The sequence below is a fragment of the Salmo trutta genome, unplaced genomic scaffold (assembly GCF_901001165.1).
Source record: "Salmo trutta unplaced genomic scaffold, fSalTru1.1, whole genome shotgun sequence".
NCBI lineage: Eukaryota > Metazoa > Chordata > Actinopteri > Salmoniformes > Salmonidae > Salmo > Salmo trutta.
In genome coordinates this window covers 721,875-989,138 of record NW_021823423.1, presented here as the reverse complement: position 1 = coordinate 989,138, position 267,264 = coordinate 721,875, and the positions used below count along the sequence as shown (strand labels likewise).

At 44.8% G+C, this 267,264-nt stretch overlaps 8 protein-coding genes and 2 long non-coding RNA genes across 18 annotated transcripts; 5 read left to right on the top strand and 5 right to left on the bottom strand.

Moving 5' to 3' along the window:
• Positions 1-26,069: 26,069 nt before the first annotated feature.
• LOC115190905 (DEP domain-containing mTOR-interacting protein) lies at positions 26,070-86,953 on the bottom strand. 7 transcript variants are annotated; one of them, XR_003877469.1, is made up of 12 exons: positions 86,352-86,790; positions 85,840-85,935; positions 78,073-78,251; positions 75,423-75,546; positions 68,077-68,258; positions 58,250-58,432; positions 48,382-48,519; positions 38,967-39,037; positions 35,523-35,627; positions 30,105-30,237; positions 29,377-29,439; positions 26,070-29,340 (listed from the first exon to the last, which is right to left on the bottom strand). XR_003877469.1 is itself a non-coding variant. In XM_029748939.1 (11 exons), exons 2-11 carry the CDS (start codon positions 86,363-86,365, stop codon positions 30,109-30,111), a joined length of 1,221 nt encoding a protein of 406 aa, XP_029604799.1. In that variant the 5' UTR covers positions 86,366-86,434; positions 86,801-86,953; the 3' UTR covers positions 26,070-30,108. The 7 variants fall into 7 exon arrangements, 6 of the variants coding, with proteins under 6 accessions (XP_029604799.1, XP_029604797.1, XP_029604803.1 ...); XM_029748939.1 differs by adding an exon at positions 86,801-86,953 and having other exon boundaries at positions 26,070-30,237; positions 86,352-86,434; XM_029748937.1 differs by having other exon boundaries at positions 26,070-30,237; positions 86,352-86,434; positions 86,677-86,793.
• Positions 32,910-34,422, bottom strand: LOC115190908 (uncharacterized). Its single transcript, XR_003877470.1, has 2 exons — positions 33,539-34,422; positions 32,910-33,500 (listed from the first exon to the last, which is right to left on the bottom strand). It is a non-coding gene; the product is annotated as an uncharacterized LOC115190908 (long non-coding RNA).
• A 1,704-nt stretch (positions 86,954-88,657) lies between the features above and the next one.
• On the top strand, positions 88,658-98,332 carry LOC115190907 (sister chromatid cohesion protein DCC1). Its single transcript, XM_029748944.1, has 9 exons — positions 88,658-88,937; positions 89,674-89,845; positions 94,028-94,162; positions 95,832-95,922; positions 96,109-96,247; positions 96,944-96,996; positions 97,144-97,298; positions 97,777-97,925; positions 98,119-98,332. Exons 1-9 carry the CDS (start codon positions 88,765-88,767, stop codon positions 98,228-98,230), a joined length of 1,179 nt encoding a protein of 392 aa, XP_029604804.1. The 5' UTR covers positions 88,658-88,764; the 3' UTR covers positions 98,231-98,332.
• Positions 98,333-99,710: 1,378 nt separating this feature from the next.
• LOC115190921 (transcription initiation factor TFIID subunit 2) lies at positions 99,711-150,049 on the top strand. The gene is made up of 27 exons (XM_029748954.1): positions 99,711-100,481; positions 100,620-100,674; positions 118,418-118,578; positions 118,924-119,042; positions 119,344-119,485; positions 119,882-120,113; positions 121,030-121,214; positions 121,625-121,738; positions 124,204-124,303; positions 125,863-125,948; positions 127,105-127,240; positions 128,502-128,656; positions 129,700-129,814; positions 130,009-130,118; positions 131,744-131,809; positions 134,375-134,476; positions 134,860-135,010; positions 136,630-136,770; positions 136,966-137,076; positions 137,277-137,470; positions 138,688-138,827; positions 141,577-141,646; positions 142,537-142,646; positions 146,578-146,810; positions 147,014-147,196; positions 147,759-147,861; positions 148,031-150,049. Exons 1-27 carry the CDS (start codon positions 100,417-100,419, stop codon positions 148,303-148,305), a joined length of 3,654 nt encoding a protein of 1,217 aa, XP_029604814.1. The 5' UTR covers positions 99,711-100,416; the 3' UTR covers positions 148,306-150,049.
• A 3,310-nt stretch (positions 150,050-153,359) lies between these two features.
• LOC115190901 (ectonucleotide pyrophosphatase/phosphodiesterase family member 2-like) lies at positions 153,360-198,858 on the top strand. The gene is made up of 25 exons (XM_029748929.1): positions 153,360-153,764; positions 153,984-154,089; positions 157,202-157,357; positions 157,712-157,837; positions 161,087-161,147; positions 161,284-161,381; positions 161,714-161,793; positions 161,930-162,049; positions 164,107-164,162; positions 168,194-168,259; positions 168,496-168,568; positions 171,059-171,167; positions 175,662-175,790; positions 176,662-176,693; positions 177,196-177,323; positions 178,570-178,657; positions 178,745-178,832; positions 178,993-179,162; positions 183,564-183,609; positions 183,834-183,973; positions 185,755-185,890; positions 186,116-186,193; positions 190,818-190,950; positions 197,853-198,006; positions 198,475-198,858. Exons 1-25 carry the CDS (start codon positions 153,735-153,737, stop codon positions 198,643-198,645), a joined length of 2,574 nt encoding a protein of 857 aa, XP_029604789.1. The 5' UTR covers positions 153,360-153,734; the 3' UTR covers positions 198,646-198,858.
• On the top strand, positions 166,330-168,042 carry LOC115190902 (uncharacterized). Of its 3 annotated transcripts, XM_029748931.1 has the most exons (3): positions 166,330-166,566; positions 166,672-166,833; positions 166,911-168,042. In XM_029748931.1, exons 1-3 carry the CDS (start codon positions 166,523-166,525, stop codon positions 167,788-167,790), a joined length of 1,086 nt encoding a protein of 361 aa, XP_029604791.1. In that variant the 5' UTR covers positions 166,330-166,522; the 3' UTR covers positions 167,791-168,042. The 3 variants fall into 3 exon arrangements, with proteins under 3 accessions (XP_029604791.1, XP_029604792.1, XP_029604790.1); XM_029748932.1 differs by having other exon boundaries at positions 166,330-166,833; positions 167,124-168,042; XM_029748930.1 differs by having other exon boundaries at positions 166,330-166,833.
• Positions 198,859-204,716: 5,858 nt separating the features above from the next.
• On the bottom strand, positions 204,717-209,373 carry LOC115190912 (CCN family member 3). Its single transcript, XM_029748949.1, has 5 exons — positions 209,087-209,373; positions 208,736-208,964; positions 208,110-208,364; positions 207,142-207,362; positions 204,717-205,400 (listed from the first exon to the last, which is right to left on the bottom strand). The coding sequence occupies exons 1-5, from the start codon at positions 209,135-209,137 to the stop codon at positions 205,107-205,109; spliced, it is 1,050 nt and encodes a 349-aa protein (XP_029604809.1). The 5' UTR covers positions 209,138-209,373; the 3' UTR covers positions 204,717-205,106.
• Positions 209,374-236,425: 27,052 nt separating this feature from the next.
• On the bottom strand, positions 236,426-244,567 carry LOC115190896 (protein MAL2). The gene is made up of 4 exons (XM_029748922.1): positions 244,176-244,567; positions 242,714-242,884; positions 238,720-238,908; positions 236,426-237,085 (listed from the first exon to the last, which is right to left on the bottom strand). The coding sequence occupies exons 1-4, from the start codon at positions 244,290-244,292 to the stop codon at positions 237,014-237,016; spliced, it is 549 nt and encodes a 182-aa protein (XP_029604782.1). The 5' UTR covers positions 244,293-244,567; the 3' UTR covers positions 236,426-237,013.
• Positions 244,568-244,655: 88 nt separating this feature from the next.
• LOC115190897 (uncharacterized) lies at positions 244,656-245,349 on the top strand. Its single transcript, XR_003877468.1, has 2 exons — positions 244,656-244,741; positions 245,260-245,349. It is a non-coding gene; the product is annotated as an uncharacterized LOC115190897 (long non-coding RNA).
• Positions 245,350-245,796: 447 nt separating this feature from the next.
• LOC115190910 (collectin-10) lies at positions 245,797-259,053 on the bottom strand. Its single transcript, XM_029748947.1, has 7 exons — positions 258,855-259,053; positions 256,089-256,160; positions 251,653-251,724; positions 247,739-247,792; positions 247,160-247,255; positions 246,606-246,926; positions 245,797-246,148 (listed from the first exon to the last, which is right to left on the bottom strand). Exons 1-7 carry the CDS (start codon positions 258,967-258,969, stop codon positions 246,060-246,062), a joined length of 819 nt encoding a protein of 272 aa, XP_029604807.1. The 5' UTR covers positions 258,970-259,053; the 3' UTR covers positions 245,797-246,059.
• Positions 259,054-267,264: the final 8,211 nt, after the last annotated feature.

Sequence of the window (267,264 nt, the reverse complement as noted above, 5' to 3'; positions counted from 1 at the left end):
CTCCACATGAACCCGCCTCCCTGAACAGAATCGAATATAGAATGAATAAATGCATTAGTTCTGAGTCCCAAATAGCACCATATTCCCTACACATAGTGCACTAGGTTTGACCAGAGCCCTAAAAGTAGTACACTGTGTAGGGAACAAGGTGCCATTTGGATCGCAACCTTAGAGTTGATACGGAGTTCATTGAGCCTCGACCATATGGATCTCTCTCTGCCGTCTGTCTCCGTCATAAACAATTTAAAGGTCATTGGGATTCAACAGTCTGTCTCGATACCGGAGGCTATTCTGATTTCTTATTCAAACTGCTGTTCTGAAGCATCGGAGAGAAACTATACAACTGAATGTGAAGTGTAAGATTGTTTTTGTGGGAAATGTGTGACAAACAATCATTTCAATATTTCACATGCACGCACACACACACACACAAACACTCACATGCACGCACACACACACACACACAAACACTCACATGCACGCACGCACACACACACACACACTCTTACATACACAAGCACTCGCACACACACACACACACACACACTCGCATGCACACGCACACACACACAAACACTCACATGCACGCACGCACACACACACACACTCTTACATACACAAGCACTCGCACACACACACACACACACTCGCATGCACGCACGCACACACACACACACACACTCTTACATACACAAGCACTCGCACACACACACACACACACACACACACACTCGCATGCACACACACACACACACACACACACATGCACACACTCACACACTCCCTTCTTGTCCTCATTCCCAGATGCCTTTCCATTTTACAGTCAGATTATTATGTCACATCGTTGTCACATCGTTGTCATGCTGCTTCCCACTGGGTTACATACAGTATGAGTCCTGGTCAATAGTAATGCACTATATAGGGACGTAACCAAGGTCCATCTCCTGTCCTCTTCTTGTCTTCCCCAGGGAAGGACGTAGGACCAGTAACAGTATGTCCCGGGGCCTGTACGGGGAAACACACTATGTAGTTTTTTACAATCTCTGGTATGCACATTTTACCTTTATTTAAAGGGGGGGGTCTCTTTTACAAGGGTTAGAATGTACAGGACATATTTTCCGTTGTCTTTTCCACCTAGAGTATTGACCTGACTGTTGTTCATATGCTGTATTGATTATGTAAACAGCTGAGCAGATCCCTGAGTCAGTACATTTCTACAGTATGGATGACAGTCACTTCAGTTCAATCAAAGTGACACCTGTTTCCATTGTCAGAGTGTCTACAGTATGTCTGGAAGTGCGTACCAAATCGCACCCTATTCTGTAGGGTACTGTAGTTCACTGCTTTTGACCAGAGCCCTATGGGTCCTGGTTAAACATAACGCAGCATAAAGAGAATAGAATACCATTAGGGACTCAGCCCTGGGACTCTGGAACGGCCAGCTCTCTACATAAAGGGACTCAGCCCTGGGACTCTGGAACGGCCAGCTCTCTACATAAAGGGACTCAGCCCTGGAGCTCTGGAACGGCCAGCTCTCTACATAAAGGGACTCAGCCCTGGGGCTCTGGAACGGCCAGCTCTCTACATAAAGGGACTCAGCCCTGGGGCTCTGGAACGGCCAGCTCTCTACATAAAGGGACTCGGCCCTGGGGCTCTGGAACGGCCAGCTCTCTACATAAAGGGACTCGGCCTTGGGGCTCTGGAACGGCCAGCTCTCTACATAAAGGGACTCGGCCCTGGGACTCTGGAACGGCCAGCTCTCTACATAAAGGGACTCAGCCCTGGGGCTCTGGAACGGCCAGCTCTCTACATAAAGGGACTCAGCCCTGGGGCTCTGGAACGGCCAGCTCTCTGCATAAAGGGACTCAGCCCTGGGGCTCTGGAACGGCCAGCTCTCTACATAAAGGGACTCAGCCCTGGGGCTCTGGAACGGCCAGCTCTCTACATAAAGGGACTCAGCCCTGGGGCTCTGGAACGGCCAGCTCTCTACATAAAGGGACTCAGCCCTGGGGCTCTGGAACGGCCAGCTCTCTACATAAAGGGACTCAGCCTTGGGGCTCTGGAACGGCCAGCTCTCTACATAAAGGGACTCAGCCCTGGGGCTCTGGAACGGCCAGCTCTCTACATAAAGGGACTCAGCCCTGGAGCTCTGGAACGGCCAGCTCTCTACATAAAGGGACTCAGCCCTGGGGCTCTGGAACGGCCAGCTCTCTACATAAAGGGACTCAGCCCTGGGACTCTGGAACGGCCAGCTGTCTACATAAAGGGACTCAGCCCTGGGACTCTGGAACGGCCAGCTCTCTCACATTCTCAACGTCTTACTTCTAAATAACAAGCCTGGTGAAGACGGGTAATAACGATTAACTGTGGCCTTATCATTAGGTCTGGACACTATAGTCACTTAGCTCCACGACACAACCCTGATATTTGTCCTCCATCTTGTAATTAGCTGGCCTGACCTGGGTTCAAGGGTCGGGGTCTCTGTGTAGCCCTCGGTGTGAGTTTGCTGCATGCATGCTGTAACAAAGCAAACAACCATTAAAGTGGGGTTTAGTTTCATGAATACATCTCTTAGATGAAGTGGAGGGTATGAAGGAACAGAGCTGTCTGTCAGTGTGTTCAGGTTAGTGTAACTAGTTAGTCTGTCAGTGTGTTCAGGTTAGTGTAACTAGTTAGTCTGTCAGTGTGTTCAGGTTAGTGTAACTAGTTAGTCTGTCAGTGTGTTCAGGTTAGTGTAACTAGTTAGTCTGTCAGTGTGTTCAGGTTAGTGTAACTAGTGAGTCTGTCAGTGTGTTCAGGTTAGTGTAACTAGTTAGTCTGCCAGTGTGTTCAGGTTAGTGTAACTAGTTAGTCTGTCAGTGTGTTCAGGTTAGTGTAACTAGTTAGTCTGTCAGTGTGTTCAGGTCAGTGTAACTAGTGAGTCGGGTCAGTGTGTTCAGGTCAGTGTAACTAGTTAGTCTGTCAGTGTGTTCAGGTTAGTGTAACTAGTTAGTCTGTCAGTGTGTTCAGGTTAGTGTAACTAGTTAGTCTGTCAGTGTGTTCAGGTTAGTGTAACTAGTTAGTCTGTCAGTGTGTTCAGGTTAGTGTAACTAGTTAGTCTGTCAGTGTGTTCAGGTTAGTGTAACTAGTTAGTCTGTCAGTGTGTTCAGGTTAGTGTAACTAGTTAGTCTGTCAGTGTGTTCAGGTTAGTGTAACTAGTTAGTCTGTCAGTGTGTTCAGGTTCAGTGTAAACTAGTTAGTCTGTCAGTGTGTTCAGGTAGTGTAACTAGTTAGTCTGTCAGTGTGTTCAGGTTAGTGTAACTAGTGAGTCTGTCAGTGTGTTCAGGTTAGTGTAACTAGTGAGTCGTCAGTGTGTTCAGGTAGTGTAACTAGTTGAGTCTGTCAGTGTGTTAGGTTAGTGTAACTAGTGAGTCTGCTCAGTGTGTTCAGGTTAGTGTAACTAGTTAGTCTGTCAGTGTGTTCAGGTAGTGTAACTAGTTAGTCTGTCAGTGTGTTCAGGTTAGTGTAACTAGTTAGTCTGTCAGTTGTGTTCAGGTTAGTGTAACTAGTTAGTCTGTCAGTGTGTTCAGGTCAGTGTGTTCAGGTTAGTGTAACTAGTTAGTCTGTCAGTGTGTTCAGGTTAGTGTAACTAGTTAGTCTGTCAGTGTGTTCAGGTTAGTGTAACTAGTTAGTCTGTCAGTGTGTTCAGGTTAGTGTAACTAGTTAGTCTGTCAGTGTGTTCAGGTCAGTGTAACTAGTTAGTCTGTCAGTGTGTTCAGGTTAGTGTAACTAGTGAGTCTGTTAGTGTGTTCAGGTTAGTGTAACTAGTTAGTCTGTCAGTGTGTTCAGGTCAGTGTAACTAGTGAGTCGGGTCAGTGTGTTCAGGTTAGTGTAACTAGTGAGTCTGTCAGTGTGTTCAGGTTAGTGTAACTAGTTAGTCTGTCAGTGTGTTCAGGTTAGTGTAACTAGTTAGTCTGTCAGTGTGTTCAGGTTAGTGTAACTAGTTAGTCTGTCAGTGTGTTCAGGTTAGTGTAACTAGTGAGTCTGTTAGTGTGTTCAGGTTAGTGTAACTAGTTAGTCTGTCAGTGTGTTCAGGTCAGTGTAACTAGTGAGTCGGGTCAGTGTGTTCAGGTTAGTGTAACTAGTGAGTCTGTCAGTGTGTTCAGGTTAGTGTAACTAGTTAGTATGTCAGTGTGTTCAGGTCAGTGTAACTAGTCAGTCTGTCAGTGTGCTCAGGTTAGTGTAACTAGTTAGTCTGTCAGTGTGTTCAGGTTAGTGTAACTAGTTAGTCTGTCAGTGTGTTCAGGTTAGTGTAACTAGTTAGTCTGTCAGTGTGTTCAGGTCAGTGTAACTAGTGAGTCGGGTCAGTGTGTTCAGGTTAGTGTAACTAGTGAGTCTGTCAGTGTGTTCAGGTCAGTGTAACTAGTTAGTCTGTCAGTGTGTTCAGGTCAGTGTAACTAGTTAGTCTGTCAGTGTGTTCAGGTTAGTGTAACTAGTTAGTCTGTCAGTGTGTTCAGGTTAGTGTAACTAGTTAGTCTGTAAGTGTGTTCAGGTTAGTGTAACTAATTAGTCTGTAAGTGTGTTCAGGTTAGTGTAACTAGTGAGTCGGGTCAGTGTGTTCAGGTTAGTGTAACTAGTGAGTCGGGTCAGTGTGTTCAGGTTAGCGTAACTAATTAGTCTGTCAGTGTGTTCAGGTTAGTGTAACTAGTGAGTCGGGTCAGTGTGTTCAGGTTAGTGTAATTAGTTAGTCTGTCAGTGTGTTCAGGTTAGTGTAAATAGTTAGTCTGTCAGTGTGTTCAGGTTAGTGTAACTAGTTAGTCTGTCAGTGTGTTCAGGTTAGTGTAACTAGTGAGTCGGCTCAGTGTGTTCAGGTCAGTGTGTTCAGGTTAGTGTAACTAGTGAGTCGGGTCAGTGTGTTCAGGTTAGTGTAACTAGTTAGTCTGTCAGTGTGTTCAGGTCAGTGTAACTAGTGAGTCGGGTCAGTGTGTTCAGGTTAGTGTAACTAGTTAGTCTGTCAGTGTGTTCAGGTTAGTGTAACTAGTTAGTCTGTCAGTGTGTTCAGGTTAGTGTAACTAGTTAGTCTGTCAGTGTGTTCAGGTTAGTGTAACTAGTGAGGTATATATACAGGGGGAGGCAGCCAGAACCCACAAAGGAAGCTCTCTGAAGTTTACACTTTACTGACTTCTATTGAAGAGGAGGAGGATGTGTTTCAACAGGAAGACTTGGTGCTGGGGAATGCAGCTGTGTAGACACAGCTCCTGTCCACAAACAACAACAACAAAATGATATACATACTTTTGGTCATGTAATATATATATATATATACATATATTGTAATTTTTGTTTTGTTTTGGGGCAAAAAATATCGTATAATCACCAGGAATTCATTACATTTGATTAATTAGTTTCATTTTGGAAATCTGTTCCCAAGTATTCCCACAAATAAAAAATAAGACGTGATGGTGTCTCTATGTCATCAAGGTAGGAAATAATTGTTCTTCTCAAATATAATCTCTTTTTGGTCTTAGTTGTTGTCAATTTACAGTGTATAAATTATTATAATTATAGGGAGGGGGGGTGCTGTGGGATTGTTTAAAATACTCTTTGAAGAGGGGGGTTCAGATGTTTTCAGAAGATGGGCAGAGAGTCTGCTGTCCTAGCTTCAGGAAGAAGCTGGTTCCACCATTGGGGTGCCAGGACAGAGAAGAGCTTGGACTGGGTTGAGAGGAAGCTGCCCTTCCGTATGGCTGGGAGGGCCAAGAGACCCGAGGTGGTTGGAGTGGAGGGACTTCATATAGATATAGAAAGGATAGGAGAGTTATTTGCAATATTGAAGAGACCAAACTGCTGGGTGTGTCACCCTAAATAGCAACTAGCAAGCCACGGTTGTCTAGTGGTTATATGATAGGAGTTGTCTAGTGGCTATATGACAGGAGGAGTTGTCTAGTGGTTATATGATAGGAGGAGTTGTCTAGTGGCTATATGACAGGAGGAGTTGTCTAGTGGTTATATGATAGGAGTTGTCTAGTGGCTATATGACAGGAGGAGTTGTCTAGTGGTTATATGATAGGAGGAGTTGTCTAGTGGCTATATGATAGCCTTCCCTGTAGCTCAGTTGGTAGAGCATGGTGTTTGCAACACCAGGGTTGTGGGTTTGATTCCCACGGGGGGCCAGTACAGAAAAAAAAAAAAAAAAATGTATGAACTTGTATGAAATGTATGCATTCACTACTGTAAGTCGCTCTGGATAAGAGCGTCTGCTAAATGACGTAAATGTAAATGTAAATATGATAGGAGGAGTTGTTTAGTGGCTATATGATAGGAGTTGCCTAGTGGCTATATGATAGGAGTTGTCTAGTGGCTATATGATAGGAGGAGTTGTCTAGTGGTTATATGATAGGAGGAGTTGTCTAGTGGTTATATGATAGGAGGAGTTGTCTAGTGGTTATATGATAGGAGGAGTTGTCTAGTGGCTGTATGATAGGAGTTGCCTAGTGGCTATATGATAGGAGTTGTCTAGTGGTTATATGATAGGAGGAGTTGTCTAGTGGTTATATGATAGGAGGAGTTGTCTAGTGGCTATATGATAGGAGTTGCCTAGTGGCTATATGATAGGAGTTGTCTAGTGGTTATATGATAGGAGGAGTTGTCTAGTGGCTATATGATAGGAGTTGTCTAGTGGTTATATGATAGGAGTTGTCTAGTGGCTATATGATAGGAGGAGTTGTCTAGTGGCTATATGATAGGAGTTGTCTAGTGGCTATATGATAGGAGTTGTCTAGTGGTTATATGATAGGAGTTGTCTAGTGGTTATATGATAGGAGTTGCCTAGTGGCTATATGATAGGAGGAGTTGTCTAGTGGTTATATGATAGGAGGAGTTGTCTAGTGGTTATATGATAGGAGGAGTTGTCTAGTGGATATATGATAGGAGTTGTCTAGTGGTTATATGATAGGAGGAGTTGTCTAGTGGTTATATGATAGGAGTTGTCTAGTGGCTATATGATAGGAGGAGTTGTCTAGTGGTTATATGATAGGAGGAGTTGTCTAGTGGCTATATGATAGGAGTTGCCTAGTGGCTATATGATAGGAGTTGTCTAGTGGCTATATGATAGGAGGAGTTGTCTAGTGGTTATATGATAGGAGGAGTTGTCTAGTGGCTATATGATAGGAGTTGCCTAGTGGCTATATGATAGGAGTTGTCTAGTGGCTATATGATAGGAGGAGTTGTCTAGTGGTTATATGATAGGAGGAGTTGTCTAGTGGTTATATGATAGGAGGAGTTGTCTAGTGGCTATATGATAGGAGTTGCCTAGTGGCTATATGATAGGAGTTGTCTAGTGGCTATATGATAGGAGGAGTTGTCTAGTGGTTATATGATAGGAGGAGTTGTCTAGTGGCTATATGATAGGAGTTGCCTAGTGGCTATATGATAGGAGTTGTCTAGTGGCTATATGATAGGAGGAGTTGTCTAGTGGTTATATGATAGGAGGAGTTGTCTAGTGGTTATATGATAGGAGGAGTTGTCTAGTGGCTATATGATAGGAGTTGCCTAGTGGCTATATGATAGGAGTTGTCTAGTGGTTATATGATAGGAGGAGTTGTCTAGTGGCTATATGATAGGAGTTGTCTAGTGGTTATATAATAGGAGTTGCCTAGTGGCTATATGATAGGAGTTGTCTAGTGGTTATATGATAGGAGTTGTCTAGTGGCTATATGATAGGAGGAGTTGTCTAGTGGCTATATGATAGGAGTTGTCTAGTGGCTATATGATAGGAGTTGTCTAGTGGCTATATGATAGGAGTTGTCTAGTGGTTATATGATAGGAGTTGTCTAGTGGTTATATGATAGGAGTTGCCTAGTGGCTATATGATAGGAGGAGTTGTCTAGTGGTTATATGATAGGAGGAGTTGTCTAGTGGTTATATGATAGGAGGAGTTGTCTAGTGGATATATGATAGGAGTTGTCTAGTGGCTATATGATAGGAGTTGTTTAGTGGCTATATGATAGGAGTTGTTTAGTGGCTATATGATAGGAGTTGTTTAGTGGCTATATGATAGGAGTTATTTAGTGGCTATATGATAGGAGTTGTCTAGTGGTTATATGATAGGAGTTGTCTAGTGGTTATATGATTGGAGGAGTTGTCTAGTGGCTATATGATAGGAGGAGTTGTCTAGTGGCTATATGATAGGAGTTGTCTAGTGGCTATATGATAGGAGTTGTCTAGTGGCTATATGATAGGAGTTGTCTAGTGGTTATATGATAGGAGGAGTTATCTAGTGGCTATATGATAGCAGGAGTTGTCTAGTGGTTATATGATAGGAGTTGTCTAGTGGTTATATGATAGGAGGAGTTGTCTAGTGGTTATATGATAGGAGGAGTTGTCTAGTGGCTATATGATAGGAGGAGTTGTCTAGTGGCTATATGATTGGAGTTAGGAGTTGTCTAGGAATTGTTCATAAGTAGTCCAGGGTCCAAGGATGTTTCTGGATAGGGTCATGTTCGGGATGGTGGTAGCCAGGTCTGACTATGGTCATGGTTATGACAGGAAATGATTGGGTCATTTCCCCCACAGGCCTAACACACTCACCTCTTACCAATGGTTGCGTGCCACATCATTGACTATTTCCTCGACTGACAGATTGCTGTAACATATCATTGGGTTAGCTGTATGTGATAAATACCTTTCCAGACGTTGTAAAAAAAAATTTATTTTTTTATTTTTATTTATTTTACCTTTATTTAACCAGGTAGGCAAGTTGAGAACAAGTTCTCATTTACAATTGCGACCTGGCCAAGATAAAGCAAAGCAGTTCGACACATACAACAACACAGAGTTACACATGGAGTAAAACAAACATACAGTCAATAATACAGTAGAAAAATAAATATGTGAGCAAATGAGGTGAGATAAGGGAGGTAAAGGCAAAAAAGGCCATGGTGGCAAAGTAAATACAATATAGCAAGTAAAACACTGGAATGGTAGATTTGTAGTGGAAGAAAGTGCAAAGTAGAAATAGAAATAATGGGGTGCAAAGGAGCTAAATAAATAAATAAATACATAAATACAGTAGGGGAAGAGGTAGTTGTTTGGGCTAAATTATAGATGGGCTATGTACAGGTGCAGTGATCTGTGAGCTGCTCTGACAGCTGGTGCTTAAAGCTAGTGAGGGAGATATGTGTTTCCAGTTTCAGAGATTTTTGTAGTTCATTCCAGTCATTGGCAGCAGAGAACTGGAAGGAGAGACGGCCAAAGGAGGAATTGGCTTTGGGGGTGACCAGAGAGATATACCTGCTGGAGCGCGAGCTACAGGTGGGTGCTGCTATGGTGACCATTGAGCGGAGATAAGGGGGGACTTTACCTAGCAGGGTCTTGTAGATGACCTGGACCCAGTGGGTTTGGCGACGAGTATGAAGCGAGGGCCAGCCAACGAGAGCGTACAGGTCGCAGTGGTGGGTAGTATATGGGGCTTTGGTGACAAAACGGATGGCACTGTGATGGACTCCATCCAGTTTATTGAGTAGGGTATTGGAGGCTATTTTGTAAATGACATCGCCGAAGTCGAGGATCGGTAGGATGGTCAGTTTTACGAGGGTATGTTTGGCAGCATGAGTGAAGGATGCTTTGTTGCGAAATAGGAAGCCAATTCTAGATTTAACTTTGGATTGGACATGTTTGATGTGAGTCTGGAAGGAGAGCTTACAGTCTAACCAGACACCTAGGTATTTGAAGTTGTCCACATATTCTAAGTAAGGACCGTCCGGAGTAGGGATGCTGGACGGACGGGCGGGCAGGTGCGGGCAGCGATCGGTTGAAGAGCATGCATTTAGTTTTACTAGTATTTAAGAGCAGTTGGAGGCCACGGAAGGAGAGTTGTATGGCATTGAAGCTCGTCTGGAGGGTTAACACAGTGTCCAAAGAAGGGCCAGAAGTATACAGAATGGTGTCGTCTGCGTAGAGGTGGATCAGAGACTCACCAGCAGCAAGAGCATTGATGTATACAGAGAAAAGAGTCGGCCCAAGAATTGAACCCTGTGGCACCCCCATAGAGACTACCAGAGGCCCGGACAACAGGCCCTCAGATTTGACACACTGAACTCTATCAGAGAAGTAGTTGGTGAACCAGACGAGGCAGTCATTTGAGAAACCAAGGCTATTGAGTCTGCCGATGAGGATGTGATGATTGACAGAGTCGAAAGCCTTGGCCAGGTCGATGAATATGGCAGCACAGTATTGTTTCTTATCGATGGTGGTTACGATATTGTTTAGGACCTTGAGCGTGGCTGAGGTGCACCCATGACCAGCTCTGAAACCAGACTGCATAGCGGAGAAGGTGCGGTGGGATTCGAAATGGTCGGTAATCTGTTTGTTGACGTGGCTTTCGAAGACCTTAGAAAGGCAGTGTAGGATAGATATAGGTATAGATATAGGTCAAATATGGCGTGGAACGCGCCCAATACCTCCAAAAACTGCTTTAAATCACTCTTCAATCAATCATTTCATAATTCAGATCTCTCTTTGTGAAAGTATTTGAAAGTAGAATGGTTATTCAGGAGGTGATTGGGGTCATTTCCCCTACAGGCCTAAAAACACACACTCATTCTGACCCTAAAAGATTACAATAAATCACCACTTTGTATCATATTGGATTTGTCTTTGCGACAGACCATAAATATATTATTTTGCTTAATAACTATTTACAAACATATTTTATTTGTTTTCAAAGGGTTTAAAATGTTTTTCATCTACATATAAGGAATAATTGCTTCTTGGACTGAGCCGCTTGCATTTTGTTTTTCAAACAGTCTGTGAATTAGAATGTTATTACTGGTCGTTGTTGGCCAGAGTGGCCAGACTGTATTACACTTGTAAAACAGCCAAACCCCCCAAAAACATCAACAACAATGTTCGCCAAGACCTTCTGTTAATAGATCTGCATGGCAACGATAGAATTTAAGATTTTAAAAGAAGTCAGTCAAATGGCACATAATCTCCTGAATAATCAAAGGGGATTTGTTTTCTGAGGTATTTTGACTTTAAGAGCTTGTTTGAGATCCATGATGTATATTTATCAACTGTTACCTTCATATTTTAGGCTGTTAACATGATTATTTCTGTATGTGCTGTAGCCAACTGCTGCCATGACAACGAAGAAACACATGGGAGTCTATCAGTATCTATAGCCTCTTATTACCAGGCTGATTACTGCTGCACTATCTATCAGTATCTGTAGCCTCGTATTACCAGGCTGATTACTGCTGCACTATCTATCAGTATCTGTAGCCTCTTATTACCAGGCTGATTACTGCTGCACTATCTATCAGTATCTATAGCCTCTTATTACCAGGCTGATTACTGCTGCACTATCAGTATCTATAGCCTCTTATTACCAGGCTGATTACTGCTGCACTATCTATCAGTATCTATAGCCTCTTATTACCAGGCTGATTACTGCTGCACTATCAGTATCTATAGCCTCTTATTACCAGGCTGATTACTGCTGCACTATCTATCAGTATCTATAGCCTCTTATTACCAGGCTGATTACTGCTGCACTATCTATCAGTATCTATAGCCTCTTATTACCAGGCTGATTACTGCTGCACTATCTATCAGTATCTATAGCCTCTTATTACCAGGCTGATTACTGCTGCACTATCTATCAGTATCTATAGCCTCTTATTACCAGGCTGATTACTGCTGCACTATCTATCAGTATCTATAGCCTCTTATTACCAGGCTGATTACTGCTGCACTATCTATCAGTATCTATAGCCTCTTATTACCAGGCTGATTACTGCTGCACTATCTATCAGTATCTATAGCCTCTTATTACCAGGCTGATTACTGCTGCACTATCTATCAGTATCTATAGCCTCTTATTACCAGGCTGATTACTGCTGCACTATCTATCAGTATCTGTAGCCTCTTATTACCAGGCTGATTACTGCTGCACTATCAGTATCTATAGCCTCTTATTACCAGGCGGATTACTGCTGCACTATCTATCAGTATCTGTAGCCTCGTATTACCAGGCTGATTACTGCTGCACTATCAGTTTGTGTAGAGAGCCATGCATGTAACCTGGTGAGATCAGGCTGGCTGGCAAGGCTACAAGCAGACTGGACCACCAGACTGTTATTTTTTGCTATGGGTAGTGTTATTATTTTATCGTTGTCATGGTATTCTACCCACCACACATACCGTCTTGAACAAACCTGCTCTAATTTCCTGGTTTATACAGTAGATCAGCCATCTGGGGGAACAGCCCAGTCTGTGGGAGGGTTTACAATCTGATGCTTCTTCCATCTGATAAAGCTCATCCATAGAAATACCAGTATCTCTATGATCTCATCAGTCACCTGTCAGTCCCTCCTCCTCAGCCTGCTGATGTAACAGGGATCACCTGTCAGTCCCTCCTCCTCAGCCTGCTGATGTAACAGGGATCACCTGTCAGTCCCTCCTCCTCAGCCTGCTGATGTAACAGGGATCACCTGTCAGTCCCTCCTCCTCAGTCTGCTGATGTAACAGGGATCACCTGTCAGTCCCTCCTCCTCAGCCTGCTGATGTAACAGGGATCACCTGTCAGTCCCTCCTCCTCAGTCTGCTGATGTAACAGGGATCACCTGTCAGTCCCTCCTCCTGTCTGCTGATGTAACAGGGATCACCTGTCAGTCCCTCCTCCTCAGCCTGCTGATGTAACAGGGATCACCTGTCAGTCCCTCCTCCTCAGCCTGCTGATATAACAGGGATCACCTGTCAGTCCCTCCTCCTCAGTCTGCTGATGTAACAGGGATCACCTGTCAGTCCCTCCTCCTCAGCCTGCTGATGTAACAGGGATCACCTGTCAGTCCCTCCTCCTCAGCCTGCTGATGTAACAGGGATCACCTGTCAGTCCCTCCTCCTCAGTCTGCTGATGTAACAGGGATCACCTGTCAGTCCCTCCTCCTGTCTGCTGATGTAACAGGGATCACCTGTCAGTCCCTCCTCCTCAGCCTGCTGATGTAACAGGGATCACCTGTCAGTCCCTCCTCCTCAGCCTGCTGATGTAACAGGGATCACCTGTCAGTCCCTCCTCCTCAGTCTGCTGATGTAACAGGGATCACCTGTCAGTCCCTCCTCCTCAGTCTGCTGATGTAACAGGGATCACCTGTCAGTCCCTCCTTCTCAGTCTGCTGATGTAACAGGGATCACCTGTCAGTCCCTCCTCCTCAGCCTGCTGATGTAACAGGGATCACCTGTCAGTCCCTCCTCCTCAGTCTGCTGATGTAACAGGGATCACCTGTCAGTCCCTCCTCCTCAGCCTGCTGATGTAACAGGGATCACCTGTCAGTCCCTCCTCCTCAGCCTGCTGATGTAACAGGGATCACCTGTCAGTCCCTCCTCCTCAGTCTGCTGATGTAACAGGGATCACCTGTCAGTCCCTCCTCCTCAGTCTGCTGATGTAACAGGGATCACCTGTCAGTCCCTCCTCCTCAGCCTGCTGATGTAACAGGGATCACCTGTCAGTCCCTCCTCCTCAGCCTGCTGATGTAACAGGGATCACCTGTCAGTCCCTCCTCCTCAGCCTGCTGATGTAACAGGGATCACCTGTCAGTCCCTCCTCCTCAGCCTGCTGATGTAACAGGGATCACCTGTCAGTCCCTCCTCCTGTCTGCTGATGTAACAGGGATCAGCTGTCAGTCCCTCCTCCTCAACCTGCTGATGTAACAGGGATCACCTGTCAGTCCCTCCTCCTCAGCCTGCTGATGTAACAGGGATCACCTGTCAGTCCCTCCTCCTGTCTGCTGATGTAACAGGGATCAGCTGTCAGTCCCTCCTCCTCAGTCTGCTGATGTAACAGGGATCACCTGTCAGTCCCTCCTCCTCCATGGGGTTGTTGCTTCAGTCTGCTGATGTAACAGGGATGATATGATGGCCTTTAGCTTTGCTCCAGTTCCTCCTCGACTTCAAAACCGTCTGTATAGGTGTTTAACATATCAGCTGAGCTAACCACATCACATGAAATATGGGGCGGCAGGTAGCCTAGTGGTTAGAGCGTTGGATTAGTAACCGGAAGGTTGCAAGATCAAATCCCTGAGCTGAATAGGTAAAAATCTGTCGTTCTGCCCTGAACAAGGCAGTTAACCCACTGTTACTAGGCCGTCAATGAAAATAAGAATTTGTTCTTAACTGACTTGCATAGCTAAATAATATATATATACAGTGGCCATTTTAGCATGTAAATCTTGGTGGGGCAAACTCCCCCCAGTTTTTTTTGTTGATGAATGCCAGCAAAGCCACTACACAACACAACACTAAACAATACATGAATTGCACGCAAATGGCGACAAACTGTTAGGGCCTACATAAAGCTGTCCCAACAGCAGAGCTTTCTTTCCAGCACAATGGAGTGAATCCTTACCACTGCTACACCTGGCTATCAGCGGAGCCTTGTCCGGCAGCGAAATAATTCATTCAGCCTCGTTTACAGCCTTTTAAAAAACCTAACTGATATGGCTGACCATATCTCCCTGGCATATTACATCGTTTATGCAGCAGGATATAAGACATTTTTGGACTCCCCTTGTTGTGCGCAGCGGTCCTACATTGGCAAATTTTGTCATCAAAGAAAGAGAAAGATTTACAATTCCGAGTTGGGCTCACATTCTTGAAGTCTACCCTTACTAAAGGCGGGGGACGTAGCGTCCCCATGAGTGACAGAACACTGAGCCAATCACGATGCAATGCTCCTATTTTCTGCTGGCCTGCCCCACCACCACAGAAAGCACTGAGCAAGGCTGAAACACCTGCATTTTAGAGCTGCCTGTTTGTATGCGGCTTTATTAACTCAGTGATACATTTTTTTTTACATTGTTTGCAAACTGATATGTGACACATATTAATGCCAAAATAACATGCAAAACAGGCAAGCCCCCCCGCCCCAAATACTGTATACTTAAAAAAAATAAAAAAAATATGTTGTCAAACATGTCCAATCCAAAGTTAAATCTAGAATTGGCTTCCTATTTCGCAACAAAGCATCCTTCACTCATGCTGCCAAACATACCCTCGTAAAACTGACCATCCTACCGATCCTCGACTTCGGCGATGTCATTTACAAAATAGCCTCCAATACCCTACTCAATAAACTGGATGGAGTCCATCACAGTGCCATCCGTTTTGTCACCAAAGCCCCATATACTACCCACCACTGCGACCTGTACGCTCTCGTTGGCTGGCCCTCGCTTCATACTCGTCGCCAAACCCACTGGGTCCAGGTCATCTACAAGACCCTGCTAGGTAAAGTCCCCCCTTATCTCCGCTCAATGGTCACCATAGCAGCACCCACCTGTAGCTCGCGCTCCAGCAGGTATATCTCTCTGGTCACCCCCAAAGCCAATTCCTCCTTTGGCCGTCTCTCCTTCCAGTTCTCTGCTGCCAATGACTGGAATGAACTACAAAAATCTCTGAAACTGGAAACACATATCTCCCTCACTAGCTTTAAGCACCAGCTGTCAGAGCAGCTCACAGATCACTGCACCTGTACATAGCCCATCTATAATTTAGCCCAAACAACTACCTCTTCCCCTACTGTATTTATTTATTTTATTTATTTTGCTCCTTTGCACCCCATTATTTCTATTTCTACTTTGCACTTTCTTCCACTACAAATCTACCATTCCAGTGTTTTACTTGCTATATTGTATTTACTTTGCCACCATGGCCTTTTTTGCCTTTACCTCCCTTATCTCACCTCATTTGCTCACTTTGTATATAGACTTATTTTTCTACTGTATTATTGACTGTATGTTTGTTTTACTCCATGTGTAACTCTGTGTTGTTGTATGTTGTCGAACTGCTTTGCTTTATCTTGGCCAGGTCGCAATTGTAAATGAGAACTTGTTCTCAACTTGCCTACCTGGTTAAATAAAGATGAAATTTAAAATGTAAAATAAAAATGGGGCTCTGTTGCTAGGTGACAATGTTGTCAGGTCTATGGATCTAACAAGTAAAACGGTGAGAGACAGACGGTATCGTTGAATGAATTCCAAAGTGACCCTTAGCCCTTCCTGTAGATCTGAAGGGGGCTGGACATGTGAAAGCAATATGGCAGTGATACATCCAGTTTATCAGAAGACAAGAACCATGTTGTTTACACCTATCCACTCCTCTCATATCTACACAACTGCCTGGTGGAGAGTAAAGGGGCTCAGGGATGTCAAATCCATCTCTCTCAGGCTTACCTACGGATCTGTGACAGAGGTGGGACAGGGACAGGTCTGGAATTTTAGCCCAACGGTAGGTCCCAAATTATACCCTATTCCGTATAGTGGACTACTGTTGACCAGAGGAACAAGTCTAGAGGGCTAAATAAAGTCTTCTGTTAACCTGTCACCTGTCATCCTGAAGTAATGGAGTTGGTAGGGAGAGGAATCTACGGCTTTAAGGCCTGTAGCCAGGTCTGACTGATTGAGAATCAGTGTGTAGAGTAAGGAGGGTACCAATATTAACCAAATATAGTGTAACACTGCCCCCCATTGATGATACAGTACATTACACATTAAAACCCAGGGGGCATTGCAGGAACATTGAAGATGAGTACAGCAAATATAATTTGACAAAGATGACCGCTAGACCCTACGCACTTATGGAGATCTGAGAGGATTTGATAAGTGCAACCAATCTGGTAGTAGCTCAACCCTGCCCTCTGATAGGCTAGGTGGAAGTTTCACCATATTGCTTATATTAGGCAAATCCTTTCCGATCTCTAGTGCATAGGGCCCTCAAACTCAACTCTGGACCTCGAAGCCAGTTCCACTGCATTTCTTTATTGTTTCCCTCTAATCAGGGACTGATTTAGACCTGGGACCCCAGTCATTGTTCCCCTCTAATCAGGGACTGATTTAGACCTGGGACCCCAGTCATTGTTCCCCTGTAATCAGGGACTGATTTAGACCTGGGACCCCAGTCATTGTTTCCCTCTAATCAGGGACTGATTTAGACCTGGGACCCCAGTCATTGTTGCCCTCTAATCAGGGACTGATTTAGACCTGGGACCCCAGTCATTGTTTCCCTCTAATCAGGGACTGATTTAGACCTGGGACCCCAGTCATTGTTGCCCTCTAATCAGGGACTGATTTAGACCTGAGGCACCAGTATTTGTATTTATTATGGATCCCCATTAGCTGCTGCCAAGCCAGCAAAATTAAGGCAGTTTAGACAATTTTAAAAACATTACAATACATTCATAGACTGTGTGCCCTCAGGCCCCTACTCCACCACTACCACATATATACAGTACAAAATCCATGTGTACGTGTGTGTATAGTGCATATGTTATCATGTGTGTGTATGCATGTGTCTGTGCCTATGTTTGTGTTGCTTCACAGTCCCCGCTGTTCCATAAGGTGTTTTTTTAATCTGTTTTTAAAATCTAATTTTACTGCTTGCATGAGCTACTTGATGTGGAATAGAGTTCCATGTAGTCATGGCTCTATTTAGTACTGCGCGCCTTCCATTGTCTGTTCTGGACTTGGGGACTGTGAAGAGACCTCTTGTGGCATGTCTTGTGTGGCATGCATGGGTGTCCAAGCTGTCCACCAGTAGTTCAAACAGACAGCTCGGTGCATTCAACATGTCAATACCTCTCATAAATACAAGCAGTGATGAAGTCAATCTCTCCTCCACTGTGAGGCAGGAGAGATTGACATGCATATTATTAATATTAGCTCTCTGTGTACATCCAAGGGCCAGCCGTGCTGCCCTGTTCTGAACCAAATGCAATTTTCCTAAAATAAATGTTGTGGGACCTGACCACACGACTGAACAATAGTCCAGGTGCGACAAAACTAGAGCCTGTAGGGCCTGTCTTGTTGACAATGCTGTTAAGAAGGTAGAGCAGCGCCTTATCATGGACATACTTCTCCCCATCTTAGCTACTGTTGTATCAATATGTTTTGACCATGACAGTTTCCACTCCAGGGTTACTCCAAGCAGTTTAGTCACCTCAGCTTGCTCAATTTCCACATAATTTATTACAATATTTAGTTGAGGTTAAGGGTTTAGTGAATGATTTGTCCCAAATACAATGCTATTAGTTTTAGAAATATTTAGGACTAACTTATTCCTTGCCACTCATTCTGAAACTAATTGCAACTCTTTGTTAAGTGTTGCAGTCACTTCAGTCACTATAGTAGCTGACATGTATAGTGTTGAGTCATCTGCATACATAGACACTCTGGCTTTCCTCAAAGCCAGTGGCAATTCATTGGTAAAGATTGAAAAACGTAATGGGCCTAGAAAGCTGCCTTGGGGAATTCCTGATTCTACCTGGATTATGTTGGAGAAACACCCTTTGTGTTTTGTTAGACAGCTAACTCTTTATCCACAATATAGCAGGACTTGTAAAGCCATAACACATATGTTTTGCCAGCAGCAGACTATGATCGATAATGTCAAAGGCCGCACTGAAGTCTAACAAAACAGCCCCCACAATCTTTTTATCATCAATTTCTCTCTGCCAATCATCAGTCATTTGTGTAAGTGCTGTGCTTGTTGAATGTCCTTCTCTATAAGGTGCTGAAAGTTTGTTGTCAATTTGTTTACTTTAAAATAGCATTGTATCTGGTCAAACAATTTTTTCCAAAAGTTTACTAAGGGTTGGTAACAGGCTGATTGGTCAGCTATTTGAGCCAGTAAAGGGGGCTTTACTATTCTTAGGTAGCGGAATGACTTTTGCTTCCCTCCAAGCCTGAGGGCACACGCTCTCTAGTAGGCTTAAATTAAAGATGTGGTAAATAGGAGTGGCAATATTGTCTGTTATTCCCCTCAGTAATTTTCCATCCAAGTTGTCAGACCCCGGTGGCTTGTCATTGCTGATAGACAACAATAATTGTTTCACCTCTTCCACACTGACTTTATGGAATTTAAAATTACAATGCTTTCATCATTTTCTCAGACATACTTGAATGTACATCCGGTGGATCTGGATACTGCTTTCAAGCTAATTTCTGCAGCTTTAGTAAAGATGTGATCAATACATGTTGATGATTTCATTCCTGTGCTGTTTGTAACTTCCCTGGTAGGTTGACTGATAACCTGAACCAGGTTGCAGGCACTGGTTTCAGTTTGAAGTTTTTTCTTGAGTGGGCAGCTTGATGAAAGCCAGTCACTATTTAAATCACCCAGAAAATATACTTCTCTGTTGATATCACAAACACTATCAAGCATTTCACACATGTTATCCAGATACTGACTGTTATCACTTGGTGGTCTATAGCAGCTTCCCACCAGAATGGGCTTTAGGTGAGGCTGATGAACCTGTAGACATATTACTTTAACAGTATTTGACATGAGATCCTCTATAATCTTTACAGTGATTGATTGAATGTATTTGACAATTTGTAAAATCCATACATAAGGGTGCTCCAGCTGGTGATGCCTCCACATACAATTTAAGAAAATTATCAAGGATAACACAATAAAGCTTAACAGGTTATTTCCATTGCGGTCCTTTTGCGGGAAAGGGGGAATACAACAAGGTTAGGCGGCAATTGTAATGACAACAGACAATGACAGACACAATTGTTGTTTGTTTCACAACATCTGATAATGAATACAATTTCTGTTCCTAATAAACAACTATGGACAGGTACATCTTTCTTGTCTCACATACCCTTAATATATAAACAATCAATCCCTAATATATATATATTAGTTGAAGTTGGAAGTTTACATACACCTTAGCCAAATACATTTAAACTCAGTTTTTCACAATCCTTGACATTTAATCCTAGTAAAAAATGTCCTGTTTTATGTCCGTTAGGATCACCACTTTATTTTAAGAATGTGAAATGTCAGAATAATAGTAGAGAGAATGATTTATTTCAGTTTTTATTTCTTTCATCACATTCTCAGTAGGTCAGAAGTTTACATATACTCAATTAGTATTTGGTAGCATTGCCTTCAAATTGTTTAACTTGGGTCAAACGTTTCGGGTAGCCTTCCACAAGCTTCCCACAATAAGTTGGGTGAATTTTGGCCCATTCCTTCTGACAGAGCTGGTGTAACTGAGTCAAGTTTGTAGGCCTCCTTGCTCGCACACGCCTTTTCAGTTCTGCCCACATAAACTTTCTATAGGATTGAGGTCAGAGCTTTGTGATGGCCACTCCAATACCTTGACTTTGTTGTCCTTAAGCCATTTTGCTATAACTTTGGAAATATGCTTGGGGTCATTGTCCATTTGGAAGACACATTTGTGACCAAGCTTTAACTTCCTGACTGATGTCTTGAGATGTATATCCACATAATTTTCCTGCTTCATGATGCCATCTATTTTGTGAAGTGCACCAGTCCCTCCTGCAGCAATGCACCCCCACAACATGATGCTGCCACCCCCGTGCTTCAAGGTTGGGATGGTGTTCTTCGGCTTGCAAGCCTCCCCATTTTCCTCCAAATATAAGTCAAACAGTTCTATTTTTGTTTCATCAGACCAGAGGACATTTCTCCAAAAAGTATGATCTTTGTCCCTATCTGCAGTTGCAAACAGTAGTCTGTTTTTTTTATGGCGGATTTGGAGCAGTGGCTTCTTCCTTGATGAGCGGCCTTTCAGGTTATGTTGATATAGGACTTGTTTTACTGTGGATATAGATACTTTTGTACCTGTTTCCTCCAGCATCTTCACAAGGTCCTTTGCTGTTGTTCTGGGGTTGATTTGCACTTTTAGCACCAAAGTGCGTTCATCTCTAGAAGACAGAAGACGTCTTCTTCCTGAGCGGTATGACGACTGTGTGGTCCCATGGTGTTTATACTTGTGTACTATAGTTTGTACAGATGAACGTGGTACCTTCAGGCGTTTGGAAATTGTTCCCAAGGATGAACCAGACTTGTGGAGGTCTACAATTTTTTTCTGAGGTCTTGACTGATTTCTTTTGATTTTCCCATGATGTCAAGCAAAGTGGCACTGAATTTGAAGGTAGGCCTTGAAATACATCCACAGGTACACCTCCAATTGACTCAAATGATGTCAATTAGCTTATCAGAAGCTTCTAAAGCCATGACATCATTTTCTGGATTTTTCCAAGCTGTTTAAAGGCACAGTCAACTTAGTGTATGTAAACTTCTGACCCACTGGAATTGTGATACAGTGAATTATAAGTGAAATAATCTGCCCGTAAACAATTGTTGGAAAAATGACTTGTGTCCTGAACAAAGTAGATGTCCTAACCGACTTGCCGAAACTATAGTTTGTTAACAAGAAATTTGTGGAGTGGTTGAAAAACGGGTTTTAATGACTCCAACCTAAGTGTATGTAAACTTCCGACTTCAACTGTATGTATGTATGTATGTATGTATGTATGTATGTATGTATGTATGTATGTATATATATATATATATATATACACATATATACACACTGCTCAAAAACATAAAGGGAACAGTTAAACAACACAATGTAACTCCAAGTCAATCACACTTCTGTGAAATCAAACTGTCCACTTAGGAAGCAACACTGATTGACAATACATTTCACATGCTGTTGTGCAAATGGAATAGACAACAGGTGGAAATTATAGGCAATTAGCAAGACAACCCAAATAAAGGAGTGGTTCAGCAGGTGGTGACCACAAACCACTTCTCAGTTCTTATGCTTCCTGGCTGATGTTTTGGTCACTTTTGAATGCTGGCGGTGCTTTCACTCTAGTGGTAGCATGAGACGGAGTCTACAACCCACACAAGTGGCTCAGGTAGTGCAGCTCATCCAGGATGGCACATCAATGCGAGCTGTGGCAAGAAGGTTTGCTGTGTCTGTCAGCGTAGTGTCCAGAGCATGGAGGCGCTACCAGGAGATAGGCCAGTACATCAGGAGACATGGAGGAGGCCGTAGGAGGGCAACAACCCAGCAGCAGGACCGCTACCTCCGCCTTTGTGCAAGGAGGAGCAGGAGGAGCACTGCCAGAGCCCTGCAAAATGACCTCCAGCAGGCCACAAATGTGCATGTGTCTGCTCAAACGGTCAGAAACAGACTCCATGAGGGTGGTAAGAGGGCCCGACGTCCACAGGTGGGGGTTGTGCTTACAGCCCAACACCGTGCAGGACGTTTGGCATTTGCCAGAGAACACCAAGATTGGCAAATTCACCACTGGCGCCCTGTGCTCTTCACAGATGAAAGCAGGTTCACAATGAGCACGTGACAGAAGTGACAGAGTCTGGAGACGCCGTGGAGAACGTTCTGCTGCCTGCAACATCCTCCAGCATGACCGGTTTGGCGGTGGGTCAGTCATGGTGTGGGGTGGCATTTCTTTGGGGGGCCGCACAGCCCTCCATGTGCTCGCCAGAGGTAGCCTGACTGCCATTAGGTACCGAGATGAGATCCTCAGACCCCTTGTGAGACCATATGCTGGTGCGGTTGGCCCTGGGTTCCTCCTAATGCAAGACAATGCTAGACCTCATGTGGCTGGAGTGTGTCAGCAGTTCCTGCAAGAGGAAGGCATTGATGCTATGGACTGGCCCGCCCGTTCCCCAGACCTGAATCCAATTGAGCACATCTGGGACATCATGTCTCGCTCCATCCACCAACGCCACGTTGCACCACAGACTGTCCAGGAGTTGGCGGATGCTTTAGTCCAGGTCTGGGAGGAGATCCCTCAGGAGACCATCCGCCACCTCATCAGGAGCATGCCCAGGTGTTGTAGGGAGGTCATACAGGCACGTAGAGGCCACACACACTACTGAGCCTCATTTTGACTTGTTTCAAAGGACATTACATCAAAGTTGGATCAGCCTGTAGTGTGGTTTTCCACTTTAATTTTGAGTGTGACTCCAAATCCAGACCTCCATGGGTTGATAAATTGGATTTCCATTGATTATTTTTGTGTGATTTTGTTGTCAGCACATTCAACTATGTAAAGAAAAAAGTATTTAATAAGATTATTTCTTTCATTCAGATCTAGGATGTGTTGTTTAAGTGTTCCCTTTATTTTTTGGAGCAGTATATATATATATACATATATATATATATATATATATATCACAAGACAATCACAATATTATAAACAACAGGCACCAAAAAGGCAGACCATATGCTATCCCGGGCATTTCCCTCCCCGTCACCTACTTTAATCTCAACACTCACTTTTGAGACATGCTACTATTTAGCTATTTTTTCAGTGAGATCTTGAAACTACCTATAGAGGTTAGACGTTTCAAATACTTTGGAAAATTATTCCAAAGAATGGCAGCCGAGTATTAAAGTGTTTCTTTCTCCATACCACTTTTAAATCTAAAAGGAACAGCGTCAGTTTCACTCCTGGTTGAATAGTTGTGGTTATCCCTTACTAAGTTAAAGTAGTTATATAGCTATCTGGAGACCATACTGTGGACAATCTGATGTACAAGACACCATTTTATCCGAGCAACTCTCTCCTCCACTTTAAGTCGTCTAATGCTTTCAAAGTGGGAATAGTCAAGATGCATAATGCTGGAAGTTCAAAAATAATCCTGACTAATTTGTTCTGAGATGTCTGCAATCGATTTTTTTATATCTCGGGGGCACTATTGTACCAGGAAGAGCATGCATAGTCGAAGTGCCACTGACCAAGAGCCCCTGCCAATGTCCCCATTGTATTCTTATCCAGATATTTGGTGGTTCTAGCCAGGAACCTAATTTGATGGTTCACTTTGGCGATAACGTTTTGTGCCATCCCCTGTCAGATGGTTATCTAGCACACATCCAACATACTTAACAGTCTTTTGCTGCGACTACTATGTCACCGACTACCACCTTCAAATCTGGGGATTTCCTCAGTTTCACTTTGGACCCCGAACAAGATGGACTCTGTTTTTCCAAGGTGAAGTAACATCTTACTGTCATATAGCCATGTACTGACATTCAGAAGTTCAGCACTGAGGGCTTTCTCAACCACATTGTTGTCTTTGTGGGAAACCAACAGTGCATCTGCATATAGGAACATGTCACATGTAGAGGCAGATTTCAGATCATTTATATACAATACAAATAAAAGTGGACCCAGCACACTCCCTTGGGGAACCCCGCAGTTCCAGATTTTGGGTTTAGACAGGGTCCCATCCACATCCACCATCTGTTTTCTTCCTTGCAGGTAAGAGCCGACCCATTTTACCGCTGAGTTGTTAAAGCCCGTGACTCTTAGTTTGATTAACAGAATCTCATGATCCACTGTATCCAACGTCTTTTGGAGATCTAACATAAGCATTCCACAAAATGTCCCTCTGTCTACTTCCTTCCTTATGTGGTCAGTCAGATATAGTTTCCATGACCCTGAATCAGGATTGAGACAGGCCAATAGTTTCCATGACCCTGAATCAGGATTGAGACAGGCCAATAGTTTCCATGACCCTGAATCAGGGTTGAGACAGGCCAATAGTTTCCATGACCCTGAATCAGGATTGAAACAGGCCAATAGTTTCCATGACCCTGAGTCAGGATTGAGACAGGCCAATAGTTTCCATGACCCTGAATCAGGGTTGAGACAGGCCAATAGTTTCCATGACCCTGAATCAGGATTGAGACAGGCCAATAGTTTCCATGACCCTGAGTCAGGATTGAGACAGGCCAATAGTTTCCATGACCCTGAATCAGGGTTGAGACAGGCCAATAGTTTCCATGACCCTGAATCAGGATTGAGACAGGCCAATAGTTTCCATGACCCCGAATCAGGATTGAGACAGGCCAATAGTTTCCATGACCCCGAATCAGGATTGAGACAGGCCAATAGTTTCCATGACCCTGAATCAGGATTGAGACAGGCCAATAGTTTCCATGACCCTGAATCAGTATTGAGACAGGCCAATAGTTTCCATGACCCTGAATCAGGATTGAGACAGACCGATAGTTTCCATGATCCTGAATCAGGATTGAGACAGGCCAATAGTTTCCATGATCCAACTTATTCCCTTTTTTTATACAAAGGAATGACCCTTGCAAGTTTTAGTTCACTGGGAAAACACCCAAGTTCAATAGATTCTCAATGTGAGTTACACAGGGGGTGATCATTACCGCAGCATCCTTTAGAAATCTGGCAGGAATGTTGTCAAGGCCAATCCCTTTGGAATGGTCAAGTTCTTTCAGCCTGTCTAGCACACTCTAGCACCCTCTGCAACACCTCCACCATTGGCATTTCTATCTTTTCTATAAATGTTCTAACCTTGTATTGCTACCACTGTATCGTCAAATGAGTTTCAGAGGTAGTAAGAATATGAATGTCATCTGTTACTAGCAAATTATTGATTTCATGAACCTTGTTTCTTAAGCTACATATATTACCGTGGGTTATTTTGAGCACTTTTCTTCTGGGAAGCTTACTTGGTTTCATTGCTTTACTGGGAAGCTTAGCAGCAGTAGATGTGTTCATGTTATTTATGCTGGTGAAGGGTGAGCTGCTCACAGTGGACTTCCTCCTAGGGCACATCGGCTCAGTGCTAACAGTATAAATCTGGTTCATAGGAACATGATTACTGCATGCAATAGCTGTAGGATCAGTAGAGGCATTCAGGGCAGTTAAAGGGACATCAATTAGGTTACTTATATTGTGTCTACTGACGCCCCTGGTGTAATGTACAATTACTGAAGCATTATGACAACTCTGCGTCACAATGGTAGGGATTAACCAGTCATTGTTTCCCTTTAATAAGGGACTGATTTAGACCGGAGATGAGACGCCAATCATTGTTCCACTCTAATCAGACTGATTTGGACCTGAGACACCAGTCATTGTTTCCCTCTAATCAGAGACTGATTTGGACCTGAGACACCAGTCATTGTTTCCCTCTAATCAGAGACTGATTTGGACCTGAGACACCAGTCATTGTTTCCCTCTAATCAGAGACTGATTTAGATCTGGGACACCAGGTGGGTGCAATTAATGTTTAGGTAGAACAGAAAACCAGCAGGTTCCAGACCTCGTCGGGTCAGAGTTGAATACACCTGATATAAAGACCAAGTGGTCCATCTGAGAGTGGGCCTTAGTTTGTGAATATTTACTCATCATTAATTAATACATGATTAGTTAGGTCATTTGACCAAACTAACTTTAACAGGAAGTATGCTGCCATAAATAAGTAAAGATATATTTTGAACCAAACCAGAATGTTTATTTAAACACATGAACTTTACATTTGAACTTTACATATGAACTTTACGCCTTTAGCTGCATTACACAACACAGACGTGATACCATATGTGAGCTTATTTATTCTCATTGTCCTGACATTCATTTATCCACACAATGTATTTGATGAAATGTATTTACACAAACTGTTATTAAAGGCTTTACACTCTGGGCTCACGCAGTGACTGTATCATCTAGATCATTAAATCTACATAGATTATTAATGAACATAACGATCTGTAGATGAATGAATCCCTTTAAATGAGCTGCTGACTGACTGGTAAAAATAAACAGATTTTTATTTTTATCAAAAAGTCATTACCATGAGTAAAACCTGCTAGGAAGCAGAGAGAACGTGGCAGGTTGTAGCTCTATCCGTTCTGTCATCAGTCTATGTGCTGTTCAGATCTCAGTTGCGTCTCAAATGGCATTCTATTCCCTATATAGTGATATAACCCCCCCACTGGGCCCTGGTCAAAAGTAGTGCACTACCATTTGGAACGCAGACCTTGTGTATCAAGAGAACACTGATTGTCAAGAAAAAAAAAGATGATCAGTCCTTAAAATGAGCAGCAGAAGGTTAGTATATAGTAAAACAGATCAGGAAGAGGGATTGCATAGTGAACCCTTTATGGAAAACAGAAGATCTTCAAATATTACATGACTAGCAGCAAAATCAAACGTTAAGGCAAATGTTTCAAGATTATAACTTGGCACATTAAAAGTCCAATAATGACTGGATTTCCAGCTCTTTCTGGTCATTGTGTCTGTTTAAAGCACACAGGGGTTAATACATGATGAGCATTTTTATAAGTCTGATAAGACATTATAAAAGGCGCATGCTAATAACATGTTATCATACATTTTAACCTGGAGGCTTTCAGTAAAGTGTCACCCAAAACAGCTTTAGTATAAAATGACTCATCGTAATGTGCATTTCTCCAAGTTCTTGCTTAACAAACACAAGCCTTTCCTTGTATGACAGAACCAATAATTAATTACAGGACAACAGTGAAACTACGTGGAGGAGTAGAAATGGGTAAAAACATATACCAGAAAACCTCATGCAATGCAGCCATTCACCCAATCACTGATGTCTAATGTTCTTAGTGAGAGCAGCCATTCACCCAATCACTGATGTCTAATGTTCTTAGTGAGAGCAGCCATTCACCCAATCACTGATGTCTAATGTTCTTAGTGAGAGCAGCCATTCACCCAATCACTGATGTCTAATGTTCTTAGTGAGAGCAGCCATTCACCCAATCACTGATGTCTAATGTTCTTAGTGAGAGCAGCCATTCACCCAATCACTGATGTCTAATGTTCTTAGTGAGAGCAGCCATTCACCCAATCACTGATGTCTAATGTTCTTAGTGAGAGCAGCCATTCACCCAATCACTGATGTCTAATGTTCTTAGTGAGAGCTGCCATTCACCCAATCACTGATGTCTAATGTTCTTAGTGAGAGCTAACCAATGATATTGTATCAGTCCTGAAAAACAAACCCTGGATTGTAAGCAAGCATTTTATACACGTACATAGTTTCTTGAATTATGCATTTCGTTGCTTTACACATTTAAGCACATTATTAAAAAAGGGACAGAATCCTAGCTTGTCAAAGTGACTGTTGTTTTCCAAATAAAAAAAACAAACCTATGATTTGAGGCTTGACATTATGGTAAACAACAACACCGCATATTGAAGAAAGGTGAACATGAACATAGAGCTTGTACTGCTATTTTTTTTATTATTAAATCTTACAATGAATCTAGGCTACTTTATCTGACCAGGAAGTGATGTCATACGACAACAGTTGACCTGGTACACTGAGCTACAGATGATTCTGTTATCATACAGTTATTAAATACTGCCATAGATTGTTTTTCTCATGCCATCAATAGTTCTTCTACTTTAAATTCACAGCTAGCTACCGAAATAAAACCCTTTTTCCTTCTTAAATACAAGTAGATCGGGTCTGATGGCAAATAAAATGGGCTGCTAATTCTTAATACGTTTATGTTTCAGGATGGTACAGTATAGTGACGTCTTAACACATTAACAATTTTCTGACATTTTAACTAGAAAACAAACTGATGCAAACAGTTATTTTCATATTTAAAGTGCCTTAGTCAGCCTAAATCCATACATAGATCTACATTAAATATATATGTTAACATATCCATATATTATAGAATTTACAGTAGAGCAGAACATGCCACTTTTGAAAGACTAGGGACTATAGTGGATATACGACATTAACATTCGGCTAACGGTAACAGGTGGGTGTCGTCATAGGCCTCAATGCCGGTGCTAGAAAAACGGACTCATCACGGTCATTACACATTATAAATCTTAGAAAACTATGCAAACCACCCCATTTATATCACTATGAGCAGTTTCCCTGGACTAACAAGCTCTTTCAACAGAGACTCTCCATTCAGCTTGCTTTCTAGTCTAAGACTAGGCAAAAAGCATGTCTGGGAAAGGGGCCTGATGGGTAATGGTTTGTTGTGTCATGACAGAGTGAAGGTAGTTGTTAGTAGCACAAGCTTTTTGTCTACATAGTGAGTCATATCCTTTATGTGGTAATTATAACCATGATATTCAGCCCTACAGACAGTAGAACGGAACCATCCAGTCAAGTGTTACCTCATTAACTAGCTAGTAGCTACCTACTTTGTCTTCAAGGGACGGTTTCCCGAACAAAGAATAATCTTGGACTTAAAAAAAAAAAAAACACTTTCAAATGGAGATTATCCATTGATTTAGACTTTTTAGTCCAGGATTTGTTGTCCGGGAAACTCGCCCTAAGTGTACTGGGAAAAGACACATCATTGACAACAATTAGTCCTGCATAAACATGAACATTATGCAACCCTGTTTGCTTGGTTAAACGAAGGCCAACTTCACACAACTACCACAATGTATAGTGAGTGATCTATACACAACTACACAGTGTAACCAGGTTGGTATCTGTGTTACACACCCAAATAGCTGTGGATTAGTTGGACGTGGTTTGCATTATCATGTGGCGCAGCGGATTGAACAGTCACTTGCTAAGGCTTCACACTCCTGTCCTGGATGATATGCTGTCTGTCTCCTTCAGTCCTGGATGATATGCTGTCTGTCTCCTTCAGTCCTGGATGATATGCTGTCTGTCTCCTTCAGGCCTGGATGATATGCTGTCTGTCTCCTTCAGTCCTGGATGATATGCTGTCTGTCTCCTTCAGGCCTGTCCCGAATTATATGCTGTCTGTCTCCTTCAGGCCTGTCCCGGATGATATGCTGTCTGTCTCCTTCAGGTCTGTCTTCAACTTCACCACATCTCGTCCTGGGATGGAGAAAGACAGACAGATCTAGACAGGTCCAGAAGTGTCTCTCCCCACACAGCTTCATACATGGGTAGGTAGTACCATCAATACATAAAGAACCCCAGCCCAGCCCACAGGAGACAGTGAGAAACCAGAAGGGGACAGCAGGGGGCTGTTATGTTATCAGGGTCCATCTGACGTCTCAACATCAACTAGACAGATGAGACAGGAGGACAATAACAAGATGTGTGTATCTAACAGAGTAGCTAATGTCCCCTCTCTTCTCCAAGCAGTTCTATTGGAGGCCTACAGAGGGAAGCAGTGTCCAATAGGAAAGAGACAGTGGGTGGTGGCTGGCAGAGCTTGACTGAGTCTTTCCTAGAGTTAGAAGCCCAGAGAGAGTTTCCCATAGAGTTAGAAGCCCAGAGAGAGTTTCCCATAGAGTTAGAAGCCCAGAGAGAGTTTCCCATAGAGTTAGAAGCCCAGAGAGAGTTTCCCATAGAGTTAGAAGCCCAGAGAGAGTTTCCCATAGAGTTAGAAGCTCAGAGAGAGTTTCCCATAGAGTTAGAAGCCCAGAGAAAGTTTCCATATAGTTCCATAAAGGCACTTCTATCTCTATGGTGTCTTTAGGGTCTGCCTTGGGTCTACTCTGCTCAGCCACGCCCCCTGCCACGTGATAGCCTGCCTCTTCAGTAATCTGCTTCCTCCATGACTTCCATGACAACGGTCCTGGGCCCGGTCAGGATGAGGTTACTGACTGTCCTGTAGTCCAGAGACAGCACGTTTAGCCCGTTGACCGAGATCACAAACTGACACACCTAGAGGGAGAGGAACAGAGGAGTTAGCCATGTCTACACATGCATTTCTCTATGGGAGAAACACAGAGAAAGGGAGAGGAGAGTTAGCTCTCGATGGGAGAAACACAGAGAAAGGGAGAGGAGAGTTAGCTCTCGATGGGAGAAACACAGAGAAAGGGAGAGGAGAGTTAGCTCTCGATGGGAGAAACACGGAGAAAGGGAGAGGAGAGTTAGCTCTCGATGGGAGAAACACGGAGAAAGGGAGAGGAGAGTTAGCTCTCGATGGGAGAAACACAGAGAAAGGGAGAGGAGAGTTAGCTCTCGATGGGAGAAACACAGAGAAAGGGAGAGGAGAGTTAGCTCTCGATGGGAGAAACACAGAGAAAGGGAGAGGAGAGTTAGCTCTCGATGGGAGAAACACGGAGAAAGGGAGAGGAGAGTTAGCTCTCGATGGGAGAAACACAGAGAAAGGGAGAGGAGAGTTAGCTCTCGATGGGAGAAACACAGAGAAAGGGAGAGGAGAGTTAGCTCTCGATGGGAGAAACACAGAGAAAGGGAGAGGAGAGTTAGCTCTCGATGGGAGAAACACAGAGAAAGGGAGAGGAGAGTTAGCTCTCGATGGGAGAAACACAGAGAAAGGGAGAGGAGAGTTAGCTCTCGATGGAGAAACACAGAGAAAGGGAGAGGAGAGTTAGCTCTCGATGGGAGAAACACAGAGAAAGGGAGAGGAGAGTTAGCTCTCGATGGGAGAAACACAGAGAAAGGGAGAGGAGAGTTAGCTCTCTATGGGAGAAACACAGAGAAAGGGAGAGGAGAGTTAGCTCTCGATGGGAGAAACACAGAGAAAGGGAGAGGAGAGTTAGCTCTCTATGGGAGAAACACAGAGAAAGGGAGAGGAGAGTTAGCTCTCGATGGGAGAAACACAGAGAAAGGGAGAGGAGAGTTAGCTCTCGATGGGAGAAACACAGAGAAAGGGAGAGGAGAGTTAGCTCTCGATGGGAGAAACGCAGAGAAAGGGAGAGGAGAGTTAGCTCTCGATGGGAGAAACACACAGAAAGGGAGAGGAGAGTTAGCTCTGTTATGGACTAAACAGATACACACCTTTCTAATTTTGATTGCTGACTCACTATTGCAACAGTCAGTGTGTTGGCAAAAACAAACATGTTTTAGGACTGTTTGGCAACATGGTTCTATGGCTGCCACATGGCAGGTCATTGAGTCAACTTCAACCTTATTTCATGCAGTGAAGGAATTCTAGAGCATCCCCTCGCTGCAATTTACATCAAAACACAATCCCTTATTTTTCTTGGCAACGGGTCAACCATTACCCAGAGGGCCCCAGTCACTCAGGAGTTAATACTCCTAGAAAAGAGCACTTGAGGATTTCTAAGAAAAAGCTTTTGTTAACTGTTTCATGGCCAGGCTGTGGCTGAAATGAATGAGACACTGGATCTTAGGCTGCAGAGAATTTGTAGAGAAGGAGCCATGTTAAACTGCAGGGTATAAATCATTGTTCTGTGTTACCACTGCTGCAGGGTATAAGTCATTGTTCTGTGTTACCACTGCTACAGGGTATAAGTCATTGTTCTGTGTTACCACTGCTGCAGGGTATAAGTCATTGTTCTGTGTTACCACTGCTACAGGGTATAAGTCATTGTTCTGTGTTACCACTGCTGCAGGGTATAAATCATTGTTCTGTGTTACCACTGCTACAGGGTATAAGTCATTGTTCTGTGTTACCACTGCTGCAGGGTATAAGTCATTGTTCTGTGTTACCACTGCTGCAGGGTATAAGTCATTGTTCTGTGTTACCACTGCTGCAGGGTATAAGTCATTGTTCTGTTACCACTGCTGCAGGGTATAAATCATTGTTCTGTGTTACCACTGCTGCAGGGTATAAGTCATTGTTCTGTGTTACCACTGCTGCAGGGTATAAGTCATTGTTCTGTGTTACCACTGCTGCAGGGTATAAGTCATTGTTCTGTGTTACCACTGCTGCAGGGTATAAGTCATTGTTCTGTGTTACCACTGCTGCAGGGTATAAGTCATTGTTCTGTGTTACCACTGCTGCAGGGTATAAGTCATTGTTCTGTGTTACCACTGCTACAGGGTATAAGTCATTGTTCTGTGTTACCACTGCTACAGGGTATAAGTCATTGTTCTGTGTTACCACTGCTGCAGGGTATAAGTCATTGTTCTGTGTTACCACTGCTACAGGGTATAAGTCATTGTTCTGTGTTACCACTGCTACAGGGTATAAGTCATTGCTCTGTGTTACCACTGCTGCAGGGTATAAGTCATTGTTCTGTGTTACCACTGCCGCAGGGTATAAGTCATTGTTCTGTGTTACCACTGCTGCAGGGTATAAGTCATTGTTCTGTGTTACCACTGCTGCAGGGTATAAGTCATTGTTCTGTGTTACCACTGCTGCAGGGTATAAGTCATTGTTCTGTGTTACCACTGCTACAGGGTATAAGTCATTGTTCTGTGTTACCACTGCTGCAGGGTATAAGTCATTGTTCTGTGTTACCACTGCTGCAGGGTATAAGTCATTGTTCTGTGTTACCACTGCCGCAGGGTATAAGTCATTGTTCTGTGTTACCACTGCCGCAGGGTATAAGTCATTGTTCTGTGTTACCACTGCTGCAGGGTATAAGTCATTGTTCTGTGTTACCACTGCTGCAGGGTATAAGTCATTGTTCTGTGTTACCACTGCTGCAGGGTATAAGTCATTGTTCTGTGTTACCACTGCTGCAGGGTATAAGTCATTGTTCTGTGTTATATTTTTCTTTACCAATCACTCCAGATGATTGGAGACGGATAGAAGAACATTTGACAGGTGACTCAAGCAGATTAATTCAGCCGTACTCTAAATGTTACTATACTGGGACTAGGATTAAGATATCCTACATTTGAGATGTTTATCCAGGTGGTTTACAGCATGAAACTTCTGCTTTAAAATGCATGTTCATCTTGTACCTGCTGAATCTGTTTAGCTAAATGTCTCCGAGTCTCAGCAGACCTCTACTGTGGTGGCCCGAGTCTCAGCAGACCTCTACTGTGGTGGCCCAAGTCTCAGCAGACCTCTACTGTGGTGGCCCGAGTCTCAGCAGACCTCTACTGTGGTGGCCCGAGTCTCAGCAGACCTCTACTGTGGTGGCCCGAGTCTCAGCAGACCTCTACTGTGGTGGCCCGAGTCTCAGCAGACCTCTACTGTCACCTGTTGTGGTCCGAGTCTCAGCAGACCTCTACTGTCTCCTGTTGTGGTCCGAGTCTCAGCAGACCTCTACTGTCTCCTGTTGTGGTCCGAGTCTCAGCAGACTACTGTCTCCTGTTGTGGTCCGAGTCTCAGCAGACCTCTACTGTCTCCTGTTGTGGTCTGAGTCTCAGCAGACCTCTACTGTCTCCTGTTGTGTTGTCTGATTATATGCATTACATGGCTGTGGTTTCCATGACGGAGATGTTCTGCCTCATTCATATTATAAATGACCTCAACTCTGGCAACGTTAGACCAACATTATAAAACTGCCGCTCTAGCAACGTTAGACGTAACATTTGGAAGCAGTGAGTCAACTGTCATTATCTCCTTCCAAAGGTCCCCATAGAATGAGTGTTTATGGGCCACTTCAAGAGCTGTGACTCGCTTTTAGTGCCATACCGAGTGGATAGCCACTGTTTAAGAGGCAGCAGCATGTGATCAACGTGAGAGTCAGAGCCTGTTTTACCACAGAGGAAAGGCAGGCAGTAAACACAAGGCTTTAGTCAGAGCCTGTTTTACCACAGAGGAAAGGCAGACAGTAAACGCAAGGCTTCAGTCAGAGCCTGTTTTACCACAGAGGAAAGGCAGGCAGTAAACGCAAGTCTTCAGACTGACCAACATGGCTTATATAAGAAGCATCAACAACCATGCAGAGAGAACAGCATTTAGTGTTGCGTAACTGACTTGCTTGTGTCCAGAATATCACAGTATTCCCTATGTAGTGCACTACGTTTGAACAGGGCCCATAGGTCTATGGTCTAAAGTAGTGCACTACATAGGGCGCCATTTGGGACACAACCCTTGGCTGCACAGATCCGTTATTACTGCATCAGCTTGATTTCTATGGGATGGAGCCAGCTCTGCTCTCGACTTAGAGGAGATGAGGAGAAAGGGAGGGGAAGGGGGAGAGAGGAGAGGAGATGAGGAGAAAGGGTGGGGAAGGGGGAGAGAGGAGAGGAGATGAGATGAGGAGAAAGGGTGGGGAAGGGGGAGAGAGGAGATGAGATGAGGAGAAAGGGTGGGGAAGGGGGAGAGAGGAGATGAGATGAGGAGAAAGGGTGGGGAAGGGGGAGAGAGGAGAGGAGATGAGGAGAAAGGGTGGGGAAGGGGGGAGAGAGGAGAGGAGATGAGGAGAAAGGGTGGGGAAGGGGGAGAGAGGAGAGGAGATGAGGAGAAAGGGTGGGGAAGGGGGAGAGAGGAGAGGAGATGAGATGAGGAGAAGGGGTGGGGAAGGGGGAGAGAGGAGAGGAGATGAGATGAGGAGAAAGGGTGGGGAAGGGGGAGAGAGGAGATGAGATGAGGAGAAAGGGTGGGGAAGGGGAGAGAGGAGAGGAGATGAGATGAGGGAGAAAGGGTGGGGAAGGGGGAGAGAGGAGAGGAGATGAGGAGAAAGGGTGGGGAAGGGGGAGAGAGGAGAGGAGATGAGGAGAAAGGGTGGGGAAGGGGGAGAGAGGAGAGGAGATGAGGAGAAAGGGGGGGAAGGGGAGAGAGGAGAGGAGATGAGGAGAAAGGGTGGGGAAGGGGGAGAGAGGAGAGGAGATGAGGAGAAAGGGAGCGGAGGGAGAAACATAGCACATGTTTTTAAGGTGATAAAATGTGACAGAAGTGATACTATATCTTCCATATTGATAACAGCTTTTTTTTTTTTACTAAAGTTATTTTAGCTACGGCTCCTTTGTCTTAGTTCACTTCTCTCCTCCCCCTTCCTTCTGCTCTGCTCTCCTCCCCCTTTCTCCCTGTTCCCCTTCTCCCTGTTCCCCTCCCTCCCTCACTCACTCCTCCCCTGGTCTCTCTCCTCACCCTGCCCCTCTCTTCCACATCTCTCCTCTCCTGACCCCTCTCTCACTTCTTCTCCTGCCCCCTCTCCTCACCCTGCCCCCTCTCTCGTCCCTCACTAATTCCCTTGGCCGCTCTCCCTTCCTCCCCCACATCCCGCCTCCCCTCCCCATTGTTTAGGTCAGTGCTCTCTACTCCCAGCTGGCAGTGGAGTGTGTGTGTGTGTGTGTGTCATGGTGCGTGTGATGGTATGTGTATGAGTGTTACATACCTTCATTCCAGCTGCAGCTGCGGGACCACTGGGGTCGACAGCCTGGATGTGGCAGGGCTTACTGCCCCGCACCACGAAGCCCCAGCCCACTGCATCCCCCACGATCTGAGGAGGCAGTCAAGTTCAAGTCAAAATGTATTTAAAAAAGAGCATAAAAGCAAAGTAGAGAGCTAGAAACAACAGGGTTGGTGCTACAGGGGCCGGCGCCGTGCTACAGGGGCCGGCGCCGTGCTACAGGGGCCGGCGCCGTGCTACAGGGGCCGGCACCGTGCTACAGGGGCATGACATGAGATGCAACAACAGTGTTGTAGGATGATTTTGATGTTTCATCATTCTCTAAAATGTATCTGTCAGGAACTGTAATGTTTGTTATGCAGAAGTAACATGAAGTGTTGTTTTTAACTGTGTGTTGTGTGTGTGTGTGTGTTCTGCGCGTGTCTGTTCTGTGTTCATGTATATTACTATCCTCCTGGATACTGGAATTCCCCAAAAGTAGGGGACATTTCCTACACCCCCACGAGGACAGAGGCTATTTTAGGGTTAGGGGGTAGGCTTACAGTAAGGATTATGGAAATACATTTTTTTGTTCCCCACAAGGATAGTAAACCACTGTATGCTGTGTGTGTGTGTGTGTGTGTGTGTTTGCACGTGCTGTAACATAGCCCTTATCAGAGCTCTCTCATGAGGCTTCCAAGAATCTACACAGACAAGCATTCCATTTCAGAACACAAGATGGTCATCTAAGGCAGAGCCCAGAGCCAATCCAGTCAGTCTGTTAGGAGTGATTATGTCCCACCCAGTCTAATATGAACTGGTATCAGTAGTTTATTCAGCCTGGTTCCCTGGTGAATATCAGACCCAGTAAGGGGGAGAATCCTCTGTGGATCAGACCATGCAGACCAGAGACTTTTCCACAGTGTGTGGGATGTGGCCATGCCATCTTCCGGTGACAGTAGAATGTTTGTGTGCGTGTGGTTTTGGGTGGCAAAGGGAAGGTATAATTACTGGAAACTTTACCAGTAAACTACCATTATTTTGGTAACGTAAGGATTTATAATAAATATCACAGGAGAAAGTAAAAACCTACAGTGCCTTCAGAAAGTATTCACTCCTCTTGATTTATTACACATTTTGTTGTGTTACAGCCTGGATTAAAATGGATTAAATTGAGATTTGGTGTCACTGGCCGACACACAATACCCCATAACGTCAAAGTGGAATTATGTTTTTAAACATTTTTACAAATTAATAAAAAAATGAAAAGCTGAATGTCTTGCATCAATAAGTATTCAACACCTTTGTTATGGGAAGCTTAAATAAGTTCAGGAGTAAAAATGTGCTTAACAAGTTGCATGGACTCAGTGTGTGTGCAATAAGTGTTTAACATGTGTTTTGAATGACTACCTCATCTCTGTACCCCACACATACAGATAATTGTAAGGTCCCTCAGTTGAGCAGTGAATTTCAAAAACAGATTCAACCACAGGCCAGGGAAAAGCGGAGAAAAAAAATGTCCTGAATACAAAGCATTATGTTTGGGGCAAATCCAACATCACTGAGTACCACTCTTCATATTTTCAAGCATGGTGGTGACTGCATCATGTTATGGGTATGCTGGTTATCGGCAAGGACGAGGGAGTATTTTTTTTTGGGATAAAAATAAATGGTATAAAGCTAAGCACAGGCAAAATCTTAGAGGAAAACCTGGTTCAGTCTGCTTTCCAACAGACACTGGGAGATGAATTCACCTTTCTGCAGGACAATAACCTAAAACACAAGGCCAAATATACACTGGAGTTGGTTACCAAGACGACATTGAATGTTCCTGAGTGGCCTAGTTAGTTTTGACTTAAATTGGCATGAAAATCTATGGCAAGACTTGAAAATATCTGTCTAGCAATGATCAACAACCAACCTGACAGAGCTGAAATGGGAAAATATTGTACAATCCAGGTGTGGAAAGCTCTTAGAGACTTACCCAGAAAGACTCACAGCTGTAAATCGCTGTCAAAGGTGAACTCTTATGTAAATTAGATATTGCTGTATTTCATTTTCAATAAATTTGCAAAAATGTCTAAAAACATATTTTCGCTTTGTCATGATGGGGTATTGTGTGTAGATGGGCGAGAAAAACACTATTTAATCTATTTTGAATTCAGGCTGTAACACAACATTTGAATAAGGCAATTATTTCTGAAGGCATTGTATATATACAGGGTCAGTTCAGTACCATATTAACAATGTACAGGGATACTGGAGTGATGGAGGTAGATATGTATAGGGGTAAGGTGACTATATACAGGGTCAGTTCAGTACCATATTAACAATGTACAGGGATACTGGAGTGATGGAGGTAGATATGTATAGGGGTAAGGTGACTATATACAGGGTCAGTACCATATTAACAATGTACAGGGATACTGGAGTGATGGAGGTAGATATGTATAGGGGTAAGGTGACTATATACAGGGTCAGTTCAGTACCATATTAACAATGTACAGGGATACTGGAGTGATAGAGGTAGATATGTATAGGGGTAAGGTGACTATATACAGGGTCAGTTCAGTACCATATTAACAATGTACAGGGATACTGGAGTGATAGAGGTAGATATGTATAGGGGTAAGGTGACTATATACAGGGTCAGTTCAGTACCATATTAACAATGTACAGGGATACTGGAGTGATAGAGGTAGATATGTATAGGGGTAAGGTGACTATATACAGGGTCAGTACCATATTAACAATGTACAGGGATACTGGAGTGATGGAGGTAGATATGTATAGGGGTAAGGTGACTAGGCATCAGGATATATGATAAACAGAGTATTAGCAGTGTAAATGATGATTGTATGTGCCTGTGTGTGTGTGTGTAGAGTCAGTCTGCTGGCTTGGGGATAGAGGCCGGGTTATCAGTCTGCTGGCTTGGGGATAGAGGCCGGGTTATCAGTCTGCTGGCTTGGGGATAGAGGCCGGGTTATCAGTCTGCTGGCTTGGGGATAGAAGCCGGGTTATCAGTCTGCTGGCTTGGGGATAGAGGCCGGGTTATCAGTCTGCTGGCTTGGGGATAGAGGCCGGGTTATCAGTCTGCTGGCTTGGGGATAGAGGCCGGGTTATCAGTCTGCTGGCTTGGGGATAGAGGCCGGGTTATCAGTCTGCTGGCTTGGGGATAGAGGCCGGGTTATCAGTCTGCTGGCTTGGGGATAGAGGCCGGGTTATCAGTCTGCTGGCTTGGGGATAGAAGCTGGTTATCAGTCTGATGGCTTGGGGATAGAAGCTGTTCAGGAACCTGCTGGTGTCAGACTTGATGCACCGGTACCGCTTGCCGTGCGGAAGCAGAGAGAACAGTCTATGGCGTGTCATTACATTCATTACCCTCCCCACCTCCTGTGTGTGTGTCATTACCCTCCCCACCTCCTGTGTGTGTGTGTGTGTCTGACGTACTGTGAATGTCTTCTTTATGTAAGGGCCTCCTGGGGTCTGCAGCTCCTCAGGACTCACTTGTCTCTTCAACACTGCAAGGTAAACACACTGTAAGTACTGACACACACACACACACACACACACACACGAGTTGGGGAGGATAATGAATGTAATAAGACACACACACGCTGCAGAACAATCCTCCTGGAGCAGTAGCTATAGTCTCATCATGTTGTCCTGTGTGCAGGAGGACGACAACATGGCTACTGTTGAACATTCCTCCTGCAGCAGTAGCTATAGTCTCATCATGTTGTCCTGTGTGCAGGAGGACAACATGGCTACTTTTATTTAAAAGGAACAGAGGAAAGCATGCAGTCACATGACTGTGCCTCGAGGGACACCATTTCCCTGTTTCTTAGAGCTGGTTTTAAGACATTCAGTGTGTGTGTAGTATAGTACTGTTGATGATATGAATACAGGTAGCTACTGTACACTTAGTATAGTACTGTTAAGGATATGAATACAGGTAGCTACTGTATACTTAGTATAGTACTGTTGATGATATGAATACAGGTAGCTACTGTATAATTAGTATAGTACTGTTAATGATATGAATACAGGTAGCTACTGTATACTTAGTATAGTACTGTTGATGATATGAATACAGGTAGCTACTGTATACTTAGTATAGTACTGATGATATGAATACAGGTAGCTACTGTATACTTAGTATAGTACCGTTGAGGATATGAATACAGGTAGCTACTGTATACTTAGTATAGTACTGTTAAGGATATGAATACAGGTAGCTACTGTATACTTAGTATAGTACCGTTGAGGATATGAATACAGGTAGCTACTGTATACTTAGTATAGTACTGTTGATGATATGAATACAGGTAGCTACTGTATACTTAGTATAGTACCGTTGAGGATATGAATACAGGTAGCTACTGTATACTTAGTATAGTACTGTTAAGGATATGAATACAGGTAGCTACTGTATACTTAGTATAGTACCGTTGAGGATATGAATACAGGTAGCTACTGTATACTTAGTATAGTACTGTTGATGATATGAATGTACAGTGCATTTGGAAAGTATTCAGACCTTCCCCTTTTCCGGATTTTGTTACGTTACAGCCTTATTCTAAATTGTTTGTTTTCCTCATCAATATACACACACACACACACACACACACACACACACACACAATACCCCATGATGACAATGCAAAAATAGTTTTTAATTTTTTTTTTTACAAACGGATAAAAATATGTAAAAATCTCGTTTTCAGCATTCAGACATTTTAAATCAGTACTTTGTTGAAGCACCTTTGGCAGCGATTACAGCCTCGTGTCTTCTTGGGTATGACGCTACAAGCTTGGCACACCTGTATTTGGGGAGTTTCTCCCATTTTTCTCTGCAGATCCTCTCAAGCTCTGTCAGGTTGGATGGGGAGTGTCGCTGCACAGCTATTTTCAGGTCTCTCCGGAGATGTTCGATCGGGTTCAAGTCCGGGCTCTGGCTGGGCCACTCAAGGACATTCAGAGACTTGTCCCGAATCCACTCCTGCTTTGTTTTGGCTATGTGTTTAGGGTCGTTGTCCTGTTGGAAGGTGAACCTTCGCCCCAGTCTGAGCTCTTGAGCAGGTTTTCATCAAGGATCTCTCTGTACATCCGTTCATCTTTCCCTTGATCTTGACTGGTCTCCCAGTCCCTGCTGCTGAAAAACATCCCCCCAGCATAATGCTGCCACCACCATGCTTCACCGTAGGGATGGTTCCAGGTTTCCTCCGGACGTGATGCTTGGCATTCAGGCCAAAGAGTTCAATCTTGCTTTCATCAGACCAGATTAACTGCAAGCGGGCTGTCATGTGCCTTTTACAGACAGAGCTTCTGTCTAGCCACTCTACCATAAAAGGCCTGATTGGTGGAGAGCTGCAGAGATGGTTCTCCCATCTCCACAGAGGAACTCCATCTGGTTCTTGGTCACCTCCCTGACCAAGGCCCTTCTCCCCTGATTGCTCAGTTTGGCCGGGCGGCCAGCTCTAAGAAGGGTCTTGGTAGTTCCAAACTTCTTTCATTTAAGAATGATGGAGGCCACTGTGTTCTTGGGGACACAAGAACACAATGCTGCAGAAATGTTTTGGTACCCTTCCCCAGATCTGTTCCTTGAAACAATCCTGTCTCGGAGCTCTACGGACAATTCCTTCAACCTCATGACTTGGTTTTTGCTCTGACATGCACTGCCAACTGTAGGACCATTATTTAGACAGGTGTGTGCCTTTCCAAATCATGTCCAATCAATTGAATTTACCACAGGTGGACTCCAATCAAGTTGTAGAAACATCAAGGATGATCAATGGAAACAGGATGCACCTGAGCTCAACTGAGTCTCATAGCAAAGGTCTGCAAACTTATGTAAAAAAGTTCTGTTATTTTTAATACATTTGTAAAAAATTCATTAAGGGGTATTGTATGTAGACTGATGAGAGAAAAAAAACTATGTAATCCATTTTAGAATAAGGCTGTAACGTAACAAAATGTGGAAAAGGTTAAGGGGTCTGAATACTTCCTGAAGTCACTGTAGCTAGCTACTGTTCACTGAGTATAGATGAACTCTTTCAACCCTTATAACCGACGTCTGTCCTTCAAACTCAAACCACTTCTCTTGCCCACCCACAATTCTTTGTTTTGGTGGTAGCAGCACGGAGTCAGTATGAAAGGGTTACTCTCTTCCTAGAGATTGACTCACTAACATTGACCTCAGGTAACCCCTGGACACTGCAGTGGTGTAGATTCTCTTCCACCCCACAGCTGGAATACAGGAAGAGAAGAGCTGTGTTCAGGGAGGCCATAGCCATAGAAATACAATTACAAGAACGACCTCCCGACTCAAGTCAATGAGGCCATGATGAGTGATCTGGGACCACTAATGTAATCTACAGGCTTAAGCCTCTCACGACTCTCACCAATCAGACGTTACGCGATCCCTCTCGCCAAACAGACGCGATCCCTCTCGCCAAACAGACGCGATCCCTCTCGCCAAACAGACGCGATCCCTCTCAACACTCATTTACATGACATTGAGTCCTTTAGCAGACACTCTTATCCAGATCGACGTACAGTTAGTGCAGTCATCTTCAGATAGCTAGGTGAGACAACCACATATCACAGTACGTACATTTCCCCCCCAAAAAGTATGTTTGTTTTGTCAAGTGTTGTCAATCACACTTTAATCACATACATTTCCTCAACGTCTATTTAAATCACCAAGGCTCATCTATAGCTGTAGAGGAAAAATAGCAGTTCTTGTCAGACTTCTTGGGGCAGGAAGTTGAGAGCAGCTGCCTGCATGGCTCACCCTCACCTTCCAGTGTTTGGGACTTACTGAGAAAAACCACTTCCCATCTTTTCCAAGAATCTGATTCAAAGACTTCCTGTGTATTCCAGAACAATTGTATACAGCCTCTCTCTGGCCTTCCAGCTCCTCTCCTCCATACGGCTGCTGACTGTTTAAAACTCCTTTAAAAATGGACAACAGAGAGAGAGAGAGAGAGAGAGAGAGAGAGAGAGAGAGAGAACACCGGCCTCAACCTTTTTCTCTGCATTGTGAAAAGTTAGTAATTCACCAAGAAGGCTGAGGAGTTGAGAGGATCAGAGTTAAACTAAAGCAGATGTGATTTAGTTTATGTAATCACTTTAGTAAGGTTTTTGGTAGCTAGTCTAAATATACATGCCAACCTCCATGTGCCAGTGTGACTTGGTTGTAAAAGAGTAATCAGATATGATTAAAAACGTCCATGTTGTGAATGAACAGTGTATTGTTCTGGGTCAAAGCCTGTGTCCCGGTGTAAGGCAGTGACAAGGTATTTTTATTCCAGCTGTTCCAACCAGTTGGGGCCACGGCAGAGACCCCCCGCTCTGTTGGGGCCACGGCAGAGACCCCCCGCTCCGTTGGGGCCACGGCAGAGACCCCCCGCTCTGTTGGGGCCACGGCAGAGACCCCCCCGCTCTGTTGGGGCCACGGCAGAGACCCCCCCTCTCCGTTGTCATGGTGCTGACTGCTGGGATTTGTCATAGTGGGTGGGGGGTTGTGTGTGACAGTATAAACAGTCCATCTCCGTCCCGGTGCTGTGCGACGGTATTAACAGTCCATCTCCGTCCCGGTGATGTGCGACGGTATTAACAGTCCATCTCCGTCCCGGTGATGTGCGACGGTATTAACAGTCCATCTCCGTCCCGGTGATGTGCGACGGTATTAACAGTCCATCTCTGTCCCGGTGATGTGCGACGGTATTAACAGTCCATCTCTGTCCCGGTGATGTGCGACGGTATTAACAGTCCATCTCTGTCCCGGTGATGTGCGACGGTATTAACAGTCCATCTCCATCCCGGTGATGTGCGACGGTATTAACAGTCCATCTCCGTCCCGGTGCTGTGCGACGGTATTAACAGTCCATCTCTGTCCCGGTGATGTGTGACGGTATTAACAGTCCATCTCTGTCCCGGTGATGTGCGACGGTATTAATAGTCCCCCTCTGTCCCGGTGATGTGTGACAGTATTAACAGTCCATCTCTGTCCCGGTGATGTGCGACGGTATAAACAGTCCATCTCTGTCCCGGTGATGTGCGACGGTATAAACAGTCCATCTCTGTCCCGGTGATGTGCGACGGTATAAACAGTCCATCTCTGTCCCGGTGATGTGTGACGGTATTAACAGTCCCCCTCTGTCCTGGTGCTGTGCGACGGTATAAACAGTCCCCCTCTGTCTCAGTGGGGAGTGCAGCACCTCAGGCAGGCCTGCTGGTGTAAGTCCCCAGCTGCCCCACAGTGAGTGAGTGTCTGTATATGTGTGTGTGTGTGTGTGACTGCCAACTAAGGGCTACTCCCCCTGTTCCAGCTCTTGCTAGAACAACCCTTATTGGGTCATATGGTTCATACTGTAGACACACACTTTCCATTTCTCAGCTCATGTTGTAGGTGAGGGGAGGTCAGGAGAGAGTTCAACAGGAGGAAATAGCAGGACTCCCCCGTGGCTAACCTGAAATATCCATGCACGCTCGCACACTAGCTAATGAAACGTTTACGGTCACAGACAAAAACACACAACTTTTCCCTGATCTAACCCTGGCCTCAAACCCTGTCACCCACAACTTTCCCCTGATCTAACCCTGGCCTCAAACCCTGTCACCCACAACTTTCCCCTGACCTAACCCTGGCCTCAAACCCTGTCACCCACAACTTTCCCCTGATCTAACCCTGGCCTCAAACCCTGTCACCCACAACTTTCCCCTGATCTAACCCTGGCCTCAAACCCTGTCACCCACAACTTTCCCCTGACCTAACCCTGGCCTCAAACCCTGTCACCCACAACTTTCCCCTGACCTAACCCTGGCCTCAAACCCTGTCACCCACAACTTTCCCCTGATCTAACCCTGGCCTCAAACCCTGTCACCCACAACTTTCCCCTGATCTAACCCTGGCCTCAAACCCTGTCACCCACAACTTTCCCCTGATCTAACCCTGGCCTCAAACCCTGTCACCCACAACTTTCCCCTGATCTAACCCTGGCCTCAAACCCTGTCACCCACAACTTTCCCCTGATCTAACCCTGGCCTCAAACCCTGTCACCCACAACTTTCCCCTGATCTAACCCTGGCCTCAAACCCTGTCACCCACAACTTTCCCCTGATCTAACCCTGGCCTCAAACCCTGTCACCCACAACTTTCCCCTGATCTAACCCTGGCCTCAAACCCTGTCACCCACAACTTTCCCCTGATCTAACCCTGGCCTCAAACCCTGTCACCCACAACTTTCCCCTGACCTAACCCTGGCCTCAAACCCTGTCACCCACAACTTTCCCCTGACCTAACCCTGGCCTCAAACCCTGTCACCCACAACTTTCCCCTGATCTAACCCTGGCCTCAAACCCTGTCACCCACAACTTTCCCCTGATCTAACCCTGGCCTCAAACCCTGTCACCCACAACTTTCCCCTGATCTAACCCTGGCCTCAAACCCTGTCACCCACAACTTTCCCCTGATCTAACCCTGGCCTCAAACCCTGTCACCCACAACTTTCCCCTGATCTAACCCTGGCCTCAAACCCTGTCACCCACAACTTTCCCCTGACCTAACCCTGGCCTCAAACCCTGTCACCCACAACTTTCCCCTGATCTAACCCTGGCCTCAAACCCTGTCACCCACAACTTTCCCCTGATCTAACCCTGGCCTCAAACCCTGTCACCCACAACTTTCCCCTGATCTAACCCTGGCCTCAAACCCTGTCACCCACAACTTTCCCCTGATCTAACCCTGGCCTCAAACCCTGTCACACACAACTTTCCCCTGATCTAACCCTGGCCTCAAACCCTGTCACCCACAACTTTCCCCTGATCTAACCCTGGCCTCAAACCCTGTCACCCACAACTTTCCCCTGATCTAACCCTGGCCTCAAACCCTGTCACCCACAACTTTCCCCTGATCTAACCCTGGCCTCAAACCCTGTCACCCACAACTTTCCCCTGACCTAACCCTGGCCTCAAACCCTGTCACCCACAACTTTCCCCTGATCTAACCCTGGCCTCAAACCCTGTCACCCACAACTTTCCCCTGATCTAACCCTGGCCTCAAACCCTGTCACCCACAACTTTCCCCTGACCTAACCCTGGCCTCAAACCCTGTCACCCACAACTTTCCCCTGATCTAACCCTGGCCTCAAACCCTGTCACCCACAACTTTCCCCTGATCTAACCCTGGCCTCAAACCCTGTCACCCACAACTTTCCCCTGATCTAACCCTGGCCTCAAACCCTGTCACCCACAACTTTCCCCTGATCTAACCCTGGCCTCAAACCCTGTCACCCACAACTTTCCCCTGATCTAACCCTGGCCTCAAACCCTGTCACCCACAACTTTCCCCTGATCTAACCCTGGCCTCAAACCCTGTCACCCACAACTTTCCCCTGATCTAACCCTGGCCTCAAACCCTGTCACCCACAGACTCACAACTTTCAACACCCTTCTCTCTCATTCAGAGAAATAGGAGAACACAATGTCCCGAAGACAGCATTAACACACAGCTACACACAGCTACACACAGCTACACACAGCTACACACAGCTGTTGAGGACAGACGTTCCGCTAGCAGAACCAGCTTAGCCAACATCCAATCGAACTGCAGGGCGCGAAATACAAAACATCAAATAATTTCAAATTCTCAAACATACGACTATTTTACACCATTTTAAAGATACACTTCTCCTTAATGTACCCACATTGTCCAATTTCAAAAATGCTTTACAGCGAAAGCAAAACATTAGATTATGTTAGGAGAGTACATAGACAAAAATAACCACACCGACATTTTCCAAGCAAGGAAATGTGTCACAAAAACCCAAAACACAGCTAAATGAAGCACTAACCTTTGACGATCTTCATCAGATGACACTCCTAGGACATCATGTTACACAATACATGTATGTTTTGTTCGATAAAGTTCATATTTATATCCAAAAACAGCATTTTACATTGGCGTGTGATGTTCAGAAAATGTATTCCCACCAAAAACTTCCGGTGAATGAGCACATCAATTTACAGAAATACTCATCATAAACGTTGACAAAATACATAACAATAATTTAAAGAATTATAGATGCACTACTCCTTGATGCAACCACTGTGTCAGATTTTAAAATAGCTTTACGGAGAAAGCACATTTTTCAATATTCTGAGTACATAGCTCGCCATCAAAGCCAGCTATTCAGACACCCGCCAAGTTCTGGGGTCAACTGAACTCAGAATTAGTATTATAAATATTCTCTTACCTTTGCTGATCTTCGTCAGAATGCACTCCCAGGCCTGCTACTTCCACAAGAAATGTTATTTTTGTTCGAAATAATCCATATTTATGTCCAAATACCTCCGTTTTGTTCGTGCGTTCAGGTCACTATCCAAAGGCATAATGCGCGAGCGTAATTCGAGACACGAAAAGTCCAAATGTTGCATTACCGTTAGTAGAAACATGTCAGTCGTTGTTTACAATCAATCTTTAGGGTATTTTTAACGTAGAAATGCGATAATATTCCAACCGGAAAATAGCGTATTCATTCCAGGAGAAAAAGGAACGGCGCGCTCGCTGGATCGCACATCACCAAGCCCTTTGTCCTCAGGCAGTCCACTCATTGACTGAGCTACTATTTTCTGCCCAGTAACAGGAGAATGATGAAAAAAAACTTTCTGAAGGCTGTTGACAGCCAATGGAAGCCTTAGGAAGTGCAACGTGACCCCAGACACTGTAGTTTCGATAGGGATTCAAAAGAACTACAATTCTCAGATCTCCCACTTCCTGGTTGGATTTTTCTCAGGTTTTTGCCTGCCATATGAGGTCTGTTATACTCACAGACATCATTCAAATAGTTTTAGAAAATTCAGAGTGTTTTCTATCAAAATCTACTAATAATATGCATATTCTAGTTTCTGGGCCCGAGTAGTAACCAGTTTAATTTGGGTACGTTTTTCATCCGGCCGTGAAAATACTGCCCCCTACAGTCTCCTACCCAAGTCTAGAGCCTGGATATCTGAAACACAGTCTCCTACCCAAGTCTAGAGCCTGGATATCTGAAACACAGCCTCCTATACAAGTCTAGAGCCTGGATATCTGAAACACAGCCTTCTATACAAGTCTAGAGCCTAGATATCTGAAACACAGCCTTCTATACAAGTCTAGAGCCTGGATATCTGAAACACAGCCTTCTATACAAGACTAGAGCCTGGATATCTGAAACACAGCCTTCTATACAAGACTAGAGCCTGGATATCTGAAACACAGCCTTCTATACAAGACTAGAGCCTGGATATCTTTAGGCTAAAAGACAGCAGAACGGAAAAGGGTTTAGAAGTCTGACCCACAGGATAGAAAACTAAAGGGTTAAACAGATTGTACACTTCAGATAATACAGCCATGAGATCATCTTACACTGCACCGTGGCTGAACCACATGTGGTGTGATTCTTCCAAGACTCAAGATGTCATGTAGCTGTAGGCACTAGTCACTGGTACAGACAGCAGTCCAGAAGAGCCTGGTTCTATCTGCATGATACTGTTACCTAAAGTGAGGATCCAAAACCCTCTAAGTGTTTTTCCATGTGTTCTGGATAGTCAGTAGTTCAGACCATCAGTCTTGGGGAGGAGAGAGTACCAGCACATTGAAGACACACTGCTGTGCACAGGGCTCCTATTCACACTCTTACCTGACTGTGGTGTGTGTGTGTGTGTGTGTGTGTTAAGGTCACTCAGGGAGAACGGAGAGCCTCTTACCTGACTGTGGTGTGTGTAAGGTCACTCAGGGAGAACGGAGAGCCTCTTACCTGACTGTGGTGTGTGTGTGTGTGTGTGTAAGGTCACTCAGGGAGAACAGAGAGCCTCTTACCTGACTTTGGGTTACAGAGCACCGGGGGGCTGCTACCGAGGGTGGGACTGCTGCTATAGTAACCACTGCTGCCACAGCTGCTGCTCATGCTGCTACGACGGATACCCACTATCAACTTGATCTCTTTAGTGGGACTCACTGAGAGACAGACAGACAGACAGACAGACAGACAGACAGACAGACAGACAGACAGACAGACAGACAGGACAGACAGAGGAGGGAGACAGAGAGGAGGGAGACAGAGAGGAGGGAGACAGAGAGAGGAGGGAGACAGAGGAGACAGAGAGGAGACGTCCTTTATTCATTGGCACATTTTTCCCCCTTGATGTCGTCAAAACAAATGTTGAAGGTCTGAGAGACTTTTTTTAAATTCAAAGTTTGTTTCATTTCAGAGCGAACACTAATTATATGTCCCAAATGGAACCCTTTCTCTATACAGTGCACTACTTGGGACCAGAGCCTTATGGGTCCTAGTCAATAGTAGTGCACTAGAGGGAAAAGGACTGTGTAAAAGCAGTGTTACTGTCATCAGAGGTTTGTGTTGTTAGTTGTGAAAGGATGTGTAGGTGTATCTAATCAGTCTATAATGAAAGCACTCTTTCCAGGTAAACTCTTTACTGCCTCCATAAAGCAGGACACCTCTAGACTGTGGCAGGCGCTTGGGCAAAGTCGAAAGAATCATGTCATTGTGGAATGTGCATCAGTGCTCTGCAATATCCTGCAGAACGTAGAGAACCCTGCAGAACGTAGATAACCCTGAATCCTGCTGAACATAAAGAATGAAAGACTGATAAAACATAGTTGCATCTATGTGTAGTGCTTATGAACATGTTATGAAGCCTCTATAAAGCCACAGTTGTTTAACTAGAGAGCCTGTTGTCCATGTATTAGTGTGACACAGTGACGTGCAGCTTTAAAATCCGACCGTGTTAATAGCATCATATGGACGGCAGGTAGACTAGTGGTTAGAGTGTAGGGACGGCAGGTAGCCTAGTGGTTAGAGTGTAGGGGCTGCAGGTAGCCTAGTGGTTAGAGTGTAGGGGCAGGTAGACTAGTGGTTAGAGTGTAGGGACGGCAGGTAGCCTAGTGGTTAGAGTGTAGGGACAGGCAGGTAGACTAGTGGTTAGAGTGTAGGGACGGCAGGTAGACTAGTGGTTAGAGTGTAGGGACGACAGGTAGCCTAGTGGTTAGAGTGTAGGGACAGGCAGGTAGACTAGTGGTTAGAGTGTAGGGATGGCAGGTAGCCTAGTGGTTAGAGTGTAGGGGCAGGCAGGTAGACTAGTGGTTAGAGTGTAGGGGCGGCAGGTAGACTAGTGGTTAGAGCGTAGGGGCAGGCAGGTAACCTAGTGGTTAGAGTGTAGGGGCGTCAGGTAGACTAGTGGTTAGAGTGTAGGGGCGGCAGGTAGACTAGTGGTTAGAGTGTAGGGGCGGCAGGTAGCCTAGTGGTTAGAGTGTAGGGGCTGCAGGTAGACTAGTGGTTAGAGTGTAGGGGCGGCAGGTAGCCTAGTGGTTAGAGTGTAGGGGCGTCAGGTAGACTAGTGGTTAGAGTGTAGGGACGGCAGGTAGACTAGTGGTTAGACTGTAGGGACGGCAGGTAGTCTAGTGGTTAGAGTGTAGGGGCAGGCAGGTAGACTAGTGGTTAGACTGTAGGGACGGCAGGTAGTCTAGTGGTTAGAGTGTAGGGGCAGGCAGGTAGACTAGTGGTTAGAGTGTAGGGACGGCAGGTAGCCTAGTGGTTAGAGTGTAGGGGCGGCAGGTAGCCTAGTGGTTAGAGTGTAGGGACGGCAGGTAGACTAGTGGTTAGAGTGTAGGGACGGGCAGGTAGCCTAGTGGTTAGAGCGTAGGGACGGCAGGTAGCCTAGTGGTTAGAGCGTAGGGGCAGGCAGGTAGACTAGTGGTTAGAGTGTAGGGGCAGGCAGGTAGACTAGTGGTTAGAGTGTAGGGACGGGCAGGTAGCCTAGTGGTTAGAGTGTAGGGACGGCAGGTAGACTAGTGGTTAGAGTGTAGGGCAGGCAGGTAGACTAGTGGTTAGAGTGTAGGGGCGGCAGGTAGACTAGTGGTTAGAGTGTAGGGACGGCAGGTAGACTAGTGGTTAGAGTGTAGGGACGGCAGGTAGACTAGTGGTTAGAGCGTAGGGGCAGGCAGGTACTGCACTTTCCTCTGTAACCTTGGAGATCATTTATTAGGAGTCAGAAAACCGTTTGATATAATTGTGTTGTCTGCCAGCTCCTGCTGAATGTTAAAGGAATGTAGCGGACGAGGTGGTTCATTTAGCTGACATTAGCTTCTCATTATGTGGCTTAAAACCTACTGACAGCCTTCATCCACATACTGTACACTCTACAGCACTCCCTCAGGTCCACAAACCTACTGACAGCCTTCATCCACATACTGTACACTCTACAGCCCTCCCTCAGGTCCACAAACCTACTGACAGCCTTCATCCACATACTGTACACTCTACAGCCCTCCCTCAGGTCCACAGACCTACTGACAGCCTTCATCCACATACTGTACACTCTACAGCCCTCCCTCAGGTCCACAAACCTACTGACAGCCTTCATCCACATACTGTACACTCTACAGCCCTCCCTCAGGTCCACAAACCTACTGACAGCCTTCATCCACATACTGTACACTCTGCAGCACTCCCTCAGATCCACACACCTACTGACAGCCTTCATCCACATACTGTACACTCTACAGCCCTCCCTCAGGTCCACAAACCTACTGACAGCCTTCATCCACATACTGTACACTCTACAGCACTCCCTCAGGTCCACAAACCTACTGACAGCCTTCATCCACATACTGTACACTCTACAGCACTCCCTCAGGTCCACAAACCTACTGACAGCCTTCATCCACATACTGTACACTCTACAGCCCTCCCTCAGGTCCACAAACCTACTGACAGCCTTCATCCACATACTGTACACTCTACAGCCCTCCCTCAGATCCACAATGATTGGATAGGTGTCTGTAAGCAATATGGCCAAACATCCACCAAGGCTTTTAGAAGGCAAGGAGAACCAATCATCATATTGGTTAAACCTTCACGGTCTTCTCAGATATACAGAGGAGCCTAGGGAGTAGGGACTAAGGGTTATAGTGGGATTCAGCCCCAGTCTGACAGTAGATAGTGAGTAGGGAGTAGGGGCTAAGGGTTATAGTGGGATTCAGCCCCAGTCTGACAGTAGATAGAGAGTAGGGAGTAGGGACTAAGGGTTATAGTGGGATTCAGCCCCAGTTTGACAGTAGATAGTGAGTAGGGAGTAGGGGCTAAGGGTTATAGTGGGATTCAGCCCCAGTCTGACAGTAGATAGAGAGTAGGGAGTAGGGACTAAGGGTTATAGTGGGATTCAGCCCCAGTCTGACTGTAGATAGTGAGTAGGGAGTAGGGGCTAAGGGTTATAGTGGGATTCAGCCCCAGTCTGACTGTAGATAGGGAGTAGGGACTAAGGGTTATAGTGGGATTCAGCCCCAGTCTGACAGTAGATAGGGAGTAGGGAGTAGGGGCTAAGGGTTATAGTGGGATTCAGCCCCAGTCTGACAGTAGATAGTGAGTAGGGAGTAGGGGCTAAGGGTTATAGTGGGATTCAGCCCCAGTCTGACAGTAGATAGTGAGTAGGGAGTAGGGGCTAAGGGTTATAGTGGGATTCAGCCCCAGTGTGACTGTAGATAGTGAGTAGGGAGTAGGGGCTAAGGGTTATAGTGGGATTCAGCCCCAGTCTGACAGTAGATAGTGAGTAGGGAGTAGGGACTAAGGGTTATAGTGGGATTCAGCCCCAGTCTGACAGTAGATAGTGAGTAGGGAGTAGGGGCAAAGGGTTATAGTGGGATTCAGCCCCAGTGTGACTGTAGATAGTGAGTAGGGAGTAGGGGCTAAGGGTTATAGTGTGATTCAGCCCCAGTGTGACAGTAGATAGTGAGTAGGGAGTAGGGGCTAAGGGTTATAGTGGGATTCAGCCCTAGTCTGACAGTAGATAGTGAGTAGGGAGTAGGGACTAAGGGTTATAGTGGGATTCAGCCCCAGTGTGACAGTAGATAGTGAGTAGGGAGTAGGGGCTAAGGGATATAGTGGGATTCAGCCCCAGTCTGACAGTAGATAGTGAGTAGGGAGTAGGGACTAAGGGTTATAGTGGGATTCAGCCCCAGTCTGACTGTAGATAGTGAGTAGGGAGTAGGGGCTAAGGGTTATAGTGGGATTCAGCCCCAGTCTGACTGTAGATAGTGAGTAGGGAGTAGGGGCTAAGGGTTATAGTGGGATTCAGCCCCAGTGTGACAGTAGATAGGGAGTAGGGGCTAAGGGTTATAGTGGGATTCAGCCCCAGTGTGACTGTAGATAGTGAGTAGGGAGTAGGGGCTAAGGGTTATAGTGGGATTCAGCCCCAGTGTGACAGTAGATAGTGAGTAGGGAGTAGGGGCTAAGGGTTATAGTGGGATTCAGCCCCAGTCTGACTGTAGATAGTGAGTAGGGAGTAGGGACTAAGGGTTATAGTGGGATTCAGCCCCAGTCTGACAGTAGATAGTGAGTAGGGAGTAGGGACTAAGGGTTATAGTGGGATTCAGCCCCAGTGTGACAGTAGATAGTGAGTAGGGAGTAGGGGCTAAGGGTTATAGTGGGATTCAGCCCCAGTCTGACAGTAGATAGTGAGTAGGGAGTAGGGGCTAAGGGTTATAGTGGGATTCAGCCCCAGTCTGACAGTAGATAGTGAGTAGGGAGTAGGGACTAAGGGTTATAGTGGGATTCAGCCCCAGTCTGACAGTAGATAGTGAGTAGGGAGTAGGGGCTAAGGGTTATAGTGGGATTCAGCCCCAGTCTGACAGTAGATAGTGAGTAGGGAGTAGGGGCTAAGGGTTATAGTGGGATTCAGCCCCAGTGTGACTGTAGATAGTGAGTAGGGAGTAGGGGCTAAGGGTTATAGTGGGATTCAGCCCCAGTCTGACAGTAGATAGTGAGTAGGGAGTAGGGGCTAAGGGTTATAGTGGGATTCAGCCCCAGTCTGACAGTAGATAGTGAGTAGGGGCTAAGGGTTATAGTGGGATTCAGCCCCAGTCTGACTGTAGATAGTGAGTAGGGAGTAGGGACTAAGGGTTATAGTGGGATTCAGCCCCAGTGTGACTGTAGATAGTGAGTAGGGAGTAGGGGCTAAGGGTTATAGTGGGATTCAGCCCCAGTCTGACAGTAGATAGTGAGTAGGGAGTAGGGACTAAGGGTTATAGTGGGATTCAGCCCCAGTCTGACAGTAGATAGTGAGTAGGGAGTAGGGGCTAAGGGATATAGTGGGATTCAGCCCCAGTCTGACAGTAGATAGTGAGTAGGGAGTAGGGACTAAGGGTTATAGTGGGATTCAGCCCCAGTTTGACAGTAGATAGTGAGTAGGGAGTAGGGGCTAAGGGTTATAGTGGGATTCAGCCCCAGTCTGACAGTAGATAGTGAGTAGGGAGTAGGGGCTAAGGGTTATAGTGGGATTCAGCCCCAGTCTGACAGTAGATAGTGAGTAGGGAGTAGGGGCTAAGGGTTATAGTGGGATTCAGCCCCAGTTTGACAGTAGATAGTGAGTAGGGAGTAGGGACTAAGGGTTATAGTGGGATTCAGCCCCAGTCTGACAGTAGATAGTGAGTAGGGAGTAGGGACTAAGGGTTATAGTGGGATTCAGCCCCAGTCTGACAGTAGATAGTGAGTAGGGAGTAGGGGCTAAGGGATATAGTGGGATTCAGCCCCAGTCTGACAGTAGATAGTGAGTAGGGAGTAGGGGCTAAGGGTTATAGTGGGATTCAGCCCCAGTTTGACAGTAGATAGTGAGTAGGGAGTAGGGGCTAAGGGTTATAGTGGGATTCAGCCCCAGTCTGACTGTAGATAGTGAGTAGGGAGTAGGGGCTAAGGGTTATAGTGGGATTCAGCCCCAGTCTGAGTGTAGATAGTGAGTAGGGAGTAGGGGCTAAGGGTTATAGTGGGATTCAGCCCCAGTCTGACAGTAGATAGTGAGTAGGGAGTAGGGGCTAAGGGTTATAGTGGGATTCAGCCCCAGTCTGACTGTAGATAGTGAGTAGGGAGTAGGGGCTAAGGGTTATAGTGGGATTCAGCCCCAGTCTGAGTGTAGATAGTGAGTAGGGAGTAGGGGCTAAGGGTTATAGTGGGATTCAGCCCCAGTCTGACAGTAGATAGTGAGTAGGGAGTAGGGGCTAAGGGTTATAGTGGGATTCAGCCCCAGTCTGACAGTAGATAGTGAGTAGGGAGTAGGGGCTAAGGGTTATAGTGGGATTCAGCCCCAGTCTGACAGTAGATAGAGAGTAGGGAGTAGGGACTAAGGGTTATAGTGGGATTCAGCCCCAGTTTGACAGTAGATAGTGAGTAGGGAGTAGGGGCTAAGGGTTATAGTGGGATTCAGCCCCAGTCTGACTGTAGATAGGGAGTAGGGACTAAGGGTTATAGTGGGATTCAGCCCCAGTCTGACAGTAGATAGGGAGTAGGGAGTAGGGGCTAAGGGTTATAGTGGGATTCAGCCCCAGTCTGACAGTAGATAGTGAGTAGGGGCAAAGGGTTATAGTGGGATTCAGCCCCAGTGTGACTGTAGATAGTGAGTAGGGAGTAGGGGCTAAGGGTTATAGTGGGATTCAGCCCCAGTGTGACAGTAGATAGTGAGTAGGGAGTAGGGGCTAAGGGTTATAGTGGGATTCAGCCCTAGTCTGACAGTAGATAGTGAGTAGGGAGTAGGGACTAAGGGTTATAGTGGGATTCAGCCCCAGTCTGACAGTAGATAGTGAGTAGGGAGTAGGGACTAAGGGTTATAGTGGGATTCAGCCCCAGTCTGACAGTAGATAGTGAGTAGGGAGTAGGGACTAAGGGTTATAGTGGGATTCAGCCCCAGTCTGACTGTAGATAGTGAGTAGGGAGTAGGGGCTAAGGGTTATAGTGGGATTCAGCCCCAGTCTGACTGTAGATAGTGAGTAGGGAGTAGGGGCTAAGGGTTATAGTGGGATTCAGCCCCAGTGTGACAGTAGATAGGGAGTAGGGGCTAAGGGTTATAGTGGGATTCAGCCCCAGTGTGACTGTAGATAGTGAGTAGGGAGTAGGGGCTAAGGGTTATAGTGGGATTCAGCCCCAGTGTGACAGTAGATAGTGAGTAGGGAGTAGGGACTAAGGGTTATAGTGGGATTCAGCCCCAGTCTGACAGTAGATAGTGAGTAGGGAGTAGGGACTAAGGGTTATAGTGGGATTCAGCCCCAGTCTGACAGTAGATAGTGAGTAGGGAGTAGGGGCTAAGGGTTATAGTGGGATTCAGCCCCAGTGTGACTGTAGATAGTGAGTAGGGAGTAGGGGCTAAGGGTTATAGTGGGATTCAGCCCCAGTCTGACAGTAGATAGTGAGTAGGGAGTAGGGGCTAAGGGTTATAGTGGGATTCAGCCCCAGTCTGACAGTAGATAGTGAGTAGGGGCTAAGGGTTATAGTGGGATTCAGCCCCAGTGTGACTGTAGATAGTGAGTAGGGAGTAGGGGCTAAGGGTTATAGTGGGATTCAGCCCCAGTCTGACAGTAGATAGTGAGTAGGGAGTAGGGACTAAGGGTTATAGTGGGATTCAGCCCCAGTCTGACAGTAGATAGTGAGTAGGGAGTAGGGGCTAAGGGTTATAGTGGGATTCAGCCCCAGTTTGACAGTAGATAGTGAGTAGGGAGTAGGGACTAAGGGTTATAGTGGGATTCAGCCCCAGTCTGACAGTAGATAGTGAGTAGGGAGTAGGGACTAAGGGTTATAGTGGGATTCAGCCCCAGTCTGACAGTAGATAGTGAGTAGGGAGTAGGGGCTAAGGGATATAGTGGGATTCAGCCCCAGTCTGACAGTAGATAGTGAGTAGGGAGTAGGGGCTAAGGGTTATAGTGGGATTCAGCCCCAGTTTGACAGTAGATAGTGAGTAGGGAGTAGGGGCTAAGGGTTATAGTGGGATTCAGCCCCAGTCTGACTGTAGATAGTGAGTAGGGAGTAGGGGCTAAGGGTTATAGTGGGATTCAGCCCCAGTCTGAGTGTAGATAGTGAGTAGGGAGTAGGGGCTAAGGGTTATAGTGGGATTCAGCCCCAGTCTGACAGTAGATAGTGAGTAGGGAGTAGGGACTAAGGGTTATAGTGGGATTCAGCCCCAGTCTGACAGTAGATAGTGAGTAGGGAGTAGGGGCTAAGGGTTATAGTGGGATTCAGCCCCAGTGTGACTGTAGATAGTGAGTAGGGAGTAGGGGCTAAGGGTTATAGTGGGATTCAGCCCCAGTCTGACAGTAGATAGTGAGTAGGGAGTAGGGGCTAAGGGTTATAGTGGGATTCAGCCCCAGTCTGACAGTAGATAGAGAGTAGGGAGTAGGGGCTAAGGGTTATAGTGGGATTCAGCCCCAGTCTGACAGTAGATAGTGAGTAGGGAGTAGGGGCTAAGGGTTATAGTGGGATTCAGCCCCAGTCTGACTGTAGATAGTGAGTAGGGAGTAGGGGCTAAGGGTTATAGTGGGATTCAGCCCCAGTCTGACAGTAGATAGTGAGTAGGGAGTAGGGGCTAAGGGTTATAGTGGGATTCAGCCCCAGTCTGACAGTAGATAGTGAGTAGGGAGTAGGGACTAAGGGTTATAGTGGGATTCAGCCCCAGTCTGACAGTAGATAGTGAGTAGGGAGTAGGGGCTAAGGGATATAGTGGGATTCAGCCCCAGTCTGACAGTAGATAGTGAGTAGGGGCTAAGGGTTATAGTGGGATTCAGCCCCAGTTTGACAGTAGATAGTGAGTAGGGAGTAGGGGCTAAGGGTTATAGTGGGATTCAGCCCCAGTCTGACTGTAGATAGTGAGTAGGGAGTAGGGGCTAAGGGTTATAGTGGGATTCAGCCCCAGTCTGAGTGTAGATAGTGAGTAGGGAGTAGGGGCTAAGGGTTATAGTGGGATTCAGCCCCAGTCTGACAGTAGATAGTGAGTAGGGAGTAGGGACTAAGGGTTATAGTGGGATTCAGCCCCAGTCTGACAGTAGATAGTGAGTAGGGAGTAGGGGCTAAGGGTTATAGTGGGATTCAGCCCCAGTGTGACTGTAGATAGTGAGTAGGGAGTAGGGGCTAAGGGTTATAGTGGGATTCAGCCCCAGTCTGACAGTAGATAGTGAGTAGGGAGTAGGGGCTAAGGGTTATAGTGGGATTCAGCCCCAGTCTGACAGTAGATAGAGAGTAGGGAGTAGGGGCTAAGGGTTATAGTGGGATTCAGCCCCAGTCTGACAGTAGATAGTGAGTAGGGAGTAGGGGCTAAGGGTTATAGTGGGATTCAGCCCCAGTCTGACTGTAGATAGTGAGTAGGGAGTAGGGGCTAAGGGTTATAGTGGGATTCAGCCCCAGTCTGACAGTAGATAGTGAGTAGGGAGTAGGGGCTAAGGGTTATAGTGGGATTCAGCCCCAGTCTGACAGTAGATAGTGAGTAGGGAGTAGGGACTAAGGGTTATAGTGGGATTCAGCCCCAGTCTGACAGTAGATAGTGAGTAGGGAGTAGGGGCTAAGGGTTATAGTGGGATTCAGCCCCAGTCTGACTGTAGATAGTGAGTAGGGAGTAGGGGCTAAGGGTTATAGTGGGATTCAGCCCCAGTCTGACAGTAGATAGTGAGTAGGGAGTAGGGACTAAGGGTTATAGTGGGATTCAGCCCCAGTTTGACAGTAGATAGTGAGTAGGGAGTAGGGGCTAAGGGTTATAGTGGGATTCAGCCCCAGTCTGACAGTAGATAGTGAGTAGGGAGTAGGGACTAAGGGTTATAGTGGGATTCAGCCCCAGTCTGACAGTAGATAGTGTGGGTACAACAACTCCTGATGTAAAAATGGCTTTATAAAGACATGTGATTGCTAGACATTGAGGTTTACCAGACAGGAAGCTGGTGTTGCCTCCGTCTGGGTTCTGTTTGCGGAGACAGAATGGGCTGTCATGGCTCTCTGGGATGGTACGACAGCGCTCGTTCAGCAGCTCCATCAGACGCCGTCTCCTTCTGAAGTTCAGTCTGAACTGGTACAGCAGCCCTCCATCCACAAAGTGGTGCTTGTTGGTCACTGTCAGGGAGAAACACAGAACAAAACCATTGTTTAGGATCATTCAGTTACTGTTCCATATAACTGACTGTAAATCCTGGTAACTATAGTTACTGACTGTAAATCCTGGTAACTATAGTTACTGACTGTAAATCCTGGTAACTATAGTTACTGACTGTAAATCCTGGTAAATGTAGAATAGGAGGTAGTTCAGTTCCAAATCCTGTAACTCTTCAATTATTCCTCTCAGACAGAACACCTCTGACGGTGTCTCCAATGCCAGTAATCAGCTAAGTCTCTTAGGGTTGGACACACACACACACACTCTCCCTCTCTCAGCTTGGGCGTCATTGTGCCAACACTCACTTGGCTGACGCTCAGTACGGGGGGGGGGGGGGGGGGGGGGCTCTGAATGCCCCTTAAAAGACATAAAACCAACTCTGACTGACTATACGACTAAAGCCATCCAGGAATCAAAATCTGACTGTCACTTGTGTAACTAAGCCATAAAGCCTGCATAACTGTGCCAAGGGGTTAGGACTCAGGATTTAAAAGGAACACTCCACCCAAAAACTATATTTTGGTATTTGTTTCATTAGTCCATTGTTGATATAGTCCCAAAATGTTTTGCATGTCAGCAAACAAGTTAAGATAAATAACTTTCAAAATCCAGAAATCCAGCCGGTCTGATCTACTTCCTGGTTTGGTTATGGATGCACATTGTGATGCTATGAAGCTGCTGTTGTGACTGTATGAAGTGTTTTTCATCCTGTGGTTTATAGTGATGGATTGTCCTGTCTGGCGTCATTAAATGAGAACTAAGGAAATATAGTTTTTTTAATCCCAGGAGGAAGTGTTCTCCTTACGTTGGTAGTGACAGTCCAGTTGCCCAGTCTAAAACATAGTTACCACACACACATATCAGCAATCCAAAACGTTCATAATGATTCAACCATAATCTGGTCCATAACCAAACAGTCTGATTATGTTTTGGCACCTTGTGCCCTAAAAGGGGATGATCAGGATTAAAGGGGTTTGATTATGTGGATTCAGAACGCTTGTTGCCATGGTGCTGATTCACAACGATCTAAATATCAGCTCACTGTAATTGAAATATAATCGAACCAAACAACAACATGTTCAGTGACTCTTGGTTATGTTTATTCATCCACCCATTGACTCGTTTGCACATGGTGTTAAGCCACAAAGATCAACTCACCAGCCCTCTGTGAGTCTATCAACCAGGAATGCAGTGATTGTGTGGGGCAACTGAACCAAAACAACCCACAATGTGGATCCATCCAGGCAGGGCTGCTATTGTTCTACAGTTCAGCCATTTAAAGTATGCAGTGTGTGTGTGTGTGTGTGTGTGTGTACGCTGTCGTGTGCGTGCGTGTGTATTGTTATGATGTGGGCGAAGGTTAGTGTTAGGACATAGACAAACACACTACCATGGCACACTTCCACACTCCAACCCCAGGTGGCAGCACCAACCGGGTCACTGCTGGGTTCTGCCAAGCAGCCTTGATAATTCCTCAGGTACGAGTGATCAAGTTGATTCTGAGAGGCCAGAAGCCTCTCACAGTCTTTGTTCATTTCTTTAGACAGGCCCGCCTCTTTAGACAGGCCTCTGTAGTTTTTTGTGTATACATTTATTTTGGGTCACCACTTTGAACAAAAGACTAATCTGCTTGGACTGGCCGACCAAGGGGCTGAGCTGTCCCTGGACCCAAGGGGCTGAGCTGGTCCTGGACCCAAGGGGCTGAGCTGGCCCTGGACCCAAGGGGCTGAGCTGTCCCTGGACCGAAGGGGCTGAGCTGGTCCTGGACCCAAGGGGCTGAGCTGGCCCTGGACCCAAGGGGCTGAGCTGTCCCTGGACCCAAGGGGCTGAGCTGTCCCTGGACCGAAGGGGCTGAGCTGTCCCTGGACCGAAGGGGCTGAGCTGTCCCTGGACCGAAGGGGCTGAGCTGTCCCTGGACCGAAGGGGCTGAGCTGTCCCTGGACCGAAGGGGCTGAGCTGTCCCTGGACCGAAGGCGCTGAGCTGTCCCTGGACCGAAGGCGCTGAGCTGTCCCTGGACCGAAGGCGCTGAGCTGTCCCTGGACCGAAGGGGCTGAGCTGTCCCTGGACCGAAGGGGCTGAGCTGTCCCTGGACCGAAGGGGCTGAGCTGTCCCTGGACCGAAGGCGCTGAGCTGTCCCTGGACCGAAGGCGCTGAGCTGTCCCTGGACCCAAGGGGCTGAGCTGTCCCTGGACCGAAGGGGCTGAGCTGTCCCTGGACCGAAGGGGCTGAGCTGTCCCTGGACCGAAGGGGCTGAGCTGTCCCTGGACCGAAGAGGCTGAGCTGGTCCTGGACCGAAGGTAAGTTTGCCATCTCCTGGGGACATGTACATACAACACAGTCCTCATATGCTGATTTCTCACAGATGCACATCTTAAAAGTCAGGTTACAGACCACGTAGCTTGGCCTAAGACCCCTAAGACATAACGAGTGCTATTTTCTCACGTCAGACAGCGTCACTCCTCCGCGACTCTCGTCCCTCAACAGTTCTGTCTTGTAGGACGTGGAACTCATTCAAATTGGAATGTAGAGCAACCACCATTCAAAAAATGAAAACATAAAACATTTGAAACTCACTGCGCTCTCATTTGACTCTACATGAAATAGGCAGAAAAACTCAGTAGCTAAATTATAACAAACGTTAACAGTGATTTAATAGTTTAAAACAAACCGGTGGCTATCTCCTGCACACATTGATCAGCTGTGTAGCTAACTGTTATAGCTAGCTAGTCAGCTAGCTCTTCCTTCACTGACATAAAAAGCTTGCTTAGCCTGTTTAAATGACCCTGGCGTTGTAGACAGGGAGCCCCACAACGAAGAGGAACTGACTTATCAAACATCAGTCCATAGATCAGCATGTTTCACCGTGGTGGTCATTTCAGGTCAGCTGAGCACAGCAGATGACTCGGGAGACGACTGCAATGGCTCGTGGCAGAAGAACAGCTACTTTCATGAAAACTCATAATAACGTTAGCATTAGCATTACTTGCTACAGTAGCTTGCTAGCTAGCTTTTGTTGGAAGATTTCAACATTGTGTGCAGCACTAAGTAGACAGCTGGTTGGTTAGAAGCATAGTTTCAGTCAAAGATCATTTTAGTGACTGGCTCGACTGTTTTATGCTAGTTTTCGTGCCCATAGTCAAACTTCAGAAATACTGCTCATTGAAGCACAATAATCATTAGCTAGATGTCAAATGTGGCTACTAAGACTTACTCACAACATTTAAAAAAAAATAACAAATATTTACTGTTTTATCTAAGATTCATTCAGACAGTTTGGAGGCAGGAATGGGGTTCAGCAGACGATGTCGCCTAGGGAATATTTTCTAATGTTACGGCAGCCCATCGTAGCCGGACTACTTCTGATCCATCCCATTATCCTTTGCGAGATACGAGACAGATCAGTGGAGGAATCTGATGTAAGACAATGAACGAGTGCAGCAACATCAGTAGGCTACTTATTGGTTTCGTACCAGTATGGTCTGTGCCAGCGGAGGAGAGGAATGCAGACAGAGGCAGGGTGTGGGTGGTGAGTGTGAACCCAGCGGTGATGCAGTCTCTCTGGGGTTAGAGCCCTGCCTGCCTGCTCCCTGCTCAGCCCATTGTCCTGCTGTCACACAGACACGGGCCCCGAGAAGAACAGACTGGAAACAGACACACTCTGCACTACATAGCTCAGCACACTGGAAACAGACACTGCACTACACAGCTCAGCACACTGGAAACAGACACACTCTGCACTACACAGCCCAGCACACTGGAAACAGACACGCTCTGCACTACACAGCTCAGCACACTGGAAACAGACACGCTCTGCACTACTACACAGCTCAGCACACTGGAAACAGACACGCTCTGCACTACACAGCTCAGCACACTGGAAACAGACACGCTCTGCACTACACAGCTCAGCACACTGGAAACAGACACGCTCTGCACTACACAGCTCAGCACACTGGAAACAGACACGCTCTGCACTACACAGCTCAGCACACTGGAAACAGACACGCTCTGCACTACTACACAGCTCAGCACACTGGAAACAGACACGCTCTGCACTACTACACAGCTCAGCACACTGGAAACAGACACGCTCTGCACTACACAGCTCAGCACACTGGAAACAGACACGCTCTGCACTACACAGCCCAGCACACTGGAAACAGACACGCTCTGCACTACTACACAGCTCAGCACACTGGAAACAGACACGCTCTGCACTACTACACAGCTCAGCACACTGGAAACAGACACGCTCTGCACTACTACACAGCTCAGCACACTGGAAACAGACACGCTCTGCACTACTACACAGCTCAGCACACTGGAAACACAGAACGCTCTGCACTACACAGCCCAGCACACTGGAAACAGACACTCTGCACTACTACACAGCTCAGCACACTGGAAACAGACACGCTCTGCACTACACAGCTCAGCACACTGGAAACAGACACACTCTGCACTACACAGCTCAGCACACTGGAAACAGACACTGCACTACACAGCTCAGCACACTGGAAACAGACACACTCTGCACTACACAGCCCAGCACACTGGAAACAGACACGCTCTGCACTACACAGCCCAGCACACTGGAAACAGACACGCTCTGCACTACACAGCTCAGCACACTGGAAACAGACACACTCTGCACTACGCAGCCCAGCACACATGCTCTGCACTACACAGCTCAGCACACTGGAAACAGACACGCTCTGCACTACACAGCTCAGCACACTGGAAACAGACACGCTCTGCACTACACAGCTCAGCACACTGGAAACAGACACGCTCTGCACTACACAGCTCAGCACACTGGAAACAGACACGCTCTGCACTACACAGCTCAGCACACTGGAAACAGACACGCTCTGCACTACACAGCTCAGCACACTGGAAACAGACACTGCTGCACAACACACCTCAGCACACTGGAAACAGATAGTATCTCAGAGCCTGTACTGAGCCAGCATGCAGCAAGCAGTACCCACACAGTAGCATCCTGCTGCAACCCGCTGCTGGCTCTGATGACTGATAAGCAGTGTTGGGCCTGGATGGGAGAACATTCTGATGTGCCACAGTCAAGAGAACCAGAGCTGATTATATTAAAGTGCTGAACACGTGACCACGACGACAAGGTGACCACGACGACAAGGTGACCACGACGACAAGGTGACCACGACGACAAGGTGACCAGTACATGGGACTTTTCATTCTATTGTAGCAAGTGGAATCACACAGTACATTTGTTTAGTGTGCCGTTCACCAGTTTAATTTAAAATTCCCATTTCAAAGTCCCCGTAATGATTTATCTTCCTCTCCATGTCAACAATTTAATTACCAGTAATTATCCTCTGTCTGAATCAGTGTCAGGTTCACCGTTCAGCTCAAGTCAGGACAAGACACTGAGGCTGTGTCCAAAATGGCACCCTATTCCCTTTATGGGGCACTTATTTTGACCAGGGCCAATGGGGATCTGGTCAAAAGTAGTGCACTATAAAGGGAATGTCTAGGTTGCTACTTGGGACAGATCCTGAGACTGGGTTGGGAGTCTGGGCTGAAAGGAGGGCAGAGAGGAGGGCAGAGAGCAGAGAGGAGGGCTGAGAGCAGAGAGGAGGGCTGAGGGCAGAGAGGAGGGCAGAGAGCAGAGAGGAGGGCTGAGGGCAGAGAGGAGGGCTGAGGGCAGAGAGCAGAGAGGAGGGCTGAGGGCAGAGAGCAGAGAGCAGAGAGGAGGGCTGAGGGCAGAGAGGAGGGCTGAGGGCAGAGAGGAGGGCTGAGGGCAGAGAGCAGAGAGGAGGGCTGAGGGCAGAGAGGAGGGCTGAGGGCAGAGAGGAGGGCTGAGGGCAGAGAGGAGGGCTGAGGGCAGAGAGGAGGGCTGAGGGCAGAGAGGAGGGCTGAGGGCAGAGAGGAGGGCTGAGGGCAGAGAGGAGGGCTGAGGGCAGAGAGGAGGGCTGAGGGCAGAGAGGAGGGGGCATTGTTAAATGCTTCCCTCCGACTTCACTTTCACAGAGAGTCTGAACGCTCAGATGAAGTTCTGTTGAGCCTCTTCGACTACACGACAGGCTGCAGTCTTTACAGCAATACATCTACAACTCCTTCAGACTGACTAGAGAAAACCTCTCCAACTAGCCATAGAAAAGCCCTGTCTTTCTCCCATACAGTCCACTACAGTGACATGCTGCAGTGTTCAGGTTGTGGTCAACCAAGGAAGTACGAACCTAACAGCCCTCAAAGTCATAAAATATGAAATATCTTAAGAGGGTTGATGCTGGTCTTCCCTACTGCAGTAGTGTGTGGGCAGGATGCAGGACTGTAGTACTGTACACATATCACCCATGTCTCCAGTCTGTAGCTCCTGTTAAAGATGCCGTCTGTGTAATGAGTCCACGACCCTGTGGGTGGTCAGGGCAGCCTCACGTTGCTTTAATACACTGGATCAGTGCTGTAGAGCAGTGGATGGAGGGATGACAGAGGAGAGGGGGGAGGGGGGAGAGGGGACGGGGGGAGAGAGGATGGGAGGCAGCAGGCTTTAAATCAGTGCGGCAGATGGCCCTTCTAGCTACCACTGCATTCATTTATTGACACAGAGACAGAGAGAGAGAGAGAGATGGAGAGAGAGACAGGTGATCATGTAGAAAGAGGAGGTTGACTGGCTCAGTAATAGAGACAGAGAGACAGGTGATCATGTAGAAAGAGGAGGTTGACTGGCTCAGTGATAGAGACAGAGAGACAGGTGATCCTGTAGAAAGAGGAGGTTGACTGGCTCAGTAATAGAGACAGGTGATCCTGTAGAAAGAGGAGGTTGACTGGCTCAGTAACAGAGACAGGGAGACAGGTGATCCTGTAGAAAGAGGAGGTTGACTGGCTCAGTAACAGAGACAGAGAGACAGGTGATCCTGTAGAAAGAGGAGGTTGACTGGCTCAGTAATAGAGACAGGGAGACAGGTGATCCTGTAGAAAGAGGAGGTTGACTGGCTCAGTAATAGAGACAGAGAGACAGGTGATCATGTAGAAAGAGAAGGTTGACTGGCTCAGTGATAGAGACAGGTGATCCTGTAGAAAGAGGAGGTTGACTGGTTCAGTAATAGAGACAGGTGATCCTGTAGAAAGAGGAGGTTTACTGGCTCAGTAACAGAGACAGAGAGGCAGGTGATCCTGTAGAAAGAGGAGGTTGACTGGTTCAGTAATAGAGACAGAGAGACAGGTGATCCTGTAGAAAGAGGAGGTTGACCGGCTCAGTGATAGAGACAGGTGATCCTGTAGATAGAGGAGGTTGACTGGCTCAGTAATAGAGACAGAGAGACAGGTGATCCTGTAGAAAGAGGAGGTTGACTGGCTCAGTAATAGAGACAGGTGATCCTTCTAGAAAGAGGAGGTTTACTGGCTCAGTAACAGAGACAGAGAGACAGGTGATCCTGTAGAAAGAGGAGGTTGACTGGCTCAGTAATAGAGACAGGTGATCCTGTGACTGGCTCAGTAATAGAGACAGAGAGACAGGTGATCCTGTAGAAAGAGGAGGTTGACTGGCTCAGTAACAGCTCTACACCCTGCTGTATTTTAGTCTGTCTCTGTCACACAGAAGAAGCCCAGTTCCAGCAGCAGCCTGGGTAGAGGACAGAGAGCAGCAGGACAGAGAGCAGCAGGACAGAGAGCGTCTAGTGGGTGTGCACGTGACATTGGTATGCCGCGCATGTGTGCAATACATGCCACCGGTGTGCGTGGGTGTGTATCTGGGTCGATGATTGTGTGGTGTGTATCTGGGTCGAGGATTGTGTGTGCTGTATGTGTGATTGGTGTGTGTGTGTGTGTGTGTGTGTGTGTGTGTGTGTGTGTGTGTGTGTGTGTGTGTGTGTGTGTGTGTGTGTGTGTGTGTGTGTGTGTGTGTGTGCTGTATGTGTGATTGGTATGTGTGATTGGTATGTGTGATTGGTGTGTGTGTGTGTGTATCTGGGTCGAGGATTGTGTGTGCTGTATGTATGAATGTAGGTCAGTTCACACACCGTTGTCCGTTGTCCAGAGGTGAGCAGCTGATCTGTCTGGAACCCCCTGACCAGAGACCAGAGGCATGACGTCCATCTGTCTCTGAGCAGGGATTCACCCTGTAGTGGAACCACCTCTCAGCACAACTCAGCTGGAAAACTCAGCTGGAAAACATCTCCTAAGCTGCAGTACTACAGTAACATTACTGTCACCAGACTCAGAACATTCACTCTGTAGCCATGCAGGTGGTCATGCCCTGTACATGAGTAACTGCTGGGACTTCCTCCTTTTAACTCCTAGTGGAGTCAAGGGCCTATTGGAGATGGATTCACCTCCTCAGTGTTCTACCAGGCTAATTCCAATGACTGTCCTGTTACTCTACAGAGAGGAATTCCACCAGGCCAGATAAGAGAAGACTTTCACCGTGTTCCTCCCCACTCCTGACCTTGGCAACCAGACCACAGCTGACCTCTGACGAAAGAGAGACTAACATCCTATAATGATCTACTGTGACCAAACACCCAGTCATGTCACCGTGACAACACAAGTCCTTTCAGTCAGTCATGTGAGCCAGACCAGGGCACATCCTAAAACGGCAGCTTATTCCCTGTGTCTGTCATTTGAGGATCATGGGGCATGAAGCACGCGTTTCTCACAGATAAATGTGACGTGTTTTTTTATGAAACTGGTTGTGCGATGAAAACATTTCCAAAGTTAACTCAATCTTCTGTCAATCTGAAATACTGGGAGCCAAGTAAAGTCTCTGCTAAACTTTCAAACGTGTGTGTGTGTGTGTGTGTGTGTTTGGTTTTCCCATCCTTGTGGGGACCAGAAATCCTCACAAGGACAGTAAAACAAGGAACATTTGGACAAGTGTGGAAATTTTAGGCTTAGGGGGTTAAGTTTACAATTAGGGTTAAGAATTAAGGTTATCAAAAATACGATTTTGAATGGAAATCAATTGTTTGGTCCCAACAAGGATAGTAAAATAAGTGTGTGTGTGTGTGTGTGTGTGTGTGTGTGTAAAAACAGGACAGATCCAATCCAAGTGGGTGATGATGATGATACCAGTATGCCTTTGATCCCTGTCTGACCAGAGAAGACACCGTGTTCCCTGACTAAAATAGGATCCTTACAGCATGCCCTTTGGAAGAGAGGACCCAATGTGACTGCCCACCATGTGTTAACATCAACACTCCAAGTCTCCTCTTTCACCTAACAAAGTCAACTTAGAAATTACAGAGCCATAGAATTAAAGCAGCAACTGACAACAGCGCAAAATGTTACTACCACGATAGGTCATTAATGTGTAACTACCATTTGACCATATTACCATGTAAATCCTCAGTGAATACCAGGTAGGGATAAATAGTAGACTAGTAGAACAAAGTACAGCATGAGCCAAAGATTCATCTTTCATAACTGCTTCTTCAAAAATGGTCTATAATTACATTCGCTTAGGGAAGTGGTTCCCAAACTGCAGGACTAACCTTACTCAGGACTCAGTGATATGTAATTTCATCAGTGTGACAGGTGGGGTACTGACCTATGACCTTGTTAGTTCGGATGTCTCAAAAAAAATATTATAAAAAATCCAACAGATGAAAACCTCCTTCCACTCACCATGCTGCATGATCCCGTGTTCTAGAAGCCTCCGTCCAAGATGCTCCGCCTCCTCTCGGGTCGCCATCTCTCCCTCCGCCAGCAGCCAATCAACAAGCTCGGAGGCCACCAGCGTCCGTTCAAACGTCTCACCCTCTTCTTCCCGAGTCGCTAGGATGGACGTCTCTGTGTTCATCATCAGTCTGTTGAGAAGGACAGATTTATATTGACTAGTCGCTAGGATGGACGTCTCTGTGATCCTCATCAGTCTGTTGAGAAGGACAGATTTATATAGACTAGTCGCTAGGATGGACGTCTCTGTGATCCTCATCAGTCTGTTGAGAAGGACAGATTTATATAGACTAGTCGCTAGGATGGACGTCTCTGTGATCCTCATCAGTCTGTTGAGAAGGACAGATTTATATAGACTAGTCGCTAGGATGGACGTCTCTGTGTTCCTCATCAGTCTGTTGAGAAGGACAGATTTATATAGACTAGTCGCTAGGATGGACGTCTCTGTGATCCTCATCAGTCTGTTGAGAAGGACAGATTTATATAGACTAGTCGCTAGGATGGACGTCTCTGTGTTCATCATCAGTCTGTTGAGAAGGACAGATTTATATAGACTAGTCGCTAGGATGGACGTCTCTGTGATCCTCATCAGTCTGTTGAGAAGGACAGATTTATATAGACTAGTCGCTAGGATGGACGTCTCTGTGATCCTCATCAGTCTGTTGAGAAGGACAGATTTATATAGACTAGTCGCTAGGATGGACGTCTCTGATCCTCATCAGTCTGTTGAGAAGGACAGATTTATATAGACTAGTCGCTAGGATGGACGTCTCTGTGATCCTCATCAGTCTGTTGAGAAGGACAGATTTATATAGACTAGTCGCTAGGATGGACGTCTCTGTGATCCTCATCAGTCTGTTGAGAAGGACAGATTTATATAGACTAGTCGCTAGGATGGACATCTCTGTGATCCTCATCAGTCTGTTGAGAAGGACAGATTTATATAGACTAGTCGCTAGGATGGACGTCTCTGTGTTCCTCAGTCTGTTGAGAAGGACAGATTTAGATACAGACTACTTTATATGACGTGTAAATCAGTTGTACGTTGTTTTCCATCCTGATTCAACACAATAAGACTTTTCCCCATCAACCTCTTTCTAAATAGTTCTGTGCAGGCTTTTGCTCCGACCAATAACACCTGATTTAGCTAATGAATGACTAAGTAAAAATCAGGTGTGTTAGCGTAGGGTTGGAATCAAAACCTTGCTGATGGGTAGTTCCCATGTCCCAAGGAGGAGGGTAGCTTGGCCACCCCTGTACTATTTATAAAGCTGAACTTCCAGGAAGAGCACTAGGACTTAAGGTCAACAAGTTCAGTTAACCACAGCAGCCTCCTACTGAGTGATCCTGGTACAAGATGGATGTCAGTTAACCACAGCAGCCTCCTACTGAGTGATCCTGGTACAAGATGGATGTCAGTTAACCACAGCAGCCTCCTACTGAGTGATCCTGGTACAAGATGGATGTCAGTTAACCACAGCAGCCTCCTACTGAGTGATCCTGGTACAAGATGGATGTCAGTTAACCACAGCAGCCTCCTACTGAGTGATCCTGGTACAAGATGGATGTCAGTTAACCACAGCAGCCTCCTACTGAGTGATCCTGGTACAAGATGGATGTCAGTTAACCACAGCAGCCTCCTACTGAGTGATCCTGGTACAAGATGGATGTCAGTTAACCACAGCAGCCTCCTACTGAGTGATCCTGGTACAAGATGGATGTCAGTTAACCACAGCAGCCTCCTACTGAGTGATGCTGGTACAAGATGGATGTCAGTTAACCACAGCAGCCTCCTACTGAGTGATGCTGGTACAAGATAAATATCCCAAGAAGGGTGGAATCCCAACAGACAGAGAATACACGTGCCATGTTTGGCGCGCGCACACACACACACACACACACACACACACACACACACTAGGTAAATATTAAACCCGTGTGGGAACAGGTGGAGCTACGATGGGAATATACAGTATGAACTATAATGTACATGTTACTGCTTGCATTGAGACAAAGGCAGACCACGTCATCATGGTGTGGCTACAGTACAGCTTGTTTTCTCCAAGGCAGGGCACCGATTCCTTCTTTACAGCTGAATTCCTCTTTCCATAGGATGCAATGACGTGTGACGTTTCACCACCTTATCACTGAGTCAACTAACCCACCCATTAACCTCACCTTAGTCTGGATGCTTGACATGTGAAAGATTACCAAATCGACCTCTGACCCACACACCCAGGATACATCCCAAATTGCACCCTATTCCCTATATAGTGCACTACTTTTGACCAAGGTAAGTAATAGTGTGCCTTTCAGAATGCAGCATGAATCCACATCTGATCTAAACCACCTAGGCAGGTCTGGCCAGTCATTAAACAGGACAACTCTGCAACTTTATAACCAGTTATTATGTTGTTAGTGTACATCCACTACTGTAAGATTGGATACACATTGATGTTTTATCGTTTATTAGCCATACTGCACAATTCCTTGTTTTTGCCATTTTGGAAAGATCTGTAATTCTCCTCCCATGATGCAATGCTCTGCTTAGTTAGCTGCCTGCTATAAGCATAGCTGGCTAGTAAGCCAAGACAAAGCTTATTCTAAATATATTGCTTGTGTCATAAGTTATGAGTGCATTGCACATTACTTTTGGGTTGTAATCATATATGCTTGCATGAAAGTCATGCCCGATATATGTTCATGTCATTATCACCAATCACCAATCAACACAAAAAATGTATTTAAATACTAACTATGCTAGATAAGTTACTGTATCTAGTTAGCATGCAAGCTAGCCCGACTGCTACATCCCAAATAATTGTGTTTGCAACAATAAAGGCAGAGTTTCATCTTAGCGACTGTCTTAAACAACATGTAGGCCTGTTCTAACACAACATTTATGAAATTTACAGGCAAATCACTATGGAATCCTAGTCTCGCAGAATGCATCTTTGGTGCTAACGTTAGCAATGCTAGCTAACTAAGTAGCTAAACCGGCTGCATCTGAAATAAAGTGTTTTCAACGATAACAGCCAAATACAGCCTCTGTAAATGTCCAAGAAACCATCCATCCAACAACACTGTGGGCCTATTGGAACTATATAATAAAAAGTATGAAGTTTACAAGCAATTCACTACGAAAACATAGGTTATTTGGAAAGGGCAAAATGGCCGCCGGAGCGGCAACTTCATTGGTGATGGTAGGAGTGGTTTTGCCGAATGGACTCAGAGTTTGAGCCTTGAACAACAGAAGAAAATTGGAGTAAGCTGACTATAAATATCATCATATACATTCTTTTGAAAAATCAAAAATTGCTATCTAGAGCCAATAACAGTTCTTTGCCTGGCCACATAGGAGAAGCTTTTGAAGAATCCTTTTTGGTTCCCGGTAGAACTCTTTCCACGGAAGATTCTATATGGAACCCAAAAAGAGTTCTACCTGGAACCAAAAAAGGTTCTCCTATGGGGACACCGAAGAACCCTTTAGGAACCCCTTTTCTAAGAGTGTAGGTTTTTCAGCATCTGTTTAAAATATTTCCAGGTGTTAGACAAAGACAACCAGAGCAACATATTGTAGGGAGGTCCAATATGATTAACCATGTGTCTGTGACCAATAAAATTTTATTTGATTGATGATCAGAAAACTACATATAGGTCGCTGAAAATCATTTATTGTATCAGTCATCTCAGGGGTCCTACTTGAAAACGTCACAGAGAAACAATCTCCGGTATTGCTCACCACTAAACAGTCGACAGACATGAAATCATAAAATTACACTAAACTGTGTAGGTCGTCACCAAATACTTGACAATAACAAGCCACATGTTAAAAGTGGTGTAGTTGTCCTTTAATGTACAGTAAATATGCTCTGCTGTTAATCTACCACAGCCGTCACATGGTAATGGATGTCCTGAACTTTACTGGGACACACAACCTGTTCTATCCTACATACAAGCTGCGTCCCAAATGACAACCTACACCAAGTTTACAAAACATTAGGAACACCTTCCTAATATTGTGTTGCACCCCCTTTTACCTGCAGAACAGCCTCAATTGGTTGGGGCATGTGACTCTACAAGGTGTCGAAAGCATTCCATATTGACTCCAATGCTTCCCACAGTTGTGTCAAGTTGGCTGGATGTCCTTTGGGTGGTGGACCATTCTTGATACACACGGGAAACTGTTGAGCATTAAAAACCCAGCAGCATTGAAGTTCTTGACGTGCCTGGCACCTACTACCACTCCCCGTTCAAAGGCACTTTGAGCTTTTGTCTTGCCCATTTACCCTCAATGACACACGCACACTCCATGTCTCAATTATCTTTAAAAAAATCATCAATAAGTCAATAATCATCAATAAGTGATCATAGCTTTCACCTGGATTCATCTGGTCAGTCTGTCATGGAAAGTTCAGGTGTTCCTAATGTTTTGTGCACTCGGTGTATTCCCATCTAGGGCCCTTAGAGCTCTGGTCAGAAGTAGTGCACTGTGTAGGGGATAGGGTGCCAACACTGTCTCCTGTGACTGTCAGACTGCCAGCTTTAGTCCTACCAGCCCAACTAGCAGGATTAAACACGTGCCTGAATCACGCCAAGGTCTGAGCTCCATCCTTCAAAAACTCCTTCAAAACAATTATTTGTATTTCTTATCAACAGAACAGTAAATAAAAGTTTGCAGAGTTTGACCCGGCTGGTACCAAGATATAAAACAAATCAGGCACAGCAGGATTACACTACTGAATGGTCCACAGAAAAGCTTGTCCACATTCCCACTCCAGTCTGTTCCGTTCCGTTCAATAAACTTTATTCATCCCAAGCGGGCAGTTAGACAGTGACAGCCATGAGTCAACACATAACAGGATACATGGATACTGTACTACCCTGGAACAGGAGCCCTGCTCGCTGTAAGCAGATGAACTCTTACACTGTGGAATGTTAAATTACCCCTGTAGACTTCCCAACGTTTAATTACCACTGTAGACTTCCCAACGTTTAATTACCACTGTAGACTTCCCAACGTTTAATTACCACTGTAGACTTCCCAACGTTTAATTACCACTGTAGACTTCCCAACGTTTAATTACCACTGTAGACTTCCCAACGTTTAATTACCACTGTAGACTTCCCAACGTTTAATTACCACTGTAGACTTCCCAACGTTAAATTACCACTGTAGACTTCCCAACGTTTAATTACCACTGTAGACTTCCCAACGTTTAATTACCACTGTAGACTTCCCAACGTTTAATTACCACTGTAGACTTCCCAACGTTTAATTACCACTGTAGACTTCCCAACATTAAATAACCACTGTGCACTGTAGACTTCACAACTCCTTCAAATGAGACAAGTGGAAACATTATGGTTAAACTGCTTGTGAAGGAGGAAGGAGGAAGCAAGTCACCACCATTACCACCGCCCAGGCCTGGGCTGAGACCACCCTGCTTGTTGTGAGAAGGAAATGTTGATTCTCCAAAGTGTTCGTTCACCACCCTCTAAACACTATAGGCCCATTTACCAGGCAACCAGGAACTAAAGTTTATCTTCACCCTGGTTGTTCAGGCAGGAAGACAATAGTCAGTCAAACAAGGTGGTTAAATATCGCCTTGAGATTGTCCCCGTTGACATATCCCCGTTGCTTCGAGACTGTGCACAACAACAATACAACAGCTCTTCCTGTACTGGGAACTTGGGCAGGGATTCCAGGACACACACACACACACACACACACACACACACTGCACAGGTAGTTTGTTTGTAGCTGTGCTTGTTTGAATCGTGGCCCCAGTCTCTAGTCTGGTGAGTGTGAAGACTGAGGTGTAGCCTGCATACTTCCACTAAACCAGGCTGTGTGTCCCTCTACCATGGTGACTACATAAATACACCCTAACACTGGCCCTGCCTGTCTTCCTGTTACACCACACACAGCTCAGCGGGAGGATGGCTCAACCACCACAGGGGCTGGAGCTGCAGCAGGAGCAGGAGCTAGAGCAGGAGCTGGCACAAAGAAGGCTTCTGTGGAGCTGGCAGATAGCTACAACACAGACAGACAGTATTACTGAACTAGAGAGGCACTAGACCTACATTCTGCAGGCGTGTAAAACTGCAAGGGAGGCCAGCCTGAGGAGAGGGGGCAGGGAGGCTAGCCTTAAAGAAAAAAATAAGAGAGACACTTGCATTCTTACTGCGTAGTAAGTTAGGTAGTAGCAGCCAATACAAGATGCCTGAGGGTGAATTTCAACATACTGCCTTCCAAACAATGTTCACAACTAATCAACATACTGAACTACAACAGAAACACTTTCTCTGGGCAACAGGGATAACAATAACTGTCTCTGTCATGAGCGGAGTGTACCATTTAAGTAGTCAGTTAACGCATTGTAACAAAGCATTTACTTTTTGCACCCCAGTATCTCTACTTGCACATCATCATCTGCACATCCATCACTCCAGTGTTAATTGCTAAATTGTAATTATTTTGCCACTATGGCCTATTTATTGCCTTACCTCCCTAACCTTACTACATTTGCACACACTGTATATAGCCTTTTCTATTGTGTAATTGACTGTACGTTTGTTTATTCCATGTGTAACTCTGTTGTTGTTTGTGTCGCACTGCTTTGCTTTATCTTGTCCAGGTCGCAGTTGTAAATGAGAACCTGTTCTCAACTGGCATACCCCACACTAAGCCAACTCCAGACCACTCATCCCCCTTTGGCGAAGTGATATTATTAATGACAAAATACTGTATCGAATTGTTTTGATAATATCGCACTATTATTTTTGTGCTAGTTGGCTGTACCTGCACCAAAACTCCAGTATTTTTCCTTCATAACTTGTTCTCCATCTTCTTTTTAAACAGGGAGACAATTTGTTTTCAGCACTTTTATGTCCATGACTGATCAAAACTTGTTTTCTAGAGAGACAGAGACAGAGACAGAGAGAGAGATGACTGTAGCTGGCAGAGTGACTGTATGAGATCTATCTGGTTGAGGAGGGGGTTTCTATGGAAACTATTAGGCTCTAACCACTCTCGCCTGCCTGCTGAACAACACCATGTACTAGACTGCTAAAAACACCACAAACAAGATGCCTACCCCCTAAAAATAACTGTTCAGAACATATTTCATTGATTGTATATAACGAGTAAGCACTCGCTGTAATGAGTAAAAGCTTTTTACTTGGTTTTTCCCCTGGATATCATTTCTCTCTCCATCAACAGATCAAAAGACAATCTGGGTTCATTGAATTGAATGATAAACTAATATATTATCACTTGAAAGAAAACCTACTTTTCATATATCCGTTGTCCCCTCATGAAGACCTTGGCTTCGTTGTCCAGCGGAAACGTCCCGTCATCTTTCCTGAAGCGATAGAACAGCTTCATGTCTTTGAACTCCTTGTGCTCGTCACAAACTGCAACACAAAAAGAGGAACAATGTTTGTTTACATTTAGTGAACTGACAATTGCGTCATCTTTTCCCCCACACTAACAGCCCACTAAACAAAGCTGAGTTAGCTAACTGCTAATGGCATCTTTATCGCCCACTAAACAGAGCTGAGTTAGCTAACTGCTAATGGCATCATCTTTATCCCCACACTAACAGCCCACTAAACAGAGCTGAGTTAGCTAACTGCTAATGGCATCATCTTTATCCCCCACACTAACAGCTCACTAAACAGAGCTGAGTTAGCTAACTGCTAATGGCATCATCTTTATCCCCACACTAACAGCCCACTAAACAGAGCTGAGTTAGCTAACTGCTAATGGCATCATCTTTATCCCCACACTAACAGCCCACTAAACAGAGCTGAGTTAGCTAACTGCTAATGGCATCATCTTTATCCCCCACACTAACAGCCCACTAAACAGAGCTGAGTTAGCTAACTGCTAATGGCATCATCTTTATCCCCACACTAACAGCCCACTAAACAGAGCTGAGTTAGCTAACTGCTAATGGCATCATCTTTATCCCCACACTAAGAGCCCACTAAACAGAGCTGAGTTAGCTAACTGCATCATCTTTATCCCCACACTAACAGCCCACTAAACAGAGCTGAGTAAGCTAACTGCTAATGGCATCATCTTTATCCCCACACTAACAGCCCACTAAACAGAGCTGAGTTAGCTAACTGCTAATGGCATTATCTTTATCCCCCACACTAACAGCCCACTAAACAGAGCTGAGTTAGCTAACTGCTAATGGCATCATCTTTATCCCCCACACTAACAGCCCACTAAACAGAGCTGAGTTAGCTAACTGCTAATGGCATCATCTTTATCCCCCACACTAACAGCCCACTAAACAGAGCTGAGTTAGCTAACTGCTAATGGCATCATCTTTTCCCCCCACACTAACAGCCCACTAAACAGAGCTGAGTTAGCTAACTGCTAATGGCATCATCTTTATCCCCACACTAACAACCCACTAAACAGAGCTGAGTTAGCTAACTGCTAATGGCATCATCTTTATCCCCACACTAACAGCCCACTAAACAGAGCTGAGTTAGCTAACTGCATCATCTTTATCCCCACACTAACAGCCCACTAAACAGAGCTGAGTTAGCTAACTGCTAATGGCATCATCTTTATCCCCACACTAACAACCCACTAAACAGAGCTGAGTTAGCTAACTGCTAATGGCATCATCTTTATCCCCACACTAACAGCCCACTAAACAGAGCTGAGTTAGCTAACTGCATCATCTTTATCCCCCACACTAACAGCCCACTAAACAGAGCTCAGTTAGCTAACTGCTAATGGCATCATCTTTATCCCCCACACTAACAGCCCACTAAACAGAGCTGAGTTAGCTAACTGCTAATGGCATCATCTTTATCCCCCACTAACAGCCCACTAAACAGAGCTGAGTTAGCTAACTGCATCATCTTTATCCCCCACACTAACAGCCCACTAAACAGAGCTGAGTAAGCTAACTGCTAATGGCATCATCTTTATCCCCACACTAACAGCCCACTAAACAGAGCTGAGTTAGCTAACTGCTAATGGCATCATCTTTTCCCCCCACACTAACAGCCCACTAAACAGAGGCGAGTTTACCCGAAAGCTTCGCGGTTAATAATGCCATTACGTTTCTCTCGACAACCCAGTGCCAGTCAATCCTCTGAAGTGAACAAAATTTGCCAAATGAAGCACTTTGCTGATCTTTGAGTGGTGAGGTCTGAATTTAAAGTGTTATGTTAGCTACTCCGCTTTGTGGAAACTCATAGGTCATCAGACAGAAGCTATACACTGTGTATCCTTGATATAGATATATATATATATATAAAAATAAACCTCCAACAAGACATTGTTGTACTAGGCTACATCCAAACTGGCTGAGAGAAAGACAACCAACAGCACTAGAGAAAGAGAGGATTTGTCTCTTCACATTAAAATGGAAGAACATTAGGTACTAAACAAAACAACGTTTGAAACAGGCAGGGACAATCTGCATACAGAAAAACAAATCAATAAACCTGATGCAAAACATTCTGTTGAGTTCCCTAATGAACGACAACCAGATAGAAGTCATGTCAGAAGGCTGTAGAGAAGCAGGTTTGTTATTGTTATTTTACTGCTGCTCTTTAATGACTTGTTACTTTTATTTCTTATTCTTATATTTTTTCTTTTTTAAACTGCATTGTTGGTTAGGGTCTCGTAAGTAAGCATTTCACTTTAAGGTACACCTGTTGTATTCGGCGCTTGTGACGAATACAATTTTATTTGAAGTCTGTAGAGAAGCAGGATCTGGCTGTTCCCAGAAAACCCCAAGCTCAGAGGAGTATTAATTAGGGCGCACCATAACAAAACGCTTAGCAATGGAAAACGAAAATGAGTGTTTCTTATTGGACAGGTCCAGGAAATCTCTCCCCGTTTCCTTCCATTTGGTTCCTAATGAACACAGCCCAGACGTGTCTGGTCATGTCAGAAGGCCCTACCGTGATGGATGATGCTTTGATCCAGGAGTTTCTGCATGATCTTGATGGCTGTGTCTCTGTCTGACGCCTCCTTGTGCTCCAGCAGCCAGTCGATCAGCTCCTTGGCCACAAAGCAGTTGGGATACGTCCTCAGGTGATGCCTGCGGTCCTTAACCACCTTCCCTTCATGGAGACGCAGCCTGTGGTTTGAAAAACACAACGTCAGGCTATTGACAAATTGTAGCCTCTCCCCCTCCGTCATATACTGTAACTATAGTACACTTGTTCAGGAAAAGATTAGGCCTACAGCTAGTAATGTAGACTATTCTTACATCGTCTGTGGAACACCACAACGTCAGGCTATTGACATACAGTATACAGTAGTGTAGCTTCTCTCTCTCCGTCATGTGTTGTAACTGTATTTACACTTGTTATTATGTAGCCTAGTGACATACCGCTCTCCCTCTCAATTCAAAGGGCTTTATTGGCATTGAAAACATGTTAACATTGCCAAAGCAAGTGAAATAGATAATATATAAACGTGAAATAAACAATAAAATGAACAGTAAACACACACAGAAGTTCCAAAAGAATAAAGACATTACAAATGTCATATTATGTCTACACCCCCCCTGTATGCATGTACAGTCTTTTAGCTTTAGCTGTTCGGTCACTCGTCTGTACTCCATGTTCACTCTCTCAGGAAGGACATGCATGTATATGTATTGTGTATTTGTAGCACATGTTCCAGTTTCTTGGTGGTTGTCACCAAGAGGAAGTGCCAACAAACAGTGTGGTGCACATTGGTGGCCTCTGAACTGTGGTTATGTTAGATAGTCAGTTACACAACAGCATGCTGACTCACAGTATAGGCTGTTTTTTTCCCTTTTAAGTCAATAAGTTACACTTGTTTTATATCCTTCATTTTAAATTGTTCATTTGAAGTTATGTAACGAGGATATTCAGAGCATTCTGCTTATGAGTGCAGTGTGTATGGATTATCAATGTGTTATGAACCTCTGTGTAACCTAGTGGGTTTTGCTCCTCAGATAAAGTGTTAGCGGGTAGAACATCTGTCAGTACTGCGTTAGTTAGACAGGTCTGAGGAGGATGTGTATGGATGAATTAGGATTGTGTTATGGTTTCCTTATGTAGGTACAGTGCTAGTCATAAGTTTGGATACACCTACTCATATCAGGATTTTATATTTTTACTATTTTCTACATTTGTAGAATAATAGTGAAGAAATCAAAACTATGAAATAACACATATGGAAGTATATAGTAACCCCCCAAAAAAGTGTTAAACAAATCAAAATATATTTGATATTCTTCAAATTAGCCACCATTTGCCTTGATGACAGCATTGCACACTGTAGGCATTCTCTCCAGGTAGTCACCTGGAATGCATTTCAATTAACAGGTGTGCTTTGTTAAGTTAATTTCTGGAACTTTTCCTTCTTACTGCGTTTGAGCCAATCAGATGTGTTGTGACGAAGTAGGAGTGGTATACAGAAGATAGACCTATTTGGTAAAAGACCAAGTCCATATTATGGCAAGAACAGCTCAAATAAGCAAAGAGAAACAACAGACCATCATTACTTTCAGACATGGAGGTCAGTCAATTTCAAGAACTTTGAAAGCTTTTTCAAGTGCAGTCGCAAAAACCATCAAGTGCTATGATGAAACTGGCTCTCATGATGACCGCCACAGGAAAGGAAGACCCAGAGTTACCTCTGTTGCAGAGGATAAGTTCATTAGAGTTACCAGCCTCAGAAATTGCAGCCCAAATAAATGCTTCAGAGTTCAAGTATCAGACACATCAATTGTTCAGAGGAGACTATGTGAATCAAGCCTTCATGGTCGAATTGCTGCAAAGAAACTAATACTAAAAAGGACACCAATAAGGAGACTTGCTTGGACCAAGAAACACGAACACTGGACATTAGACCGAGTCCAAAATTGAGATTTCTGGTTCCAACCACTGTCATTATGAGACGCAGAGTAGGTGAACGGATGATCTCTGCATGTGTATTTCCCACCGTGAAGCATGGAGGAGGTTGGATGGTGCTTTGCTGGTGACACTGATTTATTTAGAATTCAAGACACACTTAACCAGCATGGCTATCACTGCAGAATGCTGTGGTACGCCATCCCATCTGATTTGGGCTTAGTGGGACTATCATTTGTTTTTCGATTGGACAACGACCCAACACACCTCCAGGCTGTGTAAGGGATATTTGACCAAGAAGGAGAGTGATGGAGTGCTGCATCAGATTACCTGACCTCCACAATCACCCGACCTCAACCCAATTGTGATGGTTTGGGATGAGTCGGACCACAGCGTGAAGGAAAAGCAGCCAACAAGTGCCCAGCATTTGTGGGAACTCCTTCAAGACTGTTGGAAAACCATTCCAGGTGAAGCTGGTTAAGAGAATGCCAAGAGTGTGCAAAGCTGTCATGAAGGCAAAGGGTCGCTACTTTGAAGAATCTACAATATAAAACACTTTTTTCGTTACTACACGATTCCATGTGTGTTATTTCATAGTTTTGATGTCTTGAAAATAGTCAAAATAAAAAACCCTTGAATGAGTAGGTGTTTTCTACTGGTACTGGTTCAGACTGGTACTGTATACTGTTTGTATGCCCTAAAGTAGACAGGCCTGAGGAGGATGGACGGAGGGAGGGAGGGATAAAGTAGACAGGCCTGAGGAGGACGGACGGAGGGAGGGATAAAGTAGACAGGCCTGAGGAGGACGGACGGAGGGAGGGATAAAGTAGACAGGCCTGAGGAGGACGGACGGAGGGAGGGATAAAGTAGACAGGCCTGAGGAGGACGGACGGAGGGAGGGATAAAGTAGACAGGCCTGAGGAGGACGGACGGAGGGAGGGATAAAGTAGACAGGCCTGAGGAGGATGGACGGAGGGAGGGATAAAGTAGACAGGTCTGAGGAGGATGGACGGAGGGAGGGATAAAGTAGACAGGTCTGAGGAGGATGGACGGAGGGAGGGATAAAGTAGACAGGCCTGAGGACGGACGGACGGAGGGAGGGATAAAGTAGACAGGCCTGAGGAGGACGGACGGAGGGAGGGATAAAGTAGACAAGCCTGAGGAGGATGGACGGAGAGAGGGATAAAGTAGACAGGCCTGAGGAGGATGGACGGAGGGAGGGAGGGATAAAGTAGACAGGCCTGAGGAGGATGGACGGAGGGAGGGAGGGATAAAGTAGACAGGCCTGAGGATGGACGGAGGGAGGGATAAAGTAGACAGGCCTGAGGAGGATGGACAGAGAGAGGGATAAAGTAGACAGGCCTGAGGAGGATGGACGGAGGGAGGGAGGGATAAAGTAGACAGGCCTGAGGAGGATGGACGGAGGGAGGGAGGGATAAAGTAGACAGGCCTGAGGAGGATGGACGGAGGGAGGGAGGGATAAAGTAGACAGGCCTGAGGAGGACGGACGGAGGGAGGGATAAAGTAGACAGGCCTGAGGAGGATGGACGGAGGGAGGGATAAAGTAGACAGGTCTGAGGAGGATGGACGGAGGGAGGGATAAAGTAGACAGGTCTGAGGAGGATGGACGGAGGGAGGGATAAAGTAGACAGGTCTGAGGAGGATGGACGGAGGGAGGGATAAAGTAGACAGGTCTGAGGAGGATGGACAGAGGGAGGGATAAAGTAGACAGGTCTGAGGAGGATGGACGGAGGGAGGGATAAAGTAGACAGGTCTGAGGAGGATGGACGGAGGGAGGGATAAAGTAGACAGGTCTGAGGAGGATGGACGGAGGGAGGGATAAAGTAGACAGGTCTGAGGAGGATGGACGGAGGGAGGGATAAAGTAGACAGGTCTGAGAAGGATGGACGGAGGGAGGGATAAAGTAGACAGGTCTGAGGAGGACGGACGGAGGGATAAAGTAGACAGGTCTGAGGAGAATGGATGAAGAGATTTAGAAGTCCTCATGTAGGTGGTGCACTTCCAATAAAATTTGACAGGTGTCCTCATTACAAATTAACTAACTGAAACATTAAAAAAATGAAGAGATTAACCATTTTTTTATCTGATACCTCAGTATGTATAAGGGGCTGTTATGTAGGTGGTGCATGTCATAAATGAGTCAGGGCTGAGTGATTTGGAGTGTCTGTCCAGGTCATTCAATGCACAGTTGAATAAATGTCCCAGGCCTCAGCAGACAGACAGGATAGAACAAGAACTCTTTACACACTCTGGGTTCCTTGTGTATTCTGGCTCCTCTTTCAGTACGAAGATGACGAAAGACAGCAGATGTGCAACTAAATCGAGCAGGAGAGGAGGGGTTGAGGCAGACAAGACAAAACTCATTGATTGGCCAACGAAAGTGAATCTAGATGTCGAAATGAATGATCCTTTAACCTTAACAAGGACACTGTCTCAAAGTGTACCTACAGTACACGTTCATAGCGGAGTAACGCAAATGTTATGTTGCCTCTTGGACTGGTCAGTGAGAGTGACCCATGAACAACACTACAACCACTAGATGGCAGATTAGTTAAAGAACAACTAGGAATAAAAGGCATGTTCCTCAAGACGTGTTCTGAATAGCCCTTGTGTTTATCAGGGTGATTCACTATAATGTTAAATGGAGAAAGCTAACAAAACAGCCATTGTTCATTACAGCTGCTCCTCTGGCTCTTTTGGGTCTCTCTAGAATCTACTGCTGGCTAGAATCTCCTGGATTAGAGGTCTCTGTAGAATCTACTACTGGCTAGCGTCTCCTGGATTAGAGGTCTCTGTAGAATCTACTACTGGCTAGCGTCTCCTGGATTAGAGGTCTCTGTAGAATCTACTACTGGCTAGCGTCTCCTGGATTAGAGGTCTCTCTAGAATCTACTACTGTCTAGCGTCTCCTGGATTAGAGGTCTCTCTAGAATCTACTACTGTCTAGCGTCTCCTGGATTAGAGGTCTCTGTAGAATCTACTACTGTCTAGCGTCTCCTGGATTAGAGGTCTCTGTAGAATCTACTACTGTCTAGCGTCTCCTGGATTAGAGGTCTCTCTAGAATCTACTACTGTCTAGCGTCTCCTGGATTAGAGGTCTCTAGAATCTACTGCTGGCTAGAATCTCCTGGATTAGAGGTCTCTGTAGAATCTACTACTGGCTAGCGTCTCCTGGATTAGAGGTCTCTGTAGAATCTACTACTGGCTAGCGTCTCCTGGATTAGAGGTCTCTGTAGAATCTACTACTGGCTAGCGTCTCCTGGATTAGAGGTCTCTCTAGAATCTACTACTGTCTAGCGTCTCCTGGATTAGAGGTCTCTCTAGAATCTACTACTGTCTAGCGTCTCCTGGATTAGAGGTCTCTGTAGAATCTACTACTGTCTAGCGTCTCCTGGATTAGAGGTCTCTGTAGAATCTACTACTGTCTAGCGTCTCCTGGATTAGAGGTCTCTGTAGAATCTACTACTGTCTAGCGTCTCCTGGATTAGAGGTCTCTCTAGAATCTACTACTGTCTAGCGTCTCCTGGATTAGAGGTCTCTCTAGAATCTACTACTGTCTAGCGTCTCCTGGATTAGAGGTCTCTGTAGAATCTACTACTGGCTAGCGTCTCCTGGATTAGAGGTCTCTAGAATATACTACTGGCTAGTGTCTCCTGGATTAGAGGTCTCTAGAATATACTACTGGCTAGTGTCTCCTGGATTAGAGGTCTCTGTAGAATCTACTACTGTCTAGCGTCTCCTGGATTAGAGGTCTCTGTAGAATCTACTACTGGCTAGTGTCTCCTGGATTAGAGGTCTCTCTAGAATCTACTGCTGGCTAGCGTCTCCTGGATTAGAGGTCTCTCTAGAATCTACTACTGTCTAGCGTCTCCTGGATTAGAGGTCTCTCTAGAATCTACTACTGTCTAGCGTCTCCTGGATTAGAGGTCTCTGTAGAATCTACTACTGGCTAGCATCTCCTGGATTAGAGGTCTCTGTAGAATCTACTACTGGCTAGCATCTCCCGGATTAGAGGTCTCTCTAGAATCTACTACTGTCTAGCATCTCCTGGATTAGATTTGGCAGCTCAGTCCGAGCCTCGAGGCCCTATAGGGCTCTCGTCAAAGTAGTGCACTATGTAGCGAGTAACCTAAACCCACAGGGCAAACTGCCATGAATCCACATGGCTTGGTTTCCTCACTATAATTATAAAGCCAGGGGTTAAAAATACCATTCTAACCCTACAGAATTCAAGGAAGCAGGCTTATGTCCTGTTATAATGTTTATTTTATTTAACCTTTATTTAACCAGGCAAGTCAGTTAAGAACAAATTCTTATTTACAATGACGGCCTAGGAACAGTGGGTTAACTGCCTTGTTCAGGGGCAGAACGAACGATTTTTACCTTGTCAGCTCGGGGATTCGATCTAGCAACCTTTCTGACCACTAGGCTACCTGCCGATTAGCTACTAGCTAATCTTCAGCACAACAGCACGTCTTGTACTCTTGTTCAACTGGGCCAAAAGGGGGCAGGTGCACTATGTTCAGCTGTGACCAATTATTCCAGGCAGCTCTACTAGTGCTAGCCAGTAGCCAGCAACATCTGTGTCGGCATGTCTAAGACAGGACACCTTATTCCCATACACTAGAGAGGCAACAGGGGGCCATTTGGGAGGCAGACATAGCCTGTCCCCAGATGACCTCTAGTCAATGATATGATTTAGAGACACAAGTCTTCCTGTTCTTAGTCACATTAAGCATGACGTCATTACTTTGTTGGGAGAAAAACATGCCAACTAGACCAGACTAGTAGTGTGGCAGGTTAAAAGACATGCCAACTAGACCAGACTAGTAGTGTGGCAGGTTAAAAGACATGCCAACTAGACCAGACTAGTAGTGTGGCAGGTTAAAAGACATGCCAACTAGACCAGACTAGTACTGTGCCATGCTGTGGCAGGTTAAAAGTAGGGCCCGGGAGAATACTTGTTAGTATCGTGGCAAGGAAACATAAAGCGGATTTAACTTCTTTAGGAAAACATTACGTCGTCATTCAGAGACATGTATTTATTTTCAAAGTTACAGCACACAATATTTTACACACAGCAGGTTTTTAAAAGAACCAGAGTTTGGCCTGCTTCCTGTTTTCATTTTTGCCATAGAAAAAAAATGCGATAGTGATATTATCACAGCCCTAGTTAAGTGACAATTTTAGAGAGGGTCAAAGATTAACCATGATAGAAACACTGACATTGAGTTTATTGACTGACCTATGTGATTTGACCATGATGAAGTTAAAGATCTGTAAACACACAGAAACTCCCCCAACAGGTGATAAAACGTTTCAATGCCAATTATAATGAGTCATTTCACTGATGTTTACACTCATCGCTGTCCCTTACTGCTATCTCAATCTTGCTTTTTAAAGCACCACTAATATGGGCCAAGGGTGTGCATGTGTGTGGGTGTGTGTGTGTGTGTGTGTGTGTGTGTGTGTGTGTGTGGATGTGTGTGTGTGTGTGTGTGTGTGTGTGCTCTGTTGTTCCACAAATAACAAGTGTTACTTCTCTTCCACTAAAACAAGCAGCAGTGATCTTCGGATTAACACCACAATGAATAAATTAATTGCTTTCAGTTCACAATGCAAACAAACCTTTGACACTTAAAATGATCATATTGTGTGCACTTGGGCAGTACAACGCAATACACATTGGCATTGCAGAAAATGTATTGTATTTGTGCGTTGGTTTGAATGGGTACAATTCACGCCTTTGTTTGAAAAGCCGCAACACAGTTTGAACAGTATCACACAGAGCTCTCAGCTCGAGCCAGCCACTCCTACCTCAGCTGCTCTCCGGTGACCAGAACCTCGGCCATGCGCTCGAGCTCCGCAGCCTTCTTCTGCATTGTGTTCCCGATACCATCCATCTCTTTACAACTGTTCAAATAACGGAAATATTACTGCCACTGTAAATACTGTACACAAGCCAAAGGCATCATAGCCTGTGAAAACGAGCTACAGTACACCATATATAGCTGCCTATCCTAATGTCATTGACAAGCCGTCTGAATAGCTCCACTGTATTCTGTCCTAATGACTGTTGCTATACTGTATTAGTGTCATAACTGTGACGTAACCAGCCATTTGTATATCCCAAAATAATTGCAGAATATCAACAGCACAATCAATTGAAATAAACGGGATAGTGTAAATAACGTTGGCTCACAGTGCAGTCATATCCTCCATAATGACAGGTAAAACACCCTGCTGTGGGCCATCTGACACACATATGATGTAGTATTTCACCATTACTTGCACATTTAAATGCATAACATTTTTTAAAAAATATTTACCTTGCAAACACCATGGATAAAAAAAGCTGATTTATTGTTCCTCGAGATCACGTTGTCCTAGATTTGCAAACCAGCAGCATAATCTGAGAAATGCATTAAAAAAAACAAGTTTCACACAGTGAAAAATGGACAGACGATCTCTATTGCGCAAGAGGGGACACTAGCTTGATGTTGAACTTCTTATGTATTCTGAACATTAAACTGGTCCGCTAACCATCTAAATGTATGCATATTATTTTCTAGTCGGTAAAGCTTCATTCAACGAACAGCGATTTCTTGTGAAATGTGCATAGTATTCTTCAGTAGTAATGAGCTCCACTCGCACCTCTGCCTGTTTACTACGCGATCCTACCATGAAAAACACGTTGACACCGTGCAGTATTGCTGACTATTTGTCAGTGATTACTGCTATTGGCTCCTTGATTTGTCGCTAAAAGACGCTAGATTACGTTTTGCCGTTTCCGCGACGACGTCACATCACGAATTTGCCTTGATGCGGCACAACTGCGGACCCCACGTCGCGTTTTCGCCCTCTTCCGCCACACGTTGTGCTTCTCCGATTGTTGCCACGTTCAAGTGCTAGTCAGAACTAAGAAACTCGGAAATGTCGACTTGCTTTTTGTAGTTATACACGAGTGCAACCAGGAAATGTCCGAGTTCCCTCGTTCCAACTAGTACGTTAACGCAGCATGTGAGTGCGTCGTTGCTGTGACTTCTGTTGCACAGACAGCTTCTCCAGCTGTTGTTTGCGGAAGAATTGAGTGGGAAAAGTCACAAAATGCTATCAAAAATCATAGAAACCCTCTGTGTCAAAACCCCAAAGGCAGCCTGAAAAAGAAAAACAGAATTTGTCGCTAGAATCTTTAACCAATAAAAGTCGCTGGAGGGGTCTGAAAACTCGCTTAATATAGCGACAAAGTTGCTAAATTGGCAACGCTCAAGACAAGTGGTCACTGTGGAAGTAGACCAAGAAGGCGCGATATATGCAAATATTACAGAATCGGATAAGTGGACCAGTCTCAAGCCAACAAACTGCACTTCACTCGGTGTGCTGGGCGAGCTAAATCAAGCGCATCCCTAACTTAGAATTTGTGGACAACTACAAATACCTAGGTGTCTGGTTAGACTGTAAACTCTCCTTCCAGACTCACATCAATCATCTCCAATCCAAAGTGAAATCTAGAATTGGCTTCCTATTTCGCAACAAAGCATGCTTCACTCATGCTGCCAAACATACCCTCGTAAAACTGACCATCCTACCGATCCTCGACTTTGGCGATGTCATTTACAAAATAGCCTCCAATACCCTACTCAACAAACTGGATGGAGTCCATCACAGTCCCATCCGTTTTGTCACCAAAGCCCCATATACTACCCACCACTGCGACCTGTACGCTCTCGTTGGTTGGCCCTCGCTTCATACTCGTTGCCAAACCCACTGGGTCCAGGTCATCTACAAGACCCTGCTAGGTAAAGTCCCCCCTTATCTCAGCTCACTGGTCACCATAGCAGCACCCACCTGTAGCACGCGCTCCAGCAGGGATATCTCTCTGGTCACCCCCAAAGCCAATTCCTCCTTTGGCCGTCTCTCTTTCCAGTTCTCTGCTGCCAATGATTGGAACGAATTACAAAAATCTCTGAAACTGGAAACACTTATCTCCCTCACTAGCTTTAAGCACCAGCTGTCAGAGCAGCTCACAGATCACTGCACCTGTACATAGCCCATCTATAATTTAGCCCAAACAACTACCTCTTCCCCTACTGTATTTATTTATTTTATTTATTTTGCTCCTTTGCACCATATTATTTATATTTTAACTTTTAACTTTCTTCAAACTACAAATCTACCATTCCAGTGTTTTTCTTGCTATACTTTATTTACTTTGCCACCATGGCATTTTTTTGCCTTCACCTCCCTTATCTCACATCATTTGCTCACATTGTATATAGTCTTTTTTTTTTTTTCTACTGCATCATTGATTGTATGTTGTTTTACTCCATGTGTAACTCTGTGTTTTTGTATGTTGTCGAACTGCTTTGCTTTATCTTGGCCAGGTCGCAGTTGTAAATGAGAACTTGTTCTCAACTAGCCTACCTGGTTAAATAAAGGTGAAATAAATAAAATAAATAAAATCCCCTTTGGCGCTATGGTTGGGTTCCATCTGATCATTTCCAGTGATATCACTGTGCACCCATGTGGAGTGAACTCAGCGTGCTGCGGGGACATACAGCCACTGTACTGGAGGAGGGACAACGTGAAGTCATCGACACTTTCATTGGCCTATGCCGCTGTCGATCAAATTTGACTTCGTACTTCCGGTATATATTGCGGGAAAGTTAATCTAGCGAGGATCGCACTACAAAATAGATTATTTCTCATTAAATTTATAGTTAGCGCATATATTTGGGCCAAATGTCGAGAACACTAGAAGAGGTGCAGGCTACCATACAAATCGCCAAACTAAAAGAGAATGATTTGCAGAACACAATTCACTGTTTAACTTTTGGAGAAAGCGTCTCGTCCGGAGACTACTTCCTGATGGAACTGGATGACACGCTCTGTAAACACATAGAAGCAGGAAAGAGGTAAAGTATCTGCACAGTTACAATGTAGCTAATTCAATATAAATACACAGTTAAGAGATTAAACACAATTACGTTAATAGACAAGTGCGGTGTGTTGTCTCCTAAACATTCACAGGTGACTGGTTGGTTTACGCGTGATTTTGTTCTGGGTTCAGAGATTACGCTTATGTAGTGTGCGTTGTCAACCCACCTGAAGTGTTACCGGATGTCTGCAGGTATTTGCTCCAACACACCTGATCCTATGATTGATCTTCCCCATCAGGACCTTGATAAGCTGAATCAGGTGTGTTGGACTGAAACAGGGATGGGTCAAAAGGTTTAAGGATTCTACCATCACTCCTTAGTCCAAGGACCTTACATGTTCTGTTTAAAGGGCAAATTGGCTCCGGAAGCCAAAAACGGCCAAATACTCAAACTAAACGTGAATCGATTCACAATTGCAGTACAGTTATAGAAACAAATCCCTCTACTTTTCATATCACATAAAACGTGTCTAATTTAAACTCCTCCTCCTTCAGAATAGCCCTTCATCCAATGACTCTGATGTGTGATGTAATGGAACTGAGCGTGATGGTCAAGGGCTACAGCCCTACTACCTCTATAGGAGGAGGGCTGTTCAGCCCTGGTGAAAACAACTCATCCAGCTGCTGCCACTTTCTCTACACGTTAAACAAACAGTCTGTTTAACGTATGATCTCAACATTCTCTCTCCTTTATCCTTGTTCTCTACCTGCAGCCTGGTTATCAGAGGAGACCAGGATGAGAGAGCTGTCCTGTGCAGTGAAGACAAGACTTATGACCTGAAGATAGCCGACACCTCAAACCTCCTGCTGTTAGTGCCTGGCTGCCTGACTCCAGATCAGCTGACTACTGACAACCAGGCCAGCTCTCAGCTGGTCCATGCACAGGTAGGAGTCTATCAACTATCTGAACACAATGAATGTTTCTTGTGTGACAGCCATTTTGTAAATCACTGATCTGGAATTGAATGTCTGTACAGTAGACATTACGTTAACGTGCTTACACACGCACACTAAATAGCTATAGACATTAGAGGCCGACTGATTATGATTTTTCAACGCCGATGGCGATACCGATTATTGGGAGGACCCAAAAAACCTGATCCCGATTAATCAGCCGATCTTATTTATTTGTAATAATGACAATTACAACAATACTGAATGAACACTTATTTTAACTTAATATAATACATCAATAAAATCAATTTAGCCTCAATAAATAATGAAACATGTTCAATTTGGTTTAAATAATGCAAAAACAAAGTGTTGGAGAAGAAAGTAAAAGTGCAATATGTGCCATGTAAAAAAGTTTACATTTAAGTTCCTTGCTCAGAACATGAGAACATATGAAAGCTGGTGGTTCCTTTTAACATGAGTCTTCACTATTCCCAGGTAAGAAGTTTTAGGTTGTAGTTATTATAGGAATTATAGGACTATTTCTCTCTATACGATTTGTATTTCATATACCTTTGACTATTGGATGTTCTTATAGGCACTTTAGTATTGCCAGTGTAACAGTATAGCTTCAGTCCCTCTCCTCGCTCCTACCTGGGCTTGAACCAGGAACACATCGACAACAGCCACCCTCGAAGCAGCGTTACCCATGTAGAGCAAGGGGAACAACCACTCCCAAGTCTCAGAGCGAGTGACGTTTGAAACGCTATTAGCGCGCACCCCGCTAACTAGCTAGCCATTTCACATCGGTTACACCAGCCTAATCTCGGGAGTTGACAGGCTTAAAGTCATAAACAGCGCAATGCTTGAAGCATTGCGAAGAGCTGCTGGCAAAACGCACTAAAGTGCTATTTTGAATGAATGCTTACGAGCCTGCTGCTGCCCACCATCGCTCAGTCAGACTGCTCTATCAAATCATTGACTTAATTATAACATAATAACACACAGAAATATGAGCCTTGGGTCATCAATATGGTCGAATCCGGAAACTATCATCTCGAAAACAAAATGTTATTCCTGTTACATTGCACAATCTTCAATGTTATATCATAATTATGTAAAATTCTGGCAAATTAGTTCGCAACAAGCCAGGCGACCCAAACTGTTGCATATACACTGACTCTGCGTGCAATGAACGCAAAATGACACAATTTCACCTGGTTAATATTGCCTGCTAACCTGGATTTCTTTTAGCTAAATATGCAGGTTTAAAAATATATAATTGTGTATTGATTTTAAGAAAGGCATTGATGTTTATGGTTGGAGCAACGTGTACCTAATTATATGCAACGCAGGACAGGCTAGATAAACTAGTAATATCATCAACCATCAACTAGTGATTATGATTGATTGTTTTTTATAAGATAAGTTTAATGCTAGCTAGCAACTTACCTTAGCTTCTTACTGCATTCGCGTAACAGGCAGGCTCCTCGTGGAGTGCAATGTAAAGCAGGTGGTTAGAGCGTTGGACTAGTTAACCATAAGGTTGAAAGATTGAATCCCTGAGCTGACAAGGTAAAAATCTGTCGTTCTGCCCCTGAACAAGGCAGTTAACCCACTGTTCCTAGGCCGTCATTGAAAATAAGAATGTGTTCTTAACTGACTTGCCTAGTTAAATAAAGGTCTAAAAAAAAAAAATTGGCGTCCAAAAATACAGATTTCCGATTGTTATGGAAACTTGAAATCGGCCCTAATTAATCGTCCATTCCGATTAATCGGTCGACCTCTAATAGACATTACACAGTGAGTTCACTATGATGTATTCAATATTTTTCTAATGCACTGTGTTCACCTACATTAGTGGTTCCCAAACTTTGTATAGTCCCGTACCCCTTCAAACGTTCAACCTCCAACTACGTACCCCCTTTAAGCACCAGGGTCAGAGCACTCTCAAATGTTGTTTTGCCATCATTGTAAGCCTGCCACACACACACACACACACACTATACGATACATTCATTCATTAAACATAAGAATGAGTGTGAGTTTGTCACAACCCGGCTCGTGGGAAGTGACAAAGAGCTCTTATAGGACCAGGGCAGAAATAATAATATAATAATAATCAATCATTTTGCTCTTTATTTAGCCATCTTACTTATAAAACCTTATTTGTTCATTGAAAATTGTGAATAACTCACCACAGGTTAATCAGAAGGGTGTGCTTGAAACGATGCACATAACTCTGCAGTGTTCGGTTGTATTGGAGAGAGTCTTAAATCATTTTCCACACACAGTCTGTGCTGTATTTAGTTTTCATGCTAGTGAGGGCCAAGAATCCACTCTCACATAGGTACGTGGTTGCAAAGGGCATCAATGTCTTAACAGCTCGATATGCCAAGGCAGGTTACTCCGAGTGCACCCCTATCCAGAAATCTGGCAGTGGCTTCTGATTAAATACAATTTATTCACAGAACCGCTTGTTGCATTTTCTATGAGGCTCTCTTGTTCAGATATCGGTAAGTGGACTGGAGGCAGGACATGAAAGAGATAATGAATCCAGTTGTTTGTGTCGTCTGTTTTGGGAAAGTACCTGCGTAATTGCGCACCCAGCTCGCACATTTGACATTGTCCGTAAACTTGAGTTAATTTGCACACAAAAAATCATACAATGATGGAAAGACCTGTGTGTTGTCCTTGTTCCAACTTCTTAATCAGAGCCTCAATTTTGTCCCGCACATTGAATATAGTTGTGGAGAGTCCCTGTAATCCTACATTCAGATCATTCAGACGAGAAAAAGCATCACCCAGATAGGCCAGTCGTGTGAGAAACTCCTCATCATGCAAGCGGTCAGACAAGTGAACATTTTGGTCAGTAAAGAACTTTAAGCTCGTCTCTCAAATCAAAAAACCGTGTCAATATTTTGCCCCTTGATAACCAGTGCACTTCTGTATGTTGTAAAAGTGTTACATGGTCGCTGCCCACATCATTGCATAATGCAGAAAATACACAAGAGTTCAGGGGCCTTGCTTCAACAAAGTTAACCATTTTCACTGTAGTGTCCAAAACGTCTTTCAAGCCGTCGGGCATTCCCTTGGCAGCAAGAGCCTCTCAGTGGATGCTGCAGTGTACCCACTCCACTATGTCTCCCTGTCATGGCTTTTGCACCATCAGTACAGATACCAACACATCTTGACCACCAAAGTCCATTTGATGTCACAAAGCTGTCCAGTACTTAAAAAATATCCTCTCCTGTTGTCCTGTTTTCCAGTGGTTTGCAGAAGAGGATGTCTTCCTTAATTGACCCCCCATAAACGTAACGGACATGTACCAGGAGCTGTGCCAGGCCCGCCACATCTGTTGACTCATCCAGCTGTAACACATATAATTCACTGCCTTGTATGAGAAGCAGTAATTGATTCAAAACATCTCCTGCCATGCTACTGATGCGTCGTGAAACAGTGTTGTTTGATGAAATCATTGTCTGTATAGTTTTTTTGGGCCTTTTCCCCCAGCATTGTCCCAGCCATATCCGCGGCAGCAGGAAGAATTAAGTCCTCCACAATAGTATGAGGCTTGCCTGTCCTATCCACTTGGTAGCTCACCATATAAGACTCTTCTAGCCCCTTCATATTAATGGTATCTGTTGCTTTTATACATGTCTTACTACTCGAAAATCGTCTTTATTCTCACTCAAAAAACTCCCGTGGCTTATTTTTCAAATTTTCATGTTTCTAAATGTCTGCGCAAGAGTGACGGTTTCGTGTGAGAGAGTACCGGTTAATGTGATTGGATGTTAATTATTTGACAAGGCTACCTGTGTTTGACATTGTGTTGTTATTTTGCTGAACACTAGATAGTCATATTTTAGGCAGTGAAACCGGGATACTCAGGCGAGGAAAAAAACCTCACCCAAATGTATAGCCCCGTTTAGAAATATAAATGTACTGTTTGAAAATGTGAAGGATTTTTATTTTATTTTGGCGTACCCCCCGACGGCATTGCGCGTTACCCCAGTTTGGGAATACCTGACCTACATCATTCAATGTTCTCAATACTGTACGACTTTCCCCAAATGTTACACACCAATAATGCTCTCCAGTACCTACAGAATGTTGTAGTGTGAAGTAATATGCTGAAATGTATACAGGACTAAGAAATGACCCTTTTCCTAACAGATTTGGGGCTTTTCTAACAGTTACTGGGAGTTGAGGAAACGCCATCCCAAACTAAAGAAGCTGAAGAAACTTCTGATGGAGAATCCGTACGAGGGTCCAGTTATCAGTGGGCAGGAGGACGTCACGGAGGGGAAGGTACTTACTAACTGTACTATACTATATGCCATATTAGCAGACGCTTTTATCCAGAGAGACTTACAGTTAGTCCATTCATTTTAAGGTAAGACTGTCACATTCATAGTAAGTACAACTTTTTTCCTCAGTAAAGCAACCATCAGTAAAGTTGGTCCCACTAAGAGAAGACATGTGACAGGCTTGAACACACTAGAACATCACCTCTATTGTACACTGACTAAATAAACCTATGGATGTCAACATTCTCTGTTTTTAAAACCTTTCCTTTTGGCAGTACACTATGGGAGACCTGCTTGATAAAACCTTTCCTTTTGGCAGTACACTATGGGAGACCTGCTTGATAAAGCCTTTCCTTTTGGCAGTACACTATGGGAGACCTGCTTGATAAAGCCTTTCCTTTTGGCAGTACACTATGGGAGACCTGCTTGATAAAGCCTTTCCTTTTGGCAGTACACTATGGGAGACCTGCTTGATAAAACCTTTCCTTTTGTCAGTACACTATGGGAGACCTGCTTGATAAAGCCTTTCCTTTTGGCAGTACACTATGGGAGACCTGCTTGATAAAACCTTTCCTTTTGGCAGTACACTATGGGAGACCTGCTTGATAAAACCTTTCCTTTTGGCAGTACACTATGGGAGACCTGCTTGATAAAACCTTTCCTTTTGGCAGTACACTATGGGAGACCTGCTTGATAAAGCCTTTCCTTTTGTCAGTACACTATGGGAGACCTGCTTGATAAAGCCTTTCCTTTTGGCAGTACACTATGGGAGACCTGCTTGATAAAGCCTTTCCTTTTGGCAGTACACTATGGGAGACCTGCTTGATAAAGCCTTTCCTTTTGGCAGTACACTATGGGAGACCTGCTTGATAAAACCTTTCCTTTTGGCAGTACACTATGGGAGACCTGCTCGATAAAACGTTTCTTTTGGCAGTGCACTATGGGAGACCTGCTCGATAAAACCTTTCCTTTTGGCAGTACACTATGGGAGACCTGCTTGATAAAACGTTTTTTTTGGCAGTACACTATGGGAGACATGCTTGATAAAACGTTTCTTTTGGCAGTACACTATGGGAGACCTGCTTGATAAAACGTTTCTTTTGGCAGTACACTATGGGAGACCTGCTTGATAAAACGTTTCTTTTGGCAGTACACTATGGGAGACCTGCTTGATAAAACGTTTCTTTTGGCAGTACACTATGGGAGACCTGCTTGATAAAACGTTTCTTTTGGCAGTACACTATGGGAGACCTGCTTGATAAAACGTTTCTTTTGGCAGTACACTATGGGAGACCTGCTTGATAAAACGTTTCTTTTGGCAGTACACTATGGGAGACCTGCTTGATAAAACGTTTCTTTTGGCAGTGCACTATGGGAGACCTGCTTGATAAAACCTTTCCTTTTGGCAGTACACTATGGGAGACCTGCTTGATAAAACCTTTCCTTTTGGCAGTACACTATGGGAGACCTGCTTGATAAAACGTTTCTTTTGGCAGTACACTATGGGAGACCTGCTTGATAAAACGTTTCCTTTTGGCAGTACACTATGGGAGACCTGCTTGATAAAACGTTTCCTTTTGGCAGTACACTATGGGAGACCTGCTTGATAAAACGTTTCTTTTGGCAGTACACTATGGGAGACCTGCTTGATAAAACGTTTCTTTTGGCAGTACACAATGGGAGACCTGCTTGAAAGAATCCAAGCAAGTGAGGAGGAACTGGAGGCCCAACTACAGACTATTCATGCCTGTGAGGTCAACGGTAAGAATGATTCTCAAATCTTCCAAATGTTTATTTTCTCACACTTTCCATTTAGATATGTGATCTACTGTATGTGGTTTGTGTCTATTTAGGAAATAACATGCTGGCCTTGGTGTATCCACATGTATGAGGATGTGTTTGTTTGTCCTGTGCTCTTTTCACATGTTTCCCTCTTGTGTATTCCAGGCTACTGGAGGCTGTTGGATTTTGACTATGAGATGAAGCTACTGGGTCACATCACTCAGCTGGTGGACTCTGAGTCCTGGTCCTTCAGTAAAGTCCCTCTTAGTGTCAGTCTGGAGGAGTTAGGACGTCTGGAGCCGCAGTAGGTGCAGTTAGTCAACGTTACGGCTGTCCCATAGGGCGGCGCAGTGGCCCAGTGTCGTCCGGGTTTGGCCGGTGTAGGCCGTCATTTTAAATAAGAATTTATTGTTAACTGACTTGCCTAGTTAAATAAAATGGTAGAGTGGAGAGTAGTTTGTTGTAATACTTAGCAAGTAGGTAGTCATCATGTTGTAATACTTAGCAGGTAGGTAGGTAGGTAGTCATCATGTTGTAATACTTAGCAGGTAGGTAGTCATCATGTTGTAATACTTAGCAGGTAGGTAGGTAGGTAGTCATCATGTTGTAATACTTAGCAGGTAGGTAGGTAGGTAGTCATCATGTTGTAATACTTAGCAGGTAGGTAGGTAGATGGTCATCATGTTGTAATACTTAGCAGGTAGGTAGGTAGGTAGCCATCATGTTGTAATACTTAGCAGGTAGGTAGGTAGGTAGGTAGGTAGTCATCATGTTGTAATACTTAGCAGGTAGGTAGGTAGTCATCATGTTGTAAGCTCGTTCAAAGGCCACATTTGACTAAAGGCTCAGGACAACAAATATCTTTAAATGTGCATTGAACCAAAGTGTGCAGAAGCTCTGTTCTGTTGCATGTAATCATCATGACAACATTGAAGTGTGCATGTGTGTGGGGTAGGGAATTCATGTCTTTCTTTAATACTCATCCCCTTCTCCTGCCCAGGGAGATGATAGAGCATAGCTTGAACTGTTATGGAAGGCGCTACACTGACAACGGTAAGTAAGAAAGTACTGTCTATTGTACGTTTTTAATGCTTTGGTGTGCTGTAGAGTGACACACAGCCAACTACCTCATGCAGTATTTTGGCTCTTCATAGCTATTTAATTGATATTAAACAGAATAGAAAATGTCCTATTTTTCAGATGAGGTGTTCTTTGCGCTGAACGAGGACATGGTGTGCAGAGCCACAGCCCAGATGCTGCTGCAGAACGCAGTGAAGTTCAACCTGGCAGAGTTCCAGGAGGTGTGGCAGCAAAGTGTCCCAGAGGGCATGGGCACTAGACTGGACCAGCTGAAGGTGAGGAGGGGGCCAGACAGGCAGTGCACAGATGGATGGGCCAGTTTTCCAGATTAAACCTGGTCCAGAAAATGTAGGGAAAATGGCGCCGCATAGCTCCCAGAAAACAGTTTCTTTCAAGTTAGGGATTTTGTGGCTAATTTGAGGTTAGGATGTTTTTCTGCGCACAGATTATGCATGTATGAACTACACATTGACACATCCAGTCCAACTCGGGAGGTTGAAAAATACTGACTAGTCAAAGTTCCAGAGCATGACTTTACCGACACTTTTTTTTAACATATGGACAAGACTATTCTCAGATTCTACAGCAAAATATCTCATCGTGGATGTTTACGTTTTAGGCATTACAGCAGGCTTTATTTTAGCTTTAGAAATATGATAATTACACATTTTAAAGACGTGATGGTTGTTGGCAGACATGATTACAAGATTATCCAGATGTAATATGACCAGATGGTTATGGGTTTCTATACAGAGTCTAGCCCTTGTGGACCGCAGCTCCAAACCAGAGACCATATCTCTGCTGAGAGTGGAAGATCTTCCCGAGGACACACTGGAGAGATTCACCCATCTCTTCACCATGAGAGAGAAGTGGACTGAGGAGGACATCACCCCTTACATACAGTGAGTAAAACTGAGCATCAGAATGACCGTTGTCTCTGTACTGTACAATAATGACTATTAGAGATTTAGACTTGTGTGCCAGATGTTTGTGGTGTGATACACAGCTAGGTAGTGTTAGAGCAAGAAAGTTGGACCATCTGGAAAGCTCTCTGTGTTAAATTATTGAGGATCAATCGTTGTTATTTTCATGCAGGAACTTGTGTGGAGAAAAGCAAACAACTGGAGCTCTTCTAACCAAATACGCTCGTTTGTCCACGCAAAACGGAATAAAAGTCTTCAATTCAAGAAGGCCAGTGGTAACATGAAGACGCTTGGATATCTTAATTGACAAGCAAAGTTGTTTGGAATCAGTGTATTGTTGTATTTGTTGAAGTGTTGTAATAAAAATCTAATTTTTTTGTAATTATTACCTACTTTGTGTTTTTCCTCCCACCTATATATCTTCGACTTTATTCATAATACCACAGTCACAATTTGATCATTTAGTGACCTCCAGTGGCAAGAGGCAGAAGGGCAGTGACAAGAAGGCTTTCAAATAAAATTTGTTTTAATTTCTAAAAGAACACAAAAAATTATCCAAACCAATATTTTACTGTTGGAAACAAGGTTAGGATGAAATATAAACAAAAAGCATCATAAATTATTTTCTCCTAAATATTTTTTCAATAATTGTGCTGGAGGGGCCCGCGGTCGAAGGTTGGTTAAATAAAATGGCCAAACATTGTTAAAACGGGTTGTCACAACCCCAGCCACAAAGTCCTAATTATGACTTAACGCAGCCCATTTCTAGGTATTTTCTTAAAATCTGATCTTAAATTAACATTAACCACACTGATAATCTTAGGCTTAACATAAAAAAAAAAAAAATTGGTCTAAATATAAAGGACCTATTTATTTTTACCCCGTTTAATTTTTACGATCTAGACAATTTTGACTTTGTGGTAACTAGTGACAACTGAAAGTGGAGTCACATTGAGCTATAAAAGAACTGGAGACAGCATCCAAGATGGCCGTTTACTGGGACTAGTCTGCCTGCTCACCTGCTCACTAGCTCTAAGCCAGTTTGTAAAATATGCAACAACAAATTGTTTCGTTCTCACAATTTCATTGGCTAAATTTATACGGAACAAAAATATAAATGCACCAATTTCAACATTTTTACTGAGTTACAGTTCATAGGAAATCAGTCAATAGAAAAACATTATGCCCTAATCGATGGATTTCACATGACTGGGCAGGGGCTCAGCCAATCAGAATAAGTTATTCCCCACAAAAGGGCTTTATTACAGACAGAAATCACAACCGGTTCCCGCTAGATATTTGTTTTATTTTTTGTATTTGTAAATCGTTAATATTCATGAAACAAAACATTTATGTTTGGTCTTAATTTAAGGTTAGGGTTAGGTATAAGGTTATCAGTGTGGTTTAGGTTAATTTTAAGCCCAATGCAATGCTAGAAACAAGAAAGTTAGAAACAAGTAACCTTGTTGGACTAGTAACGAAAGATCTAGTAACGCAAGATCTATTCCCGAGCTGACAAGGTAAACATCTCTTGTTCTGCCCTGAACAAGGAAGTTAACCCACTGTTCCTAGGCCGTCATTGTAAATAAGAATTTGTTCTTAACTGACTTGCCTGGTTAAATAAATGTAAAATAAAATAAATAAAAAAAGGTAACCAATGACGGCCGCTCAACAATCCCAACACTTGGAGCAGTAAAGTGTAATGGATTAACACTCCAGTCCGGTTGCTGGCGGTAATGCACCTTTTGGTTGCCAACCGCCATTTTAAAATCACAAAACATGAACAAGAACTTTGGGCGGTCGGACGGAGAGGATATAGTTTAATGTTTGTATTGCTCAACATTGACACAAATGCTCATTTGAAGCCGAATTGATTCTTGTATAGCTGAATGATAGGCTTTGGTAGCGTGCATATGTGGAAAAAACGTTTGAGACACTGACAGCATTGCATAGACAGCCAGCGGGGAAGAATGGCTGGAAGTGTTGTGTTAACGTTGGCTGTTAACTAGCTAGCGTTAGCACTAGCCAACCGACTAGCTAGCGTTAGCACTAGCCAACCGACTAGCTAGCGTTAGCACTAGCCAACCGACTAGCTAGCGTTAGCACTAGCCAACCGACTAGCTAGCGTTAGCACTAGCCAACCGACTAGCTAGCGTTAGCACTAGCCAACTGACTAGCTAGCGTTAGCACTAGCCAACTGACTAGCTAGCGTTAGCACTAGCCAACTGACTAGCTAGCTAAACCGTCACATTTACTGCGCATGAACTCATTGCGTTGGGATTTATTAGGACTGGAAATATAGCAAGATAGCCGCTTACATTATTACAGTTGTCTTACAATATTTAATGCGTGGAAACCCTTGAGTATCACTGGTGCTTTTGTTGTGGATACAGGAAGAACTTTCCAATCCACACGACCATCGCGTCAAACCCGTAGTTCACGAACATGATCAAATTCATATACCGTATCAATGCATGAAATCAAGATGAACAGGAAGAAGGACAAGGGATTTGAGAGCCCGCGGCCTTTTAAATTATAAGTATTTTCTATTACCTTTGGCTTAGCTGTGCACACACGTTTGTCCTTAAGTTATTACTTGGCACATTATATAATACTGTAGCGACGTTATATCTCAATGTGTTAACCTGTTATATGTTATGTTTATTCCTACACGACTCACCAGGTTGTCTGCATCAACAACATCAACTTCCAAAGAAAGTCTGTGATTGTAAGTATATCGTAGTAAATAAATTCGTTAACTATAGTCCCCCAAGTACCCGCAATAAAATGCTGTTTCTCATCACAATCACTTAGGCTATATCCCTGTTGTTGTATCTGTAGAACCTAGCTGTAGGCTATATCCCTGTTGTTGTATCTGTAGAACCTAGCTGTAGGCTATATCCCTGTTGTTGTATCTGTAGAACCTAGCTGTAGGATATATCCATGTTGTTGTATCTGTAGAACCTAGCTGTAGGCTATATCCCTGTTGTTGTATCTGTAGAACCTAGCTGTAGGCTATATCCCTGTTGTATCTGTAGAACCTAGCTGTAGACTATATCCCTGTTGTTGTATCTGTAGAACCTAGCTGTAGACTATATCCCTGTTGTTGTATCTGTAGAACCTAGCTGTAGACTATATCCCTGTTGTTGTATCTGTAGAACCTAGCTGTAGACTATATCCCTGTTGTTGTATCTGTAGAACCTAGCTGTAGGCTATATCCATGTTGTATCTGTAGAACCTAGCTGTAGGCTATATCCCTGTTGTATCTGTAGAACCTAGCTGTAGACTATATCCCTGTTGTTGTATCTGTAGAACCTAGCTGTAGGCTATATCCATGTTGTATCTGTAGAACCTAGCTGTAGACTATATCCCTGTTGTTGTATCTGTAGAACCTAGCTGTAGGCTATATCCATGTTGTTGTATCTGTAGAACCTAGCTGTAGGCTATATCCCTGTTGTATCTGTAGAACCTAGCTGTAGGCTATATCCCTGTTGTTGTATCTGTAGAACCTAGCTGTAGGCTATATCCCTGTTGTTGTATCTGTAGAACCTAGCTGTAGACTATATCCCTGTTGTTGTATCTGTAGAACCTAGCTGTAGGATATATCCATGTTGTTGTATCTGTAGAACCTAGCTGTAGGCTATATCCCTGTTGTTGTATCTGTAGAACCTAGCTGTAGGCTATATCCCTGTTGTATCTGTAGAACCTAGCTGTAGACTATCCCTGTTGTTGTATCTGTAGAACCTAGCTGTAGGCTATATCCCTGTTGTATCTGTAGAACCTAGCTGTAGACTATATCCCTGTTGTTGTATCTGTAGAACCTAGCTGTAGGCTATATCCCTGTTGTTGTATCTGTAGAACCTAGCTGTAGGCTATATCCCTGTTGTTGTATCTGTAGAACCTAGCTGTAGACTATATCCCTGTTGTATCTGTAGAACCTAGCTGTAGACTATATCCCTGTTGTTGTATCTGTAGAACCTAGTTGTAGGCTATATCCCTGTTGTTGTATCTGTAGAACCTAGCTGTAGGCTATATCCATGTTGTTGTATCTGTAGAACCTAGCTGTAGGCTATATCCCTGTTGTGGTATCTGTAGAACCTAGCTGTAGGCTATATCCCTGTTGTTGTATCTGTAGAACCTAGCTGTAGACTATATCCCTGTTGTTGTATCTGTAGAACCTAGCTGTAGACTATATCCCTGTTGTTGTATCTGTAGAACCTAGCTGTAGGCTATATCCCTGTTGTATCTGTAGAACCTAGCTGTAGGCTATATCCCTGTTGTATCTGTAGAACCTAGCTGTAGACTATCCCTGTTGTTGTATCTGTAGAACCTAGCTGTAGGCTATATCCCTGTTGTATCTGTAGAACCTAGCTGTAGACTATATCCCTGTTGTATCTGTAGAACCTAGCTGTAGACTATATCCCTGTTGTTGTATCTGTAGAACCTAGCTGTAGGCTATATCCCTGTTGTATCTGTAGAACCTAGCTGTAGACTATATCCATGTTGTTGTATCTGTAGAACCTAGCTGTAGACTATATCCATGTTGTTGTATCTGTAGAACCTAGCTGTAGACTATATCCATGTTGTTGTATCTGTAGAACCTAGCTGTAGACTATATCCATGTTGTATCTGTAGAACCTAGCTGTAGACTATATCCCTGTTGTTCTAGCTGTAGGCTATATCCATGTTGTTGTATCTGTAGAACCTAGCTGTAGACTATATCCATGTTGTATCTGTAGAACCTAGCTGTAGACTATATCCCTGTTGTATCTGTAGAACCTAGCTGTAGACTATATCCCTGTTGTTGTATCTGTAGAACCTAGCTGTAGACTATATCCATGTTGTATCTGTAGAACCTAGCTGTAGGCTATATCCCTGTTGTTGTATCTGTAGAACCTAGCTGTAGGCTATATCCCTGTTGTATCTGTAGAACCTAGCTGTAGACTATATCCATGTTGTTGTATCTGTAGAACCTAGCTGTAGACTATATCCATGTTGTTGTATCTGTAGAACCTAGCTGTAGACTATATCCCTGTTGTGGTATCTGTAGAACCTAGCTGTAGACTATATCCATGTTGTATCTGTAGAACCTAGCTGTAGACTATATCCCTGTTGTTCTAGCTGTAGGCTATATCCATGTTGTTGTATCTGTAGAACCTAGCTGTAGGCTATATCCCTGTTGTATCTGTAGAACCTAGCTGTAGACTATATCCCTGTTGTTGTATCTGTAGAACCTAGCTGTAGGCTATATCCCTGTTGTTCTAGCTGTAGGCTATATCCCTGTTGTTCTAGCTGTAGGCTATATCCATGTTGTTGTATCTGTAGAACCTAGCTGTAGACTATATCCCTGTTGTATCTGTAGAACCTAGCTGTAGACTATATCCATGTTGTTGTATCTGTAGAACCTAGCTGTAGGCTATATCCCTGTTGTATCTGTAGAACCTAGCTGTAGGCTATATCCCTGTTGTCTCTGTAGAACCTAGCTGTAGGCTATATTCCTGTTGTATCTGTAGAACCTAGCTGTAGGCTATATCCCTGTTGTTCTAGCTGTAGGCTATATCCATGTTGTTGTATCTGTAGAACCTAGCTGTAGACTATATCCCTGTTGTTGTATCTGTAGAACCTAGCTGTAGGCTATATCCCTGTTGTATCTGTAGAACCTAGCTGTAGACTATATCCATGTTGTTGTATCTGTAGAACCTAGCTGTAGGCTATATCCCTGTTGTCTCTGTAGAACCTAGCTGTAGGCTATATCCCTGTTGTCTCTGTAGAACCTAGCTGTAGGCTATATCCCTGTTGTTCTAGCTGTAGGCTATATCCATGTTGTTGTATCTGTAGAACCTAGCTGTAGACTATATCCATGTTGTTGTATCTGTAGAACCTAGCTGTAGACTATATCCATGTTGTTGTATCTGTAGAACCTAGCTGTAGGCTATATCCCTGTTGTTGTATCTGTAGAACCTAGCTGTAGGCTATATCCATGTTGTATCTGTAGAACCTAGCTGTAGACTATATCCCTGTTGTTGTATCTGTAGAACCTAGTTGTAGGCTATATCCCTGTTGTATCTGTAGAACCTAGTTGTAGACTATATCCCTGTTGTATCTGTAGAACCTAGCTGTAGACTATATCCCTGTTGTTGTATCTGTAGAACCTAGCTGTAGACTATATCCCTGTTGTTGTATCTGTAGAACCTAGCTGTAGACTATATCCCTGTTGTTGTATCTGTAGAACCTAGCTGTAGACTATATCCCTGTTGTATCTGTAGAACCTAGCTGTAGGCTATATCCCTGTTGTATCTGTAGAACCTAGCTGTAGGCTATATCCCTGTTGTTGTATCTGTAGAACCTAGCTGTAGACTATATCCCTGTTGTATCTGTAGAACCTAGCTGTAGGCTATATCCCTGTTGTTGTATCTGTAGAACCTAGCTGTAGACTATATCCCTGTTGTATCTGTAGAACCTAGCTGTAGGCTATATCCCTGTTGTTGTATCTGTAGAACCTAGCTGTAGGCTATATCCCTGTTGTTGTATCTGTAGAACCTAGCTGTAGACTATATCCCTGTTGTTGTATCTGTAGAACCTAGCTGTAGACTATATCCCTGTTGTATCTGTAGAACCTAGCTGTAGACTATATCCCTGTTGTATCTGTAGAACCTAGCTGTAGACTATATCCCTGTTGTTGTATCTGTAGAACCTAGTTGTAGGCTATATCCCTGTTGTTGTATCTGTAGAACCTAGCTGTAGGCTATATCCCTGTTGTATCTGTAGAACCTAGCTGTAGGCTATATCCCTGTTGTATCTGTAGAACCTAGCTGTAGACTATATCCCTGTTGTATCTGTAGAACCTAGCTGTAGACTATATCCCTGTTGTATCTGTAGAACCTAGCTGTAGACTATAGCCCTGTTGTTGTATCTGTAGAACCTAGCTGTAGGCTATATCCCTGTTGTATCTGTAGAACCTAGCTGTAGACTATATCCCTGTTGTATCTGTAGAACCTAGCTGTAGACTATATCCATGTTGTTGTATCTGTAGAACCTAGCTGTAGACTATATCCCTGTTGTGGTATCTGTAGAACCTAGCTGTAGACTATATCCATGTTGTATCTGTAGAACCTAGCTGTAGACTATATCCATGTTGTTGTATCTGCAGAACCTAGCTGTAGGCTATATCCCTGTTGTATCTGTAGAACCTAGCTGTAGGCTATATCCCTGTTGTTCTAGCTGTAGGCTATATCCCTGTTGTTCTAGCTGTAGACTATATCCATGTTGTTGTATCTGTAGAACCTAGCTGTAGGCTATATCCCTGTTGTCTCTGTAGAACCTAGCTGTAGACTATATCCATGTTGTTCTAGCTGTAGGCTATATCCATGTTGTTGTATCTGTAGAACCTAGCTGTAGACTATATCCCTGTTGTTGTATCTGTAGAACCTAGCTGTAGGCTATATCCCTGTTGTATCTGTAGAACCTAGCTGTAGGCTATATCCCTGTTGTTGTATCTGTAGAACCTAGCTGTAGGCTATATCCCTGTTGTATCTGTAGAACCTAGCTGTAGACTATATCCCTGTTGTTGTATCTGTAGAACCTAGCTGTAGGCTATATCCCTGTTGTATCTGTAGAACCTAGCTGTAGGCTATATCCCTGTTGTTGTATCTGTAGAACCTAGCTGTAGGCTATATCCCTGTTGTTGTATCTGTAGAACCTAGCTGTAGGCTATATCCCTGTTGTTGTATCTGTAGAACCTAGCTGTAGGCTATATCCCTGTTGTATCTGTAGAACCTAGCTGTAGACTATATCCCTGTTGTTGTATCTGTAGAACCTAGCTGTAGGCTATATCCCTGTTGTTCTAGCTGTAGGCTATATCCCTGTTGTTCTAGCTGTAGGCTATATCCATGTTGTTGTATCTGTAGAACCTAGCTGTAGACTATATCCCTGTTGTATCTGTAGAACCTAGCTGTAGACTATATCCATGTTGTTGTATCTGTAGAACCTAGCTGTAGGCTATATCCCTGTTGTATCTGTAGAACCTAGCTGTAGGCTATATCCCTGTTGTCTCTGTAGAACCTAGCTGTAGGCTATATTCCTGTTGTATCTGTAGAACCTAGCTGTAGGCTATATCCCTGTTGTTCTAGCTGTAGGCTATATCCATGTTGTTGTATCTGTAGAACCTAGCTGTAGACTATATCCCTGTTGTTGTATCTGTAGAACCTAGCTGTAGGCTATATCCCTGTTGTATCTGTAGAACCTAGCTGTAGACTATATCCATGTTGTTGTATCTGTAGAACCTAGCTGTAGGCTATGTCCCTGTTGTCTCTGTAGAACCTAGCTGTAGGCTATATCCCTGTTGTCTCTGTAGAACCTAGCTGTAGGCTATATCCCTGTTGTTCTAGTGTGGGAGAAGGAAAGACGTGCTGAAGGAAGGAAAGACATAGATACATTAACTAGGAGAAAAGGAGATTAGTATCGAACCTTAAGTAAAGAAAACAAGGTTAAGTAAAGATAACAAGGACGTTGGGGATCATGTAAGGGCCAGGCGGCCCAATTACAGAGCCATGACAAAGTGCAATCAGGTAAATGAAATTATGTTAAACATACACTGCCTAGGGTACATCTGGAAAAGTACATGAAATTAGGTAACTGATTAAGCACATATGAACCTGGTGTACTTAGAAAGAAACACACGTGAAAGGAAGATGGGACAGGCAACCAAGAGCATGCATGTGATGCATGCATTAATTTTATGTTCATGTGAGGAAGGTTTGGCCACCATTATGTTAGAAATAAGAGCAGATATGGGCGTTATCCTCAGATGTGGGCGTTATCCATAGGATTGAAAGATAATGGTGGCAGAAAGGAAAAAGGGTTTTTCTTCATTTACATAAAGGATGGACCTATGTATTTTATGTGGATAAAAAGCAGAGCTGGGGCTGAGGAAAGGCAGTTGCTCCGCGGACCAGCTCGGCTTTGTTACTTTGTATTAAAGTCTATATTGAATTTACAGGTTCTTGTAAAGAGTGTTACTTTTAAGACCATTTTCCACGACACTAGCTGTAGGCTATATCCATGTTGTTGTATCTGTAGAACCTAGCTGTAGACTATATCCCTGTTGTATCTGTAGAACCTAGCTGTAGACTATATCCATGTTGTTGTATCTGTAGAACCTAGCTGTAGGCTATATCCCTGTTGTATCTGTAGAACCTAGCTGTAGGCTATATCCCTGTTGTCTCTGTAGAACCTAGCTGTAGGCTATATTCCTGTTGTATCTGTAGAACCTAGCTGTAGGCTATATCCCTGTTGTTCTAGCTGTAGGCTATATCCATGTTGTTGTATCTGTAGAACCTAGCTGTAGACTATATCCCTGTTGTTGTATCTGTAGAACCTAGCTGTAGGCTATATCCCTGTTGTATCTGTAGAACCTAGCTGTAGACTATATCCATGTTGTTGTATCTGTAGAACCTAGCTGTAGGCTATATCCCTGTTGTCTCTGTAGAACCTAGCTGTAGGCTATATCCCTGTTGTCTCTGTAGAACCTAGCTGTAGGCTATATCCCTGTTGTTCTAGCTGTAGGCTATATCCATGTTGTTGTATCTGTAGAACCTAGCTGTAGACTATATCCATGTTGTTGTATCTGTAGAACCTAGCTGTAGACTATATCCATGTTGTTGTATCTGTAGAACCTAGCTGTAGGCTATATCCCTGTTGTTGTATCTGTAGAACCTAGCTGTAGGCTATATCCATGTTGTATCTGTAGAACCTAGCTGTAGACTATATCCCTGTTGTTGTATCTGTAGAACCTAGTTGTAGGCTATATCCCTGTTGTATCTGTAGAACCTAGTTGTAGACTATATCCCTGTTGTATCTGTAGAACCTAGCTGTAGACTATATCCATGTTGTTGTATCTGTAGAACCTAGCTGTAGACTATATCCATGTTGTTGTATCTGTAGAACCTAGCTGTAGGCTATATCCATGTTGTTGTATCTGTAGAACCTAGCTGTAGGATATATCCATGTTGTTGTATCTGTAGAACCTAGCTGTAGGCTATATCCCTGTTGTTGTATCTGTAGAACCTAGCTGTAGATTATATCCCTGTTGTTGTATCTGTAGAACCTAGCTGTAGGCTATATCCCTGTTGTATCTGTAGAACCTAGCTGTAGGCTATATCCCTGTTGTATCTGTAGAACCTAGCTGTAGACTATATCCCTGTTGTTGTATCTGTAGAACCTAGCTGTAGGCTATATCCCTGTTGTATCTGTAGAACCTAGCTGTAGGCTATATCCCTGTTGTATCTGTAGAACCTAGCTGTAGACTATCCCTGTTGTTGTATCTGTAGAACCTAGCTGTAGGCTATATCCCTGTTGTATCTGTAGAACCTAGCTGTAGACTATATCCCTGTTGTTGTATCTGTAGAACCTAGCTGTAGACTATATCCCTGTTGTTGTATCTGTAGAACCTAGCTGTAGACTATATCCCTGTTGTTGTATCTGTAGAACCTAGCTGTAGACTATATCCCTGTTGTATCTGTAGAACCTAGCTGTAGGCTATATCCCTGTTGTATCTGTAGAACCTAGCTGTAGGCTATATCCCTGTTGTTGTATCTGTAGAACCTAGCTGTAGGCTATATCCCTGTTGTATCTGTAGAACCTAGCTGTAGGCTATATCCCTGTTGTTGTATCTGTAGAACCTAGCTGTAGGCTATATCCCTGTTGTTGTATCTGTAGAACCTAGCTGTAGACTATATCCCTGTTGTTGTATCTGTAGAACCTAGCTGTAGACTATATCCCTGTTGTATCTGTAGAACCTAGCTGTAGACTATATCCCTGTTGTATCTGTAGAACCTAGCTGTAGACTATATCCCTGTTGTTGTATCTGTAGAACCTAGTTGTAGGCTATATCCCTGTTGTTGTATCTGTAGAACCTAGCTGTAGGCTATATCCCTGTTGTATCTGTAGAACCTAGCTGTAGGCTATATCCCTGTTGTATCTGTAGAACCTAGCTGTAGACTATATCCCTGTTGTATCTGTAGAACCTAGCTGTAGACTATATCCCTGTTGTATCTGTAGAACCTAGCTGTAGACTATATCCATGTTATTGTATCTGTAGAACCTAGCTGTAGACTATATCCCTGTTGTGGTATCTGTAGAACCTAGCTGTAGACTATATCCATGTTGTATCTGTAGAACCTAGCTGTAGACTATATCCATGTTGTTGTATCTGCAGAACCTAGCTGTAGGCTATATCCCTGTTGTATCTGTAGAACCTAGCTGTAGGCTATATCCCTGTTGTTCTAGCTGTAGGCTATATCCCTGTTTTTCTAGCTGTAGACTATATCCATGTTGTTGTATCTGTAGAACCTAGCTGTAGGCTATATCCCTGTTGTCTCTGTAGAACCTAGCTGTAGACTATATCCATGTTGTTCTAGCTGTAGGCTATATCCATGTTGTTGTATCTGTAGAACCTAGCTGTATACTATATCCCTGTTGTTGTATCTGTAGAACCTAGCTGTAGGCTATATCCCTGTTGTATCTGTAGAACCTAGCTGTAGGCTATATCCCTGTTGTTGTATCTGTAGAACCTAGCTGTAGGCTATATCCCTGTTGTATCTGTAGAACCTAGCTGTAGACTATATCCCTGTTGTTGTATCTGTAGAACCTAGCTGTAGGCTATATCCCTGTTGTATCTGTAGAACCTAGCTGTAGACTATATCCATGTTGTTGTATCTGTAGAACCTAGCTGTAGGCTATGTCCCTGTTGTCTCTGTAGAACCTAGCTGTAGGCTATATCCCTGTTGTCTCTGTAGAACCTAGCTGTAGGCTATATCCCTGTTGTTCTAGTGTGGGAGAAGGAAAGACGTGCTGAAGGAAGGAAAGACATAGATACATTAACTAGGAGAAAAGGAGATTAGTATCGAACCTTAAGTAAAGAAAACAAGGTTAAGTAAAGATAACAAGGACGTTGGGGATCATGTAAGGGCCAGGCGGCCCAATTACAGAGCCATGACAAAGTGCAATCAGGTAAATGAAATTATGTTAAACATACACTGCCTAGGGTACATCTGGAAAAGTACATGAAATTAGGTAACTGATTAAGCACATATGAACCTGGTGTACTTAGAAAGAAACACACGTGAAAGGAAGATGGGACAGGCAACCAAGAGCATGCATGTGATGCATGCATTAATTTTATGTTCATGTGAGGAAGGTTTGGCCACCATTATGTTAGAAATAAGAGCAGATATGGGCGTTATCCTCAGATGTGGGCGTTATCCATAGGATTGAAAGATAATGGTGGCAGAAAGGAAAAAGGGTTTTTCTTCATTTACATAAAGGATGGACCTATGTATTTTATGTGGATAAAAAGCAGAGCTGGGGCTGAGGAAAGGCAGTTGCTCCGCGGACCAGCTCGGCTTTGTTACTTTGTATTAAAGTCTATATTGAATTTACAGGTTCTTGTAAAGAGTGTTACTTTTAAGACCATTTTCCACGACACTAGCTGTAGGCTATATCCATGTTGTTGTATCTGTAGAACCTAGCTGTAGACTATATCCCTGTTGTATCTGTAGAACCTAGCTGTAGACTATATCCATGTTGTTGTATCTGTAGAACCTAGCTGTAGGCTATATCCCTGTTGTATCTGTAGAACCTAGCTGTAGGCTATATCCCTGTTGTCTCTGTAGAACCTAGCTGTAGGCTATATTCCTGTTGTATCTGTAGAACCTAGCTGTAGGCTATATCCCTGTTGTTCTAGCTGTAGGCTATATCCATGTTGTTGTATCTGTAGAACCTAGCTGTAGACTATATCCCTGTTGTTGTATCTGTAGAACCTAGCTGTAGGCTATATCCCTGTTGTATCTGTAGAACCTAGCTGTAGACTATATCCATGTTGTTGTATCTGTAGAACCTAGCTGTAGGCTATATCCCTGTTGTCTCTGTAGAACCTAGCTGTAGGCTATATCCCTGTTGTCTCTGTAGAACCTAGCTGTAGGCTATATCCCTGTTGTTCTAGCTGTAGGCTATATCCATGTTGTTGTATCTGTAGAACCTAGCTGTAGACTATATCCATGTTGTTGTATCTGTAGAACCTAGCTGTAGACTATATCCATGTTGTTGTATCTGTAGAACCTAGCTGTAGGCTATATCCCTGTTGTTGTATCTGTAGAACCTAGCTGTAGGCTATATCCATGTTGTATCTGTAGAACCTAGCTGTAGACTATATCCCTGTTGTTGTATCTGTAGAACCTAGTTGTAGGCTATATCCCTGTTGTATCTGTAGAACCTAGTTGTAGACTATATCCCTGTTGTATCTGTAGAACCTAGCTGTAGACTATATCCATGTTGTTGTATCTGTAGAACCTAGCTGTAGACTATATCCATGTTGTTGTATCTGTAGAACCTAGCTGTAGGCTATATCCATGTTGTTGTATCTGTAGAACCTAGCTGTAGGATATATCCATGTTGTTGTATCTGTAGAACCTAGCTGTAGGCTATATCCCTGTTGTTGTATCTGTAGAACCTAGCTGTAGATTATATCCCTGTTGTTGTATCTGTAGAACCTAGCTGTAGGCTATATCCCTGTTGTATCTGTAGAACCTAGCTGTAGGCTATATCCCTGTTGTATCTGTAGAACCTAGCTGTAGACTATATCCCTGTTGTTGTATCTGTAGAACCTAGCTGTAGGCTATATCCCTGTTGTATCTGTAGAACCTAGCTGTAGGCTATATCCCTGTTGTATCTGTAGAACCTAGCTGTAGACTATCCCTGTTGTTGTATCTGTAGAACCTAGCTGTAGGCTATATCCCTGTTGTATCTGTAGAACCTAGCTGTAGACTATATCCCTGTTGTTGTATCTGTAGAACCTAGCTGTAGACTATATCCCTGTTGTTGTATCTGTAGAACCTAGCTGTAGACTATATCCCTGTTGTTGTATCTGTAGAACCTAGCTGTAGACTATATCCCTGTTGTATCTGTAGAACCTAGCTGTAGGCTATATCCCTGTTGTATCTGTAGAACCTAGCTGTAGGCTATATCCCTGTTGTTGTATCTGTAGAACCTAGCTGTAGGCTATATCCCTGTTGTATCTGTAGAACCTAGCTGTAGGCTATATCCCTGTTGTTGTATCTGTAGAACCTAGCTGTAGGCTATATCCCTGTTGTTGTATCTGTAGAACCTAGCTGTAGACTATATCCCTGTTGTTGTATCTGTAGAACCTAGCTGTAGACTATATCCCTGTTGTATCTGTAGAACCTAGCTGTAGACTATATCCCTGTTGTATCTGTAGAACCTAGCTGTAGACTATATCCCTGTTGTTGTATCTGTAGAACCTAGTTGTAGGCTATATCCCTGTTGTTGTATCTGTAGAACCTAGCTGTAGGCTATATCCCTGTTGTATCTGTAGAACCTAGCTGTAGGCTATATCCCTGTTGTATCTGTAGAACCTAGCTGTAGACTATATCCCTGTTGTATCTGTAGAACCTAGCTGTAGACTATATCCCTGTTGTATCTGTAGAACCTAGCTGTAGACTATATCCATGTTATTGTATCTGTAGAACCTAGCTGTAGACTATATCCCTGTTGTGGTATCTGTAGAACCTAGCTGTAGACTATATCCATGTTGTATCTGTAGAACCTAGCTGTAGACTATATCCATGTTGTTGTATCTGCAGAACCTAGCTGTAGGCTATATCCCTGTTGTATCTGTAGAACCTAGCTGTAGGCTATATCCCTGTTGTTCTAGCTGTAGGCTATATCCCTGTTTTTCTAGCTGTAGACTATATCCATGTTGTTGTATCTGTAGAACCTAGCTGTAGGCTATATCCCTGTTGTCTCTGTAGAACCTAGCTGTAGACTATATCCATGTTGTTCTAGCTGTAGGCTATATCCATGTTGTTGTATCTGTAGAACCTAGCTGTATACTATATCCCTGTTGTTGTATCTGTAGAACCTAGCTGTAGGCTATATCCCTGTTGTATCTGTAGAACCTAGCTGTAGGCTATATCCCTGTTGTTGTATCTGTAGAACCTAGCTGTAGGCTATATCCCTGTTGTATCTGTAGAACCTAGCTGTAGACTATATCCCTGTTGTTGTATCTGTAGAACCTAGCTGTAGGCTATATCCCTGTTGTATCTGTAGAACCTAGCTGTAGGCTATATCCCTGTTGTTGTATCTGTAGAACCTAGCTGTAGGCTATATCCCTGTTGTATCTGTAGAACCTAGCTGTAGGCTATATCCCTGTTGTTGTATCTGTAGAACCTAGCTGTAGGCTATATCCCTGTTGTTCTAGCTGTAGGCTATATCCCTGTTGTTCTAGCTGTAGGCTATATCCATGTTGTTGTATCTGTAGAACCTAGCTGTAGACTATATCCCTGTTGTATCTGTAGAACCTAGCTGTAGACTATATCCATGTTGTTGTATCTGTAGAACCTAGCTGTAGGCTATATCCCTGTTGTATCTGTAGAACCTAGCTGTAGGCTATATCCCTGTTGTCTCTGTAGAACCTAGCTGTAGGCTATATTCCTGTTGTATCTGTAGAACCTAGCTGTAGGCTATATCCCTGTTGTTCTAGCTGTAGGCTATATCCATGTTGTTGTATCTGTAGAACCTAGCTGTAGACTATATCCCTGTTGTTGTATCTGTAGAACCTAGCTGTAGGCTATATCCCTGTTGTATCTGTAGAACCTAGCTGTAGACTATATCCATGTTGTTGTATCTGTAGAACCTAGCTGTAGGCTATATCCCTGTTGTCTCTGTAGAACCTAGCTGTAGGCTATATCCCTGTTGTCTCTGTAGAACCTAGCTGTAGGCTATATCCCTGTTGTTCTAGCTGTAGGCTATATCCATGTTGTTGTATCTGTAGAACCTAGCTGTAGACTATATCCATGTTGTTGTATCTGTAGAACCTAGCTGTAGACTATATCCCTGTTGTATCTGTAGAACCTAGCTGTAGGCTATATCCCTGTTGTATCTGTAGAACCTAGCTGTAGGCTATATCCCTGTTGTTGTATCTGTAGAACCTAGCTGTAGGCTATATCCCTGTTGTATCTGTAGAACCTAGCTGTAGGCTATATCCCTGTTGTTGTATCTGTAGAACCTAGCTGTAGGCTATATCCCTGTTGTTGTATCTGTAGAACCTAGCTGTAGACTATATCCCTGTTGTTGTATCTGTAGAACCTAGCTGTAGACTATATCCCTGTTGTATCTGTAGAACCTAGCTGTAGACTATATCCCTGTTGTATCTGTAGAACCTAGCTGTAGACTATATCCCTGTTGTTGTATCTGTAGAACCTAGTTGTAGGCTATATCCCTGTTGTTGTATCTGTAGAACCTAGCTGTAGGCTATATCCCTGTTGTATCTGTAGAACCTAGCTGTAGGCTATATCCCTGTTGTATCTGTAGAACCTAGCTGTAGACTATATCCCTGTTGTATCTGTAGAACCTAGCTGTAGACTATATCCCTGTTGTATCTGTAGAACCTAGCTGTAGACTATATCCATGTTGTTGTATCTGTAGAACCTAGCTGTAGACTATATCCCTGTTGTGGTATCTGTAGAACCTAGCTGTAGACTATATCCATGTTGTATCTGTAGAACCTAGCTGTAGACTATATCCATGTTGTTGTATCTGCAGAACCTAGCTGTAGGCTATATCCCTGTTGTATCTGTAGAACCTAGCTGTAGGCTATATCCCTGTTGTTCTAGCTGTAGGCTATATCCCTGTTTTTCTAGCTGTAGACTATATCCATGTTGTTGTATCTGTAGAACCTAGCTGTAGGCTATATCCCTGTTGTCTCTGTAGAACCTAGCTGTAGACTATATCCATGTTGTTCTAGCTGTAGGCTATATCCATGTTGTTGTATCTGTAGAACCTAGCTGTATACTATATCCCTGTTGTTGTATCTGTAGAACCTAGCTGTAGGCTATATCCCTGTTGTATCTGTAGAACCTAGCTGTAGGCTATATCCCTGTTGTTGTATCTGTAGAACCTAGCTGTAGGCTATATCCCTGTTGTATCTGTAGAACCTAGCTGTAGACTATATCCCTGTTGTTGTATCTGTAGAACCTAGCTGTAGGCTATATCCCTGTTGTATCTGTAGAACCTAGCTGTAGGCTATATCCCTGTTGTTGTATCTGTAGAACCTAGCTGTAGGCTATATCCCTGTTGTATCTGTAGAACCTAGCTGTAGGCTATATCCCTGTTGTTGTATCTGTAGAACCTAGCTGTAGGCTATATCCCTGTTGTTCTAGCTGTAGGCTATATCCCTGTTGTTCTAGCTGTAGGCTATATCCATGTTGTTGTATCTGTAGAACCTAGCTGTAGACTATATCCCTGTTGTATCTGTAGAACCTAGCTGTAGACTATATCCATGTTGTTGTATCTGTAGAACCTAGCTGTAGGCTATATCCCTGTTGTATCTGTAGAACCTAGCTGTAGGCTATATCCCTGTTGTCTCTGTAGAACCTAGCTGTAGGCTATATTCCTGTTGTATCTGTAGAACCTAGCTGTAGGCTATATCCCTGTTGTTCTAGCTGTAGGCTATATCCATGTTGTTGTATCTGTAGAACCTAGCTGTAGACTATATCCCTGTTGTTGTATCTGTAGAACCTAGCTGTAGGCTATATCCCTGTTGTATCTGTAGAACCTAGCTGTAGACTATATCCATGTTGTTGTATCTGTAGAACCTAGCTGTAGGCTATATCCCTGTTGTCTCTGTAGAACCTAGCTGTAGGCTATATCCCTGTTGTCTCTGTAGAACCTAGCTGTAGGCTATATCCCTGTTGTTCTAGCTGTAGGCTATATCCATGTTGTTGTATCTGTAGAACCTAGCTGTAGACTATATCCATGTTGTTGTATCTGTAGAACCTAGCTGTAGACTATATCCATGTTGTATCTGTAGAACCTAGCTGTAGTCTATATCCATGTTGTATCTGTAGAACCTAGCTGTAGACTATATCCCTGTTGTTGTATCTGTAGAACCTAGTTGTAGGCTATATCCCTGTTGTATCTGTAGAACCTAGTTGTAGACTATATCCCTGTTGTATCTGTAGAACCTAGCTGTAGACTATATCCATGTTGTTGTATCTGTAGAACCTAGCTGTAGACTATATCCATGTTGTTGTATCTGTAGAACCTAGCTGTAGGCTATATCCATGTTGTTGTATCTGTAGAACCTAGCTGTAGGATATATCCATGTTGTTGTATCTGTAGAACCTAGCTGTAGGCTATATCCCTGTTGTTGTATCTGTAGAACCTAGCTGTAGGCTATATCCCTGTTGTATCTGTAGAACCTAGCTGTAGGCTATATCCCTGTTGTATCTGTAGAACCTAGCTGTAGGCTATATCCCTGTTGTTGTATCTGTAGAACCTAGCTGTAGGCTATATCCCTGTTGTATCTGTAGAACCTAGCTGTAGACTATATCCCTGTTGTATCTGTAGAACCTAGCTGTAGGCTATATCCCTGTTGTTGTATCTGTAGAACCTAGCTGTAGGCTATATCCCTGTTGTATCTGTAGAACCTAGCTGTAGGCTATATCCCTGTTGTTGTATCTGTAGAACCTAGCTGTAGGCTATATCCCTGTTGTTGTATCTGTAGAACCTAGCTGTAGGCTATATCCCTGTTGTTGTATCTGTAGAACCTAGCTGTAGGCTATATCCCTGTTGTTGTATCTGTAGAACCTAGCTGTAGGCTATATCCCTGTTGTATCTGTAGAACCTAGCTGTAGGCTATATCCCTGTTGTATCTGTAGAACCTAGCTGTAGGCTATATCCCTGTTGTATCTGTAGAACCTAGCTGTAGGCTATATCCCTGTTGTATCTGTAGAACCTAGCTGTAGGCTATATCCCTGTTGTATCTGTAGAACCTAGCTGTAGGCTATATCCCTGTTGTTGTATCTGTAGAACCTAGCTGTAGGCTATATCCCTGTTGTTGTATCTGTAGAACCTAGCTGTAGACTATATCCCTGTTGTGGTATCTGTAGAACCTAGCTGTAGACTATATCCCTGTTGTATCTGTAGAACCTAGCTGTAGGCTATATCCCTGTTGTTGTATCTGTAGAACCTAGCTGTAGGCTATATCCCTGTTGTATCTGTAGAACCTAGCTGTAGGCTATATCCCTGTTGTTGTATCTGTAGAACCTAGCTGTAGGCTATATCCCTGTTGTATCTGCAGAACCTAGCTGTAGGCTATATCCCTGTTGTATCTGTAGAACCTAGCTGTAGGCTATATCCCTGTTGTTCTAGCTGTAGGCTATATCCCTGTTGTTCTAGCTGTAGACTATATCCATGTTGTTGTATCTGTAGAACCTAGCTGTAGGCTATATCCCTGTTGTCTCTGTAGAACCTAGCTGTAGACTATATCCATGTTGTTCTAGCTGTAGGCTATATCCATGTTGTTGTATCTGTAGAACCTAGCTGTAGACTATATCCCTGTTGTTGTATCTGTAGAACCTAGCTGTAGGCTATATCCCTGTTGTATCTGTAGAACCTAGCTGTAGGCTATATCCATGTTGTTGTATCTGTAGAACCTAGCTGTAGGCTATATCCCTGTTGTATCTGTAGAACCTAGCTGTAGGCTATATCCCTGTTGTATCTGTAGAACCTAGCTGTAGACTATATCCCTGTTGTATCTGTAGAACCTAGCTGTAGGCTATATCCCTGTTGTATCTGTAGAACCTAGCTGTAGGCTATATCCCTGTTGTATCTGTAGAACCTAGCTGTAGGCTATATCCCTGTTGTCTCTGTAGAACCTAGCTGTAGGCTATATCCCTGTTGTATCTGTAGAACCTAGCTGTAGGCTATATCCCTGTTGTCTCTGTAGAACCTAGCTGTAGGCTATATCCCTGTTGTTGTATCTGTAGAACCTAGTTGTAGACTATATCCCTGTTGTTGTATCTGTAGAACCTAGCTGTAGACTATATCCCTGTTGTTCTAGCTGTAGGCTATATCCATGTTGTTGTTTCTGTAGAACCTAGCTGTAGACTATATCCATGTTGTTGTTTCTGTAGAACCTAGCTGTAGGCTATATCCCTGTTGTTCTAGCTGTAGGCTATATCCATGTTGTTGTTTCTGTAGAACCTAGCTGTAGACTATATCCATGTTGTTGTTTCTGTAGAACCTAGCTGTAGACTATATCCCTGTTGTTCTAGCTGTAGGCTATATCCCTGTTGTTGTATCTGTAGAACCTAGCTGTAGGCTATATCCATGTTGTTGTATCTGTAGAACCTAGCTGTAGACTATATCCATGTTGTTGTATCTGTAGAACCTAGCTGTAGGCTATATCCCTGTTGTATCTGTAGAACCTAGCTGTAGACTATATCCATGTTGTTGTATCTGTAGAACCTAGCCACGTGACTAAGAACCAAACATATTTCTACTGAGAGACATTGAAAACAACAGTAGAAGTATATGTAGTCTTAGTCATTTGGCCGTGTAGAACCAGTCTAGTTTCTCATCCATGTCAACTGACACACCCCTCTATTTGACAGGGCTTTGTGGAGCTGACCATCTTCCCAACTGTGGTCAACCTGAACCGGATCAAACTCAACAGCAAGCAGTGCAGGATCTACAGGGTCAGAGTCAACGACCTAGAAGCACCATTCATATACAATGACCCTACTCTAGAGGTCTGCCACCACGAGTCCAAGCAGTAAGTATTGTCCTCGTACACACATGGTCTAGTATTCATAACTCTCTATGAAGGAAACAGAAAACATCTTACATCTTATCCTCCAATATTCTTCTTTCTGATGTTTTCACAAGAAACAATGACTGGGATATGTGGTTGTTTTATCTACCTTAGTGGAAGGCACACTAAGTTGCTCTGGATAAGACTTCCTGCTAAATTTCATAAATGTATGTAAAGTGGAGGGAAGAGGACAGGAGGAATCAAGGAGAAGACTTGAGATTCACCCCTGTAATTCCACAGCTACTTTCATAACACTGACTTGCAGTAAGTCCTCACCTCTTCCTCTCTCTGCTCTGTCCCTTGCAGGAGGAACCTGAACTATTTCTCCAGTGCCTACACAGCAGCAGTCAGTGCTGTGGACCCTGATGCAGGACACGGCGAGCTGGTCATCAAAGTCCCCTCGGAGCTGTGGAAGCAAGGAGACGGTAATACAGTGAAATGTTGTCTCTGAATTGGGTTCATCTACGTTATGACCTTTGGTGAATGACTGACCTCCGTTGCATCTGACTTGAGTCTTGGGTCTGTGGTTTGAATATAAAGGTTCAAGGCGTATTCTGATAGCCTGGCTGGTCCTAGATCTGTTTATATAGCACCAACACACCTGGAACCAGGCTAATGTCCTGCAATGCTCTTAGCTTAATGCATAGCATCAGAAGCTTTAAAGTATTGTTTATGTACGATTGAACTTAGCGCCCTCTAAATAATTGACTGTTTTTATGTCTTCAGAGATGAATGTGCTGAAGGTGTACATAGAGTTCTCTCTGGACCAGCCTAAAGGAGGCCTTCACTTTGTGGTGCCTGACGTAGAGGGGAGCATGGCTGAGAGAGGAGCACACGTCTTCTCCTTCGGATACCAGAACTCCACAAGGTGGGGAGGGAGACATTGATTGATGTCATATTGAGACTTTTATTCTCTGTGCTGTCTATTCTCTGTGCTGTCTAGGCTGTCATTCTCTTTTTCCTCACTCTTCTCTTTCTCTGTCATTCTCTCTCTCTCCATGTTCTCATTCTCTCTCTCTCTCTCCGTGTTCTCATTCTCTCTCTCTGTCGTTCTCTCTCTCCTTTCTCTCTGTCATTCTCTCTACTCTCGCTTTCATCCCCTCTCATTCTCCTCCATGTAATACTATCAGATATGATGTCACAAGCCTCATCCTTCCTTTCATCCCCTCTCATTCTCCTCCATGTAATACTATCATGTCACAAGCCTCATCCTTCCTTGCTCCTTGACTACCTACACTCTTGTCCACCGGTCTTCCTCTCCCAGGTTCTGGTTCCCCTGTGTGGACTCGTACTCTGAGCTGTGCACCTGGAAGCTGGAGTTCACAGTGGATGCCTCTATGGTGGCTGTGTCCTGTGGGGACTTGGTAGAGACTGTCTACACCCATGACATGAGGAAGAAGACCTTCCACTACGTCCTCCCCATCCCCACCGCCGCCTCCAACATCTCACTGTCTGTCGGACCCTTTGAGATCCTGGTTGACCCCTACATGCATGAGGTACTGTGTGTGTGGAAAAGCATTGCATAGAAACCCAGCATTACCCATCACAATATGTTTAGTAGAAGCCAGTAGGGTGTTCTGAAAGGAGAATGGATTTAGTAGAAGCCCATAGAGAATAGAGGCAGGCAACCATGTAGGGTAAAATATGTTGACATATATACACTGAGTGTACAAAACATTAGGAACACCTTCGTCGGGGCAAGGACTCTACAAGGTGTTGAAAGTGTTCCACAGGGATGCTGGCCCATGTTGACTCCAATGCTTCCCACAGTTGTGTCAAGTTGGCTGGATGTCCTTTGGGTGGTGGACCATTCTTGATCCACACGGGAAACTGTTGTGTGTGTGAAAAACCCAGCAGCGTTGCAGTTCTTGACACAAACTGGTGCGCCTGGCACCTACTACCATACCCTGTTCAAAGGCACTTAAATATTTTGTCTTGCCCTTTCACCCTCTGAATGACACATACACAATCCATGTCTCAATTGTCTCAAGGCTTAATAATCCTTATTTAACGTGTCTCCTCCCCTTCATCTACACTGATTGAAGTGGATTTAACAAAGTGACATCAATAAGTGATCATAGCTTTCACCTGGATTCACCTGGTCAGCATGTCATAGAAAGAGCCGGTGTTCCTAATGTTTTGTCCTCTCTGTGTATATTTAAGCAGATTTCCTTTCCACCTACGACCACTAGGTGGAGAATGACTCATTATACTCTGTAAGTTGAAGCCGCTTCAGGGATGTGTGAACCCGGCGTGCTATGCTGACATATTGTCTAAGATGGCTCTCTTCAAATATAGGTTTTGATAGAATAGAATACAACAGAAACAGAATAAGTGTATTCCCCCCCCCAGAGGGAACTTCTGGAATGTTTCTGCGTTGACACCTTTTAAAGATATTTTCCCTTTTCCCAGGTGACCCACTTCTGTTTGCCCCAGCTCCTGCCCCTGTTGAAACACTCCATGTCCTACCTGCATGAGATCTTTGAGTTCTACGAGGAGATCCTGACCTGTCGATATCCTTACTCCTGCTTCAAGACTGTGTTTGTGGACGAGGCCTACGTCCAGGTGTCTTCCTACGCGTCGATGAGCATCTTCAGGTGGCTACAGTCTCTTGTCTAGTCCTAATTCCGTTCTTTATGTGGCTTTACTCTCCGTCAACAACACATTTTACATTTGAACAATGTTTCACAACGTCTGGATATCACATTGTATTGTGGAAACTTCTCGCTGTTTTAAAGTTTTACATTTTCCACCAGTTGTCACTGAAAATAGTTCGATTGGTAGGTCCAATTCAATTCTGATTTATTATGTCAATATTTACTCGGTTAAGACCTGCACCTCAGGTGCTTTTGCAGTTTCCCTCGGTGACAAAGAACAGCTCTCCTCATCCATTCATTTCTCACTTTCACTTTTCATAATGCTGACTTGTTTTGTCTCTATCTCTCGCCCCCCTCTCTCTCGCCCATCTCTCTCTCGCTCTTCCCTCTCTCTTCCTCTCTCCTCTCAGTACTAATCTGCTCCACAGTGCTATGATCATAGACCAGACCCCCCTGACCAGACAGTGTTTAGCTCAGGCCCTGGCCCAGCAGTTCTTTGGCTGCTTCATCTCCAGGATGTCCTGGTGAGTAACGTACTGAGTGCTACCGTGCTGAGTGCTACCGTGCTGAGTGCCACCGTGCTGAGTGCCACCGTGCTGAGTGCCACCGTGCTGAGTGCCACCGTGCTGAGTGCCACCGTGCTGAGTGCCACCGTGCTGAGTGCCACCGTGCTGAGTGCCACCGTGCTGAGTGCCACCAGACTGAATATAGTGGCGTGGTGGAGTGGCCTACAGAAACCACATGCACACACACTCTCACACACACTCGTCAAACGTAAGAAGCACTCCTGGTTCAACCTAGGGGCTCGTCGGTGGCCTAGGAGCTCGTCGGTAACCTAGGAGCTCGTCGGTAACCTAGGAGCTCGTCGGTAACCTAGGAGCTCACCGGTTAACCTAGGAGCTCACCGGTTAACCTAGGAGCTCGTCGGTAACCTAGGAGCTCGTCGGTAACCTAGGAGCTCGTCGGTGGCCTAGGAGCTCATCGGTGGCCTAGGAGCTCGTCGGTAACCTAGGAGCTCGTCGGTGGCCTAGGAGCTCGTCGGTAACCTAGGAGCTCGTCGGTGGCCTAGGAGCTCGTCGGTAACCTAGGGGCTCGTCGGTGGCCTAGGGGCTCGTCGGTAACCTAGGGGCTCGTCGGTGGCCTAGGAGCTCGTCGGTGGCCTAGGAGCTCGTCGGTGGCCTAGGAGCTCGTCGGTGGCCTAGGAGCTCGTCGGTGGCCTAGGAGCTCGTCGGTGGCCTAGGAGCTCGTCGGTAGCCTAGGAGCTCGTCGGTGGCCTGAGAGCTCGTCGGTTAACCTGGGAGCTCGTCGGTGGCCTGGGAGCTCGTCGGTGGCCTAGGAGCTCGTCGGTGGCCTAGGAGCTCGTCGGTAACCTAGGAGCTCGTCGGTGGCCTAGGAGCTCGTCGGTGGCCTAGGAGCTCGTCGGTAACCTAGGAGCTCGTCGGTAACCTAGGGGCTCGTCGGTAACCTAGGGGCTCGTCGGTAACCTAGGAGCTCGTCGGTGGCCTAGGAGCTCGTCGGTGGCCTAGGAGCTCGTCGGTGGCCTAGGAGCTCGTCGGTAACCTAGGGGCTCGTCGGTAACCTAGGGGCTCGTCGGTAACCTGAGAGCTCGTCGGTGGCCTGGGAGCTCGTCGGTTAACCTGGGAGCTCGTCGGTTAACCTGGGAGCTCGTCGGTTAACCTGGGAGCTCGTCGGTTAACCTGGGAGCTCGTCGGTGGCCTAGGAGCTCGTCGGTGGCCTAGGAGCTCGTCGGTAACCTAGGAGCTCGTCGGTAACCTGAGAGCTCGTCGGTGGCCTGAGAGCTCGTCGGTTAACCTGGGAGCTCGTCGGTGGCCTAGGAGCTCGTCGGTGGCCTAGGGGCTCGTCGGTAACCTTGGGGCTCGTCGGTAACCTAGGGGCTCGTCGGTAACCTAGGGGCTCGTCGGTAACCTAGGAGCTCGTCGGTAACCTGAGAGCTCGTCGGTGGCCTGAGAGCTCGTCGGTTAACCTGGGAGCTCGTCGGTGGCCTAGGAGCTCGTCGGTGGCCTAGGGGCTCGTCGGTAACCTAGGGGCTCGTCGGTAACCTAGGGGCTCGTCGGTAACCTAGGGGCTCGTCGGTAACCTAGGAGCTCGTCGGTAACCTAGGAGCTCGTCGGTGTTATTTGGATTTGTTGTTTCCTAAGAACAGTGTGGTAACTGTGGGTTCCTATCCAGATTTCTAGAAGTCTAGTACAGAGAGATTATTGAAATTATATTTCATCATCGTATTCAGTACCAGGCATAAATTGAACAAAGCTTTGGCATAGCTGAGAGTGTCTCAGTATGATGAATCTGTGTATGTGTTTGGCAACGTGTCCACAGCCGAGGGGGGGGTGTGTGTGTGTGTCTTGGCAAAAGTGAGGCTGCTGTCAGTTGGGGAGGCTGAGGTTTCACGACGCCTTCAAAGGATCACTGCAAACAATGGACCCCCTGTCTTATTAAGTGTTTAAAACTAAGTCAGATGTGGAAGCTCCACTTAGTCTTATTGAAGTGGCTTGTATCAAAAACCACAGTTGTGTAAGACCACAGAGGAATCAAACAGGCCTGGTTTCATTTATTTTCAAGACTGTAATTGAAGTCAGCTTGTTTTCTGAAACTGAGCTCGTATCCAGCTTGTAAAGAGAGGTTTAGCACTTTCTGTGTGTTACAGATTTTCACATGATTTCATCTCACTTCATGAAGCTACTGGCCAGTATTCATGAAATTAGTGAGTTAAAAACCACCATGGTTGAATAAAGTACATTGTTTCTCTCTTTTTTTATATATATATATATATGGTAAGGTAAGTTAGTAAACGTCTGCCAAACTGGTTAAAATGACGTCATTCCATTGTTGTTCTGCCAGCATGCCTGTTGTTCTGCTTTTCTTCCACTTCCTGGCCTGTCGCCCGGCCGGTCGCCTGGCCTGTCGTCTGGCCTGTCGTCTGGCCTGTCGCCCGGCCGGTCGCCTTACCTGTCTGGTCTGTGTTCTGTAGGGCTGATGAGTGGGTGCTGAAGGGGATCTCTGGCTACATCTATGGTCTGTACCTGAAGAAGACCTTTGGAGTGAACCAGTACCGCCACTGGATCAAAGAGGTAGGGAGTGAACCAGTACCTCCACTGGATCAGAGAGGTAGGGAGTGAACCAGTACCTCCACTGGATCAGAGAGGTAGGGAGTGAACCGGTACCTCCACTGGATCAGAGAGGTAGGGAGTGAACCGGTACCTCCACTGGATCAGAGAGGTAGGGAGTGAACCAGTACCTCCACTGGATCAGAGAGGTAGGGAGTGAACCAGTACCTCCACTGGATCAAAGAGGTAGGGAGTGAACCAGTACCTCCACTGGATCAGAGAGGTAGGGAGTGAACCGGTACCTCCACTGGATCAGAGAGGTAGGGAGTGAACCAGTACCTCCACTGGATCAGAGAGGTAGGGAGTGAACCGGTACCTCCACTGGATCAGAGAGGTAGGGAGTGAACCGGTACCTCCACTGGATCAGAGAGGTAGGGAGTGAACCAGTACCTCCACTGGATCAGAGAGGTAGGGAGTGAACCAGTACCTCCACTGGATCAGAGAGGTAGGGAGTGAACCAGTACCTCCACTGGATCAGAGAGGTAGGGAGTGAACCAGTACCTCCACTGGATCAGAGAGGTAGGGGGTGAACCGGTACCTCCACTGGATCAGAGAGGTAGGGAGTGAACCAGTACCTCCACTGGATCAAAGACACTGTATCTCAGTGCAAGAGGAGTCACTGCAGTCCCTGGTTCGAATCCAGGCTGCATCACATCCGGCCGTGATTGGGAGTCCCATAGGGCGGCGCACAATTGGCCCAGCATCGTCCGGGTTTGGCCGGGGTAGGCCGTCATTGTAAATAAGAATTTGTTCTTAACTGACTTGCCTAGTTAAATAAAAAATACAAATATAGGGAATTGGTTATGCTGGTCCCACTCTGCCAAATAATCACATGACTATATTGGTTATGCTGGTCCCACTCTGCCAAATAATCACATGACTATATTGGTTATGCTGGTCCCACTCTGCCAAATAATCACATGACTATATTGGTTATGCTGGTCCCACTCTGCCAAATAAACACATGACTATATTGGTTATGCTGGTCCCACTCTTCCAAATAATCACATGTTTATATTGGTTATGCTGGTCCCTCTCTGCCAAATAATCACATGACTATATTGGTTATGCTGGTCCCACTCTGCCAAATAATCACATGACTATATTGGTTATGCTGGTCCCACTCTGCCAAATAAACACATGACTATATTGGTTATGCTGGTCCCACTCTGCCAAATAAACACATGACTATATTGGTTATGCTGGTCCCACTCTGCCAAATAAACACATGACTATATTGGTTATGCTGGTCCCACTCTGCCAAATAAACACATGACTATATTGGTTATGCTGGTCCCACTCTGCCAAATAAACACATGACTATATTGGTTATGCTGGTCCCACTCTGCCAAATAAACACATGACTATATTGGTTATGCTGGTCCCACTCTGCCAAATAAACACATGACTATATTGGTTATGCTGGTCCCACTCTGCCAAATAAACACATGACTATATTGGTTATGCTGGTCCCACTCTGCCAAAAAAAACACATGACTATATGAAGTGTGGTTTTCTCTCAGGAACTGGACAAGATGGTGGAGTATGAGCTGAAGATGGGAGGAGTTCTCTTACACCCGACCTTCGGTGGAGGCAAAGACAAGGACAAGTGAGAGCAGCTTCCTGTTGGTTCAAAGGTCATTTAACATGGATGATGTATTGCATGAGAACCACCTACTTTCAGTGTCAACACACTTTGATTTATGGCTCCAATGAGGGTGATGAATGTGTTTTCTGTTATAAACTGGGTGGTTCGACCCCTGAATGCTGATTGGCTGACAGCCGTGGTATATCAGACCGTATACCACTGGTATGACAAAACATGTATTTTTACTGCTCTAATTACGTTGGTAACCAGTTTATAATAGCAATGAGGCACCTCGGGGGTTTATGATATATGGCCAATATACCACGGCTGCGTCGTGGTCAAGAACAGCCCTTAGCCGTGGTATATTGGCCGTATACCTCGCCCCCTCGTGCCTTATTGCTTAAACAACCTCTTACTTTCAGTGTCAACACACTTTGATTTGTGGCTCCAATGAGGATGATGAATGTGTTTTCTGTTCTACCAGTCTAAAACCACCTAGTAGCAAGTAAATGACAGGTTAGACATTCCTGTTGCTACTGCTGTTGAGGGTGTTGGTCTACAAGCCTATATGTCTCACAGAGAAGTGGTGTTCTAGTTTTAATTAAAAACCTATATGTCGATGTGAAGATTTCCACCTCCCAACACTGCTGGAGAGTAAAAAAACAAGTGAAGAGTGGGGTTTATTCATTCCAGCCCAATAAACCGCTGGCACCATCTCAAGTGTTTGTCATAAATCAGACCTCTCTCATCTCCTGAAGTGGGCTTGGAGAGCCATCTACATGTTATGCCAACACTTACGCCTTTCTGTGTACTGCCTGTCAATGACTTGGCTAGTAACTCCACGTTGTAGTTTATCTTAAAGTTGCTTCAGTTTACAAGTTGAGGAGGGAAGATAGTGAGTTGTTGAGAAGTAATTTTCTTTTCTGATTTTAATCTTCCTCCCTCTCTCTTCCTCTTTCTCCCCCCTCTCATCTCTCTCCTCATTCCTCACCTCTCTCTCCCCCTCCCTCTCATCTCTCTCTCCCCCTCCCTCTCATCTCTCTCCTCATCCCTCTCATCTCTCTCTCCTCATCCCTCCCTCTCTCCCTCCCTCTCTCCCTCCCTCTCATCTCTCTCTCCTCATCCCTCCCTCCCTCTCTCTCCCCCTCCCTCTCATCTCTCTCTCTCCCTCTCTTAGCCCTACCCCTCACCTCCACTTCTCCATCAAGCACCCTCACACCCTGTCCTGGAAGTACTACAAGATGTTTCAGTGTAAAGCCCACCTGGTAATGAGGCTCATTGAGAACAGGATCAGCATGGAGTTCATGCTGCAGGTCAGCAATTTCTAATCAATCAATAATCCATCCATCATCTAGTATGCACGCTGGTTCTGGTAAACATCTGGCTACACGTGAAGTCTAGTTGTTTAAACACTGATACCTACAGGGATTCAACAGTTTATTAACACACTACATAGCACTACATCAGGTCCCTCCCAGCGCTACATCAGGTCCCAGCACTACATCAGGTCCCTCCCAGCGCTGCATCAGGTCCCTCCCAGCACTACATCAGGTCCCTCCCAGCGCTACATCAGGTCCCAGCACTACATCAGGTCCCAGCACTACATCAGGTCCCTCCCAGCACTACATCAGGTCCCTCCCAGCACTACATCAGGTCCCTCCCAGCGCTACATCAGGTCCCTCCCAGCACTACATCAGGTCCCTCCCAGCGCTACATCAGGTCCCTCCCAGCGCTACATCAGGTCCCTCCCAGCGCTACATCAGGTCCCTCCCAGCACTACATCAGGTCCCTCCCAGCACTACATCAGGTCCCTCCCAGCACTACATCAGGTCCCTCCCAGCACTACATCAGGTCCCTCCCAGCACTACATCAGGTCCCTCCCAGCACTACATCAGGTCCCTCCCAGCACTACATCAGGTCCCTCCCAGCACTACATCAGGTCCCTCCCAGCACTACATCAGGTCCCAGCGCTACATCAGGTCCCTCCCAGCGCTACATCAGGTCCCTCCCAGCGCTACATCAGGTCCCTCCCAGCGCTACATCAGGTCCCTCCCAGCACTACATCAGGTCCCTCCCAGCACTACATCAGGTCCCTCCCAGCACTACATCAGGTCCCTCCCAGCACTACATCAGGTCCCTCCCAGCACTACATCAGGTCCCTCCCAGCACTACATCAGGTCCCTCCCAGCACTACATCAGGTCCCTCCCAGCACTACATCAGGTCCCTCCCAGCGCTACATCAGGTCCCTCCCAGCGCTACATCAGGTCCCTCCCAGCGCTACATCAGGTCCCTCCCAGCGCTACATCAGGTCCCTCCCAGCGCTACATCAGGTCCCTCCCAGCGCTACATCAGGTCCCTCCCAGCGCTACATCAGGTCCCTCCCAGCGCTACATCAGGTCCCTCCCAGCGCTACATCAGGTCCCTCCCAGCGCTACATCAGGTCCCTCCCAGCACTACATTGACTCTTCCCCTGTTCAGCTCCTGAGTCTGACCAGTACAGCGTCCTCGCATAAGTACCAGACGCATGTGGAGTCAGATACATGAACTAGATTATTCTGTTTCCTATCTGCTAGGTGTTCAACAAGTTACTAAGCCTGGCCAGTACAGCGTCCTCGCAGAAGTACCAGTCACATATGTGGAGTCAGATGCTGGTATCCACCCACAGCTTCCTCAAGTCCATCTCCAACGTGTCGGGGAAGGACATAGGACCCCTCATCAAGCAGTGGGTGTATCCTTTAACCTGTCAATCAGAACACTGGAGGGAGAGGTTGTAACGTCACTATAACACTGTAATAGCAGATTAATAGTTAGGACATAGGACTCCTCATCAAGCAGTGGGTGTATCCTTTAACCTGTCAATCAGAACACTGGAGGGAGAGGTTGTAACGTCACTATAACACTGTAATAGCAGATTAATAGTTAGGACATAGGACCCCTCATCAAGCAGTGGGTGTGTCCTTTCAGCTCACTCAGCCTGCTTAGCAGAACACTAAGAGCTGACTGGCCTGGTTAGAGCACTAATGACCGACTGGCCTGGTTAGAGCACTAATGACCGTCTGGCCTGGTTAAAGCACTAACGACCGTCTGGCCTGGTTAAAGCACTAACGACCGTCTGGCCTGGTTAGAGCGCCAACGGCCGACTGGCCTGGTTAGAGCGCCAACGGCCGACTGGCCTGGTTAGAGCGCCAACGGCCGACTGGCCTGGTTAGAGCGCCAACGGCCGACTGGCCTGGTTAGAGCGCCAACGGCCGACTGGCCTGGTTAGAGCGCCAACGGCCGACTGGCCTGGTTAGATCGCTCACGGCCGACTGGCCTGGTTAGATCGCTCACGGCCGACTGGCCTGGTTATAAAGCTGCTTTAAGCAGTGTAATAATTGAACCCTTCAACAGAAGAACCATATATATGCGTTTGGCATTTTCAGATGATGACTGATTTTGTATCTAAGTTCACTGTAATGTCCAGAGTTGTCAACTGACATGGAAATGTATTGTACATATCATCAGTCAGCAGAAAGGACACACTCACTGCTTGTCTATTTATAGTCTGTATGTAATATCAAGACTTTGGATGATTTAATATCCACTATACAGCTGTTAATATACCATATCACCAACATTTTCCAAAACCATTCCTGTGGTTATTACACTGCAGTAATTGAATGATTTACGCTGATTGCTCTAGTTATTACGTTGAACTACCATTGTACCCCTGATTGGGATCTGTACTGTAATTGTTTCAGTTTAGATATTAGCCTTAATTCAAGCCCACAGAGACCAGAGTGCGGTGGTGAAGTTCTTTGGCAGTTTTGCCTTCAACAGGAAACGGAACGTTCTAGAACTGGAGATCCGACAGGACTACACCTCCTCTGGAACACAGAAATATGTGGTAGGTCCTCTTTGAACTGAGTTGGTTTAACTTTACTGGTGTTCGCAATGGGCGCAGTTAGCACTTTTGGGACTATTTGATTGGTTCCATTGTACCAGCAAAGCTAAATCAAGCTACCGCAAGTATTTGACATTTTGTGTTTGACCCAAGTCTGAGATTTAGTAGTAAGGTGAATCACTGTCTTTGTTCTGTAGGGGCCCATCAAGGTGACAGTACAGGAGCTGGATGGATCCTTCAACCACACGCTACAGATCGAAGAGAACAGCCTGAAGCACGACATCCCCTGCCACTCCAAGAGCAGACGGTAAACTCAAGCATCTTGCATCCGTTTCTGTTATTACTAACACATTTCAATAAGCCTAATGCAATGCCATCTTAGCTGTAGTTTGGTGGACCAAGCCTAATGTAATGCCGTCTTAGCTGTAGTTTGGAGGACCAAGCCTAATGTAATGCCATCTTAGCTGTAGTTTGGAGGACCAAGCCTAATGTAATGCCGTCTTAGCTGTAGTTTGGAGGACCAAGCCTAATGTAATGCCGTCTTAGCTGTAGTTTGGAGGATCAAGCCTAATGTAATGCCGTCTTAGCTGTAGTTTGGAGGACCAAGCCTAATGTAATGCCTTCTTAGCTGTAGTTTGGTGGATCAAGCCTAATGTAATGCCGTCTTAGCTGTAGTTTGGAGGATCAAGCCTAATGTAATGCCTTCTTAGCTGTAGTTTGGAGGATCAAGCCTAATGTAATGCCGTCTTAGCTGTAGTTTGGAGGATCAAGCCTAATGTAATGCCGTCTTAGCTGTAGTTTGGAGGACCAAGCCTAATGTAATGCCGTCTTAGCTGTAGTTTGGAGGATCAAGCCTAATGTAATGCCTTCTTAGCTGTAGTTTGGAGGATCAAGCCTAATGTAATGCCGTCTTAGCTGTAGTTTGGAGGATCAAGCCTAATGTAATGCCTTCTTAGCTGTAGTTTGGAGGATCAAGCCTAATGTAATGCCGTCTTAGCTGTAGTTTGGAGGATCAAGCCTAATGTAATGCCGTCTTAGCTGTAGTTTGGAGGACCAAGCCTAATGTAATGCCGTCTTAGCTGTAGTTTGGAGGATCAAGCCTAATGTAATGCCGTCTTAGCTGTAGTTTGGTGGACCAAGCCTAATGTAATGCCGTCTTAGCTGTAGTTTGGAGGATCAAGCCTAATGTAATGCCGTCTTAGCTGTAGTTTGGAGGACCAAGCCTAATGTAATGCCGTCTTAGCTGTAGTTTGGAGGACCAAGCCTAATGTAATGCCGTCTTAGCTGTAGTTTGGAGGACCAAGCCTAATGTAATGCCGTCTTAGCTGTAGTTTGGAGGACCAAGCCTAATGTAATGCCGTCTTAGCTGTAGTTTGGAGGATCAAGCCTAATGTAATGCCGTCTTAGCTGTAGTTTGGTGGACCAAGCCTAATGTAATGCCGTCTTAGCTGTAGTTTGGAGGATCAAGCCTAATGTAATGCCGTCTTAGCTGTAGTTTGGAGGATCAAGCCTAATGTAATGCCGTCTTAGCTGTAGTTTGGAGGACCAAGCCTAATGTAATGCCGTCTTAGCTGTAGTTTGGAGGACCAAGCCTAATGTAATGCCGTCTTAGCTGTAGTTTGGAGGATCAAGCCTAATGTAATGCCGTCTTAGCTGTAGTTTGGAGGATCAAGCCTAATGTAATGCCGTCTTAGCTGTAGTTTGGAGGATCAAGCCTAATGTAATGCCGTCTTAGCTGTAGTTTGGAGGACCAAGCCTAATGTAATGCCATCTTAGCTGTAGTTTGGTGGACCAAGCCTAATGTAATGCCTTCTTAGCTGTAGTTTGGAGGATCAAGCCTAATGTAATGCCATCTTAGCTGTAGTTTGGAGGATCAAGTGTCCCTCAGTTTATCTCCACCTCCTTAGAGTTTCTATTTTCTTCCTGCTCCAGAAACAAGAAGAAGAAGATCCCTTTGATGAACGGGGAGGAGGTTGACATGGACCTGTCTGCTATGGAGTAAGACTTTATACTGTTCCCCTTCTCTCTCTCTCTCTCTCTCTCTCTCTCTCTCTCTCTCTCTCCTGTCTGCTATGGAGTAAGACTTTATACTGTTCCCCTTCTCTCTCTCTCTCTCTCTCTCTCTCTCTCTCTCTCTGTCTCTCTGTCTCTCTGGTCGCTCTGTCCTACTCTGTCTCTCTCTCTCTCTCTCTGTCCTCTCTTCTCTGTCTCTCCCTCTCTGCTCTCTCTCTCTCGTCTCTCTCTCTCTCTCTCATCTCCGGCCTCTCTCTCTCTCTCTCATCTCCGGCCTCTCTCTCTCTCTCTCATCTCTCCTCTCTCTCCCTCTCTCTCTCTCCTCCTCTCTCTCCTCTCCTCCGCTCTCTCTCCTCTCTCTCTCTCTCTCTCTCTCCTCTCTCTCTTCTCCCCTCCTCTCTCTCTCCTCTCTCCTCTCTCTCTGTCTCTCTCTCTTCTCTCTCTCTCTTCTCTCTCTCCTCTCTCCTCTCCTCTCTCTCTCTCTCTTCTCTCTCTCTCTGTCTCTGTCTCTCTCTTCTCTGTCTCTCTTCTCTCTCTCTCTCTTCTCTCTCTCTGTCTCTCTCTCTCTCTCTCTCCTGTCTGCTATGGAGTAAGACTTTATACTGTTCCCATTCTTATTCACTCATCTCCTCAGAAGTCAGTCTGCAGGGTGCCAGTGGTCAAGGCTGCCCAGCCCAGGGTGTCTCTTTCTTCTGACCCCCCCTCTGTTCAGTCTACTCTAAAGTGATCGCTCTACTCTGATCTGGTTTGATGACTGACTGTCTGCTCCAGCTTGTTTTCTCAGTGGCCAGTGAAGTAGAGGCAGGAACAGGGCCAGCAGTACTGATACTACAGAGCTGGGGAGAGCAGCACTGATACATACAACAGGGCTGGGGAGAGCAGCACTGATACTACAGAGCTGGGGAGAGCAGCACTGATACATACAACAGGGCTGGGGAGAGCAGCACTGATACTACAGAGCTGGGGAGAGCAGCACTGATACATACTACAGGGCTGGGGAGAGCAGCACTGATACATACAACAGGGCTGGGGAGAGCAGCACTGATACATACTACAGAGCTGGGGAGAGCAGCACTGATACATACAACAGGGCTGGGGAGAGCAGCACTGATACATACTACAGAGCTGGGGAGAGCAGCACTGATACATACTACAGAGCTGGGGAGAGCAGCACTGATACATACAACAGGGCTGGGGAGAGCAGCACTGATACATACTACAGAGCTGGGGAGAGCAGCACTGATACATACTACAGAGCTGGGGAGAGCAGCACTGATACATACTACAGAGCTGAGGAGAGCAGCACTGATACATACTACAGAGCTGGGGAGAGCAGCACTGATACATACTACAGAGCTGGGGAGAGCAGCACTGATACATACTACAGAGCTGGGGAGAGCAGCACTGATACATACTACAGAGCTGGGGAGAGCAGCACTGATACATACTACAGAGCTGGGGAGAGCAGCACTGATACATACTACAGAGCTGGGGAGAGCAGCACTGATACATACTACAGAGCTGGGGAGAGCAGCACTGATACATACTACAGGGCTGGGGAGAGCAGCACTGATACTACAGAGCTGGGGAGAGCAGCTATGGCTGTTACCGAGCAGTGAGAAACTAACCAACAACCCAGCAGGCAGTTACATCTGTCTGCAGCCCTCCTGCCAAGTCTTGGGCACCTTTAACATCACTCTAGCCAGGCAGGCCTCCAATAACCCCTCTGGTGTTGTGTCGTCTGCCTGCTTCTCTCTCCACTGTTTAAACAGTGGCAGGTGTTGGCTTCAGTCAATCACTTCTGTTTGGTTTAGATTTGGTCCATCTTACCCTCAGAGGAAACAGCAGGCTGTAAATTAATTTCAGGTCTATATCCTACCCTCAGTAGTTTACATCCTACCCTCAGTAGGTTACATCCTACCCTCAGTAGGTTACATCCTACCCTCAGTATGTTTACGTCCTACCCTCAGTATATTTACGTCCTACCCTCAGTATATTTACGTCCTACCCTCAGTATATTTACGTCCTACCCTCAGTATATTTACGTCCTACCCTCAGTATATTTACGTCCTACCCTCAGTATATTTACGTCCTACCCTCAGTATATTTACGTCCTACCCTCAGTATATTTACGTCCTACCCTCAGTATATTTACGTCCTACCCTCAGTATATTTACGTCCTACCCTCAGTATATTTACGTTCTACCATCATTAGTTTACGTCCTCCCTCAGTATGTTTACGTCCTCCCTCAGTATATTTACGTCCTACCCTCAGTATATTTACGTCCTACCCTCAGTATATTTACGTCCTACCCTCAGTATATTTACGTCCTACCCTCAGTATATTTACGTCCTACCCTCAGTATATTTACGTCCTACCCTCAGAGGGAATAAAGGATCTCGCCATTAAAATAATCAACATATTTCAGAGTTAAAAGTTTCAGTCAAATCAGTTGAATTCAGACAAGCCACCCTCCTTAACAGACAAGTGTTCCGTTCGTTCCGTTCCACAAAGAATCTAAAACTTAACGAACTCTGTTTCTCACGCAGTGCGGATTCTCCTTTGCTGTGGATCCGGATCGATCCAGACATGTCTATCCTGCGTAAGGTGGAGTTTGAGCAGGCAGACTTCATGTGGCAGTACCAGCTCAGGTACAGGACTCTTCACCTTTTACTTTTAGGGACTGACTGTTGCATGGATTTGTTTCTTCATGTATTCTTGAGCACAAGTTAAAAAAGACTATCCTTATTTACAAACATGACAAAGATGACTACAGATCACGCCACAGAGCCGTGACCACAGATCACGCCACAGAGCCGTGACCACAGATCACGCCACAGAGCCGTGACCACAGATCACGCCACAGAGCCGTGACCACATCACGCCACAGCGCCGTGACCACAGATCACGCCACAGAGCAATGATTGCACAAGCTATAGATCTGACATTTCAACATGAAGTTCAATGCGAACTAGAAAAGGTGTGTTTGCTTGTCCTGGAAGTATTCTTCATGGTTCAGAACTATCTTCCTCAGGTACGAACGGGACGTAGTGGCCCAGGAGGAGTCTATTTTAGCCCTGGAGAAGTTCCCCACGCCGGCCTCCCGTCTGGCCCTCACTGACATCCTGGAACAGGACCAGTGTTTCTACAAGGTCCGCCAGGGGGCCTGCTTCTGCCTCGCCAAGGTAAGAAGTACACTTCACCCACCCATCCATCTTTATCCCTCCATTGATTCATTAACCATGGTAGGGTTTTAGTGTGATGAATCCAGAGTTGAGCACATCATTCCTTTATTCTAAGTCAAGGGGACTGCTGTGCCATTAGGCCACTAACCTTCCTAGTCTTCGTTCTTCTTTTAAAACCTAATTCCACAACCCCTGTAAAACGTTATCGTGTGGATTTTTTTGCTTTATCCTTCAAACCCCCCTCCTATATCTGATTGATTTCCTCCATTTATAATATTTTCATCTGAATCCATATTTCCTTAAAATCAAAAATGGATGTGGAGTTCCATCAGGTTTCATTGGCTTCCAGAATTGAATTTAGCTAGTTGATGGTCTTTCAGACCACAGGATGTTAACGGGTAACCCTGATAGCCTTGGCAGGCCAGTGATAGGCTGTCTTTGTTGAAAGAGTGGGAGCCGGCAGGAAAGGCTTAGGGGCAAGTCCAAGCAGAGTCCACACCCACACTTAGATACACACACTCACATATACACACACCCGTCCACCCCAGGGCCTTGTTTACCTTGCCCTCAGCTCTGTCCTCTCTAATATCCTGCTGAGAGAGAGCAGGTAAACCCTCGGCTCTGTCCTCTCTAATATCCTGCTGAGAGAGAGCAGGTAGACCCTCAGCTCTGTCCTTCTCTCTAATATCCTGCTGAGAGAGAGCAGGGAGACCCTCAGCTCTGTCCTTCTCTCTAATATCCTGCTGAGAGAGAGCAGGGAGACCCTCAGCTCTGTCCTTCTCTCTAATATCCTGCTGAGAGAGAGCAGGGAGACCCTCAGCTCTGTCCTTCTCTCTAATATCCTGCTGAGAGAGAGCAGGGAGACCCTCAGCTCTGTCCTTCTCTAATATCCTGCTGAGAGAGAGCAGGTAGACCCTCAGCTCTGTCCTTCTCTAATATCCTGCTGAGAGAGAGCAGGGAGACCCTCAGCTCTGTCCTTCTCTCTAATATCCTGCTGAGAGAGAGCAGGGAGACCCTCAGCTCTGTCCTTCTCTCTAATATCCTGCTGAGAGAGAGCAGGGAGACCCTCAGCTCTGTCCTTCTCTCTAATATCCTGCTGAGAGAGAGCAGGGAGACCCTCAGCTCTGTCCTTCTCTAATATCCTGCTGAGAGAGAGCAGGGAGACCCTCAGCTCTGTCCTTCTCTCTAATATCCTGCTGAGAGAGAGCAGGGAGACCCTCAGCTCTGTCCTTCTCTCTAATATCCTGCTGAGAGAGAGCAGGGAGACCCTCGGCTCTGTCACTTCCTCATGTAACAGGCTAGAAGCCAGTCTGCTAGAAGCCAATTGTTCTGAACTCTGGAAAATCTAATCATAGTTACACTCTCTTGTCCCTTGCAGTTAACTTTCAAATGAATAGCACAACGTTTTGTCTAGGAAACCTTCTTCAGAGTGTCATGTGTCATCGTAGTTAGATTACTAGCTAATACGTCTATTATTTAGTATCTTCTGTGTCTAGATAGTGAAACTCCACTCTTCTGTGAAGTGCCTGTTCACCAGGATAGCTAGCTGTCACACATCAGCTCAAATAGAACAGGAGGAGGAAGCTGTATCACGTATTTCCTGTTTTTAATATTCATAGATAGCCAACTCCATGATGAGCACCTGGACCGGTCCTCCAGCCATGAAGTCTCTGTTCACCAGGATGTTCTGCTGTAAGAGCTGTCCAAACATCGTCAAGACCAACACCTTCATCAGCTTCCAGAGCTACTTCCTACAGAAGGTATTTAACGTAGATCACGAGACTGTCTGTTTGTTAAATATCTTATCAGTCATGGGAAACGTGTTACACACTGTCGAGGTTTTTACTTCGTCACTGAACCTAAACCTTTAGGAAACAATGGCGGAACAAAATCTCAATTAGTTTCCTTGTAAATTGCAAGAAATGTGTAATGAGCTGTGTTTGATCTATACCTAGACCATGCCTGTAGCCATGGCTCAGCTCAGAGACATCCAGAACCTCTGTCCCAAAGATGTCCTCAACTTCATCCTGGACCTCATCAAGTACAACGACAACAGGAAGAACAAGGTGAGATGGGGTTTGTTTTGTTGTGACCAGTGAATAGAAGGGGACAGGGTGAAGGAGATGAACCGTTCAGAGAGTGTTGGACCAGAGATCGCCATCATTGCTAATCCTGAATGGTGTTCTGGAGTTGGCTGTGCTGACCACTGGGCCAGACTGACCCGGCACTAATGGCTTTAATGTTGTTGTTTTTCTCTTTTTCCTAGTTCTCTGACAACTACTACCGTGCCGAGCTGATTGATGCCCTCACCAACTCCCTGACCCCGGCCATCAGCATCAGTAACGAGGTGCGCACCGTGGACAACCTCAACGGAGACGTACGCCTCATCCTGGAGGAGATCACACGGTCTCTTAACATGGAGAAACTACTGCCCAGCTACCGCAACACCATCACTGTCAGGTAGAGATAATCACTACTATAGATACCCACTATACATTATACTATATAAACTAAACATCCTGGAGGAGATCATCACTACTGTCCAGCTACCACAACACCATCACTGTCAGGTAGAGATAATCACTACTATAGATACCCACTATACATTATACTATATAAACTAAACATCCTGGAGGAGATCATCACTACTGTCCAGCTACCACAACACCATCACTGTCAGGTAGAGATAATCACTACTATAGATACCCACTATACATTATACTATATAAACTAAACATCCTGGAGGAGATCATCACTACTGTCCAGCTACCACAACACCATCACTGTCAGGTAGAGATAATCACTACTATAGATACCATTATACTATATAAACTAAACATCCTGGAGGAGATCATCACTACTGTCCAGCTACCACAACACCATCACTGTCAGGTAGAGATAATCACTACTATAGATACCCACTATACATTATACTATATAAACTAAACATCCTGGAGGAGATCATCACTACTGTCCAGCTACCACAACACCATCACTGTCAGGTAGAGATAATCACTACTATAGATACCCACTATACATTATACTATATAAACTAAACATAAATGGTGGTTTTTAGTGGTGGTACCAGTGGGTGGTGGTAAATGGTGGTGGTAAATGGTGGTGGTAAGTGGTGGTGGTAAGTGGTGGTGGTAAGTGGTGGTGGTAAGTGGTGGTGGTAAATGGTGGTAAGTGGTGGTAAATGCGGGTGCTTGATGTCAGTGTTTTGATTGGCCGCTTTTAGTGGCTGGTTTTACATTGTGTTGATCGATAAACGATTGACCAAATAGTGGTTGACCCAAAGTGTCATTGTTGAACTGGCTGGTGTGGAAGCTTTTTGGCCCTTGTACCCTCTCCCAAATATTGCCAAACACGTCCTGTACAGGAAGCTAGTTGAGTGCCAGGGTAAACTTTCCCACCTGCATGATCTTATCAATCAAAATGCCTTAAAGGCACAATCTGCAACTTTGATTTCCAGTTGTAGAACTCCAAATCTTTTTAACCCTAAAGGGTATTGGTGCGTTAGAAATCAGGAACTATGATTAGGCTTATAGCTGAGTGACCCCTCTCTCCTCCATTCCTCTCTCTCTCGCTCTCGCTCTCTCTTTCTCGCTCTCTCTCTCCTCCATCTCTCTCGCTCTCTCCTCCATCCCCCCTCTCTCTTTCTTCCCTCTCTCCAGTTGTCTCAGAGCTATCCGGATGCTTCAGAAGAATGGTCATATTCCCAGTGACCCCTCTCTGTTTAAATCCTATGCAGAATATGGACACTTTGTGGATGTGCGTGTCGCAGCACTGGAAGCTGTAGTGGACTACACAAGAGGTATGCACCAAACTAGTAGTGCACTACATTTAGCCAGATCAACATAGGGTTAGAATTAGTCCCATAGGGCTCTAATCAATGGAAACAGGATCAATGGAAACAGGATGCACCTGAGCTCAATTTCGAGTTTATAGCAAAGGGTCTGAATACTTGCAAAAATGTTTAAAAACTGTATTCGCTTTGTCATTATGAGGTATTGTGTGTAGACTGAGGAAAAACATTTATTTAATCCATTTTAGGATAAGGCTGTAATTTAACAAAATGTGGAAATAGGGAAGGGAATACTTTCCGAATGCACTCTGCAAGGAGACTAGCGTGCCATTTCAGACACAGCCTAGTTCTCTGGGGTGAACACCTTGACCCTAAATATCCCTCCATCCAGACTGTCACCAGTCAGTCTGTTTTAATCTCTGGGGTGAACACCTTGACCCTAAATATCCCTCCATCCAGACTGTCACCAGTCAGTCTGTTTTAATCTCTGGGGTGAACACCTTGACCCTAAATATCCCTCTATCCAGACTGTCACCAGTCTGTCTGTTTTAATCTCTGGGGTGAACACCTTGACCCTAAATATCCCTCCATCCAGACTGTCACCAGTTAGTCTGTTTTAATCTCTGGGGTGAACACCTTGACCCTAAATATCCCTCCATCCAGACTGTCACCAGTCAGTCTGTTTTAATCTCTGGGGTGAACACCTTGACCCTAAATATCCCTCCATCCAGACTGTCACCAGTCAGTCTGTTTTAATCTCTGGGGTGAACACCTTGACCCTAAATATCCCTCCATCCAGACTGTCACCAGTCAGTCTGTTTTAATCTCTGGGGTGAACACCTTGACCCTAAATATCCCTCCATCCAGACTGTCACCAGTCAGTCTGTTTTAATCTCTGGGGTGAACACCTTGACCCTAAATATCCCTCCATCCAGACTGTCACCAGTCAGTCTGTTTTAATCTCTGGGGTGAACACCTTGATCCTAAATATCCCTCCATCCAGACTGTCACCAGTCAGTCTGTTTTAATCTCTGGGGTGAACACCTTGATCCTAAATATCCCTCCATCCAGACTGTCACCAGTCAGTCTGTTTTAATCTCTGGGGTGAACACCTTGACCCTAAATATCCCTCCATCCAGACTGAATGGCATCTTTCTCAGTCGTCAGTCTGTTTCACTCTGTGGGCTGTAGCTACTAGCTAGAGAGACAGCATCTCACCTGTAGAAGCAACATGCGCACACGCGCACACACACGCGCACACACACACACACACACACACACACACACACACACACACACACACACACTCCCTGCTATAAACCTCATAATAAACTATGTGGTTCCAGCCCTGAATGCTGATTGGCTGACAGCCGTGGTATATCAGAGGTATACCCGTATACCACGGGTAGGACAAAAAAATGTATTTACTGCGCTAATTACATTAGTAACCAGTTTATAATAGCAATAAGACACCTCTGGGGTTTGTGTTGTATGGCCTATACACCACGGCTAAGGGCTGTATCCAGGCACTCCGCGATGCGTCGTGTCTAAGAAAAACCCTTAGCCGTGGTATTGGCCATATACCACAAACCACAAAGGTGTCTTACTGCTTAATGAATCAACCTCCTAGTCCATGCTGTCCTCAGATAAGGCTCTGGACAGAAGTAGTGCACTAAAGTAATGCCATTTTGGACACATCCTAGGGTTTAACCCTAAATGTTCATCTCCCTCCATCCAGACAGTTTCACTCCGTCTACCGAGAGAGTAGAGAGTTCCTGTTATAGTAGTAACATCACACTGACTCCTACCTAGAGAGTATCCCTTCTTGTTATAGTAGTAACATCACACTGACTCCTACCTAGAGAGTATCCCTTCTTGTTATAGTAGTAACATCACACTGACTCCTACCTAGAGAGTATCCCTTCTTGTTATGGTAGTAACAGCACTCTAACTCCTATCTAGAGAGTATCCCTTCTTGTTGTAGTAGTAACATCACACTGACTCCTACCTAGAGAGTATCCCTTCTTGTTATAGTAGTAACATCACACTGACTCCTACCTAGAGAGTATCCCTTCTTGTTATAGTAGTAACATCACACTGACTCCTACCTAGAGAGTGTCCCTTCTTGTTATAGTAGTAACATCACACTGACTCCTACCTAGAGAGTATCCCTTCTAGTTATGGTAGTAACATCACACTGACTCCTATCCAGAGAGTATCCCTTCTTGTTATAGTAGTAACATCACACTGACTCCTACCTAGAGAGTGTCCCTTCTTGTTATAGTAGTAACATCACACTGACTCCTACCTAGAGAGTATCCCTTCTAGTTATGGTAGTAACATCACACTGACTCCTATCCAGAGAGTATCCCTTCTTGTTATAGTAGTAACATCACACTGACTCCTACCTAGAGAGTGTCCCTTCTTGTTATAGTAGTAACATCACACTGACTCCTACCTAGAGAGTATCCCTTCTAGTTATGGTAGTAACAGCACTCTGACTCCTACCTAGAGAGTATCCCTTCTTGTTATAGTAGTAACATCACACTGACTCCTACCTAGAGAGTATCCCTTCTAGTTATGGTAGTAACAGCACTCTGACTCCTATCCAGAGAGTATCCCTTTCCAACACGCTCTGACACACAATCCCTGCTGATGATTAATTATGTTTATAAATCTCACAGCCCTGCCTGCCTACCTGGCTGTCAGGACAGAGGTGTGTGTGTGTGGTCTGTTTTAACATGCTGTTTATTGCTAGTTGACAGGAGCTCCGTGGAACTGCAGTGGCTGCTCAACATGGTCCAGAATGACCCGGCTCATTACATCAGGTACTGTGTGTGTGTGTGTGTGTGTGTGTGTGTGTGTGTGTGTGTGTGTGTGTGTGTGTGTGTGTGTGTGTGTGTGGGTGTGGTTGGGTTGGGTTGGCTGCCTCATACATAAAGATGCATCATCGTGTATTTATCTGCCTTCAAAATATGGGGACATTTTGTCTTAAGGCAGCAAGACAACGGGGTAGTTATTTAGTGCTGTGTAAAAACAAGGACTGTTACAGTGAATTTATCAACTGATTAACTCATTTAGACCTGTAGTCTGAGGAAATGTATTGATCATACTTAATGCTCAGCCGTTTGAATCTAAATATATTCATCCTAATTGTGTCCCTTATTAGTGGATATTTTCCATGTCCCAGGAAAGTTGTTATGTGATGGTTTGTCAGGGAAAGGTGTTATGTGATGGTTTGTCCCAGGAAAGGTGTTATGTGATGGTCTGTCCCAGGAAAGGTGTTATGTGATGGTCTGTCCCAGGAAAGGTGTTATGTGATGGTCTGTCAGGGAAAGGTGTTATGTGATGGTTTGTCAGGGAAAGGTGTTATGTGATGGTTTGTCAGGGAAAGGTGTTATGTGATGGTTTGTCCCAGGAAAGGTGTTATGTGATGGTCTGTCAGGGAAAGGTGTTATGTGATGGTTTGTCAGGGAAAGGTGTTATGCGATGGTCTGTCCCAGGAAAGGTGTTATGCGATGGTTTGTCAGGGAAAGGTGTTATGTGATGGTTTGTCAGGGAAAGGTGTTATGTGATGGTCTGTCCCAGGAAAGGTGTTATGTGATGGTTTGTCAGGGAAAGGTGTTATGTGATGGTTTGTCAGGGAAAGGTGTTATGTGATGGTCTGTGGCTGTGAAGTAACAGGATGTTAACCTTTACTTTCTCTCTGTTCGTTCAGACACAAGATTTTAAGCATGCTGGGTAAAAACCCTCCCTTCACCAAAGCAGCCGAGTCTCCACTCTGCAACGAGGCTCTGGTCGACCAGCTGTGGAAACTCATGAACTCAGGTGAGAACTTAGTGCATCTTAAATGGCACCCTATTCCCTATATAGTGCACTACGTTTGACCAGAGCCCACTTAAAGCTTGTTGGGCTCTGGATCAAAAGGAGTGTACTATGTAGCAAATAGGGTGCCATTTAAGATCAGACATAACTAATCAAACCTGATGAGATGCAGTACAGACAGAGACCCCCAGGCCTGGCTAGTCAAACCCCCAACCTGGGGCTGGTGTGATATCCACTCAGGCCTGGCTAGTCAAACCCCCAACCTGGGGCTGGTGTGATATCCACTCAGGCCTGGCTAGTCAAACCCCCAACCTGGGGCTGGTGTGATATCCACTCAGGCCTGGCTAGTCAAACCCCCAACCTGGGGCTGGTGTGATATCCACTCAGGCCTGGCTAGTCAAACCCCCAACCTGGGGCTGGTGTGATATCCACTCAGGCCTGGCTAGTCAAACCCCCAACCTGGGGCTGGTGTGATATCCACTCAGGCCTGGCTAGTCAAACCCCCAACCTGGGGCTGGTGTGATATCCACTCAGGCCTGGCTAGTCAAACCCCCAACCTGGGGCTGGTGTGATATCCACTCAGGCCTGGCTAGTCAAACCCCCAACCTGGGGCTGGTGTGATATCCACTCAGGCCTGGCTAGTCAAACCCCCAACCTGGGGCTGGTGTGATATCCACTCAGGCCTGGCTAGTCAAACCCCCAACCTGGGGCTGGTGTGATATCCACTCAGGCCTGGCTGGTCAAACCCCCAACCTGGGGCTGGTGTGATATCCACTCAGGCCTGGCTAGTCAACCCCCAACCTGGGGCTGGTGTGATATCCACTCAGGCCTGGCTAGTCAAACCCCCAACCTGGGGCTGGTGTGATATCCACTCAGGCCTGGCTAGTCAAACCCCCAACCTGGGGCTGGTGTGATATCCACTCAGGCCTGGCTAGTCAAACCCCCAACCTGGGGCTGGTGTGATATCCACTCAGGCCTGGCTAGTCAAACCCCCAACCTGGGGCTGGTGTGATATCCACTCAGGCCTGGCTAGTCAAACCCCCAACCTGGGGCTGGTGTGATATCCACTCAGGCCTGGCTAGTCAAACCCCCAACCTGGGGCTGGTGTGATATCCACTCAGGCCTGGCTAGTCAAACCCCCAACCTGGGGCTGGTGTGATATCCACTCAGGCCTGGCTAGTCAAACCCCCAACCTGGGGCTGGTGTGATATCCACTCAGGCCTGGCTAGTCAAACCCCCAACCTGGGGCTGGTGTGATATCCACTCAGGCCTGGCTAGTCAAACCCCCACCTGGGGCTGGTGTGATATCCACTCAGGCCTGGCTAGTCAAACCCCCAACCTGGGGCTGGTGTGATATCCACTCAGGCCTGGCTAGTCAAACCCCCCAACCTGGGGCTGGTGTGATATCCACTCAGGCCTGGCTAGTCAAACCCCCAACCTGGGCTGGTGTGATATCCACTCAGGCCTGGCTAGTCAAACCCCCAACCTGGGGCTGGTGTGATATCCACTCAGGCCTGGCTAGTCAAACCCCCAACCTGGGGCTGGTGTGATATCCACTCAGGCCTGGCTAGTCAAACCCCCCAACCTGGGGCTGGTGTGATATCCACTCAGGCCTGGCTAGTCAAACCCCCAACCTGGGGCTGGTGTGATATCCACTCAGGCCTGGCTAGTCAAACCCCCAACCTGGGGCTGGTGTGATATCCACTCAGGCCTGGCTAGTCAAACCCCCAACCTGGGGCTGGTGTGATATCCACTCAGGCCTGGCTAGTCAAACCCCCAACCTGGGGCTGGTGTGATATCCACTCAGGCCTGGCTAGTCAAACCCCCAACCTGGGGCTGGTGTGATATCCACTCAGGCCTGGCTAGTCAAACCCCCAACCTGGGGCTGGTGTGATATCCACTCAGGCCTGGCTAGTCAAACCCCCAACCTGGGGCTGGTGTGATATCCACTCAGGCCTGGCTAGTCAAACCCCCAACCTGGGGCTGGTGTGATATCCACTCAGGCCTGGCTAGTCAAACCCCCAACCTGGGGCTGGTGTGATATCCACTCAGGCCTGGCTAGTCAAACCCCCAACCTGGAGTGATATCCAGCCAGAGACAGAGTTAGTGCCAGAGACAGTTACTGCTCACAAATCAAATCCATGTGTGTAATTAGCTAACCTCAACAGTCATTTATCAATGTTTGTGATGGTGAGAGTTGCACAACTGTCTAATTTGATGTTTGCACTTTAACCTCATAGTCTCGTAGTCATTGTATCATTTCCAATCCAAAGTGCTGAAATACAGAGCTAAAACCAGAATATGTGTCACTGTCCCAATACTTTTGTACGTCCCTGTATTACATTATGTCCATGGTCCTAACTTCAACTGTCAGTCTGACCCATTATTACATTACAATAACAAACTATGAGCAAATGTTCAGCATCACATTACATGGACATCCCCCAGCAGGCTTATATAAACCTTGTTTCAAAAGGTGCCAAACGTTGTGAAATGTCTTTTCAAAGAGAGCCGTTTTCTCTTAACAGTCGTAAAACATCTGTTTCTCTCCCAGGGAAGAGAAGGATCACGTTTTATCATGTTTCTAGGTTTGTCCATGTCTTGAGGGATATAGGGACCTGCTGGGACGGGCCTCAATAGGGTTGTGTCCCAAATGGCATCCAATCTTCAAATATACAGTGTGCTACTTATGACCAGGCCTCTGTGTAGTGCACTATATAGAGAATGGGGTGTATTTTGGGATGTAGACCATGTCTTGGGGGGGGGGGGGGGGCTCCTGGCTACAGTTCTAATGAGGTCAAACACAGCTGAGAGCCTCGGAGAACACTAACCTGCTCAAACACGGTCTGTCAGGAGGGGCCTGGAAACGCAGAGCTGGTGGGTGTTGTCTCAGACAGACAGACAGACAGACAGACAGACAGACAGACAGTGTGGACAATGGACTTATTATGTGTTGTTGCATCAAACCAGTTAGAGCTGTAAACTGCCCTCTTCCCTACAGAAATCTGTTATTTGAAAGACTTACGTAGCGTTTGGAAGAATTAGCACCTTTTTGAAACAAGGTGGATATTTTACTGGACTGCTGGGGGGTTGTAGATGTGATCTGAGGAGGTGGAACACTTGTTATTGTAGAGTACTATTTCATATGTTTTGAATGTACTTCTGTGCTCTGAGGTTGGTTGTGACTGTTGGCAGTGGAACGTCGTTCTCGTTGCCAACCCAGTTTATGACTCGCAGTAATAAACTGTTGATAATCTGCCGTTTGTGTTATTATTCCCAGCACCATAACGTCAGTGATTACATTCACACCACTGTTATTATCACCTGGCTTGGAAAACAACTGAGGATCTGTTATGTTCAATTTAAACCACTTAATACCAGTTAATACCAGTTCATCTCTATTTTATCAGATGTTATGTACATGATAACACAAACTATGACTGGAAACTGAATAAGCTACTGTAGTTTTATGCACAATGTGCATTTCTAGTTTTCTCAAAGATTTTCTAAGACAAAATAAGACCGTATTCCTAAACCGCTTCCTGGGTTTTTATGGATTTAACTTGACACGGTATCAGTGATTCCATTCATACCAATGGATTTAACTTGACACGGTATCAGTGATTCCATTCATACCAATGGATTTAACTTGACACGGTATCAGTGATTCCATTCATACCAATGGATTTAACTTGACACGGTATCAGTGATTCCATTCATACCAATGGATTTAACTTGACACGGTATCAGTGATTCCATTCATACCAATGGTATTACTATCACTGGCTTGGGTTAGAAAACAATAGTGAAACTTTACAATGATCTGAACATTGCTTTTGTCCAGCTGTAAAGTTGAATGTGTAAAGTTGAATGAAGCTGAATGAAGCTGTAAAGTTGAATGTGTTCAGACCCTGCCATGTCACTGTTCCCCCAGGTACGTCTCATGACTGGCGGTTACGGTGTGACGCGGTGAATCTGTACTACACTCTGTTTGGTCTGACGCGTCCCTCCTGCCTGCCCCTGCCCGAGCTGGGCCTGGTACTCAACCTCAAGGAGAAGAAGGCTGTCCTCAACCCCACTATCAAGCCTGAACAGGGACCAGACACCACAGAGATGACTGGAAACACCATGGGCGTTCATATCCCTGTCATGGGCTTCACGAGCAGTGTAACAAGAAAAAATAAATACTCATGATTTAACCTTTTTAATATAATAATATATTTTAGTGGGGACTTGGGCCTTCTTATCTTATTAAATTTTCATCTAAAATCTATTTTGTCAACCTCATCTGAGTTTTGTTATAGCATAATTTCCCTTTCTCCCCCTCCATCTCTTCCCTCCGTCCCTCTCTCTCCCCCTCCCCTCTCTAGCTGGATGAGGGCCTGATCACCATGGAGACAGTGTCCAGCGTTTCTATGTCCAGTGGTGTGGCCCCGCCCCCTCAGGGTCTGAAGAGGAAGTTGGACAGTGTAGTTGGCCCGCTGGGCTCGTCCCCACCGGAGCCAGGCCAGGTACTGCAGGAAGAGGACACCAGTAAAAAATTCAAGATCAGAGTAAGGATCTCGAGCGCCGTGGGGAGACGCTTTTACTTGTCTGGGCTTCCACTACAGGCTTTACCCAATAATGTGTGTGTGTGTCCATGTGTTAGTGTGTGTGTATGAACCATTTCAGCCTCTCCTGAGGACTGAAGCAGCGCCACTGTGGACTCTGTATCTGGATTAATCTACCTCTTTCCTTTAAACTGATACAGTCGGAACTGGCGCAGTCAACAGTCCAACTGGCGCAGTCGACAGTCCAACTGGCGCGGTCGACGGTCGGGACTGGCGCGGTCGACCGGTCGGGACTGGCGCGGTCGACCGGTCGGGACTGGCGCGGTCGACCGGTCGGGACTGGCGCGGTCGACCGGTCGGGACTGGCGCAGTCCCATTGCTGATTGTATTTGACTTGACGTGAATCACTGTGATTGCACAATCTTGTGATGGTGTTGAATGATGATGATGTTTCAGTTCAACACCATGGAGGAAGATCAGACTGATGATGATGTTTCAGTTCAACACCATGGAGGAAGATCAGATCAGATGGTTATGACTGATGATGATGATGTTGTTGTTTCAGTTCAACACCATGGAGGAAGATGAGATTGACATGGAGAGTCCCCATGACAGCCAGGCGTTCATCCACCACCACCTCAACATCCTGGAGAGGCCATCCACACCAGGTCAGCACCCCGTCAAACATCCTGCACTTATCATACTGCTTCACAACTGGGCTTCATTCATGCTTTCAGACAATCTAGTCCTTCTTTTGAAGAACATGATGCACTTCTAGCTGATTGGTATTCAGTACATTAAATCTGTCTCTTCCTGTCTCCTCTCTCCCCTCCTCAGGTAAGGAACCTCCAGCCGTGGACCAGGCCGTCCTCTCCCTGCCTGTTACCCCCTTACCTTCTTCCTTCAGCAAAGAGTCCACCTCTTCCTCCAAACACAGCGGTGACCACCACCATCACCACCACCACCACGAGCACAAGAAGAAGAAGAAGAAGAAGCACAAACATAAACACAAACACAAACATGAGAGTAAAGACAAGGAGAGGGACTCCCATGCCTTCAGTAACAGCCCTGCTAGTGGACGCTCCGTGAGGTCTCCATCCATGTCTGACTAGAACACAGCTCTGTCTCCTGGTTGGTCCTTCAGTAACAGCCCTGCTAGTGGACGCTCCGTGAGGTCTCCATCCATGTCTGACTAGAACACAGCTCTGTCTCCTGGTTGGTCCTTCAGTAACAGCCCTGCTAGTGGACGCTCCGTGAGGTCTCCATCCATGTCTGACTAGAACACAGCTCTGTCTCCTGGTTGGTCCTTCAGTAACAGCCCTGCTAGTGGACGCTCCGTGAGGTCTCCATCCATGTCTGACTAGAACACAGCTCTGTCTCCTGGTTGGTCCTTCAGTAACAGCCCTGCTAGTGGACGCTCCGTGAGGTCTCCATCCATGTCTGACTAGAACACAGCTCTGTCTCCTGGTTGGTCCTTCAGTAACAGCCCTGCTAGTGGACGCTCCGTGAGGTCTCCATCCATGTCTGACTAGAACACAGCTCTGTCTCCTGGTTGGTCCTTCAGTAACAGCCCTGCTAGTGGACGCTCCGTGAGGTCTCCATCCATGTCTGACTAGAACACAGCGCTGCCTCCTGGTTGGTCCAGAGCTATTAAACACAATATTATCTGCAAGAGAGACTGAGCTGTGAAACATCACCCTCAAGACTAGACTCCAACTGTCAGTGGTTCAACTCCTCTGAATAGACCTTACTGGTTTGCTGCATGTCAACTAGCCTGGAATCCACACTAAATATGTTTCACTGTTTGAATCGGAGCTGTTTAGTTTGGATTTGGAAAGTGGAGCAATATTCAGTGTGGATTCCCGGCTGGCCTTGCAGTCAATGTAGGGGGGTGTAGCCTAACCGACATTCTGTGACGTCTTCATTAACCACACTGAGAGGCAGACCTGTGGGCCTCTCCAGAAGGGAGCCCTTTGGTTTTAAAAGCATCCCAGTCTCCAATCACCTTAACCACACTCAGACACACCCACCACACACACACTTCTGGCTGTGCCCGAGCCTGTCTGTCTCCTACCATCATCAACAACATTTTCAGTTAGTGGCTGTCCTCACAAGGGAACCTCTTCAGCCTGTTGAACCCGGCCTCACAGACTGCCACTAGTCTTTCCCCGTGTTTTATTACGTTGCCCTGGACACAGGGAATTACAGGTTTACTTTAACCCTGCAATTAAACTAAGAGGGGAAATTACACTCTCATTCAGAGATCTGATCAATTCAAAGGTGGTAGAATCAAGAAGGAGATGTTTCTAAACGTTTAGGATGTAGAATTTATAGCAAAATCTAAATTATAATATAAATAATTAGGCTGACCTGCAGTAGACCATGACTGTTTGCGTTCTAAACCGCACCCTATTCGTAATATAGTACACTACGTTTGACCAGGGCCCATACGGCTCTGGTCAAAAGTAGTGCATTTTATTGGGAATAGGGTGCCATTTTGGATGTAGCATGACTAATAGCCTAACTGCTGCCCTGTATGACATGACCATAGTGAAGAGTCATTGGGTTGTTCTATACCTGTTTCTACCCATGCATGTTTTAACTGTTTGTTTTTACTGTTAAGTCATTAGATTGTGTTCTCCTTGTCCCTCACCCAATCAGTAACTAGATTGTGGGTGGTCTCCTTGTCCCTGACCCAATCAGTAACTAGATTGTGTTCTCCTTGTCCCTGACCCAATCAGTAACTGTTCTTTATATTCATTATGTACTGCAGTTGTGTTGGAACCTTTTCTTCTAGGTAGGACAGGACTACATTATCATGAATATGTTGGAAAATAAAGCTTCTGATGTTAAGAATGTGTGTTTTTATATCCTGGAACTTTTCTTCAATAACACTCAATATATAATAGCAATTACGCTTAGAAATTTTGTATACGAAGAATGTAATAACCAAGAGCATAAACTTTGAATAATTGCACCCACCACAAAAGGCAGATGGACATTTATCAGAGGAGAATGTAGATAGGATCTGGCTGTGTAGCTGTGGTCTTTAGTATCCTTGTTCTACCCTTACAACTTCCTCACTGCCGGCCCAGTGACAACTTCCTCACTGCCAGCCCAGTAACAGCTTCCTCACTGCCGGCCCAGTAACAGCTTCCTCACTGCCGGCCCAGTAACAGCTTCCTCACTGGACGACTTCCTCACTGCCGGCCCAGTGACGACTTCCTCACTGCCGGCCCAGTGACGACTTCCGCACTGCCGGCCCAGTGACGACTTCCTCACTGCCGGCCCAGTGACGGCTTCCTCACTGCCGGCCCAGTGACGGCTTCCTCACTGCCGGCCCAGTGACGGCTTCCTCACTGCCGGCCCAGTGACGGCTTCCTCACTGCCGGCCCAGTGACGGCTTCCTCACTGCCGGCCCAGTGACGGCTTCCTCACTGCTGGCCCAGTAACAGCTTCCTCACTGGGCGACTTCCTCACTGCCGGCCCAGTGACGACTTCCTCACTGCCGGCCCAGTGACGACTTCCTCACTGCCGGCCCAGTGACGACTTCCGCACTGCCGGCCCAGTGACGGCTTCCTCACTGCCGGCCCAGTGACGGCTTCCTCACTGCCGGCCCAGTGACGGCTTCCTCACTGCCGGCCCAGTGACGGCTTCCTCACTGCCGGCCCAGTGACGGCTTCCTCACTGCCGGCCCAGTGACGGCTTCCTCACTGCCGGCCCAGTAACATCTTTCAGTGCTCTGGTTCTTGACCTAATCTCCTCATGTCCCTATTGGTGAGTTTCTTGTCATGTTTGCTCCGTTTCCGTTTGAACTCAGTAATCATATTCTTGCCAGATTGAACATAATCTACTCTATGGAATGTTCCCATATCTGCAACAATATACATTTTTATATTTGTTTTATTGTTTCAAACCCTGGATGGCAAAACAAACATGTATTGGCAACAAACCAATGGCGCTCCAGTCCACCACTGACTGCCTAATCCTGTGTGGTATTTCCTGGAGGCAGAAAGCACCAGGGTTAGTTAGGGTATAACTCAGTCCAGTGTTAGAACCAGGGTTAGTTAGGGTATAACTCAGTCCAGTGTTAGAACCAGGGTTAGTTAGGGTATAACTCAGTCCAGGGTTAGAACCAGGGTTAGTTAGGGTATAACTCAGTCCAGGGTTAGAACCAGGGTTAGTTAGGGTATAACTCAGTCCAGTGTTAGAACCAGGGTTAGTTAGGGTAAAACTCAGTCCAGTGTTAGAACCAGGGTTAGTTAGGGTATAACTCAGTCCAGTGTTAGAACCAGGGTTAGTTAGGGTATAACTCAGTCCAGTGTTAGAACCAGGGTTAGTTAGGGTAAAACTCAGTCCAGGGTTAGAACCAGGGTTAGTTAGGGTAAAACTCAGTCCAGGGTTAGAACCAGGGTTAGTTAGGGTATAACTCAGTCCAGTGTTAGAACCAGGGTTAGTTAGGGTATAACTCAGTCCAGGGTTAGAACCAGGGTTAGTTAGGGTATAACTCAGTCCAGTGTTAGAACCAGGGTTAGTTAGGGTAAAACTCAGTCCAGGGTTAGAACCAGGGTTAGTTAGGGTAAAACTCAGTCCAGGGTTAGAACCAGGGTTAGTTAGGGTATAACTCAGTCCAGTGTTAGAACCAGGGTTAGTTAGGGTATAACTCAGTCCAGGGTTAGAACCAGGGTTAGTTAGGGTATAACTCAGTCCAGTGTTAGAACCAAGGTTAGTTAGGGTATAACTCAGTCCAGTGTTAGAACCAGGGTTAGAACCAGGGTTAGTTAGGGTAAAACTCAGTCCAGTGTTAGAACCAGGGTTAGTTAGGGTATAACTCAGTCCAGTGTTAGAACCAGGGTTAGTTAGGGTATAACTCAGTCCAGTGTTAGAACCAGGGTTAGTTAGGGTAAAACTCAGTCCAGTGTTAGAACCAGGGTTAGTTAGGGTATAACTCAGTCCAGGGTTAGTTAGGGTATAACTCCAGGGTTAGTTAGGGTATAACTCCAGGGTTAGTTAGGGTATAACTCAGTCCAGGCTTAGTTAGGGTATAACTCACACCAGGGTTAGTTAGTGTGTAACTCACACCAGGGTTAGTTAGGGTATAACTTAGTTCAGGGTTAGTTAGGGTATAACTCCGGGGTTAGTTAGGGTATAACTCCAGGGTTAGTTAGGGTATAACTCCAGGGTTAGTTGGGGTGTAACTCACACCAGGGTTAGTTAGGGTGTAACTTACTCCAGGGTTAGTTAGGGTATAACTCCAGGGTTAGTTAGGGTATAACTCCAGGGTTAGTTAGGGTATAACTTAGTTCAGGATTAGTTAGGGTATAACTCCAGGGTTAGTTAGGGTATAACTCAGTCCAGGGTTAGTTAGGGTATAACTCCAGGGTTAGTTAGGGTATAACTCCAGGGTTAGTTAGGGTATAACTCCAGGGTTAGTTAGGGTATAACTCACTCCAGGGTTAGTTAGGGTATAACTCCAGGGTTAGTTAGGGTATAACTCCAGGGTTAGTTAGGGTATAACTCCAGGGTTAGTTAGGGTATAACTCCAGGGTTAGTTAGGGTATAACTCCAGGGTTAGTTAGGGTATAACTCAGTCCAGGGTTAGTTAGGGTATAACTCAGTCCAGGGTTAGTTAGGGTATAACTCAGTCCAGGGTTAGTTAGGGTATAACTCTGGGGTTAGTTAGGGTGTAACTCACACCAGGGTTAGTTAGGGTATAACTCAGTCCAGGGTTAGTTAGGGTATAACTCACACCAGGGTTAGTTAGGGTATAACTCACACCAGGGTTAGTTAGGGTATAACTCCAGGGTTAGTTAGGGTATAACTCCAGGGTTAGTTAGGGTATAACTCAGTCCAGGGTTAGTTAGGGTATAACTCAGTCCAGGGTTAGTTAGGGTATAACTCCAGGGTTAGTTAGGGTATAACTCAGTCCAGTCTAGAGCAGACTAGGAGCAGGCAGCACTCAGCAGAGAATCATGGTTCTTTGGAAATTGGTCCTGTTAGGCTTCATGATTCATGCAAATGCGTCGTGTGCGTCCTCATGTGTCCCTTTCCGTTTACAATGAGAACTTGTTATGTTTTGCGTATAGGCTACCATGACTATTATGCGTTTATTACTGGTTCTCAGAAGTTTTCAGGGCTTTCAGCAAGAAGGTTTTACTCTCCTTTTGTTTTCCAAACCATTTGCAGTACAAGGGGATGATGATGATAATTTCAAAGTGGCGACCGATTTGAAAAGTATCAAAGGGTATTGTTATGCGTTCACCGGGGTGGTCTCCGCTTGCGTTCATTGTTTAGTATCCTACCGCGCACTGCGCGCAGTAAAATGAAACGGCAACATAAGCACTTTTACTTGATTTATTGTATTTAGAGCTGGAAGGAAGCTCCCTTTGGCACCGTGAACAGGTGTTCATAAAACTTGGCCACCCCACAGTTCTTGCGCTCAGTCTTAGTGATAGTCGGGGTGCAGTCAGGACGCACGGTAACGGACCGAATAGGGACTACTGAGATAAACACATGAATTCTGTAGGACGGACCTGACATAATGGGGAAATATAAGATATCATTTAAACAGGTATGATGGAAATGACCAAAAATGGTTTAGAATCTCTGTGATATTACAATGTAGGATGTTCAAGAGAGAATACCTGGGTTATGATGGATTGTTCTGGCATGTTCCGCTATATTAATGGTGGGAGACTTGTCGTCAACGCCTCATCTTTCACCTTTCATTTTATCTGACAATCTTTTGTAGAATTGTATCATTTATCTGTTGTTTCATTCATTTTTAAAGATGTTCTGTGTCCTCTCCATCGTCTGTGGTTGGGATATCTGCTCGGGGTATGTTTATGACCGTCCTGAAAGGTCTGTAGAGGAAGCTGCTTCATCGAGGACAGACAGTAAGCAAGATTGGACAACTGTTTTGCATGAAATATAGATATTTTTAGGGACTACCATCTCTCCCTTTCTCTCTCTGACAATAGTTGATGGGTATTATTATTGATGGGTATTATTGTTGTCTATTACATTGTTAATTTATTTTTGTATAATGACATATTGGGACAAGGTGTTCTGCACTAACATTATGCATGGTATACTGCAAGCACAGCAGAATCATTTTCTCTGTAATTTAGTTACCAAAATAAGCTTTACAGTATATTTTGAAAAAGCCTTTATGTATTTTGGCTGTAAATGTATATAAAGCCAACTTTCCTTTTGCCATTTTAAACAAGTCAGACAGAAAACTGTCTTTGATTCCAGAGGCATTAAACTAAATCTTAAACTGACTTAGCGGCAAAGCAATCAATCACTCAACAGTCTGTAGACTAACATGGAATCCATTTACCGTCTAAATGATCTTTAAACATGAGTAAAATACATTATATAGAACTTACTATGTTCCCTTTGGTAACTGTAGCGATGGGATTCAAAATGCAGTTTATTTGCAGACCATTTTCTATCAGATCTGTCTGCCAGTGCAAACAGAACTAATAAGCAAAGAGAGTTTAAATGTAACAAACTATTACTGTTGTCCTTTTCACTAGTGATTGGCCTGTTCGTGTATATTTGGGGTTTGTTTGCTCAGCTCTACCTTGTGTCAATATCAAGTGAGCTTTTCAGCCGTTTCTGCTCCACATTTTCAGACCTGGTCTGCATGTAAAAACTCAGAGGTTTGAATTATACTGTGGGGAAACTTGCCAAAGATCTCGCTGCACAGCTGTGAAAGGACATTGTAATCTTTCTTTCTCAGGTAGTTTGTTTCCTTTCATTCGTTCATTCACTGTGTCTGGGATGGGTTTGACATGAAGTAAATGATTAGTTCTATGCCTTAACTCATACAGCTATTCCTGTGCAGTAAACTCAGTTTGAATCTTAACAGAATTCTTCCACGTGCTTCTCCTGGCGTTGACCAGGTTTTCCTGCTGGAGGTTTGTTCCTGAATCTACAAGGAACATGTTATTATGTACTGTATGTTTCACTGGCTTGGTCCCTTCTGTTCCTCTCCCCAGCCTCAGGGAAGTGTTCCTCTCCCCAGCCTCAGGGAAGTGTTCCTCTCCCCAGCCTCAGGGAAGTGTTCCTCTCCCCAACCTCAGGGAAGTGTGCCTCTCCCCAGCCTCAGGGAAGTGTTCCTCTCCCCAGCCTCAGGGAAGTGTTCCTCTCCCCAGCCTCAGGGAAGTGTTCCTCTCCCCAACCTCAGGGAAGTGTTCCTCTCCCCAGCCTCAGGGAAGTGTTCCTCTCCCCAGCCTCAGGGAAGTGTTCCTCTCCCCAGCCTCAGGGAAGTGTTCCTCTCCCCAGCCTCAGGGAAGTGTTCCTCTCCCTAGCCTCAGGGAAGTGTACCTCTCCCCAACCTCAGGGAAGTGTTCCTCTCCCCAGCCTCAGGGAAGTGTACCTCTCCCCAGCCTCAGGGAAGTGTACCTCTCCCCAGCCTCAGGGAAGTGTTCCTCTCCCCAGCCTCAGGGAAGTGTTCCTCTCCCCAACCTCAGGGAAGTGTTCCTCTCCCCAGCCTCAGGGAAGTGTACCTCTCCCCAGCCTCAGGGAAGTGTACCTCTCCCCAACCTCAGGGAAGTGTTCCTCTCCCCAGCCTCAGGGAAGTGTTCCTCTCCCCAGCCTCAGGGAAGTGTTCCTCTCCCCAGCCTCAGGGAAGTGTTCCTCTCCCCAACCTCAGGGAAGTGTATCTCTCCCCAACCTCAGGGAAGTGTTCCTCTCCCCAGCCTCAGGGAAGTGTTGAGTAGTAGAGACATTTCTTTAACCCAAATAGAACTGTCTTAGTAGCAGCTTCGGATCCATAGTGACTGAATCCATTTTCAATAGTGAAACAGAGCATGGATTCAGAGTGTACTCCAAGCTACTATTGCAATACTCTCTCAGGAAAAAAAGGTGCTACCTAGTTTTCTCAGAGTATATCTCCAGTAGTTGTTAACGGTTGTTTCTCTCTCTCTCTCCCTGCCATCTCCCTCTGTAGATGTTAACGGTTGTCTCTCTCTCCCTGCCATCTCCCTCTGTAGATGTTAACGGTTGTCTCTCTCTCTCCCTGCCATCTCCCTCTGTAGATGTTAACGGTTGTCTCTCTCTCTCTCTCCCTGCCATCTCCCTCTGTAGATGTTAACGGTTGTCTCTCTCTCTCTCCCTGCCATCTCCCTCTGTAGATGTTAGCGGTTGTCTCTCTCTCTCTCTCCCTGCCATCTCCCTCTGTAGATGTTAACGGTTGTCTCTCTCTCTCTCCCTGCCATCTCCCTCTGTAGATGTTAACGGTTGTCTCTCTCTCTCTCCCTGCCATCTCCCTCTGTAGATGTTAACGGTTGTCTCTCTCTCTCTCCCTGCCATCTCCCTCTGTAGATGTTAACGGTTGTCTCTCTCTCTCCCTGCCATCTCCCTCTGTAGATGTTAACGGTTGTCTCTCTCTCTCTCCCTGCCATCTCCCTCTGTAGATGTTAACGGTTGTCTCTCTCTCTCTCCCTGCCATCTCCCTCTGTAGATGTTAACGGTTGTCTCTCTCTCTCTCCCATCTCCCTCTGTAGATGTTAACGGTTGTCTCTCTCTCCCTGCCATCTCCCTCTGTAGATGTTAACGGTTGTCTCTCTCTCTCCCTGCCATCTCCCTCTGTAGATGTTAACGGTTGTCTCTCCCTGCCATCTCCGTCTGTAGATGTTAACGGTTGTCTCTCTCTCTCTCTCCCTGCCATCTCCCTCTGTAGATGTTAACGGTTGTCTCTCTCTCTCTCCCTGCCATCTCCCTCTGTAGATGTTAACTGTTGTCTCTCTCTCTCTCCCTGCCATCTCCCTCTGTAGATGTTAACGGTTGTCTCTCTCTCTCTCTCCCTGCCATCTCCCTCTGTAGATGTTAACGGTTGTCTCTCTCTCTCTCTCCCTGCCATCTCCCTCTGTAGATGTTAACGGTTGTCTCTCTCTCTCTCCCTGCCATCTCCCTCTGTAGATGTTAACGGTTGTCTCTCTCTCTCCCTGCCATCTCCCTCTGTAGATGTTAACGGTTGTCTCTCTCTCTCCCTGCCAGCTCCCTCAGACTCCCCGTGGATCAGCACGTCAGGATCCTGCAAGAACAGATGCTTTGAATTGGACGAGGCTGAACCTCCCAACTGCCGCTGTGACAACTTATGTAAAACCTATAACAGCTGCTGCCAGGATTTTGATGAGCACTGTTTGAGGACAGGTAAGCCTGAAGCCTGCCAGCCTGTCTGTCTGGGTTGGTGGTCCCCCTACTCCCTTTCATGTTCCCTCAACATGGTGGTCTTATCTCTCAGTTCAACCCCTCTCCCCAGTCCAAGTTGTTCATGTTCCACAATGTTCAGTATGTTGTATTGCATCAATGTAGGGTTCAAAATGAACACACACTTTACTTCATACTTAATCACCATCTCTGTCAGTTTCTACCTCATGTATATGACCTTATGGTAACTTGACTCATTGTTGAATGGGACAGCCTGATGCAGTTCTAATGGGTCGTTGTTACCTATGTAACATCCTTTCTCATTCATTGATTGAATAAATGATTGATTGTGTCCAGAGGGAGGTTTTGAGTGCAGTAAGGAGCGCTGTGGAGAGACCAGGAATGACCAGCATGCCTGTCACTGTTCTGAGGACTGTCTGGCCAAAGGAGACTGCTGTACCAACTACAAAACACTCTGTAAAGGTCAGACACTGATAGTAGATGTCTCTCAACCTGATACTAGTGCTGCGTGTGCTTTAGCCAACCCTTCTGACTGTTGTTGTCATGACATACACTACCGGTCCAAAGCTTTAGAACACCAACTCATTCAAGAGTTTTTCTTTATTTTTACTATTTTCTACATTGTAGAATAATAGTGAAGACATCAAAACTATGAAATAACACATATGGAATCATGTAGTAACCAAAAAAGTGTTAAACAAATGAAAATATATATTATATTTGAGATTCTTCAAAGTAGCCACCCTTTGCCTTGATGACAACTTTGCACACTCTTGGCATTCTCTCAACCAGCTTCATGAGGTAGTCACCTGGAATGCATTTCAATTAACAGGTGTGCTCTCTTAAAAGTTAATTTGTGGAATTGATTTCATTCTTAATGCATTTGAGCCAATCAGTTGTGTTGTGACAAGGTAAGGGGTGGTATACAGAAGATAGACCTGTTTGGTAAACGATCAAGTCCATATTATGGCAAGAACGGCTCAAATAAGCAAAGAGAAACAACCGCCCACCATTACTTTAACTTTTTAAGGTATAGGGGGCAGTATTTTCATTTTCGGATGAAAAGCCTGCCCAGAGTAAACTGCTTAATAGTCGGGCCCAGAGTCAAATATTTGCATATTATTATTAGATTTGGATAGAAAACACTCTGAATTTTCTAAAACTGTTTGAATGATGTCTGTGAGTATAACAGAACTCATATGGCAGGCAAAAACCTGAGAAAAATCCAACCAGGAAGTGGGAAATCTGAGACTTGTAGTTCTTCTTTTGAATCCCTGTCGAAACTACAGTGTCTGTGGGGTCACGTTGCACTTCCAAAGGCTTCCTAAGGATTTCATTGGCAGCCTTTAGAAACGTGTTTCATCCTCCTCCTGTTACTGGGCAGAAAATAGGAGCTCAGTCAATGAGTTGACTGCCTGGGACCAGTGAGTTGTTTACTGTGCGGGCACATTTGGCGCGCCGCTCCTTTTTCCTCTGTAATGAATACGCTATTGTTCGGTTGGAATATTATTGACGTTTTATGTTAAAAAAAGACCCTAAGAATTGATTGTAAACAACGTTTTACATGTTTCTACGAATGGTAATGGAACTATTTGACTTTTCGTGTCTGGATTTACGCTCGCGCGTTATGCCTTTGGATAGTGATCTGAACGCACGAACAAAACGGAGGTATTTGGACATAAATATGGAGTATTTCAAACAAAAACAACATTTCTTGTGGAAGTAGGAGTCCTGGGAGTGCATTCTGACGAAGATCAGCAAAGGTAAGAGAATATTTATAATACTAATTCTGAGTTTAGTTGACCCCAGAACTTGGCGGGTATCTGTATAGCTTGCTTTGATGGCTGAGCGATGTACTCAGAGTATTGAAAAATGTGCTTTCTCCGTAAAGCTATTTTAAAATCTGACACAGCGGTTGCATTAAGGAGAAGTATATCTATAATTCTTTCAATAACTGTTGTACATTTTATCAACGTTTATGATGAGTATTTTTGTAAATTGATGTGCTCATTCACCGGATGTTTTGGTGGGAATACATTTTCTGAACATCACGCGCCAATGTAAAATGCTGTTTTTGGATATAAATATGAACTTTATCGAGCAAAACATTTACATTTATGTCAATTAGCAGACGGTCTTATCCAGAGCGACTTAAAACATACATGTATTGTGTAACATGAAGTCCTATGAGTGCCATCTGATGAAGATCATCAAAGGTTAGTGAATATTTTAGCTGTATTTTTGGTTTTTGTGATGCATGTCCTTGCTTGGAAAATGGCTGGTTTTTTTTTGTGAAGTTTATGTCCTAACATAATCTAATGTTATGCTTTCGCCGTAAAGCCTTTTTGAAATCGGACAATGTGGTTAGATTAAAGAGAAGTTTATCTTTAAAATGGTGTAAAATAGTTGATTGTTTGAGAAAATGAAATTGAGATTTTTGCTGTTTTTTATTTCGCGCCCTGCTGTTGAATAGTGTGTCCCGCAGGTGTCCCTAGCGTCCCACGTAGCCCGTAGAAGTTAAGACATGAAGGTCAGTCAACTTTGAAAGTTTCTTCAACTGCAGTCGCAAAAAGCATCAAACGCTATGATGAAACTGTCTCTCATGAGGACCGCCACAGGAATGGAACACCCAGAGTTACCTCTGCTGGAGAGGATAAGTTCATTAGAGTTACCAGCCTCAGAAATTGCAGCCCAAATAAATGCTTCACAGAGTTCAAGCAACAGACACATCTCAACATCAACTGTTCAGAGGAGACTGTGTGGAATCAGGAAATCATGGTGGAACTGCTGCAAAGAAACCACTACTAAAGGACACCAATAAGAAGAAGGGACTTGCTTGGGCCAAGAAACACGAGCAATGGACATTAGACCGGTGGAAATGTGTCCTTCGGTCTAGAGTCCAAGTTGGAGATTTTTGGTTCCAACCACCATGTCTTTGTGAGACGCAGAGTAGGTGAACGGATGATCTCTGCATGTATATTTCCCACCGTAAAGCATTGAGGAGATGTTATGGTGTGGGGGTGCTTTGCTGGTGACACTGTCTGTGATTTATTTAGAATTCAAGGCACACTTAACCAGCATGGCTACCACAACATTCTGCAGCGATACACCATACCATCTGGTTTGGGCTTAGTTGGACTATCATTTGTTTTTCAACAGGACAATGACCCAACACACCTCCAGGCTGTGTAAGGGCTATTTGACCAAGAAGGAGGGTAATGGAGTGCTGCATCAGATAACCTGGCCTCTACAATCCCCTGACCTCAACCCAATTGAGATGGTTTGGGATGAGTCAGACCGCAGAGTGAAGGAAAAGCAGCAAACAAGTGCTCAGCATATGTGGGAACTTATTCAAGATTGTTGGAAAAGCATTTCAGGTGTAGCTGGTTGAGAGAATACCAAGAGTGTGCAAAGCTGTCATCAAGACAAAGGGTGGCTGTTTGAAGAATCTCAAATATAAAATATATTTTGATTTGTTTAACAATTCTTTGCTTCCTACATGATTCCATATGTGCTATTTCACAGTTTTGGTGTCTTCACTATTATTCTATAATGTAGAAAATTGAAAAATAAAGAAAAACCCTTGAATGAGTCAGTGTTCTAAAACTTTTGACCGGTAGTGTACCTCTCTGGCTGTATCCTATACAGTGGTAGTGGAAGGTTGTATTGAACCCTCATATTAACTCTTAATTGGACCACTTTCTTTGGAAGGGGACACTACTTGGTTGCAGGATGACTGTGAAGACATTAGAAGCCATGAATGTCCGTCTGGGTAAGAGACCATATTCACACACTTCAGACCTTTTTATAATTTTTATTTTTATTTTTTACCTTTCACAACTATTTCACAGCGATTCACAAAAAAACGTAAGAACATCAGAGATAGTGTCATGATGTTTTGTCCCCAGGTTTGTCCGTCCCCCTCTCATCATGGTGTCAGTGGATGGGTTCAGAGCCTCCTACATGAAGAGAGGAAGCACAGTGATCCCCAACATCGAGAAACTCAGTAAGATATTATGAATCAACAAGGCTTCATTTGACTGGGTCTACTTACTCTATTCACTTTATTAAACTTTATTTAACTAAGCAAGTCAGTTAAGAACAAATTCTTATTTACAATGGAGGCCTACCCCGGCCAAACCCTAACCCGGACGACGCTGGGACAATTGTGTGCCGCCTTATGGGACTCTCAATCATGGCTGGTTGTGGTACAGCCTGGAATCGAACCAGGATGTCTGTAGTGAAGCCTCTAGCACTGAGATGCAGTGTCTTAGACCGCTGCGCCACTCGGGAGCCCGTACCATTGCATCATATCTGTCTGTGCCTTTTTACCTCTAGGAGCCTGTGGTACCCATGCTCCTTACATGAGACCCATGTACCCCACTAAAACGTTCCCCAATCTGTATACTCTTGCAACGGTACGTACTGGTCAATCATCCTTTTTCTTCCCTGTCTTCCTCCTTGCTGAACTCAGCTGAACATTTTAGCTTCAATTTTGCCGTAATGTAACATCCAGCCCCGACGGGTTAACACCTCAGTCCTGACCTCCTGTAGGGCCTGTACCCAGAGTCCCATGGCATCGTTGGCAACTCCATGCATGACCCTGTGTTTGATGCCAACTTTAACCTGCGGGGTCGAGAGAAGCTGAATCATCGTTGGTGGGGAGGTCAGCCGGTGAGGCCTACTCTCTCTGTTCTGTTCTGTGGTTCAGTCATACAGCGCCTGCAGAAAGGATTCACACCCCTTGACTTGTTCCACATTTTGTTGTGTTACAGTCTGGATTCAAAATGGATTAAATTGAGATTTTGTTTCACAGCCCTTCCACACAATACCCCATAATGTCAAAGTGGAATTATGTTTTTACAAATGAATTACAAATGAAAAGCTGAAAGGTCTTGAATCAATAAGTATTGAACCCCTTTGTTATGGCATAAATTACTTAACAAGTCACATAATAAGTTATATGGACTCACTCTGCGTGCAATAATAGTGTTTAACATGATTTTTGAATGACGACCTCATCTCTGTACCCCACACATACAATTATCTGTAAGGTTCCTCAGTTGAACAGATTCAACCACAAAGACCAGGGAGGTTTTCCAATGCCTTTCAAAGAAGGGCATCTATTGGTAGATGGGTAAAAATAAAAAAAGCAGACATTGAATATCCCTTTGAGCATGTTGAAGTTATTAATTACTCTTTGGATGGTGTATCAATACACCCAGTCACTACAAAGATACAGGCGTCCTTCCTAATTCAGTTGCCGGAGAGGAAGGAAACCGCTCAGGGATTTCACCACGAGGCCAATGGTGACTTTAAAACAGTTACAGAGTTTAATGGCTGTGATGGGAGAAAACTGAGGATGGATCAACAACATTGTAGTTACTCCACAATACTAACCTAAATGACAGAGTGAAAAGAAGGACGCCTGTATAGAATACAAATATTCCAAAACATGCATCCTGTTTGCAATAAGATACTAAAGTAAAAAAATGAGGCAAAGAAATTGACTTTATGTCCTGAATACAAAGTGTTATGTTTGGGGCAAATTCAATACAACACATTACTGAGTACCAACCTCCATATTTTCAAGCATGGTGGTGGCTGCATCATGTTATGGGTATGCTTGTCATCGGCAAGGATTAGGGAGTTTTTTAGGATAAAAATAAACGGAATAGAGCTAAGCACAGGCAAAATCCCAGAGGAAAACCTGGTTCAGTCTGCTTTCTAACAGACTGGGAGACAAATTCACTTTTCAGCAGGACAGTAACTTAAAACACAAGGCTAAATATACACTGGAGTTGCTCACCAAGATGACATTGAATGTTCCTGAGTGGCCTAGTTTTGACTCAAATCGGCTTGAAAATCTATGGCAAGACTTGGCAAGAAAATGGCTGTTTAGCAATGATCAACAACCAACTTCAGAGCTTGAATATTCAGCAAATATTGTACAATCCAGGTGTGAAAAGCTTTTAGAGATTTACCCAGAATTGACACACAGCTGTAATCGCTGCCAAAGGTGATTCTAACATGTATTGACTCAGGGGTGTGAATACTTGTGTAAATTAGATATTTCTGCATTTAATTTTCAATACATTTTATAAAATGTCTAAAAACCTATTTTCACTTTGATATTGTGTGTAGATTGATGACCTTTTTTTTTTTTTAATTCAGGCTGTAACACAACAAAATGTGGAATAAGTTAAGGAATATGAATATTTTCTAAAGGCACTGTAAGCCATTCTAGAATCCCTCCCTCCCATAATAGAAGCCCTCCCTCCCATTCTAGAAGCCCCTCCTCCCATTCTAGAAGCCCCTCCCTCCCATTCTAGAAGCCCCTCCTCCCATTCTAGAAAGCCTGCATCTGTGTTCTATTTGCACAGTAATGGCCTTACTTACAGCTGGCCAGGTTTGCCTCTCTCTCTCCTTTCATATAAGACTGTTTAACTTGGCTTTGAACATGAATGTTGTAAAACTAGTGAGTGGTGTTTAAATGTAATAACTGTCCATTTCAAGTTGAGACATTGGATTGGAAATGGCGTCAGCCTTGCAAATGTACTGCGGTGGTTTAAGGTCACAAACGCTTTTGAAGAACGTTTGTTGATGAAAATCAATTTCCCCATTGTCCTTAAAGAAGGTGTTATATGCCATTACATGATAAATGATATTGTCTTATATCACAGTTTAAAGATCATTTACTGTGGTTATATTCCCTTTTATTCTTGTCCTAGATCTGGATTACAGCAGTGAAGCAGGGGGTGAAAGCTGGCACTTTCTTCTGGCCTGTGTAAGTCTCTCCCCCACACCCTCTCTGTCTCGCTCTCTCTGTCTACCTCTCTCTCTGTCTACCTCTCTCTCTCTCTCTGTCTACCTCTCTCTCTCTGTCTCTCTGTCTCTCTCTGTCTCTGTCTACCTCTGTCTCTCTGTCTACCTCTGTGTGTCTCTCTCTCTCTCTCTCTCTTTGTCTCTCTCTCTCTTTGTCTCTCTTTCTCTCTCTCTCTCTCTCTCTCTCTCTGTCTACCTCTGTCTCTCTCTCTCTCTGTCTACCTCTGTCTCTCTCTCTCTGTCTACCTCTGTCTCTGCCTCTGTCTCTCTCTCTCTCTCCCTCTCTACCTCTCTCTCTCTCTCTCTCTCTGTCTAACTCTCTCTCTCTCTTTGTCTCTCTCTCTCTTTGTCTCTCTGTCTCTCTCTCTCTGTCTACCTCTCTCTGTCTACCTCTCTACCTCTCTCTCTCTGTCTCTCTCTCTGTCTCTCTCTCTCTGTCTAACTCTCTCTCTCTCTTTGTCTCTCTCTCTCTTTGTCTCTCTGTCTCTCTCTCTCTGTCTACCTCTGTCTCTCTCTCTCTCTCTCTCTCTCTCTCTCTCTCTCGCTCTCTCTGTCTCTCTCTCTCTCTCTCTCTCTCTCTCTCTCTCGCTCTCCCCCTACCCACCACCCCCCCCCTTTCTCTCTCTCTACACCACATCTGAAAAATGTCTGTTCAAGGCCATTTGTGTCATATTCCCCTCTTCTCAATGCAAAGATATTATGTCCCACATACAGTGGCGGTTCTAGACCATTTCAGCTGGGGGGGGGGGCCAAGCTGGGGCCAGTTGTACTGTTAGAGGGGCCAGTTACATTAGACGTTATTGTTGTCATATTGTTTTCTTCACTGCATTGCAGGCATTAGCAGGCAAAAGACCATGTTCATAATCATCATCGTTGCCACTGTCTAATAACGGATGTAAAAAAAGAACGATAGCAAAAATGAGTTATGTAAAAATTATTTCATACTCCACATTTAGGGGGGCCACAAGGGGGTCCAAAATGTTTGTCACAAGGGCACTGGCCCCCCCTTTTATGCCTGCTACATTTGGTTAGATACACACAGACCGCATGAGAGATGAATGTACACAACCCACCGAGAGCGAGAGAGATAACATTAGGTGGTCTGTCTGTTGGGTTGCTACTGCCTTAGCAGAGATGAGATGATGACTTTAAGGAATGAAAAATACTAAGTAATTTACGAATATTGTTTTATTTCATAGTAATATTTATTTTAATTTTTTATTGATGTCTACCCTATGTGGACCTGATAGAGACAATGGAATATTTCAATGTTTTGGAAATGTAATGTTTACTATTTTTGGCTTTGGAATTTCCATTAAAAACATTTTTTTTGTAATGTCATTATTTCATAATGCATTTAATGTAAAAAATAATAATATCGAAACTGAAATCGAAAAACCGTGTTATTTTTTTAAATGATGGAACGGAAATGGACCTAGAAAAGCATTAGTGACTCAGCACTACTCTCAAAGACAAAACACAGCAAGGTGTTGCGGTTATATTGTCATAACACCGTTGTGGACTTCAGTTGGAGATGTCTGGAAACTATATGGACGTGTTCTTGTTTAGTTGTACTCTGGCTAACCTAACGCATGCAGGCTGCTAAAAAAACACAATGCCTCACACATTCATAAGACACAGAGGCCTTTCAGGCAGGCTTCAGTTCAGGGGCGTACAGCTCTAACTGTTTTGAGAGCAATTTGACTCAAATCGGCCTATTAACATAAAGCGGGGTGCCTGCATGTGAACTTGGCCAGCTGGGGGACTCCTTCAAAAGCAGTGACAAAGTGCATTTCGAGGTGCACTTCCTGAGGTAGGCCCAGGGCACTGAGGGGGAGGAGGAGGAGGAGGAGGAGGAGGGGGAGGAGGGGGAGGAGGAGGAGGAGGAGGGGGAGGAGGAGGGGGAGGGGGAGGAGGTTAACTTTACAGTACAGTATAAGACTGTATTATTTAACCAATGAGGTCTGGAGATGCAGGGGAGTTATGGTTGTAGCTTTGTGGAGGTCTCTGTTAAGACCAACTCCAGGGAGGTCTTAACCAACACCAGAGGGGTCGAGAAGAAGAGAAGCCCCCCTGTAGTGATTTAGTGGGATAAGGTCTACCCCCTTCCATACCCCCCAGCTCCCCCACATGTCAAGCCCCAGTTAGAGAGGTAAACCCTGGGGTTGATGGTTGGCAGCTGTGCCTAGTGGGCTGGAGGATGGAGGTCTGCTGGTGGCCCTTCGCTCTACAAGACAGGAACAGGAGGGGAGGCTTTGAGGTTCAAAGGCTTCCAGGGGGGAAGGAGAGTGATGTACCCCAGGACTATATAGGTCTGTTATAATGTCTGTAGTGGTTCTAATCTGGTGTATCCTAGGACTATATAGGTCTGTTATGTCTTTAATGGTTCTAATCTGGTGTATCCCAGGACTATATAGGTCTGTTATAATGTCTTTAATGGTTCTAATCTGGTGTATCCTAGGACTATATAGGCCTGTTATAATGTCTGTAGTGGTTCTAATCTGGTGTATCCTAGGACTATATAGGCCTGTTATAATGTCTGTAGTGGTTCTAATCTGGTGTATCCCAGGACTATATAGGTATGTTATAATGTCTGTAGTGGTTCTAATCTGGTGTATCCTAGGACTATATAGGTCTGTTACAATGTCTGTAGTGGTTCTATTACAATGTCTGTAGTGGTTCTAATCTGGTGTATCCTAGGACTATATAGGCCTGTTATAATGTCTGTAGTGGTTCTAATCTGGTGTATCCTAGGACTATATAGGCCTGTTATAATGTCTTTAATGGTTCTAATCTGGTGTATCCCAGGACTATATAGGTCTGTTATGTCTGTAGTGGTTCTAATCTGGTGTATCCTAGGACTATATAGGCCTTTTATAATGTCTTTAATGGTTCTAATCTGGTGTATCCTAGGACTATATAGGTCTGTTATAATGTCTGTAGTGGTTCTAATCTGGTGTATCCTAGGACTATATAGGTCTGTTATAATGTCTGTAGTGGTTCTAATCTGGTGTATCCTAGGACTATATAGGTCTGTTATAATGTCTGTAGTGGTTCTAATCTGGTGTATCCCAGGACTATATAGGCCTGTTATAATGTCTGTAGTGGTTCTAATCTGGTGTATCCCAGGACTATATAGGCCTGTTATAATGTCTTTAATGGTTCTAATCTGGTGTATCCCAGGACTATATAGGTCTGTTATGTCTGTAGTGGTTCTAATCTGGTGTATCCTAGGACTATATAGGCCTTTTATAATGTCTTTAATGGTTCTAATCTGGTGTATCCTAGGACTATATAGGTCTGTTATAATGTCTTTAATGGATCTAATCTGGTGTATCCCAGGACTATATAGGTCTGTTATAATGTCTGTAGTGGTTCTAATCTGGTGTATCCCAGGACTATATAGGCCTGTTATAATGTCTGTAGTGGTTCTAATCTGGTGTATCCTAGGACTATATAGGTCTGTTATAATGTCTTTAATTGTTCTAATCTGGCAGCTTTCCTGGATGCAAACAGAAAGGATCAAATGTGGTGTGGTAATACACAGTAAAACATTGATACACAGCATCCCAGACACAGTAAAACATTGATACACAGCATCCCAGACACAGTAAAACATTGATACACAGCATCCCAGACACAGTAAAACATTGATACACAGCATCCCAGACACAGTAAAGCATTGATACACAGCATCCCAGACACAGTAAAACATTGATACACAGCATCCCAGACACAGTAAAACATTGATACACAGCATCCCAGACACAGTAAAACATTGATACACAGCATCCCAGACACAGTAAAACATTGATACACAGCATCCCAGACACAGTAAAACATTGATACACAGTAAAACATTGATACACAGTAAAACATTGATACACAGCATCCCAGACACAGTAAAACATTGATACACAGCACCCCAGAATTTTGTTTAGTGATCTACATTTTGTCCTCCATATAATGAACTCAGCTGATGTGTCTTTCCAGGTCCATCCCGTTGGAGAGGAGAGTCCTGACCATGCTACAGTGGCTTCACCTGCCAGACGGAGAGAGGTAAGTCAGCTTCTTTTATCCTCTTCTTTAGGCTGTTACTATCTGCAATGATATACCAACAGTGAACCCCATCCTCTACATGCATCCAAGATGGCCGCTCTATGCTTAGCAGCAATCTCCATCTGACTTTGAGTAAGTAACTTTGCTCCCATATCCTAGCCCTGTATTTGAGACCTGGGGGTGGTGTAGTATACACATGGCCAATCTAAGATTCCCTTCTACCTGTGTTGTTTCAGGCCGTATGTTTACGCCATGCACTCCGAGCAGCCGGATACGTTTGGCCACAAGCTGGGGCCCATGAGCACTGAGGTGAGCTGGAGGCTGGGGGCGGGGGGCTGGAGGCTGGGGGCTAGGGGCTGGAGGCTGGGGGCTGGAGGCTGGGGGCTGGAGGCTGGGGGCTGGGGGCTGGAGGCGGGGGGCTGGGGGCGGGAGGCTGGGGGCTGGAGGCTGGGGGCTGGGGCTAGGTGCTGGGGCTAGGTGCTGGGGCTAGGTGCTGGGGCTAGGTGCTGGGTCTAGGTGCTGGGTCTAGGGGCTGGGGCTAGGTGCTGGGTCTAGGGTTTGGGTTGGGTCTAGGGCAGAGTCTGAGGGGGAGAGACTGTTGTGGTTCAGACTACCGGGACCTGAGTATGTGTTAAGCAGGAGTCACTACAGCAGCACTCATACCAGATGTAACTAGTTACATACAGAACAATCTATAACACTGTAGCATAAACACTGGCTTTCTGTTTCAACTGTCCAGCCATAGCAAGGCCCCAAACAAACCCAGACATGTACATGCATGACCTGTACAGTGTGGAATTGATTAACCATTTTCTAGAGATATTGTATTTCAAATCAAATTGTATTTGTCACATGCGCCGAATACAACATACCTTACAGTGAAATGCTTACTTACAAGGCCTTAACCAACAATGCTTTATTAAGAAGTTTTAAGAAAAATAAGTGTTAATAAGTAAAAAATAGAGAAATAAAAGTAACAAATAATTAAACAGCAGCAGTGGGCACCATACATTGACTCTGTACCAATACCCCCTGTATATAGCCTCCACATTGACTCTGTACCGGTACCCCCTGTATATAGCCTCCACATTGACTCTGTACCGGTACCCCCTGTATATAGCCTCCACATTGACTCTGTACCGGTACCCCCTGTATATAGCCTCCACATTGTCTCTGTACCATAACACCCTGTATATAGCCTCCACATTGACTCTGTACCGGTACCACCTGTATATAGCCTCCACATTGACTCTGTACCAATACCCCCTGTATATAGCCTCCACATTGACTCTGTACCAATACCCCCTGTATATAGCCTCTACATTTACTCTGTACCAATACCCCCTGCATATAGCCTCCACATTGACTCTGTACCAATACCCCCTGTATATAGCCTCCACATTGACTCTGTACCGGTACCACCTGTATATAGCCTCCACATTGACTCTGTACCAATACCCCCTGTATATAGCCTCCACATTGACTCTGTACCAATACCCCCTGTATATAGCCTCTACATTTACTCTGTACCAATACCCCCTGCATATAGCCTCCACATTGACTCTGTACCAATACCCCCTGTATATAGCCTCCACATTGACTCTGTACCAATACCCCCTGTATATAGCCTCCACATTGACTCTGTACCAATACCCCCTGTATATAGCCTCCACATTGACTCTGTACCAATACCCCCTGTATATAGCCTCCACATTGACTCTGTACCAATACCCCCTGTATATAGCCTCCACATTGACTCTGTACCGGTACCCCCTGTATATAGCCTTCACATTGACTCTGTACCGGTACCACCTGTATATAGCCTCCACATTGACTCTGTACCAATACCCCCTGTATATAGCCTCCATATTGACTCTGTACCAATACCCCCTGTATATAGCCTCCACATTGACTCTGTACCGGTACCCCCTGTATATAGCCTCCACATTGACTCTGTACCGGTTCCCCCTGTATATAGCCTCCACATTGACTCTGTACCGGTACCCCCTGTATATAGCCTCCACATTGACTCTGTACCAATACCCCCTGTATATAGCCTCCACATTGACTCTGTACCAATACCCCCTGTATATAGCCTCCACATTGACTCTGTACCGGTACCCCCCTGTATATAGCCTCCACATTGACTCTGTACCGGTTCCCCCTGTATATAGCCTCCACATTGACTCTGTACCGGTACCCCCCTGTATATAGCCTCCACATTGACTCTGTACCAATACCCCCTGTATATAGCCTCCACATTGACTCTGTACCAATACCCCCTGTATATAGCCTCCACATTGACTCTGTACCAATACCCCCTGTATATAGCCTCCACATTGACTCTGTACCAATACCCCCTGTATATAGCCTCCACATTGACTCTGTACCAATACCCCCTGTATATAGCCTCCACATTGACTCTGTACCGTAACACCCTGTATATAGCCTCCACATTGACTCTGTAACGGTACCCCCTGTATATAGCCTCCACATTGACTCTGTACCATAACACCCTGTATTTAGCCTCCACATTGACTCTGTACCGTAACACCCTGTATATAGCCTCCACATTGACTCTGTACCGGTACCACCTGTATATAGCCTCAACATTGACTGTACCGTAACACCCTGTATATAGCCTCCACATTGTTATTTTACTGCTGCTGATTGTGTTATGTTCAATGTCTAATAATGATTAGGTATTTTGATGATCTGTATAGGGATCAATACTTCTATGATATCCCCTGATGGTTGTGATTGCTGTGTGAATATTGATCAGTGTGTTCTGTGCTGCAGCTGAACAACCCTCTGAAGGACATTGATAAGATCATTGGTCAGCTGATGGACGGCCTGAAACAGATGAAACTCCACCGATGTGTCAACATCATCATGGTGGGAGATCACGGTACTGCTGCACAACCGCCTTGAACCCTGACCCGAGTCAATACACACTAACCCTAGTCAATACACACTAACCCTAGTCAATACACACTAACCCTAGTCAATACACACTAACCCTAGTCAATACACACTAACCCTACCTAGTCAATACACACTGACCCTACCTAGTCAATACACACTAACCCTAACTAGTCAATACACACTAACCCTAACTAGTCAATACACACTAACCCTAGTCAATACACACTAACCCTAGTCAATACACACTAACCCTAGTCAATACACACTGACCCTAGTCAATACACACTGACCCTAGTCGATACACACTGACCCTAGTCGATACACACTGACCCTAGTCAATACACACTGACCCTACCTAGTCAATACACACTAACCCTCCCTAGTCAATACACACTAACCCTAGTCAATACACACTAACCCTAGTCAATACACACTAACCCTAGTCAATACACACTAACCCTAGTCAATACACACTAACCCTACCTAGTCAATACACACTAACCCTACCTAGTCAATACACACTAACCCTACCTAGTCAATACACACTAACCCTAGTCAATACACACTAACCCTAGTCAATACACACTAACCCTACCTAGTCAATACACACTAACCCTAGTCAATACACACTAACCCTACCTAGTCAATACACACTAACTCTACCTAGTCAATACACACTAACCCTAGTCAATACACACTAACCCTAGTCAATACACACTAACTCTACCTAGTCAATACACACTAACCCTAGTCAATACACACTAACCCTACCTAGTCAATACACACTAACCCTAGTCAATACACACTAACCCTAGTCAATACACACTTACTCTACCTAGTCAATACACACTACACACTAACCCTAGTCAATACACACTAACCCTAGTCAATACACACTGACCCTAGTCAATACACACTGACCCTAGTCAATACACACTAACCCTACCTAGTCAATACACACTAACCCTACCTAGTCAATACACACTGACCCGAGTCAATACACACTAACTCTACCTAGTCAATACACACTAACCCTAGTCAATACACACTGACCCTAGTCAATACACACTAACCCTACCTAGTCAATACACACTGACCCTACCTAGTCAATACACACTGACCCGAGTCAATACACACTAACCCTACCTAGTCAATACACACTAACTCTACCTAGTCAATACACACTAACCCTAGTCAATACACACTGACCCTAGTCAATACACACTGACCCTAGTCAATACACACTAACCCTACCTAGTCAATACACACTAACCCTACCTAGTCAATACACACTAACCCTACCTAGTCAATACACACTGACCCGAGTCAATACACACTAACCCTACCTAGTCAATACACACTAACCCTACCTAGTCAATACACACTAACCCTACCTAGTCAATACACACTAACCCTACCTAGTCAATACACACTAACCCTACCTAGTCAATACACACTAACCCTACCTAGTCAATACACACTAACCCTAGTCAATACACACTAACCCTAGTCAATACACACTAACCCTAGTCAATACACACTAACCCTACCTAGTCAATACACACTAACCCTACCTAGTCAATACACACTAACCCTACCTAGTCAATACACACTAACCCTAGTCAATACACACTAACCCTAGTCAATACACACTAACCCTAGTCAATACACACTAACCCTACCTAGTCAATACACACTAACCCTAGTCAATACACACTGACCCTAGTCAATACACACTAACCCTAGTCAATACACACTAACCCTAGTCAATACACACTAACTCTACCTAGTCAATACACACTAACTCTAGTCAATACACACTAACCCTAGTCAATACACACTAACCCTAGTCAATACACACTAACTCTAGTCAATACACACTAACTCTACCTAGTCAATACACACTACACACTAACCCTAGTCAATACACACTGACCCTAGTCAATACACACTAACCCTAGTCAATACACACTAACCCTACCTAGTCAATACACACTAACCCTAGTCAATACACACTAACTCTACCTAGTCAATACACACTAACTCTAGTCAATACACACTAACCCTAGTCAATACACACTAACCCTACCTAGTCAATACACGCTAACCCTACCTAGTCAATACACACTAACCCTAGTCAATACACACTAACCCTAGTCAATACACACTAACCCTACCTAGTCAATACACACTAACCCTAGTCAATACACACTAACCCTAGTCAATACACACTAACCCTAGTCAATACACACTAACTCTAGTCAATACACACTAACCCTACCTAGTCAATACACACTAACTCTACCTAGTCAATACACACTAACTCTACCTAGTCAATACACACTAACCCTACCTAGTCAATACACACTAACCCTACCTAGTCAATACACACTAACTCTACCTAGTCAATACACACTAACCCTAGTCAATACACACTAACTCTACCTAGTCAATACACACTAACTCTACCTAGTCAATACACACTAACTCTACCTAGTCAATACACACTAACTCTACCTAGTCAATACACACTAACCCTAGTCAATACACACTAACTCTACCTAGTCAATACACACTAACTCTACCTAGTCAATACACACTAACTCTACCTAGTCAATACACACTAACCCTACCTAGTCAATACACACTAACCCTAGTCAATACACACTAACCCTAGTCAATACACACTAACCCTAGTCAATACACACTAACACTAGTCAATACACACTAACTCTACCTAGTCAATACACACTAACTCTACCTAGTCAATACACACTAACTCTACCTAGTCAATACACACTAACCCTAGTCAATACACACTAACTCTAGTCAATACACACTAACCCTAGTCAATACACACTAACTCTAGTCAATACACACTAACCCTACCTAGTCAATACACACTAACCCTAGTCAATACACACTAACCCTACCTAGTCAATACACACTAACCCTAGTCAATACACACTAACCCTAGTCAATACACACTAACCCTAGTCAATACACACTAACCCTACCTAGTCAATACACACTAACCCTACCTAGTCAATATACACTAACTCTGGTCAATACACACTAACCCTACCTAGTCAATACACACTAACCCTACCTAGTCAATACACACTAACCCTAGTCAATACACACTAACCCTAGTCAATACACACTAACCCTAGTCAATACACACTAACCCTAGTCAATACACACTAACCCTAGTCAATACACACTAACCCTAGTCAATACACACTAACCCTAGTCAATACACACTAACCCTAGTCAATACACACTAACACTAGTCAATACACACTAACTCTACCTAGTCAATACACACTAACTCTACCTAGTCAATACACACTAACTCTACCTAGTCAATACACACTAACTCTACCTAGTCAATACACACGAACCCTAGTCAATACACACTAACCCTAGTCAATACACACTAACCCTACCTAGTCAATACACACTAACCCTACCTAGTCAATACACACTAACCCTAGTCAATACACACTAACCCTAGTCAATACACACTAACCCTACCTAGTCAATACACACTAACCCTACCTAGTCAATACACACTAACCCTACCTAGTCAATACACACTAACCCTACCTAGTCAATACACACTAACCCTAGTCAATACACACTAACCCTAGTCAATACACACTAACCCTAGTCAATACACACTAACCCTAGTCAATACACACTGACCCTAGTCAATACACACTGACCCTAGTCGATACACACTGACCCTGGTCAATACACCCTGACCCTGGTCAATACACACTGACCCTAGTCAATACACACTGACCCTAGTCAATACACACTGACCCTAGTCAATACACACTAACCCTAGTCAATACACACTAACCCTAGTCAATACGGATACGGGCGGGATGAATAAATCCGTCCTCCACAGACCTCTAGACCAGGGGTGTCACTCATTCCATGGAGGGACTAGTGTCTGCAGGTTTAGGTTTTTTCCTTTCATTTAAGACCTAGACAACCAGGCGAGGGGACTTCTTTACTAATTAGTGATCTCAATTCATCAATCAAGTACAAGGCAGGTGTCACGGTTGTGATAAGGAGCGGACCAAGATGCAGCGTTTTCATAGTTCCACATATTTGTTAACAGTGAAACTGAATGCAATACACAAATAACTTGAAAATAGGAAAACAACAACCCGTGACGCAGAGAGGACAACACACTACTCAAAAGACAATAACCCACAAACCACAAAGAGAAAAACCCCTACTTAAATATGATCTCTAATCAGAGGCAGTGAGGATCAACAACTTATATTGGTCAGGACGTGACAGCAGGAGCGAAAACCCTCTGTCACTCGGCCCTCCATGGAATGAGTTTGACACGTGCTCTAGACGATGTCCATTTCTCTCTGTCTATGGACAATCAAGTCACCTTCTTCTTCATATTCATTCTGCAGTGATTTAAAGTCTGTTCTGAACATGTGTTCCTCAGGTATGGAGGAGGCTCACTGTGACAGGACAGAGTTCCTCAGCTCATACATGCCGTCCACTGTTGATGACATCATACTGATCCCCGGCTCCCTGGGCAGGATCCGCTCCAGGTACCCCAACAACCCCAAATGTGAGCGTTTGGTTTGTTTGTTTGATTGATTGGTGTATTGATGTATTGATTGAATGACCATTTAAAAACACAATACTGTATTGAAGAACATGCATTAATAAAATCATTGAGGATTAACCAACTACAAATCCCCAACTACAAAATCAGAGACCTATTTCTATTGCGGTCCTCATAGGCTTCGTTTAGACAGGCAGACCCATTGTGGTCCTCATAGGCTGCGTTTAGACAGGCAGACCCATTGTGGTCCTCATAGGCTGAGTTTAGACAGGCAGACCCATTGTGGTCCTCATAGGCTGAGTTTAGACAGGCAGACCCATTGTGGTCCTCATAGGCTGAGTTTAGACAGGCAGACCCATTGTGGTCCTCATAGGCTGAGTTTAGACAGGCAGACCCATTGTGGTCCTCATAGGCTGAGTTTAGACAGGCAGACCCATTGTGGTCCTCATAGGCTGAGTTTAGACAGGCAGACCCATTGTGGTCCTCATAGGCTGAGTTTAGACAGGCAGACCCATTGTGGTCCTCATAGGCTGCGTTTAGACAGGCAGACCCATTGTGGTCCTCATAGGCTGCGTTTAGACAGGCAGACCCATTCCTCCAGTTACTGGAAAGTCTGGAGAGGAAGACAGAGTACTGTATCTCAGTGACCCTGGCCTGATCCTTGACTGGGTCACATGGCCAGGTCAGTCGAGACCAAAACAATAACATCACTTTAGCATGTATGTTTCTGCTCAGAAGAGCACGCCTCCTCGTCCCCAGACTAGGTTGATGTGTCCCTACTGATCCAGTTATGAACTGCGTCCTCAGTACGGCAGAACGAGGCACATTTCCTAACAGTCGACAGAAAATTAGAACACTGTTTGTCTTTTTTCAGACGATGCCAAATCTGTTGTTGCAAATCTTACAGTGAGTATTATACACGTTGTATTTCTATACACATTGTCTTCTCTAAACACGTTGTATTTCTATACACATTGTCTTCTCTAAACACGTTGTATTTCTATACACATTGTCTTCTCTATACACATTGTCTTCTCTATACACGTTGTATTTCTATATACATTGTCTTCTCTATATACATTGTATTTCTGTATACATTGTCTTCTCTATATACATTGTCTTCTCTATACACGTTGTATTTCTGTATACATTGTCTTCTCTATATACATTGTCTTCTCTATACACGTTGTATTTCTATATACATTGTCTTCTCTATATACATTGTCTTCTCTATACACGTTGTATTTCCATACACATTGTCTTCTCTAAGTCATTGTTCTGACCAGTATTCATACCTGTGTTGTGGTGTCAGAGGTTAAGGTGAAAAATCCAGAATTATAGTTTATGAAATAGTGGTGACAAAGTGGTACTACAGAGCACCTGGAATCGTGTTCTTCTGCCTCCTCAGTGTAAAAAGTCAGACCAGCACTTCAAGCCCTATCTGAAGCAGCATCTCCCCAAGCGCCTTCACTACGCCAACAACAGGAGAATAGAGGACATCCATCTGTTAGTGGAGAGAAAGTGGCATATCGCAAGGTTATACCCTCTCTCTCTGTGTGTCTCTCTGTGTCTCTCTCTCTCTCTCTGTCTCTCTCTCTCTGTCTCCCTCTGTGTGTCTCTCTCTGTCTCTCTCTCTCTGTCTCTCTCTGTCTCTGTCTCTCTCTCTCTGTCTGTCTCTCTCTCTGTCTGTCTCTCTCTCTGTCTGTCTCTCTCTGTCTCTCTCTCTGTCTCTCTCTCTGTCTCTCTCTCTGTCTCTCTCTCTCTCTGTCTCTCTGTCTCTCTCTCTCTCTCTCTCTCTTTCTCGTTTCGAAACGGAAATAGACCACAGATTTTTTGCTATGGTGTGTCCTACGGGGTGTGTCCTACGGGGTGTGGCCTACGGGTGGTGGTGGCGTCCTACGGGTGGTGGTGGCGTCCTACTGGTGGTGGTGGCGTCCTACTGGTGGTGGTGTCGTCCTATTGAACCTGGACAGACTCTGTATGTTTGTCATCATCAGTCCCAGTGTTGGTCAGACCCAGTGGAAAGTTATCACTCCCTGTGTAAACACATGAGGTAATGTCTGTCTGTCTGTTGCGGACGACAACTGAAAACAAATCAATGGTTGAAAGACAGAGAGGCGAGGGCTGGTTCAGAATAAGCTCCATGGGGATGTCACCGTGTTTGAGTTGGCATGGCCACAGAGCTCAATGAAAGAGATCTTTGAGATCTCTCCTCCTGCCTGCTAACATATAGACTAGTTTAAATCGCTGGCACTATGAGTTGTGAACTTAATGCTTTCTGAGTGAGAAATTCTTACCCTTCTGCAGCTTTGCAGCTAGCAGAGTAAAACTGTCTTTTAAATTAAATTCCCAAATGAAATGTAATATTTGTTAGCCGTTTTCCCTGCCGTTGGTGATTTTTCAGGCTCTACGTGCTTGTGGGTTGTCCCCTACACAGACACCACTGACTGTAGGGTTTAATGCAAACTTCATTAAAAAAGTGTCTGTTTTCCAATGACATGGCTTTACTGGGAAATGTGGTGGTGTAGGTTGACCTTGGAAAAACAGAATCCTTTATACTTGGGTCTATAAGGATTTCAGTGTGTTACTGTGTATGTAGGGCTGTATCTGTGGGGTCTGGTTTGAATCAAATCAAACGTTATGAAAATCAGACACAATGTCCTTGACTGTTTATTTAGGCTGCATATAGTCGTCATCCCGGTGAGGAATTGTAGATAGTTAATATTATTAAAACCATGAATTGTCTGATGTTGGAATTTTGGTTTCATGCTGTCTGTTACAGAAAGTCTCCAGAAGGAGGAAAGAGGCACCCTGGGAAATGTGGTTTTGCAGGAGATCACGGTTATGACAACAAGATAAACAGCATGCAGGTATGCTCGTTTTATCCTCATCTTGATCTAAGTGTTCTTGTTGCCATAAATGATTAATCATTACCTCATCCTGTTTCTGTCCTTTAGACTATTTTCTTTGGACATGGACCTATGTTTAAATTCAAGACCAAAGTGCCAGTTTTTGAAAACATTGAACTTTACAATGTCATGTGTGGTAAGGCATCTTCATATTTTTTTATTTGAGGGAGGCATACAGTAGCGTTCATCAGCCCATACTCATACGTTATGGACAGTGACGTTGTATTGCATTTTGACTTGAGATCTTACTGTGATCAGAACAATTCAATACTTTATTGTCCGTCTTCATGGAACAGATCTGCTTGGCCTGAAGCCTGCCCCTAACAACGGGACTCATGGGAGTCTGAACCACCTGTTGAAAAGCCCGGTCCACAAGCCCACCATGCCAGAGGAGGTGTCTAAACCCACCATCTCAGGTCCCATCATTACTCTGACCGATGACTTAGGCTGCAGCTGTGATGACAAGGTCAGCTACAGAACAGCACATCTCTTATAGCCATAGAGATAGATACTGTATCACTATAGAGATATATACTGTATCACTATAGAGATAGATACTGTATCACTATAGGGACAGATACTGTATCACTATAGGGACAGATACTGTATCACTATAGAGATAGATACTGTATCACTATAGAGATAGATACTGTATCACTATAGAGATAGATACTGTATCACTATAGAGATAGATACTGTATCACTATAGAGACAGATACTGTATCACTATAGAGATAGATACTGTATCACTATAGAGATAGATACTGTATCACTATAGAGATAGATACTGTATCACTATAGAGATAGATACTGTATCACTATAGAGATAGATACTGTATCACTATAGAGACAGATACTGTATCACTATAGAGACAGATACTGTATCACTATAGAGACAGATACTGTATCACTATAGAGATAGATACTGTATCACTATAGAGACAGATACTGTATCACTATAGAGACAGATACTGTATCACTATAGAGATAGATACTGTATCACTATAGAGATAGATACTGTATCACTATAGAGATAGATACTGTATCACTATAGAGATAGATACTGTATCACTATAGAGATAGATACTGTATCACTATAGAGACAGATACTGTATCACTATAGAGATAGATACTGTATCACTATAGAGATAGATACTGTATCACTATAGGGACAGATACTGTATCACTATAGGGACAGATACTGTATCACTATAGGGACAGATACTGTATCACTATAGAGATAGATACTGTATCACTATAGGGACAGATACTGTATCACTATAGAGATAGATACTGTATCACTATAGAGACAGATACTGTATCACTATAGAGATAGATACTGTATCACTATAGAGATAGATACTGTATCACTATAGAGATAGATACTATATCACTATAGAGATACAGTGGGGCAAAAAAGTATTTAGTCAGCCACCAATTGTGCAAGGACTCCCACTTAAAAAGATGAGAGGCCTGTAATTTTCATCATAGGTACACGTCAACTATGACAGACAAAATGAGAAAAAAAATCCAGAAAATCACATTGTAGGATTTTAATGAATTTATTTGCAAATTATGGTGGAAAATAAGTATTTGGTCACCTACAAACAAGCAAGATTTCTGGCTCTCACAGACCTGTAACTTCTTCTTTAAGAGGCTCCTCTGTCCTCCACTCGGTACCTGTATTAATGGCACCTGTTTGAACTTGTTATCAGTATAAAAGACACCTGTCCACAACCTCAAACAGTCACACTCCAAACTCCACTATGACCAAGACCAAAGAGCTGTCAAAGGACACCAGAAACAAAATTGTAGACCTGCACCAGGCTGGGAAGACTGAATCTGCAATAGGTAAGCAGCTTGGTTTGAATAAATCAACTGTGGGAGCAATTATTAGGAAATGGAAGACATACAAGACCACTGATAATCTCCCTCGATCTGGGGCTCCACGCAAGATCTCACCCCGTGGGGTCAATAGGTAAGCAGCTTGGTTTGAAGAAATCAACTGTGGGAGCAATTATTAGGAAATGGAAGACATACAAGACCACTGATAATCTCCCTCGATCTGGGGCTCCACGCAAGATCTCACCCCGTGGGGTCAAAATTATCACAAGAACGGTGAGCAAAAATCCCAGAAGCACACAGGGGGACCTAGTGAATGACCTGCAGAGAGCTGGGACCAAAGTAACAAAGCCTACCATCAGTAACACACTACGCCGCCAGGGACTCAAATCCTGCAGTGCCAGACGTGTCCCCCTGCTTAAGCCAGTACATGTCCAGGCCCGTCTGAAGTTTGCTAGAGAGCATTTGGATGATCCAGAAGAGGATTGGGAGAATGTCATATGGTCAGATGAAACCAAAATATAACTTTTTGGTAAAAACTCAACTCGTCGTGTTTGGAGGACAAAGAATGCTGAGTTGCATCCAAAGAACACCATACCTACTGTGAAGCATGGGGGTGGAAACATCATGCTTTGGGGCTGTTTTTCTGCAAAGGGACCAGGACGACTGATCCGTGTAAAGGAAAGAATGAATGGGGCCATGTATCATGAGATTTTGAGTGAAAACCTCCTTCCATCAGCAAGGGCATTGAAGATGAAACGTGGCTGGGTCTTTCAGCATGACAATGATCCCAAACACACCACCCGGGCAACGAAGGAGTGGCTTCGTAAGAAGCATTTCAAGGTCCTGGAGTGGCCTAGCCAGTCTCCAGATCTCAACCCCATAGAAAATCTTTGGAGGGAGTTGAAAGTCCGTGTTGCCCAGCGACAGCCCCAAAACATCACTGCTCTAGAGGAGATCTGCATGGAGGAATGGGCCAAAATACCAGCAACAGTGTGTGGAAAACCTTGTGAAGACTTACAGAAAACGTTTGACCTGTGTCATTGCCAACAAAGGGTATATAACAAAGTATTGAGATAAACTTTTGTTATTGACCAAATACTTATTTTCCACCATAATTTGCTAATAAATTCATAAAAAATCCTACAATGTGATTTTCTGGATTTTCTTTTCTCATTTTGTCTGTCATAGTTGACGTGTACCTATGATGAAAATTACAGGCCTCTCATCTTTTTAAGCGGGAGAACTTGCACAATTGGTGGCTGACTAAATACTTCTTTGCCCCACTGTAGATACTGTATCACTATAGAGATAGATACTGTATCACTATAGAGACAGATACTGTATCACTGTAGAGATAGATACTGTATCACTATAGAGACAGATACTGTATCACTATAGAGACAGATACTGTATCACTGTAGAGACAGATACTGTATCACTGTAGAGACAGATACTGTATCACTGTAGAGACAGATACTGTATCACTGTAGAGACAGATACTGTATCACTGTAGAGACAGATACTGTATCACTGTAGAGACAGATACTGTATCACTGTAGAGACAGATACTGTAGAAACTGTAGAGACAGATACTGTAGAAACTGTAGAGACAGATACTGTAGAAACTGTAGAGACAGATACTGTAGAGATAGATACTGTAGAAACTGTAGAGACAGATACTGTAGAGATTGATACTGTAGAAACTGTAGAGATTGATACTGTAGAAACTGTAGAGACAGATACTGTAGAGATTGATACTGTAGAAACTGTAGAGATAGATACTGTAGAGATTGATACTGTAGAAACTAGAAATTCTAGAGATTGATACTGTAGATACTGTAGAGATAGATACTGTAGAGATTGATACTGTTCACCGGACGTGCTTGTTGCACCCTCGACAATTACTATGATTATTATTATTTGACCATGCTGGTCATTTACGAACATTTGAACATCTTGACCATGTTCTGTTATAATATCCACCCGGCACAGCCAGAAGAGGACTGGCCACCCCTCATAGCCTGGTTCCTCTCTAGGTTTCTTCCTAGGTTTTTGGCCTTTCTCAGGAGTTTTTCCTAGGGAGTTTTTCCCAGCCACCGTGCTTCTTTCACATGCATTGCTTGCTGTTTGGGGTTTTAGGCTGGGTTTCTGTACAGCACTTTGAGATATCAGCTGATGTACGAAGGGCTATATAAATAAATGTGATTTGATTTGATTTGTAGAAACTGTAGAGGTTGATACTGTAGAAACTGTAGAGGTTGATACTGTAGATACTGTAGAGATTGATACTGTATTACTGTAGAGATTGATACTGTTTTACTATAGAGATAGATACTGTAGAAACTGTAGAGATGGATACTGTTTCACTATAGAGATAGAAACTGTAGAGATTGATACTGTTTCACTATAGAGATAGAAACTGTAGAAAGTGTAGAGATAGAAACTGTAGAGATGGATACTGTTTCACTCTAGAGCTGGATACTGTAGAAACTGTATTTATCTCTATGGCTCCCACCACAGAACTAGAATGAGATTGTATTTTTATGGCTTTCACAGCCGTAGACAGATGGAGCTTTTGGTTTTTATATCAACTTGATATTTGCTTCAAAAAAGTACATCAGAATGATTTCTGCATCTCAAGAAAAAGATGACTTGTTATTATATTGATCTGTTTTGTGTGTGTGTGTTTGACCTATGACCTGACTGACATCTGTAGCACTAGGCATTACTACATGTTGTGTATTTTACGTGTCTAAACTGGTTTCTGTGTCTGCCACTGATTGTTGTCTCTGTAATCCATAGCTGCTGCTACACGTTCTCATGCTTGTTTGTTTGATTCCCTCTTCTTCTTATTTCTGTCTGTGAAGTCATCTTGCTTCTGCAGAGATTATAGATGTCTTTGCAAGAGATTTTCACCTTCAATCTTTTGCAGTTACGTTCAAAAAATAGGGGGCAGAGAGCTTTGAAAGTCCCCGTTGTAAGAGGCTATAACCTGGAGTCACTGTGGCTCTGTCTCTTACAGAACAAAGTGGAAGAGCTTAATCAGAGACTGAGGCAAGCTGTTGATGGTACGTCTCTCTCTGGTCCATATCGTTGGTCTTATGCCTCAGTAGTAGTAATGCTAATACCTGTGTAATAACACTGATTACTGCACCAACAATGTTGTTATTAACATGTTATTACATAGACATGTCAGTAAAGGGTTGTATTATGTCCTATTTGTCATATTACTGTTGAATATCCTCTCCAGAGTCTTGTTGCCAGCTTTTAGGATTATTGTCTTCTCTTCCAGACAGCAAGAACCTCCCTCATGGTCGACCTGCAGTTCTGTTCCGTACTAAATACAGCATCCTACACCACAGTGACTATATCAGTGGGTACAGTGAATCCCTCTCTATGCCCCTGTGGACGTCCTATACCGTCTCCAAACAGGTATGTCATACAGGACACAGCTTACAAGTTTCATACATGGTTTATTTTGATATTAGCTATATGCTATTTACTGTACACACTGAGTTTATAACTGATGTTTGACAAGGGAAAATAGCTCATTCAATAATCCTCTGAAGATAAACCCATGGACTGGTACATACATCGTCAATACTTTATGTTCACTACTAATTTGAACAGTGGTCTAATTATAGTCTCTAGACCAGGTCTCTCCAACCCTGTTCCTGGAGAGTTAACCTCCTGTAGGTTTTAACTCCAACCCTGTTCCTGGAGAGTTACCCTCCTGTAGGTTTTAACTCCAACCCTGTTCCTGGAGAGAAAACCTCCTGTAGGTTTTCACTCCAACCCTGTTCCTGGAGAGATACCCTCCTGTAGGTTTTAATTCCAACCCTCTTCCTGGAGAGCCACCCTCCTGTAGGTTTTAACTCCTGGAGAGATACCCTCCTGTAGGTTTTAACTCCAACCCTGTTCCTGGAGAGATACCCTCCTGTAGGTTTTAATTCCAACCCTGTTCCTGGAGAGATACCCTCCTGTAGGTTTTAACTCCTGGAGAGATACCCTCCTGTAGGTTTTAACTCCAACCCTGTTCCTGGAGAGATAACCTCCTGTAGGTTTTAATTCCAACCCTGTTCCTGGAGAGCTACCCTCCTGTAGGTTTTAACTCCAACCCTGTTCCTGGAGAGTTACCCTCCTGTAGGTTTTAACTCCAACCCTGTTCCTGGAGAGATAACCTCCTGTAGGTTTTAACTCCAACCCTGTTCCTGGAGAGATAACCTCCTGTAGGTTTTAACTCCTGGAGAGATACCCTCCAGTAGGTTTTAACTCCGACCCTGTTCCTGGAGAGTTACCCTTCTGTAGGTTTTAACTCCTGGAGAGATACCCTCCTGTAGGTTAACTCCAACCCTGTTCCTGGAGAGTTACCCTCCTGTAGGTTAACTCCAACCCTGTTCCTGGAGAGATAACCTCCTGCTCTCCAGGAACAGGGTTGGAGTTAAAACCTACAGGAGGGTATCTCTCCAGGAACAGGGTTGGAGAGACCTGGTCTAGTGTATTGTCAGTGACTACAGTCTACAGTGGTCTAACGTTGACTACAGTCTACAGTGGTCTAACGTTGACTACAGTCTACAGTGGTCTAACGTTGACTACAGTCTACAGTGGTCTAACGTTGACTACAGTCTACAGTGGTCTAACGTTGACTACAGTCTACAGTGGTCTAACGTTGACTACAGTCTACAGTGGTCTAACGTTGACTACAGTCTACAGTGGTTTAACGTTGACTACAGTCTACAGTGTTCTAACGTTGACTACAGTCTACAGTGGTCTAACGTTGACTACAGTCTACAGTGGTCTAACGTTGACTACAGTCTACAATGGTCCAACGTTGACTACAGTCTACAGCGGTCTAACGTTGACTACAGTCTACAGTGGTCTAACGTTGACTACAGTCTACAGTGGTCTAACGTTGACTACAGTCTACAGTGGTCTAACGTTGACTACAGTCTACAGTGGTCTAACGTTGACTACAGTCTACAGTGGTCTAACGTTGACTACAGTCTACAGCGGTCTAACGTTGACTACAGTCTACAGCGGTCTAACGTTGACTACAGTCTACAGTGGTCTAACGTTGACTACAGTCTACAGTGGTCTAACGTTGACTACAGTCTACAGTGGTCTAACGTTGACTACAGTCTACAGTGGTCTAACGTTGACTACAGTGGTCTAACGTTGACTACAGTGGTCTAACGTTGTGATGTGTTTTCCAGGTTGAAGTAACACCTCTACCAGAGCATCTGACTAACTGTGTCAGACCTGACATCCGTATCCTTCCGGCGTTCAGCCAATCCTGCTCCAACTACAAGGCTGACAAACAGATCTCCTTCGCCTTCCTCTACCCTCCACGTAGGTCCTCAATGTTCTCTCCTGTCAGATTGTTGACCAGTGGCTGGTTGCACCAGCTTGACGTACGCCTGGTTCTAACACCACATTCGACTTAGCATTCAAGACCACCTTTGGAACACCCAGCTGATGTACTGTAGTTTACAACGCAGTAATAAGACTTGAGGCCATCTAAATTGTACTGTACATTAAAACGTAGATTTTCCACCATTTCTGTTATATCTTTAGAGCTGGCTCCGACCCAAGACGGAAAATTTGATGCAGTTCTCATCACTAACACCGTACCCATGTACCCAGCATTCAAAAGTAAGTCAAACATTTTCTAAAACTACATGGCATGTCAAATGTAATTCATAGGCCACATTCACATGTCATCACCAGTGAACAGAAATCACACTGACAAGATGGATTGATGGAACTGTTTCCTGGTTTACTCCGGTTTTCACTTAGTCTAAATGTAATGTTTGAGGAAGTAATTACGTTGACTAATGACCTGCAGACCCAACAACGAGAGGGACTTGAAAGGAAGACAGTGTGTGTGTGTGTGTGTGTGTGTGTGTGTGTGTGTGTGTGTGTGTGTGTGTGTGTGTGTGTGTGTGTGTGTCAGTGTCAGTGTATATGGATAGCGTGTGGGTCGACAGTTTCGGGCTGGTCAGTTCTATGACCCTCCGATGTTAAACTGTGCCACTGTGTGTAAGTGCTGACTGTGTACTTGAGGAATATCCACACCATTAAAATCCCCTCCAGAAATGTAGATAGGTACACACAACCCCACTGCCTCTCCATAATGTACACACTTCAAATATGTTGCTTTCACTCTGAGGCCTGGGTTGGAGAGGATGTTCATGTAGGTTTCCTCATGGTTAGGAGATGTTTTCCTGACTGGGTAGATGTGGTTTCCTCATCGTTAGGGGATGTTTTCCTGACTGGGTAGATGTCATGGTTTCCTCATGGTTAGGGGATGTTTTCCTGACTGGGTAGATGTGGTTTCCTCATGGTTAGGGGATGTTTTCCTGACTGGGTAGATGTGGTTTCCTCATGGTTAGGGGATGTTTTCCTGACTGGGTAGATGTCATGGTTTCCTCATGGTTAGGGGATGTTTTCCTGACTGGGTAGATGTGGTTTCCTCATGGTTAGGGGATGTTTTCCTGACTGAGTAGATCACATGGGCAGAAACAACTAGCACAACACTTTAGTTTCAGACCAAATAGAAGGTAATGGGTAACCAAATATAAACTGAACCTACCTACCGTAAATACACTGCTCCAAAAAATAAAGGGAACACTAAAATAACACATCCTAGATCTGAATGAATGAAATAATGTTATTAAATACTTTTTTCTTTACATAGTTGAATGTGCTGACAACAAAATCACACAAAAATAATCAATGGAAATCCAATTTATCAACCCATGGAGGTCTGGATTTGGAGTCACACTCAAAATTAAAGTGGAAAACCACACTACAGGCTGATACAACTTTGATGTAATGTCCTTAAAACAAGTCAAAATGAGGCTCAGTAGTGTGTGTGGCCTCCACGTGCCTGTATGACCTCCCTACAACGCCTGGGCATGCTCCTGATGAGGTGGCGGATGGTCTCCTGAGGGATCTCCTCCCAGACCTGGACTAAAGCCTCCGCCAACTCCTGGACAGTCAGTGGTGCAACGTGGCGTTGGTGGATGGAGCGAGACATGATGTCCCAGATGTGCTCAATTGGATTCAGGTCTGGGGAACGGGCGGGCCAGTCCATAGCATCAATGCCTTCCTCTTGCAGGAACTGCTGACACACTCCAGCCACATGAGGTCTAGCATTGTCTTGCATTAGGAGGAACCCAGGGCCAACCGCACCAGCATATGGTCTCACAAGGGGTCTGAGGATCTCATCTCGGTACCTAATGGCAGTCAGGCTACCTCTGGCGAGCACATGGAGGGCTGTGCGGCCCCCCAAAGAAATGCCACCCCACAACATGACTGACCCACCGCCAAAGCCGGTCATGCTGGAGGATGTTGCAGGCAGCAGAACGTTCTCCACGGCGTCTCCAGACTCTGTCACGTCTGTCACATGTGCTCAGTGTGAACCTGCTTTCATCTGTGAAGAGCACAGGGCGCCAGTGGCGAATTTGCCAATCTTGGTGTTCTCTGGCAAATGCCGAATGTCCTGCACGATGTTGGGCTGTAAGCACAACCCCCACCTGTGGACGTCGGGCCCTCATACCACCCTCATGGAGTCTGTTTCTGACCGTTTGAGCAGACACATGTACATTTGTGGCCTGCTGGAGGTCATTTTGCAGGGCTCTGGCAGTGCTCCTCCTGCTCCTCCTTGCACAAAGGCGGAGTTAGCGGTCCTGCTGCTGGGTTGTTGCCCTCCTACGGCCTCCTCCACGTCTCCTGATGTACTGGCCTGTCTCCTGGTAGCGCCTCCATGCTCTGGACACTACGCTGACAGACACAGCAAACCTTCTTGCCACAGCTCGCATTGATGTGCCATCCTGGATGAGCTGCACTACCTGAGCCACTTGTGTGGGTTGTAGACTCCGTCTCATGCTACCACTAGAGTGAAAGCACCGCCAGCATTCAAAAGTGACCAAAACATCAGCTAGGAAGCATAGGAACTGAGAAATGGTCTGTGGTCACCACCTGCAGAACCACTCCTTTATTGGGGGTGTCTTGCTAATTACCTATAATTTCCACCTGTTGTCTATTCCATTTGTACAACAGCATGTGACATTTATTGTCAATCAGTGTTGCTTCCTAAGTGGACAGTTTGATTTCACAGAAGTGTGATTGACTTGGAGTTACATTGTGTTGTTTAAGTGTTCCCTTTATTTTTTTGAGCAGTGTATAATAAAATATAACATGAAATTTAGCATAGAAGCTGGACAAGAAACCTGACCAAGAACGTTTGTTGAAGCTTTGTTTGTTGGGTATTACTGAAAGCTTTATCAAAGTTGGTTAGGTATTACTGAAAGCTTTATCAAGGTTTGTTAGATATTACTGAAAGCTTTATCAAGGTTTGTTAGATATTACTGAAAGCTTTATCAAAGTTGGTTGGGTATTACTGTAAGCTTTATCAAGGTTTGTTGGGTATTACTGAAAGCTTTATCAAGGTTTGTTGGGTATCACTGAAAGCTTTATCAAGGTTTGTTGGGTATCACTGAAAGCTTTATCAAGGTTTGTTGGGTATCACTGAAAGCTTTATCAAGGTTTGTTGGGTATCACTGAAAGCTTTATCAAGGTTTGTTGGGTATCACTGAAAGCTTTGTCAAGGTTTGTTGGGTATCACTGAAAGCTTTGTCAAGGTTTGTTGGGTATTACTGAAAGCTTTGTCAAGGTTTTTTTGGTATTACTGAAAGCTTTAAAGGTTTGTTGGGTATTACTGAACGCTTTAAATGTTTTAGGGTGTATTACTGAAAGCTTTATCACGGTTTGTTGGGTATCACTGAAAGCTATTAAAGGTTTGTGTAAGGCTTGGGCGTAGTGGGTGAGGAGGCAGGCGCAGGAAGCAGAGAATACAAGGTAGTGTTTTTAATGAACACAACGGCGAAACACAAGCCACCCCAACAGCGATCCAGAGCGCACACAAAACCAAAGTGCCCCAAACACAGGGGACAGAAAATAGTCGGCGCAAAACACGCACTAGCACCTAAACACAATGAGCGTGTACATAAGCAACACACAGATCAATAATCCCACACACAGAGCAGGCGGGCCTACTGGCTAAAATAGACCAGCTAATCAGCCCAATACAAAATTAGGTGCAAACAATAAACGGGAAGGGGGGAAAAAAGGGAATCAGTGGCAGCTAGTAGGCCGGTGACGACGACCGCCGAGCACCACCCGAGCAGGAGGGGGAGCCACCTTTGGTAGGAGTCGTGACAGTTTGTTGGTATTACGGAAAGCTTTAAATGTTTTTGGGGTATTACGGAAAGCTTTAAATGTTTTTGGGGTATTACTGAAAGCTTTAAATGTTTTTGGGGTATTACTGAAAGCTTTAAATGTTTTGGGGGTATTACGGAAAGCTTTAAATGTTTTTGGGGTATTACTGAAAGCTTTAAATGTTTTGGGGGTATTACTGAAAGCTTTAAATGTTTTGGGGGTATTACTGAAAGCTTTAAATGTTTTGGGGGTATTACTGAAAGCTTTAAATGTTTTTGGGGGTATTACTGAAAGCTTTAAATGTTTTTGGGGGTATTACGGAAAGCTTTAAATGTTTTTGGGGGTATTACGGAAAGCTTTATCAAGGTTTGTTGGGTCTCAACCAGTCACCACCTTCTTCTATTGATCTGGCCTTTCCAGGATAGACTGACTGTAGTGTAAAGAAATACAAAACAGGGGTGTAGGTCTGATCCAGTCTGTCCTCACAGCCCTAAACATACAGGGGTGTAGAGCTGATCCAGTCTGTCCTCACAGCCCTAAACATACAGGGGTGTAGAGCTGATCCAGTCTGTCCTCACAGCCCTAAACATACAGGGGTGTAGAGCTGATCCAGTCTGTCCTCACAGCCCTAAACATACAGGGGTGTAGAGCTGATCCAGTCTGTCCTCACAGCCCTAAACATACAGGGGTGTAGAGCTGATCCAGTCTGTCCTCACAGCCCTAAACATACAGGGGTGTAGAGCTGATCCAGTCTGTCCTCACAGCCCTAAACATACAGGGGTGTAGAGCTGATCCAGTCTGTCCTCACAGCCCTAAACATACAGGGGTGTAGAGCTGATCCAGTCTGTCCTCACAGCCCTAAACATACAGGGGTGTAGAGCTGATCCAGTCTGTCCTCACAGCCCTAAACATACAGGGGTGTAGAGCTGATCCAGTCTGTCCTCACAGCCCTAAACATACAGGGGTGTAGATGCTGCCGAGTTGTGAAGTTTTCCTGCTGCTCTTGTAACAGTTTGCCTTTCTCTCTCTCTCTCTCTCTCTCTCTTTTTTTCAGGAATATGGAGCTACTTCCAGAAGACTCTTGTGAAGAAGTATGCCATGGAGAGAAATGGGCTCAACTTGATCTGTGGGCCCATATTTGACTACGATTACGATGGTCTGAGAGACTCGGCAGAGAAAATTAAACAGTAAGGGCTTTTGATCTTCACTGCTAATACTGACATACAGGCTACGTCCCAAAAAGGCTGCTATTATAGTGCACTATTATAGTGCTGGTCAACAGTCGTGCACTTTAACCTCTACGGGATTGGTGTCCGGATGAGCTAACGTGCGCTAATTTGATTAGCATGACATTGCAAGTAACAAGAAAATTTCCCAGGACATAGACATGTCTTATATTGGCAGAAAGCTTAAATTCTTGTTAATCTATCTGCATTGTCCAATTTACAGTAGCTATTACAGTGAAAGAATACCATGCTATTGTTTGAGGAGAGTGCACAGTTATATACTTGAAAATGTAGCAAACCAATTAGGCAGATTTGATACAACATTTTGAACAGTACTTGAATCAGTCTAAAACTTTGCACATACACTGCTGCCATCTAGTGGTCAAAATCTAAATTGCGCCTAAACTGCAGTAATACATTGTGGCCTTTCTCTTGCATTTCAAAGATGACGGAACAAAAAAACGCATGTTTTTTTCTTTGTATTATCTTTTACCAGATCTAACATGTTAAATTCTCCTACATTCATTTCACATTTACACAAACTTCAAAGTGTTTCCTTTCAAATGGTACCAAGAATATGCATATCCTTGCTTCAGGTCCTGAGCTACAGGCAGTTAGATTTGGGTTTGTCATTTTAGACGAAAATTGAAAAAAAGTGTCCGATCCTTAAGAGGTTTTAAAAGGAATAGGATTTAAATTGGGAAGCATCCACAATACTGCATAGTACTGTACAGTCGTGGACAAAAGTTTTGAGAATGACACACAAATATTAATTTTCACAAAGTCTGCTGCCTCAGTTTGTATGATGGCAATTTGCATATACTCAAGAATGTTATGAAGAGTGATCAGGTGAATTGCAATTAATTGCAAAGTCCCTCTTTGCCATGCAAATGAACTGAATCCCCCCAAAAATCATTTCCACTGCATTTCAGCCCTGCCACAAAAGGACCAGCTGACATCATGTCAGTGATTCTCTCGTTAACACAGGTGTGAGTGTTGACGAGGACAAGGCTGGAGATCACTCTGTCATGCTGATTGAGTTTGAATAACAGAATGGAAGCTTCAAAAGGAGGGTGGTGCTTGGAATCATTGTTCTTCCTCTGTCAACCATGGTTACCTGCAAGGAAACACGTGCTGTCATCATTGCGTTGCATAAAAAGGGCAACCATTTATCGGATCATCAGTAACTTCAAGGAGAGCGGTTCAATTGTTGTGAAGAAGGCTTCAGGGCGCCCAAGAAGGTCCAACAAGCGCCAGGACCATCTCCTAAAGTTGATTCAGCTGCGGGATCGGGGCACCACCAGTACAGAGCTTGCTCAGGAATGGCAGCAGGCAGGTGTGAGTGCATCTGCACGCACAGTGAGGTGAAGACTTTTGGAGGATGGCCTGGTGTCAAGAAGGGCAGCAAAGAAGCCACTTCTCTCCAGGAAAAACATCAGGGACAGACTGATATTCTGCAAAAGGTACAGGGATTGGACTGCTGAGGACTGGGGTAAAGTCATTTTCTCGAATGAACCCGTTCCGATTGTTTGGGGCATCCGGAAAAAGCTTGTCCGGAGAAGACAAGGTGAGCGCTACCATCAGTCCTGTGTCATGCCAACAGTAAAGCATCCTGAGACCATTCATGTGTGGGGTTGCTTCTCAGCCAAGGGAGTGGGCTCACTCACAATTTTGCCTAAGAACACAGCCATGAACAAAGAATGGTACCTACACATCCTCTGAGAGCAACTTCTCCCAACCATCCAGGAACAGTTTGGTGACAAACAATGCCTTTTCCAGCATGATGGAGCACCTTGCCATAAGGCAAAAGTGATAACTAAGTGGCTCGGGGAACAAAACATCGATATTTTGGGTCCATGGCCAGGAAACTCCCCAGACCTTAATCACATTGAGAACTTGTGGTCAATCCTCAAGAGGCAGGTGGACAAACAAAAACCCACACATTCTGACAAACTCCAAGCATTGATTATGCAAGAATGGGCTGCCATCAGTCAGGATGAGGCCCAGAAGTTAATTGACAGCATGCCAGGGAGGATTGCAGAGGTCTTGAAAAAGAAGGGTCAACACTGCAAATATTGACTCTTTCCATCAACTTCATGTAATTGTCAATAAAAGCCTTTGACACTTATGAAATGCTTGTAATTATACTTCAGTATTCCATAGTAACATCTGACAAAAATATCTAAAGACACTGAAGCAGCAAACTTTGTGGAAATTAATATTTCTGTCATTCTCAAAACTTTTGGCCACGACTGTACTTCTCAATGGGAAGTCAGACCCAACCTCGTTTTGCATCAGGATTATTTGGAACAGTCATTTCTCTTTCCTTTCCTGCAAATGCCAATACTGTATTTCCTTTCCTGCACAAGGCCAATACTGTATTTCCTTTCCTGCACAAGGCCAATACTGTATTTCCTTTCCTGCACAAGGCCAATACTGTATTTCCTTTCCTGCACAAGGCCAATACTGTATTTCCTTTCCTGCACAAGGCCAATAGTGTATTTCCTTTCCTGCACAAGGCCAATACTGTATTTCCTTTCCTGCACAAGGCCAATACTGTATTTCCTTTCCTGCACAAGGCCAATACTGTATTTCCTTTCCTGCACAAGGCCAATACTGTATTTCCTTTCCTGCACAAGGCCAATACTGTATTTCCTTTCCTGCACAAGGCCAATACTGTATTTCCTTTCCTGCACAAGGCCAATACTGTATTTCCTTTCCTGCACAAGGCCAATACTGTATTTCGTATTTTACTCATTCATCAAAAAGAGGCAAATAAAGTGTGTTGTCATGGAAACGATCCAGCAACATGTAGTTGTAGGGCCACCTAGTGGCTAAAATCTGTTGTTACAAATGTCTGTACTTCTGTCTCTATTCAATCGTCATCGTCATAATGTCACTGAACCTCACATAGAGCCTTTATGTGATTGAATGTGTGTTCTCTGTCTGTGGGACTATGCTGTCTCATACACTGCTCAAAAAAATAAAGGGAACACTTAAACAACACAATGTAACTCCAAGTCAATCACACTTCTGTGAAATCAAACTGTCCACTTAGGAAGCAACACTGATTGACAATACATTTCACATGCTGTTGTGCAAATGAAATAGACAACAGGTGGAAATTATAGGCAATTAGCAAGACACCCCCAATAAAGGATTGGTTCTGCAGGTGGGGACCACAGACCACTTCTCAGTTCCTATGCTTCCTGGCTGATGTTTTGGTCACTTTTGAATGCTGGCGGTGCTTTCACTCTAGTGGTAGCATGAGACGGAGTCTACAACCCACACAAGTGGCTCAGGTAGTGCAGCTCATCCAGGATGGCACATCAATGCGAGCTGTGGCAAGAAGGTTTGCTGTGTCTGTCAGCGTAGTGTCCAGAGCATGGAGGCGCTACCAGGAGACAGGCCAGTACATCAGGAGACGTGAAGGAGGCCGTAGGAGGGCAACAACCCAGCAGCAGGACCGCTACCTCCGCCTTTGTGCAAGGAGGAGCAGGAGGAGCACTGCCAGAGCCCTGCAAAATGACCTCCAACAGGCCACAAATGTGCATGTGTCTGCTCAAACGGTCAGAAACAGACTCCATGAGGGTGGTATGAGGGCCCGACGTCCACAGGTGGGGGTTGTGCTTACAGCCCAACACCGTGCAGGACGTTTGGCATTTGCCAGAGAACACCAAGATTGGCAAATTCTCCACTGGCGCCCTGTGCTCTTCACAGATGAAAGCAGGTTCACACTGAGCACATGTGACAGAGTCTGGAGACGCCGTGGAGAACGTTCTGCTGCCTGCAACATCCTCCAGCATGACCGGTTTGGCGGTGGGTCAGTCATGGTGTGGGGTGGCATTTATTTGGGGGGCCGCACAGCCCTCCATGTGCTCGCCAGAGGTAGCCTGACTGCCATTAGGTACCGAGATGAGATCCTCAGACCCCTTGTGAGACCATATGCTGGTGCGGTTGGCCCTGGGTTCCTCCTAATGCAAGACAATGCTAGACCTCATGTGGCTGGAGTGTGTCAGCAGTTCCTGCAAGAGGAAGGCATTGATGCTATGGACTGGCCCGCCCGTTCCCCAGACCTGAATCCAATTGTGCACATCTGGGACATCATGTCTCGCTCCATCCACCAACGCCACGTTGCACCACAGACTGTCCAAATCAAATCAAATCAAATCAAATTTATTTATATAGCCCTTCGTACATCAGCTGAAATCTCAAAGTGCTGTACAGAAACCCAGCCTAAAACCCCAAACAGCAAGCAATGCATGTGAAAGAAGCACGGTGGCTGGGAAAAACTCCCTAGGAAAAACTCCTGAGAAAGGCCAAAAACCTAGGAAGAAACCTAGAGAGGAACCAGGCTATGAGGGGTGGCCAGTCCTCTTCTGGCTGTGCCGGGTGGATATTATAACAGAACATGGTCAAGATGTTAAAATGTTCGTAAATGACCAGCATGGTCAAATAATAATAATCATAGTAATTGTCGAGGGTGCAACAAGCACGTCCGGTGAACAGGTCAGGGTTCCGTAGCCGCAGGCAGAACAGTTGAAACTGGAGCAGCAGCATGGCCAGGTGGACTGGGGACAGCAAGGAGTCATCATGCCAGGTAGTCCTAGGGCTCAGGTCCTCCGAGAGAAAGAGAGAAAGAAAGAGAGAATTAGAGAGAGCATATTTACATTCACACAGGACACTGGATAAGACAAGAGAATACTCCAGATGTAACAGACTGACCCTAGCCCCCCGACACATAAACTACTGCAGCTTAAATACTGGAGGCTGAGACAGGAGGGATCAGAAGACACTGTGGCCCCATCCGATGATACCCCCGGACAGGGCCAAACAGGCAGGATATAACCCCACCCACTTTGCCAAAGCACAGCCCCCACACCACTAGAGGGATATCTACAACCACCAACTTACCGTCCGAAGACAAGGCCGAGTATAGCCCACAAAGATGTCTGCCACGGCACAACCCAAGGGGGGGGCGCCAACCCAGACAGGAAGACCACGTCAGTGGCTCAACCTACTCAAGTGACGCACCCCTCCCATGGACGGCATGGAAGAACACCAGTAAGTCAGTGACTCAGCCCCTGTAAAAGGGTTAGAGGCAGAGAATCCCAGTGGGAAGAGGGGAACCGACAAGGCAGAGACAGCAAGGGCGGTTCGTTGCTCCAGCCTTTCCGTTCACCTTCACACTCCTGGGCCAGACTATACTTAATCATAGGACCTACTGAAGAGATAAGTCTTCAGTAAAGACTTAAAGGTTGAGACTGAGTCTGCGTCTCTCACATGGGTAGGCAGACCATTCCATAAAAATGGAGCTCTATAGGAGAAAGCCCTACCTCCAGCCGTTTGCTTAGAAATTCTAGGGACAATTAGGAGGCCTGCGTCTTGTGACCGTAGCGTACGTGTAGGTATGTACGGCAGGACCAAATCGGAAAGATAGGTAGGAGCAAGCCCATGTAATGCTTTGTAGGTTAGCAGTAAAACCTTGAAATCAGCCCTTGCCTTAACAGGAAGCCAGTGTAGGGAAGCTAGCACTGGAGTAATATGATCAAATTTTTTGGTTCTAGTCAGGATTCTAGCAGCCGTATTTAGCACTAACTGAAGTTTGTTTAGTGCTTTATCCGGGTAGCCGGAAAGTAGAGCATTGCAGTAGTCGAGCCTAGAAGTAACAAAAGCATGGATTAATTTTTCTGCGTCATTTTTGGACAGAAAGTTTCTGATTTTTGCAATGTTACGTAGATGGAAAAAAGCTGTCCTTGAAGCAGTCTTGATATGTTCTTCAAAAGAGAGATCAGGGTCCAGAGTAACGCCGAGGTCCTTCACAGTTTTATTTGAGACGACTGTACAACCATCCAGATTAATTGTCAGATTCAACAGAAGATCTCTTTGTTTCTTGGGACCTAGGACAAGCATCTCTGTTTTGTCCGAGTTTAAAAGTAGAAAATTTGCAGCCATCCACTTCCTTATGTCTGAAACACAGGCTTCTAGCGAGGGCAATTTTGGGGCTTCACCATGTTTCATTGAAATGTACAGCTGTGTGTCGTCCGCATAGCAGTGAAATTTAACATTATGTTTTCGAATGACATCCCCAAGAGGTAAAATATATAGTGAAAACAATAGTGGTCCTAGAACGGAACCTTGAGGAACACCGAAATTTACAATTGATTTGTCAGAGGACGAACCATTCACAGAGACAAACTGATATCTTTCCGACAGATAAGATCTAAACCAGGCCAGAACTTGTCCATGTAGACCAATTTGGGTTTCCAATCTCTCCAAAAGAATGTGGTGATCGATGGTATCAAAAGCGGCACTAAGATCTAGGAGCACGAGGACAGATGCAGAGCCTCGGTCTGACGTCATTAAAAGGTCATTTACCACCTTCAGGAGTTGGCGGATGCTTTAGTCCAGGTCTGGGAGGAGATCCCTCAGGAGACCATCCGCCACCTCATCAGGAGCATGCCCAGGCATTGTAGGGAGGTCATACAGGCACGTGGAGGCCACACACACTACTGAGCCTCATTTTGACTTGTTTTAAGGACATTACATCAAAGTTGGATCAGCCTGTAGTGTGGTTTTCCACTTTAATTTTGAGTGTGACTCCAAATCCAGACCTCCATGGGTGGATAAATTAGATTTCCATTGATTATTTTTGTGTGATTTTGTTGTCTCCACATTCAACTATGTAAAGAAAAAAGTATTTAATAAGATTATTTCTTTCATTCAGATCTAGGATGTGTTATTTTAGTGTTCCCTTTATTTTTTGGAGCAGTGTAGTTACTGACTGTCCTCTGGCTACATACAGTCTACCATGAACAAATATTCAACCTCCTTTGGTGATCTTCACATGTATTTGTCTACAGGTATGGAAGTGGTTCAGGGCCCATCCCAACCCACTACTACTGTGTGATAACCAGTTGTCTGGACTTCACCCAGGCTGAGGATATCTGTTCTGGACCTCTTAGCAGCTCTGCCTTCATCCTACCACACCGCTCAGACAACGACGAGAGCTGCAATGTGAGTCCCTGGCTACGTGCAAAATGGCGCCCTAACACCGATATAGTGTACTTCATAGGGCTCTGATCAAAGGTAGTGTATTGTGAAGGGAATAGGGTGCTATTGCCACACACACACACACACACACACACACACACACACACACACACAGAGAGAGAAAGAAATTGTGAGAGAAAGACAGAGACAAGAAAAGGGCAACCAGTGAAGAATAAACACCATTGTAAATACAACCCATATTTATGTTTATTTATTTGCACATTGTTACACTGTATATAGACATATGACATTTGAAACGTGTCTATTCCTTTGAAACTTGTAATGTTTACTGTTCATTTGATTATTTCACTTTTGTATATCTATTTCACTTGCTTTGGCAATGTAAACATATGCTTCCCATGCCAATAAAGCCCCTTGAATTGAGATCTCAGAGCATCATGACGTTGTGTGATGTTGTCTTCGTCCCCCCAGAGCTCTGAGGAGGAGTCTAAGTGGGTGGAGGATCTGATGAAGCTGCACACGGCCCGGGTCCGAGACGTAGAGATCCTCACGGGCCTGGACTTCTACCGCCGGACTAGCCGGAGTTACCCTGAAATCCTCTCACTGAAGACTCACATGCACACGTATGAGAGTGAGATCTAAACCACTGTCCACCTACCCTCTCCTGTCTGTCTACCCTCTCCTGTCTGTCTACCCTCTCCTGTCTGTCTACCCTCTCCTGTCTGCCTACCCTCTCCTGTCTGCCTACCCTCTCCTGTCTACCTACCCTCTCCTGTCTGCCTACCCTCTCCTGTCTACCTACCCTCTCCTGTCTGCCTACCCTCTCCTGTCTGCCTACCCTCTCCTGTCTGTCTACCCTCTCCTGTCTGCCTACCCTCTCCTGTCTACCTACCCTCTCCTGTCTGTCTACCCTCTCCTGTCTGTCTACCCTCTCCTGTCTGCCTACCCTCTCCTGTCTACCTACCCTCTCCTGTGTCCACCACAGCTCCGATGGTCTAGTGTATATTTTTGAATATGTCGTGTTTAGTTTTTTCACGTGTTATTCTAAATGTTTATTCATGGCTGTTCTGTTCCTCTGTAATGTAACACATTTCCTGTCCCTTTTTTTAGTTTTTTTTTGATGATTAACAAGCATGAATTGAATTTCCTTATTTGTTGTTACTTGTATTGATAATGTGGTGTTTGTGATGAATGTCTTGCTGGTGATGGCTGAGAGTACTGTGTTAATAATAATAAGCTCTGTCTGTACTGTGAACAATAATAATGATATCCTTTTCAATATGTACCGGACATCTGTGTGATCAACTTATTTATGCCTAATGTTTTAATCCAATAAACCTTTTTGTACTACCTCGTCTGTCATTGCGGTGTAACGGGGAAGTTGGCAGCAAGGTCAGAGGTCATTGCTGCTCAGCATTGTTGGTTTGATTTAATGCCAACAAAATGAGTCAATCAATAGAGCCTGTTCCTGTCGTTGGGAGATTTCATTTCAGTAAGAAATGTGTTTAGTGACGGACTCTAATGTTCCTGTCGTTGGGAGATTTCATTTCAGTAAGAAATGGGTTTAGTGACGGGCTCTAATGTTCCTGTCGTTGGGAGATTTCATTTCAGTAAGAAATGGGTTTAAATGGGTTTAGTGACGGGCTCTAATGTTCCTGTCGTTGGGAGATTTCATTTCAGTAAGAAATGTGTTTAAATGTGTTTAGTGACGGGCTCTAATGTTCCTGTCGTTGGGAGATTTCATTTCAGTAAGAAATGGGTTTAAATGGGTTTAGTGACGGGCTCTAATGGGTTCCCGAGTGACACAGCGGTCTGAGGCACTGCATCTCAGTGCTAGAGGTGTCATTACAGAAACCCTGGTTCGAATCCAGGCTGTATGTATTACAACCGGCCGTGATTGTAAATAAGAATTTGCTATTAACTGCCTTGCCTAGTTAAATAAAGGTTACTTTTTTTATTTTAATGGCAAGAGATACTGACAGGCTTTTAACTTGTAGTCTACACACTACAGAAATGCCTACCTAGAACATTCTTCCAAGGATGAAATCTAGGAAGTGCATCTGGTCTGACTCAAACCTGCTAATCTCAGTGGACGTACAATAAAGGTTTGAATCTGATTACACTGCAAACACCAGTCTGTCTCAACACTACAGTGATGATATACTGTAGTTTTCTCACTAATTTATCTCAGTGCAGAGACAAGAGAAAATGTATTTTACCAGCTGGCTGCCTGTGAATGACTGGACACCCTGTGTACTGTACGTCCTGAATGGTAACCTATTCTCTACATAGGCTGTGTACTGTACGTCCTGAATGGTAACCTATTCTCTACATAGGTGTGTACTGTACGTCCTGAATGGTAACCTATTCTCTACATAGGCTGTGTACTGTACGTCCTGAATGGTAACCTATTCTCTACATAGGTTGTGTACTGTACGTCCTGAATGGTAACCTATTCTCTACATAGGCTGTGTACCGTACGTCCTGAATGGTAACCTATTCTCTACATAGGCTGTGTACCGTACGTCCTGAATGGTAACCTATTCTCTACATAGGCTGTGTACCGTACGTCCTGAATGGTAACCTATTCTCTACATAGGCTGTGTACTGTACGTCCTGAATGGTAACCTATTCTCTACATAGGCTGTGTACTGTACGTCCTGAATGGTAACCTATTCTCTACATAGGCTGTGTACTGTACATCCTGAATGGTAACCTATTCTCTACATAGGCTGTGTACTGTACGTCCTGAATGGTAACCTATTCTCTACATAGGCTGTGTACTGTACGTCCTGAATGGTAACCTATTCACTACATAGGCTGTGTACTGTACGTCCTGAATGGTAACCTATTCACTACATAGGCTGTGTACTGTACGTCCTGAATGGTAACCTATTCACTACATAGGCTGTGTACTGTACGTCCTGAATGGTAACCTATTCTCTACATAGGCTGTGTACTGTACGTCCTGAATGGTAACCTATTCACTACATAGGCTGTGTACTGTACGTCCTGAATGGTAACCTATTCACTACATAGGCTGTGTACTGTACGTCCTGAATGGTAACCTATTCTCTACATAGGCTGTGTACTGTACGTCCTGAATGGTAACCTATTCACTACATAGGCTGTGTACTGTACGTCCTGAATGGTAACCTATTCACTACATAGGCTGTGTACTGTACGTCCTGAATGGTAACCTATTCTCTACATAGGCTGTGTACTGTACGTCCTGAATGGTAACCTATTCACTACATAGGCTGTGTACTGTACGTCCTGAATGGTAACCTATTCACTACATAGGCTGTGTACTGTACGTCCTGAATGGTAACCTATTCTCTACATAGGCTGTGTACTGTACGTCCTGAATGGTAACCTATTCACTACATAGGCTGTGTACTGTACGTCCTGAATGGTAACCTATTCTCTACATAGGCTGTGTACTGTACGTCCTGAATGGTAACCTATTCTCTACATAGGCTGTGTACTGTACGTCCTGAATGGTAACCTATTCTCTACATAGGCTGTGTACTGTACGTCCTGAATGGTAACCTATTCACTACATAGGCTGTGTACTGTACGTCCTGAATGGTAACCTATTCTCTACATAGGCTGTGTACTGTACGTCCTGAATGGTAACCTATTCTCTACATAGGCTTCGTTTACACAGGCAGCTCAATTCTGATATTTTTACCCCACTATTTGGTCTTTCAAACAATCACATCAGATCATTTTCAGAGGTGATCTGATTGGTCAAAAGAAGAATTAGTGTAAAAAAAAATCAGAATTAGGCTGCCTGTGTAAACGCAGCCATGGTGCATACTTTTGACCAGGGCCCATAGGGATTATATAGGGAATAAGACCCGATTTGTCTTTGTTTATGAACGGTCACTCATACTAATGGACCTGCTACACTATAGCCATTGGGCGTCCAGCATTGCAATCAGCCATTGGAGAAATGCTTCCTTTGAAATGAAAGCTGTTTCACTGCCCGTGTTGCGGGCAACGGCAGCGTCCAAACGCAATCATCACAGAGAGTCAATTCTTGATGGTTGACGCGCATGTTAATTCTATCTTGTGAATTGAAATAAAGTACATTTTGGGTGCATTTGGCCTCGGCTCTACAACACTGGTTATTTTACTAAGATTTATGAAGTCAAGAAGCTACTACTGTTAACTAGCTACACTGACTACCTATGTTCACAATGTAAACAAGAGCAACTTGTGTAATCTGGGTATCATTTAGAACAACACTAGCAACAATTTCATGAGTACATGCGGAAAACTGGGCCAACAGCTACTGTACTTACGAATAATAGATGAATACGGTACAGTGCAGTAGGGGAAAACAGAATAAAGACGCTCTTCCCCTCTGCTATTCTCCGCTCCCAAATCAACGTGCTGTGTGTAGCAGGTAGAACGTCACATTGACGCGACGCTTCTATTGGAGCTGAAGTGTGACGTGCTGTACTTTTCCAATTAGGGACTCTGGGACTCTGCAGTTATGGTCATGGCTAACTTTTACTCTGGATAAGAATAACAATACAGGTCATGTTTCCTTTTTCTTTCCTGCACTTGTTAAATATCCCACAAGGTGTCGCTGTTTGCTGTGTCGTGGTTTTATGCACCAGTTCTGGGAGAGCTTTGAGCGTTCAGTAACTTCACTGACTTGTAAAAGAAGCGAGTGTTGGAAGTTAGAACGCACCATGGTCTCTAATAGTCATAAAGCATGTTATGTCGCATTCATTCGACGGGGTTGTCACTAAACTATGCATTAACCTTATATGAAAGGTGTTGTGCCATTCTTGTGTTTTTCAGTTTTAGGTCAATTTAATGTACATCAACCTATCTACACAGTATATCATGATGGTTGGAATAAAGAGAAACAAATCAGAAGTTATATAAAATATACATATTTAATATCAAATCATGAGTAAGTACAGTATTATTATAATGACCGAAAAGGCTGGGCAAAACACAACCAGAGTAGACGTACAGACACAATATAGAATTCATATTTACATTTGGTTTACAAAGACATACAGACACAATATAGAATTCATATTTACATTTGGTTTACAAAGACATACAGACACTATATAGAATTCATATTTACATTTGGTTTATAAAGACATACAGACACTGTGTATTTAATACACGCTCGCGCCAACTATACAGTAAAGTATTTACACAACTTGTATCTTTCTACAAGAGACTACTGGATACAAGCCTTTGGAGGAGACCATAGAGGAGTAGAAAATTAACATCCTGTTTTAGGAAAATCTACATTGCATTGCAGTCAATGACAGTATATCAGAACTGGGTGACATATATATGCCAAAGACTTTGGAGGTGCACTTGACTTAGCTTGCCCTGTACAATGGAACCAATGGAATAGTCTCATAAATTGCCAACTCAACCCACAGCCTGCACACTGGTCAAGTTAAATCATCTCAAGTATTTGACACATGTATTTCACCCAGGTCTGAAGTGTACGGGGCGGGGCTAGAGGTCCAAGAGCGGAGACTTACAGGCTGGCTGTAGAAAGCGGCAGTACATTATGAGAACAACCTTTGACCTGGCTGTCGACATGACTGTTGTGTGGGCCAAGACCAGGTTGACTGGAGAGCCTGGGAGAGGGCAAGAGTCTGCAAACATCTAAAAGGTCAAAGGTCAGTGGAATGAGGGGAATAGAAACACAGGTTTTCACCAGAACAAATACAACAGTGAGCAGGTGTTGCTTTCATGTGACATTTGTTTGTGACGTGCAGCTGGAAAACTGTTGGACGTGCATACATTGCACTTGAAACGATTGTAGGTAGACTAACCGCTATTTCGGAAATACCTCTGGGACAGTCAGAGGCTGTCTAAAACTGACCCAGGAGCTGTGTATGATCACTGAGGCAGTTTGAGTCAGAGGCTGTCTAAAACTGACCCAGGAACTGTGTATGATCACTGAGGCAGTTTGAGTCAGAGGCTGTCTAAAACTGACCCAGGAGCTGTGTATGATCACTGAGACCGTTTGAGTCAGAGGCTGTCTAAAACTGACCCAGGAGCTGTGTATGATCACTGAGACCGTTTGAGTCAGAGGCTGTCTAAAACTGACCCAGGAGCTGTGTATGATCACTGAGGCCGTTTGCAGTAAGCAGAAAAGGAAAACTCTGTCGTTGTGATACACTAAAGCACAACGTTTCCAGTTCTATCAGATGCAGAAAGCATGCTCATCCATTCTGTAAAGGTAGCTAAGTGCTGACTGTGAGAATCTCAATTACATACTCCTCGCGTCCTCTCTCCTCTCTCCTCTCTCCTCGCACCCTCTCTCCTCGCGCCCTCTCTCCTCTCTCCTCGCGCCCTCTCTCCTCGCGCCCTCTCTCCTCTCCCCTCGCGCCCTCTCTCCTCGCGCCCTCTCTCCTCGCCTCCTTCTCAAAACCCATTGGGAAAGAATGTCAGAGGGGAGGGACATCTGGCTTTCTCATGAAAGGGGTTTTGAGAAGGAGGTGAGGAGAGAGGATGCGATAAGTATGCAATTGAGATTCTGCCTCCTGAGACCAACCATACACCTTCAGGGATATGTTGTCAAGAACATTTAGAGTCATGAACGTATAGAGTCACCTGACTACAGCGTTGTCTATGTGACAGTGTTATAACCTGTAACCGCTGTAGACCAGGTCTGACGGCTGATACACAGCGTTGTCTCTGGGACAGTGTTATAACCTGTAACCGCTGTAGACCAGGTCTGACGGCTGATACACAGCGTTGTCTCTGGGACAGTGTTATAACCTGTAACCGCTGTAGACCAGGTCTGATGGCTGATACACAGCGTTGTGTCTGGGACAGTGTTATAACCTATAACCGCTGTAGACCAGGTCTGATGGCTGATACACAGCGTTGTCTCTGGGACAGTGTTATAACCTGTAACCGCTGTAGACCGGGTCTGATGGCTGATACACAGCGTTGTCTCTGGGACAGTGTTATAACCTGTAACCGCTGTAGACCGGGTCTGATGGCTGATACACAGCGTTGTCTCTGAGACAGTGTTATAACCTGTAACCGCTGTAGACCAGGTCTGATGGCTGATACACAGCGTTGTCTCTGGGACAGTGTTATAACCTGTAACCGCTGTAGACCAGGTCTGACGGCTGATACACAGCGTTGTCTCTGGGACAGTGGTAGTGGCAGGCGCAGGTGTTGATGAACATCACAGCTTTCTTGATGGCTTTACCCTGAGCACACTGGAAGTCCACCTGCGCTGTCTCGGTGCTGTGGGGGGTGCAGCAGCGCCCGTCCGTACACACACCACAGTACCGGGGCTTGTAGGTCAGGACGCTGGTGCAGTTCTTATAGCTGAACCGGATGGGTTTCACCGCCTTCTTCATCCTCAGGCACTTGCTTCCTCTCTGAGGATTTAGAGGAGGAAATGATTGGCAGTTGGTGAAACACTGAAATACTTCTTTCATGTATTTTGTCAGAGCTCTTGTGAGTTTTGTTAGTCGGAAGATTTGCAATGCATTTGGTCCGAATGGCAAAAAAACCAAACTGAACTTGAACTTCTATTCTTGAACTTCTATTCTAGCCTACCTTAGGAACATCCTTCTGCTGAAGCTGATGGTATTAGTACAGTGACAGTGGGTTGAGTAGCCTACCTTAGGAACATCCTTCTGCTGAAGCTGATGGTATTAGTACAGTGACAGTGGGTTGAGTAGCCTACCTTAGGAACATCCTTCTGCTGAAGCTGATGGTATTAATACAGTGACAGTGGGTTGAGTAGCCTACCTTAGGAACATCCTTCTGCTGAAGCTGATGGTATTAATACAGTGACAGTGGGTTGAGTAGCCTACCTTAGGAACATCCTTCTGCTGAAGCTGATGGTATTAATACAGTGACAGTGGGTTGAGTAGCCTACCTTAGGAACATCCTTCTGCTGAAGCTGATGGTATTAGTACAGTGACAGTGGGTTGAGTAGCCTACCTTAGGAACATCCTTCTGCTGAAGCTGATGGTATTAATACAGTGACAGTGGGTTGAGTAGCCTACCTTAGGAACATCCTTCTGCTGAAGCTGATGGTATTAGTACAGTGACAGTGGGTTGAGTAGCCTACCTTAGGAACATCCTTCTGCTGAAGCTGATGGTATTAATACAGTGACAGTGGGTTGAGTAGCCTACCTTAGGAACATCCTTCTGCTGAAGCTGATGGTATTAATACAGTGACAGTGGGTTGAGTAGCCTACCTTAGGAACATCCTTCTGCTGAAGCTGATGGTATTAATACAGTGACAGTGGGTTGAGTAGCCTACCTTAGGAACATCCTTCTGCTGAAGCTGATGGTATTAATACAGTGACAGTGGGTTGAGTAGCCTACCTTAGCAACATCCTTCTGCTGAAGCTGATGGTATTAGTACAGTGACAGTGGGTTGAGTAGCCTACCTTAGGAACATCCTTCTGCTGAAGCTGATGGTATTAGTACAGTGACAGTGGGTTGAGTAGCCTACCTTAGGAACATCCTTCTGCTGAAGCTGATGGTATTAGTACAGTGACAGTGGGTTGAGTAGCCTACCTTAGCAACATCCTTCTGCTGAAGCTGATGGTATTAGTACAGTGACAGTGGGTTGAGTAGCCTACCTTAGGAACATCCTTCTGCTGAAGCTGATGGTATTAATACAGTGACAGTGGGTTGAGTAGCCTACCTTAGGAACATCCTTCTGCTGAAGCTGATGGTATTAATACAGTGACAGTGGGTTGAGTAGCCTACCTTAGGAACATCCTTCTGCTGAAGCTGATGGTATTAATACAGTGACAGTGGGTTGAGTAGCCTACCTTAGGAACATCCTTCTGCTGAAGCTGATGGTATTAATACAGTGACAGTGGGTTGAGTAGCCTACCTTAGCAACATCCTTCTGCTGAAGCTGATGGTATTAGTACAGTGACAGTGGGTTGAGTAGCCTACCTTAGGAACATCCTTCTGCTGAAGCTGATGGTATTAGTACAGTGACAGTGGGTTGAGTAGCCTACCTTAGGAACATCCTTCTGCTGAAGCTGATGGTATTAGTACAGTGACAGTGGGTTGAGTAGCCTACCTTAGCAACATCCTTCTGCTGAAGCTGATGGTATTAGTACAGTGACAGTGGGTTGAGTAGCCTACCTTAGGAACATCCTTCTGCTGAAGCTGCTGTTTGTCGCAGGGCCTGACGATGCACAGACGCGTCTGCTTGACCATCTCACAGCGGGGGTTCTTGTTGGTGACCCGGGTGGAGATGCCCATGCCACAGGTCCGAGAGCAGGCGCCCCACTCCGTAGTCTGCTCTATGCAGTTAGTACTGGGGTCCCACGAGTCAATCCCCACTGTCTCCTCCTGTCTGTAGGCTGTACGGAAGGACAGGGAGGGACACACCGTATGAGACAGATGTTGTGACATGGGAAATACAGATGCACGCTAGATTGATTGATGAACATAAGAATTACTGGACAACAGTGCATAAGAGGAGACTTATGTTAGGCTGGTATTGGGATCTGTGTGGTTAATTGATTCCCCTACATTGGTGTATAATCGGTATACAGGTAATCCAATTCACAGTTCTATCGGAATCTAATTCTTTATGTGCCTGAAGTCCATTAATCACAGATTAACAACGATCCAAGGTACATCACATTCCAGAGAACAGGAAATGGAATGTTTTGGCTACAGAGGTCTACACGGAGGCTTCCTGGGATAAGTCAACTTGCTCTGTGAGTCTCTCTCTGTACTCTGAGGCAATTCAGCATTTCCCTTCACACAGAGCCAGCCAGGTCAACCTAGAGGCATGCAAGAATCTGACTCTTGACTTTGTGGCTTGCACCAGAGTACCAGTCACGTCAGAAGTAGAGAGAGAAACTGCGTCCCACATGGAACCCTATTCCTTATGTAGTACACTAGAGAATTATTTGTTATTTAATTGTTATTTTTTACTTATCTTTTTTTTTACTTAACCAACAATGCCGTTTTAAGAAAAATAAGTGTTAAGGGCTTGTAAGTAAGCATCTCACTGTAAGGTCTACCTTCACCTGTTGTATTCTACGCATGTGACAAATAAAAAGTTATTTGAGTTGAGAGCAGAGAGACTGAGTTCTTACCAGCCATGGCGAAGCTGCCCAGGGCACTGGCCTCTGGTTGGGGGTCACATACCCACTTCTCACAGCACTCCCCTGGGACCGCCACCTTCCTGGGTAGAGGGCAGTCAGGGCCCGGCAGCATCACGTCCAGGTTACAGCGCGGCACGCAGGCGATCTGACCGTCCCTGCAGGTGCACTGGTACTTGCAGCTGGGGAAGAAGGTCTCCCCGTTCTGGTACACTGAACCGTCCAACAGGCAGATGTCTCCCTCATGAGCTGTGGAAGAGAGGAGGACACAAGAAAAGCACAAATCATTATTTAACATTTTTAATTCCCAATACTCATATCTGGATAAAATCCAAAATGTCATATGTTTAAGTGTTTGTGTCTTCAAATGAATGTAAATTGTTATCATCATCATCATCATCATCATCATTATCATCATCAATAGCTCTTAGATAGGGGCGGGGTCCCCGCTGCCACTCTTCGATTACCTTTGACCTTTTTCAAAAGAAGGCGAGAGAGGACAGAGGAGAGAGGTACGCAGGAGTTGAACAAATTCAATTGAGACAAGGCCAGGGAATCTACCCCGCTCTGACACCTACACTAGGTCATCACTTGTTCAATATAATTAACAAATGACTCACCGACACAGACACCTGTCCTCTGGTGAACATCGGCCGTGTAGTCGCAGTTCAGACCCCTGTGTGTATCACAGGGATTTATTTCCGAGCACACCTCTCCTTTCTGCCTGGCACAGACCAGACAGCACGCGCAGTCATCCAGAATCAACTGGACCCTGGGGACGCACATCGGAGGCTCCTGCGGACATAGGCACCGTGTCGGACACACCTGCGCCAAGATCTGGGAGCAAATCTGGGGGAAAAAAGGGAAAACTGTGTTCAAATGTGATCAAAGTTGTTGCTCCTTGCTTTCATATTCTTCACATAATGTAGTTTGGATGAGCCTACTCTGTAACGTTAACTGAATTTATTTACCTGTATTGAAATGTAGAAAATGAAAAGGGTTCTCTCTGCAAGCTTAGACATCCTGATTCAGTGAAAGGTAGTTTTCTCTTGGTAGAATTTTCCCTCCTTTGTGTCTTGCTGAAGCTCTGTAAATCCCTTTGGCGTGCTTCAGAAGTGTGTGCAGAGCCATTTATAACGGTCCTGTCTACGACGCGGTGACGCGTGAAGGAGGAATGGAGGAGGGGAAGGAGGAGGGATGGAGGAAGGGGATGATGGAGGGATCACCCCCCTGGCCCTGGTAGAGTCTGGGAATTCTGACATCTGATTGGATCAGGATGAGACTCACATTTTCCTGTTAGATCCTGAGTTCTTCGCACACAGAGGAAGGCTACGTTACTAGTATTTAGGACACATAAGCTCATTTGACAGTTTTATTGCTGCTATTCATATCAATAATATTTTTTTTTCATGATCATTCAAATGAACCTACTTCAAACTAGTTCCTCTGTTCCCTGATTTTCATTATTGTGCTCTTTACATCTCTGGAATTAAAATAGTTCTAGTTTGACTGCAGAATTGATATCACACTGGTCGATCTAGTTTGACTGCAGAATAGATATCACACTGGTCGATCTAGTTTGGCTGCGGAATTGATATCACACTGGTCGATCTAGTTTGGCTGCAGAATTGATATCACACTGGTCGATCTAGTTTGGCTGCAGAATTGATATCACACTGGTCGATCTAGTTTGGCTGCGGAATTGATATCACACTGGTCGATCTAGTTTGGCTGCGGAATTGATATCACACTGGTCGATCTAGTTTGACTGCGGAATTGATATCACACTGGTCGATCTAGTTTGACTGCAGAATAGATATCACACTGGTCGATCTAGTTTGACTGCGGAATTGATATCACACTGGTCGATCTAGTTTGGCTGCAGAATTGATATCACACTGGTCGATCTAGTTTGGCTGCAGAATTGATATCACACTAGTCGATCTAGTTTGACTACAGAATTGATATCACACTGGTCGATCTAGTTTGGCTGCAGAATTGATATCACACTGGTCGATCTAGTTTGGCTGCGGAATTGATATCACACTGGTCGATCTAGTTTGACTGCAGAATAGATATCACACTGGTCGATCTAGTTTGACTGCAGAATTGATATCACACTGGTCGATCTAGTTTGGCTGCAGAATTGATATCACACTGGTCGATCTAGTTTGGCTGCAGAAAAGATATCACACTGGTCGATCTAGTTTGGCTGCAGAATTGATATCACACTAGTCGATCTAGTTTGACTACAGAATTGATATCACACTGGTCGATCTAGTTTGGCTGCAGAATTGATATCACACTGGTCGATCTAGTTTGGCTGCGGAATTGATATCACACTGGTCGATCTAGTTTGGCTGCGGAATTGATATCACACTGGTCGATCTAGTTCGGCTGCAGAATAGATATCACACTGGTCGATCTAGTTTGGCTGCAGAATTGATATCACACTAGTCGATCTAGTTTGGCTGCAGAATTGATATCACACTGGTCGATCTAGTTTGGCTGCAGAAAAGATATCACACTGGTCGATCTAGTTTGGCTGCAGAATTGATATCACACTAGTCGATCTAGTTTGACTACAGAATTGATATCACACTGGTCGATCTAGTTTGGCTGCAGAATTGATATCACACTGGTCGATCTAGTTTGGCTGCGGAATTGATATCACACTGGTCGATCTAGTTTGACTGCGGAATTGATATCACACTGGTCGATCTAGTTTGACTGCAGAATTGATATCACACTGATCGATCTAGTTTGGCTGCAGAATAGATATCACACTGGTCGATCTAGTTTGGCTGCAGAATAGATATCACACTGGTCGATCTAGTTTGTCTGCAGAATAGATATCACACTGGTCGATCTAGTTTGGCTGCAGAATAGATATCACACTGGTCGATCTAGTTTGTCTGCAGAATAGATATCACACTGGTCGATCTAGTTTGGCTGCAGAATAGATATCACACTAGTCGATCTAGTTTGTCTGCGGAATTGATATCATACTGGTTGATCTAGTTTGTCTGCAGAATAGATATCACACTGGTCGATCTAGTTTGTCTGCGGAATAGATATCACACTGGTCGATCTAGTTTGACTGCAGAATAGATATCACACTGGTCGATCTAGTTTGTCTGCAGAATAGATATCACACTAGTCGATCTAGTTTGACTGCAGAATAGATATCACACTGGTCGATCTAGTTTGACTGCAGAATAGATAAACCAGTAAAGCCCCTCTTCCACGATGGTGGTCCCTTATATGTCAGTCAGCAGTCAGTGGGCAAGAGGTTTCTCTTTGGAACGTTTGCTGGCTTCATAATTACAAATCTAGGGGGAAACTTAGATGGCTACTCCATCTGGGTTTTATCTAACAAGTTATGGTGTGGTGGGGGCCTCTGCCTGAAGTAGGACAAATGAGGCATCTGGCTGAATCAGCCCACATGAGTGACATCACCACTGTGTTTGCCAGTGTTTTAAAATACCATGTCTGAGTCTCAAACAGCACCCCAGTGTCTTCCAGTGTTGTTAAGCCTGGGCATGTTCTTTAGACGCCCCTCTGTCTGACACATAGACTGTTGGGATTTGTGTCAGGGATTTTGGCCAGTTGGAGATGGGGATTTGGGCAGTTGGAGATGGGGATTTGGGCAGTTGGAGATGGGGATTTGGCCAGTTGGAGATGGGGATTTGGCCAGTTGGAGATGGGGATTTGGCCAGTTGGAGATGGGGATTTGGCCAGTTGGAGATGGGGAATTGGCCAGTTGGAGATGGGGATTTGGCCAGTTGGAGATGGGGATTTGGGCAGTTGGAGATGGGGATTTGGCCAGTTGGAGATGGGGATTTGGCCAGTTGGAGATGGGGATTTGGCCAGTTGGAGATGGGGATTTGGCCAGTTGGAGATGGTGATTTGGCCAGTTGGAGATGGGGATTTTGGCCAGTTGGAGATGGTGATTTGTCCAGTTGGGGATGGTGATTTGGCCAGTTGGAGATGGTGATTTGGCCAGTTGGAGATGGTGATTTGGGCAGTTGGAGATGGGGATTTGGCCAGTTGGAGATGGGGATTTGGCCAGTTGGAGATGGGGATTTGGGCAGTTGGAGATGGTGATTTGGCCAGTCGGAGATGGTGATTTGGGCAGTCGGAGATGGGGATTTGGGCAGTCGGAGATGGGGATTTGGGCAGTTGGAGATGGGGATTTGGCCAGTAGGAGATGGGGATTTGGCCAGTTGGAGATGGGGATTTGGCCAGTTGGAGATGGGGATTTGGCCAGTTGGAGATGGGGATTTGGCCAGTTGGAGATGGGGATTTGGCCAGTTGGAGATGGTGATTTGGCCAGTTGGAGATGGTGATTTGGCCAGTTGGAGATGGGGATTTGGCCAGTTGGAGATGGGGATTTGGCCAGTTGGAGATGGGGATTTGGCCAGTTGGAGATGGTGATTTGGCCAGTTGGAGATGGGTATTTTGGCCAGTTGGAGATGGTGATTTGGCCAGTTGGAGATGGGGATTTGGCCAGTTGGAGATGGGGATTTGGCCAGTTGGAGATGGTGATTTGGCCAGTTGGAGATGGGGATTTGGCCAGTTGGAGATGGGGATTTGGCCAGTTGGAGATGGTGACTTGGCCAGTTGTAAAAGTATTGGGCTGTGTAGTGTGGACGTCACTGAGGACCTTGGTAGTGTAATGTAAGACTCAGGGGAGTTCATTAGCATTTTTGTGTCCCAAATGGCACCCTATTCCCTATATAGTGCACTACTTTTGGCACTATAGGCCCTATGGGCCTTGGTCAAAAAGTAGTGAACTATGTAGCAAATAGGGTGCCATTTGGGACACTATGTGTTCCTATAAGTCAGCATGATGAGCGTACTTTGAATGGTGGCTGTGCAGTGTGCTTTGTAGTGGCCGACCAATATGTTTTATGGGGTCCGATTCTGATCTTTGAAGGAACAAAACTTACTGGTAGCGATATACAGGTAGGTATCTGCCGACATACTGTTTTACAGTTGGGGAAATGAAAAAGTGAAACATTTTCCACACTGAGTTCTCAGAAATTGCTGTCGAAAAGAGACAATTGTCCAAGAAATACGCTTCAAAGGTTGATTTCTTCTTTTATGGCAATAATAACAATAATAACAAGAACACATCATGAGAATGACCCAGTGTTCAGACCACCATGAGATTCCCTTTTCTCATCCAATTTAGTGAACAAAATCAAATCAAATCAAAATGTATTTGTCACGTGCGCCGAATATGTCGGTTATCGCTGGAATTATTGATATATATTGATATACACTACACGGACGATCATTTGGGTGAAACGACACATTCGGGCTCTAGTGCTTTGTATTCATAATTCAGATATGTCGATATGTAAACTGTTGATTTTCCACGTCTCCATTTTGACCCTTTAATACAGGGATAGATTTGATAGGCTAACTCACAGCAGCTGCAGATAACACTAAGGTTTGATTCAATTCCTATTTTGGAGTCCAGCTGTGCATTCCTCCCATTCTTTCCATGAAACACTGTTTCCATTCTCCATTTATCACCGGTCATAATAATCAATGAAATATCCCGGCTACCTCCCCTACACCTAAAACAATGCATGCTGCATCCAATCCTTCTATCCCTAGGTTACGTCCCAAACGGCACCATATTCCCTACATAGTGCACATATATATATATATATATATATATATATATATATATATGGAATAGGGTGCCATTTGGGACGCAGATCTCCCTATTCATGCTCCCGCCAGAAAGAGCAGCTGCTTGAAAAGCATCTTATTAATGACCTGAGATTCAGAGCAGCTCTCTCTGCTGCTGCCAGTGACATGATTCACTGCTGGTCAAATAGTGTTCGCTCTGGAAGTTGAGAAATGTCAGACTTCACAGTTGTGTGCTTGCTGACTGGGTCTGGTGCATTCCTCTGGAGCGAGACCATGAAAACTCTACGTCAAAGCCATCCATACCGGGAGAGACACTTGGAGAAATGTCAAATATTATTCTATTGTAATTGAGAATGTAAATAGAATAGAAAATACATTTTCTAGCCCTCTGTATGTTGATGCCCTGACCTAGTCCTTCTGTATTTTGATGCCCTGATTAAAGCCCTTCTGTATTTTGATGCCCTGACCTAGTCCTTCTGTATTTTGATGCCCTGACCTAAGTCCTTCTGTATGTTGATGCCCTGACCTAGTCCCTCTGTATGTTGATGCCCTGACCTAGTCCTTCTGTATTTTGATGGCCTGACCTTTCTGTATTTTCTATGATGTAATATAGAAAAATGTATTAGCAAAACAACAGAGCGATTCTTTTAAAACATTTTATGTACTCCTTGACTTGGATAATTAACCTTGAATAATTAACAAAATAGCTTAGTGAAATAGATTATGATTTGTTTAGGGTCTCTATCTCAGGCCTATGTATTTAGGTGAGCTACTGTATTTCCTACTGTAATAAGCTACAATTACAGTACCAGAAAAACCCAGAGCCAAATCAGTTTGCTCTCATTATATCAAATCTAGTGGATTTGTGTATCAGTCACATACAACATTATATCCTGTGGTCTCTAGAAATCAAACTCAGTGACAGCCCTTCCAACCAAATCCCTTTTTGAATGTTTGTCTCCCCAATCGCACTCAGGCAAGAAAATAAAGATTATGCATCCGAATTCAGAGCATAATTCGAGAGAGCGTGATAGGAAGTCTAACCTACGCACATAGTGTAACATGTGAAATATTTCTGCCGTCTGCTAAGCACCTCTGAAGGCCCAGCAGACGGACAGGGCAGACAGGACAGGGCAGGGCAGGCTAACCCGGTCCTGTCTGGGAGGTGCTAGTGTTGGAGGCTGTTCTGTACCCTCTCTGCTCTCTGCGAGGGAGATGACATCACATCGATCCAACTGGGCACACACTGGTTGAATCAACGTTGTTTCCATGTCATTTCAATGAAGTTACATTAAACCGACGTGGAATAGACGTTGAATTGATGTCTGTGCCCAGTGGGATAGGATAGATGGCTGATTTCATAACCCCTCTAGGAGTGTCTGTCTGCATGTCTGTCGGTCTGTATGTCTCTGTTGCCTGTGTATCACTGTGTGTAAAATGAAACTTTGTGTGTGTGTGTGTGTGTGTGTGTGTGTGTGTGTGTGTGTGTGTGTGTGTGTGTGTGTGTGTGTGTGTGTGTGTGTGACTACACCAACCAATGTCTGAGAGCTGAACAGACTCCTAACCTATTTCACAGCCTGTCTGATGCGATCTGAAAACATGCGTTTCAGAGTTAGTCGTAACTGGGATACCATTATAGTGCTAATGATGTGGGTTTGACAGAACACTGGTCACGGTTTCTGTGACATTTGGGCCTGCTCACTTATTGGCCTGCAAGGTTGAGGTCAATACAACGTCTGAAGCTCAGTGCAGCCTCATTGCCAAACGCGATGGTTTGAATTCTAATAGCAGTTTAATAAGGATAAAGAGGTCAATAGTGCTGTTATTAAAACTGTTTTGCTTCATTCAGCCTCCATTTCCTCATGTTCAATTGACAGTGTTTTCCCAAATCTGAATGGCTTCTGGAGAGGGACCAGTTGATACCTGCTACTCCCTACATGGGACATAGTGGAGCTCCACTGGTTTCTCCAACACAGAACAGATGTCGTTGGAGGAATAATTCAAGGGACAAGTTTGAAAGGAAACACTCAGATCATTGAAGTTTTTGAGGTTCTCAGGACTTCAATACTTCCCATTGCCACTAATCAATCTTTCATCTCACATAACTACCTGTCAAGGGACTTAAACCCATAACCTTCTGTATGTCAGTCCAACCTCTTGATGTACGTGCTGGTGTTGTACAAGGACTTGTCAATCTTAAAACAGGGCCTGTACAGCCTCTGTTCTGTCATCAGAGTGGTCATCTGGTTCCCAGACACTTCTGCTCAAATGCACGAAGAGTCTGGTGGACCAACGCCTTCGTTAGCCAATAGAAAGACCACGAGAAACCTGTGCATAGGCATTGGCTTAATTGGCTTAATCTACCAGTCATTTCCAACAACACCTTCCCCCTAACCCTCCCGGCTCTTGTCTTCGATACGTGTCTTGCCTCAGTTTGGAGCTATGCCTTGCAGTTGTGTGATTCGCAAAATATAAGGATGACAAATCCAGTGCATTCGGAAAGTATTCAGACCCCTTCACTTTTTCCACATCTTGTTACGTTACAGCCTTATTCTAAAATGGATTGAATAAAAACACATTTCTCATCAATCTACACACAATACCCCATAATGAAAAAGGGAATGCAGCGTTGAAGGTCCCCAAGAACACAGTGGCCTCCATCATTCTTAAATGGAAGAAGATTGGAACCACCAAGACTCTTCCTAGAGCTGGCCGCCCGGCCAAACTGAGCAATGGGGGGAGAAGGGCCTTGGTCAGGGAGATGACCAAGAACCCGATGGTTACTTTGACAGAGCTCCAGAGAGCTCTGGAGCAGGTTTTCACCAAGGATCTCTCTGTACTTTGCTCCGTTCATCTTTCCCTCGATCCTGACTAGTCTTGCAGTCCCTGCCTCTGAAAAATGGTTTCAGTTCTAACTTAAAGGGATAGTTCACCCAAATTACAAAATGACACATTGATTTTTTTACCCTGTAAACAGTCTATGTACAAGGTATGACAGGAATCTGACACCACCTCTATACCAGGCGGTGTCCGAGCAAGGATGAGCTCCCTGCCATCCAGGACCTCTATACCAGGCGGTGTCAGAGGAGGGCCGAGCTAACTGCCATCCAGGACCTCTATACCAGGCGGTGTCAGAGGAAGCCTGAGCTCCCTGCCATCCCGGACCTATATACCAGGCGGTGTCAGAGGAAGCCTGAGCTCCCTGCCATCCCGGACCTCTATACCAGGCGGTGTCAGAGGAAGCCTGAGCTTCCTGCCATCCCGGACCTATATACCAGGCGATGTTAGAGGAAGCTTGAGCTCCCTGCCATCCCGGACCTATATACCAGGCGGTGTCAGAGGAAGCCTGAGCTCCCTGCCATCCCGGACCTATATACCAGGCGGTGTCAGAGGAAGCCTGAGCTCCCTGCCATCCCGGACCTATATACCAGGCGGTGTCAGAGGAAGGCCTGAACATTTTTCAAAGGCTCCAGCCACCCAAGTCATAGATACTTTAATGTATAGATTTCCCCCCCATCCTTACTCAAATGATAACCAGAAACTCAGTTATTCCATTTCTCATATTATCGGTTTGTGAAGGGTCAAGCTGTCTGCTGTTTTCATGGGAACCATTTGCAAGAAAACCACTTGGAATAGCAGCTGATGGTGCCTGTCAAAGGAAGTAAGTCCAGTTGAATCACTTGAATAATTTGAATGAATAGGTTTATGGTGGAACTGTTTCTCTTGTGAACATATCAGTTATTTCTGATGTTTAACTAACATCTCAGCTTCTAGACTTTTGACATAACCCCAATGGCACTTATCCCTGTTACATTGCCTGCGTCCCAAATCGCACCATATTCCCTATATTGAGCACTACTTTTGACCAGGGCCCATATCGACTCTGGTCAAAAGCAGTGCACTATATAGGGAATAGGGTGCTATTTGGGACATGCAATTGGTTTCCATTATGTGTCCAGTAAGGAATTTTAATCACTGTTGAACCCTTCTGCAAGATACACAATAGACACATCTCAGCTTTTATGGGCCAACTAAAGTATAGCAGATGTTTCAATAGGGCATGGATATTTTGGACAGTTCTCTGTCCGGTTCATGTCCGGCGATGGTCTGGGTTCACATGAAGTTTAAAGGTCCCAGAAAATAGCTTCTTGTGGTCGAGGCTGATGCCCCCCGTATATCGCCAGGAGGACCACTGAGTTTCTGTACTCTGTGTGTGTCTGCGTGTGTGACTGTGCCTGCGTGTGTGACTGTGCCTGTGTGTGTGTGTGTGTGTGTGTGTGTGTGTGTGTGTGTGTGTGCGTGCGTGCGTGCGTGTGTGTGTGTGTGTGTGTGTGTTCTGTGTCTGCGTGTGTGACTGTGCCTGTGTGTGTGTGTGTGTGTGTGTGTGTGTGTGTGTGTGTGTGTGTGTTCTGTGTCTGCGTGTGTGACTGTGCCTGTGTGTGTGTGTGTGTGTGTGTGTGTGTGTGTGTGTGTGTGTGTGTGTGTGTGTCTGCGTGTGTCTGCGTGTGTCTGCGTGTGTCTGCGTGTGTGACTGTGCCTGTGTGTGGGTGTGTGTGTGTGTGTGTGTGTGTGTGTGTGTGTGTGTGTGTGTGTGTGTGTGTGTGTGTCTGCGTGTGTGACTGTGCCTGTGTGTGTGTGTTTGTGCGCATGTGAATCCTTTAGTTTTTAGTAATCAAGTTCTCTGCTTTGCGAAGTCATTTCAGACAACTTTTGGGTTCACATGGAGTTCAAAGGTGGTAGAAAAGAGCTCCTTGTGGAGGATGCTGCTGCCTCCTCACCAAAACCATGGAGCCACACTCAACCATACACAACCTGCCTCTGTTCCTCCTCCCTTCCCCTGGATCTTCAGACGGCGCCCTGGTCAAAAGTAGTGCACTATAAAGGGAATAGGGTTTCATTTGGGACATAACCCAGATCACTGGGCCAGTCCAGTGGGTGGTTGTGTCTTCAGTCTAGTGGGTGGTTGTGTGTTCAGTCTAGTGGGTGGTTGTGTCTTCAGTCCAGTGGGTGGTTGTGTCTTCAGTCCAGTGGGTGGTTGTGTCTTCAGTCCAGTGGGTGGTTGTGTCTTCAGTCCAGTGGGTGGTTGTGTCTTCAGTCCAGTGGGGGGTTGTGTCTTCAGTCCAGTGGGTGGTTGTGTCTTCAGTCCAGTCCAGTGGGTGGTTGTGTCTTCAGTCTAGTGGGTGGTTGTGTCTTCAGTCTAGTGGGTGGTTGTGTGTTCAGTCTAGTGGGTGGTTGTGTCTTCAGTCTAGTGGGTGGTTGTGTCTTCAGTCCAGTGGGTGGTTGTGTCTTCAGTCTAGTGGGTGGTTGTGTCTTCAGTCCAGTGGGTGGTTGTGTCTTCAGTCCAGTGGGTGGTTGTGTGTTCAGTCTAGTGGGTGGTTGTGTCTTCAGTCCAGTGGGTGGTTGTGTGTTCAGTCTAGTGGGTGGTTGTGTCTTCAGTCCAGTGGGTGGTTGTGTCTTCAGTCCAGTGGGTGGTTGTGTGTTCAGTCTAGTGGGTGGTTGTGTCTTCAGTCCAGTGGGTGGTTGTGTCTTCAGTCCAGTGGGTGGTTGTGTCTTCAGTCCAGTCCAGTGGGTGGTTGTGTCTTCAGTCTAGTGGGTGGTTGTGTCTTCAGTCTAGTGGGTGGTTGTGTGTTCAGTCTAGTGGGTGGTTGTGTCTTCAGTCCAGTGGGTGGTTGTGTGTTCAGTCCAGTGGGTGGTTGTGTCTTCAGTCCAGTGGGTGGTTGTATCTTCAGTCTAGTGGGTGGTTGTGTCTTCAGTCTAGTGGGTGGTTGTGTCTTCAGTCTAGTGGGTGGTTGTGTCTTCAGTCCAGTGGGTGGTTGTGTCTTCAGTCTAGTGGGTGGTTGTGTCTTCAGTCTAGTGGGTGGTTGTGTCTTCAGTCTAGTGGGTGGTTGTGTGTTCAGTCCAGTGGGTGGTTGTGTCTTCAGTCCAGTGGGTGGTTGTATCTTCAGTCTAGTGGGTGGTTGTGTCTTCAGTCTAGTGGGTGGTTGTGTCTTCAGTCTAGTGGGTGGTTGTGTCTTCAGTCTAGTGGGTGGTTGTATCTTCAGTCCAGTGGGTGGTTGTGTCTTCAGTCCAGTCCAGTGGGTGGTTGTATCTTCAGTCCAGTGGGTGGTTGTGTCTTCAGTCTAGTGGGTGGTTGTGTCTTCAGTCTAGTGGGTGGTTGTATCTTCAGTCCAGTGGGTGGTTGTGTCTTCAGTCTAGTGGGTGGTTGTGTCTTCAGTCTAGTGGGTGGTTGTGTGTTCAGTCCAGTGGGTGGTTGTGTCTTCAGTCCAGTCCAGTGGGTGGTTGTGTCTTCAGTCTAGTGGGTGGTTGTGTCTTCAGTCTAGTGGGTGGTTGTGTGTTCAGTCTAGTGGGTGGTTGTGTCTTCAGTCTAGTGGGTGGTTGTGTCTTCAGTCTAGTGGGTGGTTGTGTGTTCAGTCCAGTGGGTGGTTGTGTCTTCAGTCCAGTGGGTGGTTGTGTCTTCAGTCCAGTCCAGTGGGTGGTTGTGTCTTCAGTCTAGTGGGTGGTTGTGTCTTCAGTCTAGTGGGTGGTTGTGTGTTCAGTCTAGTGGGTGGTTGTGTCTTCAGTCTAGTGGGTGGTTGTGTCTTCAGTCTAGTGGGTGGTTGTGTCTTCAGTCTAGTAGGTGGTTGTGTCTTCAGTCTAGTAGGTGGTTGTGTCTTCAGTCTAGTGGGTGGTTGGGTCTTCAGTCTAGTGGGTGGTTGTATCTTCAGTCTAGTGGGTGGTTGTGTCTTCAGTCTAGTGGGTGGTTGTGTCTTCAGTCCAGTGGGTGGTTGTGTCTTCAGTCCAGTGGGTGGTTGTGTCTTCAGTCCAGTGGGTGGTTGTGTCTTCAGTCCAGTCCAGTGGGTGGTTGTGTCTTCAGTCCAGTGGGGGGTTGTGTCTTCAGTCCAGTCCAGTGGGTGGTTGTGTCTTCAGTCCAGTGGGTGGTTGTGTCTTCAGTCTAGTGGGTGGTTGGGTCTTCAGTCTAGTGGGTGGTTGTGTCTTCAGTCTAGTGGGTGGTTGTGTCTTCAGTCTAGTGGGTGGTTGTGTCTTCAGTCTAGTGGGTGGTTGTGTCTTCAGTCTAGTGGGTGGTTGTGTGTTCAGTCCAGTGGGTGGTTGTGTCTTCAGTCCAGTGGGTGGTTGTGTCTTCAGTCTAGTGGGTGGTTGTATCTTCAGTCTAGTGGGTGGTTGTGTCTTCAGTCTAGTGGGTGGTTGTGTCTTCAGTCTAGTGGGTGGTTGTGTCTTCAGTCTAGTGGGTGGTTGTGTCTTCAGTCTAGTGGGTGGTTGTGTCTTCAGTCCAGTGGGTGGTTGTACAGTAAACAGCTGCTGCTTCCAGTCTTCCATACTTCTTCTAACTTCTTCATACCTTCATCAAGTAGAGAAACATCTCAGTGGAGTCGATCTATAAGCTAGCAGCATCTGGTTGTTATAAGAGGCTACATTTCTCTGATCTAAGAAGGACAGAGAGATCAACATAATTGGTCAAAGGCCTATCTAATTGGTTGGCTATCTAACCAGGCTGTAGGCTACGAATAATTGGAATAATCATTGTTTCATTCAGAAATCTTCCCATTTTTAGCTTGTCTGAACAAAATAAAATCCCCAAATGGCACCTGGCACCCTATGTAGTGCACTACTTTTAACCAGTGCCCTATTTGGACCCTATTCCCTATATAGTGCACTACTTATGACCAGAGCCCTATTTGGACCCTATTCCCTATATAGTGCACTACTTATGACCAGAGCCCTATTTGGACCCTATTCCCTATGTAGTGCACTACTTATGACCAGAGCCCTATGGGGACCCTATTCCCTATATAGTGCACTACTTATGACCAGAGCCCTGTGGGGACCCTATTCCCTGTATAGTGCACTACTTTCCCTGTAGCTCAGTTGGTAGAGCATGGTGTTTGCAACACCAGGGTTGTGGGTTCGATTCCCACGGGGGGCCAGAACTGACATTTTTTTATGAAATGTATGCATTCACTCCTGTAAGTCGCTCTGGATAAGAGCGTCTGCTAAATGACTAAAATGTTATAATGTAAAATGTACTTATGACCAGAGACCTATGGGGACCCTATTCCCTGTATAGTGCACTACTTTTGACCAGAGCCCTATGGGGACCCTATTCCCTATATAGTGCACTACTTATGACCAGAGACCTATGGGGACCCTATTCCCTGTATAGTGCACTACTTTTGACCAGAGCCCTATGGGGACCCTATTCCCTATATAGTGCACTACTAATGACCAGAGACCTATGGGGACCCTATTCCCTATATAGTGCACTACTTATGACCAGAGACCTATGGGGACCCTATTCCCTGTATAGTGCACTACTTTTGACCAGAGCCCTATGGGGACCGGGACCCTATTCCCTGTATAGTGCACTACTTATGACCAGAGACCTATGGGGACCCTATTCCCTATGTAGTGCACTACTTATGACCAGAGCCCTGTGGGGACCCTATTCCCTGTATAGTGCACTACTTTCCCTGTAGCTCAGTTGGTAGAGCATGGTGTTTGCAACACCAGGGTTGTGGGTTCGATTCCCACAGGGGGCCAGCACTGACATTTTTTTATGAAATGTATGCATTCACTCCTGTAAGTCGCTCTGGATAAGAGCGTCTGCTAAATGACTAAAATGTTATAATGTAAAATGTACTTATGACCAGAGACCTATGGGGACCCTATTCCCTGTATAGTGCACTACTTTTGACCAGAGCCCTATGGGGACCCTATTCCCTATATAGTGCACTACTTATGACCAGAGACCTATGGGGACCCTATTCCCTGTATAGTGCACTACTTTTGACCAGAGCCCTATGGGGACCGGGACCCTATTCCCTGTATAGTGCACTACTTATGACCAGAGACCTATGGGGACCCTATTCCCTGTATAGTGCACTACTTTTGACCAGAGCCCTATGGGGACCCTATTCCCTATATAGTGCACTACTTATGACCAGAGACCTATGGGGACCCTATTCCCTGTATAGTGCACTACTTTTGACCAGAGCCCTATGGGGACCCTATTCCCTATATAGTGCACTACTAATGACCAGAGACCTATGGGGACCCTATTCCCTATATAGTGCACTACTTATGACCAGAGACCTATGGGGACCCTATTCCCTGTATAGTGCACTACTTTTGACCAGAGCCCTATGGGGACCGGGACCCTATTCCCTGTATAGTGCACTACTTATGACCAGAGACCTATGGGGACCCTATTCCCTATATAGTGCACTACTTATGACCAGAGACCTATGGGGACCCTATTCCCTGTATAGTGCACTACTTTTGACCAGAGCCCTATGGGGACCGGGACCCTATTCCCTGTATAGTGCACTACTTATGACCAGAGACCTATGGGGACCCTATTCCCTATGTAGTGCACTACTTATGACCAGAGCCCTGTGGGGACCCTATTCCCTGTATAGTGCACTACTTTCCCTGTAGCTCAGTTGGTAGAGCATGGTGTTTGCAACACCAGGGTTGTGGGTTCGATTCCCACGGGGGGCCAGCACTGACATTTTTTTATGAAATGTATGCATTCACTCCTGTAAGTCGCTCTGGATAAGAGCGTCTGCTAAATGACTAAAATGTTATAATGTAAAATGTACTTATGACCAGAGACCTATGGGGACCCTATTCCCTGTATAGTGCACTACTTTTGACCAGAGCCCTATGGGGACCCTATTCCCTATATAGTGCACTACTTTTGACCAGAGCCCTATGGGGACCCTATTCCCTATATAGTGCACTATTTTTGACCAGAGCCCTAGCTCCACTATATAGGTAACAGGGTACTATTTGGGACACCGAACACCACGCTGTTTTCTCTCAGCGTGCGACAGGTTTATGGAACATGGGACAGGCTGTCATGCATTGAAGTTTTGTTTTTAGTAGGGCCTGTGGTGTAGTGTGGTGTTTAACACATGGATGGCTTGCAATTGCCTGAGATTTTCCATGATAACAAGACCAAGATAATTTAGGATTTAAGATTTACAGATTATTATTTTTAGCCTTTTGCCTGAGTTTAAAACAAACAGAACAGACCGAGGAAGGAAGGAGGAATAGAATGGACAGAAAAAAAGGAGAGCAGACAAATAATTCTTCCAGAAAAGAAGAATCAAAGAGCAAGCCAGCTCTCAGCTGGGTCTGTTAGGGAGTGGGGCTGTATCTTCTCCCCTACCAGAGCAGCCAGCTCTCAGCTGGGTCTGTTAGGGAGTGGGGCTGTATCTTCTCCTCTACCAGAGCAGCTAGCTCTCAGCTGGGTCTGTTAGGGAGTCAGCCTGCGTCCTCTCCCCTACCAGAGCAGCCAGCTCTCACCTGGGTCTGTTAGGGAGTCAGCCTGCATCTTCTCCCCTACCAGAGCAGCCAGCTCTCAGCTGGGTCTGTTAGGGAGTCAGCCTGCGTCCTCTCACCTACCAGAGCAGCCAGCTCTCAGCTGGGTCTGTTAGGGAGTCATGCTGCATCTTCTCCCCTACCAGAGCAGCTAGCTCTCAGCTGGGTCTGTTAGGGAGTCAGCCTGCGTCCTCTCACATACCAGAGCAGCCAGCTCTCAGCTGGGTCTGTTAGGGAGTCAGGCTGTGTCCTCTCCCCTACCAGAGCAGCCAGCTCTCAGCTGGGTCTGTTAGGGAGTCATGCTGCATCTTCTCCCCTACCAGAGCAGCTAGCTCTCAGCTGGGTCTGTTAGGGAGTCAGGCTGCATCCCAAATGGCAACTCTATTAGGTCCTGGTTAAAAGTAGTGCACTATAATAGGGAGGGAATAGGATGCCTTTTGGGACACAGATACTGTATGGATGAGACTTCAAATAGAAGGGGAATTGGCTTATATTGAAAGACCAACAGATGTCTTTGTGAGCCCTTTGTGACTGTTTTCACTGGCTCGCTGCTGATTATTGGAAACCACTGATCTTCTTCATAAAAACATTTGGTTATAGAGAAATGAATTGAACCCAGCTTCATATATATTATGTGATGATATTTTGTATCTTTGCAGATTTGTATAAGAGACTCGTCTAGATGAAAGAGAATACATGTGCCAGCTGTCCCATCAGTCCACAAACTTTGGTCTTCCATGAAGGATGTTTTCCCTGAGGGAGCTAGTTAACTCACCACAAAGGTGTTTGTCTGCAACTCAATTCCCAAATTGCACCATAATCCCTACATAGTAGACTACTTTTGACCAGAGCCCTTATAGGCCTTGGTCAAAAATAGTGCACTATACAGGGAATAGGGTGCCATTTAGAATGCAAACAAACACCTCTGTGGTGTGTGTTAGCTAGCTCCCTCAGTGTGTTCTCATTCCTCTGTGGTGTGTGTTAGCTAGCTCCCTCAGTGTGTTCTCATTCCTCTGTGGTGTGTGTTAGCTAGCTCCCTCAGTGTGTTCTCATTCCTCTGTGGTGTGTGTTAGCTAGCTCCCTCAGTGTGTTCTCATTCCTCTGTGGTGTGTGTTAGCTAGCTCCCTCAGTGTGTTCTCATTCCTCTGTGGTGTGTGTTAGCTAGCTCCCTCAGTGTGTTCTCATTCCTCTGTGGTGTGTGTTAGCTAGCTCCCTCACTGTTTTCTCATTCCTCTGTGGTGTGTGTTAGCTAGCTCCCTCAGTGTGTTCTCATTCCTCTGTGGTGTGTGTTAGCTAGCTCCCTCAGTGTGTTCTCATTCCTCTGTGGTGTGTGTTAGCTAGCTCCCTCAGTGTGTTCTCATTCCCATTCTTGACTTGTTGACGTCCTAGTTACTTCCATCTGAGGCTTTGCGCCAGTTATTCCTGTTGGGGTTTTAGGCTGTGTGGGGCTTCAGGGCAGTCTCATCCAGCAGTTTGAACTGTGAACAGCAGCCACTTGTTCTCTGAGCTGAGCTGAGCTGAGCTGAGCTGAGCTGAGCTGAGCTGAGCTGAGCTGAGCTGAGCTGAGCTGAGCTGAGAGAGAGAGAGAGAGAGAGAGAGAGAGAGAGAGAGAGAGAGAGAGAGAGAGAGAGAGAGAGAGAGAGAGAGAGAGAGAGAGAGAGAGAGAGAGAGAGAGAGAGAGAGAGAGAGAGAGAGAGAGAGAGAGAGAGAGAGAGAGAGAGAGAGAGAGAGAGAGAGAGAGAGAGAGAGAGAGAGAGAGAGAGAGAGAGAGAGAGAGAGAGAGAGAGAGAGAGAGAGAGAGAGAGAGAGAGAGAGAGAGAGAGAGAGAGAGAGAGAGAGAGAGAGAGAGAGAGAGAGAGAGAGAGAGAGAGAGAAAATATCACCCTGTTCTTCTCAGGAATTGGTGTCTTCTGGTTCCAAGGAGACAGACAGACAGGCAGTTTCCTGGCACTGTGAGGTGAGTTGACTCCTTGAGGAGAAGACTCCCTGCATCCCAAATGGCACCAGGGCCCATAGGTATCTGGTCAAACGTAGTGCACTACATAGGGAATAGGGTGCACTGCCAGTTGGGACGCTATCCTCTGTGTGGAGACAGATGGCTAAGGCCATGTATTGTCTTCTCTACAGGTGTCTGCTATATCCGTATTGATGAAAGGCTTCCATCAGACCACCTCATCTAGGTCAGCTCAGAGGGGATGTGTCGTTAAATAACTATGTGGAACACTTTTGAAATGATAGCATCTTTATGTGGATTGTTGTGTATATGGAGCTGTTTATGATGGGTTTGGTCTCCTTTAAGAGAGGTCTAGAAACTGCTGCTGATGGGAGGGAAAATCTGCAAATCTGATTGATTGATTGATTGATGCAGATACATAATGAGACCGTTAACAATAACCACCTCACACTAAAAGAGGTGATGTTTTAGTGGGCGTGCTATGTGTTATTGAATCCAACCTGCTGATACTGGAGAAGCGTCTGGATCATTGTGTTTATATTATGGTTTGTTTTTAGCTGCCTGGAGAAAAAGCAGATCATTCCTATCATTTTTCCATGTATTGGAAGACAGGGTGGAAAAAAGATGACTGTAAACATGACTTTTCCAATGCACCTTTGTAAATGAACTTTGACATGTAATGCTAAATTGCTACTTACTCTTCCATGAAATTCCCTCTGAAGTCTCCAGTGAAGTTGGAAGGTTATAGGTCTAGTATTTTGAACTACACAGAGGACATTGTTCTAAAGCAGTGTCCTAAGAACCTGTGTGGTTAGTATAACCCTTTTCATAATGTAATGTCGGACTATTTCTAATTGACGTTTCTATGTGACGCCACCCACCACCCATCCTAAAATCCTTAAACGGGACCTTCTAAGAAACCAATCCTCAAAGACTGGTCGATTTTTTTCCTTTTTGTCCATTTTTGTATAATAACGGAAGGATCTATAGAATGTTGTATCTTTACAATGGAAGAGTCTATAGAATGTGGTATCTTTACAATGGAAGAGTCTATAGAATGTGGTATCTTTACAATGGAAGAGTCTATAGAATGTGGTATCTTTACAATGGAAGAGTCTATAGAATGTGGTATCTTTACAATGGAAGAGTCTATAGAATGTGGTATCTTTACAATGGAAGAGTCTATAGAATGTGCTATCTTTACAATGGAAGAGTCTATAGAATGTGGTATCTTTACAATGGAAGAGTCTATAGAATGTGGTATCTTTACAATGGAAGAGTCTATAGAATGTGGTATCTTTACAATGGAAGAGTCTATAGAATGTGGTATCTTTACAATGGAAGAGTCTGTAGAATGTTGTATCTTTACAATGGAAGTGTCTATAGAATGTGATATCTTTACAATGGAAGAGTCTATAGAATGTGATATCTTTACAATGGAAGAGTCTATAGAATGTGGTATCTTTACAATGGAAGAGTCTATAGAATGTGGTATCTTTACAATGGAAGAGTCTATAGAATGTGGTATCTTTACAATGGAAGAGTCTATAGAATGTGGTATCTTTACAATGGAAGAGTCTATAGAATGTGGTATCTTTACAATGGAAGAGTCTATAGAATGTGGTATCTACAATGGAAGAGTCTATAGAATGTGGTATCTTTACAATGGAAGAGTCTATAGAATGTGGTATCTTTACAATGGAAGAGTCTATAGAATGTGCTATCTTTACAATGGAAGAGTCTATAGAATGTGGTATCTTTACAATGGAAGAGTCTGTAGAATGTGGTATCTTTACAATGGAAGAGTCTGTAGAATGTTGTATCTTTACAATGGAAGTGTCTATAGAATGTGATATCTTTACAATGGAAGAGTCTATAGAATGTGATATCTTTACAATGGAAGAGTCTATAGAATGTGGTATCTTTACAATGGAAGAGTCTATAGAATGTGGTATCTTTACAATGGAAGAGTCTATAGAATGTGGTATCTTTACAATGGAAGAGTCTATAGAATGTGGTATCTTTACAATGGAAGAGTCTGTAGAATGTTGTATCTTTACAATGGAAGAGTCTATAGAATGTGGTACCTTTACAATTGACGTTAGCCTACAGGTCCTGTGAACTAAATTCTACTCTTTGGCTAATGGCTGTACGTAGACTCTTTGGGAATGCTTGGCTCTCTGAGGAGAAGGCCAATAACGCTTACAGCCACTACCTTTATTTGCTGTTTACTCAGCATCCACTAAGTTATGGCAGCAGGGAAGAATGGAGGTGTGGGGAAAAGAGAGGATTTATTGGTCTGTTGTCTGCGCCGGGAAGAGTCTGGTGCCACTGCCTCTATAAATTACCTCAATACAGGGTGGCGTCAAGAATAGCACCCTATTCCCTGTGTAGTGCATAGGGCTCTCATAGGGCCCTGGTCAAAAGTAGTGCACTATATAGGGAATAGGGAGTCATTTTGGACGTAAGCAGAGAACTGCCACTGATGTTTTTGGCCTTGCAGTGGTTCCGGAAGGAAACATACACAGAGCCTGTCTAACAGTGGTCTAGTCTTAACACAGAGCCTGTCTAACAGTGGTCTAGTCTTAACACAGAGCCTGTCTAACAGTGGTCTAGTCTTAACACGGAGCCTGTCTAACAGTGGTCTAGTCTTAACACAGAGCCTGTCTAACAGTGGTCTAGTCTTAAATCTGTTAAGGTATAGGGGGCAGTATTTTCACGGCCGGATGAAAAATGTACCCAAATTAAACGACCTACTACTCGGGCCCAGAAACTAGAATATGCATATTATTAGTAGATTTGGATAGACAACACTCTGAAGTTTCTATAACTGTTTGAATGATGTCTGTGAGTATAACAGAACTCATATGGCAGGCAAAAACCTGAGAAAAATCCAACCAGTAAGTGGGAAGTCTGAGACTTGTAGTCTTTCAAACCATTGTTTATTGAAACTACAGTGTCTGTGGGGTCATTTTGCACTTCCTAAGGCTTCCACTAGATGTCAACAGTCTTTAGAAAGTTGTTTGAGGCTTCTATGGTGAATTTTGAGGGAATAACAGCCAGTTCAAGCAGTGGACTGTCTGAGGTCATGTAGTTACTTCATGCGCGTTCACACATGGCTAGAATTTTTTATTTTTCTTCTGTAATGAATACGCTATTATCCGTTGGAATATTATCGATTATTTATGTTAAAAACACCCTAAGGATTGATTGTAAACATCGTTTGACATGTTTCTACAAACGGTAATGGAACTTTTGACCTTTCGTCTATTGATTTGCGCTCCCGCATTGTGCCTTTGGAATAGTGTTCTGGACGCGCCAACAAAACGGAGGTATTTGGACATAAAGGATGGACTTTATCGAACAAATGAACATTTCTTGTGGGAGTCCTGTGAGTGCATTCCGCCGAAGATCAGCAAACGTAAGGAAAGATTTATAATACTAATTCTGAGTTTAGTTGACGCCATGACTTGGCGGGTAGCTGTATAGCTTGCATTGATGGCTGAGCTCTGTACTCAGAATATTGAACAATGTGCTTTCTACGTAAAGTTATTTTGAAATCTGACACAGCGGTTGCATTAAGAAGTAGTGTATCTATAATTCTTTAAATAATTGTTATATATTTTGTCAACGTTTATGATGAGTATTTCTGTAAATTAATGTGCACAGTGGTCTAGTCTTAACATAGAGCCTGTCTAACAGTGGTCTAGTCTTAACACAGAGCCTGTCTAACAGTGGACTAGTCTTTGCTGTGATGTCATGTGTTGGAATGGGGAGGCTGCCCTCGCCAAAACCAATGTTCAGGATCATTTTGGAGTACAAGTGATCATGTCAAGTCAAGGCTGACTGACTGAGGGGAATACAGAGGCTGCGTACAAAATGACATTCTATTCACTACCTACCCCAGAGGGTTCCTGCCTGGTCAAAAATAATGCACTAGATGGGGACTAGGTTGCCATTTCAGACCTAAACAGAGTGAGTGGACAACGTAAGACTTGAAGGAACATGAAACATGCTGTTTCCATGGTGGAGTGATGTGATGGGTCAGTGGTCAGCTATGTGTCCTCTTCCTGCTGTCCATGAGGCGCCAGGGTTTTTAAGGGACAACACAGACAGACAGTTGAGTGTGTCTACAGACAGACAGTTGAGTGTGTCTACAGTGACGCACTGGCCGCGTCCTAAATGGCACACTATTCCCCATGTAGTGCACTACTTTTGACCAGGGCCCATATATGACGCCCCTATAGGCCCTAGTCAAAAGTAGTGCACTAGATAGGGACTAGGGTGCCATTTGGGATTCATATATTTCAGTTCCCCGTCCAGAGCTTCCGGTGACAGTTCCCCGTCCAGAGCTTCCGACGACAGTTCCCCGTCCAGAGCTTCCGGTGACAGTTCCCCGTCCAGAGCTTCCGGCGACTGTTCCCCGTCCAGAGCTTCCGACGACAGTTCCCCGTCCAGAGCTTCCGGTGACAGTTCCCCGTCCAGAGCTTCCGGCGACAGTTCCCCGTCCAGTGCTTCCGGCGACATCCTACAGTCTGGAACCGAGAGAGACGGCCTACAGTCCGGAACCGAGAGAGACGGCCTACAGTCCGGAACCGAGAGAGACGGCCTACAGTCCAGAACCGAGAGAGTCGGCCTACAGTCCGGAGCCGGCGCAGCCAGAGTCGGTCTACAGTCCGGAGCCGGCGCAGCCAGAGTCGCCCTACAGTCCGGACCCGGCGCAGCCAGAGTCGCCCTTCAGTCCGGAGCTCCCAGAGTCGCCCGCCAGTCCGAGGTCTCCAGCGATGCGCATCAACCCGAGGTCTCCAGCGACGCGCCTTAGCCCTGAGCCTTCAGCGGGGGTGGACAGGTTAGGTTGGGTACTAAGGCCGGAGCCTGAGCCACCTCCGTAGTAGGAGGATTGGGGAGGGGGGGATGTAGCACAAGAACTGTCGGTGACGGTGGCCACCCTCCCTTCCCTCCCTTTAGTTTGGGTTTATTTTTGTGTTTTTTATGTTTAGGTGCATCCGGGGTCTGCACCTTTGGGGGGGGGGGGGGGTACTGTCCCGTCCTGACCAGTATAAGGGGTTATTTGTTATTGTAGTTTGGTCAGGACGTGGCAGGGGTGTGTTTGTTTTGTGTTGTCAGGGTTTTTGGGTAGTGTTCTATGTTTTTTATTTCTATGTTCTATTTTCTAGTTATTCTATTTCTATGTTTAGTTTATTGTTTTGACCTTCAATTGGAGGCAGCTGTTCCTCGTTGCCTCTAATTGAAGGTCCTATTTAGTAGGGGTGTTTTTCCATGGGTTTTGTGGGTAGTTGTTTCTTGTTTAGCTGTGTGCCTGACAGGACTGTTTTCGTCGTTCTTTTTGTTCAGTGTTCATTTATTTTAATAAAGAAGAAAATGAGCATTCACATCCCCGCTGCATTTTGGTCTAATCACTACGACGGCCATGACACATTGCCTCCCTCCTACAATGGAATGGCAGGAACTAAAACAATTTTTTTATTCAAACTAACACGTTGTATCGATGTTTCTCTTGAAATTTAAGCTCACATTTACATTTCAAATCCTTCAGTCCTCCACTCAAGATGTCCTCTTGGCAAATGTATTGCATATATTTCAAATTCAATATGTACACTATATATTCAAAAGTATATGGATTCGGCTATTTCAGCCAAACCCGTTGCTGACAGGTGTATAAAATCGAGCACACAGCCATGCAATCTCCATAGACAAACATTGGCAGTAGAATGGCCTTACTGAAGAGCTCAGTGACTTTCAACGTCGCACTGTCATAGGATGCCACCCTTCCAACAAGTAGGCCGCACAAGCTCACTGAACGGAACAGGACAGGACCACCGAGTGCTGAAGCGCGTAACGCGTAAAAATCGTCTGTCCTCGGTTGCAACACTCACTACCGAGTTCCAAACTGCTTCTGGAAGCAACGTCAGCACAATAATTGTTTGTCGAGAGCTTCATCAAATGGGTTTCCATGGCCGAGCAGCAGCACACAAGCCTAAGATCACCATGCGCAATGCCAGTGATGGGAAATATTAACGCTACAGCAATCAATGACATTCTAGACGATTCTGTGCTTCCAACTTTGTGGCAACAGTTTGGGGAAGGGCCTTTCCTCTTTCAGCATGACAATCCCCCTGTGCATAAAGCCAGGTTCATACAGAAATGGTTTGTTCGAGATCGGTGTGGAAGAACTTGACTGGCCTGCACAGAGCCCTGACCTTAACCCCATCGAAGACCTTTGGGATGAATTGGAATGCCGACTGCGAGCCAGGTTTAATTGCCCAAAATCAGTCCCTGACCTCACTAATGCTCTTGTGGCTGAATGGAAGCAAGTCCCCGCAGCAATGTTCCAACATCTAGTGGAAAGCCTTCCCAGAAGAGTGGAGGCTGTTATAGCAGCAAAGGGGGAACCAACTCCATATTAATATGCCCATGATTTTGGAATGAGATGTTCGACGACCAGGTGTCCACATACTTTTGGTCATGTAGTGTATCATCAGGGCTTTCCCTATTATTATTGTATAGCTACATAGTAAGTCGTGTGATTTTGACAATAGACAAATCAGAACCAGTACTTCCACTTCAGGCCTAAACTGCCAAAACACATGTAGAACGGTTCAGAAGACAGACTATAGGATTTTGCTTGCATCTAATGTGGGTCAGCGAAGCCACAGAGGTCAAAAAGGTGGAGGTGTGTTAAAATTGACGACACACTGTCAAAGCCATAGGTTGCACATATCTGAGAGGTTCCTAAGTTTCCCCCCAAGTATGGGGCTGTGTCCCAAATGCTACCCTATTACTCCCTACAGATGGTACCCTATTACTCTCTACAGATGGTACTGTATTACTCCCTACAGATGGTACTGTATTACTCCCTACAGATGGTACTGTATTACTCCCTACAGATGGTTCCGTATTACTCCCTACAGATGGTTCCGTATTACTCCCTACAGATGGTTCCGTATTACTCTCTACAGATGGTACCGTATTACTCCCTACAGATGGTTCCGTATTACTCCCTACAGATGGTATCCTATTACTCCCTACAGATGGTTCCGTATTACTCCCTACAGATGGTACCGTATTACTCCCTACAGATGGTACTGTATTACTCCCTACAGATGGTACTGTATTACTCCCTACAGATGGTTCTGTATTACTCCCTACAGATGGTACCGTATTACTCCCTACAGATGGTTCCGTATTACTCTCTACAGATGGTATCCTATTACTCCCTACAGATGGTACCCTATTACTCCCTACAGATGGTACCGTATTACTCCCTACAGATGGTACTGCATTACTCCCTACAGATGGTGCTGTATTACTCCCTACAGATGGTACCGTATTACTCCCTACAGATGGTTCCGTATTACTCCCTACAGATGGTACTGTATTACTCCCTACAGATGGTACTGTATTACTCCCTACAGATGGTACCGTATTACTCCCTACAGATGGTTCCATATTACTCCCTACAGATGGTACCGTATTACTCCCTACAGATGGTACCCTATTACTCCCTACAGATGGTACCGTATTACTTCCTACAGATGGTACTGTATTACTCCCTACAGATGGTACCGTATTACTCCCTACAGATGGTACCGTATTACTCCCTACAGATGGTACCGTATTACTCCCTACAGATGGTACTGTATTACTCCCTACAGATGGTACCATATTACTCCCTACCGATGGTACCCTATTACTTCCTACAGATGGTGCTGTATTACTCCCTACAGATGATACCCTATTACTCCCTACAGATGATACCCTATTATTGTAGTGAGTGCATACATTTTCTTACTTTTTCATACTAGCCCCCTTTGGGAATCCAACCTACAACCCTAGCGTTGCAAGTGCCATGCTCTACCAACCAGGGCTCAGGTCAAAAGTAGTGCACTGTTTAGGGAATAGGGTGTCATTTAGGACGAACACTAAGATATTTCCCCCATGTGTAGACACATACATCTTCTTCCTCCTTATGGGTACAAGATTATGGGCTAATATGTCTGATATGGAGCCCAGGAATTTCACTGTAGGCAGCTTAAATAGGGTATTTAATGCATTCACCATCCTCTAGGCTCACCACATAACCACTGGTTGATAGTATTTCCCTTTGTGGTAGGAATAACTGACTCGACTGCACTGTAATTAATGTAGTTAATATTGAATGATATGTCTCTTGCTCCCGAAAGGCGCAGCAGTCTAAGGCAGTGTAAGAGGCGCCAGTGTAAGAGGCGTCACTGAAGTCCCTGGTTCCAATCCAGGCTGTATCACGTCCGGGCCGTGATTGGGAGTCCCATAGGGCTACGCACAATTGGCCCAGCGTCGTCCGGGTTTGACCGGGGTAGGCCATCAAGAAAAATTTGTTCCTAACTGACTTCCCTAGTTAAAAAAAAGGTTAAATAAAAAACAAAACATTATAATTATAATTGAATCATGTACACTACCGGTCATAAGTTTGTGAACACCGACTCATTCAAGGGTTTTTATTTATTCATTTATTTATAGTGACGACATCAAAACTATGAAATCACACATATGGAATCATGTAGTAACCAGAAAAATGTTTAAAAAATCGAAATAAATGTTATATTTGAGATTCTTCAAAGTAGCCACCCTTTGCCTTGATGACAGCTTTGCACATTCTTGGCATTCTCTCAACCAGCTTCATGAGGTAGTCACCTGGAATGCATTTCAATTAACAGGTGTGTCTTGTTTAAAGTTAATTTGTGGAATTTAATGCGTTTCAGCCAATCAGTTGTGTTGTGACAAGGTAGGGTGGTATACAGAAGATAGCCCTATTTGGTAAAATACCAAGTCCATATTATGGCAAGAACAGCTCAAATAAGCAAAGAGAAACGACAGTCCATCATTACTTTAAGACATGGAAGTCAGTCAATACGGAAAATGTCAAGAACTTTGAAAGTTTCTTCAAGTGCAGTCGCAAAAACCATCAAGCGCTATGATGAAACTGGCTCTCGTGAAGGCCGCAACAGGAATGGAAGACCCCAGAGTTACCTCTGCTGCAGACGATAAGTTCATTAGAGTTCCGAGCCTTAGACATTGCAGCCCAAATAAATGCTTCAGAGTTCAAGTAACGGACACATCTCAACATCAACTGTTCAGAGGAGACTGCGTGAATCAGCCCTTCATGGTCAAATTGCTGCAAAGAAACCACTACTAAAGGACACCAATAATAAGAAGAGACTTGCTTGGGCCAAGAAACATGAGAAATTGACATTAGAAATTTGTCCTTTGGTCTGGAGTCCAAATTGGAGATTTTTGGTTCCAACTGCTATGTCTTTGTGAGACGCAGAGTGGGTGAACGGATGATCTCCACATGTGTATTTCCCACCGTGAAGCATGGAGGAGGAGTTATGGTGTGGGGGTGCTTTGCTGGTGACATAGTCTGTGATTTATTTTGAATTCAAAGCACACTTAACCAGCATGGCTACCACAGCATTCTGCAGCGATACGTCATCCCATCTGGTTTGGGCTTAGTGGGACTATAATTTGTTTTTCAACAGGACAATGACCCAACACACCTCCAGGCTGTGTAAGGGCTATTTGACCATGAAGGAGGGTGATGGAGTGCTGCATCAGATGACCTGGCCTCCACAATCCCTCGACCTCAACCGAATTGAGATGGTTTGGGATGAGTCGGACCGCACAGCGAAGGAAAAGCAGCCAACAAGTGCTCAGCATATGTGGGAACTCCTTCAAGATTGTTGGAAAAGTATTCCAGGTGAAGCTGGTTGAGAGAATGCCAAGAGTGTGCAACGCTGTCATCAAGGCAAAGGGTGACTATTTGAAGAATCTCGAATATAAAATATATTTTGATTTGTTTAACACTTTTTTGTTTACTAAATGATTCCATATGTGTTATTTCATAGTTTTGATGTCTTCACTATTATTCTACAATGTAGAAAGTATTAAAAATAAAAACCCTTGAATGAGTAGGTGTTCTAAAACTTTTGACCGGTAGTGTATGGAGATATTCATCAACTGACACCAAAAACCCTGATGAGGCTAAAGGCCCGAAGCACTTTCATCAACTGACACTGTCCTCAAAGAGGAATCTCCTCTTCCCTTCAGACTGCTCCTCAGTTCAGGCACCTTGGTTGAAGAGAGAGGTAGCGGCAAAGTTCCTTTCCCTTCAACTGACAACAAAGGCATCTGGTCCAACCACCTACAGTAGCCTATTTAACCTCTGGGACATGCACTTGAACTGGCTGGTGAAGAACCAGCAGGGCTGATGAGGCAATAACTCTCCACGCTAAAAACAGTCTTTGTGAGAATAGTTCCCCCTTCTGGTGAAGCCCTGCTAAACTAGCCAAATATAAAAATACAAGTTGTATCGACAAGATAATAAAAGTTATTTATTTGTAAATATGCATTTCAGAAATCACAAAATATACTCAAAAATGTATTCCAGTAAGTATTCACACAATGTCATTAAGTGATTTATGATATTTTTCCTATGTAGTATGTTTAACATAGTTTTCCATGTTGCTATAAAAAAAGTTAGACATTCTACAAGGGAAAATATAACGTCACCTTATTGTTATTTAATCAGTTATAGGTCCCTTCTGATCCAGAGTTGAATTTATTTTACAGGGAATCAAACACTAATAAATAAAATCTACACTATTGATCACACAGTTAAACATGTTGGCCTCAGCAACCGAGCACTAATATGTCAACTACAACATCGGGTAGCTTAGTCATAACGCCTGGTCTGCTGTTATTACATGACAGATACAACAAAGTCTTGATCTCATAGCAACAAATAGAAACTTGATGCAAATATCATTATACAGTAGTTCTCTTTAAAAAATAATGTTATACACATGTAATAAACAGACAACGTGACAATGTCTTAACAGCATGGTAGGAGTTTGAACTGAAAAACGTAAATGGTGTGTTTTCTTTCTTCCGTGTCACATCACATCTGCCACCTCCTGAAGCCCATGAACATACTGCAGGCGTAGCAGAGTGTCACCACAAAGGCAAATATCTAGAGGAGAACCAGGACAACAACAAAAAAAGGTTAGGTTAACTCACAGAAAGCCTTGAGCAAGGACACCTAATGGAATAGCAGCAGCTATATAGTACAGCAACATCACTGAACCAACTAGTAGTATAGAACCAGGAGAACAATGACCAAACATTAACTCATGGAATTTAAAGGCCTACAGCTCCTTTTACTGAAAAAACATTGACTTAGATTAGGAGTTTACTACAGAGCTTATGTGTTTGGTCTCCTTGGTAATGAAGTGTTAGGTTCTGAAAATAGCTCTGTGCAGTACAGGAGCTACCGATACAGAAATGGAGGAGGCTGTCAGGACAAAGCACAACATCCGTTCACTCTCAGCAGTAGAACACTGATTCATGTAATACGACCTCACCAAGGCTCTAAAAACATCACTGTGTTACAGTAGTAACAGACTTCTGGGTTTATAATACTGGAACAATAATAACATGTTATAGTAGTAACAGACCTCTGGGTTTATAATACTGGAACAATAATAACATGTTATAGTAGTAACAGACCTCTGGGTTTATAATACAGGAACAATAATAACATGTTATAGTAGTAACAGACCTCTGGGTTTATAATACTGGAACAATAATAACATGTTATAGTAGTAACAGACCTCTGGGTTTATAATACTGGAACAATAATAACATGTTATAGTAGTAACAGACCTCTGGGTTTATAATACTGGAACAATAATAACATGTTATAGTAGTAACAGACCTCTGGGTTTATAATACTGGAACAATAATAACATCACTGTGTTATAGTAGTAACAGACCTCTGGGTTTATAATACAGGAACAATAATAACATGTTATAGTAGTAACAGACCTCTGGGTTTATAATACTGGAACAATAATAACATCACTGTGTTATAGTAGTAACAGACCTCTGGGTTTATAATACTGGAACAATAATAACATGTTATAGTAGTAACAGACCTCTGGGTTTATAATACAGGAACAATAATAACATGTTATAGTAGTAACAGACCTCTGGGTTTATAATACAGGAACAATAATAACATGTTATAGTAGTAACAGACCTCTGGGTTTATAATACTGGAACAATAATAACATGTTATAGTAGTAACAGACCTCTGGGTTTATAATACTGGAACAATAATAACATGTTATAGTAGTAACAGACCTCTGGGTTTATAATACTGGAACAATAATAACATGTTATAGTAGTAACAGACCTCTGGGTTTATAATACTGGAAGAATCGATTCCAATAACTGATCGTTTGCTTGTTTGCCTGGAGTGCCAGATGAGTAGGTTGTCATTAGTTACCACAAAGTCATAATTATGGCTAAACCACACCGATTTCTACAATTTATCTTCTTCATCTGATTTAAACCTTATATTAAGATCAAAAAGATTATTTTTATTTTCATGTATTTTTACGATATAAACAATTTTGACTTTGGTAACTAGTGACAACCAGATGGGCAGGGTTTGCAGTTCTGGAAACGTTATATTGGTTAATCAACCCAGGCAAACTCAAACAGACACGTACAGTATGAAGAATTTGAATTAAAAGCCTGGTCTGATCAGTGAACCATTTGCATTACAGATAGCCTTGACATTTTGTGTTAGTGTACACTGACCGTAGCTGCCACATTAATACTGTATTGTCTGTTGTCCAGGAAGGTGAGTATATTTCCACTAGGGGCTGTTACACATCCTGGTATGGAGCTGTTGGTGCTACTGATGACCCCTCTGGCAGCCGTAACAGCAGCCTCCAGCACCAAGGCACTGAAGTAGAACAGCAGTGCTGTGAAGTGGTACAGCACATCCTGCAATGAAGATGGAAAGACAGGGTTATAATATGGATTGAGAGTAGTCAGGTCTCGTTGAATGTATTGAGAAAATCACGTGTGATAGGGGTTTACAGTAAGAGACCGGCCACCTCCCAGAGAGATAGGGGTTACAGTAAGAGACCGGCCACCTCCCAGAGAGATAGGGGGTTACAGTAAGAGACCGGCCTCCTCCCAGAGAGATAGGGGGTTACAGTAAGAGACCGGCCACCTTCCAGAGAGATAGGGGGTTACAGTAAGAGACCGGCCACCTCCCAGAGAGATGGGGGTTACAGTAAGAGACCGGCCGCCTCCCAGAGAGATAGGGGGTTACAGTAAGAGACCGGCCGCCTCCCAGAGAGATAGGGGGTTACAGTAAGAGACCGGCCACCTTCCAGAGAGATAGGGGTTTACAGTAAGAGACCGGCCGCCTTCCAGATAGGGGGTTACAGTAAGAGACCGGCCGCCTTCCAGATAGGGGGTTACAGTAAGAGACCGGCCACCTTCCAGATAGATAGGGGGTTACAGTAAGAGACCGTCTGCCTCCCAGAGAGATAAGGTTACAGTAAGAGACCGGCCACCTTCCAGATAGATAGGGGGTTACAGTAAGAGACCGGCCGCCTCCCAGAGAGATAGGGGGTTACAGTAAGAGACCGTCTGCCTCCCAGAGAGATAGGGGTTTACAGTAAGAGACCGTCTGCCTCCCAGAGAGATAGGGGTTTACAGTAAGAGACCAGCCACCTCCCAGAGAGATAGGGGGTTACAGTAAGAGACCGGCCACCTCCCAGAGAGATAGGGGTTACAGTAAGAGACGGGCCGCCTCCCAGATAGATAGGGGGTTACAGTAAGAGACCGGCCACCTCCCAGAGAGATAGGGGGTTACAGTAAGAGACCGGCCACCTCCCAGAGAGATAGGGGGTTACAGTAAGAGACCGTCTGCCTCCCAGAGAGATAGGGGGTTACAGTAAGAGACCGTCTGCCTCCCAGATAGATAGGGGGTTACAGTAAGAGACCGTCTGCCTCCCAGATAGATAGGGGGTTACAGTAAGAGACCGGCTGCCTCCCAGATAGATAGGGGGTTACAGTAAGAGACCGGCTGCCTCCCAAATGGCACCCTACTACTATATAGTGCACTATCTTTGACCTACGTTTGACCTGAGCCTTATGAATAAGGGTGCAATTTCGTAGGTAGCCACAGACTCCCTTCTGTTGACAATGGGGACTCAGAGCCCACAGACTGGCTATTGTCTGGTGTGAGCTCACTATTCTCTCAGTAGCTGTGTCACAAGCTTTGTTTTCTCATCGTCTATGAGACGACAACACACACACACACACACACACACACACGACTACATTTAGGAGAAGAACTGGAGCCTGGTGGGTCTGAGGCCGGTCTGTGGATAGGTCCCAAATGGTACTCTACTCCCTATATAGTGCACTACTATCGACCAGGGTCATTTGGGACGCAGACTGTGTCAGTACTGTACTGTAGCTAGTAGTGTAGGCAGTACCCTTCAAGTCAACCTCTAGTGCAGTCAGTCATTAGTACTTCATGCTCATTATTAGTTCATGTGTAAGTGTGGCAAAGTCATTTTGGATAAAAGCGTCTGCTAAATGGCAGAAATATAATTAAAATATGAAAGTGTTAATACATGTGCAAAAAGCATTGAGGATACATTAGGCACAGCAGCAGCAGAGCTGGGATCAGGACCAGTAGCGATAGCAGCAGAGCTGGGATCAGGGCCAGTAGGAATAGCAGCAGAGCTGGGATCAGGGCCAGCAGCAGCAGAGCTGGGATCAGGGCCAGCAGGAATAGCAGCAGTAGAGCTGGGATCAGGGCCAGCAGCAGCAGAGCTGGGATCAGGGCCAGTAGGAATAGCAGCAGAGCTGGGATCGGGGCCAGCAGCAGTAGCAGCAGAGCTGGGATCAGGGCCAGCAGGAATAGCAGCAGCAGAGCTGGGATCAGGGCCAGTAGCAGCAGCAGAGCTGGGATCAGGGCCAGTAGCGATAGCAGCAGAGCTGGGATCAGGGCCAGTAGCAGCAGCAGAGCTGGGATCAGGGCCAGTAGCAGCAGAGCTGGGATCAGGGCCAGCAGCGATAGCAGCAGAGCTGGGATCAGGGCCAGCAGCAGAGCTGGGATCAGGGCCAGCAGCGATAGCAGCAGAGCTGGGATCAGGGCCAGCAGCGATAGCAGCAGAGCTGGGATCAGGGCCAGCAGCGATAGCAGCAGAGCTGGGATCAGGGCCAGCAGCGATAGCAGCAGAGCTGGGATCAGGGCCAGCAGCGATAGCAGCAGAGCTGGGATCAGGGCCAGCAGCGATAGCAGCAGAGCTGGGATCAGGGCCAGTAGCGATAGCAGCAGAGCTGGGATCAGGGCCAGTAGCGATAGCAGCAGAGCTAGGATCAGGGCCAGTAGCAGCAGAGCTGGGATCGGGGCCAGCAGCAGCAGAGCTGGGATCGGGGCCAGCAGCAGCAGAGCTGGGATCGGGGCCAGCAGCAGCAGAGCTGGGATCGGGGCCAGCAGCAGCAGAGCTGCTGTATAGTAGAGCAGCTCTCTAATGTTTCAGTGTGTCTGGTCAGTGTTGATACCTGCATGTAGAGGCACGCTCATGACTAAAGTTGTGATGAGATCATACTCAGTAGGTGTGGTGCAGAGTGTTACACACACACACACACACACACACACACACACACACACACACAGTACTGTAATTAGGACTATGAAGGAGCAGGATTGTTCTACATCTGTAGTGACATGACACTGAATGGAATATCCTTTCAGGAGTTTAGGGGAACTGCTATGGAGTCAGCAGCATTTCAATGAGGCTCCTGAAGAACATGGTCTCCTGATTATTCTAAAGATATTGTGTTTGATTTGCAGGGTGATCTCCAAATTCATCACATTCATATAGCAAATGTCCAGACTGAAGACTACTATTTATTTATCATTTGAATTGTGTTTAGTGCCGAGGTGGAACTAAACCCTGCACCAACCAGTAGCTCTCCAGGACTGGAGTTGGACAGCCCTGAAGTGATAAACCAAACAGACCAGGAAGACTGGAGTTGGACAGCCCTGAAGTGTTAAACCAAACAGACCAGGAAGACTGGAGTTGGACAGCCCTGAAGTGACAAACCAAACAGACCAGGAAGACTGGAGCTGGACAGCCCTGAAGTGTTAAACCAAACAGACCAGGAAGACTGGAGTTGGACAGCCCTGAAGTGACCAACCAAACAGACCAGGAAGACTGGAGTTGGACAGCCCTGAAGTGACCAACCAAACAGACCAGGAAGACTGGAGTTGGACAGCCCTGAAGTGACCAACCAAACAGACCAGGAAGACTGGAGTTGGACAGCCCTGAAGTGACCAACCAAACAGACCAGGAAGACTGGAGTTGGACAGCCCTGAAGTGACCAACCAAACAGACCAGGAAGACTGGAGTTGGACAGCCCTGAAGTAACCAACCAAACAGACCAGGAAGACTGGAGTTGGACAGCCCTGAAGTGACCAACCAAACAGACCAGGAAGACTGGAGTTGGACAGCCCTGAAGTGACCAACCAAACAGACCAGGAAGACTGGAGTTGGACAGCCCTGAAGTGTTAAACCAAACAGACCAGGAAGACTGGAGCTGGACAGCCCTGAAGTGTTAAACCAAACAGACCAGGAAGACTGGAGTTGGACAGCCCTGAAGTGTTAAACCAAACAGACCAGGAAGACTCTACCTCTGATAAAGATGTCATGTGACGTCAGAAAATGTGTTGTTTTTTGTGACCTGTTCCTTGGGTAATCCTCGTCACTAGACTCACCATCAGGTTCCAGTCAGTGTTGATTCTGTCAGCCAAGCCCAGGAGGAAGAGGAGGAGGTACACGCTGGAACAGAAGAACGTGCTGACAGAGACAAACATCACCCAGCCCTGTAGCAGGGGCACGGGCACGTTGGAGGAGGCCACCAGGATCCATACTAACCCTCCAAATATCTGGATGAACAGAATAGAGAACATTTGTTAGACAAGTCATCATACGTGAGACTGATTGATATTTGTGACATAATAAATGCTTTAAGAATAACAAGACTGTTTGACCAGACTGTGAGATCTGATCATGACATGAATGACAGTTTATTTAAAATGCATCATAGGCCTGATACAGGGTACGATTTCCATGTGTGAAAAGTAGCAGGCTGTTATTGAACTGAATACAGATTATTTATAGGCCTAAAAGGAGCAGGCTGTTATTGAACTGAATACAGATTATTTATAGGCCTAAAAGGAGCAGGCTGTTATTGAACTGAATACAGATTATTTATAGGCCTAAAAGGAGCAGGCTGTTATTGAACTGAATACAGATTATTTATAGGCCTAAAAGGAGCAGGCTGTTATTGAACTGAATACAGATTATTTATAGGCCTAAAAGGAGCAGGCTGTTATTGAACTGAATACAGATTATTTATAGGCCTAAAAGGAGCAGGCTGTTATTGAACTGAATACAGATTATTTTTAGGCCTAAAAGGAGCAGGCTGTTATTGAACTGAATACAGATTATTTATAGGCCTAAAAGGAGCAGGCTGTTATTGAACTGAATACAGATTATTTATAGGCCTAAAAGGAGCAGGCTGTTATTAAACTGAATACAGATTATTTATAGGCCTAAAAGGAGCAGGCTGTTATTGAACTGAATACAGATTATTTATAGGCCTAAAAGGAGCAGGCTGTTATTGAACTGAATACAGATTATTTATAGGCCTAAAAGGAGCAGGCTGTTATTGAACTGAATACAGATTATTTATAGGCCTAAAAGGAGCAGGCTGTTATTGAACTGAATACAGATTATTTATAGGCCTAGTAGCACACTGCTATACTATTTAGCTGGAGAACAGTTGTATCTATTTTATCGTTCACTTCACAATGACAAAATGTACAGTATGTTCTGATCCTATCACTACTACACTATCAGATTGTACAATAGGGAGTTGCCTATATGCCGTTAGTAAAACACAGCCGAAGTACAGTAATGACTGAACTCCCATTACTATGACGCTACCTGCCTGGCTCCTCTGATAGCGGCATACGTAACTTCCTGTGCGATGAAAAAGAAAATCCTAAAACTCTAATGAACAAAATAAACTAAACAGGATTAAGAGACTATCGATTAGACTGCAGTTTCCCCAATTAGGCCACTTCAAACAAGGGTGTAACCAGAATCTATCTGACCACCGATGGTGTTTTTGCTTACAAAACTCGTAGTCAGAAATAGAGATGTGACACTCACAATTTCCAAGCAGATCAGAGCACCGGAGTACGTCCTCAATATTTGTAGTCCCAATGGCAAAGATATCGTCGGCTCTGGGAATGCTGTCGCCGCAGGATTCGTCGCTGGCTCCGACATCCTTCCCGTCTTGTATCTCGACAAAGGACACCAACTCAGGCAAATTCTTCTGCAGTCATGTGTCCCTAACTGGTCGAACAGGTGCACGGCTCCTCCCTTCACTTTATCCAACTCTACCCGCCCGCAGAGTGGAGGCAGTCGCAGTTACCGCAATACCACACCTCGATCTCTCTGTCGCGACTCGCTAAAGATGAATCTGCTACGAATTGAACGTGCCTGAGAAAATGAGAGAGAGGCTCTACTATAGAATCCCTTTCCAGAAAAAAAGACGATACAAACAGGCAGACTAGATGCAGTGATGCCGATTAACTTCCACAGATGTTGATAGGCAACTCTAAAGTCAATATTAGTCTACCTGCAGAGGGAGAACATTCCAAGGTGAGAGGAGTCGGAGAAAGGGAAAGCGGCGCTGTGATTTATCTGCAAGCTGAAACAGCTTCATGGTTTAGGTAAATAATTGCACAACTTAAAGTTGTTTACTCAATAACCATGACCCACAGAGAAGCGTCTCCAAATAGCACCTCACTCCCTACGTAGTGCACTACGTTTATGGTGCCATTTGGGACGTGCACATAGCCTACACCTGCAAGCCTCTGAATTTAACAGAGCAGGAGTCCTGTCTGTAACTTATCTATATTGTCAGGGAGAGTGAGAACAGTATTATGAGAGAATGATGAGTCCTGTCTGTAACTTATCTATATTGTCAGGGAGAGTGAGAACAGTATTATGAGAGAATGATTGTTATTTTATATAGGGGCAGTAACAGGGTAGAAAAGCCCCACCAGGTTAATGTTTACCTGGAATATGTGGATAAACTCAGCTCCTGTTGACATAACCCCAAGCTGCACATGCTGTTAACAATGTTAGACAGAGTTGGTCCAATGAAGGACTCATCTATTTCACTGGCTGTACTGTATTCCTAAAGTTACTGGTGCAATGAATGTTTAGCTTTTTGGTTCTTCTCCAGGTTTCTTCCTTTCTTCTAGGGATTTTTTCCTTGCTGCTGTGCTGCTGCTCACTACCTGTTCTGATCTGAATAAATGGACAATCAAAATGAGGTGGTTGATTTGTATGGTGTTTATTACACAAAGGGAAAGGTTTCATATGCTATCCGAAAAACAAAAGGTTTAAGTGTCAAAGGGATACCAACTTAAAAAAACAAACAAACATTTTCTCCCCAATTTCGATCTTGTCTCATCACCGCAACTCCCCAACGGGCTCGGGAGGCGAAGGTCGAGTCATGCGTCCTCCGAAACATGACCCGCCAAACCGAGCTTCTTATTAACACCCGCCCGCTTAACTCAGAGGTCAGTCGCACCAATGTGTCGGAGGAAACACCATTCAACTGACTACCATGGTCAGCCTGCAGGCACCCGGCCCACCACAAGGAGTCGCTAGAGCGCCATGAGCCAAGTATAGCCCCCCTGGCCAAACTCTCCCCTAACCCGGACGACGCTGGGCCAATTGTGCACCGCCCTATGGGACTCCCGGTCACAGCCGGTTGTGATACAGCCCGGGATCGAACCCAGGTCTGTAGTGACACCTCTAGCACTGCGATGCAGTGCCTTAGACCGCTGCGCCACTCGAGAGGCTCCATGGATACCAACTTTTATCTCTCATTAATATCAATAGGCTAGGTTACATCAATGCCATTTGTTTAGTTACTATAAGGCTACATGTTTAACTATAGGTTAAAGTACTACTGGTTTCTGTCTTAGTATAAAGGTCTAATGTCCACATCAACAACCTTCGACCGACTTGATGACATCACAGCACGGCGGCGAGACCTCTCCTGCTCTTCTTGAACTCGCACACGTAGTACATGGTGATGTCACACTCCACCTGGTTCCAGGTACCTGTGGGTGGTTACAATCAGGAGGACTAGTCCAAATGGAAGTGTTGATGGTGGCGTCCCCCCCTTGCTCAGACGCTGCCGATGCATTCCAGGTCTCACAACACCTGGATAGGTATTTATTAAGTATCGGCTGACTACATTCATTATGTCACAGCAATCTGGTACCAGACGGCACGGTCGATGACGTGGCACGCAACCATTGGCTGATACATGCAACGTCTGAGCAGGGGAGCACAGCCCATATCTTCACTCCGAAATGGTACTAAGTCCAAATGTATTTATTGGTTGTGTCTAAAGTGGCACCCTATTCCCTAGCTTGATGCACTATGTTTGACCAGAGTAGTGCACACTATAGGGCAGAGAATAGAGTGCCATTTCAGAAGTTGCCCATTGATATCTAGAATTAGAATTAGGACTAGTCAATCGTAGTGAGTACATGTTAAAATGTTTTGCCATACCTGTGCTGATCATCTTCACACAGCTGGTGTTGGAAGGGGCCCCTGATGGCTCCTTTAGGCCCCAGGCCGTATAGTTCCTCACTGGGGTCAGGTCTGCGTAAACAGGCCCTCCCCCCTTCAGCCCAGCCTGCAGCCCGATGAAGACCTGGGTAAGGCCAGCCTGGGTGACGTAGTCTGCTATCAGGGTGTTGGTGTCTGTTGTTTTGGGCATGGCGAGCATACCGCCCCTCAGCTTACAGTTTATCAGAGCCTCTCGGTACTTTCTGGCCTCTTTCACAATCAGGTAAAATTTCTCCTCTGTTTCCTTGATGCCTAAAATGACTGAATATGACATATGAGATGTAATAAGTTGGAGTCTAAACTCCTTATTCATTCAATTCAATATAAGTAAAAACTCCTTATTCAATCCAAGTCAAAACAATATTTTTGTTGTGTTGTGGAATGCCAGTTTGATTTGCGTTGTGCTACACATTGGCTGAGATTTTCTTATTTTAGTTAAATTGTTTTCTAATGATCTGACCTGAAATGATGATTTAAGCAGAATAACGACTTACCATTTTTCACAAACTTGACTGCATTCTTTAGCTTTCTGACATTGATGTCCATCTGTCCAACTACCTTCCTGTACCTCCCGCAGTCACATGTTGTTCCTGTCAGACATGCATGTAGTCAGGTACGGCATGTGTCTTACAATAAACATCATTCTCTTTCAGGAAATCTCTTTTTGTAACTAGCCCAGTCCACAATGTGAAGACACGACATTGTGTGATAGTGACTTGGAGGTCCTATCTCCAGTGGTTTGGAAACCTACAGTACCAGTCAAAAGTTTGGACAAACCTACTCATTCAAGTGTTTTTCTTTTGTTTTTACTATTTTCTACATTGTAGAAATCAAAACTATGAAATAACACATATGGAATCATGTAGTAACCAAAAAAAAACAAATCAAGATAGATTTCAGATTCTTCAAAGTAGCCACCTTTTGCCTCTTTGACAGCTTTGCACACTCTTGGCATTCTCTCAACCAGCTTCACCTGGAATGCTTTTCCAACAGTCTTGAAGGAGTTCCCACATATCCAGTGGTTTGGAAACATACATGAACAAAGAACGAGGCTAAATAATGAACTAGCTCACCTGCTTTCCCTTTCAGTCCAGAAGGTCCATCAACTCCTGCTTCTCCTGCGTCCCCTAGAAGTAACATGTACAGTTACACTACATATAAGGGTCAGCAGCATAGTCCAGGGAGGATAGAGACCGGCCATATACATTTTGCTGAGGAGATGTCTGCTTCAGGATTTGCACTGCTAAGATATCACCACTAGACAGCAGCACTTCACAGTGCTTCACTTCATAGAGCAGAGATGTGGCAGGAGGGGGATTCAACCTCTCTCTGCAGTAGATGCTGCTCTACCTCCTAACTGACAGGAGGGGGATTCAACCTCTCTCTACAGTAGATGCTGCTCTACCTCCTAACTGACAGGAGGGTGAATCAACCTCTCTACAGTAGATGTTTTACCTCCTAACTGACAGGAGGGGGATTCAACTCTCTCTACAGTAGATGCTGCTCTACCTCCTAACTGACAGGAAGGTGAATCAACCTCTCCACAGTAGGTGTTTTACCTCCTAACTGACAGGAGGGTGAATCAACCTCTCTACAGTAGATGTTTTACCTCCTAACTGACAGGAGGGGGATTCAACTCTCTCTACAGTAGATGCTGCTCTACCTCCTAACTGACAGGAGGGTGAATCAACCTCTCCACAGTAGATGTTTTACCTCCTAACTGACAGGAAGGTGAATCAACTCTCTCCACAGTAGGTGTTTTACCTCCTAACTGACAGGAAGGTGAATCAACCTCTCTACAGTAGGTGTTTTACCTCCTAACTGACAGGAGGGTGAATCAACCTCTCTACAGTAGGTGTTTTACCTCCTAACTGACAGGAGGGTGAATCAACCTCTCTACAGTAGGTGTTTTACCTCCTAACTGACAGGAGGGTGAATCAACCTCTCTACAGTAGGTGTTTTACCTCCTAACTGACAGGAAGGTGAATCAACCTCTCTACAGTAGGTGTTTTACCTCCTAACTGACAGGAAGGTGAATCAACTCTCTCCACAGTAGGTGTTTTACCTCCTAACTGGCAGGAAGGTGATTCAACTCCTCCTACACTAGGTGCTTTACCCCCTAACTGACAGTTTACAAATTAGGGGAAGTAAGTAGATTACCATCACAACACAGGTTGTTTTTATGACAGTTAGACTACCGGAGGGCAATAATGTGTAGGTGACACATTATTGTGTCACAAAATAGCTCAAGGATCTGAGATTTTCACTGAGATTGATTTGAAGGCTTTTCTCTTGACTTGATACAGCTTCATGAAATACCTTATATTTTCCACAGTTACCTGGAACAATAGTACCAGCATAATGTTTTTATATAACCCAAATATGGATATTTTTAGATTATTGTTAGTCCTTAACCTACTAAATTGAGGTCTGGATTTCTGTAGGGCTGCCAAAGCATTACAGACAGGATTGACCAGACTCTTTCTGTAGGGCTGTCAAAGCATTACAGACAGGATTGACCAGACTCTTTCTGTAGGGCTGCCAAAGCATTACAGACAGGATTGACCAGACTCTTTCTGTAGGGCTGTCAAAGCATTACAGACAGGATTGACCAGACTATTTCTGTAGGGCTGCCAAAGCATTACAGACAGGATTGACCAGACTCTTTCTGTAGGGCTGCCAAAGCATTACAGACAGGATTGACCAGACTATTTCTGTAGGGCTGTCAAAGCATTACAGACAGGATTGACCAGACTATTTCTGTAGGGCTGTCAAAGCATTACAGACAGGATTGACCAGACTCTTGATGAGGCCTTGAGGTTTACGTACATGTTACTTCAGAGAGGGACTGCATCACAAATGACACCTTATTCCCTGTATAGTGCACTATTGTTAACCAGACTCTGGTAGAAAGTAGTGCACTATTGTTAACCAGACTCTGGTAGAAAGTAGTGCACTATTGTTAACCAGGCTCTGGTAGAAAGTAGTGCACTATTGTTAACCAGGCTCTGGTAGAAAGTAGTGCACTATTGTTAACCAGGCTCTGGTAGAAAGTAGTGCACTATTGTTAACCAGGCTCTGGTAGAAAGTAGTGCACTACTGTTAACCAGGCTCTGGTAGAAAGTAGTGCACTACTGTTGACCAGGCTCTGGTAGAAAGTAGTGCACTACTGTTGACCAGGCTCTGGTAGAAAGTAGTGCACTACTGTTGACCAGGCTCTGGTAGAAAGTAGTGCACTACTGTTGACCAGGCTCTGGTAGAAAGTAGTGCACTACTGTTGACCAGGCTCTGGTAGAAAGTAGTGCACTATTGTTAACCAGGCTCTGGTAGAAAGTAGTGCACTACTGTTGACTAGGCTCTGGTAGAAAGTAGTGCACTACTGTTGACCAGGCTCTGGTAGAAAGTAGTGCACTACTGTTGACCAGGCTCTGGTAGAAAGTAGTGCACTACTGTTGACCAGGCTCTGGTAGAAAGTAGTGCACTGTATAGGGAATAGATGGCATTTGGGATGTACAAAGGGTTTCAAGGAGGACATAATGGTTTAGCTCTCAGTAAACATGTTCCTGAGACCTAAATATGAGTCCCTTCCAAGCTGATCACATTGACGACCGTGGAAAGTAATTCTCTACTAGCAGACCTGAGTTGAAATACTATCTGATACTAATAGTAAATACTATTAACAGTACCATCACTTTATTGGTCAATAGCACACAAGGTCCAACAGAACTCTGACTTCTGATTTAACCCCTCAGAAAGACACACGTACACACACACACACACACACACACATATACCGTTTCTTTTGAGAGGTAGAGTGGAGGGGTGCCACACTGGGCACCTGGGGAGCTGTTGTTGTGGGGGGTTACGTGCCTTGCTCAAGGGCACAACGGCATCTAGGAAAATCTTTTATCTGTGCTTGATTGAGCTTGCCTGGCTAAATAGACCGATAGAATAGTCCCAACACTGTAACCCCTGTCCGTCTGATACTACAGGCGGGCCAGGCTAGAGCCCTGTAACCCCTGTCCGTCTGATACTACAGGCAGGCCAGGCTGGAAAACTGTAACCCCTGTCCGTCTGATACTACAGGCGGGCCAGGCTAGAGCCCTGTAACCCCTGTCCGTCTGATACTACAGGCAGGCCAGGCTAGAGCACTGTAACCCCTCTCCGTCTGATACTACAGGCAGGCTAGGCTAGAGCACTGTAACCCCTGTCCGTCTGATACTACAGGCGGGCCAGGCTAGAGCCCTGTAACCCCTGTCCGTCTGATACTACAGGCAGGCCAGGCTAGAGCACTGTAACCCCTGTCCGTCTGATACTACAGGCAGGCCAGGCTAGAGCACTGTAACCCCTCTCCGTCTGATACTACAGGCAGGCCAGGCTAGAGCACTGTAACCCCTCTCCGTCTGATACTACAGGCAGGCCAGGCTAGAGCCCTGTAACCCCTGTCCGTCTGATACTACAGGCAGGCCAGGCTAGAGCACTGTAACCCCTGTCCGTCTGATACTACAGGCAGGCCAGGCTAGAGCACTGTAACCCCTGTCCGTCTGATACTACAGGCAGGCCAGGCTAGAGCAAATGATCAACGAATGGAAAGATTTCAAATAGTATTTGAACCCAGGTCTGTCTAATAGATGCATTACCAACCCGAGTTGAAGGGTTCAATGGGAAGAGAGGCTGAATACATTGGATAAAAACTAAACAAGTAGCTGTTTATGTAAAACAAACTTGATGAAGGTCTCTCCCAGGTAGTTTGGGTCTGGCAGTGTGTCTCTGTGGCTACGGACTAAATGGCACCCTATTCCCTGTATAGTGCACTATTTTTGACCAGCCCTATGGGTAGTAGTGCACTACTTTTGACCAGTCCTTTGGCTGAATAGGGTGCCAGTAGAGACACGGCCTCTGTATCATTGGCCTGAGAAGCAGCCAGAACAGTTTTCTTCTCCATAAGCAGAATGTTTCTCAGTCAGTCTGATTACTAAATGATTACCTTTGTCTCCAGCAGGACCCATCTTTCCCATCCTGCCCACCTCTCCTTTATCTCCGAGCTCCCCTGTCAAACCTGAGAGAAAGGGCAGGAGAAGACTGGTGAACTGCCAGACCAAAGAAAATTGTAAATAGGTAGAGAGTTTTTTTGGTCTGTTTCTTTACTGCTGTTTTCTTGTGTTTTTTATGGCAGTTAGGCTACTGATGGAATTTAAAGCGAGAAACTAAAGGCCAGAGAGAGAGAGAGAGAGGGGAGGGAGAGGGGGAGAGAGAAAGATGGGAGGAGAGATAGAGAAGGTGGAGGGAGAGAGAGAGAGAGAGAGAGTGAGAGAGAGAAAGGGGGAGAGAGGGGGAGAGTGAGGGGGGAGAGGGTGGAGAACGAGAAAGAGGGGGAGAGAGAGACCCAACCAAATCATGAGAAAACAAAAAGATAATTACTTGACACATTGGAAAAAAACAGTGCAAACTGGAATGCTATTTGGCCCTTAACAGAGAGTTCACAGTGGCAGAATACCTGACCACTGTGACTGACCCAAACTTAAGGAAAGCTTTGACTATGTACAGACTCGGTGATCATAGCCTTGCTATTGAAACAGGCCGCCGTAGACAGACCTGGCTCTCAAGAGAAGACAGGCTATGTGCACACTGCCCACAAAATGAGGTGGAAACTGAGCTGCACTTCCTAACCTCCTGCCAAATGTATGACCATATTAGAGACACACATTTCCCTCAGAATACACAGATCCACAAAGAATTCGAAAACAAACCCAATTTTGATAAACTCCCATATATACTGGGTGAAATACCACAGTGTGCCATTACAGCAGCAAGATGTGACCTGTTGCCACAAGAAAAGGGCAACCAGTGAAGAACAAACACCATTGTAAATACAACCCATATTTATGTTTATTTATTTTCCCTTTTGTACTTTAAATATTTGCACATCATTACAACACTGTATATAGACATAATATGACATTTGAAATGTCTTTATTCTTTTGGAACTTCTATGAGTGTAATGTTTACTGTTAATTTTTATTGTTTATTTCACTTTTGTTTATTATCTACTTCACGTGCTTTGGCAATGTTAACATATATTCCCGATGCCAATAAAGCCCCTTGAATTGAGAGAGAGACGGATTGGGAAATCTGCTTTTTATGCCGGAGCCGTTCTGCCAGGACCGAAATTAGTATTTCCTCAGGAAATATTCAGCTGCAAATGGACAGTAGTTGAAATAATAACTGATGCAGGACTCTCTTCCCAAAAGCCTGTACCACACATGAACCATCTAGCATCAGGCAATATTGTTTTTCACAATGTAATTCAGCCATCTCCATTTTGGTTGAATTGGAATTGTTTTGTATCTTCACAGATTGTGTAAAGCGTTTTTTTTTTCTCCAGGTTGTGAGATCTCATGGTGTTTTTCCAAATTAGGCCTACTGTTGGGTTTTGTTCAGCCTAGCATATGTACAGCTCAAGTATTTTAGTCATCATTTTTCAGGGCAATAATTTCAGCATAATTTCAGCTGCCTGAATTTTTTTTAAGGAAAGATCCTAACCCACGGAAACATTTCTCAACATGGAACATCATCATTATGGTGTCTGCTTTCATATTCTAGCAGGTGGACCATTTAAAATGACAGGCTGAACGTGAAGAGATTGTTTGATTTAGTCAGTAACAGTCTTTATAAAAGTGGGTGCTGATTGGACGAGCAGCGTTCCAAGCCGTGTTGTATCGGCGGTCAGAACAGTTATGCCTGATAACGCTTCCACCTCCGTAAGACTGGCGTGGTCGTGTTGCTGTCCGAATCATCTCTTGTATTTATCCCAGCTCGCACATGATTTCCCCTTGCTTCCAGCCTAGCATTTAGTTTGGTACAGCGGGGGATAATAATATAATAATATAAGCCTCGCTGTCTGCCTGTCAGACCTGGGAAACATTGTTCAACTTTTGAGTTTAGACCTCTGTAGTAGCATACAGTGAACGGTGCCCAGACGAGACTCGACAACTTTTTCTGAGTCAGTCGATATCACCCATCAACATCATTATCGTGGACATATCCAAGTAAATGCCAATAGAAAAACAAGCTCAAACAAACGAAAATGCAGTTTGTGTACTGTCATTCAAGGTTCAATGTTTTGACGTGACTGAGTTAGCTGAAGTTGGCTAGCTGTCTAGCAAGTGACAACGTTCTAGCCTGCATAGCAACCATTTCATTTACAACGGATGACCAGGCCTTTTGCATAGCAGCTATGCAAAAATCATTTACAACTGACACGACCAAAATAACTAACAACCAGATTATTCTGATGGAATAATTCAATTTCATGTAATGATTTAACCAAATAACGTTTTTAATGAAAATATGTAACCATTGTTTATTATAAATATGTTGGTAAGAGTTTTATAAAAGCAAAAAGGCACACAAGGCAGTGGTTTATCGCATCGAGCCGAACAATACCATTTACCTGCTCTGACAGTAGTCATTATATAGCGCTGCCTCTTGCACATTATTGCTTAATTATCCACTACTTATACAGGTCTGATTATTGACATTTTCTCACTGATATTGCCAGTTTAACCGGCAATCAGAAGTTCAAGATGTCATTCTCTGATTTCACTTCCCCCTTTTCAAAGGCCAACCGTTCTAACTTGTCTAATGGCTCTCCTTCTCCCAGGTGCTGAAGGCACCAGCAGCTGATGCTCAGGAAAGGTTCTGAGAAAACTTTAGTTTAGTGGCACAAATGACACCCTATTCCCAATACCTACATAGTGCACTGCTTTTGACCAGAGCCCTATGGGTCCTGGTCAAAAGTACTGTGTTATTTAAGGAAAATATGGTGCCATTTGTGACCCTTTCATGCAATGTAAAATTAAAGGCAATTACCCTTTGGCTTCAGTCAATCTTAGCTTAGTCAACGACAGTAGTGTGTGTAGTGGATGTTTTAAACTCACTTTGATGGTTAGTAACCCTCTTTAAGCCCCATTTAGATTTGAAAGTAACTCTAACATCTCTTAGTAAATTACCTGTAAAGGAAACTTTGATCAAGCTGAGTATTTACTGTAATGTCATGTAATGGATTTATAAAGCATTACGTTATGGTGAACATACATCATATCCAACCTAACAACAAACATACAGGAAACCAACAAAGTCAACAAGTTTTATTTGTTTTTGTTTTTTTTTGGAAATGACTCCAACGGTCCTGGCTGGCATTTATCTCTGTCTGTTGGTCCGATGATAGAGGTGTGTGTTTGTGAAAGAGGCCAGCCAGCCAGAAGTTAAGTTAGCACCTGGCCCTGCCTCCCTGCCTCCTACTTCCACCTCCCACAGAACATATATGGTGCTCTCGCCGACCGCTGGCCGCCATCCTGCAGCAGCAGCAGCAATTAGCACGTCTGCTCTGATGTGACTTCCTTCAAGGAAAAGCAGAGAGTCAGGCTCACGGAGGCTGGCTGGTCTGGCCCAGGCTACTCCACTCTAACTCAGCTCACTGCCGGTGCCAATTAGACCTCACTCACGTCAGAGTCAGACACATTGCTGCTCTGAATCTAGAAAGACTGGGGGGATAGCTAGTCTGTTCTGCTTCTGAATCTAGAAAGACTGGGGGGATAGCTAGTCTGTTCTGCTTCTGAGTCTAGAAAGACTGGGGGGATAGCTAGTCTGTTCTGCTTCTGAATCTAGAAAGACTGGGGGGATAGCTAGTCTGTTCTGCTTCTGAATCTAGAAAGACTGGGGGGATAGCTAGTCTGTTCTGCTTCTGAGTCTAGAAAGACTGGGGGGATAGCTAGTCTGTTCTGCTTCTGAATCTAGAAAGACTGGGGGGATAGCTAGTCTGTTCTGCTTCTGAATCTAGAAAGACTGGGGGGATAGCTAGTCTGTTCTGCTTCTGAGTCTAGAAAGACTGGGGGGATAGCTAGTCTGTTCTGCTTCTGAATCTAGAAAGACTGGGGGGATAGCTAGTCTGTTCTGCTTCTGAGTCTAGAAAGACTGGGGGGATAGCTAGTCTGTTCTGCTTCTGAGTCTAGAGTATTGAGTGCTTATATAGGCATTTACCTTCAACTGAGGGGGTTTACATACCTTTATCTCTGGGGACTGACTCTGCGTGGGCAGGGTGGAAAAATATTTTATAAATAGTAAAGTACAGATACCCCCAAAACTACATAAGTAGTACTTTAAAGTATTTTTACTTAAGTACTATACACCACTACGCGTGGGAATATACAAAACACCTCAGCTCACTTAGATGTTAACAAACTCTGTTTAGATACTCTGTTTAAAACCATCAAGACAACAATTTAAAAACAATTAAAAAAGGATCAGTAGAACTTGCCGGCGAGTTGAATCAACTCTCTGGCTTTTATACCACTTCCTTTTAATTCCTGAATGATTGATGTATTTGAATATTAAACCAATAAAAGATATATAAGGAGGAACCTAGTAGTCCTGGTGGGCCGGTCTTTCCCAGCCATCCCTGGTCTCCCTCGTCTCCTCCTTCACCCAGGTCTCCTGTTAGGAGAGGAAGACAAGTTGAGAGGAGATTCAGCAACTCTTGGAGGCCAATGGAAGTAAATTAAAACGCTTCTTTATTGTTGCACGTAAAACCAATGTGTTTCGGCTTTTGGCCTTCAGAGTTTTTTTTTTTACATAAATAAAATAAACTTTGATGCTTTTATACATTTCAAAATGGCCTCCTATGAACTCAGAGACCAATCACAACGAGGGGAAGAAAAAGCATATAACCCATTTTATGACAATGCAATAAATATGTCAAGCAAACTACAGAGAGAAGAGACCGACAATAGAGACAGAGGTTTGTTCAGTGGACTGAAAGGGTCTCATTTGACCTGAGAAAACCTGACTCAGTAGTGCCTTGGCTTTTCTGTGCCTGGTTTACAGGTTCACTGACTTCAAGACAAAACGTAGTCGTTCTTTCTCAGTCCATATAGACAGTACTGTTTGGGATGGGTCTTATCTAAATAAACTCCTCTATTGTGGAGCAGCTGTTTCAATACAGACAGTCAGCCAGACAGTCATAGTGGCCACTTCTCTGGCGCTAGCAATAGAACGCAAAACAAAGTGAAACATTTCCTTGTGTATAAATTACTCATGACATACAGTAAATACTCCTCCTAAAATCCCCAAATAAGTATTACCTCTACTGTCTAAGGGTGTTAGTTGTAGTCCAACATACACAGCCAACACCGTGTTAATACTGCACAACACTACAACAGTAGCAGCCTCCCATACCAGCCATGTCTTAAGGCTGTTGCCCCAATAAAGGAGATGGAAGTGACTGTACTGTTTCAACACATGGTTATTGTTTAATACCAGCAGGGTTTCTGTAGGAAACAAGCTACTGTTGTAGTAAAACAAATAACACATTGTTTACTTGTAACATCATGGTTTCTGTAGGAAACAAGCTACTGTTGTAGTAAAACAAATAACACATTGTTTACTTGTAACATCATGGTTTCTGTAGGAAACAAGCTACTGTTGTAGTGAAACAAATAACACATTGTTTACTTGTAACATCATGGTTTCTGTAGGAAACAAGCTACTGTTGTAGTAAAACAAATAACACATTGTTTACTTGTAACATCATGGTTTCTGTAGGAAACAAGCTACTGTTGTAGTGAAACAAATAACACATTGTTTACTTGTAACATCATGGTTTCTGTAGGAAACAAGCTACTGTTGTAGTAAAACAAATAACACATTGTTTACTTGTAACATCATGGTTTCTGTAGGAAACAAGCTACTGTTGTAGTAAAACAAATAACACATTGTTTACTTGTAACATCATGGTTTCTGTAGGAAACAAGCTACTGTTGTAGTAAAACAAATAACACATTGTTTACTTGTAACATCATGGTTTCTGTAGGAAACAAGCTACTGTTGTAGTGAAACAACAAAACACATTGTTTACTTGTAACATCATGGTTTCTGTAGGAAACAAGCTACTGTTGTAGTGAAACAACAGCAACCGAGGCATGCTATCTCCATTAACCAGGCTGTATCACAACCAGCCGTGATTGGGAGTCCCATACCAGGCTGTATTACAACCAGCCGTGATTGGGAGTCCCATACCAGGCTGTATCACAACCAGCCATGATTGGGAGTCCCATACCAGGCTGTATTACAACCGGCCGTGATTGGGAGTCCCATACCAGGCTGTATTACAACCGGCCGTGATTGGGAGTCCCATACCAGGCTGTATTACAACCAGCCGTGATTGGGAGTCCCATACCAGGCTGTATTACAACCAGCCGTGATTGGGAGTCCCATACCAGGCTGTATCACAACCGGCCGTGATTGGGAGTCCCATACCAGGCTGTATCACATGCCGGGGTAGGCCATCATTGTAAATAAGAATGTGTTCTTAACTGACTTGCCTAGTTAAATAAAGGTTAAATAAAACATTTAAAAATAAAAATTAACCACCTGGTTTAACATGGTGCAGACAGATCACGCTATCTCCATTAACCACCTGGTTTAACATGGTGCAGACAGATCATGCTATCTCCATTAACCACCTGGTTTAACATGGTGCAGACAGATCACGCTATCTCCATTAACCACCTGGTTTAACATGGTGCAGACAGATCACGCTATCTCCATTAACCACCTGGTTTAACATGGTGCAGACAGATCACGCTATCTCCATTAACCACCTGGTTTAACATGGTGCAGACAGATCACGCTATCTCCATTAACCACCTGGTTTAACATGGTGCAGACAGATCACGCTATCTCCATTAACCACCTGGTTTAACATGGTGCAGACAGATCACGCTATCTCCATTAACCACCTGGTTTAACATGGTGCAGACAGATCACGCTATCTCCATTAACCGCCTGGTTTAACATGGTGCAGACAGATCATGCTATCTCCATTAACCGCCTGGTTTAACATGGTGCAGACAGATCATGCTATCTCCATTAACCGCCTGGTTTAACATGGTGCAGACAGGCTTTAGATCATCATTTGTTTGCTTTAAATTTAAAATGATTTGAATTTGCATAACATATCAATTAAATGGCAAATGGCAATATCTATGATGAGGTTTACAAGATGTTTTTCGAGCCCTGACTATTCCCAAGCTCTTACATAACATCAGACAGATTGCTGTACTGTGGAGAAACACCAGATAGTTCTAAAATCCTTTAGAAAGCCTGCAGATGGAAGATTGAAAACATCACCTTTAGATCCTGGTAGAATAGTGTTGGAACAGACTTCGACCGCATTAAGAGAATCAAAGATAGTTGAAAGAACAGAGAGCACCAGTAGCCTCCTGCTGAAGTAGTGATGTTTCATGTCCTTTAGTTTGAGGATTCAATACAGCACAAGGACCATACAGTATGTTTTAGACGCAGAGCTGGGTTCCATCTTTGTTTACCAAACGTTATCACTTCACTGTCATGCTGTCAGACAACATTATCCAGGCTAGGTAATTAGCCAGGGTAGGTAGGGGACACATGTTTTCTCACTCTTGTATCTGGAATTTGAGTGAACAAATTAGTGACTATCTTTGCAATGTTGTATTTGCCCCAGGATTATGTTATATCAATGTATTATTACTACTGTTATTTATTGTGTTTTAGTTTATGTAGTGTCCATTAGGAGTGTCTCTGACAGTATGTAGTTTATGTAGTGTCCATTAGGAGTGTCTCTGACAGTATGTAGTTTACGTAGTGTCCATTAGGAGTGTCTCTGACAGTATGTAGTTTATGTAGTGTCCATTAGGAGTGTCTCTGACAGTATGTCGTCTATGTAGTGTCCATTAGGAGTGTCTCTGACAGTATGTAGTTTATGTAGTGTCTCTGACAGTATGTAGTTTATGTAGTGTCCATTAGGAGTGTCTCTGACAGTATGTAGTCTATGTAGTGTCTCTGACAGTATGTAGTCTATGTAGTGTCTTTGACAGTATGTAGTTTATGTAGTGTCCATTGGGAGTGTCTCTGACAGTATGTAGTCTATGTAGTGTCTTTGACAGTATATAGTTTATGTAGTGTCCATTAGGAGTGTCTCTGACAGTATGTAGTCTATGTAGTGTCCATTAGGAGTGTCTCTGACAGTATGTAGTCTATGTAGTGTCCATTAGCAGTGTCTCTGACAGTATGTAGTCTATGTAGTGTCTTTGACAGTATATAGTTTATGTAGTGTCCATTAGGAGTGTCTCTGACAGTATGTAGTTTATGTAGTGTCCATTAGGAGTGTCTCTGACAGTATGTAGTCTATGTAGTGTCCATTAGGAGTGTCTCTGACAGTATATAGTTTATGTAGTGTCTTTGACAGTATGTAGTCTATGTAGTGTCTCTGACAGTATATAGTTTATGTAGAGTCCATTAGGAGTGTCTCTGACAGTATATAGTTTATGTAGTGTCTTTGACAGTATGTAGTCTATGTAGTGTCCATTAGGAGTGTCTCTGACAGTATATAGTTTATGTAGTGTCTCTGACAGTATATAGTTTATGTAGTGTCTCTGACAGTATATAGTTTATGTAGTGTCTCTGACAGTATGTAGTCTATGTAGTGTCCATTAGGAGTGTCTCTGACAGTATATCGTTTATGTAGTGTCTCTGACAGTATGTAGTTTATGTAGTGTCTCTGACAGTATGTAGTTTATGTAGTGTCTCTGACAGTATATAGTTTATGTAGTGTCTCTGACAGTATATAGTTTATGTAGTGTCTCTGACAGTATATAGTTTATGTAGTGTCTCTGACAGTATGTAGTCTATGTAGTGTCTCTGACAGTATGAGGTTGTGTGTCCTGGTATAGGGGCAGTAGGAGCATCTTAAGTGGAATGAGAGAGTTGTTACTGAACTGACAAAATTATGCTCTATAAAACATCTGCTCTACCTGCCAGTTCAATCTACAGGTCATCATTAGGTCCATAAAACATCTGCTCTACCTGCCAGTTCAATCTACAGGTCATCATTAGGTCCATAAAACATCTGCTCTACCTGCCAGTTCAATCTACAGGTCATCATTAGGTCCATTAAACATCTTCTCTACCTGCCAGTTCAATCTACAGGTCATCATTAGGTCCATAAAACATCTGCTCTACCTGCCAGTTCAATCTACAGGTCATCATTAGGTCCATAAAACATCTGCTCTACCTGCCAGTTCAATCTACAGGTCATCATTAGGTCCATAAAACATCTGCTCTACCTGCCAGTTCAATCTACAGGTCATCATTAGGTCCATATAACATCTGCTCTACCTGCCAGTTCAATATACAGGTCATCATTAGGTCCATTAAACATCTGCTCTACCTGCCAGTTCAATCTACAGGTAATCATTAGGTCCATAAAACATCTGCTCTACCTGCCAGTTCAATCTACAGGTCATCATTAGGTCCATAAAACATCTGCTCTACCTGCCAGTTCAATCTACAGGTCATCATTAGGTCCATAAAACATCTGCTCTACCTGCCAGTTCAATCTACAGGTCATCATTAGGTCCATAAAACATCTGCTCTACCTGCCAGTTCAATCTACAGGTAATCATTAGGTCCATAAAACATCTGCTCTACCTGCCAGTTCAATCTACAGGTAATCATTAGGTCCATAAAACATCTGCTCTACCTGCCAGTTCAATCTACAGGTCATCATTAGGTCCATAAAACATCTGCTCTACCTGCCAGTTCAATATACAGGTCATCATTAGGTCTTGGCCTACAGATGGAAATGTTACAACGTTCTAGTCAGTATCGTATCAACACTGCTTGAATCAGAGGGTGTGACAGTCTTATCAATACCAAGGGAATACTTCCTCTCCTCTCCTCTCCTCTCCTCTCCTCTCCTCTCCTCTCCTCTCCTCTCCTCCCTCTCCCTCTCCTCCCTCTCCCTCTCCTCTCCTCTCCTCTCCTCTCCTCTCCTCTCCTCTCCTCTCCCTCTCCCTCTCCCCTCCTCTCCTCTCCTCCCTCCCCTCTCCCCTCCTCTCCACCCTGTTGACCACAGAGTCAGACATGGCAGTTGGAGTGGTGTGTCTGTGTGTTCCAGCCTAGTTCCAGCAGCTCATCCCTGCAGGCGTGACCGGCGAGAAGGCTGCATCCCAGATGGCACCCTATTCCATTTATAGTGCACTGCTTTGACCAGGCCACATAGGGAATAGGGTGCTCCCTCCCTCTCAATGATCAACCACAAACCCCTGTTTCCCCTCGAGACATTCTCTCATAATTGCGTCCACCTCATTTGACACCATGTGATGAAAAATGCATAGATTACAGTGGGGTTTGGAGGAGTGGAATTCCCTCTGAGAGGAAAAGCTGTCTGCCCTGAACCACATGTCTTGGCTAGAGCCGTTTCCTCATAGATTTGTGTTTCCTCCAGTACTTTTAGCTCTTCATCAATATGAACCCAGTTGTGGAGTTGGCCCTCCTAATCTTTAAAGGGGAGGACAGAGCCCGGGGGCCTCTAAGCTTTAAAGGGGAGGAGAGAGGCCAGGGGCATTTAATTTTTAAAGGGGAAGAGAGAGGGAGCATATTTTCTTTCCAGGGGCCTCTAATCTTTAAAGGGGAGGAGAGAGGCCAGGGGCATCTAATCTTTAAAGGGGAAGTGGGAGGGAGCATCTTTTCTTTTCAGGGGCCTCTAATCTTTAAAGGGGAGGAGGCGGGGGAGCATATTTTCTTTCCAAGAGACTCTAATCTGTAGAAAGACATAATGTAGAAAGACACTGTTGGAGCTAGGAACACAAGCATTTCGCAATAACATCTGCTAAATATGTGTGTGACCAATACATTTTGATTTGATTTGATGAAACCCTAATCAGGGTACGACACGCAGGGTACGACACCCTCTCTCCCTCCTTCACTCTCTCCCTCCCTTTCTCCCTCTCTCTCTCTCTCCGTCTCAGCCTCTCTCCCTCTCTCTCTCTCTCTCTCCGTCTCACCCTCTCTCCCTCCTTCACTCTCTCCCTCTCTCCCTCCTTCACTCTTTCCCTCTCTCTCTCTCTCTCTCTCCCTCCCTCTCTTCCTCTCTCCCTCCTTCACTCTTTCCCTCTCTCTCTCCCTCTCTCTCTCTCTCTCTCTCTCTCTCTCCCTCCCTTCATCTCACCCTCTCTCCCTCCTTCACTCTCTCCCTCTCAATTCAATTTTCAATTGCAATTTAAGGGCTTTATTGGCATGGGAAACATGTTTACATTCCCAAAGCAAATCCTTCTCTCCCTCTCTCTCTCCCTTCCTATCTCTCTCCCTCTCTCTCTCCCTCCCTATCTTCCTCTCTCTCTCCCTCCCTCTCTCCCTCTCTCTCCCTCCCTCTCTCCCTCTCTTGCTCTCTGCTCTCTCTCAATTCAATTCAAAGGCCCTTTATTGGCATACTGTATATGGACTCTTTCTCTTTCTCGCTCTCTTAAAAGATTTTCTCTCCGGGGCCTGAGGAAGTGCTCTTCCCTCCTCTTCCCCCATCATCCATCCTGCTACATCAGTATAAATAGTACTGACAGGCATATTACTATAAGGGCTTATTGTTGACATGTGGGTGAATGGAACCCCTTTATTTAGTGTGATTCACACTTCTGGACCAAGGAGGTTTACGTTGTTGGTGAGCAATGCTGTACCACAGATTATTCACAGGAACAATGACTGACCGACTGCTTTGCAAGGTTGGTTTTCATAATGACTGTTTTGGGAAATCCATGCAACTGATCTGTCAGCTATTGGAGAGCTGAGAGGCTTATAGCATGACGACGACCACATTCACACTGTTACTGGTCGTCTGGTTTTAGGATTTCACTTTCAGACAAATGTTTCTCTGTCAAGAAGAGTTTGGATATTAGAGAAACATGTAATATTGTGGTTAGACTTCTTGTTAGTGTGCGTGTGTGTATGGAATATAGCATCTCAATGACATCATATTCCAAATTATTACATGGGATTCATTTAACCTTTATTTAACTAGGCAAGTCAGTTAAGAACAAATTCTTATTTAGAAATGACAGCCTACCCCGGCCAAACCCTAACCAGGACGACACTGGGCCAATTGTGCGCTGCCCTATGGAACCCCCAAATACGTCCGGTTGTGATACAGCCTGGAATCGAACCAGGGTCTGTAGTGACGCCTCTAGCACTGAGATGCAGTGCCTTAGACAGCTGCGACACTCGGGAGCTCCAAATTCATTCCGTGAGTCCTGTAAACAAATGTTACCCTCTTTGTTTTTTATGCAGATGTTCCGGTGAGCTAAATGTCAATATCATCAAAGAGTAACCAGCTATTCAAATGAGCAGAGATAACATGTCTTTGTGGCTGTGTTGTCAATGGGTGGTGGTTACATGGCCCTACTGTACTATGTCCATTAACCATGTATCATAAAGCTGTCATAAACATGACATAATAGATCCCAGCCAGTCATAACAGCTGGTGTCAAGTTAGGACAATTTAGCTACTTGACACCATTATGACATGCTGTACCATGTCACGTGTACTGTTGGAGCTATGATGACTTGACTGCTTTTCAGCAGGGTTTGTTTTGGGCCGCTGAACATGCCACTGTGTTTTAACGACCAATGATATGGATCAAGAGGGATTCTGTGTGTTGTCTTTGCCCTGATTGTTAGACCAGCATTGTAGCTATCCTCAGTTGTGTGAGTCTGATTGTTAGACCAGCATTGTAGCTATCCTCAGTTGTGTCAGTCTGATTGGAGCAAACGTCACTCCATTTTCCCTATATAGAGCACTACTTTTGAACAGAGCCCTATGGGTCCTGGTCAACAGTACTTTATATCGACTAGGGTGCCAGTCCTGGTCAACAGTACTTTATATCGACTAGGGTGCCAGTTCTGCTCAACAGTACTTTATAGGGACTAGGTTGCCAGTCCTGGTCAACAGTACTTTATAGGGACTAGGGTGCCAGTCCTGGTCAACAGTACTTTATAGGGACTAGGTTGCCAGTCCTGGTCAACAGTACTTTATGTCGACTAGGGTGCCAGTCCTGGTCAACAGTACTTTATAGGGACTAGTGAGCCATTTGGGATGCAGCCTTGCTGTGTGTCTAAATATAGGACTTCCTGACCCAATTTGGTTATAATCTGATCTATCACCTCTCTGGACGTTGGTGTTGATGACATCACTGCTGAAACACGATTGTCTTTTTCCAGTCTCCACCAGAAACTCATATTCTGGGGAACAGTTTATACCAACTGTGATGTGTGGGGTATGTTGCTTCCTGTAGGTCTACCTCAGGTCTAGTCAACTGTGATGTGTGGGGTATGTTGCTTCCTGTAGGTCTACCTCAGGTCTAGTCAACTGTGATGTGTGGGGTATGTTGCTTCCTGTAGGTCTACCTCAGGTCTAGTCAACTGTGATGTGTGGGGTATGTTGCTTCCTGTAGGTCTACCTCAGGTCTAGTCAACTGTGATGTGTGGGGTATGTTGCTTCCTGTAGGTCTACCTCAGGTCTAGTCAACTGTGATGTGTGGCTATATGTTGCTTCTTTACTCCAGATTTTCATATGGTGGCATTTGATCAAAATCTACATTGGAAAGTTTTGTTTGCCTCCAGTGACCTTCCATTGATATGCCCTGAATGACCAACTTGTAAACAGCTGAATGCCTTGTCATGTTGATCTTTGTGTAAGGCCAATTGGAAATCATTACAGCATCCTGTCCTGTGCTGATACAAGGACATATTTTGATACATAACCAAACTTCCCTCAAAAGGCCCTTCCTGTCTCTCCTGACAGAAAAATTGAAGGTTTTCACTCCTGAAATGGACATAATGTCACATCCGTTTCAACGTAATATTCTATGCAGCTCATTGATTTCAAGCATAGTTATACAGTTGATCTGACTAGGGAAAGCTCAGAGCTGTGCGTTTCCCACATTATGGCCTTCGGAAGAGCCGAGGAGGAAGATGGCAGGAGGCATTAGTACTCCATGGAAACTCAGACAGTCTGTCTGTCTCTCCCAGGCCTCCCTGGACCATCCTCACAGCAGGACCTGGCAGGACAGAGCTCAGACTGAGACTCACTCAACCATCTGACAGAAACACTCAAAGGCTTTGACTGAGATATTCAAGCCTTTCACTCAGAAGCTGTGCAGTTGTTTGCTTGTAGCTGAGGTGAAATGAAGTGTTTTTGAATGTTTAGTCCTGTGTTAGGAGGACTAGGGTTGGGGTTTGACATAGCGGAACTCAATTGTTTCACTGAGAGGCTGTCCTTATACACTGGTATGCCAGCACTTACTACTTCACTATGCAAAGACTGGGTTATTAATCGTTTCTGTTGTTGCCAAAATCCTAAATTAAGCAATACAATAAAAAATTAAAAAAGGATTTCACTGACACAGAATGATTTGATTTGGAGATGTGGTAATATTTTCACTGGCCTCTGACACAGACAATATCTGATGATGTGCCAGTGTTAACTCCCAAGCTTTAGGATTTTAGGCTTGCCCACCATTAAGTCTTTTCCTTACTGTCGATGAAATGTGGGATTAGCAGAACTACTTCAGAAGCAACAGCCAAGCAATATGACTCAGGAGGGTGTCAAAAGCACAGATCTCTTCAAACGTCATGGTGAAGACTGAAGAGTAGGCCTGGTCTAGCTCTGTTTATCAGGACTCCACCTAAAACTCTCCGTTACGAAAACAAAGGTGTTTTTTCTGACAAAGCATTTATGTTCCTTCCAGTCAGACAATTTAGTTTTAGTGCAGTTATGGGCATGGTGGCCTTGATTTAGCAGTGTACGTAAGTGTGGTCCAAGGGAATTGACAAAGAACAGAGCATTTGCAAAAAAGATATATATATATAATGTTTTTGAGAGGCCTCTCGAGTGGCGTAGCGGTCTAAGGCACTGCATCGCAGTGTTGCGGCGTCACTACAGCCTGGGGTTTGATCCCAGGCTGTGTCACAACCGGCTGTGACCGGGAGTCCCATAGGGCGGCGCACAATTGGTCCAGTGTCGTCCGGGTTATGGGAGGGTTTGGCCGGGTGGCTTTACTTGGCTCGTTGCGCTTTAGCGACTCCTTGTGGCGGGCTGGGCGCATACAGGCTGACTTCGGTTGTCAGTTGAACGGTGTTTCCTCCAACACATTGGTGCTTCTGGGTTAAGCGGGCGGGTCATTGGAGGACGCACGACTCGACCTTCGCCTCTCCCGAGCCCGTTGGGGAGTTGCAGTGATGAGACAAGATTGTAATCACGAAATTGGGATTAAAAATAAATAAATACAAATATACAATTGTTTTCGCTTTGTCATTATGGGGTATTGTGTGTAGATTGATGAGGGTGAAAAAACAATTTAATCAATTTTAGAATAAGGCTGTAATGTAACAAAATGTGGAAAATTCAAAGGGTCTGAATACTTTCCGAAGGCACTATATCTGCTCTGTACAGTTTATTCTCTATTCCAGTCAAGCCATTTAGAGTGCAGTCATGTCGGCCTTGCTTAGTAGGACATATGTGTGGTCCAAAGGAATTGACTGAGAATAAAAGCCAGGGAGGGGAAACCTGTAATGGTCTTTTTACGAAGATCCGTCATCGTGACCAACCGAAATAAGCTAAGAAAAATCCCCACCTACCCTGGAACACATTGTGAAACACCAGTTCTTCCCCGTATAGTTCCCGCTTCCCTCTGTTTCTGTCTGGCAGTTAAGGGCTGTTTGTAGCAAGCTG

Bases quoted from the DNA above. Each gene is read 5' to 3' on its own strand.
- LOC115190896 (XM_029748922.1), bottom strand. From the start codon at position 244,292: ATGTCGGAGCCAGCGACGAATCCTGCGGCGACAGCATTCCCAGAGCCG. The intron at 242,885-244,175 runs GTGAGTGTCACA...CTGTTCATCCAG, and splicing joins CTCTGATCTGCTTGGAAATT to ATATTTGGAGGGTTAGTATG. The intron at 237,086-238,719 runs GTCAGTGTACAC...GTTCTCCTCTAG, and splicing joins GTATTAATGTGGCAGCTACG to ATATTTGCCTTTGTGGTGAC.
- LOC115190921 (XM_029748954.1), top strand. From the start codon at position 100,417: ATGCATGAAATCAAGATGAACAGGAAGAAGGACAAGGGATTTGAGAGC. The intron at 137,077-137,276 runs GTGAGATGGGGT...TCTTTTTCCTAG, and splicing joins ACGACAACAGGAAGAACAAG to TTCTCTGACAACTACTACCG. The intron at 141,647-142,536 runs GTACTGTGTGTG...CTGTTCGTTCAG, and splicing joins GACCCGGCTCATTACATCAG to ACACAAGATTTTAAGCATGC.
- LOC115190902 (XM_029748930.1), top strand. From the start codon at position 166,523: ATGTCTGTAGTGGTTCTAATCTGGTGTATCCTAGGACTATATAGGTCT. The intron at 166,834-166,910 runs GTCTGTTACAAT...AGGACTATATAG, and splicing joins TGTATCCTAGGACTATATAG to GCCTGTTATAATGTCTGTAG.
- LOC115190905 (XM_029748939.1), bottom strand. The intron at 48,520-58,249 runs GTAAACCTCAAT...TCTGTCTCTCAG, and splicing joins CAACACCAGCTTCCTGTCTG to TGAGTCCCACTAAAGAGATC. The intron at 35,628-38,966 runs GTACGTCAGACA...CTGCCTCCTCAG, and splicing joins ACATAAAGAAGACATTCACA to ATCGTGGGGGATGCAGTGGG.
- LOC115190901 (XM_029748929.1), top strand. From the start codon at position 153,735: ATGGGGAAATATAAGATATCATTTAAACAG. The intron at 161,382-161,713 runs GTAAGATATTAT...TTTTACCTCTAG, and splicing joins CCCCAACATCGAGAAACTCA to GAGCCTGTGGTACCCATGCT. The intron at 185,891-186,115 runs GTAGGTCCTCAA...TTATATCTTTAG, and splicing joins CGCCTTCCTCTACCCTCCAC to AGCTGGCTCCGACCCAAGAC.
- LOC115190912 (XM_029748949.1), bottom strand. From the start codon at position 209,137: ATGTCTAAGCTTGCAGAGAGAACCCTTTTCATTTTCTACATTTCAATA. The intron at 208,965-209,086 runs GTAAATAAATTC...TTTTTCCCCCAG, and splicing joins TTTTCTACATTTCAATACAG to ATTTGCTCCCAGATCTTGGC. The intron at 205,401-207,141 runs GTAGGCTACTCA...CTAAATCCTCAG, and splicing joins AGCAGAAGGATGTTCCTAAG to AGAGGAAGCAAGTGCCTGAG.
- LOC115190910 (XM_029748947.1), bottom strand. From the start codon at position 258,969: ATGAAACATCACTACTTCAGCAGGAGGCTACTGGTGCTCTCTGTTCTT. The intron at 247,256-247,738 runs GTGAGCTAGTTC...CATGTCTGACAG, and splicing joins TGGACTGAAAGGGAAAGCAG to GAACAACATGTGACTGCGGG. The intron at 246,149-246,605 runs GTATGGCAAAAC...AACCACCCACAG, and splicing joins TGTGAAGATGATCAGCACAG to GTACCTGGAACCAGGTGGAG.
- LOC115190907 (XM_029748944.1), top strand. From the start codon at position 88,765: ATGTCGAGAACACTAGAAGAGGTGCAGGCTACCATACAAATCGCCAAA. The intron at 88,938-89,673 runs GTAAAGTATCTG...CTCTACCTGCAG, and splicing joins CACATAGAAGCAGGAAAGAG to CCTGGTTATCAGAGGAGACC. The intron at 89,846-94,027 runs GTAGGAGTCTAT...TTTTCCTAACAG, and splicing joins CTCAGCTGGTCCATGCACAG to ATTTGGGGCTTTTCTAACAG.